The following is a 254,636-nucleotide window of genomic DNA, read 5'->3' on the forward strand; positions in this document are numbered from 1 at the left end:
TGTCCTGTGTCCAGGTAGAAGAAGGTACACAGACAAGTGAAAGGTGAACAAGACAAAGAGCTTTATTTAGTGTTACAACAGCTTGGAGGAGACCCAGAGTGGGCAGCTCCTCTCTGTAGGCAGGTCATGTGTCCAGTGTTCAGTTCTCAGTAGAGAGGAGGCCCTGGAGAGGGTGGCTCCCCTCTGCAGACAGGTTGTCTCTGCAGCTCTCAGTGGAGAAGGTAGCTTCTCATGCCTGTAATCCCAGCACTTTGGGAGGCCGAGGTGGGTGGATCAGCTAAGGTCAGGAGTTCGAGACCAGCCTGGCCAACCTGGTGAAACCCCGTCACTACTAAAAACACAAAAATTAGCTGGGTGTGGTGGTGGGCGACTATAATCCCAGCTACTCAGGAGGCTGAGGCAGGAGAATCACTTGAACCTGGGAGGCAGAGGTTGCAGTGAGCCAAGATCACGCCACTGCACTCCAGCCTGGGTGACAGAGTGAGACTCTGTCTCAAAAAATAAATCAAGAAAGAAAGAAAAAAAGAAGAGACACCAGAGAGCTTGCTGGCTCTCTCTCCTAGAACACACTCAAGAGGTCACATGAGCTCATAGCTAGATGATGGTCATCTGTCAGCCAAGAGAACAGGCCGTAGAATGAAACCTGCCTTGCTGGACCCTTGATCTTTGACTTCCAAGTCTCCAGAACTGTAAGAAAAAAATTTCTGTTGTTTAAGTCACCAAATCTGTGGTCTTTTGTTATGGCGGCCTGAGCGGACCAAGACAGTGTATTTTTTAATACAGTGTGTAAAATTTGTGATTCACTTCTGAATCTAAATATTGCTTTAAGAATTTCATTAGCAGCCAGGTGCAGTGGCTCAGGCTTGTAATTTTAGCACTTTGGGAAGCCAAGGCAGGAGGATCGCTTGAGCTCAGGAGTTTGAGACCAGCTTGGGTGACATGGCAAAACCCCATCTCTACCAAAAAATACAAAAAATTAGCCTAGTGTTGGGGCATGTGCCTGTGGTCCCAGCTACTTGGGAGGCTGAGGTGGGAGGATCACCTGAGCCTGGGAGGTGGAGGTTGCAGTGAGCTGAGATCCCACCACTGCACTCCAGCCTGGGTGACAGAGCCAGACTCCGTCTCAAAAAAAAAAAAAAAAAAAAAGAATTTCATTAGCAGTTTCAACTGTTGCTTCCTTACCAGAGAACATGTTTTCTCCAAGTAGAAATTAATAGAAAACTAAGAACAATAATAATGTGAGAAAGTTTGTCCAATTGGTATTATTGTCATAGAACATAATTTATGTGAAAAATCTTACACTCATAATAATGTAATTAATTTTTTTGCTGATATAAAGGCAAAAAAAGAAATTTTATGGTATAAACTAATTTATGAGCTACTTGTATATTTATTTTATTACTCATATCAAATGTCAATAGAACACCCAGATATAAAAAGTCATAAAGTTAGTTGTCTTTGATATTTAGTCAACTTTCAGTCATTCCAAAACCATAGTCTTAATATATATTTGTTACCTGGATTCATAACTTTTAAATATTTAGACATATAGAATGTGAGCCTTCATCTGTATTCTTGCCTCAGGCCCCAAAAACGTTCAGATGAACCTGACTGGGCGAAGGTTTACACATGTTAAGCCTGCCACTGTTCTTTTCTCAATAGCAAAAGGAAATTAAAGTTGAAATATTTGCTAATTTATTGATCTTAAACAGATGTAAATGTAGGAGCTAATATTCATTTCATTAGCTAAATAGTGGCCATCCAGAAAATTTGTTATATTTTATATTGAGAATATTAGAAAATCTTTTAAGAGTATAATCAAAATGAAGATGCTGAGAATATATCAACTCAAGGCTGGGCATGGTGGCTCATGCTTGTAATCCCAGCACTTTGGGAGGCCAAGGCAGGCAGATAACTTGAGCCGAGGAGTTCAAGACCAGCCTGGCCAACATGGCAAAACCCCGTTTCTACTAAAAATACAAAAATTAGCGGGGTCTGGTGGCCCACGCCTGTGGTCCCAGCTACTCAGGAGGCTGAAGTATGAGAAGCACTTGAACCTGGGAGGCAGAAGTTGCAGTGAGCCAAGATTGTGCCATTGCACTCCAGCCTGGGCAACAGAGCAAGACTCCATCTCAAAAAAAAAAAAAAAGGAATATACCTCTTCAGTTATAAATATACATATTACATCCTTAATAGCAAAAAGACACAGAACTCTGAAGTGTAAAAAAAATTCTAATCAGAAGTAAAATTGAATTTTTTTCTAAAATTGGAAATGATTCTGTAGTGTACCTCAAATTGTATGACGTTAATGCAACCTTGCTTTTTAACACGTTTCAAGATACATCTGATAAAAATGAGGTGGGACAGGAAGGAGTGTGTCTGTAAAGTGGAGGAGAGAGGTGGGACACAGCTGAAAGGCAGAAGTCTAAGATTGTGCAAGGAAATTGTCTTTGTTGCTATTGAGTAGCAGATAAATATAATTTTTTTTTTTTGAGACAGAGTTTTGCTCTGTTCCCCAGGCTGAGTGCAGTGGCATGATCTCTGCTCACTGCAACCTCTGCCTCCTGGGTCCAAGTGATTCTCTTGCCTCAGCCTCCTGAGTAGCTGGGATTACAGGCTCGCACCACCACACCCGACTAATTTTTGTATTTTTAGCAGAGACGGTGTTTCACCATGTTGGCCAGGCTGGTGTTGAACTCCCAACCTCAGGTGATCCGCCTGCCTCGGCCTCCTAAAGTGCTGGGATTAGATAGATATAATTTAAAGTAGAAAGTGATACATGTCATAGAGGCTTTTAAAAAGTACCATGGACATGAACTTTTATACCATGGGGTACAGTGGAGATTTCTCAAAGCTCTTCATATAATTCTATTACTTTAGGAGTGGAGAAAGGTAAGCATAGGGTTGGCTTTACAAAGAATATTGGTAATCCTTGGAAAAGAAGTGGGAGGCACTGTAAATATGTTTAGCTCAGACGTTTCTTTTTTTTTTTTTTTTGAGATGGAGTCTCGCTGTGTCACCCCAGGCTGGAGTGCAGTGGCACAATCTCGGCTCACTGCAACCTCCACCTCCCAGGTTCAAGCAATTCTCCTGCCTCAGCCTCCTGAGTAGCTGGGACTACAGGTGCCCACCACCACACCTGGCTAATTTTTTGTATTTTTAGTGGAGACAGGGTTTCACTGTGTTAGCCAGGATGGTCTCAATCTCCTGACCTCGTGATCTGCCCGCCTCGGCCTCCCAAAGTGCTGAGATTACAGGCGTCAGCCATTGTGTCCGGCCCCAGATGTTTCATATGTTTTGATTTTTTAAAATTTTATTCTAATGTTTAAATTGCAAAATAAATAAATGCCTGTTGTACTCTGTGAAAGTGAACAACATAAAGTTGTAGAAAGCAAACATTAATCTGGTCTGTCCCCTCCACTAATCTCTGCTCCCTGACCCTCACCAAGTTGAAAACCTTAAGTCTGGCTGCATATTCTTTTGTTCTCATAGAAAATCTATACATATATATTCATATATCTATATATATTTACACACACACACACATATGTGGAGGAGTTTTCTTCTTTACAAAAATGTGATCCCAGCATGCATATTACTTTACTGTTTGCCATTGTAAATGTATTACAGACCTTCCCATACATAAAGCTCAAATTTATCCTTTTTTAATGCTGCATAATACAGTGTGGATGCATCAGAATTTTTTTTGTTTTGTTTTGTTTTTTAGATGGAGTCTCGCTCTGTCGCCTAGGCTGGAATGCAGTGGCGCAATCTCGGCTCACTGCAACCTCCCCCTCCCGGGTTCAAGCGATTCTCCTGCCTCAGCCTCCTGAGTAGCTGGGACTACAGGTGCATGCCACTACGCCCGGCTAATTTTTGTGTTTTTAGTGGAGACAAGGTTTCACTACGTTGGCCAGGCTGGTCTGGAACTCCTGACCTCATGATCTGCCTGCCTCAGCCTCCCAAAGTGCTGGGATTACAGGCGTGAGCCATCACGACCGGCCGGATGTATCATAATTTATTCAACCTTTTCCCTAGTGATGTATATGAGATTATTTCCACTTTTGTTGCCTCTATGAATAATGCTGCAAAAAATGTCTTTGCACATATTTCCTTAGGTATTAGTACTTTATTATTTATTTTTTATTTTTTTGAGACAGAGTCTCTCCCTGTCGCCAGGCTGGAGTGCAGTGGCATGATCTCGGCTCACTGTAACCTCCACCTCCCGGGTTCAAGTGATTCTCCCACCTCACCCTCCCAAGTAGTTGGGACTATAGGTACGTGCCACCACACCCAGCTAATTTTTTTGTATTTTTAGTAGAGACAGGGTTTCACCATGTTGGTCTGGATGGTCTTGAACTCCTGACCTCATGATCTGCCCGCCTTAGCCTCCTAAAGTGCTGGGATTACAGGTGTAAGCCACCGTGCCCAGCCAGTGCTTTTATTTTTATTTATTGATTGACTGATTGATTGAGACAAGGTCTTACTCTGTTGCCCAGGCTATAGTGTAGTGTTGTGATCATGGCTCACTGGCTGCCTCGACCTCCCGGGGTCAGGTGATCCTCCCATTTCAGCCTCCTAGGTAGCTGAGACTACAGGCACATGCCACCATGCCCGGCTAATTTTTGTTTCACCACGTTTCCTACACTGGTCTTAAACTCCTGGGCTCAGGCAATCTGCCCACCTTGGCCTCCCAAAGTCTAGTGCTTTTATTTTGATAGCACTTCATGTTTTTGCCAACACCATTTGAGAGTACCTGTTTCTCAGTATTCTCACTAGCAGTGGATGTGGAGGCTGATTGCTTCTGAACCTGAAGCTTACATTTCAGGGCGTTTTTTTTTGCTTGAACATGTGAGTCCCCTTTCCCCTAGCCCTGGGACAAGCCTTAGCAATGTGCTCACAGGGTCAAAACTTGACAAAGTAAGTTATTTTTATGGCAGCCAGATAAGACAACTGTACCTCTCCGGTCCAAATTCCCCTTCCCTTACTCTTGCCCTTGGGTTTTATGGCTTGCAGTGGCTGCCGGTTGAAAGTTGAGCTGGGATACATTTATTTGAGTCTAGCAGGATGTATTTACAAGGTTCGCCGTCACTTCTGTGCATGGATACATTACTGCTGGACATCCTGGTATGCTTCTATGAAGATGCAGGGCCAGAGGTCACATCATGAAATGAATGTGTCTTGAGGCACCAGCACCAGATGAATGAGAGTACTAGAGAAGAACAAAGTTTGAAATGTAGAGCCAGAAGCTAGTCTGTAAAAAATTCTTCCCGTTGTCAAAGTTATATAATTGTAAATGAATGAATCACTCCTCACTGATGACTAACAAAACCAAAAGTTCTCTTCTATCAGGAATATCCTTGATAATGCAACATACACTCACCATATAGATTTTTTTTTTTTTTTTGAGACAGAGTCTCGCTGTGTCCCACAGGCTGGAGTGCAGTGGCGCGATCTCAGCTCACTGCAGGCTCCGCCTCCCGGGTTCACACCATTCTCCCGCCTCAGCCTCCCAAGTAGCTGGGACTACAGGCACCTGCCACCACACCTGGCTAATTTTTTGTATTTTCAGTAGGGATGGGGTTTCACCGTGTTAGCCAGGATGATCTCGATCTCCTGACCTTGTGATCTGCCTGCCTCAGCCTCCCAAAGTGCTGGGATTACAGGCGTGAGCCACTGTGCCTGGGCCTAGATTTTTTTTTTCTTTCTTTCTTTTAGGTGGAACTTACCTGAAACAGAATAAGAATTCCTGGGTTTGTAGGCCAAAAATCTGTAACAGTACTATAAATAGCAAGAATGTCCGGTGGTAAGCCTGCTGAGGTATCAGGGGGCATTTTCGTACATTACCAACAACAAATTTGAAGTTGAAAAAAAGTTTTGTAAACTACTAATAATAAAAAAGCAAAGCAAATTTCAATCAGCCATGCTAGAAGAAAGACTTCATTATCTTTCTATTCTCTTTGGAATACTATAAAATAGTTGTCATATGAAGAATTTAGTAAAGAATATGCATTCAAAGACTATGGAAAATAGTATGATAGAGGTGTGCCAGGCAGCTAATAATTTTAATACGTTTGTGATGTTTGCGGTATTTATCAGTTTTGTAAAATTTATAATTGTGGCGATTTATTTTCCAAATTAATATTCAGCTTTGTATCAGGGTTTTTTGTTTGTTTGTTTCTTTGTTTTTTGAGATAGGGTCTCTCTCTGCCTCCCAAGCTGGAGTGCAGTGGCATGATCATAGCTCACTGTAGCCTTGAACTCCTGGGTCAAGTCATCCTCCCACTTCAGCCTCCTGAGTAGATGGAACTACAGGTGTGCATCACCATGCCCAGCTAATTTTTAAAATTTTTCGTAAAGACAAGGTCTCATTATATTGCCCACGCTGGTCTCCAACTCTTGGGCTCAAGCAATCCTCCTGCCTCGGCCTATGAAAGTGCTGGGATTACAGATATGAGCCACAGTGCCTGGCCTTGTACTAATTTTTATATTTGAAATTTTGAATTCTTTTTCTTGAGGAAGGCCCCCCAAATTGTTTAAATCTCATAAAGCATGATTCCTTACCTTTTATTGGTCTTTTAACATTTGCTGGTAGGACAAGCAAAAATTGTATCTTTTTGTTTTCATCAACATTTTATTGATCTCTAGTGAGACTGAATACATATTTTGATAATTTGTATTTTTTGGGCCGGGCGCGGTGGCTCACGCCTGTAATCCCAGCACTTTGGGAGGCCAAGGCGGGCGGATCACGAGGTCAGGAGATCAAGACCATCCTGGCTAACACGGTGAAACCCCGTCTCTACTAAAAATACAAAAAAAAAATTAGCCGGGCGTGATGGCGGGTGCCTGTAGTCCCAGCTACTCAGGAGGCTGAGGCAGGAGAATGGTGTGAACCCGGGAGGTGGAGCTTGCAGTGAGCCGAGATCGCACCACTGCACTCCAGCCTGGGCGACAGAGCGAGACTCCGTCTCAAAAAAAAAAAAGAAAGATATTAATACCTTGTGAGTCATTTGTGTTCCAAATAACTTTCTCCAGATTATCATTCATCTTTTCTTGTAACAGCTTTATTGATGTCTAATTCATTATGCCATATCGGGGAGGGGAGTAACTTTACAGTGGAGAAACCTGGCAAACACTACCTTGACCAGGCAATTAAGTTTAACACCCTCAGTGATAAGCCATGTTGACAGTATGTGCCCTTGATATGATGATCTAGTTTGGATGTTTGTCCCCTCCAATCTCATATTGAAATGTGATCCCCAGTGTTGGAGGTGGCGCCTTGTTGGAGGTGTTTGGGTCATGGGGGTGGATCCCTTATGAATGGCTTGGTACTTTCCCCATGGTAATGAGTGAGTTCTCACTCTGTTAGTTCACAAGACAGGTGGTTGTTGTTGTTGTTTTTGAGACAGGGTCTCACTCTGTCACCCAGGCAGGAGTGCAGTGGTGCAATCTCAGCTCACTGCAGCCTCCACTTCCTGGGTTCAAATGATTCTCATGCCTCAGCCTCCTGAGTAGCTGGGATTACAGGCATGCACCACCACGCCCAGCTAATTTTTGTATTTTTAGTAGAGATGAGGTTTCACCATGTTGGCCAGGCTGGTCTCCAACTCCTGGCCTCAGGTGATCTGCCTGCCTTGGCCTCCGAAAGTATTGGGATTACAGGCATGAGCCACCACACCTGGCAAGAGAGCTGGTTGTTTAAATGAGCCTGGGACCTCCTCCTCTCTCTTGCTTCCTCTCTTGCCACGTAATAGGCTGGCTTCTCCTTTGCCTTCTGTCATGACTTTATAAGCTTCCTGAGGCCTCACTAGAAGCAGATGTTGGCACTGTGCTTCTTGTACAGCCTGCAAACTGTGAGCCAAATAAACCTCTTTTCTTTATAAATTATCCAGTCTCAAGTATTCCTTTACAGCAATGCAACACAGATTAACATATATGATGTGATTAGAATGGCACTTTACTGGCCGGGTGTGGTGGCTCACACCTGGAATCCCAGCACTTTGGGAGGCCGAGGCAGGTGGAGCACCTGAGGTCAGGAGTTTGAGACCAGCCTGGCCAACATAGTGAAACTCCATCTCTACTAAAAATACAAATAATTAGCCAGGCATGGTGGTGCATGCCTGTAATCCCAGCTACTCTGGAGGCCAAGGCAGGAGAATTGCTTGAGCCCGGGAGGTGGAGGTTGCAGTGAGCCGAGATTGTGCCATTGCACTCCAGCCTGGGCAACAAGAGCAAAACTCCATCTCAAAAAAAAAAAAAAAAAAAAAAAAGGCACCTTACCTCGATAGTCTTCCTCCCAAAAACCCCTGAACTCCACGTTATCCATGAGGACAACAACAGACAAAACCAAACTGAGGGGCAATCTACAAAGTACCTGATGAATACTTTTCAAGACTGTCATAAGCAAGTAAAGTCCGAGAAACTGTCACAGACCAGAGGAGGCTAATGAGACATGACTGCAAAATGTAATGTGGTATCCTGGGTGGGATTTCGGGATAAAAAAAATAACTTTGGGGAAAATCTAGTTAAATAAGAATAAAGTATACAGTTTAGTTAACAGCAATGTGCCAATATTGACTCCTTAGTTGTGACAAATGTACAAGAATGATACAGGATGTTAACAACGGAGACACGGCGTAAGGAGTACGCAAAAACTCTGTACTATCTTTGCAACTTTTCTGGAAATCCAAACTATTCTAAAATTAAAAGTTTAAATTAAAAGAGGAGAGGACAATTATTGCTAGCCACATCCTTCCTCAGGGTGTATATCTATGCCAAGAAAGCATCCTGCCTCCGGAAACAAAGAATTGGTACCTCTACAGCCTAGTGCTTAATTTGAACCAATTATGTGGGTGGTCAGGAAGGAGTTGTGAGAAATCAGTTCCCCTGTCCAAATCTTCCTGCTAGCTCAGCGAAGCCTTCCAAAGGAAGCCTTCCATTCTGGCTGTCCTGGCCACGCCATGCATCCCACCCCAGCAAGCACCATGGTTCATAATGACAACAGTGCCCACCCAGATGCTGCTGAGGATTACCAGAAGGCTTATTCTCTGGACCTGTTCCTTCTGGGTCTTGAACCCTGGCTCTGTTCTTGACCTTCGTCATTTGCTTTTGCCACCACCACCATTCACCTTGTTTTAGTGACTAATTCAGACCCCTGACTCTGGTTCTCTGGTCTCGGGTCTTCTCTTTACTCAGCTCTGCACAATCAATCCCTTAATTTCTGTACCACCTAGAGCTGCAGGTGGGAGATATTCCTTCCATCCTTCTTTACTTTTTCAACTAGCCCAAGCCCAGCTGGGTCTCAGCTGGAAGGAGAAGGAGTGGACACTGTGTAGCATTTTTTTTTTCTTTTGAGACAGCGTCTCGCTCTGTCACCCAGGCTGGAGTGCAGCGGCACGATCTTGGCCCACTGCAACCTCTACCTCCCGGATTCAAGCGATTCTTGTGCCTCAGCCTCCCGAGTATCTGGGATTACAGATGTGCACCACCATGCCTGAGTAATTTTTGTATTTTTTTTTTTTTAGTAGAGACAGGGTTTCACCATGTTGGCTAAGCTGGTCTGGAACTCCTGGCCTCATGTGATCCACCTGCCTCAGCATCCCAAAGTGCTGGGATTACGGGTGTGAGCCACTGTGCCCGGCCCGTCTCCCATTTTCATGAGTGGTCATGGTGGTGGTTTTCCGCCTGCCATATCACAGGAAGCCCTGAGTGGGAGCAGAGGGGGAAAACCAAGCCTCCTACCCTGCCAATCAGGAAATCCTGAAACCCTAGCATAATTCATTACCTTATATAGCTGGGGGGAATGGGGAAGCCCTTTCTCTAGCAAGTCACCTCACCTGGATCTATAATCTGGGCACGAAGTGTAATTTTATTGCTGTGCCCCCAGCACTGTCTTGCTACATTGCTAGCAGGTTATGCATAAAGACAAGGCCTCCTGCATACACTCTCTCACTACCTCTGTGTAGTGAGGACTTGTCTGCAGGCCTGGGTTACAAAGCACAGGAAGGGTTGCACAGAGCTGGCATGGCTGGAGCTACCACAGTGGCAGAACCTGGGGCAAGGATCTGGAAGTCAGTGGAATTCCAAGGTTTTCGGAAGGATTAAGAGGTCTACCTTAGGAAGCCAGGAAATCTATTCTTTTTCTGTTTTAGAGCTTGCCCTCCATCTCTATAAAGCAGTGTTTCTCAATTTGTTTTTTGTTATCACTGCCCCTAAAGGGGAAGAGTTAATTAGGTTTAAATGCTCCCTAAAAGAAAAATTAAATACTAAGGAATAGGGCTGAACTTTGTGGGGGCCACAGACCACTATAATATTTAAGATTTTTTTTTGGCCTCCCTACCCCAAGAAGCAATTTACGTCCTTTTGAAGGTGATATTGGCTCTTTTGAGAATGCATGTTACAGAAGGATGGTACTCTTGCTGTGAACGTTGCCACCCACCAGGTGAACTCTCTTCTTAGACTTTCTCCTGCTTGCTTGTATTCTTTGTCTTCTTAATCCATAAGGATGAGTTCATCTGCAAGTCACAGGGATTCAAATTAAACTGCCTGACACCATAAGGATGTTTATATTCTACAAAAGAAGTCTGGATTTAGATGCAGTGGCTCGGTGATGCCACCAAAGACACAGGCTCTTTCCATTTATCCACTCAGCTATCCTCAGGGTAACCGGAATGTCTCCACTCATGGCCACAAGATGGCTGCAGCAGCTCCAGGCATTGGTCCACACATGATTGCATTTGAAAGGAAGGGAAAAGAGACAAGCAATGAACAATGAAGAAGGAGCAAATGACTCTCTGGTAGGCAACTGATAGTGGCTGACACTTCTCTCTCTTTTTGCTTATTTCCTCCTTTCTTTGTCATTAAACTAGCATCCCCCAAATCCACGTGTACATCAATGTGCATCAAAGTGGAAAGGATCATTGCCAGGAGCACTCTTGGTTGACCTCATGCAAATTACTACCTCTGGGCCTCAGCTTCCTCACTTTTGAAGCAAGGGTGGAAGACTAGATGCCCTTTTTAATGTAAACTTCCTATTGAAGTAGAACATAAAGGCTCACAAACCATAAATATACTGCTTGAAGAATTTTTTTTTTTTTTTTTTTTGAGACAGGGTCTCACTCTGTCACCCATGGTGGAGTGCAGTAGCATGATCTCTGCTCACTGCAACCTCTGCCTCCTGGGCTCAAATGATCCTCCCACCTCAGCCTCCTGGGTAGCTGAGACTACAGGCACACACCACTACGCCCAGCTAAGTTTTTGTAGAAACAAGGTTTCACTATGTTACCCAGGCTGGTCTTGAATTCCTAGGCTCATGCAATCTGCCCACCTTGGCCTCCAAAAGTATTGGGATTACAGGCATGAGCCACTGCACCCGGCCTGCTTGATGAATTTTTACAAAATAAAACAAAAAACAAACAAACAAACAAACAAACAAGCCCACAGATCAAAAAACAAATACCCCAGAACTCACTACCATTCTGTTTTCTCACACTGCACGTTAGTTTTGCCTGTTTTTTAGCTTTATATAAATGGAGTCATACAGCAGATATTCTTTTATATCTAGCTTGTTTCACTCACTATTGTATTTGTGAGATGCATTCACCATGTTGTTCCTTCATTCTGTTGTGCAATATTCCATTGTGTGAATGTATCACATTTATTCACGCATTACACTGTTGACAGCCATGTGACTGGTTTCCAGTTTTCGCTCTTACAAATAGCACTGCTGAGGAGATTCTTGGATCAATCTTTTGGTAAATGTATGCACGCATTTCTACTGTGTTCTGAAAGTAGAACTGCTGGGCCATATCATGTGTGAATGTCCATGTTCCAGATGCCTTTTTTTTTTTTTTTAAGATGGAGTTTCACCCTTGTTTCCCAGTCTGGAGTGAAATGGCGCAATCTGGGCTCACTGCAACCTCCACCTCCCGGGTTCAAGCAATTCTCGTGCCTCAGCCTCCCGTGTAGCTGGGATTACAGGCATGTGCCACCTCACCTGGCTAATTTTTGTATTTTCAGTGGTGATGGGGTTTCACTATGTTGGTCAGGCCAGTCTCAAACTCCTGACCTCAGGTGATCCACCCGCCTTGGCCTCTCAAAGTGTTGGGATTACAGGCATGAGCCACCGCACCCAGCCTTCAGATGCCTTTTAAGGATCACTCCTCGTGATGGAATCAAACACTCTCATGGAGGCACACAGCCAGTAAGTAGGTTTTCCATTCTATCCAAAGAATCACTGTTAATAAGACTCAGTGCCCGTGGTTCCAGTACTTGTCAGTTCCATATCTTCTCCAGCCCAACCTCTCTAATGGGTAGCCCTCACAAAGGAATACACATCCATGCCCAAACTCCATACACCTGTGCCTGCTTGTAAAGAAAGCCAGGTAGCACGTATCCTTCAGTGATGGCAGTGAAAGGTGTTTCTATAGCCAGATGTGGCCCAGCTACTAGGAGCCTTCAGGGTAGGCCAAGGTTTTGAGGGCTCTGGAAAGTATCCACTCCTCTGTGATCTACTTCATGACCAGACTTATGAAATGAAACTATTGGCCGGGCACGGTGGCTCACGCCTGTAATCCCAGCACTTTGGGAGGTCGAGGCAGGTGGATCACGAGGTCAGGAGATCAAGACCATCCTGGCTAACACGGTGAAACCCCGTCTCTACTAAAAATACAAAAACAAAATTAGCCGGGTGCGGTGGTGGGTGCCTGTAGTCTCAGCTACTCAGGAGGCTGAGGCAGGAGAATGGCATGAACCCAAGAGGTGGAGCTTGCAGTGAGCTGAGATCGCGCCACTGCACTCCAGCCTGGGTGACAGAGCGAGACTCCGTTTAAAAACAACAACAATAACAACAATAAAAAAAAATTATCAACAAATAGGTTAGTTCATCTGAGCTCTTTTCTTAAAATTTTTTTTTAATTTAATATTTTTTGTGGGCACATAGTAGGCATATATATTTATGGGGTACATGAAATACTTTGATACAGGTATACAATGCATAATAACACATCAGGGTAAATGGGATATCCATCACCTCAATCTTCCCTTATATTTTAAGCGCCTGGTAGATGCTCACTAAAATAATCATAAAAGTTTAGGAGCAAAAGGACCTTGTAATGTAATTTTCTAATAGAAAATTGCTTTCTAAGCAAGTTTTCAAACAGGATATTTATTTAAAGTAAGCACTTAAAGGTTTGGAATGTCAATTTATAGTTTAGAAAAATGGAAGGATCTTGGCTGGGAGTGGTGGCTCACGCCTGTAATCCCAGCACTTTGGGAGGCCAAAGTGGGCAGATCACTTGAGGTCAGGAGTTCAAGACAAGCCTGGCCAACATGGTGAAACCCTGTCTTTACTAAATATACAAAAATTAGCTGGGCGTGGTGGTGCGCGCCTATAATCCCAGCTACTCGGGAGGCTGAGGCAGGAGAATCGCTTGAACCCAGGAGGCAGTGGCGACAGTGAGCTGAGATTGCACCACTGCACTCCAGCCTGGGCGACAGGGCGAGACTCTGTCTCAAAAAAAAAGAAAAAAAAAAGAAAAGAAAAATGGAAGGATTTGGATGGATTCATGCTAGGTTAAAAGAGAGAGAGAAAGGCTGGCACGGTGGTTCACACCTGTAATCCCGGCACTTTGGGAGGCCAAAGTAGGCGGATCACCTGAGGTCAGGAGTTTAGACCAGCCTGGCCAACATGGCGAAACACCATCTCTACTAAAAACACAAAAATTAGCTGGGCATGCTGGTGTGCGCCTGTAATCCCAGCTACTCCGGAAGCTGAGGCAGGTGAATTGCTTGAACCTAGGAGGTGGAGGTTGCAGTGAGCCGAGATTGCACCACTGCACTCCGACCTGGGTGACACAGTGAGACTCTGTCTCAAAAAAAAAAAAAAAAAACAACGAAAAGAAAAATGGAAGGATCTTGATGGATTGATGCTAGGTTAAAAGAGAGAGAGCGAGCAAGAGAAATGGAAGGAGCTAAGAGAACAGTGTTTCTCAAAATATAGTCTATAGACCAGCATCAGCGTAAGCATCACCTAGGAGATTAACACTTTTTAAATTAAAAATTAATTTAAATTAAAAATTATTCCAGGCCTCACTCCAGAAGCAGAATCTCTTGATGTGGGGCCCAGAAGTTTGCATTTTTACAAGCTCACAATTGATTGTTAGGCACCCAAAGTTTGAGATTTGGAACACTAACTCCATGACTGTACTGTATAACTCACTGCATCAGGGTCTCCATGCTTTGCAAGCCAGGAGCTCTTCTATATGGAGAGATAAAATGATGCTATCATTCACCCACAAGCCCCTCTGCTGGTTCAGTAGCAAGTTCCAATTTCTTGTTAGCAAAACTGTTCAGATCCTGGACTCAAGTGGACCTTGTTTCTTTCCTGGGACATCATTGGCTGAATTAAATTGTCCACACAATTTTGTCTCTGTTGGGGATTGTGCCTTCTCACTTGCCCCCCTTGTTTGATACAGCCCTCTGTGGCTTGCGACATGTCATCCTGAATGCTCTCTGAAAACGTCCTTTGTCCTCACCAGCCGTCCACTTCAGAAGTGGTGGTGTTATTCTGAGGCAGGGCTTGGGATGCCATATAGAATAAAGCTATGATTGTACTAAAAACCACCAGAGGATAAGCGGCTAACACAAACATGAAGAAGGCCTAAGCACATGCTGTACCAGGGGAAAGAATGAGCGAATGATGCATTGAGACTGCTTTGTTTCTGAGGTCTGGGTGCTCACAGGCAGCCCCAATACGCTTGCTAGTGAGGTCGATAGGATTTGTTTGGTAAGCGTACTAAATTCTGGGGCCCAAAGCCCTGTCTCCTGAAAGGTGCCAGCCTAAGTGTCTAAGATTCCTTATGAATTGGGAGGGCTCCATGCTGTGTTCTTGGGTTCTGGTGGCATTGGGGACCTCCCTCGCCCCTCATGCACACACATACATCTACTATCTTCCTCAGAGCTCAACCCTAGAAATCCAAGCTTCCCTCCATAAGTTCCAACAAACACCACAGCCTTCTGCTCTGATGGAGAAACGTTACACGTTTCCTCCTTACCACCATGCTGCTTTTAAAACTTTTAGTAGCCTGTAATCCCAGCACTTTGGGAGGCCAAGGCAGGCAGATCACTTGAGGTCATGAGTTTGAGACCAGCCTGGACAACATGGTGAAACCCTGTCTCTACTAAAAATACAAAAATTAGCCGGGCATGGTGGCACACACCTGTAATCCCAGCTACTGTGGAGGCTGAGGCAGGAGAATCGCTTGAACCTGGGAGGCGGAGGTTGCAGTGAGCTGAGATTGCGCCACTGCACTCCAGCCTGGGCGACAGAGCAAGGCCCTGTCTCCAAGAAAAAAAAAAAAAAAAAACAAAACCTTTTAGTAGAAGCAAAGTCACATGCTCTGGGACACTTATATTATTTCAGTGACAATTTCCCACCACAAGGAACACTGAAATACCACAGGAAATGGTGAATATGAATGGGCAGGGCTGGGCTAAATTTCATCGTGGAAACTTTCTACCAAAATACTTTCCATACAAATTCACTTTCTTTAGTTTTGATGACTACCCACTGGATATTGTGGCCAGCTGCTATCGACCAACCAGGAAACTGGAAAATAAATAAATAAACTGTAATCAACTATTTCATATGGCCTTTTAGGAACTCTGGGTCTGGGTCCTTTTTTTGGTGGGAGCATAGAAAAGTGGTACTCCAATCTAAACTGAGCAAATGGAGGACTTTGGAGGTCAATACACACACACACACACACACACACATATACACACATATATATGTACACACACATATATATGTATATATATATATATTTTTTTTTATTTTGAGACAAGGTCTCCTTCTGTTGCCCAGGCTGAAGTACAGTGGTGCAATCTCAGCTCATTGCACCCTCAACCTCCCAGGCTCAAGCAATCCTTCCACCTCAGCCTCTTGGGTAGCTGGGACTACAGGTATGTGCCACCATGCCGGACTAATTTTTACATTTTTTATAGAGATGGGGCTCTCACTATGTTGCCCAAGCTGGTCTTGAACTTATGGGCTCAAGTGATCCTCCCACCTTGGCCTCCCAAAGTGCTGGGATTACAGGTGTGAGGCACCCTACCTGGTGTGTATGTGTGTGTATATATATGTATATTCAACCAGACCCTACTCAGAATAGTAAAGCATATTTAATTACAAAAACTCTTTATTATTTCATAAGAATAGTAGAGAAAATCTGACAGAAAGGGAAAGGAAGGTAGGTAATTAACATTTAGGGAGCACCTATTTTATGCCAGCACTTTGCTAGGACTATGACATAAAGAATGCTATATAACTCTCACAACCATCTCATAAGGTATTATTACCTGCTCTCCATTCTCCTCCTTTTTAGGTTAGGAACAGGTTCACTGAGGTTAGTAACTTGCTCATGGTCACCCACTTGTAGTGACAAAGCCGAATTCAAATGTGGTTCTTTTTTCACTTTCCCCTGGTGTACTAAAGAGAAAGCTTGTATAGAGTCTTAATCCATACGGATGTCCATTATATTTAAGGCAGCCTGGTTGTTAAAATAAGTAGCACCATTCAATAAGAAAAACCGATGTTATACATCTATAGATGTATATACTCATTTCTAGAAATACTCATTTCTAGTTATATTGTGCTATTCATTTTCATGCTAATTCAGAAGAACAGATAATAGGGTCTGTAGTAGTTGTAAGCAGCCCTTGAATGTGAAAGTGTTAACAATTTTAATCCAACTCCAAGAGGACCAGAACTTGGCATTCCTTAGATGCAGCATTTAAAATTGTTCCCAGTGCCCTTTGAATGCTACTTTTCCCAGCCAAGGCAGGCTTATGTGGAGGAGATAAAGATGATAGCTTGAGGACTAAGGGTCCAACCCTATATAAATTACATTGGGGGAAATAGGGGAAGGTCTTTGAAGCTCAGAGTCTCTGACTGATATTTTGGGTAGATTTCAACCCTCTGCATTCTCTTCTATTTGTTTCTAGAGAAAACTGTGGTAGAGGCCTTAGTGAATCCCAGAGTCAACATCTGTCATCACCTTTTAGCAGGTAAGGCTAGGCAAACCTTTGAGTTTGGAATGGGTAGGGAAAATGTGGTCCCTCACGATGAGCCTCCCTACCCATTACTTTGCTAGAGGGACTGAAAACCCTTTAAAGACTTGGCCTTGGAAACAGAAGATCTAGGGACAGGTAAGGTGGAAAAAGGAGGTGAACCTACACCCCAAAGGGCTGGAAGTAACACCTTGACTATTTGCACCACGCCAGCAAATAAAGCTGAGAATCAGCTCAGCCCAAGGCCTGGAAAGGAAGCACAAATGCATGAAGAATAACTTGAACCTCATGGTTCTTTCAAAAGTCTCTTCGGCCAAAGTGTGAGTTGAAGAGTCGCATATCATTTGAGACTCTCTACTCATGCTCGCTGTTCTGAGGTTTGACTTTACACAAATCCAGCTCAGCTGCAGAAGCAAGCCACAATGGGGACCTCAGAGTGAGCCTGAAGACTCCCCACACCGCCTCTTTGAAGTCCCTTCCAGGTTCCCCACCCGATGTCCTCTAGCTCATTTGAGCCTTGTCGCCCTTTATGCTATTCTTCCGATATGGGTCGTAATTCCGTCTATCTAGGGTTCTTCCTGCGCGTGCCTTAGAGGCCAGAAGACCCTGACTCACGTGCGTGTCCTCAAAGCCCCCAGCCCCAAGCGTGGCTGCTGGTGGGCGCATCAGTAAACGCGGGTGGAACGGAACAGGCTCCTCCAACCTCTTTTCCACCTCTGATTTCCGTTAGACATTTGCTCCGCACGGCGGCCTCCGCGAGGCAACGTTGGACACTGGGAGGACAGCCGCAGAGGCCCAGGGCGCACTTCCTGCCGGGCGGGGGCGGGGCCGCGCCTCCTCCCTCCCTCCCTCCGTCCTTCCTTCCCCACGTGCCCCTTCCCCGCCCTCCCCGCCCCCTCCCGGGCGGCCGCGGCGCCTCGGGGGCGGGGCCGGAGCGGGTGGGCGGTGTGGCTGTGTGGGCTGGGCGCCGCGGCCGTGCTGCCAGCGGACCCGCGGCGGGCTCGGGCGCGGAGCGGGGGCGCGCGGCGCGGAGCGGAGCGTCTGAGCGCCGGCAGAGACCAGCCGGCGGGTGGCGGCGGCCCCCAGCACGGCCGGTGCAAGGCCTCGGGTTAAGCGGCGGCCGAGCGGGGCTCGGCCCGGGGTGCTCGGGGAGCTCGCCGCGGCGGGCAGCAGGAGGAAGCGGCGGCGGCGCGTCCCGAGCGGTGCGCGCCATGGCGGGCGGGCCCCCCAAGGCCCTGCCGTCCACGGGGCCCCACTCCCTGCGCGACATGCCGCACCCGCTGGCCGGCTCCAGCAGCGAGGAGGCCGTGGGTGGTGACAGCACGCCCAGCCCGGACCTGCTGATGGCCCGCAGCTTCGGTGACAAGGTGGGGCGCCTGGGGCCGGGGAGTGGGAGGCTTATTTCGCTCCCCGTGGGGGGGATGATGGATCCGGAGCCTTCGTGGGCCTGGGGCCGCGCCCACCCTGCCGCCCCTTCCCGGGGGACGGGCGTGTCCTGGCCCCGGAGCCCTCGGCGAAGCGTCTCCTCTGCCGCCTCCGCGGGGTCGCAGCCGCAGAGGGACAGGCTTCGCTGCCTGTGACTGGTCGCAAGCACCGGTGACAGCTGGTGGGGAGGGGTCCAGCCTGCGTGTTGGAGCGGGAGGCGTGTGTTCAGGGCAGGGCGCCTGTGTCCTCGGATGGGGTTCCGAGTTCCTCCAGGTGCATCCCTGCAGGCTGAGCTGCTGCATAACTTGTAGCTCCTCCAGTTTCCGAGACTGCACAGAAAGCAGGAGTTCCTGGCTTTCCGTGCTGGGACCGGGCAGCCCTGGGCTTACAGCGAGAGTCTTCTTCCCCCTAGTCAGTCATGTGGGGAGTGATCTTTGTTTAGGTTTGCTGTTTGTCCTGAGGAGTCACCTGACTCAGACCCCAGCCGGCGGCGGGAGGAGAGCCTCGTTGTGGTTTTCTGTCTGGGGCTCCATTCACCTCCGACGGCCTACCACTCTGTTTAGGTTTGGCAGAGGCTGGTTTTGTGGTTGATGGAAAGAAAGCTCGCCCTTTGACCTTCTTTGTACGGAGGGAGGCTCCAGATTTTCTTAGAGCAGCACAACCCTCCTGCTGCTTGGAGAGACAGCAGAGTCCAGGCAGGGGTAAGGGACGACCTCCTCCCTACCCCCATGGCCATTTCAGCTGTGAAGGAGACTTGAGCAGTGATTGTATCCCCGCTCCTGCCGTCACTTAGTCACTAACTGCAGAAATTAGAATTGTTCTCAGGTCTTGTGATCAAGATTTTCTCTCCCTAGTAAAATACTAAATGAATTCCCCCTTGTCCCAATATTAATGGGAGCAGGGGACCTAACTTTCTTCTCCCGTTAGAGGGGACACCATGTGGTACAGTGAAAAAGGAGTATGAGAAAATATAACCTGCCCTCCTTGCAGTCAGAAGGTCACTGAGCACTTAAAATCACTAGAGAGTGCGACTTGATGTACCTTCTGCAGAGGGTTTGTGAAAGCAGGGAGTGAAGTTCCAAAGCATTAGGAACAGGAAAATTAAAAAAGCTAATGGAGGCCAGGTGCAGTGGCTCACACCTGTAATACCAGCACTTTGGGAGGCTGAAGTGGGATGATTGCTCTGAACCAAAAGTTTGAGACCAGCCTGGGCAACATATCGAGACCCCGTTTCCACATACGCACACAGCATGGTGGCATGCACCTGTAATCCAGGCTACTCAGGAGGCTGAGGCGGGAGGATTGCTTGAGCCTGGGAGTTCAAGGCTGCAGTGAGCTATGATTGCACCGCTGTACTCCAGCCTGGGCAAGAGAGTGAGACCCTGTCTCCAAAAAATGTTGAATAACTGAATAAATTTGCTTTCTTATCGACAAAAATTGGTCTTAAAATAGTGTAGGAACTGGGGGTTAAACCTCATTTCCTTCTCAGTTCTGTGTGGGACACTGAATTAATTATCTATTGCTGTGTAGCAAATTACCCCAAAACTTATCACCTGGAAATAGTGTCTGTGGGACAATCTGAGTGGTTCTGAATTAGGCCTTTCTTGAGGTTGCAGTCAAGTTGTTGGCTTGGGCTGCAGTCATCTGAAGGCTGGATTAGGGGAGGATCCACTTCTAAGCTCACTCACATGGCTGTTGGCAGGTCTTAGTTACTCTCCATAGGGCTGTTTGATGTGGCAACTGGTTTTTCCCCCCAGAGCAAGTGATCCAAGAGAGCTCAAGACTCTAGCCAGTCTTGTATAACTTATCTTGGAAATGACATGCCTCTGCTGTATTCTGTTGGTCACACAGATTGACACTGGTACAATGTGGGGAGAGGGTGTGAATATCAGGGTGTGTATACCAAGAGGTGGGGATCATTGGGCCATCTTGGAGACTGGCTACTACAGATAGCCATTTAAAATATTTACCTAACGATTCACTCATGGATGATACCTGACTCAGAAGTATGAGCATTTTACTAATAAGCACTTGGAAGACAAATTCCCCGTACCACCAAGATCTGGTTAGTGGTGAAGAAGTCAGTCTCAAGTCTAATTACCGATGGCTTCCTTTAAAGGGTCTGTTCTGTGTAGGAGGGAGAGTCTTGAAGGCATTATTAATTATTGAATATATATGTATTTTTTTGAGCAGAGACTTACTCTGTCACCCAGGCTGGAGCGCAGTGGCCTGATCCTGACTCACTGCAACCTCCACCTCCCTGGTCAAAGTGATTCTCGTGTCTCAGCTCCCGTATAGCTGTGATTACAGGCGTGTGCTACCTTGACCAGGTAATTTGTGTATTTTTAGTAGAGACGAGGTTTCGCCATGTTGGCCAGGCTAGTCTCGAACTCCTGGCTTCAAGTGATCTGCCCTCCTCGGCCTCCCAAAGTGCTGGGATTACAAACATGAGCCACTGTGCCTGGCCTAATTATTGAATATTTAATGAATCTCCTAACAGCTGTGGGGAGCATCTAAATGACACCATTCTCAAGGGCCTGATTTATAGTAAGCCACTTTTCCTTAGAGGCTAAGCATTGTAATTTCTTTCTCTGACTAGGAGTAACATTTTCCTTGAATCTTGGCATACACGTATGGTCTCATAACTCTGAAGAAATTTCTGTAGAGAGAAGCTAGCAAGCCACAGAGGTGAGTCAGAGCCAGAAGAAGGAAGCCTTCCCTGTGGCTGGCTTTCTCCTACCTCAGCAGCATGAGGGTCATCAGAGGGGTGTTAGGACAGTTCAGTGCTATGGTCTGTCTTTGAAAAGAAGCCAGTTTTGTCTTGTTAGATACTGGGGTTGTGATCCTGGATGACAGGGATTCTGCGTCAGTTCTGGGCCAGGGGAATGAAGGTTTGACAGGCTGGTCATAGTACAGGGTTATTATGCAAAGGGGAATTGCTTTCTGAGGGCCCAAGATGGTGCGATGAACAGGGTAGCCTGGTGTCTTGGTCCAGCTGACGCTTGTGAATGAACTCTGTAGTGCTTGGGTAGAAGAGAAAGACTGAATATGATGGACTCTCCACCAATTTCTCAAATTGTTCAAATCATGGTGTGATGCCTCCCTTCATAGGCTCCCAAAGGAGGAATCCTTTCTATCTACCAGAGGTTGCCAGGACTAATTCTTTTGATGCCTGCTAAACTCACTGGGCCTTTTTTTTTTTTTTTTTTTTTTGAGATGGAGTCTCACTCTGTTGCCTAGGCTAGAGTGCAGTGGTGCAGTCTCACTGCAACCTTTCCCTCCTGGGTTCATGTGATTCTCCTGCCTCAGCCTCCTGAGTAGCTGAGATTACAGGTGACTGCCACCACACCTGGCTAATTTTTTTATTTTTAGTAGTGATGGGGTTTTACCATGTTAGCCTGGCTGGTCTCGAACTTCTGACCTCAGATGATCTGCCCACCTCTGCCTCCCAAAGTTCTGGGATTACAGGCGTGAGCCTCACTGGACCTTATATGGCTATCTCCATCTAAAATGTAAATACATCACTTAGCCTTACTCTCCTTTTTTAACTTTCATCTGTAAATTGCTCCAGGCTGCTTCTCCTCTGACTCAGCCTCTAACTTCTGTACCCCTCCCAAAACTTAATACTGGATTCTTAAGCCCCATTGTGTGGCTAACACCTCCTCCCACATCCTCAATCTCTTCTCTGAACTCTTCATCTACTTCCTGCCTCCTTAGGTCACTTAGACGTCCTCTGAAGTCTTCAAAATAGAGAAGGCTTTTCCTCCATCACCTTTTACAAACCAGGCTCTGCTCCTTTGAGGCTCCTGTCATTCTTTTTGTTCATTTGATACATATTTGAGGGCCTACTATGAGCCAGGCACTGTTCTAGGAACTTGAATAAATTAGCTGAAAACCCTGCCCTCACTGGATACATTTCAGCAAGTTTGTACTGTATTACACCATAAATGCCATGGAAGGAGGAAAAAGGAGAACTGGCCGCGAGGAAGAGGATTTGGCAGGCCTTGTTGAGTACTTGATATTTGAGCAGACTGGAAGGAGGTGAGGGAGTTAGTGGGTGAGTATCTGAAGAAGACTGTCCGGGGAGGGACTGCCTGAAGCAGAGGCCGGAAGGCACAGGGCTGGTGTGTCGGGGAGCAGCCTAGAGGCCAGTGTGGCCAGGTAGAGTGAGCATTGGAGAGTTAAAGGCTGGGGGCAGAGAAGGGAGGGGTCAGATTATATTGAATGTGGCCGGTCACCCTGAGGACTTTGGCCTTTATTGCTAGGGCCATGGGGTGGGAAGTTAACATGGGCAGGGGACATTTCAGGGTCTTGAGCAGGAGGGGGGCATAGTTTGATTATATATTGAAAAGGATCACATAGGCTGTTCAATTGAGACTACCTTGAGCATTCCCCTGAATTAGTTAGGATTCTTTATTAGTTAAAAAGACATGAGCTGAATGCAAACTAGATAGAGGAAAATAAAAATCTACTGGCTCACGTTGCTGAAAAGGCCCAGGTATTTTGGCTTCAGGGATGGCTGGAGCAAGGTATTCCAGTGATGTCGGGGATCTGTCACTTTCCATCTCTTGGCTCTGCTTTCTTCTGTGTCAGCCTTGTTCTCATGCCAGTGAAGGGATATGTTCTATAAACAAGCTTCCCAGCTCCAGCAGAAGGAGAGCACTCCTTTCCTGATAGTTCTGGCCAAAGCTCTGGGCTGGTGTCTCATTGGTCTAAATTGGGTCAGGCGCCTAAACCAGTCTCTGATTCTGATTGCGCAGACTTGAATCAGGTACTTATCTTTGGAATGAGGAAAGGAATTTTTTTAAAATTGGGGAATATATACATGAAGTTTATAACAATGTGTGTATATAAAGAGTAAAAGTTATCTGTACAGTTTAAAGACTAATAAAATGTTCCTACCCCCAGATTAAGATACAGAATATTACAAATATTTTGGAAGCCCCCTCTGTGCCTGGGAAGGGAGGAGGTGGTTGCCAGAGCAAAATCAAGAAATGTTAGACAAGCAGGAAACAAATATCCACTACAGACCTTCCAATACTGTTTTCTTTGTCATTTTCCAACTTCACACCTTCTCACTCTCATTCATTAAATCTTTAGACCCCAACTTACTGTCTTCTGAAATCATGTCCTCACCACGGGGCTTTAATCATTCACATGGCTGATCTGTCCAACTCTCCAAAATTACCAGTTTCTTGACCTCCTTATCTGTAATCATCCTTTTTTTTTTTTTTTTTTTTTTTTTTTGGGATGGAGTCTTGCCCTGTTGCCCAGGCTGTGGTGCAATGGCACGATCTCAGCTCACTGCGATCTCAGCTCACTGTAACCTCTGCCTCCAGGGTTCAAGCGATTTTCCTGCCTCAGCCTCCTGAGTAGCTGGGACTACAGGTGCCCACCACCACGCCCAGCTAATTTTTGTATTTTTAGTAGAGACGGGGTTTCACCATATTGGCCAGGCTGGTCTCGAACTCCTGACCTCAGGTGATCCGCCTGCCTCGGCCTCTGAAAGTGCTGGGATCACAGGCGTGAGCCACTGCGCTCGGCTCCTTCACCTTTTTAACAGTTCATCTGCTCTCTCCCACGGCCGCACCCTGCGTTGTAATACCTAGAAGCATTCCAGCTCTGAAATAGTGCCACTGGATATTATCACATTTTATTGTGTTTATTTAAGGTATACAACTTGATGTTATGGGATACACATAGATAGTAAAAGTTTACTATAGTGGAGCAAATGAACACAGTCATCATCTCATAGTTAACTCATTTTGTTTTTGTGGCAAGAGCATCTAAATTGACTCATTTAGCATGATTGTCAAGTACAGTACAATTTTATTATTAATAACTCTAGTCCTCATGTTCTACATTAGATCTCCAGACTTGTACACTCCTCCATATCTGCTATTTTGTATCCGTTTACCTACATCTTCCCATTTCCTCTCCCACCTGCCCTTGGTAGCCACTATTTTGTGTTCTTTCTCTATATATTTGAATTTTTTTAAAGATTCCATATGTAAGTGAGATCACTCAGTGTTTTTCTTTCTGTGTCCGGCTTGTTGCACTTAGCATAATTTCCTTCAGGCTCATTCACGTTATGGCAAATGACAAGATGTCATTCTTTTCTGGGGCTGAATAATATTCAGTTTTGTGTGTACACACACAGTACAGTTTCTCTATCTGTTCGTCCATTGAGGCCTGCTTAGGTTGTTTCTATATCTTGGCTATTGTGAATAATGCTGCAGTGAATGTGGGAGTGCAGATATCTTTATGAGGTGTTGATTTCAGTTCCTTTGGGTATGTGCCCAGAAGAGGGATTGCTGGGTCATATGGTGGTTCTATTTTTAATGTCTTTAGAAACCTCCATACTGTTTTCCATAATGGCTGTACCAATCTACATTCCTAACAGCGTTGTACAAAAGTTCCCTTTTCCCCGCGTATATCATTTTGTCTTGCTTTCCCGTCCTGGCTTTCCAGGTCTCTGAGTCATTAACAACTGACTATACCTGTTCTGTTCTGTGACCTCTTGGATTCCCCTACCTCCTTTAGATTCTGTGGCCCATCTCCGTGGTTGCTCCTGCCTCTATATTCAGTTCCCTTGCTCTCTTCTTTTTATACCCAGCTTGGATCATTCCATTTGTTCATGTCTTTCATCTACAACCAGGGTTCTCAGGAAGCTCAAGGGTTGCTGCCAATGTAAGTTCACAGGTTTCAGCCACAGCTGGGGCTTCAGTGGTCCTGGACACTCCTTCTTTTCCACAGACCCTCCGTCTGCACAGTGGCTTATCTGAAACTTTTCTCTGCTCCTCATACCCTCTACCCTTCTACTCCACCCTTCCTTCTGCTGATTGCCTCACCTTCCACCTTAGAGAAGATGGAAGCCACCAGAAAGGAACTTCCCTTCTTCAAATTTCAGAATGATCTGACTCCATAGCCATGTTTTCTTTCTGGCCCTTGTTCCAAGGAGAGAGTCTAAGGCTGACTGAGGGTGTAGACCCACCTGCCACCCCCCATCCTCTTGGAGACCCTGCTCTGTTTGGCCTCCTGACTTACCCCTGTATCTTTGGACTCCCTCTCAACCAGCTCACTCCCATCAATATTTAAACATGCTCAAGTTGCGCTCTCTCTTTTTTTTTTTGAGACAGTATCTGGCTTTGTCACCCAGACTGGAGTGCAGTGGCACGATCTTGGCTCGCTGCAACCTCTGCCTCCTGGGCTCAAGAGATTCTCCTGCCTCAGCCTCCTGAGTAGCTGGGACCACAGACGCGCATCACCATGCCTGGCTAATTTTTGTGTTTTTGGTAGAGATGGGGTTTCGCCATGTTGGCCAGGCTGGTCTTGACGCCTGGCTAATTTTTGTGTTTTTGGTAGAGACGGGGTTTCGCCATGTTGGCCAGGTTGGTCTCGAACTCCTGAGCTCAAGCGATCTGCCCGCATCAGCCTTTCAAAATGCTGAGGTTACAGTTGTGAGCCACCATGCCTGGCCAAGTTGCTCTGATTTTTAAAACACAGAAAGAGTGGCTGGGCGTGGTGGCTCTTGCCTGTAATCTCAGCACTTTGGGAGGCCAAGGCAGGAACATTGCTGGAGGCCAGGAGTTTGAGACCAGCCTGGGCAATATAGTGAGACCTTGTCTCTGTTAAACACACACACACACACACACATACACACACAATCGCTTGAGCCCAGGAGTTTAAGACCAGCCCGGGCAATATAGTGAGAACTTGTCTCTATTAAACACACACACACGCGCGCACGTGCACACACAGAGAGAAAGAGTAAAGGAAGCTCTGCTATGATGTTCTTTTCTCCTCCATCTGGTGCCTTTTTTTTGTGGGGGTGGAGATAAGGTCTTGCTTTGTTGCCCAGGCTGGTCTCGAACTCCTGGCCTCAAGTGATCTTCCTGCCTCAACTTCCCAAAATGCTTGGATTATAGGCCTGAGTCACTGTGCCTGGTCTTGTGCCCTATTTTGTGACTCCTCTTTACAATACACTTTTCTGAAGAGAAGGTTTGCGGCCCTTGCTTCCACTTCCTGACCTCTGACATACTCCTCAGCCTCCTGCTGCCTAGTTTCTGACTCTGTTCTTCAGGGTCCTCAGTGATCTCATTATTGCTAAATCCAGTAGATGCTTTATAGTCCTTATTTTGCCTGACCCCTTGGTAGGTAACACTTGATCCTGTTGTTAACCTCCTGCTTGAAATGCTTCCCCTCCACTTCCTGTTTTAAGGTGTGCACACGGGCCAGGCATGGTGGCTCACGCTTGTAATCCTAGCACTTTGGGAGGCCGAGGCAGGCAGATCACAAGGTCAAGAGATCAAGACCATCCTGGCCAACATGGCGAAACCCTGTCTCTACTAAAAATACAAAAAGTTAGCTGGGCATGGTGGCGCACACCTGTAGTCCCAGCTACTTGGGAGGCTGAGGCAGGAGAATCGCTTGAACCGGGGAGGTGGAGGTTGCAGTGAGCTGAGATTGCGCCACTGCACTCTAGCCTGGCGACAGAGCAAGACTCCATCTCAAAAAAAAAAAAAAAAGTTGTTCATGCTGGAATCATGTTGTCTGGATTTGAATCTCAGCCCCACCACTTAGAGTCTTGGTAACAGCAAGTTGTTTAACGTCTCTGAGCCTCAGTTTTCTCATCTGTGAAAAGGGGATAACAGATGTGCCCATGTCACTGGGTTGATAGGAAGACCCAGCGAGTTCGTAGAGTAGTGGGTGATGTATATAGCGAACCTTTAAGAAATGGGAGGTGTTGGTGGTTGTTATTCCTTGATATTGTACTCTCCACATTTCTTTCTACATTTTGGCCTATGCTTTGTCGATTTCTATATTAGTTGAGGTCTGATCAGGGAATAAAAGCCAGTGAAGTTATTTCAAACAGAGAGACTATAATACAAGGAGTTAGTTGCATAGGTGATGGGTGGTAAATTGACCCAGAGAGTAGCAGTAGCAGGAAGTTGCTGTTACCCTCAGGACTGGAGGGTTAGGGGAAGAGGCGAAGTTAAGTAGAACCCAGGAGCTTCTGTGAGAACTAGACCTGTGGCAGGGTCATTGAGCAGGAGCTGGGACCTTAGAGGAAGGGGGCCCTGGAGGGGAGGCAGCCGCTGCCAGTGGCACGATCTGAGGCAGAGAGCAGGTTGGGACAGAAATACCCTGGCTTGTCTCCTCATCCTTCCCATTCTGGTCTAACATCAATATCTTTTATTAGCCAAAATAGCATCCCTGGTGGATGTGTGACCCTAACAGAGCCAGGCAGTCTTTCCTGAGATTTATGAGATGGATGATGGGGGAAAGAATGTCTTGCCTTTCTACTAGATTGTGAATGGTCGTGTCCTTCAATGCAGAGAGTGCTTGGCTTAAGAATGAAGCCAGAGGGAAGTAGAGCTAGGAGAGGAAGAGGGGCAAGATCATTTGAGTTCAGGATCCGACTGTGCCAGCTGTGCCTGAAGTTAGAACGGGTTCCTGGTTATAGGGGGTCATAAATTCCCTTTTGTTAATACTGTTTTCAATTTGGTTTGCCACTTGAAACTTAAATTACCAATACCGTGACCTTAAAATATGACTTGAAAATTGGGTTTTACCTGAGGAGTAGGGAGAATGGGGTGTTTATTCCTATTGGCAGCCCCACTAGCTGGGGGTATGTCTGCAGATCAGCTGAGGTCGCAGAGGTTGTGTTTTCACCAGGTCCGTGAAGTTGGAGGGGGCTTTCAGATGTGGGGTGGGAAAAGCCCCAAGGTGAAGGGCAGAGACAGGAAAGACCTGTGGCCGCTGGAGGAGGACTGAATTGGGTCATGCGTTGGGAGTGGGTTTTGAGAGTCTAGAGGTGGAGATTAGTGAGAGACGAGGTGGGTAGACAGGTCAGGAGGTTAATGAGACTGTTTTGAGTGCTGTGATGTGGAGGTTAGCTTTTATTCTTTCAGCAGTAGCTAGTCCTAGAGGGCGTGGTTTTGTTTGTTTGTTTGTTTGTTTTTGAGACGGAGTCTCGCTCTGTCATCCAGGCTGGAGTGCAGTGGTGTTACCTTGACTCACTGCAACCTCCGTCTCCTGTGTTCAAGCGATTCTCCTGCCTCAGCCTCCCGAGTAGCTGGGATTACAGGTGCATGCCACCACGCCAGGCTAATTTTAGTATTTTTAGTAGAGATGGGGTTTCACCATGTTGGCTAGGCTGGTCTCAAACTCCTGACTTCAGGTGATCCACCCTCCTTGGCCTCCCAGAGTGCTAGGATTACAGGTGTGAGCCACTGCTCCCGGCCCCAAGAGGGTTTTTGAGCAGGGGGATGTGTGATCAGGGCTTGGGATGGGGAAAGACCAGCCGTGAAAGAGGTAAGATAGGAAGAATTAACCTGGTTTTGGTTGGACTTGTTGCCTGACAAGAGAAAGATTAGAAAATATAAAGATGACAGATTTTGGTGTAGTGGGGGTGACTGACTAGAAAGTCCAGGAGATTGATGCTGAACAGTGGTGCCGTCTTTGAGAGGGGGGCGCAGACCGGGAAGCACATGTGCGAGTGAAGTGTAAAGATGACGTGGACACGGTTTCAAGTCAGGCATTCAGGACAGAGGATGCCTGAAGGCCACTGTTGCAAGCCTACTCAAACTTCAAGGCTCAAACAAATGCTGCCTCCAGGAAGCTCTTTTTTATTAAATAGATGTATAATCCCAGTAGATCCAAATAGAGACTGGAATAGAAGATGGAGAGGTTTGAGGTCAGAATTTAGACAAAGTGCATATTGACAATAAAGTAGGGGGTAGGATGTCATCGCAGTTTGAAAATCAGGTGTTAGTGAAGGCCACTGGGAGGAAGGCCGGTGTTCCACGATAAATGAGAGCCTCTCAAAGTAAAATAAGTACATAAACAACAGCCTGGCCAACAGGCGCTGATGCATGTATGAGCAATGGGGTTTGTTTACTAGACATTAGAGGACTCATATGCTGTCTTATGTCTGCCTTGCCCCATAGAATTCTTCATTTTGGCAGCCAGCGCAGGGATCAGGAATTGTTGTTTGTGTGAATTTTTGTGTGTGTGTTGGTGGGGGGGAAGTGGGATAGTGGAAAAGGTGTTTGGGGGTTCCTGCTTGAGAAGGGGCACAGAGGCGGGAAGAGCACACAGCGTGTTTGGGTGGCCGAGTGCAGGCGCTTTTCAAAACCCCTATAGCTCGTGAGCATATGCTACATACCTGGCTCTGTGCTACATGCTGGGGCTGTAGAGAAAGATAAAGAAGATCTCTCCCCCGAGAGGTTAATGGTCCAGTGAAGAAGAGAGACACATCAACAGATGGTTGCGGTAGCATGTGAAAAATGCTGCATGTATTTACTTAGCTCTGTGGCCTTGGGCAAGTTTCTTAACCTTGTAATGCCTCTGTTTCCCCTATCTAAAATTGGGATTATCTTACAGGGGGATTCTGAAGCTTAGCTGGGTGTTTAGTGTCTGGGGCACAGTAAAGGCCACAGCAGTGCTAAGTCTTGTCGTTGCCTTAGAAGCAGACCCTGAGAAAGCATTTAATCGCCCATAGTTCGCTTGAGAGCTGAAGGAACTGGCATTAGAGGAGCAAGGCAGCGAGACAGGGAAGGGAAGGCAATCAGCAGAGGCGACGTTACCAAGCCAGTTTCCACTGAGCAGAGCTGGAGCTTTACCCCACGGAGGAAGCCGCTGGGAGCCAGCATGGAGCACGAGCCTCGGTTATTCCCACTCCAGGTGAGGAAGCTGGGGTCTTCAAACAGCAGCTCTCTTTACTCATTGGTTGACGGCTGCTTGGGTGGGGTGTTTGGACGTGAATCACCAGGTGCTTTCTAGCCTGCCCCATGGGTGGGCAGAGGAGGTTCAGTGGCCAGGGGAAGCGGTCAGGCCAAGACATGCAGATGCTGGTAGGTGGAAGTCAGACCAGTGGGCACTGAAGTGTGATCAGGGTGAGGGGTTGTATGGGTGGGGCACTGACAGCATCTGCTACAGTTTATATATGTATATATATATTTTTTAGAGATGGGGCCTTGCTCTGTTGCCCAGGCTGGAGTATAGTGGCATAATCTTGGCTCCTACAGCCTCAAAATCCTCCTGAGCTTAAGTGATCCTTCTGCCTCAGCCTCCTGAGTAGTCCTCAGCTCCTGACCAGTCTTAGCTCCTAGTGGTGTATGGTGTGCCTTGCTATTTAAACTTTTTTTTTTTTTTTTTTTTTTTTTTTTGGTGTGTGTGTGTGTAGAGAGAGGCGTCTCACTATGTTGCCCAGGCTGGTCTTGAGCTTCTGGCTTCAAGCGATCCTGCTACCTCGGCCTCCCAAAGTGCTGGGATTATAGATGTGAGCCACTATACCTGGCCCAGTTATTATGTTTTTTAAAAGAATTATTTGTTAAACCTGAGTGACAGGCCGGGCGCCGTGGCTCATGCCTGTAATCCCAGCATTTTGGGAGGCCGAGGAGGGTGGATCACGAGGTCAGGAGATCGAGACCATCCTGGCCAACATGGTGAAACCACGTCTCTACTAAAAATACAAAAATTAGCTGGGCATGGCGGCGCGTGCCTGTAATCCCAGCTACTTGGGAGGCTGAGGCAGGAGAATCGCTTGAACCAGGGAGTTGGAGATTGCAGTGAGCCAAGATTGTGCCACTGCACTCCAGCCTGGTGACAGAGTGAGACTCTGACTAAAAAAAAAAAAAAAAAAATTATTTGTTTAAATTTACGGGGTACCTATGTAATTTTGTTACATGGATAGATTGTGTAGTGAAATCCAGTGCTTTTAGGGTACCCATCACCCAAATAATGTATATTGTACTCAATAATTTCACATCACCCACCCCTCTTCCATTTCCTCCACCCTTTCGAGTCTCCTTTGTCATTCCATGCCCTATGTCCATGTAGATGATGAAAGTTATGTATAGGGAATAAAGTAGGGTGAGACCTTGCTTTGGAGGATGGTGGCTTTTCCAAAGAAGATGATGTTTGAGCTGGAGAATGAAGGAATACATGTCTTACAAATGGACAGAAGGAAGAGCAACTCAGGCGGAAGAACCAGCACATACTAAAGCTTAGCAGTGTCAAGTGATGCACGCACAGCGAGCAAGGGGATTGATGAGGCTGGAAAGGTTGGTAGGGTCCTGGCTGTGGTCTGTAGTGGCAAATAGTAAGGACTTTAACCTGAGTAATTGGGAGACCAATTAAGTGTTTGTCGTCGTTGTTGTTGTTGCTGTTTTTTAAAGAGATGGGGTCTCACTCTTTTGGCCAGGGTGGAGGAGGGCAGTGGCACAATCATAGTTTACTAGAACTCCAGGGCTTAAGCAATCCTCCTACCTCAGCCTACTGAGTAGCTTGGACTGTGGGCATGTGTCACTGTGCCTGGCTAATCTTTTCATTCCAATCAAGTGTTTTAAGCGGGGGAGGAACAGGGCCGTGTTTGGGGTTAGAGTCACTGATCAAGAACTAGCTGGGATTGGGTGGGTGGAGCCTGGCGGCAAGGAGTCCAAGAAGAAGGCTGTTGCAGTGGGAGGTTGGGGGAGGCAGTTTCAGTAGGGCTTTGGCTCACTGGATTCAGAGAGTGTACTGGTTAGTGGTTTGCTTGCAAATAATAGATATCTAGCTTGCATTAACTTAGCAAAAAGGTGAGCCTATAGACAGGCTTGCTTTAACGTAGGAGTAAGCTGGAACCAGGGGTCTGAATGCTACTGAGGGTCGGCTTTATTCTCTCAGACTAACATCATCGACGCAGGGGGAGTTGTGGCAGCGCGCCTCCCTCACATTGCACAGCTGTGCCTCCAGAAAGGGAGTGAGTCTATCTTCCCAGGGGAAAAGGTCAGGGAGACCTGGCTTGGGTCACGTGCCTACCTTTAGGCTGATCAACTGAGCTCAACCTGGGCCAATCAACAGTGGCTTGGGGAGGAGACTGAAACAGTAAGGAAGTCCCAATTCCAGCTACCGGGTTCAGAAGCAGCTGTGAGGTGTGCAGGACAAACAGTGAAAGATCACTGTGGAAGAGACTCTAGGGTCACTGGCTTTAGGAACTGGCTGAATGATGGCAAGAATAGAACAGGAATTTGAGGAAAAGTAGGTCAAAAATTATAGATTTTCTAAGGCATGTATGCCTTTTACAAATTGTGATATACTTCACATACCATAAAATTCACCCTTTTAAAGCATACATTTTAGTGGTTTTGAATATATTCACAAGATAATGCAATGGTCACTGCTATCTAATTCCAGAACATTTTCATCATCTCAAAAAGATACCCCATACCTGTGAGCAAACACTGTCCATTTTCCCTATTCCCAGCCCCTGGCAACTGCTAATCTGCCATCTGTCTCTGGAGTTTTCCTATTCTGGACATTTCATATAAATGGAATCATACAATATGTGTGGCCTTTCGTGCCTGGCTTCTTTCAGTTAATCTAGTGTCTGAAAGCCTCCTCCATGTTGTATGTATCAGTACTTCATTCCTTTCCCTTTCCAGCTTTATTGAAGTATGATTGACAAAAATTGTATAGACTTAAGATGTACAACATGTTTTGATACACTTAAATATTGTGAAATGATTACCACAATTAAGCTAGCTAAACATATCCATCACCTCACATAATTGCCTTTTTGTGGTGAGAACACTTTAGATCTATTTTCTTTTTTTCTTTTTGAGATGGAGTCTCACTCTGTTGCCCAGGCTGGAGTGCAGTGGCGCGATCTCAGCTCACTGCAACCTCTGCCTCCTGGGTTCAAGTGATTCTCCTGCCTCAGCCTCCCGAGTAGCTGGGAATACAGGTGCACGCCACCATGTCTGGCTGATTTTTGTATTTTTAGTAGAGATGGGGTTTCACCATGTTAGCTAGGATGGTCTTGATCTCCTGACCTCGTAATCCACCTGCCTCGGCCTCCCAAAGTGCTGGGATTACGGGTGTGAGCCACCACGCCCAGCCTAGATCTATTTTCTTAGCAGATTTTAAGTATAAAATACATTATAGTCACCATGCCGTATATTAGGTCTCCAGAACTTATTCATCCTGTCATGGAAAATTCACACTTCTTGACCAGTATCTCTCCTTTTCCTCCACCCCTCCAGTGTTACTTCATTCCTTTTTATGGGTGAATAATACTTCATTTTATGGATATACCACATTTTGTTTATTCATCCATTGATGGACATTGGGTTGTTTCCTAAGCACATGTACTTTTTTTTTTCCCAAAGAAAAGACATTAAATACAATTTATGACTTTTCTACAATAATTTTGACATTTGAGGTTAATGGTAATTTTAGATATGAATGTACAATACGATGGCGTTAAGTACCCTGGCTTGTTTTTAATCATCTTAACCATTTTTAAGTATACAGTTGAGTAGTGTTAAGTATATTCACATTGTTGTGCAACAGATCTCCAGAACTTTTTCATCTTGCAAAACTGAAATTCTATACCCATTAAATGACTGCTGCCATTCTCTGTCTTCCCCAGCCCTAGGTCACTACCTTTCCACTTTGTTTCTATTGTTTTTGAATACTTTAGATTCCTCCTGTAAATAGAATTGTCAATATTTGTCTTTTGGTGACTGGCTTATTTCACTTAGCATAACATCCTTAAGGCTCATCCATGCTGTAGCATGTGACAGGATTTCCATCTTTTTTAAGGCTGTATAGTATTTCATTGTGTATATGTATCACATTTTCTTAACCCATTTTTCTGATGGACATTAGGTTGCTTTTGCCTCTTGGCCATTGTGAACAATGCTGCAATGAACATGGTTATGCAAATATCTCTTTGAGACCTTCTTTTGGATATGGATATATACCTAGAAGGGGATTGGCAGATCATGTGATAACCTGTTTTTAATTTTTTGAGGACTCGTCATACTGTTTTCCAAAGCAGTTGCACCATTTTACAATCCTGCCAACAGTGTATACAAGGCTTCTGTTTTCTCCATGTCTTTGCCAACACTAATTATTTTATTTTTTTTTTTTGATAGTAGTTATTCTAGAAAGTGTGGGGTTATAGCTCATTGCAGTTTTGGTTTGCAGTTTTCTGATGTTCAATATATTTTCATACGCTTATTGGCCATTTATATGTCATCTTTGGAGAAGTGTCCATTCAAGTCCCCTGCCCATTTTAAAATTGGGTCTTTTAAAACTGTTATTGAAGTTGTTTATATATTCTTAGTATTAGCCCCTTCTCAGATATATGTTTTGCAAGCATTTTCTCCCATTCTGTAAGTGCCTTTTTACTCTGTTGGTTGTGTCCTTCGGACAAAACATAAGTTTTTAGGTTAGCCTGTTTTTGCTTTTGCTGTCTGTGCTTTTGATATCATATCTATTGCCAACTTCAGTGTCATGAAGCTTTTCCCCTATGTTTTTTTTCCTAGGAGTTTTATGGTTTTGGGTCTGATGTTTAGGTCTTTATTTTAAGTTACTTTTTATTTTATTTTTTACTTTTTTGAGACAGAGTCTCACTCTGTCGCCCAGGCTGGAGTGCAGTGATGCGATCTCGGCTCACTGCAGCCTCAACCTCCCAGGCTCAAGTGATCCTCCCATCTCAGCCTCCTGAGTAGCTGGGACCACAGGCTTATGCCACCATGTCCAGCTAATTTTTTTTATTTATTTATTTATTTGTAGAGACAGGGTTTCCCTATGTTGTCCATGCTGGTCTCAAACTCCTGAACTCACGCGATCCTCCCACCCTGGCCTCCCAAAGTATTGAGATTACAGATGTGAGCCATTTTGTCTGGCCAGCCACTGTTCTTTAATGTTGCTCTTCATTTCCGTTGTTGATATCCTAATTGGATGTATGATTATCTAAATGGTTTTCCTGGCTTTCATTCATTCAGGCCCTCCTCTCCCATCCAGTCTGTTCTGAGTACTGTAGCCAGAATCCACCTTCATAAAGTGCTGCCTTGTATGGATCATTCCCATCTTTGGAGATCTGCATTGACTCCCCATTGCTTACGCAGTAATGGTCCAAGTCCTTAGCCTGGCCTTCTGTGATCAGGTACCTGTTTACCTCCCTGGTGCCCTCCTGGGAAGTTACGTCTCTGCCAAGTGATTTTCCTCGTGAGCTGCCTGGAATGTCATGCGAATTCTTGCTTTCCCACCCGTGCTAAGCTCATCCTCCTCTCGATGTTTCCAGCCGACATCTATTGCTTTAGAACCTCGCTACTTAATGTGTGGCTCATAGGTGAGTGGCATTGACATCACCTGAGAGCTCATAGAAACTGCAGACTCTCAGACCTAATTCCAGATACAGAGATTCAGAATCTGCATTTTGACATGATCCCTAAGTGATTTGTATGCACATTAAACATTGAGAAACACTGTCTTAGAACAAGGTTATCAGTCTTGGCTAAGCATTCAGATCCTCCAAAGATCTCTTAGACAATACTGATGCCTGGTCCCTATCTCAAGAAATTTAGATCTAATAGGATGGCCCAGGGAGCAGTATTTTTTTTTTTTGTAAAGTTTCTCTAGATAATTCTTTCTTCTTTTTTTTTTTTTTTTTTTTTTTTTTTTGAGACGGTCTTGCTCTTGTCGCTTAGGCTAGAGTGCAATGGTACGATCTTGGCTCGCTGCAGCCTCTGTCTCCCAGGTTCAAGTGATTCTCCTGCCTCAGCATCCCAAGTAGCTGGGATTACGGGCACCTGCCACCACGCTGGCTAATTTTTTTGTATTTTTAGTAGAGATGGGTTTCACCATGTTGGCCAGGCTGGTCTCGAACTCCCAACCTCGTGATCCGCCCACTTCAGCCTCCCAAAGTGCTGGGACTACAGGCGTGAGCCACCATGATAATTCTAACGGGCAGCCAAGATTGAGATCAGTTGACTTAGGAGAATTCTCTAATTCACTCAGAGGAAGTTCACTATCAGACAAGCATGCTTTCAGCTTTTCTCATTCAGCCTTGCCCAGTAGGTGTAGTTTCATATATGGCTAATGGTACAAACACCTGTGGAGGCAATTTGGCAACATATATCAAAATTACAAATACGTATGTTTCTTTTGATTCAACAAGTTCTTTTCTGTTTGTGTCTGTCCTGCGGATAAACTAGCATGTGAAGGGAGAAGGCTTTCTTTCCTCTCCACCTCTAGTTAACATCATTCAAGACCTCTACATTGAGGTCGTTTCTGTCTTTTGATCCTCCCTTCACTTGCAGAAGTGCTTGGCCGCATAGCATCCTGGGCTGTGGGGCTGGCACTTGGCATCACTTCTCCATCACTGCAGTGCCATCCTGCAGGAAAGTGTCCACTTCCCCAAGAGCTTGATGCCAGGAGTCTCCACTACTGTGGGTGCAGCCATGTCCATGCAGTCATCCTGAGGGCACAACTAAGGCATCTCTGTAGCTTGGCATGGACCAGGCACCACCCTGGCACAGACAGGAAGAGCTGAATCTTCACTTGGCTTCTGGGATTCCACTCACTGTTGGTTCCTTATGTACCTTACTGGCTGTTCCTCCTCTGTCTCCTTGGCTGGTTCCGTCTCATCTCCCTAGCTCTAAATGTTGGACTGCTGTAGGACTCCATTCTGATATGGCCTCTCTTCATCTGCATGGTGTCCCTAAGCAATCTCATCCAGCCTCACACATCTACACACTGATAACTCCAGGCCAGAAACCTCTCTCCTGAATTCCAAATTCCTGTCTCCCACTGCCTTCTTGATGTTTAACCCTGCATCTCCAACAGGCATGTCAAGCTAGTTATCTAGCTCACTCTTAATTCCAAGGATAAGCCTTGGAATTAGCCTCGGCTCTTCCCTTTTTCATCCCATACCTAAGCCATCAGCAAGTGCTTCTGAAATACCATGTCCAGAATCTCATCACTTCTCACTCTCTCCACTGCTGCTACCCTGACTGCTGTCATCCCCTCTTGCCTGCATTACTGTACCAGCCGCCTGACTCGTCTTCCTGCTTCCACCTTCCCACCTTCAGTCATATATCCAGGCAGCAACCGGAGGGATTATTTAAAACATAAGAAACATCAGTCGCATCATGTCTCTTGCTTTTTAAATTTAATTAATTAATTAATTAATTTTTGAGATGGAGTCTCACTCTGTTGGCCAGGCTGGAGTGTTGTGGTGCGGTTTCGACTCACTGCAACCTCTGTTTCCTGGGTGCAAGCAATTCTCCTGCCTCAGCCTCCCGAGTAGCTGGGATTACAGGCACCTGCCACCACACCCGACTAATTTTTTGTATTTTTAGTAGAGATGGGGTTTCACCATGTTGGCCAGGCTGGTCTCGAACTCCCGACCTTGTGATCTGCCCACCTCGTCCCCCCAAAGTGCTGGGATTACAGGTATGAGCCACCGCGCCTGGCCTCTTTTTTGCTTTTGCTTGAAACCATCCAGAGACTTCTCAGTTCTCACACATTCCCCTCAAATCCTCCATGGGCTCCAAGTACATGGGTAATCTGGCTCTGCTGCTTCTCTGGCCTCCGTCCACTTCTCTCTCCCCCTGCCCACTCCCTTGCCTCACGCCTTTTGGCCCAGACAGCCTGCAGGCTTGTTCATCTATTTCATTCAGGCCTCCCCCAACCTCCCTGTATAAACTAGTAGCAGCCCCTGGCCGGGCGCGGTGGCTCACGCCTGTAATCCCAGCACTTTGGGAGGCCGAGGCAGGCGGATCACGAGGTCAAGAGATAGAGACCATCCTGGCCAACATGGTGAAACCCCATCTCTACTAAAAATACAAAAATTAGCTGGGCGTGGTGGCGCGTGCCTGTAGTCCCAGCTACTCAGGAGGCTGAGGCAGGAGAATCTCTTGAACCCAGGAGGCAGAAGTTGCAGTGAGCCGAGATCGGGCCACTGCACTCCAGCCTGGTGACAGAGTGAGACTCTGTGTCAAAAACAAACAAATAAACAAACAAACAAAAAACAAACTAGTAGCAGACCCCTCCCTGCCCAGTTATTCTCCCCCTTTACCTGGCTTTAATCTTGCTTCGCAGAACTTAAACCACCAGACATACTTGGTTTACTTTCTCCAGTACTGTGCTGTAAACTTCTTGAAGGCAAGGGGCCTGATCTGGTTTGCTTATTGCTAAATTTCCATGCATGAACCAAACCTGGTATGGGTGGAGTATACAGATATTTGGTGACTCAATAAATGGACCCGTGCTAAATGCTGTGTGTATAAGGATACCTGTTGCAGTATTATTTTTAATAGCAAAAGATAAAAGCTTATATGGCTATTAGTAGGGTGCTGGTTTTGTAAACTATGGTAGTTTTTGAAATGTGGTATTAAAAGGAATAAGGCAGCCCTGTATATACTTATATGCAACAATGGAAAAAAACGTTAAGTTGAAAAAATGTATAAATCGTGTATAGTCTGTCTTGCGTGTGTGTGAAAGAATTTATGTCAGTATGTCTGCCAGCCTTGGAAGGATGCAGCATTGCTGTGTCAGAAGGGTCCTTCTCCCAGCCTTCAAGAGTATAGTCTCCCCGGGTGGCTATTTGACCAAATTAGGGAGAAAGAATCTTCCCTCTCTCTTTCTAATTTGGTTAATAATGGTTGATACCAAACAAACTCTGATCATGCTTCAAAAAAAGGGGCCAGTGAGGGCTCTCACTCATAGTCCTGTTGAGCAGTTATGACTGTTTTTGAGAAGGGATAACAGCCACATTTTCATAACTGCTCAAAACCCCAAAGAGATAAGGCTAAACTGTGACAAAGGGAAAAAAGAGACAGTGCTTTTCTGGTAGTTTTTCAAATCTGTTCAGGTCAAATATGGGTGAATGTTGGCTTGTGGTGAGTTTTACCCTTTCCCTCTGTGGTCAATTTTGTGAACTTTTTGTTCTGGCTTGAGACATTCTTTTTTTTCCTGGTTCAAGTCATGGAGCAGGGGCAAACCTTCGGTTGTTTCACAGTTGTCCAGACTTTATTGGACCCCATTTCATGCCCTTGCCCTCATCCTTCCTGGCAGAGGACTTTCCTTGCCTAGAACATTGCCAGTCTCCGTGAAAGAGGAAGAGGTGTTTTCAGCCCGGTGACGTTAGCTCTGTTCTGGTTTCCTTTAGAACAATCCTTATTCTAGTGAGGGGTTACTCTAGCTTCATTTCAGTTTCTCCCCAGAGAGAGGAACGACCAACTTGTCAACAAGTGGAAATGGAAGAAGTGTTTCTGGGAGGTGGCTCTGTTGGGGATTAGACTGACACCTCTTTGTAAGAGGATGCAGTTGAGTTGCCTTCACTCTTCTGCTGTAACCAGATCCTCCTCTCCAGGTGTGCTGGGAGACCTGGCACATTATTTTAGGTATTCTTGAAGCTTTTTGAGTAACCTAGAAAGTATCTCATATAGTATGATAGGCTAGACATTGTTTAGATTTGTGGATTGACAGGTGTGGGGCTGTGGTACTCGTGTGTGCGTGTGGAGATATCTAGGCGTGTCTCCCCTGCCATGGTTTGAGCAAAATGGTCACATCTTCACTTCCAGTCTGACTCTGAAGAACAAGGTAGCCACTGTATTTTGCTTTTCTCAAATCATTCAAATTCTCTTAGATTTTGCTGTACCCAGTACTGAGTGTGAGTAGAAAGGGTAATGTTTATTAAAGATACATTGCAGTATCCCAAGATCGTAAGTTATGAAAGCAATGTTTGCATTTCACATAAACCAGTTTTGTTACTACATAAACGAATATGTCTTCAAGTGTTGATCCTGGCGTGTTTGCTCCTTGATTTAAAACAAAAACACATTTCCCATTTTAAATTCTCCTTGTGTTTAAATTATGAAAAGGCTACTTGAAAAGTCTTGCTATTGATTTATTCGTGAATCAAGGAACTTCCCAGCTATCTGTAGATTTGTGGTGTTGCAGTAAATGGGTCAAGAGAATCTGTTAATCTGTTAATTGTGAGAAACAATGTTGCCAGAAGCTAAATGAATAAAGCATACTTACCACCTCTTGTTCCAAAGCAAGGAAGCACACTGTGTAAAGAAGTTGAGAATTGTTAGAGAGGTTGGTTAGAGCAATGTAGGTGTGAGGCCGTTGCAGCTGCGTAGAGAGAATAGAGCCTTTAGAGTTGGCCAAGGGAGTTCTAATATAATCACTTACTGGCTGGCAATCACTTACCTCCTCTGAACCCTGTTGTCCCATCCATAAAATGGGGTTAATAATAGTACCTGTCTCATAAGGTTGTTTTGATAGCTTAATAAGGTTATGTACAATAGGGTCCAAAATCTCTTCTCATAACTGATAGTCATAACTCATATGAACAACATACTTTATATGGCTACAAAGAAGATTATTTGCTTTTTTTTTTTAAGAGATAGGATCTCGCTTTGTCATTCAAGCTGGAGTGCAGTGGCGTGATTGTGGCTCACTGCAGCTTTGAACTCCTGGGCTCAAGCAATCTTCCCAAGTAGCTAAGACTTACATATATTTTGATAGATACTGATAGTAGGAATAGGTGCATCTTGAGGTGTGTGGTGTACCTTAAATATTCAGAAAGTAAAAGATGAAAGAAAAGGAAGAATGCTTTCTAGAATAGTAAGATTATATAGTGAGACTATGATAAAACTCAAGGCATATGGGGAAGGGGAAACAACCAGTTCTGCAGAAAGAGTACATAAATTGTGGAGAAGAAAATCCTGAGTGAGCTAGGATTCATTTACTATAAATTATGACTTCAAGGCCAAATTACAGATAGCCTTAACAAATAAGCAGCTCACAATAAATATTCACAATTATGTTATATTTATATTACCATGGATCTGATTATAGTAGAAATGTTCACGTCTTCTCCTTAATTTGATTTTCATTTTGTTTCAATAAGTAAATTACTCTTGGCTCATTCAACATGATGATGCTGAAAAGAAAAGAGGAATCTTTCTATGTGACCTGTTTGTCTTCAGAAGAAAGGTTTATTTCACTGGCCAGAAAACAGAATTCTCTCCCAGAGGAAATGGATGAGAGAAACTGGACTTAGGAAGTTCATATTCCATTCATTTATTCATCAAATATTTATCAAGTGTCGGGCACTGTGCTAGGTGCTGCTAGCCAAATCCCCACTGGAGAGTCTGTTGCATTTCAGGGCTTTTCAGGTTTCTGTTTCTCTTCTTCTACCCCAAGATTAAAAAGAGCAGTCTAAAACAGTGGAGAAAAACCTGAAACCAAAATTGGCTCTTTGAAAAAGAAATCAAGAAAAATGACAGACCTTTAGCTAGATTGACTAAGAAAAAAAGAAGATTCAAATTACTAAAATGAGAAATGAAAGAGTGGGTCTGTAAGGTCATGTTACTAATGACCTTACAGAAAGGAAAAAGGATTGCAAGGAGGACTGTGAACCTGTGCCAATAAATTATGTAATTTAGACAGAATAGACAAATTCCTAGAAAGACACAAATAAAGCTGCCGTGATCATTCATGTGCAAGTCTTTGGTTGACGTGTTTTCATTTCTCTTGAGTAAATATCTAAGAGTCAAGTTACAATGTAATGTGTGAGAGTTGGGTAGCTCCACATTCTTGTCAAGACTTGGTATTGTCAACTTTTTTAGTTTTAGCCATTCTAGTGAGTATGTAGTGATATCTCATTGTGGTTATAATTTGTGTTTACATGATTACTAATGATGCTGAGCCTCTTTCACATGCAAATTGGCTATTCTGTATCCTCTTTTGTGAAGTCTTTGTTCAAATCTTTTGCCTTTGGGTTGTTTTTGTTACTCAGTTCTATATATATATATGTTCTGAGTTATTTATATGCTTTTTTTTTTTTTTTTTGAGACAGTGTCTTGCTCTGTTGCCCAGGCGTGGAGTGCAGTGGCGCCGTCTCGACTCACTGCAACCTCTGCCTCCTGGGTTCAAGCGATTCTCATGCCTCAGCCTCCCCAGTAGCTGGAATTACAGACGTGTGCCACCACGCCTGGCTCATTTTTTGTATTTTTAGTAGAGATGGGGTTTCACTGTGTTGGTCAGCCTGGTCTCAAACTCCTGACCTCAAATGATATGCCTGCCTCCCAAAGTGCTGTGATTACAGGTATGAGCCCCTGTGCCCAGCCTAAATTTTTTCTTTCTTTTTTTTTTTTTTTTTTGAGACGGAGTTTTACTCTTGTTGCCCAGGCTGGAGTGCAATGGTGTGATCTCAGCTCACTGCAACCTCCACCTCCCAGGTTCAAGTGATTCTCCTGCCTTAGCCTCCCAAGTGGCTGGGATTACAGGCATGCACCACCACACTTGGCTAATTTTGTCTTTTTAGTAGAGATGGGGTTTCTCCATGTTGGTCAGGCTGGTCTCGACCTCCCGACCTCAGGCCCACCTTGGCCTCCCAAAGTGCTGGGATTACAGGTGTGAGCCACTGTGCCCGGCCTAAATTTTCTTTATATATTCTTATCAGGAGTTCTTTATATATTCTGGATATCGTATATTCTCCCATTCTGTGGCTTGTCCTTTTTATTTTAAATTTGTGTGTGTGTGTGTGTGTGTGTGTGTGTGTGTGTGTGTGTGTGTAGGCAATGCATTCTCTTCACACAGAATTTAGAAGTTACAAAAATTTGGTGAAAAATCTTCCTTTTGCCCAGGGCCTAGCATCCCCTTTCCCTGTCAGCAGGTTTCCCTCCTCAGAGGCAACCAGTGTTACCAATTTATGGGGAAACTTTATAAAGATATGCTATGCATAAATATAAAAATGCCTATGTGTAGTCTTTTTTTTTTTTTTTTTTTTAAAGATGGTAGCATACCTTACTTTTTTGTACCACGCTTTACACATAACCTTAGTTCTTGGCGATTGTTCCATATTAGCACATAGAGATCTTCCTCCCCACTAGTTGCCTCAACACTCTTCCTTCATTTTTAATGATTACATAGTATTCCATTGTTTCAATTAGTTCAGCACTTACTATTCCAGATGAGAAGTCTGTGCAAGTGATTCTTTTTCTTCTTCATGTAGTCTTCTACATATCCTTAGATTTTTCTTCTTCTGAAATTTAGAAATCTCACCATTCTTCTGGTATTTTATGTTTTTTGTTTTTTAATCCCCACTCAAAATCCAGTGGGCCCTTTTAGTTTTACTGCTTCATCTGCATCCTTTTTTGTTCTTGATTCTCTTTTTCTGGAGAAAGCACTTATGGATATCTGAGTTTTGGTCTGTCCTTTTTTAGGTTCACCTTTTCTTGTCTCATTTTATTGCATTTTATTTTCACTGTGTCTCCTGAGAGAATTCCTTGGTTTGATGTTCTATATGATGCATTTATTTTTCATTTCATTCTATCCTGGTGTTTCTACTTTTCTGTTTAATTTAAAGTTAAACCCACTTATGTTTGTTTAGTGTTCCCATGTTTTTGGACCTCCTCTGACTGTGATATCTAGATGATGATCTTGGCCAAGGACAAGAGCTGATTAGACTTGAGCATGCCGAGTTTCCAGTCTGCAGATGTGCGGATCTTCTGCTTCTACCTTCTTGGTGATGCACATGCTGTTCCTCCTGCCCAGCACTGAGACTTGCTCTTCTGCTACCACTGGGGTGCATATTTGTGTAGCCACACGCTCATGTCTATGTGTGTGTAAACATGTACATGTATGTATAGGCAGTGCACAGAGACTCTGCAGTCAGCCTTTGCCCTGGCTGTGGTGAGTGGATAGGGGTGGGGTAAGTCTGAGACGGGAGCAGATAGAGTCTAGGTCTTTGGAACTGCTCCTAGGCAGGCCTCCTTTCAGGATGTGTGGCTGATAACAGGACAGCAGGCTGGATGGACCCTTCTGAACTAAGGAAGTGGGGAAGAGTTTACCCTGCAGGTAGAGAATTTCATGCTCTTCCCACAATACCCTTCCTCTTTTCCTTCTTCCAGTTGCGTTAGCAACTTGGCACTCCACAGTCCTTTGCTCACCGCCCCCTGCCTTCCCAGTGCCTACTTCTGTTCTCAGTCTCTGTGGTCTCTGATTTTGAGTATTTTTCCAGACCCTATATAGCAAATCCCATGTCTTCCCAGATTTAGCATTTCCCACTGACCTTTTAGGTTTTGGTTCCTCAATTCTGGCTAAATCTGATTTTTCTGTAAATTTGATCCTGTTTGCTGTATCTCTTCCAGAAATTCCTCAAAATTTCTTATTGATTGATGGCATCCGTTCCTGTTTTCTGGCTTTTTAATGGGTTTATTTTTATTTTTATATTCCTTTTGTCATTCCCTTGGAACTTGGAGTGACACAAGAATCAAACACTTGAGCTCAGCCCGTCACCATTGTGGACTCAGTGTATCTCATTACTTTTCACTGGCGGGATTCTGTAACACCCTCTTTAACCAGTTTCCTAGTTTGTTCGTCTTCCATATAATCTTTTTAAAGATATTTATTTATTTATTTATTTATTTAGAGACAGAGTCTTGCTCTGTTGCTCAGGCTGGAGTGCAGTGGTGCAGTCATGGCTCACTGCAGCCTCAAACTCCTGGGATCAAGCAGTCATCCCACCTCAGTTTCCAGAGTAGCTGGGACTACAGGTGCATACCACCACACCCAGCTAGTTTTTAATTTTTTTTTTTTTTTTTTTTTTTTTTTTGTGGAGATGGGTCTCACTATGTTGCCCAGACTGGTCTTAATACTCCTAGCCTCAAGTGATCCTCCCGCCTCAACCTCCCAAAGCTTTGGGATTACAGGTGTGAGCCACCACACTTGGCCTCCATGTAATCTTAATAGTATTAACAGCAACAGCTTTTAAACTGAGTGGTTGCTATGTGCCACGCATTGTATCATACCCAATTTAATTGTTCCTTTATCTTTTACCCCTCATTTGCTAGGCAGACATTGTTTTGGTTATGTACTATTGCTTAACCACCCCAAAACTAAGTAGGTTAAAACACAAATGTACTGTGATCTTTTAGGGTTCTGTGGGTTGACTACCCTCAAGTATGTGTTTTTTGCTCTAGGTGTCTCTTGTATTTGGAGTCAGAAGTTGGCTGGGGCTGCAGTCAACTGGAGGTTCATTGGACTGGTTGCCTAAGGTGACTCACTTGTGGCCACAGTTGACTGGAGTGCCTATGTGTGACATCACCATGTGGCTTGGGCTACTCAAAGTGTTGTGGATGGGTACCTGGAGGGCATGTCCCAAGAATGAGCATTCTAAGAGTCAGGGAAGTGGAAATTGCTGGGCCATATAAGGGCTATGCCTGAAATTGGCACAGGATCAGTTTGGCCATATTCCTTTTTTTTTTTTTTTTTTTTGAGATGGAGTCTTGCTCTGTCACCCGGGCTGGAGTACAGTGGTGCGATCCCGGCTCACTGCAACCTACGCCTCCCGGGTTCAAGTGATTCTCCTGCCTCAGCCTCTCGAGTAGCTGGGATTTCGGGCACCTGCCACCAGCCCAGCACATTTTTGTATTTTTAGTAGAGAGGGGGTTTCGCCATGTTGGCCAGGCTGGTCGCGAACTCCTGACCTTAGGTGATCCGCCAGCCTCGGCCTCCCAAAATGCTGGGATTATAGGCGTGAGCCACTGCGCCCGGCCCGGCCATATTCTTTTGGTCAAAATAGTCAGAGGGTCTACCCAGATTCACCAGGATGGGTTGATAGACATCATCTCTTGATGGGGAAGTGGCCAGGTCACATGACAGATAAGCATGTAAGACCAGAGATATAGTTAGGACCTTCCTTTGAAAAATACCAACTGCCACAGATACCATGCTGGAGATAGAATAACAGCTACCAGGTCCATGCTTTCTCACACCTTATGGTTCAGTGCCAGAGGCAGGTGGATGAACAGGCAATGACAGCACAGATCATAAGTGTTATGAAAGAGCTAGGTACAGGGGCATGATGAGAGAACTTGGGGGGGGGGGATTTGCACAGCCCAGACTGGGCAAGTACTGGTGGGTGGGGAAGTTGGTTGAGAAAGAACACATCTTAGAGGAGGTATCTTTGGAGCTGAGTCTTGAAGCACAAATGGGCATTAGCTAGGTGAGTAAGGCATCCCATACAAAGTGCTCGTGGCACTTGGGGGAATTACTGATGGTCTGAGGATTGGCAGGGAATTGGGTGCTGCTGGCACGTGTGATGTGAGGTGGCGAAAGTGTGTTCTCCCTTTAGATTCTCTTCATCTGTGGCCTTGCCTGTGAGGGCTCTAGCTGGTCCTGTATGCAATGTATTAGCGGGACATTTAGGTGTCTCCTTAGGAGGTGACGGATAGACTGTGTGAGTGGGAAGAGAAGAGTGAGCCTCATTAGCTTCACTGTGGTGAGCTTTTTGTGGATTCTCTTCACTCTCCATCATTCATTTCTCCTTCTGTTTCATATTCTCTTTTTTTCCTTCCCGGTCTGTTGCTCAAGTGAACACATAGAAGAGGGTTATGTTGGACCAGGCATGGTGGCGCATGCCTGTAATCCCAGCACTTTGGGAGGCTGAGGTGGGCAGATCACTTGAGGTCAGGAGTTTGAGACCAGCTGGCCAACATGGTGAAACCCGTCTCTACTAAAAATACAAAAATTAGCTAGGCATCGTGGGAGGTGCCTGTAGTCCCAGCTACTTAAGAGGCTGAGGCAGGAGAATTGCTTGAACCTGGGAGGCGGAGGTTGCAATGAGCCAAGATCGCGCCACTGCACCCTAGCCTGGGTGACACAGTGAGACTCTGTCTCAAAAAACAAACCAAAAAGAGAGCTGCATTCATTGCTGAAGGGTGAGGGCAGGTGAGGGAAGGGAGCTGGTGTTGGAGGAGCTACTCCATGCAGGGCGCACTTGGCTGAGTGCTCCACTAGTTTTCTCTCATTCATACTGTACGAGAGAGGCACTTTATCCCTATTTTACACGTGACGAAATGGGAGCTCTGAGGGGACGTGGGGAATCTCTCAGCTGGTGAGGAGCAACGACAGGCTGTCACTGTACCCCACCAATGCTTTTGACATGTGCTCATCTCAGGATATGTGTGCAAGGGTGAGGATCTTGGCCTAGGACGGGGCTGACTGCTGTTAGACTAGGGTGTACTCAGATTCCAGTCTGCAACTGTGGGGACCAACGTGCTGCTTCTACCTTTTGGAGGAGGCACCTGCTGTTCTTCTAAGCAGTGAGCTTTGTTCTGGTGCCACTGCTGGGGTGCGTGTTTTTGTGGCCATGCATACATGTCTGTATTTTTCTGTTTAAACATGTACATGTATGTATATGAGCAGGCAGAATTGGGGTGAGAGGGCAAACCCAATCACAGCCAAAAGTCCCTTGGTTAAAAAGGGCATGAACAGAGTTTTGGAGATTGTTTCCTTCAACATTGTGAATGTATTTAACACTAGTGAACTGTATACTTAAAAATCGTTAAGATGGTAAGTTTTATTTTATGTGTATTTTACTACGGTTAAAAAAGAGAGAAAGAAAGTTGTAATTCCTGCTTGGCACAGCCTAAGGAAATCATTCTAGAGTCCTCAAAATTCTTGATGTGGGTTTGCTGATGGCAGCTGGAAGGGGATCTCTAAGCCTTCTATTTGCACTTCTGGAAGCTGTTTTCTTTGCACCAAAATCCAAGAAGAATGGGTTTTTTGCTTTCTCTATGTGGGCTCCTCCCTTGGTGTGGTAGCGCCATCATGCATAGAATTTAAAATGTTCCTTACATCTACCATCTGCACAGCATTTGTCTGACTGCCACTTGTGTCTTCTGCTACCTTGGGTGATTTTGAGGACTGTCTGCTTTCCCGGGGCTTGAATTTCATAGTAAGATGAAATTCACTAGGTATAAATATTACCATCTGTCATTAGTCACCACTGACAGAGGAAAAGCACTTGGGTCATTGAAAACAAATGGATACGGTAATGTGCTCTGAATCTTTGTCCCCGGCTTAGACATTGATGACGCTTAGCCATGGCTGAAAATTGAAGGTGGGGATGCCAGTTCTGTTATCAACATTTTCTCTTTAGCCAAGATGATTCAGCCCGTCACAGAGTCCCCTAACCATAGTATTGTCATCCAGCCTACATTCTCTCTTGTTTGCAAAGTCCTTCCCTTGCTCTTTTGGCACTGAATGGAGCTTTGAAAAAGCCATTTTATTTTGGTGGTGGTGTCCTGAATATATTTTTAGTGTGTTGTAGTAGAAACAATGTGGCTTTGCAATCAGAGGTAATCTTTTTAATCTTTGTCACTTTGGTGGGAGAAACAATATCTTGTTTTCATTTTCATTTTGTATGCTATTGATGATGAATGATTATTGTTTATTGGCTATATTTACATAATTTGTTCATTTTTGTAGTGGAATCTGCCTTTTAAATACTGATTTTTCAAAACCCTTAATATGTTAAAGCAAACAACCTATTTTCATGTATGTTCAAATCCTTTCCCCAGTTTGTTATTTATATTTTAATCTTTGTTATGTCTTCTTGACATAGAAAAAAAATTGCTGTCTATTATGCTTTTCCTTTATGGATTCTGCTTTTTGTTGGGGTTTAGAAAGCCTTTCCAACCACAGGATTTTATATACTATTCATCGAAATCAGAAATTGGCAGACTAAGGCCAAAAGGGTGTATCTGTCCAGCTGCCTGTTTTAGTATAACCCATGGGTTAAGAATGCTTTTTTATTGTCTTGTTTAATTTTATTAAAACTTTTTTTTTTTAAGACAGATTCTTGCTCTGTTGCCCAGGCTGGAGTGCAGTGGCGTGATCTGGGCTCACTGTAATGTCCACCTCTCAGGTTCAGGGGATTCCCATGCCTCAGCCTCCTGAGTAGCTGGGATTACAGGTGCCCACCACCACGCTTGGCTAATTTTTTTTTTTTTTTGTATATTTAGTAGAGACGGGGTTTTGCCATGTTGGTCAGGCTGGTCTTAAACTCCTGAAATCAGGTGATCCACCCGCCTTATCCTCCCAAAGTGCTGGGATTACAGGCATGAGCCACTGCGCCCCGCCCACCATTAGTTTTAAAAGTGATTTTTACATTTCTAAGTGGCTGATGAAATAAAAAGAATTATATTCTGTGCCATGTGAAAATTAGTGAAATTAAAATTTCAGTCTTTGTTAGTAAAGGTTTTTTATTTTTTATTGTTTTTTTGAGACGGAGTTTTGCTCTTATTGTCCAGGCTGGAGTGCAATGGTGCAACCTCGGCTCACTGCACCCTCTACCTTCCGGGTTCAAGAGATTCTCCTGCCTCAGCCTCCCGAGTAGCTGGAGTTACAGGCATGTGCCACCATGCCTGTTTAATTTTGTATTTTTATTAGAGATGGGGTTTCACCATGTTGGTCAGGCTGGTCTCTAACTCCTGACCTCAGGTGGTCCGCCTGCCTCAGCTTCCTAAAGTGCTGGGATTATAGGTGTGAGCCACCATGCCCTGCCATAAAGTTTTATTAGAACATAACCATCCTCATTTGTTTACCTACTGTCTATAGCTGCCTTTGCACTACAACAGCTGACTTGAGTTGTTGCAGGAGAGATACTGTGGCCACAGACTGTTCCTTAACAAAAAAGTTTGCTGACCCCTGGTATAAATCATCATGTAGTACTCATTTTTTTAACCTTTAAATGGCCTGACATTTATTTTTGCATTTAGCATTAGAGAAACTATTTTCTAAATAGTTAACCAAAAAATCCATCAGCATTTATTGAATAATCTATTCTGTCTTCACTCTTTGAAGTTCCATAGTTATCATTATTAAAACTCAGATCTGTTCCATCAGTTTAGGGATTGACATGGTGAGTTATCAAGCTATTTGGATAAGAGAGATGTTACTCAAGAGTTCCCTGGAGATGAGATTCCCCTTAACCTCCTGCATTAACACTGAATGTTCAAGTCAGATGTGCCCCTGCACAATGCTGTCTGACCACTCACATTTATTTCTATTGTAAGAGCAGACACTGGTGGGGCCTCGTTTTATTTTTCCGGATTCTGTTGGGGATTGCTGATGGCTAAGTGGAGCTGTGTGTTAATGGTTTCTGGTACTTTGGGTTGGATCTTCTCTGGAGCTGGCTGACTCTTCAGCTCCCTTGAGAAGAGAAGTGGCTTGATTTATTTTTCTGCCACTGGTGGTTCAGGAGTTTCATTGTTTTAAGAAACACTAATGAAGAATTGCTTACCACCAGGCACTTCTCCAGATGCCACAGATGCAAAGGTGAATGTGGTGGTAGTTGGGGGTTTCTTGTCCGGTAGGTAACTGTTTAATGAAATCTCTGGCGCCATGGAGGCAGACGGTGAAGGGCTACTAGCCTCTGCTCTGGAGTCTCCAGGCTGGGTTGTGCCTCTGCTTCTTATTAGCTGAGTGACTTCTTGTCTTTTAACTTTCCTGGTCTGTAACCTGTTCTCTTAATAAAACAGGGATAATAAAATTCCTCCCCTCTGCCACCAAGTTATTTTAAGGGTTAAGTGAGACATTTAATATGTAAAGTGACTTACACAGTGCCTGGCAGAGAGTGTGAACTTAAACATTTAATTTCTTTATCTTCCCTTCCCTTGATTTAGAGCTATATGTATAGACTGCTGTGAAAGGATGGATTTTGTCCCTAAGTCCATCTTAGCCCCAAGACTTTGCTTTCTATTTTGGGGTTTTGTTGTGGTTTTGAGTCAACTCATAGTCCAGGTTCCCGGGCAATCAGCTGTCCACCTTTTGCTGTCTGCCAAGGGTGGGTCCATATGTCCTAAGGAGAACACTCAGGCCAGGTGTCAGAGCCAGGTTGCGATGACAGTCTGTGGGCTGTTTGTGCAGCTGGCCTCCTTAAATGGACTATGGTCAAGATTCCCCATGTCAGTTTCTGTGCTGAGGGCTGCTGGTTTGTGAGAGTGGAAAAAACGGTTTGAATCAGGTATCACTGAAGCAAATTACTGAAGGTGAGTGACCTGTGAGAGGCAGCTGTCACGTGGGTAAGAATATGTTAAGGTGTACCCAGTGACCTTGGCTTGAGCCTTTGCTGAACACAGTCATTTCAGTAGGACTTGCCCTCATATCCTAAGGATGGGCTCTGTAGATGGCACACAGGGCTGTTGAACTTGGGTTTATTCAATTTTGCTAGAATAATAGCAGTTTCTAATCCTCTGTAATTTACCTGAATTGAAACATGATTCCTCCTGGTGTGGCCAGACTGTTTTTTTCCACCTAGGAAACATTCATCAGGGTATCCCAGGCCATATGATCTTAGCATTGACAACACCTCTCATCTGCCCTTGCCTCTCCTGGCACCTACCCCCTAGGTCAGGTACTACTGGGAGAGGGGTACCTGGACAGTTGGCAGCTCCCCAACTGCTCCCTCTCACGTCTCCTGTATTTCCCTCTTTATTTTTTCTGCATGCTTTTTTCTGAAGTCTTTTTGTAAAATGTGTCCATGATTGCAGCTTGCTGCTTAACAGCCGTTACCTGTGGGGTGCACCTCAGATTGTTAAGCCTGTTATTTAAGATTCCCTAGGATTCTGGAGCTAATCCACTTTCCAGGCCTTATTTCCTGCTGCTTCCCCTAGAGCAGCTCATGTCCATTCAGGATGACTGGTCCCCTGCCCGTGCCTTCTTTTTTGCCTTCTGCACTTCACCCCTTGGCGATTTTGCTGATGTGGTGTTCCGTGCCAGGAACACCTTTCTCTTCCATTGAACAGCTCTGCAGAGTTTATAGAGGACTTTCTCACACATCCCCAGTAATCTCCATGCAGCCTAGCCTGGACCAGGTTTTGCTGTTTTCCAGTGAACGTCAGTAGGTTTAAGTGGTTTTCTTATGACCTCATAGCTGGTAGGAGAACTAGAATCTAAACCCGGGTCTCTTGCCATCCTGCCAAGCCCAGGTCAAACCTCCCTCTCTGAAGCCTTCCTCGGAGAACAGAATTATTCTGGCTTTCTTCTGGGCTCTAGTACACAGGTCACCTAAACTAGATTCCTCAAGTAAATTCCTTATTGGCTCCCTTTCCTCCACATCTAGAATAGCACCTAGCAGTCCATGGGAACTTGATAAGTGTTTGGATGAATACATAAGCGAACAGATTTTGCTTTCCATATCTTCTAATACGTGGTTTGGGGGAGTATAGCACCATGTTAATTAGGCTGCTTAAAACTCCTGTGTGTTGGAAAACACCTATGTTTTGGTCTATAGAATAAATAGGGAGTGATTATTTTGTCCCACTCTTTCTGCCATCTCATAGAAACATAATCAAGTATTTCATTACTTGAAGAAGGTTGCTTACAACACATTTAACTGTATCTATATTTTGGGAATGTAATTTTTTTTTTTGAGACATGACCTCACTCTGTCACCCAGGGTGGAGTATGGTAGTGTGATCACAGCTCCCTGCAGCCTCGACCTCCTGGGCTTAAGCGATCCTCCCACCTCATCCTCCCGAGTAGCTGGGACTACAGGTGTGTACTACCATGCCTGGCTAAGTTTTTTTTTTTTTTTTTGGAGATAGAATCTCACTCTGTCACCCAGGCTGGAGTGCAGTGGCACAATCTCGGCTCACTGCAACCTCTGCCTCCCTGGTTCAAGCGATTCTCATGCCTTAGCCTCCTGAGTAGCTGGGATTACAGGCATTTGCCACCATGCCCGGCTAATTTTTGTATTTTTTGTAGAGATGGGGTTTTGCCATCTTGACCTGGCTGGTCTCAAACTCCTGGCCTCAAGTGATCTGCCTGCCTTGGCTTTCCAAAGTGCTGGGATTACAGGCATGTGCCACCACGCCTGGCCGTGCCTGGCTAAGTTTTAAATTTTTTTGTAGAGATAGGATTTCACTAGGTTGCCTAGGTTGTTGGTCTTGAACTCCTGGGCTCAAGCAATCCTCCCACCTTGGCCTCCCAAAGTGCTAGGATTACTTGCCAGCCTAGGAATGTAATTTTTAGCTAAATTTTGTCTAACAACACTATACCTAGGAGAAGCTTTGAGGAAAGCCACCTCTCCCTTAATCTATCAGCACCCTTTTCAACAATAACCTTAACTAAATAATAATAATATTCTTCAGCTGATGGTTTTCTGTATCATATGTGAAGTGGAAATAAAAGCATCTTTAGAAATCCTTACAGCTTATTGATCTCTTGCATATTGGCTTCAAGATAAGCCCCCAAGCCTCTCCATACAGATGGATACCCTGTAGTTGCTGCTGTACTAACATGTAGGAGCTGTCCTTTTTTTTTTTTTTTTTGGAGACAAGATCTCACCCTGTCACCCAGGCTGGAATGCAGTGGCACCATCTTGGCTCACCACAGCCTTGACCTCCTGGGCTTAGGTGATCCTACCACCTCAGCCTCCTGAGTAGCTGGGACTATAGCCGTGCACCATCACGCTCTGCTAATCTTTTGTATTTTTTTTGTAGAGACAGGGTTTTGTTGTGTTGCCCAGGCTGGTCTCGAACTCCTGGACTCAAGTGATCTGCCTGCTGTAGCCTCCCAAAGTGCTGGGATTATGGGCCTGAGCCACCCTGCCTGGCCTCTTGTCTCTTTTCTGACTTCATTTTACACCTCATAGTTTATAGCTAAGTAAGGCTGTAAGAGTTTTTTTTTCCTCATTCATTCCTTCACTTTCTTCCTTCTTCTGTGTCTGTCCCTCTCCTAGTAGTGCATGGCCCTTGTTTACAGAGCTCATTTCTGTCTCTGGACTCAGAATGCCCATGTGAGAGGGCAAGACTGTGTGACCAGTATTAAATTTAAGGCCCTTTTCTTTTACGTCTGTCCTTGACTTTTTTTTTTTAAACTTTTGAGATGGGGTTCCACCATGTTGCCCAGGCTCATCTCGAACTTGTGGGCTCAAGCAATCTGCCCACCTTGGCCTCCCAAGTGCTAGGATTACAGGTGTGAGCCACCACGCCTGGCCCCTTCTTGCCTTTTTAAAATTTTCTTTACCTCTCCTTGTCTGGTTACTTAGGTGTGAAACTCCTTTGAGCCATTTTGGTTTAGAATACCCTCTTCCTGTTTTTTCTCTTATTCTTTAATGTTTTAACTATGATCAGACTCTTGGTTCAGGGCCTTTTTCTTTTCCAGTGAACACGCTAACCATGGGAATAGAAATCACCCACATTCGGTCTGAGTCATGTCAGTGGGAATGTGGGAATTCGATCTGGGGCAGCCAGGTAGCCAGTCAGGTGGCGCTCCAGCCTGGAAGGCCATCTGTACTTTTGGGTTGTAGGCTAGCACACTTCAGGATTCTAAAAAGATGCTGTGTGGAAACTGTGTCTCAGGCCTCGAAAAGTTCCACGGAAAAACATCTCTTCTAGCTGCTTTGTGGTGAGATGCAGATCTAAATCAATACAACATTATTGAGTGCCACAAAACTAGTACTGTACAGGGAGAACCTGTTCTGTACGGGGAGAAAAAAATGAAGTGAAGACACTGTGGAAGGAAGTATGACCTATTTGAATGTAGTCACACGTTTCCTTCTCATTTAGCACATCCTCTTGTGTTCATTTTAGGTTTGGATTGAGGATTTAAGGACAGCCCCCAGCCCCATAGGTAGGGTATGGGTGTCACAAATCATTAAATGTGGAAGTACTATACTAGAGGGCAGTTTGAATTTGGGTAGCTCAGGTAGGTCGAAATGTATTTCTGTTTCCTATTTTTAGTTTAGAGAGACAGTTTAGAATCTGTCGTGATTTTTTTCCCTCCCTAGGTATTTTTGAGGCTCTAATAATTATAGGTTCTCTCCTAAGAAGCTTAGATGTAACATCTAAGCTCCCAAAGAAGATTGGCATTTGCATGTGCACATGCAAATGTTGGTGCATAATTTTTGGCCCCCAAGGTGCCTATGGGTTTCAGAGAGACAGTCCCTATTGTAGAGGAATGGTGAGTTTTCGGTAATTTTTGAGGCAAGGACGCTTTTTTTTTTTTTAAAGATGGAGTCTCGCTCTGTCGCCCAGGGTAGAGTACAGTGGCGCGATCTTGGCTCACTGCAACCTCTGCCTCCCGGGTTCAAGCAGTTCTTCTGTCTCAGCCTCCCGAGTAGCTGGGACTACAGACGCATGCCACCACACCTGGCTAATTTTTTTTTGTATGTTTACTAGAAACAGGGTTCTACCATATTGATCAGGCTGGTCTTGAACTCCTGACCTCAGGGGATCCACCCAAGGCAAGGACACTTTTAGTCTTGCTAAAAGTGCAAGGCTTTTGCAGCACATCTGAGAAGTGTGGGCTGTAAGAGTGGATTAACAGTAACCACTTGGCACCTGCTATTGGAAGTTGAGTCCTGCCCTGTTCCTCACTTGAGTGTTTTTTTTTGTCCTTGAGAAGGTTTGGGCTGGGGTGATGATTAATCAACAAGCACATACTCAGCTCTGTATGATATTTTGTTTCCTCTAGGCCTTTGTTCTGAAAACTCAAAATGCCGTTTTCTTGGACTTTCCTTAGGCACCTGACTTCTTAGGTCACATGCAGAGTGCACTCCGCGTGTGTAGTACCATGTCAGATGGTAGCACAGAAACATGTCAATGAGAACCAGGCTTTGTAAGATGAACAGATGGTACAGTTAAGAGGAATTGGGCGAAGGGTAGGAAAAGAACTATTGTTTATGAAGGGGTCGTTCTAGGCACCTTCTTCCTACCTAAGGAACGCCTGGATTGTGGTGTAGCACAGCCCTACCTGGGCTCCTCACACACCACTCGAGGGACCTCATGCTTGTTACGTATAAGACTTTTCCATATGTGTAATAGAGACAACTTGGATGATCTCTGGGGGCTTCTACACCCTAGACCCTTGTGTGATTTTGGTGCAGAAGTTTCAGTGGAGGAATGCCTTCCTTAGGTTTATAAGTTTTCAGTTGGCAAGATCCTGAGAATGAGGGTCAAAGTGGGCAGAAAAGAGAGCAGGATTTCAGGATTTTTTGTTTCTTTCTTGAGGCAGTGTCTTGCTCTGTGACTCAGGCTGGAGTGCAGTGGCACGATCTCGGCTCACCACAGCCTCAACCTCCTGGGCTTAGGTGATCCTCCCACCTCAGCCTCCCCAGTAGATGGGACCACAGGCATGCGCCACCACGCCCAGCTAATTTTTGTATTTTTTGTAGAGATAGGGTTTCACTATGTTGCCCAGGCTGGTCTTGAACTCCTGGGCTCAAGCAATCCTCCTGCCTTGGCCTCCCAAAATGCTGGGATTACATGAGTGCGCCACTGCACCTGGCCCCGAGAACAGGATTTTAGGTCGAGTTGTGTTCTCTTTGTTCGTGCCCTCTGGAAAGGTGCATTCTGTCTTTGTAGAAAGCTGTCTGCTTGTTCTGTTGAGTCCTCCAGGTGGCATGCACATCCTTGACCAGCAGCAGAGGAAGAATTTTTGTGTTGGGGATCTTAGTTATTGTTAGGAACAGGCTCTCGGAAATGCCTCTCGCCCTTGATTTTTGGGGATTTCTCAGCCTGGAATGTCCTGGCCAAGCTCTCCCCCAGCCTTGTTTTTCCATTTGGCAAGTCTACTTATTCTTCTCAAGTTGCCCCCATCCATTCATGGAGCTCTGTTCATAGCCACTATTGCATTGCATCAGAGTTAGAGGTCTCATGTCCATATTCCCAACTAAAGTTATTTAAACACAGATGCTATATTCTGTTTTGTTTGGTAGCACTGCATTGGGATTTTGGCCTTGTGTATTCGGTGTTTAGTATATGCTTGAAATACTGGATCTTCCTTAGAAGGAATGAACAGGAATTGTGTATGGTAAATGCAGCTGAGAGTTGGGGAAAATCTTGGCTCCTAAGAATCATAAGAATGTCTGGAGAAGTGAATGTTAGTCTGGAGATTCTTAGAAAAATCTATTAACAGACACTGGTAAGTTTGCCAAGGAATGTGGACCTGGATTCTTTCATTTTGACTTTATGATCTTGTTAAGAAGTGTTCTTTTGCATCAGGCCAATGGGTAGAATTTGCTTGAAGGGCAGATTTTCTAATAGAAAACCTATGAAAAACATTTTCAGTTTCTAAACAACTTTAGTGACAAAGCTTTGAAACAGGTGATCTCTTAAACCATGTCTAAAGAAAAAGCCTTGCCTTATGAAAAATGGTCCTGAATCCAAAGTAGAAACACATAAAACTGTTCAGGGGGGATACTAACTTAGAAACCATAGGCTATGGGCCTTGGGAACTTGGAGATACTTGTACAAGCAACCTTGGAGTTTTTGGAGAATATTTGAGATGGGAATTCCTGGGCTGTGTGGCAAGGGAAACTGAACTTCCTACTAATAAGCAAGTAGCAGTGCAGAACTTGAGACTTACTATCAATAGTTAAGATACATTTGAATAACTCTCCAAAACAAAAGATAAATCTCTATGTCTTAATATTCCCTACTTTTTATATCACTGTGTCCTATTTAGACTGTTAAAAATTATACAGACATTTTAATGATTATATGTACTAGTCAGCTTTGCTGTGGTAATAACTCCAAAAATGCTAAGGTGTGCAACAAACATGTATTTCTAGGTCATGCCGTGTGTCAGTGGCTGTGAGTCAGCTTCTCTGGCCCTCTCCTGCAAGTCTTCCCATTCCAAAGGAGCAGCCCCTGTTTGGGACACACTACTTTCAAAGTCGAGGAGCAAGGGAGCTGGTGGAAGCATGCGTTGGCTCTTAAAGGATCTGCTCTGATCCGATGTACATTCATGTACCATGTACCAGTGGCTGGAGCAAGTCACGTGTCCAAGGCCAAAGTCAGTGTGGTGGGGATGTGTCTTCCTGTGGGAAGTCACTTGGCAATAAGAAGAATATATGATCCTTTTAAAGGATGGGAAGTTCATAATTATGAACACTAATGCAATCTACCATATAGTCTTTGTCCTCCACTTCTTTCCCAGAACATTTAGTAAATATAGCAGTTCATGTTTACCATTTAAAAATGCTTTAAACACATTTGCTCCCTATTATGTATATTACAAATTTTAGATAATTTGGGAGGAGCCTGACCTATTGCCATGAACTCATGTGGCAGATCACTGTATGAGTTCAAGTATTCTTCTCTATATTATTGCGGTAACTAGACTTTCCAGAATGGTTTTGAATTATGGCAAATACTTTATATCTGAATGTAGTGGACATGGCTTTGTGATTTAAAAGGTCTTCATTTTTAAAATATGTCCACTACATTTTTTATTGTTTTATTGTTATTGGAGATAATTTACAGAGCATGAAATTCACCATTTTAAGGTATATAATTGAGTGTATATTCACAGGGTTGTGCAACCATCATCGCTATCTAATTTTAGAATATTTTGTCACCCCAAAAAGAAATTTGGTCTTTATTAAGCTGGCTCTCCCTGTTCCCCCTACCTGTAGCCCCTGGCAACCAAGTCTGCTTTCTGTCTCTCAGGATTTGCCTGTTCTGACATTTCATATAAATGGAATTATATAGCATGTGGCTTTTCTCATCTAGCTTCGTTCACTTAGAATAATGTCTTCAAGATTAATTGCTGATGTTTTCTGATAAATACTTTTAAACATATTTAGGAACTTTTTTTTTTTTTTTTTTTTTTTTTTTTTGAGACGGAGCCTTGCTCTGTCGCCAGGCTGGAGTGCAGTGGCGCAATTGCGCTGCTCACTGCAACCTCCGCCTCCTGGGTTCAAGCGATTCTCCTGCCTCAGTCTCCCAAGTAGCTGAGACTACAGGTGTGTGCCACCACGCCCAGCTAATTTTTGTATTTTTAGTAGAGATGGGGTTTCACCATGTTGGCCAGGCTGGTTTCAATCTTTGACCTCGTGATCCACCCGCCTTGGCCTCTCAAAGTACTGGGATTACAGGCATGAGCCACTGCACCTGGCCGGGAACTTTCTTTTTACTTCTTAATTTTACTTAGAGATTTAAATGGAATGGCTGATATGAGTGATGCCAGTAAATATTTTGGTAGTTTTGGACATGAGTATCTTCAACAGTGGTTGAAGTAATGTATATTAATGTAATATAGTGTAATGAAGTAATGTTATTAATGTAATAAATTGTATTGATAAATTTCCTAATGTTAAATCATTCTTGCTTCCCTGGAATACATTTGACTTGATCCTGGTATATATTTTTTTTCCAAAAATTCTTTTAGTGTACTGTTAGTTGTTACTTTATTAATGATGTTTATGCTTGTTCTCAGTTTTCTTTTTTGTCCTAATATTTTGATACCGGATATAGATAGTCATCATGAAATGATTTGAAAGGTTTCTGCATTTTAAAATTATGTCTTAGAATATTTGAATAAAGTAGGACTTACTCTTTGAAGGTTCATGAGTGCTCACTGTGAAACACTTGGGACCCAGCTTACCTCTTCGTGGATGTTCTCTGACAACAGTTTTGTGGTTATTTATCTGTTTAGGTTTTTTCTCTCTATTTAATTTCACCTTGATCACATAATTTTTCCTAGAAAGCCAGCTAGCTCATATAGATGTCCAAATTTGTTGGCATAGTTATTCACAGCACAACCTTTTAATTTACAATCATACATAGACACAAGTTCTAAATAGTTATTGCCTGTTCCCTTTTTCCATTTTCCTCTTTTTTTATTTTTTATTGAGACAGCATCTCTCTCCGTCGCCCAGCCTGGAGTACAATGGTGCGATCTCTGCTCACTGCAACCTCTGCCTCCTAGGTTCAAGCAATTCTCATGCCTCAGCCTCCTGAGTAGCTGTGACTACAGGCTTGAGCCACCACGCCTGGCTAACTTTTTGTATTTTTACTAGAGACAGGGTTTCCCCATGCTGCTCAGGCTGGTCTTGAGCTCCTGGGCTCAAGCAATCCACCTGCCTCGGTCTCCCAAAGTGCTGGGATTATAGGTTTGAGGCCACTACACCTGGGCCATTTTCCTTTTTCTATATTGTTCAGATTTCCTAAGTTTTAGTTTATCTGATTCATCTTTCAGAAGAATTAAATTTTGCTTTTGTTTATAACTTTTGTTCTTTTCTGTTTTAATTTATGCTTTCATTTTTAGATTCTCTTTCCACTTTCTTTAGGCTTTTTTTTTTCTTTTTCTTTTAATGGGAACACAGAGTAAGTCTGGCCTAAAGGGTTCTGTTTTATGGGCTTCATCTTTTTCAAATGCATGTTTATCTGTTATTGAGGACTCTTGCTTTTTTTGTGTTTTGGTTTTCTTAGGTCTGAGTGATGAGCTAATGCCATTTTGAGTTGTTTTTATGGTTTACTTGCCTCTGATGAGATAATAATTCAGACCTGCTATTTGCCCCCATCAGAACAAGTGGATTATATTGGATCCTCTGTGTTTCTACTTGATGTTGTTAGCATTGTCTTAGATCCATAGATTACTAGTTATCTGTCAGATGGGAAAGAAGCCTGGCTTTCTCTGTGTTTTAGCTGCTCCCCCCATCTCAGTAGAGCTCAGTCCCCCCAGCATTTGCAGTCTGGCCTGCTTTGGGCTTGTTGGACACACCCCAGGGCAGCCAACCCAGATGCCTTCATGTTCCTATGAGCTGCTGCTTCCATCTCTACCCATCATGCGGGGGGAGAAGGCCATGTGGGCGGGGTGCCCTCTGCTGGTGGCCCACACTTGGTGTATTTGCCTGTGCTTGGCATCCCCTTGGTCACAGTCACAGCAGCCAACTCCTTGGTGGTCCTGGATTGCCCCACTGCCAAACCTTCCATGTCCTCTACTCCCCACTGACAATCACACTTTCAAATTAGCGTGCGTGTAAAGGGGGTTCAAGGACATTTTCTACTTATTAAGTAACCTCAATAACCTGAAGTAACTTCGGTGACATGGGTTAGATTCCTCTGGGTTCTTTTTTCAGTTGTGGCCCAGGTAGAACCAGTAGACAGCCTTTGAGACCTTTGGCATTTGGATGGCACCCTTTCCTCATTTCCAGTATTGATATGACTCCAGTCACTGTTTTTCTTGTTCTTTTTACCTCCACTGTTTTTTGTTTTTTTTTTTTTCTTTCATTCTCTAGGTTAAATTAGTATCTGGAGGGTGGAAAAAGGGAGAACGCAGAGGCTTGTGTTCAACTCACTGAGTTTATCTAGAGGTCTAGCTTTCTAATTTTTTAAACAAGTGTGTCACATTACACATACAAACATGACCGCTTCCTGGTTATTGAGCCTTTGGGATTTTTCTAGGTTTCACTCTGTGTTCTTTGTATCATGAACATCTTTGAACAGAACATTTTTGAGATTATCCCTTTGAGTTTATTCTCCAAAGTGGGCTTAGCTTTAGTTTTACAACAAAATCAACAATCAAGAATATTCAGTTTGTATAGAACACATTCATTCATTTTTTTTCTTTTTTTTTGAGATGGAGTCTTGCTCTTGTCGCATAGGTTGGAGTGCAGTGGCGTGATCTCAGGTCACTGCACCCGCCGCCTCCCAAGTTCAAGCAGTTCTCCTGCCTCAGCCTCCTGAGTAGCGGGGATTACAGACGTGTGCCAACACCCCTGGCTAATTTTTGTATTTTTAGTAGAGATGGGGTTTTACCATGTTGGTCAGGTTGGTCTTGAACTCCTGACCTCGTGATCCACCCGCCTCGACCTCCCAAAGTGCTGGGATTACAGGTGTGAGCCACTGCGCGTGGCCAACACATTCTTTAAGCATCTGCTGTGTACCTGGCACGAGGGGGGTAAATTAAGAAAAGTAATATGCAGTCTGTGTATTCAGAGAGCCATCATTTTACCCTTAACGTAAAGATGCCTTGAGAGGCTTTGTCAGGCTCCTCTGAGACTAGATCATTCACTTGCCCATATTCCTCCAATAGAATCAAAAAGAGAAATTAGATTGTTTTAGCATAACTTATTTTTATTAAAACTATATTGGCTCCTAGTCTATACCACTCTCTTCATAAATCATATGTTTAATGTAATATAAAATTTTGCCAGTGATTTATGTTAATTTAATATTCTGTCTTGTGGCTGGCTGACCATAATGGTGTATCTTAAAATTGAAATTCTTTGAACCAGAGGAGTTTGTAAAGCAACCTCACTCTGCATCTGTCTTCCTAGGGTAAAGTAAAAGTGGGAAGGAGTAAGAAATGCTCTTATAATGGAAACCTACATGGTGAAAATTGGTATTTTGCAACAATGGGGAGTTTTCATTATTAATCAACTATGTAGTTGTAACTCTTCACAAAGGCTATTCTGGATATCCTTTGTTATAATAAAATCATTAAGAAAATATATTTGAGGCCCCAACTGTGGGTCTCAATGCAATTTTTATTTTTTAGCAATTATTGTGTGTCTGCTATGAACCCAGCCTCATAGTTTATAAGAGGATGCAAGAATACTTACAAGCACGTGTGTGTGTGTCTGTGTGTGTGTGTATGAGAGAGAGAGAATAGTGATACAGCACCAGCCATGTACCACACACTATTCCAACTGCTTCCATATACTAACTAACTCAATCCCACTATACCCATTTTATAAATGAGGACATCGGGGCTTAGATTAAGAAGCTTGCTTAAGTTGCACTGGTAGTAATTAGTGGTACTGGGATTCAGAACTGGGCAGTCTGGCTCAGGTTAGCCTCAGTTGCTTGTCCTTCCACAGACATTTATTGAGTACTTTTGATAGGCAAGGGATTGAATTTGGTCGTTTCTAAGATTCATTCATTCATGAAATACTGAGTACCTACCATGGGCCAGGGTAGCATAGGAGGGAAGAATCTGGAGTATGTGGCAAGGTCTGATTGACTGACTCTCCCCTCCCTCACTCCCAACAACTGATTCGAGAACTAACTTCATACTGTCTGGCCAAGACATTTCAGATCTTTATGTGGGCTGTTCCTGGAAGGTTATTGGCTGAGGTTCCCAGGGCAAATGTTAGGGGAGTTGGCTTGAAGTCACTACCCGACCTGGGGAGACAGAAAGATAATCACACACACACACTCACAGTACAGTCACACACACACACACACACACACACACACACGCACACATGATGAGCAAGGCACAGTTGCAGTCACTGGGGACTTACAGTGTTTGTGGATAAGTTTGATATATAAATAAATGATTAAAACTACAAAATGCTTCAGTGGAGGTGTCTTCAAAGTATTGAGAAGGGTGTGAGTAATTCTACCAGGGAGTGGGTCAAGGAAAGCGTTAAAGGAGAGGGGATTCAAGCAGATTCCTGGAAGATATTTGGAGATTATTATGTACAGCAGGGGAGCTTTTCCAGCAAAGATAAGGGGCATGAAACTGCTGGGTGGTTCCTGAGAACTGGTCCCTCGGATGTGGAAGGAGGTGGTAAGAAAGGAGGCTGCTGAGATCAAACCAGGCCAGATTGTGGGAAACCACTGTCTGAGCTGATTTTGGCATCTCTGCCTTAAGATTGTGAATTCTTTTTCTTTTGTGCAGTGTCTGTCCACTGACAGAGCTGTTCGGAGGCCCGGTGTGCTAGTGTTGATAAAATGTTAAGGGAGGGCCCCTGTGATGCCTAGCATGGCATCCTGCCTGAGGTCAGTGTTTAAATGTTTACTGAAATAACCAAGACATGATGTTTATCCTGGAGTTCCAGAGAAGATGTTGTCCCCCTACAAATCCCCAGACACTGGGGTGTGGACGCCGTGTGTCCCGTGGTACCAGTACATTGAAAAGGCAGTCCCATCAGTGGCTGCTGCTGTAGTTGGACTCTGCAGTCACGTCCACACTGAGAGGGGCTGTTGAAGGTATGACGTCCCAGCTGATGAGCTTGTCCATCTGCCCTGTAGTCAGAAGCATAACGGAAGAGAAGCGGAGGGGGGAGGTCTATTGCCATGAGTACCTTCTGTGAAAAATGGTACCCTTTTAGTAATTACAGTTTTTTTGATATTGCGTAGGTATGTGATTAAATGATCTGTGGTCAGCAGAAATGGGAGTTGAAGGTGCTTTTTCTGTGTACTTTCCATTACCCCCCAAGTTGGGTGACATTGCCCTTGACCCCAGGCCACACTTCTTCACTCCGCCGTGTCCCATTGCCCTTCCCAGATGTCCCGTCATCAGCTAGAGCTCATGGATGTGACTGCTAGGTTAACCTCTAATTTCCTGTACGTTCTCTTGCATGGGGGCTAGGTCATAACTCACCTGCAAAACTCCAAGAGGAGAGAATATAGGGAAAGCACCCCCTCCTCCCCAGCCTGTGATCTGATGGCCCACAGGTCACCCAGGCTCTTCCCATGGTGTCATGTCACTTTCTTGCCATATTCTTTAGTCTCTGTTTCCCAGTTATTCCAAAGCGATATTCAGAGGCCTTCACATCTGCTGCTAGGCAGGGCTCTGTTCTGTTACCAAACCTCCAAACCAAACAAGATAACTAACTAGGCCTTCTTAGTTTCACAGCCATTTTTTGAATACTGTAGGGACATAATTTATTCATTGGCTTCTTACCAAGACCAAAGAGCGAGGTCTGCAATTTAAAAAATCTATCTTTCCCTTCCTTTCCTGGCATTTGTCCCACTGACTACCCTCCTACCCACTACTCTCTTTTAAAAACGTCATAGAAAATTTTAAGCATATAGAAAAGGGAAGAGAATTGTATAATGAACCTGCAGGTACCAGCTTCAATGGTGATCAGCTTGGGCATCTTGTATCATTTATATCCCCACCTACTCATCCTTAATTATTTTGAAGCAAATGCCATTTTATTTTATTCATAAATATTTTAGTATATAATTTTAAAAGATGAAGATTTTGTAAAATCATACTTCCATTATCATACCCAGTGATTCCTTAATATCAATATTCAAATTTCCCTAAATATCTCAAAATCTTTATCTTTTTGTATCTTGTTTTAATGGAATTGGTTGATCTCTTAAGTTTCTTTACATTTATAGGTGCTTGCGCTCTCTCTTCTTTTCTTTTTCTTTTTCTTTTTTTTTTTTTTTTGAGATGGAGTCTTGCTCTGTCGCCCAGACTGGAGTGCAGTGGCATGATCCCGGCTCACTGCAACCTCTGCCTGCCGGGGTTCAAGCAATTCTCCTGCCTCAGCCCCCCGAGTAGGCGCACGCCACCGTGCCCAGCTAATATTGGTATTTTTTTTTTTTTTTTTTTTAGTAGAGACGATTTCACCATGTTGGCCAGGCTGGTCTTGAACTCCTGACCTCAAGTGATCTGCCTGCCTTCGCCTCCCAAAGTGCTGTAATTACAGGCGTGAGGCACTGCGCGCCCAGCCAGGTTTCTTAATGTTTACCTGGGCCCACGTGGTGGTCTTGACAAAGTGGGAAAAACGGAGTATGCTCACAGGGAGCTTTCCTTGTTGAGGTTTGTTTTTTTTTTTTTCTTTTTTTTTTTTTTTTTTTATTATACTCTAAGTTTTAGGGTACATGTGCACATTGTGCAGGTTAGTTACATATGTATACATGTGCCATGCTGGTGCACTGCACCCACTAATGTGTCATCTAGCATTAGGTATATCTCCCAATGCTATCCCTCCCCCCTCCCCCGACCCCACCACAGTCCCCAGAGTGTGATATTCCCCTTCCTGTGTCCATGTGATCTCATTGTTCAATTCCCACCTATGAGTGAGAATATGCGGTGTTTGGTTTTTTGTTCTTGCGATAGTTTACTGAGAATGATGGTTTCCAATTTCATCCATGTCCCTACAAAGGATATGAACTCATCATTTTTTATGGCTGCATAGTATTCCATGGTGTATATGTGCCACATTTTCTTAATCCAGTCTATCATTGTTGGACATTTGGGTTGGTTCCAAGTCTTTGCTATTGTGAATAGTGCCGCAATAAACATACGTGTGCATGTGTCTTTATAGCAGCATGATTTATACTCATTTGGGTATATACCCAGTAATGGGATGGCTGGGTCAAATGGTATTTCTAGTTCTAGATCCCTGAGGAATCGCCACACTGACTTCCACAATGGTTGAACTAGTTTACAGTCCCACCAACAGTGTAAAAGTGTTCCTATTTCTCCGCATCCTCTCCAGCACCTGTTGTTTCCTGACTTTTTAATGATTGCCATTCTAACTGGTGTGAGATGATATCTCATAGTGGTTTTGATTTGCATTTCTCTGATGGCCAGTGATGATGAGCATTTCTTCATGTGTTTTTTGACTGCATAAATGTCTTCTTTTGAGAAGTGTCTGTTCATGTCCTTCGCCCACTTTTTGATGGGGTTGTTTGTTTTTTTCTTGTAAATTTGTTTGAGTTCATTGTAGATTCTGGATATTAGCCCTTTGTCAGATGAGTAGGTTGCAAAAATTTTCTCCCATTCTGTAGGTTGCCTGTTCACTCTGATGGTAGTTTCTTTTGCTGTGCAGAAGCTCTTTAGTTTAATTAGATCCCATTTGTCAATTTTGTCTTTTGTTGCCATTGCTTTTGGTGTTTTGGACATGAAGTCCTTGCCCACGCCTATGTCCTGAATGGTAATGCCTAGGTTTTCTTCTAGGGTTTTTATGGTTTTAGGTTTAACGTTTAAATCTTTAATCCATCTTGAATTGATTTTTGTATAAGGTGTAAGGAAGGGATCCAGTTTCAGCTTTCTACATATGGCTAGCCAGTTTTCCCAGCACCATTTATTAAATAGGGAATCCTTTCCCCATTGCTTGTTTTTCTCAGGTTTGTCAAAGATCAGATAGTTGTAGATATGCGGCATTATTTCTGAGGGCTCTGTTCTGTTCCATTGATCTATATCTCTGTTTTGGTACCAGTACCATGCTGTTTTGGTTACTGTAGCCTTGTAGTATAGTTTGAAGTCAGGTAGTGTGATGCCTCCAGCTTTGTTCTTTTGGCTTAGGATTGACTTGGCAATGCGGGCTCTTTTTTGGTTCCATATGAACTTTAAAGTAGTTTTTTCCAATTCTGTGAAGAAAGTCATTGGTAGCTTGATGGGGATGGCATTGAATCTGTAAATTACCTTGGGCAGTATGGCCATTTTCACGATATTGATTCTTCCTACCCATGAACATGGAATGTTCTTCCATTTGTTTGTCTCCTCTTTTATTTCCTTGAGCAGTGGTTTGTAGTTCTCCTTGAAGAGGTCCTTCACATCCCTTGTAAGTTGGATTCCTAGGTATTTTATTCTCTTTGAAGCAATTGTGAATGGGAGTTCACCCATGATTTGGCTCTCTGTTTGTCTGTTGTTGGTGTATAAGAATGCTTGTGATTTTTGTACATTGATTTTGTATCCTGAGACTTTGCTGAAGTTGCTTATCAGCTTAAGGAGATTTTGGGCTGAGACGATGGGGTTTTCTAGATAAACAATCATGTCGTCTGCAAACAGGGACAATTTGACTTCCTCTTTTCCTAATTGAATACCCTTTATTTCCTTCTCCTGCCTGATTGCCCTGGCCAGAACTTCCAACACTATGTTGAATAGGAGCGGTGAGAGAGGGCATCCCTGTCTTGTGCCGGTTTTCAAAGGGAATGCTTCCAGTTTTTGCCCATTCAGTATGATATTGGCTGTGGGTTTGTCATAGATAGCTCTTATTATTTTGAAATACGTCCCATCAATACCTAATTTATTGAGAGTTTTTAGCATGAAGGGTTGTTGAATTTTGTCAAAGGCTTTTTCTGCATCTATTGAGATAATCATGTGGTTTTTGTCTTTGGCTCTGTTTATATGCTGGATTACATTTATTGATTTGCGTATATTGAACCAGCCTTGCATCCCAGGGATGAAGCCCACTTGATCATGGTGGATAAGCTTTTTGATGTGCTGCTGGATTCGGTTTGCCAGTATTTTATTGAGGATTTTTGCATCAATGTTCATCAAGGATATTGGTCTAAAATTCTCTTTTTTGGTTGTGTCTCTGCCCGGCTTTGGTATCAGAATGATGCTGGCCTCATAAAATGAGTTAGGGAGGATTCCCTCTTTTTCTATTGATTGGAATAGTTTCAGAAGGAATGGTACCAGTTCCTCCATGTACCTCTGGTAGAATTCGGCTGTGAATCCATCTGGTCCTGGACTCTTTTTGGTTGGTAAACTATTGATTATTGCCACAATTTCAGAGCCTGTTATTGGTCTATTCAGAGATTCAACTTCTTCCTGGTTTAGTCTTGGGAGAGTGTATGTGTCGAGGAATGTATCCATTTCTTCTAGATTTTCTAGTTTATTTGCGTAGAGGTGTTTGTAGTATTCTCTGATGGTAGTTTGTATTTCTGTGGGATCGGTGGTGATATCCCCTTTATCATTTTTTATTGTGTCTATTTGATTCTTCTCTCTTTTTTTCTTTATTAGTCTTGCTAGCGGTCTATCAATTTTGTTGATCCTTTCAAAAAACCAGCTCCTGGATTCATTGATTTTTTGAAGGGTTTTTTGTGTCTCTATTTCCTTCAGTTCTGCTCTGATTTTAGTTATTTCTTGCCTTCTGCTAGCTTTTGAATGTGTTTGCTCTTGCTTTTCTAGTTCTTTTAATTGTGATGTTAGGGTGGGTGTCAATTTTGGATCTTTCCTGCTTTCTCTTGTAGGCATTTAGTGCTATAAATTTCCCTCTACACACTGCTTTGAATGCGTCCCAGAGATTCTGGTATGTGGTGTCTTTGTTCTCGTTGGTTTCAAAGAACATCTTTATTTCTGCCTTCATTTCGTTATGTACCCAGTAGTCATTCAGGAGCAGGTTGTTCAGTTTCCATGTAGTTGAGCGGCTTTGAGTGAGATTCTTAATCCTGAGTTCTAGTTTGATTGCACTGTGGTCTGAGAGATAGTTTGTTATAATTTCTGTTCTTTTACATTTGCTGAGGAGAGCTTTACTTCCACCTATGTGGTCAATTTTGGAATAGGTGTGGTGTGGTGCTGAAAAAAATGTATATTCTGTTGATTTGGGGTGGAGAGTTCTGTAGATGTCTATTAGGTCTGCTTGGTGCAGAGCTGAGTTCAATTCCTGGGTATCCTTGTTGACTTTCTGTCTCGTTGATCTGTCTAATGTTGACAGTGGGGTGTTAAAGTCTCCCATTATTAATGTGTGGGAGTCTAAGTCTCTTTGTAGGTCACTGAGGACTTGCTTTATGAATCTGGGTGCTCCTGTATTGGGTGCATAAATATTTAGGATAGTTAGCTCCTCTTGTTGAATTGATCCCTTTACCATTATGTAATGGCCTTCTTTGTTTCTTTTGATCTTTGTTGGTTTAAAGTCTGTTTTATCAGAGACTAGGATTGCAACCCCTGCCTTTTTTTGTTTTCCATTGGCTTGGTAGATCTTCCTCCATCCTTTTATTTTGAGCCTATGTGTGTCTCTGCACGTGAGATGGGTTTCCTGAATACAGCACACTGATGGGTCTTGACTCTTTATCCAACTTGCCAGTCTGTGTCTTTTAATTGCAGAATTTAGTCCATTTATATTTAAAGTTAATATTGTTATGTGTGAATTTGATCCTGTCATTATGATGTTAGCTGGTGATTTTGCTCATTAGTTGATGCAGTTTCTTCCTAGTCTCGATGGTCTTTACATTTTGGCATGATTTTGCAGCGGCTGGTACCGGTTGTTCCTTTCCATGTTTAGCGCTTCCTTCAGGAGCTCTTTTAGGGCAGGCCTGGTGGTGACAAAATCTCTCAACATTTGCTTGTCTATAAAGTATTTTATTTCTCCTTCACTTATGAAGCTTAGTTTGGCTGGATATGAAATTCTGGGTTGAAAATTCTTTTCTTTAAGAATGTTGAATATTGGCCCCCACTCTCTTCTGGCTTGTAGGGTTTCTGCCGAGAGATCCGCTGTTAGTCTGATGGGCTTTCCTTTGAGGGTAACCCGACCTTTCTCTCTGGCTGCCCTTAACATTTTTTCCTTCATTTCAACTTTGGTGAATCTGACAATTATGTGTCTTGGAGTTGCTCTTCTCGAGGAGTATCTTTGTGGTGTTCTCTGTATTTCCTGAATCTGAACGTTGGCCTGCCTTGCTAGATTGGGGAAGTTCTCCTGGATAATATCCTGCAGAGTGTTTTCCAACTTGGTTCCATTCTCCACATCACTTTCAGGTACACCAATCAGACGTAGATTTGGTCTTTTCACATAGTCCCATATTTCTTGGAGGCTTTGCTCATTTCTTTTTATTCTTTTTTCTCTAAACTTCCCTTCTCGCTTCATTTCATTCATTTCATCTTCCATTGTTGATACCCTTTCTTCCAGTTGATCGCATCGGCTCCTGAGGCTTCTGCATTCTTCACGTAGTTCTCGAGCCTTGGTTTTCAGCTCCATCAGCTCCTTTAAGCACTTCTCTGTATTGGTTATTCTAGTTATACATTCTTCTAAATTTTTTTCAAAGTTTTCAACTTCTTTGCCTTTGGTTTGAATGTCCTCCCGTAGCTCAGAGTAATTTGATCGTCTGAAGCCTTCTTCTCTCAGCTCGTCAAAATCATTCTCCATCCAGCTTTGTTCTGTTGCTGGTGAGGAACTGCGTTCCTTTGGAGGAGGAGAGGCGCTCTGCGTTTTAGAGTTTCCAGTTTTTCTGTTCTGTTTTTTCCCCATCTTTGTGGTTTTATCTACTTTTGGTCTTTGATGATGGTGATGTACAGATGGGTTTTCGGTGTAGATGTCCTTTCTGGTTGTTAGTTTTCCTTCTAACAGACAGGACCCTCAGCTGCAGGTCTGTTGGAATACCCTGCCGTGTGAGGTGTCAGTGTGCCCCTGCTGGGGGGTGCCTCCCAGTTAGGCTGCTCGGGGGTCAGGAGTCAGGGACCCACTTGAGGAGGCAGTCTGCCCGTTCTCAGATCTCCAGCTGCGTGCTGGGAGAACCACTGCTCTCTTCAAAGCTGTCAGACAGGGACACTTAAGTCTGCAGAGGTTACTGCTGTCTTTTTGTTTGTCTGTGCCCTGCCCCCAGAGGTGGAGCCTACAGAGGCAGGCAGGCCTCCTTGAGCTGTGGTGGGCTCCACCCAGTTTGAGCTTCCCGGCTGCTTTGTTTACCTAAGCAAGCCTGGGCAATGGCGGGCGCCCCTCCCCCAGCCTCGTTGCCGCCTTGCAGTTTGATCTCAGACTGCTGTGCTAGCAATCAGCGAGATTCCGTGGGCGTAGGACCCTCCGAGCCAGGTGTGGGATATAGTCTCGTGGTGCGCCGTTTCTTAAGCCGGTCTGAAAAGCGCAATATTCGGGTGGGAGTGACCCGATTTTCCAGGTGCATCCGTCACCCCTTTCTTTGACTCGGAAAGGGAACTCCCTGACCCCTTGCGCTTCCCAGGTGAGGCAATGCCTCGCCCTGCTTCGGCTCGCGCACGGTGCGCACACACACTGGCCTGCGCCCACTGTCTGGCACTCCCTAGTGAGATGAACCCGGTACCTCAGATGGAAATGCAGAAATCACCGTCTTCTGCGTCGCTCACGCTGGGAGCTGTAGACCGGAGCTGTTCCTATTCGGCCATCTTGGCTCCTCCGCAGAGGTTTGTTTTTTTTTTTTAAATGGAGTTTCGCTCTTGTTGCCCAGGTTGGAGTGCAATGGCGCAGTCTCGGCTCACTGCAACCTCCGCCTCCCAGGTTCAAGCAATTCTCCTGCCTCAGCTTCCCGAGTAGCTGGGATCACAGGCATGCACCACCATGTCCAGCTAATTTTTGTATATTTAGTAGAGACGGGGTTTCACCATGTTGGCCAGGCTGGTCTCAAACTCGTGACCTCAGGTGAGCCACCTGTCTCGGCCTCCCAAAGTGCTGGGATTACAGGCGTGAGCCACTGCGCCCAGCCCCTTGTTGAGGTTTGATGATGGTGGGGCCATTATGTTCTCTGCCCTTGAACTGCTTACTTATATTGGTTTCTCCAGCACTTCCTAAAAGATGAATTGGCATGAAATTGATTCAAAGCACTACCATAGTTTGTTTCTCTTGGTCGTAAAAGATTTGTTCACTCAAGAAACACTGAGTAGGGAGAGGCTCAGGTGTTTCGAAAGTTATTTTTGGGTTTTAGAAATGTTTATTGGTTTGGCTAAACCAGCTGCTTTTGCTGATACTCTCCAGTATGTTTTCATTTAATTTTAAGGTGCTCTTTTCTTCTTTTAGGATCTCATTTTGCCCAACGGTGGTACTCCAGCAGGTACTTCAAGTCCAGCTTCTTCATCTTCCCTTCTCAACAGACTTCAGCTTGATGATGATATTGATGGTGAGACTAGAGATCTCTTCGTTATAGTTGATGATCCCAAGAAGCATGTGTGTACAATGGAGACTTACATCACCTATAGGATCACCACCAAAGTAGGTCCCTGTGTTATAGAATGCCCGTGTTGAGTGGTCTCGGGGAATTGGGGTCTACCTCAGTGAATTTTGCCTTTGCTCTCCCCCTTATTGTACAACTCTGTTCACCTTGATTGCAATTGTGAGTGTGGCTTCTTGAGAGAATAGATGTAATTCAGATGAAAAGGATTATATATAATAGTTTTTTAAATCTTAGAATGAGGAAGAAATTGTAAGATTTTTCAAATAAACATTTAATCCCTATACTTGCGCTTATTTTTTTTTTTACCATGATACTATTTAACATGTTAATATCATATTGCTTCTGAAATTTATGAATCATTGTATCAACCTAAATCACTGTGATGAGACCATGAATAAAATTTGGCCTAGGTGGGGTTGATGGTAGCAGGAGGAGGAATAATGGGAGGATAGAAACTAATACTGTCTTTCTGGTATGTGTCAGATAGGTAGTGGGCAGGTGTTGAGATTTAATTGATTAATTAAATAACTTTTAAGATCATAACAATTTTTTATTTTGAGACAGAGTCTTGCTCTGTTGCCCAGGCTGGAGTGCAGTGGTGTGATCTCAGCCCACTGCAACTTCCACCTCCTGGGTTCAAGCAATTCTCTTGCCTCAGCCTCCTGAGTAGCTGAGATTATAGGCATGTGCCACTATGCCCAGCTAATTTTTGTATTTTTAGTAGAGACAGGGTTTCACCTTATTGGCCAGGCTGGTCTCGAACTCCTGACCTCAGATGATCCACCTGCCTCGGCCTCCCAAAGTGCTGGGATTACAGGCATGAGCCACCACGCCCAGCCAAGATCATAACAATCTTAAAACTTATATCCTTTAGTTACAATTTTTCAGATGAAGAAATAGAGGTGGAAAGTTCAAATAACTCGCTCAAAGTTACAAAGTTGGTAACCAGGATTCTAATTTGAATTTGTAGGACTATACAGCCTATATTTTAATTTTTAAAAACCATACTCTTTACATAATTCCACTTATAAAAGAATAATTTTAATGTATCATTTGTTACTTATGAAAATTATTTTTTGAATATTTAAAATAGTATTAAAGTTTTAGTCTTGGAACAAGGTTTCCCAATCTTGGCAGTATTAACCTTTTGGACTGAAGAGTTCTTTGCTGTGGGGGGCTGTCTTATAGAGTGTTTATCAGCAGCCCTGTCCTCTACCCATGAGACGGCAGGAGTGTTCTCTTGGTCCCCAGTTGTGACAACCAAAAATGTCTCCAGACATTGCCAAATGTTCCCTGGGGGACAGGATTGCCACCCCACCCCCGACCAGTTGAAAGCCACATATTTAGAGGAAGAATGACAATATTGACATTATTAGGGAGAGAATTCACATTATCACTTTGTATCTTGGGATAAAAAAGTGTTTAGTTAGGAAGCTATCCTATTTCTTGGTACCCCACCCCCACCAAGTCACATAACAAAGAATGATTTACAGATATTTTTGGAACCTTTAATAGATGGTGTCTTTATGGAAGGCATTAAGAGAAGCTCTGATGAGCGTGTCCCTCGTCTTTTACTGTGTCTTTTTTCTTTTTCATTGTAGAAAAAAATCATTTTTTATTTTGAAAGTTTTGTAAGTTCTGTACCTTTTAAAATTCTTTGGAAAGACAAGCAGGGAATAAAATACTCAAGTTGTGTTTCTTCATCTCTTATTGGATGAAAATTTTATATTTGTAAAAAAATAAAAGAAGCGATGCTGAAGGCCACATGCTGAGTGGAAACAGGGAGCCTCCCTCAGCCCTTCTTACTTACCTTGTCCTTCTTGCCAAAAGCAACCATGGCTAAAATTTGCTGTGTGTCCTTCTAGTTGTTTTTCTTTGCGTTTACATTCACACACATGTATAGTTAGAATGTATATGATTTAGATTTCAGTGTAATGTTGCTTTCCAATGTTCCCTTCCATTTTATAGTATTTTTGAAGACCTTTCCATGTTCATATGACCATGTCTAGCTTACTCTTTCAATCTCTGTCTAATTATTTATGCAATAATTATATCTTTTCTCTATGGACATTTAAGCCTGCTCCAGTTTTTTGATGTTACTACTCTGTCTTTTCTTTTCTATCTTTTTTTTTTTTTTTTTTTTTTTTTTTTTTGAGACAGAGTCTCCCTCTGTCGCCCAGGATGGAGTGTAGTGGCGTGATCTCAGCTCACTGCAACCTCCGCCCTCTGGGTTCAAGGGGATTCTCCTGCCTCAGCCTCCCGAGTAGCTGGGACTACAGATGTATGCCACCATGCCCGGCTACTTTTTGTATTTTTAGTAGAGATGAGGTTTTACTATGTTGGCCAGCCTGGTCTTGAACTCCTGGTGTCAGGTGATCTGCCCGCCTGGGCCTCCCAAAGTGCTGGGATTACAAGCGTGAGCCGCTGTGTCCGGCTGCTACCCTGTGTTTTCTGCAGCAGGTTCGCATGTAAAGATATGTCTATGTAAGTACGTGTGCACATGCATAGTCTTACCCCACTACACCACTGGGCACCTAGCCCAGACATTGGGCTAGATGCTTACATATATTATTTCCTCAGAGGACCTAGATTAATATACATATTTCCAGGAATTATATCCATTTATTTATTTTTTTCTAGGGTGACCTTATTTTTTACCCTGTAGTCAGTGAAAGGTAAGCCTGTTTTTCTTGACTTAGTGCTGTAAACAGCCAAATGACAAAGTGACCGCCTTGCTGGCACAGCAGTGCTTGCCCACTGTGACATTTCCCCTCAGCTTCTTGATTTTTCTGCCCCAAAATGCAAATACTACAGGACTCCCATTAACTGATTGAGAGGCTAACGCGCAACTGCAACTCACCAGTCTTTCCTGTGCTGCTTCTCTTTCCTTCCCTACCTTTTTCCCTCTGTGTTCTTATTTCTATCCCTTCTCTTGGGCTTGATTTCCTATAAGTCATTAAATGCCTTAGAGTAACGTTTTCCAAGTTCTAGCAGCACATTTTCACTTGGCTGTGATGCCAGCACCTCAAGATAATCTTGTTGCAGAACTGAGTTTTACTTTTTATCATTTCTTTCACTTCTGATCCCAAACCAGAGTTGTCTTCTTTTCCTGTTTCTAATAGTGACACCAGGTTTATATTTTGGTGGTGCATTCAGAGGCTTCTTTCTGAAGTTGTATTGACGGATATCGTAGGGGTGTGTGAGAATGAGAGAAAGAGAACAAACAAGAGGAACACGGGATCCCAACACCTGACCCTGTCCTGGGACTTCCACTTCTGCAGAGGTCCTCAAACGAAGTTAATGGTCAGAGGACAAGGTTGTTCAAATGCTTTGCTTTATTACCTTAAGGCTTTGATGCTCTAGTCCTAATTCAGATTCCTGATGACCAGGGCTGGACAAAGTACAGAGCTCTTTTTGCCTGAGCTAAAATAAGTGAAGGCTGACAGCCAATGTAGGCAAAGAATTATCCACCCAAATCTAAGGTAAAAGTATCTTCTCTCCCCAGTGGTGGAGAGCCAGTTTAGGCCTTCTTAGGGCAGGCAGCTTCTGGCTCTTTTTTTCTGGAGACTACAAGAAAGTAACATCATAACAGCAGCTAGTTATTGGACACTTACCATGCACTGTACTTTTTTGCAGTTGAAACCCTTTTATTTTTATGTTATATAAGTAATGTATGTTCATTGTAGAAAAAAAAGAAAGTTCAAGTAAGCTAAAACACTAAAGAATGCCTATACGCTCACCAGCCAGAAATAATTGTTGCTGACTTTCTATACTACTTCATCCAGTTTTACAAAAACGAGTATTTTGTATACTGCCAATTCACTTAATACATTGTGAACATGTTTCTATGCTAGGAAATGCCAGTAAGCATGCTTTTATGCTATTGTTTATAAGACTGCAATAGCGTTCCATTGTATGGATGTGCCCTCATTTATTTTGTGCTAAATGCTTTACGTATATTATCAGTTAATCTTCACACTCAATGAAGTAGATATAAATACTATTATCTTACAAATGAGAAAATTGAGAGACAGAGATGTTAAGAAAATTGCTCAAAGACATGCAACTCATGGGTGGTGGAGCTAGAACTTGAGTCCAGGTCTCTCTGATTCTAAAGATAATAAATATTAATAATCTTGCCCAAAAGACATGATTTTCTTTCTTTTTTTTTTTTTTTGACAGAGTCTTGCTCTGTTGCCCAGGCTGGAGTGCAGTGGTATGACCTCAGCTCACTGCGGCCTCCGCCTCCCAGGTTCAAGCGATTCTCCTGCCTCAGCATCCTGAGTAGCTGGGATTACAGCACTGTGCCTGGCTAATTTTTTGTATTTTTAGTAGAGATGGGGTTTCATCATTTTGGACAGGCTGGTCTCAAACTCCTGACCTCAGGCGATCTGCCCACCTTGGTTTCCCAAAGTGCTGGGATTACAGGCGTGAGCCACTGCGCCTGGCCCAAAAGACATGATTTTCAAGAGAGGGATGGCCCCGATACCCAGCACTGTGGTCCAGTAGCATGGCCTGTGTGGTTGAAACTGACAATACAGAAGTAGGCTTGAGGGTGAGGAAACAGAGGCGAGCCTTCAATTCCCTTCAGGGTTTATTATTTTCTTGTGTTTAGCCTCATTACCAGTGGTGTGTAAAAAAAAAAAGAAAAAGAGTCATAACACCCCAACTAGTTCCTCTTTCTAAATGCCTCAGTGGTCAACAGAGTCTAAATGCTGCTCCGAGGCTGAATTATGTACAATGCAAAGTGGACGTTAGTTTAATGACACAGTTATTGCTGGTTGTGGTGTGAGCAGTTTCATTGGTGTAGTGATGCAGAACCCAAGTGGGTTAGAGTGAGCGAGGGGTAAGAGAGAGAAGAGTGTTAGAATTCTGGCAATGAAAACAAGCATAGAGAGCAGTGGTCAGAAGTGGGCATGGGTTTGAGGGAGAGGGAGGCTTTTTTTTTTGGACTGCTGCTGTTTTTAAGGATGAAAGAGACTTGTTTAACTGCCAGTTGCGCAGTATTGGTAGAGAAGAAGGCATTAGGTTGAAGATTGGAGAGTAGGATGGAGGCTCCTGGGAAGGCGGAGGAAGCTAGAATTGCCACCGAAGGGGCGGTGTACTTTTTCCATTGTTTGTGGAGAAGGAAGGGAAGTTTGTTTTGTGGCAGGAAGTTAAGGGGTTCTTTGCTTATATCTGGAGTTTTCTCTCTGAATAGATGATGAAGCCTTCTAAGGGTGGGGGTGGTTTGAAGTGGGGATTAGAAATTTTCACAACTTTTATGGGCTTTTTGATAAATGATTTGGACAGTGTGGGAGTGAGCTGACGTAAGGGAGTATGAAAAGGGTGCCTGGCAATGTTGGAGGGTCTGGTTGTAGAATGTATCGTGTCTGTCCGTGTGTTTGCTTGATTTTGTTTCTCCTCTAGCAGTGTGCTCACACACCCAGGTCTGGTAGAGCAAGTGGGTTTTTACGAGTTGGGTGAATGGGCAGTGGGGAGGGAACAACATTTAGATATTGCTGTAAGTGATTGAAGTTCTGGGCCATGGAATGGATGCTGAGTAAAGAAGGAAGGAAGTAAAGACATGAATGGATGGAATGTCAAGGAACTTTAGGTCCCAAGAGGCTGAGAAACCAAGGATGTTGGGAAGAGGAAGAGCCTGAAATATAGGGGATGCCGTTTAGAGGGAGATGTGTGGGTTTCTCCCTGGTGACGGTCTGGGAGAGGCTGTGGAATGGAAGGAAACATTGCTTGCTTAGAGGCTGGTGTTGTATGTATGAGCCACCTGGATCTCGAGGGCACTTAGGTTGTGGAAGGGCTTGGAAAGGAAGCCTGAGAGCCAGCTGCTTGAATCTTCAGGGCATCAGGAGAAATGGCAGAGCTGTCAGTGGATGACAGCTGTGCGGGAGAGATACAGGATGTATGTCACTGGATGGCACGAGCCTCAGAAGGGTTTTCACAGGGCGGTTGGGGAGTGGTGGTCAGGAGCTGTGTGGAACGAGGAGCATGTCAGCAGCAGCTCCTGGCCTTGGGGGCTGGGCGAGGCTTGTGGAATGCGAGCAGCTCACAGAGGGACCGATGGCAGGGAGGCCCGATTCTCAGGGAGAGCCAGGTTTCAGAATTTGAATGGGCAGAAGAACGACAAGACTTTATTAACTATGGCGTGGGTCTTCCAGAGAGCTTGGCAGAAAGATCTGAGAGGAACGAGATAAGTGGAAGTCCATGTTGGAAGAAAGGAAGGCAGAGGAGCGTGAGGATGAAAGGCTGGAAGCCTCTACTTGTCATTCTCAGGGCAGTGGGGTTTTGAGGCAGAATGGGACTAGCTGGTTTTTGTTTGATAAGGGAAGAGATCCCTTTGTTGGGAGATGGGGGTTGCCTAGAATTCTTAAGACCCAGCTGTGGCCTGGACAGATGGCACTTGTGATAAAGACCACGTCTCTCTGGAGTGACTCAATTGTAAATTTTGGATCAAATGGACGTTCTTCGGAACGGCCTTGGGCCACAGTTGTTGGGCATGTCAGCTCTTGGGGCATAAGGGGAGACCTTATGTGGTAGGGTGAGTGGGGCCCAGTAGGTGGAGTGCCCTGCTGGATGACCGATTAGACTGTCATTCTGTGCTGGGTCTTCTAAAATGTTGAACTTCTGAAGGAAAAAAAAATTTCCAGGGATGTCTGGAGATGACCAGGGACGTATCCACGTGGAGTGATGGTGTTACACTTCTAGCATAGCAAAAATGAGCCTTCTTGACTATGATTCTTGTGCTTGGTCACCTGTTCTTAGACCTGACTGTACATGTGCGCCCGTGACCTTGTGATCTTTGGACATTCTGCATTGTGGACACACGATGTGGAAGGACATAGAACAAAATGATGTAGTGGTTGTCTCTGATTATGGAATTGTGTGTGTATGCTTTTCGTTCTTTTAAAAAATTGTTTACTATAGGTATTCAAAAATAGAGATAAATGTATATTTTTAAATTTTCCTAAGTTAGATCCTGAATTTCATGGAGGAAAAATTTACTACAAACTTATCTTTGGAGTTTTACTGGTCTGCCTGTTTTATGAATACTGTGAGTCCTATAAATGTGTTTCTCTCCAGAAATTCCAAGTAGTGTCTCTGGCCCAGTTTCAGCTGGTGTGCAGTGTTTCATTGTGAGTGTGTTTTGCTAGCCTCATTCCTGGCTCTACTTTTTCCCTCTGTCCTTGTTTTTTCTTTCCTTTTCACCTACTTCTAATTTATGTCATTTGATTGTATTTTACCTATCACTATATCTTTTCTAGAACAAATTGTGGTAAAAATAAGTAAAATAAATACTGGGTCAGAGAGTGTGCAAGCATCCATTTATTTATTTATTTATTTTTTGAGACGGAGTCATCCTGTGTCACCCAGGCTGGAGTGTAGTGATGCGATCTCGGCTCACTGCAACCTCCGCCTCCCAGATTCAAGCAATTCTCCTGCCTCAGCCTCCCGAGTAGCTGGGACTACAGGCATGGACCACCGCACCCGGCTAATTTTTGTGTTTTTAGTAGAGATGGGGTTTCACCATGTTGGCCAGGCTGGTCTTGAACTCTTGACCAAGTGATCTGCCCACCTTGGCCTCCCAAAGTGCTGGGATTACAGGTGTGAGCCACCGTAGTGGACCTTGAGCATCCCTTTCATGATAACTTCTTACGTTATTGCTTTCCAAAGCATCAAGCAGGTTTTTCTTGCTGTATTAAGTTCCCAATGTCCTTAAAGGAGCTTTTAAAAAATGAGCATTGTGTGTGTGTGAGACTATAAAAATAGTGTATGAGAATGGTGTAAAATTTGGAAATAAGAGTGAATATAAAGAGGACAGTTCTCATTATTAGCTTTAAATTTTTCTTCTAAATTTTTTAATATCCAGATATTAATGTAAATGAAATCCTTATGTACAATTAATTTTGTATCCTCCCATTTTCCCTTAAAACAACAGGCCGGGCATGGTGCCTCATGCCTATAATCCCAGCACTTTGGGAAGCTGAGGTGGGTGGATCACTTGAGGTCAGGAATTTGAGACCAGCCTGGTCAACATGGTGAAACCCCGTCTCTACTAAAAATACAAAAATTATCTGGGTGTGGTGGCGCACGCCTGTAGTCCCAGCTACTTGGGAGGCTAAGGCAGGAGAATCACCTGAACCTGGGAGGTGTGGAGGTTGCAGTGAGCCGAGATCATGCCACTATACTCCAGCCTGGTCGACAGAGTGAGACTCCATCTCAAAAAAAACCCCCCAAAACAACAATGTCTTATACCCTGGTTGTGGTGGCTCATGCCTGTGATCCCATCACTTTGGAAGGCTGAGACAGAGGATTGCTTAAGGTCAGGAGTTAGAGACCAGCCTGGGCAACATAGTGAGACGCCTATCTCTACAAAAAAAACAAACAAAAAAACCACCAAAAATCAGCCAGATATGGTGGCATGTGCCTGTAGTCCAGGTACTTGGGAGGCTGAGGTGGGAGGATTGCCTGAGCCCAGGAGTTTGAGGCTACAGTGAGCTATGATTGTGCCACTGCCTTCCAGCCTGGGGGACTGTATTTAATTTTTTTTTTTTTTTTTGCGAGACAGTCTCACTCTGTCGCCCAGGCTGGAGTGCAGTGGCGCGATCTTGGCTCAGTGTAACCTCTGCCTCCCAGGTTCAAGCAGTTCTCCTGCCTCAGCCTCCAGAGTACAGTAGCTGAGACTACAGGTATGCACCACCATGCCTGGCTAATTTTTGTATTTTTAGTAGAGACAGGGTTTCACCATGTTGGCCAGGCTGGTCTTGAACTCCTGACTTCAAGTGATCCGCCTGCCTCGGCCTCCCGAAGTGTTGGGATTACAGGCATGAGCCACCACTCCTGGCTCTTATCTAAATTTAAAAAAAAAAAAAAAGTCTTACCAACAAAATTACTGACAGCCATAGAATAAATATGCCATAATTTCATTAATAGTTTTTAATTATTGAATATTTAGGTTGCTTTGATTCCTTGCTGATTTAAATAATATTGCAATGAAGATCATTATGCAAATATCCTTGCCACAGTTTAGACATTATTTTCCAATGGTAGATTCCTAGAAGTAGAAAAGCAGTGATTAGACATAACTAGAAAAGAAAATCATAGAGACTATAGGTGAATATTTTTATAAGCTTGCAGTGGGGATGGCCTTCTTACTGAAGACCCCAAAAGTAGCATAAAGGGCAAATATGGATGAAATCAACAATAAAACAATGGAAAGATTCTGTATCAGACAAACCATTTGGAAATTATGATAGGCAAATGGTAATAAAGAACTTACACAAATGAAAAAGACTTGACTCAATTTTTATTTTTATTTTTATTTATTTTTTGAGTTGAGGTCTTACTCTGTGGCTCACACTGGAGTGCAGTGGTGCAGTCTTGGCTAGCTGTAACCTCTGCCTCCCAGGCTCAAGCGATCCTCCCACCTCAGCGTCCTGAGTAGCAGGGACTACAGGTGCATGCCACCATGCCCGGCTAATTTTTGCATTTTTTGTAGAGACAGGGTTTTGCCATGTTGCTCAGGCTGGTCTTGAACTCCTGGACTCAAGCTATCTGCCTGCCTCGGCCTCCCAAAGTGCTAAGATTATAGGCATGAGCCACTGCGCCTGGCTGGACTTATAATTTTTAAAAAGACCCCTGATAAAAGAAGAAAAATACTTTTCTTCTTTTGGCCAATAAACATTTGAAAGGATGTTCAACCCCAATAGTAATTAAAGAAACAACTGTAAACAAAGATGATGTATTATTTTTCATTTATCAGTCCACCAAAGATAACTAGTTCCTGAGAATACGTGGTAAGAATATAAATTGCTATATTTCTGAAAGCAGTTTGTCAATTAAAAAGTATATGTACACTTTTGTCCAGCAATTCTATCTTTAGGAATTTATTTTAAGGGAATTACGAGGTGCTCAATGGTGTTTACAAAAGTATTGTTTATTGATGGAAAAATTGGAAACAACTTAAATGGGGATTTGGTTTAATTATCGTGTAACCATTCAGTGGAATACTATGTATGTGTTAAAATGACTGTACATCTGAACTTACTGCTGCAGAAAGATGTCCAAGATGTGCTAAAAGAGATACAGACAATGAGTAAATGAATGAATATGCGTAGAAAAATATGGAAACATATAAACCATGTTAATTGTGTTTTTCTGTATTTAGAGGGATTATGGCTGATCTTTTATTTTCTATTTATTTTTCTTGAAGTTTTAAAATAAGTATATAACCCGAATAAATAGAAGGAAAAAAAAAAAGCCTGTTCCCCAAAAGTGAAATTGGTTGTGGCAAAAATAAAACGTGTGTTCTATTGTGCTGTCTTTTGTAGTTACCAAAAATGATTTCAAATTAGAGTAGAAATATTACATAAACTGTAATTTATGAAATGGATCTGAAAAACATAAGAGAAATGATCAGTTAATAGTGTAACTTTTTTTTTTTTTTTTTGAGACAGGGTCTCTTGCTCTGTTTCCCAGGCTGGAGTGCAGTGGTGCAGTCTTGACTCACTGCAGCCTCCCCCTCTGGGGTTCAAGCAATTCTTATGCCTCAGCTGCCTGAGTAGCTGGGATTACAGGCACCCACCACCACAACTGGCTAATTTTTGTATTTTTAATAGAGACAGGGTTTCACCATGTTGGCCAGGCTGATCTTGAACTACCGACCCCAAATGATCAGCCCACCTCGGCCTCCCAAAGTGCTGGGATTACAGGTGTGAGCCACTGCGCCCAGCCAATAATCGTGTAACATTTAAGAAGGCAAAAAGTAGAGCCTTCCATCAGTTTGGTTTACAATGAAAACCAGTTGCTTTAATTTGTCACCTTTCAAAATATGTCTTTCATTAGCCCTTAATCATTGGCAAGTTCTCACATGGAGCCTATCGGGGGGAGATGGGAGGTCTTGAACTTCCCTTCCAACCTGCTTTTGTTTTTTTGAGACAAGGTCTCACTCTGTCGCCTAGGCTGAAGTGCAGTGGCACAGTCAGCTCACTGCAGTCGTCTCGACCTCCTGGGCTCAGACAATCCTCCTGCCTCAGCCTCTGAGTAGTAGGGACTGCAAGTATGCACTACCACACCTGGCTAATTTAAAACTTTTTTTTGCAGAGATGGGGTCTCGCTATGTTGCCCAGGCTGGTCTCAAACTCTAGGGCTCAAGCTAATCCTTCCTTCTTGGCCTCTTAAAGGGCTGGGATTACAGGCATGAGCCACCACGCCCTGCCCTAACTCTCTTCTTACTGTTGAACCTAGGGCTCAAGGAGGCTTAGTGACATGTTAGGGATCTGGTAGGGATGCAAGAACTGCATAGGCGCAGAGTCCTTCCTACTCCGCCTGTGCGGGTGGTGTGGGGATGGGAGTATCAGGCCACTTGTTCCCAATATTTCTGTCATGCTGTGCTTGAAAATTTGTCAACAATGACTTGCTCTCTGGATTTAAGTGTTGTCTTTTTTCCTCTCTCTCCAGTCCTACAATGCTAGTTCCTTTGGGAAAATCATCTGATAAGTCACAAATACCTACATTGAGTGAATTTCCCCACATCTTCACCCTTGCAAACACAGAGGAAGGTCGTGTTTCATAGGCATATGCTGGTGTGTGGGACTTGAAGAGGGGAAACAATGCAGTTAGTTGGGGGTCAGTCCAAGAATGAGTCCTTGAACTTCACCATTTTGCTAAGACAGTGAACACAGGTTTTGGGGAGGATGAAATCATAATTTTTGATGCTAGAGCTGTTCACAGCTTTTTCTTTGATGAATGACTCTCGTTCATGTGCTTAAAGATTTTCTTGGTGCTGTGAATTAAAACAGACTTTTGGCTTGAAAGAGTAAATTTATGAGATGTAGCTTGACCCATTTTTATCTTGTACTTTAATTTCTGAGAACCATGACAGTCATATAGTGTGTATCCTCATAGGGAAAAATGGCTTATGTGAGACACGGTGTAATTTGTGCCAGTAAATGAGTAAAAATCTTGTTTTGGTAAAAATCAACTCAATTTTATTTAACATTGATTTTCATTATTAAAGTGCTGCAATCACATTTCAGAAAACTTTAAAAATTGAGAAAAAGGGATGAGATTATTAATATTTTTCTGCAATGCAATGGCATTTTTGTATTATTTCTAGATTTTTTCTTATCTGTCTAAAATATAACAGTTCCAGGGTTGTGGTTTGGCAGAATGTGGCAAATTAAGCAAAACCTTTTCTATTTTCATCTAATCTGCCCCCGAAATGAGCAGTGATCTATTATCTTTACTTTTTGTTTATTTCCTCTTTGGCAAAACTTGTCAGCATATTTAGCAGAAGGTGGAGACAATTTCTTTTCACAGATTTGGATTTAGTAGCAATATCCTAAGTGGATTTTTTCTGCTAAAAGAAATTGTTAGAGTTAAGCTTGGAGGAAATGAATCAAATGTTTCTAAACAATTCTGGGGGATAGTTGAATTCTATTTCCTGACGGTAGGGAAAAAAAAAAAAACTGGCTTTTTTTTTTTTTTTTTTTTTTTTTTTTTTGAGACGGAGTCTCGCTCTGTCACCCAGGCTGGAGTGCAGTGGTGCAATCTCGGAAAACTGGCATTTTTATTCCAGCTCGTTGAATTTTTAACTGGGCTAAGTGTCCCAGACTGGTCTATTCTGTGTTGGTAAACTCTGCCATTTGGCTGTTGTGTTTGGTGGAAGGAAAATATGATCTTGCCTAGTTTGGTTATTCTAAGAGCTTTTTTCCTTCCCTTCAGCCAAGATATGCTATTCCCTTATGCTTATTTTTTTCCATTCTCTTCTTTGCAGAGTACTCGGGTGGAGTTTGACCTGCCAGAATATTCTGTTCGTCGAAGATACCAGGATTTTGACTGGTTGAGGAGCAAACTGGAAGAATCCCAGCCCACTCATCTCATTCCCGTAGGTAGTAAGTCACTACAGCTTGTTTCTCACTTGTCCTGTGTTGTCTTTCCTGAAGGGGTTCACTCAACTCTCATCCCTTAAGTTATACAGACTCACCCAGCAAACATATATAAAACATGTTAACGGACACTGTATACAATACTTCACCTATTAGGTTTTAGTTTCTGATTTGGTATATAGAAAGCCAGTTTTGCGGCTGGCTGGGCTTTCTTTAGCCACAGCGGCAGAAATCTAGCACAGAATCCATTGCCACAGTTTTTCATTTAAAAAACAAGAAACCACCTAACACTGTTTATTGAAGCAACGTGACATTTATCTACTCCAGCGCTTCCATCTGCACAGTTTTTAAAAAACAGAACCAGAGCAAAAGAAATTTAAATCTTTTTTTTTTTTTTTTTTTTGAGACAGAGTCGCACTCTCTTGCCCAGGCAGGTGCGCAATGGCATGATCGCAGCTCACTGCAACCTCCGACTCCCAGGTTCAAGTGGATCACCTGCCCCTACCAGGTTCAAGTGGATCACCTGCCCCAGCCTTCTGGGTAGCTGGGATTACAGGCGTATGCCACCACGCCCAGCTAGTTTTTGTATTTTTAGTAGAGATGGGGTTTTGCCATATTGGCCAGGCTGGTCTCGAACTCCTGATCTCAGGTGATCCACCGACCTCAGCCTCCCAAAGTGCCGGGATTACGGGTGTGAGCCACCGTGCCTGGCCTCAACATTTATATTGAGTACTTTTCTGACTACTTTTGTTAAAAGTAGAAATAATAACGGTTTGGACACCAGATGTTTCTTTGGGCCTTGGGGGCTTTAGAGCAGTTTGAGTCATAAAACTCCTCAGAGGGGCTGATTTATCTTTCAGCAAAAACCTTTGTTGAATGATAACTTCCTAGGACTACCAACTTTCTGTTACTACCGCATCTCCCAGCCTTTTTCCCCCCATGGTTAGAAGAGGCTGTGTATGTTGTGAATGCACTGGCAGTTTTCTCAGTTTTCAGGGTGAAAAGAGCCACGTTGCCAGTACTGTGATAGGAACGATGGCTCTCACCTGGGACTCAGTTCTTTCTCAGGGTATCTCCTTTTTCCTCCACATACTTTTCTGTTCTCCGAGCCTGAAGTTTTGCTTTTTCTGTCTTCTAACCACTTAAAAACATGCCTGAAGAGGAAACAGTAGTTTTTAAACAGTTGGGAATATTCCTTAAAATAGAATCTTAAGGTGGCAAAATAGGCAGTTAGTGAATAATTTTTAAAAAATAAACTGCATTTTAGAACATTATCAGAATTACAGAATTATTGTGAAGGTAGTAGAGAGAATTCTCAAGCCTCACATCCGGTATTAACATTTTATATTAGTGTGGCACTTTTGTCAAAATGAACCAGTCATTATGAAATAAACACCATTATTAACTAAAAGTCTTTTATTCCAAGTTCCTTTTTATTTTTCTTTCTTTCTTTTTTTTTTTTTTTTTTGAGATGAAGTTTACCTCTGTCACCCAGGCTGGAGTGCAGTGGCATGATCTTGGCTCACTGCAACCTCTGCCCCCGGAGTTCAAGCGATTCTTCTGCCTCAGCCTCCTGAGTAGCTGGGATTACAGGTGCACACCACCATGCCCAGCTAATTTTTGTATTTTTAGTGGAGATGAGATTTCAGCATGTTGGCCAGGCTGGTCTCAAACTCTTGATCTCAGGTAATCCTCCCACCTCGGCCTCCCAAAGTGCTGGGATTACAGGTGTGAGCCACCACGCCCGGCCCAAGTTCCTTTTTTCTGTTCCAGGATCCTACCCAGGATCCCACATTTTATTTAGCAGTCATGTCTCCTTAGGCTCTTCTTGGTTGTAACAGTTTGTCAGGCTTTCCCTTTTTTGGATGACCATGACTGTTTTGAGGAGTACTAGTCAGGAATTTTGTAGACTTGTCCCTCAGTTGACATTTGTCTGACGGCTTTCCCAATCGGGGTAATGTGTTTGGGGAGGAAACCACAGAGGCAAGCTGCCACCCTCATCACCTATCCAGGGCACGTGCTGTCAACAGTGTGCCTCACCATTGATGTGAACCTCCATCGCCTGACTTGAGGTAGTGCTGGTCAGCTTTCTTCACTGTACAATTACTCTTTCTCCCAGCCTTTTTGTACTGTACTCTTTGGAAGAAAGTCACTGTTTATTTATAGCCCACACCATGCATCAGGGAGCTGCCCTCCTGGCAGCTGGTGCCTGTGAGGTTGATACTGGAAGCGCAAAGGTAAGACAGTGACACCTGCTGGTTGAAACATAGTGTCTACTCTTCCATAGACACTAGAAGAGAATGGAAGAATTTCCGGAATGCCCAAAGTGGATCCAGAATATCTTTAAGTGTGGTTTCTGATGGTCTGGATAGAAGCAGTTGGTAGGAAGCTACTTTAGAAACAAGCAGAAACTTAATTTTTTTTCATAAATTCTTGGTACTTGCATATCTGGAGTGGAGATTTAATATGGGAGAGCCTCTCTGATTTAAGTATGAAAGTCAAACCAGCAACCAACCCCCCTCATCCGCTACAAAAAAATTTTATAGTAGCTTTGCTAGGAGGTGTCTGTCTGTTATTTAAGTGTCATCTTTGGGAGGAAGAGAGGATGGGATGAGAAGGTTATAAGGAAGACAAAGGACCCCTGCCTTGGGGAACTTATTATCAGTTGGAGACCCAGCAAACATGCAGAAATGTTCATTTCCCTTTTTAAGAAAGGATTTATTGAGATTATATAACATATAATTCACCCATTTAAAATGTACAATTCAAAGGCTTTTAGTATATTCATAAAATTGGACAACCATCAGCATTATCCATTTTCAAATCTTTTTATCACCCCAAAAAGAAACCTCACATCCCTTAGCTGTCACTTACAAACACTGTATATCTCCCAGCCCCTGGCAACCACTCATGTACTTTCTACAGATTTGCCTATTCTGGACATTTCATGTAAGTGAAATGATACACAACGTGATTTTTTTTGTTACTGGGTTTTTTCACTTAGCATATTTTCAAGGTTCATCCATGTTGTAGCATATATTAATATTTAATTCCTTTTTATTGCCATATAATATTCTAGTTTATGGATAATACCACATTTTGTCTATTCACCCTTGATGGACGTTTTGGTTGTTTCACCTTTTGGCTATTATGAGTAATGCTGCTGTGAGCGTTCATGTACAAGTTTTTCTGTGGACATGTTCCCATTTTGGGGGGGGTGTATTCTTAGGAATGTAATTGTTGAATCATACATAACTCTATAATTGGCCTTTTGAGGAACTGCCAGACTGTTTTCAAAAGTGATGACAGCAACTTACATTTCCACACGCGATGTATAGGAGTTTCTCCACATCTCCATCAATGCTGTTACTGTCTGTCTTTTGGATTGTAGCCATTCTACTGGATGTGCAGTGCTATCTCATTGTGATTTTAATTTGTATTTCCCTAATGATGTTGAGCATCTTTTCATGTGCTTTTGGGCATTTGCATATCTTCCTTGGAGAAATATCAATTAAGATCCATTGCCCATTTAAAAATTGGGGTGCCTTTTCATCCTTAAATTTTCATAGTTCTTTTTTCAAATTTTATATATATGTGTGTATATATATATGTGTGTTTGTATATATGTGTATATATGTGTGTGTGTATATGTGTGTATATATATGTGTGTGTATATAATTTTTTTTTTGAGGCGGAGTCTCGCCCTGTCACCCAGGCTGGAGTGCAGTGGTGTGATCTCGGCTCACTGCAAGCTCCGTCTCCCGGGTTCACGTCATTCTCCTGCCTCAGCCTCCCTAGTACCTGGGACTACAGGCGCCCGCCACCATGCCTGGCTAATTTTTTGTATTTTTAGTAGAAACAGGGTTTCACCATGTTAGCCAGGATGGTCTCCATCTCCTGACCTCGTGTTCCGCCTGACTTGGCTTCCCAAAGTGCTGGGATTACAGGCTTGAGCCACTGCGCCCAGCCCCATTATATGTATAAAATTTTAAGAGGCAGGAATGTTGTTTTGTCACCCAGGCTGGAGTGCAGTGGTATGATCACAGCTCACTGCAGCCTCGACCTCCCAGGATCAAGCGATTCTCCCACCTCAACCTCCTCAGGTATGTGTCACCATGCCTGGCTGGTTTTTAATTTTTTTTTGTAGAGACAAGGTGTCACTGTGTTGCCCAGGCTGGTCTTGAACTCTTGGGCTCAAGTGATCTTCCCACCTCAGCCTCTCGAATAGCTGGGACTACAGGCACCCTATGCCATCATGCCTGGCTAATTCTTTTTTTGGTAGAGACAGAGTCTTGCTATGTTGCCCAGGCTGGTCTCAAACTCCTGGCCTCAAGGGATCCTCCTGCCTTTGCCTTCTAAAGTGCTGGGATTACAGGCATGAGCCACCGCGCCTGGCCAAGAGTAACCATATGTTCTTAAAATGCCTTCTTGGAACCAGAAGTATGCTGGTTGTATATGTTTGTCATCTCATAACAGCAGTTCACTGTGTTTTTCTTCATTATGTAATAGTTGGAGCTGCCAGAAAGTCTTCATTATGACTTTTTCCCTCTGTTTTTTTTAAAGCTTTTTTGAGATATAATGGATATACAGAATAGCCTTGCACATATTTAATGCATACGATTCGATAGGCTTGTATGTACCCCTGATACCATCACCACAATCAAGGTAATAAACAGATCCATCACCTTCACAAGTTTTCTTTTGTCCCTTTGCTGTTTTGTTTTGTTTTTTTTTTTTGTAAGAACCTGTAACATAAGATGTACATAATGTGTAACATGAACATGTAACATAAGATCTCTCGTCTTATCACATTTTACAGCATGCAACACCATACAGTCATTCCCCCTTATTTGTGGTTTTGCTTTCCATGGTTTCAGTTACCTGTAGACCAAAAATATGACATGGAAAATTCCAAAAATAAACAGTTCATAAGTTTTACATTGTTTGCTGTTCTGAATAGTGTGATGAAATCTCATGCAGTCCCGCCTAGGACATAAATTATCTTTGTCCGGTGTATCCACGCTGTAGACATTGCCCACCTGTGAGTCCTTTAGTAGCCCTCTTGGTTATCAGGCTGGAGATCACAAGAAGAAGAATGAATACAGTACCATAAGATGTTTTGAGAGAGAAAGAGAAAGGCCAAATCCCCATAACACTTATTACAGAATATTGTTATAATTGTTCTGTTTTATTATTGTGAATCTCTTACTCTGCCTGATTTGCAAACTAAATTTTACTATAGGTATGTATAGGAAAAAACATATACATATATAGGTATGTATATACAGGTGGGAAGTTCACTTGAGCCCAAGAGTTCAAGACCAGCCTGGGCAACACAGTGACACCTTGTTTCTAAATTTTATTATAGGTGTGTATATATAGGAAAAACATAGTATATACAGGGTTCAATACCATCCATGGCTTCAGCATCTGCTGGGGGTCTTGGAATGTATCCCCCTAGGATAAGGGAGGATGACTGTATTGTTAACTATAGGTACCACTTTGTACAGCAGATATCTGGAACAACTTATTTATGTTTTATAACACTAGCTTTATATCCATTGAACAACTCCCCATTTCCCACTCTCCGTACCCCTGGCAACCACCATTCTATTTTCTGCTTCGGTATTTGTTCAGTGGGTTTGACACTTCTGCATTTCCTGGAGCACTAGTTACACAGCAGAGCAATTTCATGATTAGATGGGTGCCCGTATTAGATTTGGAAGATGAAGCAGATACATTGAATAAACACTTGAGTGTTTAATTTTCACTTGGAAATTTAATGTTTACCTCAGTTTTAAGGAAGAAAGCTTTCTGGAAGGATACATTTGTATTATGTCCAAGTTTTCTTTTGAGTAGTAGTAAACTCAGAGGAATTAATGAGAATAAATTTGTAATGCAACAATTTTTTTTTTAATATGAAATAATAAAAACTCCATTTTCTAGTTGGGTTCTTCTTTTTTCTACTGTTAAAAATATACCTGCGTTTAGCTTATTCAATGGATAAGTTAATAAGTATTGAAACATTGGTTCAACTTCCTAATGCTTTGCATTAAACTGGGCTTGGTGATTATTGTTTTTAATCTCTGCACTTGGTGACAAGCTTTTAATCTCTATGCTCCTTTATTTATTTGGTAGTAATTTTTGCTTAGAAGCAGTATTTTCTATTAGTTCGACAAGGGTAGGAGAAATAGGCCTCTGCCATGTAAATATTTAATGTGCACTAAATATTTGTTGAATTGCTTAGAAGAAGCAAGTCATTTGCTGACGAGGAAGTTGGACATTTCAGGATTCAGCAATTGAAAGATTTGTCTAGATTTCCTACCCAGAAATAGCAGCTTTCCATTGACAGTCTACAACAAATATGCTATTGTTTCAGATTATAAAACAGCTTTATAAACTAATATGGAATATAAATGACAGTGCTTTACTAAAGTACTAAGTACTATCTAATATCAGTATTTCAAGATTAAACCCTGAAATATTTAATGGATTATTGTAATACTTTGCAAATAGGATTTTTTTGCAGGATCCAACATATATATGTGTATATTCAGTTTCTAAAAATGTTTTCATTGTAGAAAATATTAACCATATTGAAGAGATTCAGTACGATGAGTCCCGTTGAAACTCCATCACTCAGTTTCAACATTTATCAGCTCATGGCCAATCTTGTTTCATCACTGTCCACTCCCTCACCCCTACACCCAGGTGTTTTTTTTTTTTTAAGTACCTTAAACAACAGAAATTTATTCTCTTACAGCTCTGGAGGTCAAAAGTCCAAAATCAGTTTTAGTGAGCTAATATCAACATATAGGCTAGGGCTGCATTCCACCAGAAGGCTCTAGGGGAGAATTTGTTTGCCTACCTTTTCTAGCTCTTGGGGCTGTCTGCATTCCTTGGCTCATGGCCTCTTTATTTTCAAAGCCAGCAGCATATCTGTCATCATCTCTGCTTCCACCATCACATCTCCTTTTCTTAAAAAAGGAAGTAAAATCCATATTACACATCACCATTTTAACCATTCTGAAGTGTCCAATTCAGTGACTTTTAGTACATTCACGGTGTTGTACGACCATCACCACCATTGAGTGTTGTACGACCATCACCACTATTTAATCCAGAACATTTTCATTACCCCCAAAAGAAACTTTGTACCCATTAAGGAACCACTCTCAATTCCCTCCTTTTCCCAGCCCGGCTATAATGAAGAATGCTGCTATCAACACTGGTGGTTGTCTAAGATTTTGTTTGAGCACTTATTTTCAGTTACCTTGGCTATACAACAAGAAGTGGAATTGCTGGAGCATATAGTAATTCTGTGTTTAATTTTTTGAGGAATTGTTCAAACGGTTTTCCACAGTGGCTTATAATTTTATATCTGCACTAGAAATGTATGAGGGCCCAATTTCTCCACGTATTTGCCAACATTTGCTATTTTACTTTAAAAATTCTAGTGGGTGTGAAGAAGTAGATCCCAAATGACTTGTTTTTTTGAGACAGGATCTCACTCTGTCACCCAGGCTGGAGTGCATTGGCATGACCATAGCTTACTGCAGCCTCCAACTCCTGGGTTCAAGCAATCCTCCCACCTCAGCCTCCACAGTAGCTGGGACTTCAGGCGTGCACCACCATGGCCAGCTAATTTTTTATTTTTTGTAGAGATGGGGTCTTGCTATGTTGCCCAAGCTGGTCTGGAGCTCCTAGCCTCAAGCAATCCTCCCAGCTTGACCTCCCAAAATGCTAGGATTATAGACATGAGCCACTGTGTCTGCTTCCCCCAATCGATTTTTTAAGACATTTTGGCCTAAACGTTATATAGACATTCTACCTGTAAGTCCACTCCCCTTTTTGCTTTTTGTTCTCGGTGCTTACAAATTAATAAAAATACTTGGCATTTGTTAGACATCTGCTGTGTGCCTGGAACTGTGTTGAGCTCTTTTCATTTACATGATGTGGTTTACAGACTATAGATGGACTTGATTTCACCTGCAACCCAGATTCCTATGTGTAAACAACCCAGACAGTAATAGAGGTGAGGCTGAGAGTAGGTGTGTCCCGTAAGGAATCTTGAAATAGCAAGAAATTTCTGAAGCTACATACATTTGGAAATGATAACGCTTATGACAGGAGGAAATTCTGCTTGCAGAAGGATTCTCTCTAGGGTTCCTTTAAATATCAAGTTTCCCCGATTGATGAAACATAAGTTCAATTTGCTAAATCTGAAGAATGGACCCCTATTGTAGAATGTCATCTTTATGTTAAATGAGGCACTCCTAACCACTTACTTGCGCCTCAGGCCATCCTCTCAAGTCTTATTCAGCAGAAGCAAATGAGAGTATCGTAACAGGACTCATGAAGTAAGAACAGGAAAATATCCACTGGATTTGGTAATTAGAAAGTCATTGGCACTCAATTTTAAAAGGGCCGTTTCTGCACTGGGTGGGGATAGGGCAGAGAAACCCAGCACTGAAGGCAGTATCACAGCTGGTTTTGCTTTGAGGGTTGGCAGAAGGCTGGGGGTTGAGAAATCAATGGGATACAGTGAAGTCGAGATAAGTGACTCCTTTCAAAAAGATTGAATGAGCCAGGAAGGACAAGGGAGAAGATATAAGGTCAAGGGGTGGTTGGATTCGTATTTTTTAGGAAGAAAAACCAACCATATTTTTATAGATTCTGGGAATAGAGCTGGATGAACAGGAGATGTTGAAGATACAGGGAAGAGATTAATGACAGGTGCACCCCAATGAACAAATGGGTCAAGGACACAGATGGAATGCTTAGCTTTAGGGGAGGAGGGGTTGTTTTCCACAGGGGCTAAGGAATGGAGGTGAGGGTGATGCCCAGTCAATGGGCTTCTGTGGAGGAAGCAAAATAGGAAATTTCCATCTGATGCTCTTACACCTGGTTCTCACTTCAGAAAGATAGTAATCTGCTTAGCACGAAAAGCTGGGGTATGAGAATGGCTGCCTAAAGGAACGGGGGAGAGAAGAACTGACCAGAATAAAGGAATTATCCTAAAGGACAGCCATATCCCATTAAGATAACTTCTCAGTGCTTTGGACTGGGCCAGCATCGGGCTGAGTGGCCCGTCTGTCTGATCCAGCACTGCATTTCGAATATTCTACTCAAGTGTAAGCTCTGCTGGGTGTCACACGTGGACATGTTATCCTTGTGTGGGTCTGTAATTTTATTCCTGACTCTATTCCCCTCTCTTCTTTCATTTACAAACCTTTCCACTGTGCCCTTTTTGGAACTCCTGCTCTGTCATAAAGAATCCCCCAGTATTCTTAACATCTTCTCTGAATATTCCCACCATGTCAAGGTTTAAATGAACACTGGATGTCCCTGAAGATTAGTAGTCCCCTGAAGCTGCTGCCAGTCTTACAACAAAGACACCCAAACTTGTGTGTGTTTACCCTGTGGTAGGAATCATTCAAAGCACTTTCAGCATATTAGCTAATTTAATCCTCATGACAACCCTGTGAAGTTGATGCTATTAGTTTTTACCTAGCACCAACTTCTTGAGGTACCAAGAAATGTATAGAACTTGACGGTAGGCAAACAGCTAGTAGGTGGCAAAGTCAAAAGATAAACCCAGGAAGCATGGCATCAGAATCTTTACTCTTGATAACTAAAACATACTTTCTGAAGCTCTTTCAAGTTGAGGGCACTGAATTCCCTCATACTCCAAATACTTCTTTTCCAGGGGGTGGGGTGTTGGTGTTACCAATTCCTAAATCTTTTCAAGGTTTTGTGTTCTAAATCTAGGTTTACTAGGCCTACTCCAAGTGGCCTAGTATTCCACTTTTTTGGGTTGGCTAAGTCCACTAATCCTTGTTGCTATGTCTTATTTCTGGTTTGTTTTTGTCCTTCAGGGTTTATAATTTTAAAAAATCCTCTTTATTGCCATATTATGGGGGTTTGAGGAGGTTGTGGAGTTAAATGCTTGTGTTTAATGTCTTACTTTGAACTTGAACTGCTAGGTTGGTTTAACATTAGAAAATATATTAATTTACCACTTACCGTATTAAAGGAAAAAGCATGTGATTGTCCTGATAGACCTGCTTGGCCAACGTTGTCTTGGTTTATTCCCTAAAGAGGCTTGCATTTTCTAAAGAGGCTGCATCTGCACGAGTGTTCACAGCAGCATTGTTAGTAGGGCTATAAAGCTGAAAACCATTCACATGATCATGCACACGTTCACAGGCAGGAGAGTAGGTGGACAATTTGTCACACAGTCAGTTATATAGTGCGTGACTATGGAACAGTAAAATTATTTTCCTGTAGCTAAACATACATCAATATGGATAAGTCGCAGAAAGACAATGTTGAATGACAAAAGCGAACTATACAGGTGTGTACTGCATAGTGACATTTCTGTCAATGGTGGATGGCATATAGATGGTGGTCCCATAAGATTATAATACTGTATTTTTACTGTACCTTTTCTACATTTAAATATGTTTAGGTACCCAAGTACTTGCCATTGTGTTACAATTGTCTACAGTAGTCAGCACAGTAACATGCTAGGAGCAATAGCCTATACCGTATCGCCTCGGTGTGTAGTAGCCGCACCATCTAGGTTTGTGTAGGTGCACTCTGTGATGTTCACACAATGATGAAATTGCCTGACAATGCATTTCTCAGAGTGTATCTCTGTCATTAAGTGACACATTAACTGTAATTTTATTTTTTATAAAGTTAAACAAGCTCAACGAACAGTACATGGTTTTAAAACTGAAACTTAGAGGGGAGCAATGACCAAAAAGTTGAGGATTGTTAATTCCTTCATGGGGGCAGGAATAAGCGGAGATCTGATCAGGGATCCGTTGACAGGGAACTTTGTCAATGGCAGTGTTCTCTCTGTCAAGTTGAGTGGTAGATTAATAAGTGCTGGTACTATTATTATGCTTTATGACTTTGAGGTATGTAATACGCTCTTTTATTGTGCTAAAAAACATAGCACCATTTTATAATCTACAATTCAGTGGCATCAAATACATTCACAATGTTGTGCATCTGTCACCACCTTCTGAAAAGTTTCAGAATCACCCTGGAAGGAAACCCTGTACCCATGAAGCAGTCACATCTCATTTCCCCCGATCTCTCCAGCCCCTGGCAACCACCATCTACTGTCTGTCTCTGTGGGTTTGCCTATTCTGGACATTTCACATGAATGGAATCATATATATGGACTTTTGTATCTGGCTGTTTTCATTTACCATAATGTTTCCAGGGTTTTTCCATGATGTAGCATGTTTTAGTACTTAGTTTTTATGACAAACTATTAGTCCATTGCATGGATATGCCGCATTTTGTTTGCCCATTCACATGTTGATGGACATTTGGATTGCTTCTGCCTTTTGGTCATTGTAAACAAGGCTGTTATGACTATTTGTGTACAAAATTTTGTTTGGGCACCTGCTTTCAATTTTTTTTTTAAAGTTTTAAAAAATGTTTGTTTGTTTGAGATGAAGTCTCACTCTGTAACCCAGGCTGGAGTGCAGTGGTGCAATCTCCACTCACTGCAACCTCCCCATCTTGCCAGCCTAAGCTATCCTCCCACCTCAGCCTCCTGAATAGTTGGGACTATAGGTGCAAGCCACCATGCCCAGCTAATTGTTTTTATATTTAATATTTTTGGTAGAGACGTGGTTTCACCATGTTGCCCAGGCTGGTCTCGAACTCCTGAGTTGAGGCAATCCACCTGCCTTGGCCTCCCAAAGTGCTGGGATTACAGGCATGAGCCACCACGCCCAGCCTTGCTTTCAGTTCTTTTGGGCATAAATCTGTGAGTGGAATTGGTGAGTTTTATGGTAATTCTAAATTTAACTTATTGAGGAACCACCAAACTGTTTTCCACAGTGGCTGCACATTTTACATTCCCACCAGCAATGTATAAATGTTCTGATTTCTCCACATCCTCACCAACACTTGTTTTTTTTTGTTTGTTTTGTTTTTGTTTTTTTTTAAGATTATGGCCATCTTAGCAGGTATGAAATGGCGTATCATGATGGTTTTACTGATGTTAAGCATCTTTTCATGTGCTTCTTAGCCATTTGGATATCTTCTTTAGAGAAATATCTATTAGATTTAGTTGCCTATTTTTTAAATGTACAATTTTAAAAATATTTCATAGCTCAAATATTTTAAAACATGTGCATAGCAGATACTTCTTTTCCCTGTGGTAGTAATAATGAAGAAGGCTTTTTAATCAAGCAGTTGATCAAACTACTATGGAAACAGATTAAAAGCTCAAAGATCCCTTGGTAGGCAGGTAGTTTTAAATTGCCCACAGTATTGACTCTAAGTCAGTATAATAGAGAAATGTATTTGAATAAGGGGAATAAAGGAAATTACGTTTTAAATAACTTTTGAGTATAAACCTAAACCAAAAAATTGGCCTATAAAAGGTATTTTTTTTAGATACATGAATTTACCTAATTTATTCATTCACCAAGTATGAATGGGGAATGAAGTACTGGGAGCAGAATCTTAAAATATTTAAATAAATTTTTATGTGGTTGATGCCTGCCTGCCTGCTTGCCTTCTTTCTTTTCTTTTTCTTTTTCTTCTTTTCTTTTCTTCTTGCCATAACTTTTCCATCATATCACGTGTACATCAAGCAATGTAAAAATTACTGTTGAATTTACTGGATAAATATCTACTTTTCTGTATTTCAGAGACTATAATTTAGTGTTTTATTCCTTGCATTATAAAATTGACAGGGTATTTACTCCATGTGTATTTTTCAGAAGTCTTTATATTAATGACTACATGAAGATCTGCCTGATTAAGAAATACTTTTCTTGGATAGAGGGGTAATAGAACTGTGTGCTAGCCTGGTTGTTTTTCCTTGCACCATCTCATCAATTACTCTGGTTTTTTTCTTCATGTCTTCATAGCCTCTTCCCGAGAAGTTTGTGGTAAAAGGTGTTGTGGATCGTTTTTCAGAAGAGTTTGTGGAGACCAGAAGAAAAGCTTTGGATAAATTTCTAAAAAGAATTACGGACCATCCTGTGCTGTCTTTCAATGAACACTTTAATATTTTCCTTACTGCTAAGGTAAGGGCAGAAATTTACATCCTCTTCGTCCATATTACCATTCTTGGGGCTCTTTCCTAAAAGCTGTTTTGAGCAGGACTCGGTCTCTACAAAAACTTTTAACAAATAGCCGAGTGTGATGTTGTGCGCCTGTAGTCCCAGCTACCTGGGAGGCTAAGGCAGGAGGTAGCTTGAGCCCAGGAGTTTGAGGCTTCAGTGAGCTATGATCGTGCCACTGCACTGCAGCCTGGGTGACAGAGTGAGACCCTATCTCTTTAAAAAAAAAAAAAAAAAAAGCGGTTTTGATCTTTCAGAAGCCACCTTCATGAGCAAATGGTTCACTGTAACAGGGTTGTCATAAAATTGGTCTTTTTTTGGGTGCCTGTGTCCATTAGCATGCTTTTTTGCATTAGCAAATCCATATAGATGGATTCTATGTTAGAATTTAGGAGATCTGTCCCCACCCCATCCGGGGCCCCACCCACTTGCAGCAGCAGAGGAAGTTAGAATATTTGCTCTGCCAAAAGCAGAGCTAAGTGTTTCCTTAAACACTTGGCAGTATTACTGGGTGAGGCCAGTCTGACCAACAATGGGCATGGAACAGAAGGAACATTTGAGTGTTTGGTGAGGGTTTTCTTCTTAAGGGCGCTTTGAGTGATTACTTGCAGCTGCATTTTACAGACAAGGAAACTCAAGTTCCAGGAGCTTGTCCTTGTTCAGGTAGCGTCACTAGGATCTCAAATTAGGTCTTTGTGGCTACTGAGGCCACACCGTCCCTGTGTATCAGACTGCCTGATTGTTACTTAACCTGCAACCATGTTCCTGTCAGGTGGACATTTGCCAGATAAAACATTTGGGTCCTACACAGTTGCCAGATTCTGTGTATTCAAACTCAAGTTGGTTGTCCACTGGCCTTTCTCTGCACTTCCCTGTTGGCAGAACTGGCCAGAAAACCTGAGGTGCTGTGCTCTCGCTGTCTGCAGAAATGGGGTCACATGCTCAGACCCTCCTGCTAGCTTCCCTCTAGTCCCATCTGTTTGGTTTCAGGTATCATATTCCCATGTTCAGGCCATATGTAACATGTTCCATGTTGGCAAGGGTATTGTGGTCCAGATACTTTCTAGTTTTTCAAATCTGCAAAATTGGGAAATAGCTATAGATAACATTAGGTGACATTAAAGACTTCGGAGAGTGTGCCGTTCTTCACTCAGTGGAAGCCGCATGACAGAGTCCTTTAGTTTTTATAACCTCAGTTGGCATTGAGCCTTATTGATGACATTCCAGTTCAGCATCTCTTTTTCCCAGAGGCTTTCCCCCCCTACAGGTTGGACAGGTACACTTTTTAAAACTAAGTATTTCCTGGCAAACTAAACCTCAGGTATAATTCCTTCAACTCATACTCAAAGTAGAATACATCCTATTCTCCAAAAGCACAACTCACTTTCTCCCCCAAGGTCCATTTTCCAGAAAGCCCTTAAGCACATTCATGTTTACTGAACAAAAAAGAAAAGGGAGGGAAAAGCTTGGACCCCTGGTTGTTAGGAATCTGTATGAAGAATAAGTAGGAAAGAGAGAGAGAGAGAGAGAGAGAGAGAGAGTGTGTGTGTGTGTGTGTGTGTGTGTGTGTGTGTGTGAGAGAGAGAGAGAGAGGAGATTTATCTATCTGTGGGCCAGGCAGTATGAAAATGACTTAAAAAATATAAGGTCCTTATATGAGAACACATGGACACAGGAAGGGGAACATCACACGCCGGGGACTGTTGTGGGGTTGGGGGAGGGGGGAGGGATAGCATTAGGAGATATACCTAATGCTAAATGACGAGTTAATGGGTGCAGCACACCAACATGGCACATGTATACACATGTAACAAATCTGCACGTTGTGCACATGTACCCTAAAACTTAAAGTATAATAATAAAAAATTTAAAAAAAATTAGAAAAAATATATATTATATATTAATATATAATAAATATATTAATATATAATATATAATAAATATAATATATATAAAATATCTATATATATAAGGTCCTTTACTGCCTTAATCAAAATCCGACTCCATATGAGTGAATACAGGAGAGGTGGCTTTAAACAGAACAAATTTTAGCCCTAATTCAGTATCGCTTGCTGAACAAAATGTGCTAAATGGCCTTATCTTTTCTTTAAAAATTTTTAAAATTGTGATAAAATACACCTAACATTTACTATCCTAACAATTTCTAAGTGTACAGTTCAGTAGTGTTAAGTATATTTAAATTAGTTATGCAGCTCATCTTCAGAACGTTTGCATCTTGCAGATCTGAAACTCTATGCCCATTAAATGGCAGCACCCTATTCCCCCTCTTCCAGCTGCCTCATTTTTTCCTTTAACATACCTTGAATAACTTGATCTTGTTCTGAGATGAGCCACTTACGTGTTCTGCCTTAGGGAATGCAGAGACGCTCTTCCTTTTCTTTGTGATCACATGAGTTTATCAACAAATTAGAAATGTCCTTAAGAAGAAGCCAAAAGGCTGTATGTAATGGCTCATGCCTGTAACACCCAGCGCTTTGGGAGGCCAAAGCAGGTAGACCACCTGAGCCCAGGAGTTCATGTTCAGTCTGGGCAACATGGTGAGACCCCATCTCTATATATTAAAAAGAAGCAGCAGCAGCAGCCAGTAGTAATACTGGGAGAAATGGGGACGCTCAATAGCAACTATATTCAAGTCAATATTTTCATCTTTGGCAGAGTGGGTACAGCAATCAGATGGATACTGCTGAATAACTTTATTCAACATGTAAATTAACTTGGTTAACGGGGACACGCTTTCAAAGCTCTACTTGAAGCGGAGCCTGTGCAGTCCAGCGAGCCCATTTGACTCTAGTCCCACTCGTAAAAACGCTGTCTGCAGAGGTAATTCCAAGAACTCTGAGGCTTCAGTTATAGTCTTGTGAAGGCCTTGTGCCTTTGAGGATGTTTCTTGTCTAGAATGTGGGAGGTCAGAAGGGGAGATGGAATCTTTAGGACACTCTCTCAGGCAGCCTGACTCTGAAGGAAACGAGAGAGGTGGAGAGGAACTAGAGGAGATTGCTGCTGTTTTTAAGATGGGTCAGCCTTGGGTGTATTTTACATGCTGAAGGATTAGAAGTTGAAGATACAGACAGGAGAGGGGATAATTGGTAGGGCAAGGCCCTCGGTTGGGGGAAGGTATGGATAGGTGTTCCAGAAAAACTCTCAAACCATGGTTTTCCTCTGCTCTCAGGCAACAACAGTTGTCATCAACACAGGAGAAGACTTCTGTGACCAAATTGCGGGGTGGGGGTGGGGGCGAGATTTTCCCCAAACACCAAGCAGCCATTGCCAGCTGGATGTCCACCAGTTTAATTTGCACATTATTTGCCTGGACATAGCATCAGATCCCACAGGTTGAGGACTCAGTCCTCAAGTCTGAGAGCTTCCAGATCTCGGACCTTAAGTTCAAGCCTCCAAAACTTCTGACCAGCCAGCTTCAAGTTGGGCTTCCCGTGACCTCTTCTTTGGGTTCCATTAATTTGCTAGAGCAATTCACAGAACTCAGAGAAACACATTTACCAGTTTATTATAAATGATATCACAAAGGATACAGATGAAGAGTTGCATTGGGCGAGGCGTGGGGGAAGGGGCGTGGAACTTCCATGCCCTCCCTGGGTGTAGCACCCTTCAGGAAACTCCACATGTTCAGCTCTCCAGAAGTTCTCTAAACCCAGCTCTCTTGGGTTTTTGTGGAAGCTTCGTGACAGCAGCATTCCATCCTCCAGGGTGTAGGGAGGGACCTTAGTCAGAAAGGCTGGGGAAGATTCGAGTCCTGCCTTGGGGCAGGTGAAAGGAGGGCAGGGGAAGGACAGAGAGATTCTGTTTCCTGAGGCTTAACACACCCAACATTATAGTGAAAAGACTGGAACAAGGTCTGTGGAGGTTATGAGCCAGGAACCGTGGATTAAACACACACACACACAAACACACACACACACACACACACACACACACACACACACACCTACCTCAATAGGAAAGGCTGGATCAAGAGCAAAAATGAAGGCCTAAAGAAGGAAGCGAAGAAGGAAGTGAATTCACGAGGTGCCTACACTCAGATACTATAGAGACCTCAGCCTGAAATTGTACATCAAATGCGGAGGGGCTGTTGGGCCATGTTAGCCGCACATTCCACATTCTCTGCTCTATCCTCTGCATCAGGCCACGTCACCAGAAAGCTGTGTCCTTGTTCTGGGTTCCTTTATCTCCCTCTAGTTATACCCTTCTAGGTCTGGGGATTAACATTCTGTTTGTATTGAGGGTGGATATGAGGAACAGACACCTGTACCTTCTGTAAAACCATTTTGTAAGCTACCCTTTCAGTAGGTGACACAGGACAACCTGAAGATTGTATAGATTCCTCTTAGTGTTTGATGATAGGAGGAAGCTTGTTTTATCAGGCAGGCTAATATGCTTTTCTTTTTTGCCCAGGCTGGAGTGAAGTGGCACGATCTCAATTCATTGCAACCTCTGCCTTCCAGGTTCAAATGATTCTCGTGCCTCAGCCTCCTGAGTAGCTGGGACTACAGGTGCATGCCACCATGCCCAACTAATTTTTTTTTTTTTTTTGTATTTTTAGTAGAGACAGGGTTTCACCATGTTGACCAGGCTGGTCTTGAACTCCTGACCTCAAGTGATCTGCCCACCTCAGCCTCCCACAGTACTGAGATTACAGGCATGAGCCACCATGCCTAGCCTGGCTAATAAGCTTTATATTTAGATACAATGGGTTATGAAACTCAACATATTTCCAGTTTTGCCTTCAAGAAATCCAGGGTTAAAATGTTTTGCTGTTTACAGCATCCATCCTAGGCCTGAGTTTTCTAGCAATGTTTTTCTGCCACTGTTTCCTGCTTTCCACCCTTTACTCCCCTTATATGGCTTTAGTTGGGGTATAAATAAATGAGTGATGGATCTCGGAACCTCTGCTCTTCAGTTTTGCTTGTAAAGACAATATAGGGTACTTTGTATGGGAGAAACAGATACTTAAAAAAAATTATGTTAGAAACAGCATTGTGTTTAAAGGGCAGTGTGCTCAGGTGAGTGAATTTGATTAAGGATTGGCGTTCAGCTCTGCTGAAAGGGATTTAAGTGTCAACCTACAGGAGCCTGAGTCTGGTGGTTATGACGTCCAGGCCAGGTTCCTCCTGTGAATGTGATTAGAGCCTCTAACTCAGCTCCTTGTTTCCCGAGTTCTCCATTTCCAAACTGAAGCTGCTTTTAGAAGCTGTTTTATTTAGTCCTGCCCATGTGAGTGAGTGAGTGCTTTGAGCTTATTCACATATCATCCTCAGGACCTGAACGCCTACAAGAAGCAAGGGATAGCATTGCTGACCAGAATGGGCGAGTCAGTCAAGCACGTCACTGGCGGCTACAAGCTGAGGACTCGGCCGCTTGAGTTTGCTGCCATAGGTGACTACTTAGATACATTTGCACTCAAACTGGGAACCATTGATCGAATAGCCCAGCGGATCATCAAAGAAGAAATAGGTGAGCTGTCTGTTGAGGTCTCGATTATGCCCTGCAGCCACATTGGCAGAAATGCCATTCATGTGTGCTACAGAGAATCAAACTGCAAAATGCTGGAGTGACAGAACTAGGCCATCTTTTGCTTATCAAAGAAATACAAGGAGGGGAGGAGTTACTTGTGACTGGAATGTCACTTTGCACCCCGTCCTTTGTCCTGCTGTGTCAGCCTTGTGTTTGCTTTTCCCATGGCCAGCACTGCTGATTCGCCAGGTGTTTCCTCTTTTATGCTCTCTTAACTTTAGCTTTAAAAGTGGAGACATAGACTCAACTGCCCTTCATCCATAGGGAACAATAATTTAGTAAACAAACTTAGATACCTTTTCTGGCAGAAAGATGGTTCAGAAAGATAGCATGGAGACCTGTGTTTGCCAAAGTTATGACCCTGATGAATCTTCAGACTTGTAATTGACTCACCCACCCCACCGTGGTTCATTTTAAACCCACTCCTGCATGGGGGAGTTGCCAGGGCCTGTATTGATCCTTCCTCGTTTTTGCCTCCACTTCCTTCCCACCCCTCTCGGGGCCACCTGCTTTGCCACATCCCATAATGTTGGGATCTTTTATCTCCTTACATATGCATGGGGCGGACAGACGTGAGCAGTGTAAATGATCGCACTGGCATGGGAAGCACGTTGAGGATTCCCCAGCAGTTGCCATTCATCGGTCACTAAGCCATGATGACTGTGTTCTGTTGCAACAATGGCAAGACTCTTGGTGACAAATGATGGGCCAGATTTTCTTTACGGGGGAAAAAAATCAACATTTTTTTTTTCTCATTTCTTGTACTTGTTCCCTCTACTTGACCCACTGATGATACCATGTGGGGCCCATAGGTTTTGGAGATAGCTGTGGATACCATCCACACCTAAGGATCTTGCAGAGTAAATTCTGATGGGATCCAAGGGGCTGAGGTGGCCACCGAGTGATAGAGTGAGTCTGCCAGTGTAAGACCACATCTCTTGTATCAAAATGTTTCCTAAAATTCCATTGTTTATCCATTGTGACTGTTTTTGTTTTTCGTTTTTTGGTTTTTGGTTTTTTTTTTGAGACAGAGTCTTGCTCTGTCGCCCAGGCTGGAGTGCAGTGGCACCATCTCGGCTCACTGCAAGCGCCGCCTCCCGGGTTCACGCCATTCTCCTGCCTCAGCCTCCTGAGTAGCTGGGACTACAGGTGCCCGCCACCACGCCTGGCTAATTTTTTGTATTTTTAGTAGAGATTGGGTTTCACCATGTTAGTCAGGATGGTCTCGATCTCCTGACCCCATGATCCACCCACCTCGGCCTCCCAAAGTGCTGGGATTACAGGTGTGAGCCACCGTGCCTGGCCCCTGATTTTATTTTTTAACCTTTAAAAACATCTCCCTAAACCTATATGAAACTCTGCCTCCATTGCCTGTTAAAATACTGCTTCACACTATGGGTAGGCGAGTGGTTCTTTTCTTTTTTTTTTTTTTTTTTTTTTTGACGGAGTCTCGCTTTGTTGCCCAGGCTAGAGTGCAGTGGAGTGATCTTGGCTCACTGCAACCTCTGCCTCCTGGGTTCAAGCAATTCTCCTGCCTCAGCCTCCTGAGTAGTTGGGACTATAGGCGCCTGCCACCACACCCGGCTAATTTTTTTGTATTTTTAGTAGAAACGGGGTTTCACTGTGTTAGCAGGATGGTCTCGATCTCCTGACCTTGTGATCCACCCACCTTGGCCTCCTAAAGTGCTGGGATTACAGGTATGAGCCACCACCAGGCCAGCGAGTGGTTATTTTCGAAGATGTTTGGTGGATGTGGCTGCTACTGCTTTTCCCCATAAGGCCCATTATCCAGAGGGATGGCATTCCCATCACGGGATGGAATGGATTGATGTAACATGAGCTGTCAGAGGTTTTTAAGCAGTTGTGCTAGAAACAGTGTTGTGTTTAAAGAAGAGTGGGATCAGGTGAGTGAATGGCCAAAGAAACACATGTTCATGTAGAGAGCTCTTGGCTGTGGTGATTACTGAGTCAGTAATAGCAGCAACTGCTACCCAGCCAGATTTTAATTAGTTTCTGTTCCCTGTTCAGAGTACCTTGTGGAGCTGAGAGAATACGGGCCTGTGTACTCCACATGGAGCGCCTTGGAGGGTGAGCTGGCTGAACCCCTGGAGGGTGTGTCAGCTTGCATTGGGAACTGCTCTACAGCCTTAGAAGAGCTGACAGATGACATGACAGAAGACTTCCTACCTGTGCTCAGGGAATATATTTTATACTCTGACTCCATGAAGGTAAGCTGGCTTGCTTCTTGTGTATTTGCATACTTTCTTTGTAATAGCAGTTATCAGAAAGTAATGGATTATTGCCTGTTTGCATGTGATATAAGTTTCCTTCTTCCTGGGTGGGCAGGATCAGACACGTGGACTGACATCATGGACATATAAATGGAACACATGGTGAACGAAGTACGTGAATTAAACAAAAAAAAAAGTTTGGTAAGAAATTCTTACTGGTTTCTCTGAGAGTTCAAGAAGATATAATGCCTATGAAATAAGAACAAAGATGCCATGGAAAAGTAATAATTAGAGCTCTTGGAAGTTAAAACATGATTGCTGAAATAAAACTGAATAATCAAGTTGGAAGGTGAAATTGAAGAAATCTTAAAGTAAGACAAAACAAAAGTTGCTGGAAAATAGAACAAAAATGCAAAAGTACTGAAAATATGAAAGAAAAGAGACATAGGGAATTAATCCCAAAGGTTCAGCATCCGACTGATAAGAGTTCCTGAGAGAACAGGGAAGACTGAGGGAAGGAAATTGTAAAAGAAATAATACAAGAAAGTCCCCCAAAGCTGAAGACATAAATCGTCTGATTAAAAGGACATGATAATTGCCCAGCAAAAGGATTGAAAAGATCACCAGCCCAAAGCATATTATTGTGGAATTTTAGAACAAAAGTGATACGAATTTGAAAGCTTTTTAAAGCAGAGGGAGGGGCAGATGATGTATAAAAGGAACAAGAGTGAGAATGGCTTTGGTCTAGCAGCGGTGAATGAGAAGAGGAACTATGAGGACAAAAAAAATCTTTGGCCTCAAATTCTGTATGCAGAATCGGAGTAGAGTGCAGGAGGAAATGCGCCAGTGCCCACACTGGAAACTTCCCCGGCCTGCACATAGACTGGTTGGAGAACATCTCTTCAGGAGACTCCGACGATGGGGGCACTGATTAGTAGAAAGGCCCAGTCTTTATGACCAATAGAAAAAGATACGTGGTTCAGTGTTGAACATTCCCACCTCTAAATAGCACCCTCCTGCTTCTCAAAGGAGACCTCTGAATGATTAATCTGTCTTTGGGACAGGTCTAGGGCATCCCATGAGGAAAGACCTGAATAGGGACTGACCTGAATTCCAGAGAGAAACCTGTCAGTCAACATTGGGTTGTAAAAATGTTAAACCAGAAAGATCGTAGATCCAGGAAAACATTGTACAGCTTGAGAACAGGAATTAAAAAATAATGAATCAACTAGTTATAAAAACAAATTATGATGGAAAACTTTAAGCACATGCCAAAGCAGAGAGAATAGTGACAAACTGCCACATACCCATTCTCCTTGTTCCGTCTTGTCCCATCAGGTGTGAAGGGTTGATACGTACTAAACTGTGGACGGTGGAAAATGGAGCCTCTGGTGAATCCCCTTTTCATGTGTGCGTTATAAAGTTGCTAATAAAACACTTTCCAAGCCAGGATTGAATTTGGATCTCTCAGTGACCAGGGAAATGGTTTGAATTTCCTTATCTATAAGTTGGAAATGATGGTGGTGATAGGATAAAGTCAGATTTGAGATCATTAGCCTGAGACCACTAGTTGGAAATTATTGGAACTGAGGCTGTAAGCCAAAACTTCTGGCTGTGAATTTGCAGCTCATTCTCTTGTATCACATTGACTTTTATTAAAAAAAATTGGGATATACACATTGAATTTTTGATCCTATGGCCAAAACAAGTATAGAAAGACATGCTGACTTTCTTAAAATGAACTAGAATATTTCACTTATCAAACTAATGGTATCTGTGTTTTTTGTTTGTTTGTTTTTTTGAGATGGAGTCTCACTCTGTCATCACCAGGCTGGAGTGCAGTGGCACAATCGTGGCTCACTGCAACCTCTGCCTCCTGGGTTCAAGTGATTCTCGTGCCTCAGCCTCCCGAGTAGCTGGGATTACAGGCACCCGCCACCACACCCAGCTAATTTTTGTATTTTTAGTAGAGACGGGGTTTCCCCATGTTGGCCACCCTTGATCTCCTGACCTTATGATCCATCCGCCTCGGCCTCCCAAAGTGCTGGGATTACAGGTGTGAGCCACTGCGCCTGGCTGATATTTCTTTTTTTTTTTGAGACGGAGTCCTGCTCTGTCACCCAGGCTGGAGTGCAGTGGCACGATCTCAGCTCACCGCAAGCTCTGCCTCCCGGGTCCATGCCATTCTCCTGCCTCAGCCTCCTGAGCAGCTGGGACCACAGGTGCCCCCCACCACGCCTGGCTAATTTTTTGTATTTTTTTAGTGTCAGCCAGGATGGTCTCGATCTCCTGACCTCGTGATCCGCCCGCCTCGGCCTCCCAAAGTGCTGGGATTACAGGCGTGAGCCACTGCACCTAGCCCTGGTATCTGTTCTTAAAAATAAGTTTTTACAATTCCTGGAGTGTCCGTGGATTTGTCTCTTATGTATACACACCCTTCATCAAATATTCTCTTAACCTTGCCAGATGAAAAATCCAATGCATACACAGCACTGGGATACTATAGTACAAATTACTCTGTTTTTTTTCCTGTGGCAAGTATGTTAGTACTTAGTATATATTTGTATTTGAAGCACGATTTAAAAATGTCATATAGCAAGGATTTATCTGGCATCTATAAAACATTACACTGGGAGACATAGCTTGTGTAATTTAAGTTAGACATCAAAGAAACATTTGTTTGCTCTTTCTTTACCCCCCATGTGTGGGGCATATGTATGGAGTTTCTTGTTTACTGAGCCTGAAAAATCAGGTCAATCAGGCTGAGTGAATGGGATTGATTGTACACAGTCTTGTCTGGGGAAGGGCATGGAAAAGAGGAAGTGTGGACTGGCAGTCTCTGAAACCCAAGCTCTATCCCCGATAGTAGCTGAGCTGAGTCCAATTAATAAGAAACAGGGCCACTGCTCCTCCACTTTTCACCAGGAAAATGTCTCTGCAGAGTGCCCTGGGCACGATAGGAGTGATTGGATGGCAAAGCAAAGACTGTGTCTGGGATTATCAGGGTCTGTGTGGCTGGGACTAAAGACACCAGGAGAATGATAGATGTCTTAAGTGGCTTGCCCACCTTTTCACATTGCTGCTCTGTAAGAATTTTTAAGTATATTTTCTTCCTCCGAGAGAGTCATATAGTTCCATTTCCAAAATGGCTTTCTGATTTTTGAAACTTAAGTAGGGCAGACTTTGCTGTGCAGTATGGAAACTAAGCGTGGAGCAGAGGACTTGCCACAGGCCTGGCTGTGGCCTGTTCTTTATTTTTTGGAGATGGACTCTTGCTCTGTCGCCCAGGCTGGAGTGCAGTGGCACGATCTTGGCTCACTGCAACCTCCACCTCCCGGGTTCAAGTGATTCTCCTGCCTCAGGCTCCCGAGTAGCTGGGATTAGAGGTGCACATCACCACGCCTGGCTAATTTTTGTGTTTTTAATAGACACAGGTTTCACGACGTTGGCCAGGCTGGTCTCAAACTCCTGACCTCAAGTGATCTGCCTGCCCTGGCCTCCCAAAATGCTGGGATTACAGGCGTGAGCCCCCACATCAGGCCTGTGGCCCGTTCTTCATCAGCTGCTGAATGGTCCTCAGAGCTGAGAAAGTCCTGGGTTGGTTTTGGTGAGGAGTTACTGGTGTGGTGAGGTTCTGTCAGTCTATCTTCATCATGGCCTTGAGGGAACCTAATGGTGAGTGTTTGTCCTCATCATTTGGAAGTAGTGGCCTGTGCCTTAGGAATTTGAAATGGTGGATGGCTGGTCCCTCCCTGGATGGGAAAATGCCAGGGAAAAGTCCTGTCCTGATGGAGCTGTGGTGGGGGTTCCTCTCTGAGTTCGAAAGGGCCTTTAGGATCATCTTTCTCATTTGCTCATTGTTGACACGAAGAAACAGACCCTTGTGAGTAAATCTTTTCTCTGTTGCATGGCCACAGGACTATACTCCTTAGTGACCAATCAGCTTGTAGCTGTGTGTTTACTACTTGCCAAGAGGCAAACTAGGTGACTTTAGGCTTTTCAAGCCTGGCCTCCAACTGTATCTCTTTCAGGACAATTGTGGCTAGGTATGTTCTGTTCCCTTTGGAGGTAGAGAGCATAGAAAAATAGGGTCATTATCAAGGCACTCGGAACAAATGGAACAATGTGAGTTTAAGCAGTGAACAATGAGAACAGCTTGTACTAGAAAGACGGTTGAAGGCATGTGTCACAAGGATATGTGTGCGGGGACAGGAAGGTACAAAAGGTTAGTTACCCTTAAGCCCAGACTCAAGTTAAATACCTCGCAGACATCCACAGGTGAGCCCTTACATAGGATTTCACATCCTATAAACTGTGTGTGTATAATGAAATTAGGGTAGTGATGGGTTGAAAGAGGCCCTCTTGAAGTCCTCACCACTTTTCTGGCAGTGCCTTTTGAGTATTAGCATTGTCATGACTAGGCCAAATGTTGGAGAAGCTTTATTCCTGAAGGTTTGGGCAGGACTGTCTTATTTCCCACACTGCCTTATCCATAGAAGGTGGTCAGCAAGCATGTAATTGAATCGGACAATTTGGTAAATTTGCGACACTTACAAATATACAATGATTGCACATTGTACATCTTATTTTTAAGAGGTTTATCTATGTCAATACGCATGCTTATCTCAGGGGTCTTGGTGAATGACTGGGGTGGGGTGAGGGTCTGAAGTAAGAGTAGGTTGTAAGGGAAAGCCACATGGAAAAGGCTGTGGCTGGAGACTTGGAAGACATATGGGAGTGAGCTGCGCAAGGGTCGGAGGATGGAGCATTTTAGGCAGAGGGGAGCAGCCAGTGCAAAGTCCGAAAGCTGAAATGAGCTCAGAGTCTTTGCAGATCAGAAAGGCTGGGGAGTGGAACCTGGTGAGCAAAGGAGTAAGTGGTAAGCGGTGAGGTCAAAGAGAGGTAGGAGCCTGGTCCTGCAGTAGCTTTTTTTTTTTTTTTTTTTAGACAGAGTCTCACTCTGTTGCCCAGGCTGCGTGATCTCAGCTCACTGCAACCTCCACTTCCCGCTTCAAGCGATTCTCCTGCCTTAGCCTCCTGAGTAGCTGGGATTACAGGTGCGCACCACCACGCCCGGCTAATTTTTGTATTTTTAGTAAAGACGGGGTTTCACCATGTTGGTGAGGCTGGTCTCGAACTCCTGACCTCATGATCCACCCACGTTGGCCTCCCAAATGCAGTAGCGTCTTAAAGACCATCTTAAAGGCTGGTAAGAGTCTGGACTTTATTCTAAGGACTAGAAGAGAAGCCATTTGGTTTTATGCAGGGGGATGACAGGATGTGATTTTCACTTTAAGAAGACAACTAGTGCTACAGTATGGAGACTAGATTGTAGAGGATGAGAGTGGTGATTGGGAAGGCCGTTCAGAAGGCTGTCACAGGGAGCCAAGGGCAGAAAACTAGGTGGTGGAGCCTGGACTGCAGTGGTAGAGACGTGGGTGGATTTGGGGTATATTTTGGATGATGGGCCAATGGCACTTGCTGCTGTAGTGATGCAAAATAAGAAAGGAATTGGGGTTTTTGGCTTTAGCAGCTGGGTGGATCGCAGTACTGTTTATTGGGACGGGGAGGGTCCAGGGAGGAACAGGTGGAGCAGTTGGGAGTCCACTATTTTGGGCATGTGGAATTCAGAATGCCTCCTAATCATTAAAGTGGAGATGTCATGGCAGTTGGTTTTGAGTTAGTCTAGAGTGGGAATAGAAATTTGGGAGTCATTAGTGTATGAATGGTGTTTAAATCTCTGAGACCGATGGAGATTGTATGAGGAGATGTGATTGAGGTGCGTAGAGTGTGAAGGCCTGCGCCTGTGGCATGGTAATATTTATTGATCTATCACCTTAAGACGAAAGAACAAGTAGCAAAGGAGCCCACAAAGGAAGGGTTGGTGTGGCAGGAGGGAAGAAGAGGATTGCCTCCACGAAGCCAAGATAAATGTTTTAAGAAGGGGGCAAAATATATCTGTTGGATTTAATAATATAGACATCGTTGGTGATCGAGATTACAAGTGTGAAATGTGGATGCATAAGTTTTGGCTTAAAGACAAAGTTTTTCTTCCAGTTGGAGATAACTTCTACAACATTCCGGGTTAGTCCTTTTCAAAAGCCAATTTAAATTGTCAGGCGGTTTCTTCAGCCTGCCCGCCCCTTCCCCACAGGGCCACAAGGTGGCGCCAATGAGTCAAACTCCGGGAACGCGAACAGTTGGTGCTTTAGGTTGGCCATTTCCGGTGCCTTTCCAAAACTGAAATGAAGAGTTTTCTGGAAGATTGATTTGTCAGGGAAAAAATGTCCCCTTTCCTGAACAAAAGAGATTATACAGAGTGGCTAATTTCTTGCAGCTAAAATAATGTGAAGAAGCAGGATGTGAAATATGCCTGATTTCAAAGGCTTTAAAAAAATAAGAAAAATATTAAAATGAGAACTCTGAGATTCCCAGTAATGGCAGACTGAATACACATTTAAACTTCACCAAAATGACACTAAAACGATTTTGAAAAAAGTCACAAGCCCACAGACAAGAGCAACAGGCAAGGAGGCAATAGCAGTACAATTTTGGGAACGGATTGAGAGTTAATAAGTACTTTAAATGACTCAAGCTGATTTTGAAACCGACTGTGGGGGAAAAAACTGAGAAGCCACCTGGTTTACACCGCGGAACCCTCCAAAAAGGTCAAGAGTTGGCAGCACCACGCCCCTCTGGGACTGAGGTAGAGCTGAAGAGAAGAATAAATCTAGAGTCTGTTTAAGAATTCTAGCTTCTGATCCTCTCCTCCCTGCTCACACAGGGGCCACTTCCTTCTCCACTTTGGCAGAACTGGGGGTCGATTCTCTGGAGGGGGCCTCTGTGGAGCAAGAGACTCTAGGCACACTTGAGGGTGTTCAGTGAAAGATTAGTGATGTTGAGACTCTTCTCCTGCTTGACTCTCAGCCTTAGATCTTCCATGCAAGGAGGAAAAGAGCCTTTTCTAGAAAATCTGGACGGGCCAAGAGAAGTGACCCACAGATACTGATATTGGCTGGCGATGGAGAACCAGGGTGGTCCCTCAATGAAAGGACCCAGCCGAGTCTCCTATGGAGAATGTCAACAAGCCCTCTGTGCAGAGAGCTTTCAATCCATTTCCATGGAGTTTCCCTCTTGGATGAGTGGACAGACAAGGGTCACCAGATATGTAAGGGAAGATTTGAATATGAATATCAGAAGTAAAACAAAGAAGAAAAACCTATTGAATGAAACACTGATGGGGAAGAAAATTTCCAGAAAAAAATGTTAATATTTTCCAAAAGAGAAGATATCACAGCCATAAAACAGTAATTTTTAAAAATTCAGAGAACAAAGAGCTCTTGGAAATTAAAACCATAATAGGAATAAAAAAATTAATAGAAGAGTTAGAAGAAAAAGTTAAGCAAGTCACATATGAAAAGAAACCAAAAGAGAATTGGAGAAAAAAATATGAAAATTAGAGGATTAGACCATCTGAATAACAGGTGTGCAGGCAGAGAAACAGAGAAATGGGAAGCATCAAAGAAGCCATTCAAGGAAAAAGACCAGAAGGGAAGAAATAATGTATCACTGATTGTGTCTGTGTGATGAGATTATGTATGACTTCTCCCCCTCCTTTAAATTTTCCAAATTTTGTGTAAAAATATATTTTAAAATGAGGGGATAATGTGTGGTTTCAGTGTTACCAACATTGCCCCAGGACATCTAACTCGCAGGTGGTCCTGGTTTCCATAGAATGAATATGTAAAAGGAGCATGTTGAAAGGGGTAACCTGAACTCAGTCATTTAACCAGAGCTAGTGATATCACCAGTACCAGATCAGACTCATTTTCCTGCCTGCAGGAAAGTGCCCTTCTAGAGGGCTACCCTAAGCCACAGGGCTACGTGCGTATTTTATTTTTATTCTCATTTGTTCTTTATTACTGAACACCCATTACTCTACATGAATTCCACTTGGGTCTTGGGTCGTCAGCCCTGGCCTACAGGAATATGAACCATCCCATCCTGCAGTTCTCTGTGGGGGGTGAGCTGCTCCTGCTGCTTTGGTATCCTCTTCCAGCCCTGCATCCTAGCTCCCCTCTTCCACAAAGCTTTGAAGCTGAAAAACTTGGTGGGCTTGAAGAGGCTTTTTGGTAGCTGCTGACCTTTGGCGCTGGGGCTCCTTTTCTGCCTTTTCCCCTCCCATAGTTTGTGAGCCCACAGCCTTGCCAGGGTCAGACATGTGCATGAGTCTGAGGGTGGGGAAGGGATGCTGTGCTTTCCCGTAGATGCCACTGTGGTCTTTTTTGGGACAAATCCAGTGCAGATGTTGAAAGCCAAACCACAGGATGCATCTGTCATCCAACTCTTCCAAACATTTTGTCATTGTAGATAAAGGCTGTTTGATTAGTATTTCGTGGATGACATAACTATAGACCTCTTAATGACTGTTATTAATTTGTTATATTTGGATGACAGATATTGTGTTTCTATTGTTTAGCCTTTTTATTATAGAAAAATTCAAACATATCACAAAATAGAATGATAACAATAAACCCACATGTATCCCAGCCGTCCCGTGCGTATCCCAGCCGTCCCGCGCATATCCCAGCCAGCATCAGCAGTTGCCCACTCATGACTCATCTGGTTCTGTCTCTCTGTCACGCTGCTCCCAACTCCCACCCTGTGGTTTAATTTTACACAAATCCTGGAATCATATTATTTCATACAGAAACGTTTAGTACATATCTCTAAAATACAAGCATTCTTTTTTTTTTTTTTTTAAAAAGGACTACCTAATTATGTTTAAATATCCAGTTAGTGTTCAAATTTCCCCAGTTTGTCTCAGACACAGTTTCTGTTTCTTTTTCCAAATTGAGATCCAAACAGGATCTGTACATTGATTGGTATGTTTCTTAAATATTAAAAAATCCTTCTTTGTCCATTTATTTTTCCTTGTAATTTATTTGTTAAAGAATCATCTGTCTTCTCTTCATTGGAAAAGAGAGATAGTAAAGTTCCAGGTTATTAGGACCACTTGAAATCACAACAAAATGTTCTAATGTTTTAAAAAATAAGTGTCCGAGAGGAATTTATTCCATGTCTGTAATTAAAAGTCATCTTGTGAGTGTGAGGCCCTCCTTGGGCACCCTATGTATGATTTTGCCTTCCCCAAACCCTTGGTACTTTCCTTCCATTCCTGTTTTATTTTTCCTCCTAATGCCTAGAGTTACCTACTATATATTTTACTTGCTTCTTGTCTGCCTCTCCTCTAGAATGTAAGCTCCACATGGTTTTGTGATTTGTTCTCTGCTGTATCCCCGTCCCTGGCTAGATGAATGAAGATGTATGAAGGCAGGGCAGAAGCAGGGTGGGGAATGGGTGTGTAGAGGAGGGCAGGTGGCGCGAGGCATGAGGAGAAAAGTCTCACTGTGCCCTTCGCCTTTTTGATGTGTCATATCAATGGGATGCAGATCCCTATAAAGTTCTGTGAGAAGTTCAGATGATGACTCTCTTCTGCTTGTCACTCAATGATGGAGGGGCCTCTCTGCAGACGCCGGCTTGGTCTCTTGGCCTCTTTACCCCACTGCCGGCTCGGGCCTCATCTGACAGCCATAGGCTGGTTTGACCAATTTTATCAATAGAGACTGGGCTGGGGGCCCATCCTCTCAGAACATCACCAACAGCATGCAAAGGTGTCCCAATGAGGGTGGTGGTAGTCAGCAGTTTGTCTTGATTCAGAACACGTTGCCCAACCTTCAGCGTGGTTGGATTTTGGGCCAGCTGCAAAGCCACATGCTGGAAGGCAGCAGGAACAGCCTGAATGAGCCACTGCTGTGCCATGAGCCAGGTGTGGCCTTGAACAGGGCCCGCCACCGTCCCTTAGTCTCCTCATCTGTAGAATAGGGAAGATGCGCGTTCACTCTGCAGGGTTGCTGGGAGCCTTTTGTGCTGTCCAGTGATGCAGGGCTGTTAGGGCGGATCCTCCAGTCAGCCTGCGCCAGAGGGCAGCATTCTGGCCACGCTGGATAACACTGAGAGACAGAGACCCTGCCTCTCCTGTGGGCCAGGGCAGGCCCAGGCCAACTGGAGAGAGGGATATGGCTGGATCTGCAGGCCCCCTCGTCTGTTTTGGGCATGGGGAGAGGAGATGCTTTTGCACTGTTGTAGCTGAGTGGGGTTGATGCATCTCCTCCCCACCCCTCGTAGTCCCAGGGGTCTTGCAACCCCAGCAGTGCCCCCAGGAGCCCCCACGCTGTGCTGGCATTGTTCCAGGGCATTGTCTTAACAGCTTTAGTTAGGAGGCTCTTGCCACACTGACAGAGTGTGTGTCACTGGGTCAACTCAGACTCCTTCCTAGAAGCGCTAGTCTGGATATGTGGTTTTTTTTTCCAGTAAGATGCTAGGCATCCTGTGAAGGGAAGTGCACACCAGTGATAAGCATCCCACATGGCCCCTGCCCTGCTGTTCCATTGCACCTTGGGGAACCACATTTGCACGTCCATGGAGAAGAGGATTTTTACTACTGCTGTATCAGACCAATAGATTTAGATTATTTTCTGGGCTGTATGAAGTCCACAAAGGACTCTTTTTTACTTTATAGATTTATGTCATCCAGTATGGTAGCCACTAGCCATATGTGGCTATTTAAGTTTAAATTCAAATGAGTAACATTGAATAAAAATGTAAATCCAGTTCCCCAGTCCTGCTAGCTTTGTTTCATGTGCTCAGTAGGCACGTGGAGGCAGTGGCTCCTGGGTTAGTGTAGATTATAAAACGTTTCCATTATAGCAGAAAGTTCCATTGAACAGCACTGTAAATATTCCTACTCAAAGATGAATGAGTGTGGGGAGGGAATGTCAGGGCACTTAGGAGACAGCTGAGTGGCAATTGACGAAAAATTATTGCAATTTTAACCTCATTTTCATTTCATGATAAAACACTTCCTAAAGCAAACTTTTCAGAGGAAGACTTGAGGTTTCCGGTATTGACACATTCCATTAGAAGGTTGAACCCACAACACTCTCAACTCTTCAGTTGCCTGTCACCTTTAGCACAGGCAGGGATATGGGGTGCCCGTGCTTAGCCAAGGAGTGACTCCTTCCTGCCTTGACTCCTCACGCTGCTGGAAGGTCCCCTGTGGGGAAAGTGCATGATTAGAAACTTTCATAGCAATTTATTTCTTTTGAGTTAGTGGAAAAGAAAGGTCTCATCACTCTTGGTTTGCCACTTGTGATTCTATTAAAGGAAGAAGAAAGAAACTCGTTGATGAAACAGACACCTTTCTAGAAGGTCTACTGCAAGCTTTTCTGTTTTGCTTGGTGGGTTCATAGCAGCAGAGCTTGGACTAAGTGAGGGGAGCCCCAGGCACAGATTTACAGGGCATTCACTGTCAGGTGCCAACCTTGTACTCACATGGGCCAAAGAGGGAGTGTCTCCTTACATTTTGCACCCCGGGTGCCTAGCTTGCCTCACTCCTGTCCCATCCAGGGCTGGCTCTCTTGGGGCCCATTGAGCCTTCACTCTGGTGGGCTGGCTGCATGGTTCTAGGAATTCTGGACTTGCACAGGTATAGCCCCTTTAGCACATACAGGCGCATACTGTGTCTGAGCCTCTGTCACACTGAACCTCTCAGGTAGGGAGTGCATCTCTCTGCTCTTTCTATACCTGGACCAGAGTAGAGGACTAGTAAGTGGCTAATGAATGAATCATTGAACAGATCAGTCCACTAGGGGTCCAGTCAGTGAATTAAAGAGTGAAGAGTTCTCTTAGACTTTAAGATTTCAGAGAACATCCAGTGTTGTAGCCTGCAAAGCTCCGCATTTCTGCACAGCCGGGCTCTGGCTGCACACAGTGACGCGGAGAGTCCTCCCAGCAGCGTGACAATGGATGGGTGCTGTTTCCTCCACTTGCCTTTCCCTAGAATTTCTTTCCTTTCAGCGTCAGGTTTTAGTTACTTTACTAGAAACTCCAGCATCAGGAGTGGTTCTCCTCTCTTCCCTCCTTTCTCCTGCTTCCTCCAGAGTTTCTGCCATGGCCAGACTGTCCTAGGAGCACATGGCTGGGCCTGGGGTAGGCCTTGATTTGGGGAGGCGTGGGGGAAAAGAAGCAATTGCCTGGGGGTGGGAGGCCCCTTTGTGGACTCAGTGTTACATGCTTCTCTCCTCTGCCTCCCACAGAGTGTATTGAAGAAGAGGGACCAAGTTCAAGCAGAGTATGAAGCCAAACTGGAAGCTGTGGCTCTGCGGAAGGAAGACCGCCCCAAGGTCAGGGAAGCCACCTGGGAAGGGCTGCAAAGCTGTAGTCTCCCTGCTGGTGCTAAGTAAATTCTCATCTCTAGATCTGTATGACTAAGAGTGGTCAGTGCCGGCTGGGCTACGTTGATGATGTTGTCCTTTTTCACTCCCTTTTCTGTCCTATTTCTGCGAGTTCCTAGTGTTCACTTGGGATTGAGTTTTCCACTGTTTCCTGGGCCTAATTTTTGGTTTTTTAAAGACTTAACAGCTCTGCCATTCATCGGCAGTTCCTTGCTCCATAAAATGGCATTGCAGAGAGAAGGAAAGAATAGCCTAAATCAGTGCTTTCAAAGTGTGGTTCATAGGCCCACAAACTATACAATCCATGATGAGGAAAGTATAGAAGCACTTGGAAACTTCTATAGGAATTTGATGTTGCTGCAGAACCAGTTGAACACATTGTGTTGAACACTCAAGGCGAGCGTGTTAAACTCGCGTGAGGAGTTGCATGTGGAGCAAGCTGCGTGCTGGTTCTGCACGGCAGGACTACAGCTTGGTCGAATTGGGGGAAAAAAGCCAACAAAAAGTGGCCCTTTACTCCACAGAGTTCGAGCAGCACTAATCTTGCTTGTCTAGGATGCCTTCTGGCTCCAGTGTTTGTAACTGCTCGGTAGGTTCACCTCACCTGCTGCCTAGACAGAGCTGATTTATCAGGACAAAGGAATTGTAATGGAGAAAGAGTAATTCGTGCAGAACTAGCTTACTGGACACTGGAGTTTTACTGTTATTCAAATCATTCTCCCTGAGCATTTGGGGATCAGAGTTTTTAAAGATAATTTGGTGGGTAGGGGCTTAGGAAGTGAGGAGTGCTGATTGGTCAGGTAGGAGATGGAATCATAGCGGGTGGAAGTGAGGTTTTCTTGCTGTGTCTTCTGCTCCTGGGTGGGATTGCAGAACTGGTTGAGCCAGATTACCACCTTTTTACATTTGTGGGCTAAATGCAGACTTTTAAAATATATACAAACAAATCATCCTATGTCATCCCTTTAAATCCCTTTGTTGAAAGGAAACTTTTAAAATATACACAAATAAATCATCCTATGTCATCCCTTTAAGTGAGACTGAGACATGGCTCAGCAGATGGCACCATGTTCCAGAAGATCACAGGCCAGCTCGGAACTCGTCAGTGGGGCTGGCCATAGGCAGGCCTCCTCTTACTGGGGAGGTTGAGGTGGGAGGATCCCTTGAGGCCAGGAGTTAGAGGCTGCAGTGTGTTATGATTGCGCCTGTGAATGGCCACTGCACCCCAGCCTGGGCAGCATAGGGAGACCCTATCTTAAAAAAAAAAGGTTTTGGATTTTGGGGCATTTTGGGTTTTCAGACTGGGGACGCCCAACCTGTGTAACAATGATTTACAAGGTATTTATGTTGTATTAGGTATTATAAGTAATCTAGAGATGATTTAAAGTATACAGGAGGCTGTGCATCAGTTATATGTAAACACTACATGATTTTATGTAAGGGACTTGAACATTCACAGATTTTGATATCTCAGAAGTCCTGGAACTGATCCCCACCCCACCCCACCAGATAGCGAGGCGACAACTGTGTGTATGTATATGTGCATGTATGTGTAAAATTTCATTGATTCCATACCACAACCATGAGGTTTAGGTACCATTATTATCCCCATTTGAGAGATGAGCAAACCAAGGCCCACTGTCACACAGCTAGCACTGGTAGAGCTAGGATGGTACCCTGCAGTTTGACTTTAGAATTTTGCTACCTACCATTACATCACTCTGTCTCTTTTTGGTTTGTAAGTGGAACGTGTATTTGTTTTCAAAGAGAGGGGTAAGAGTGAGGAACGTTAGTAAGATAATAGCAGGGACTTGCATTTCAGGGAAATGGTTTGACATCAGAGCTGCTGGGGATTTCCTCCTTTGCCATGGTTCCTGCCGCTGCCGCCATGCCAAGACATACCTGGAAAGGAACCAGCTTTGGAATTTGAAACCCACACCTCAGAAATGACACACCTTGGCTTTTTGTAGTGTCCTTAATGTTAATTGCATCACAGGATCACTGCAGTGGTCATCTGAGGCCCGGGGGAAGGCATTGTTCTTTCCCCGTTTCGTGGGTGAGGAAATGAGGCACAAAGGAGCTGGACAAATTGCCCAGCCTCTTTGATGCCGAGTGGCTCTCCATCCTGTGCATGTTTGTTGTGTTGATTCCAGCAGGATCACCCCTAGTGATCTACACCAGAGCGTAAAGGCTGCATGTATCTATGGAAAGGCAGATGATGAGGATTGGAACTGTAGTCACTGGCCCAGCGTATGCAGCTGGCACCCTCCCTCTGGTTCCTCCTGCCACAGGCTGTCAGCCTTTTTCCATCCTGTGTGTCTGTCACAAGGGAGGCGACAACAGAAATGCAGAGCCATGTGCACACAGCTGCCCTCTGTCTGCCTATGGCCGGCCCCACTGACGAGTTCTGAGCTGGCCTGTGATCTTCTGGAACATGGTGCCATCTACTGAAGCCATGTCTCAGTCTCATTTAAAGGAATGACATAGGATGATTTATTTGTGTATATTTTTAAAGTTTCCTTTCAACAAAGGGATTTAAAGGGATGACATAGGATGATTTATTTGTATATATTTTAAAAGTTTGCATTTAGCCAGCAAATGTAAAGATAGAAGTCATTCACAGAAAACAAATAACTGCATGATTTGACTTATATGTGGAATCTAACAAAGTTGAAGTCATAGAAACAGAGAGTAGAACGGTGGTTGCCGGGACTCAGGATGGGGAAATCGTGGTCAAAAGGTACAAACTTTCAGTTACAAGGTGAACAAAATCCTGGGGCTTCCATGCAAAATGTGGGTGGTGATGGATGTGTTCATTAATTCGATTGTGATCGTCACTACACAGTGTGTACATGTATCAAATCATCACGTCATACGCCTGAAATGTATGTAATTTTATGTGTCAGTTAAATATTTAAGGAAAAATAGAAGTCACTTTTTCTGGCTAGGGAAGGAAGGAGAACCAACAAGTTCTGCCACTGGCCTAGTTTGGAAACCGAGGATCCTGCATTTTAAAGACGTCATGTATGTAGTTCTGTAAATAGCATCTGTACAAGCTCAGCACTGAATACGAGCTTTCTCAGAGGCTGATGCTGTCATTTAATATGTTCATCCCTATACAGGACACATTCCTTTCCAAAGCCAGGAGCTGAAGGTTCGGAATAATAGGCTGAGTTAAGTCTTAACCCTGCCTGGCTTGCTGGCTGCTGGAAGCACACACCAGGCTTGGAGCAGTCTCGAGCAGAGGGAGACGCTGGTTTTGTGCCCTCAGACCCCCACAGCTGCCTGCCAGGGCTCCTGGCCTCACATTCCTGCGGGTCTGGGTGATTCCTGTCCACTCCCCGTGCTGTGGAAATCTTTGGCTGCTGCTGTTGTCCGCCTTCCTGGACACTACTTACCCACATGGCTCATCCTCTCGGCCACAGGAATTCTTACCAGAGGCTAAGGGTTTGCCCCAGTCCGTGAAAATGACTAGTCCGTCCTGAACACACATCTGCGATCTCTTAGCACACTGTGGCTGGGCCATCTTCACCTTCCCTCTTCCTGGTGGGATGTTGAACCATGCCACATTCACTTTGCTGCTTCTTTAGCAATTGTGATTTTTAAAGACAAAATAGACTGTCCTGGTGGTGTGCCAGTGAATGTAATGTAACAGTGGCAGCAGCAGAAATCCTTTGCTGCCTTTGGGTCTGGGGCAGCAGCTGCGTTGGTGGGCAGAGGAGGGTGCAGTTGGCAGCCTGTCCAAGTCCAGCACGGTTGGAGCACAGGATTTAGAATGGGATGGTCCTGGGTTCAAACCCCAGCTGCGCCCTAGCTTGCACTGATCCGCTCCTCAGCCTTTGTGGGCCTCAGTTGCCTCCCACACATGAGTGTTGTGATGCCATAAAGTGCTCGGCGTAGTGTCTGACGTAGTGACAGATGCTCCGTTGGAGGAGTCTCCCGTGTCCACACTGGCTGCAGTAGGAATGTGGGCGGAGAACTTTGTTTTCTGGGTTTGCTGTCACATATTTTAAGAAGTCCCTTTTCTGACCACAGTGTTTTAGACATTGTTTCCTATGTCCTCAAGCTTCCCCTGCCTCCCTAGCCCTCCACACACCTGTCCTCCCCGACAGCCCATCAGGAGGTTTGGTGGATGCTGAGGAAATGAGCAACTTAAGGTTTTGCTGTGCTTTGCCTGATGTGGTTGTGAGCTCACGAAGCCAGAGCTGCTGTTGATGAGATTTTTTTTTTTAAAAAGCCAGGGAATTCGGAAGTGGGTTAGGGCTGATTCTATCCCAGGGCCTCGGCTAGGTCTTTTGGGAACTGATGGTGGGAGCGAGGTAGCTCAGGGGACTGTCTCAGGAGTGCCGGGGAGGAGAGGTCCCCTGGTATGGGCATGGTCAGCAGAAGATCCGAGGGAGTCTGGGGGCTTACCTCGTTATCAGGTGAAACCTTGAAAAACTTGCGCTGGATAAGGAGGGAAAGTTGATTTTTGTGGAGTCATGGAGTGGCATCAAAATCTGATCACTTTTTTGTAACCCAGGGGAAGGAAGTGGCCTCATGTCTTCACAACCTTCCCTGTGAATTTCAACGTGGGGTGATCCTCTTAGGGGAGTCCTAGGACGTCTTGTGGGGAAAGAGCACGTGCTGAGGGCAGAGGATGCGGAGGCCTCTGGAGCTGGGGAAGAATGGTGGTGTCCTAGAATGCAAAGTTTTGCATTGTGGTTGGGCTGAGGCTGGAGAAAGCTCAGCAGACACTGAGGTGGTGATTCCCAGGCAGATGGAGCTTTGGATTCTGGAGACTTGGCCTTCTCCATGTTAATTGTGAGGTTGGAGAAGCGACATGCACTTACTTAGCAGGGGCTGGCTGCCTTCTCCTGGGCCTGTTGGGCTGCAGCCTGGTGTACACCTTAGAATCTAACCCGCCATGGAAGGTGGGGGGCATCAGAGCTCTTACAGAAGATAAGGAGAAGCTGAGGAATTAGATTTTAAATGGCACCGGGAGCATCCGCACCTTCGAATGACAGTGAGGGTAACAGAGAGGGAGCTCTTGCCTTTTCCTGTCTTCTGCGTTGGACTCTTTTCAGTGCTAATACACTTGGTATAACTAGCTCCAAAAAGAACAAAGAAGGGATGCCAGGGAGAAGGCTTCACAGAATTCCTAGTTATCTTCAAAAAGTAAATAAAAAAAGCAGGGTGCTGTTTTAGGCCCTGACCCACGGGTAGCCTCATCCTGGGTGGGTGCCAGATGAAGAAGTTTAAATGGGTGGTGTCGGAGTGCAGATGAGGAGAGATGGGCCGTGTGGAGGGGACCTGGGGTGTCGGTGTTGGGGGGCTGGCCTGTGGTGTGTGTGGGGGGTGGGTGTGTGGTGTGTGTATGGGGAGGGCACGTGGCATGTAGGGAGGGCGTGTGGCGTGTAGGGAGGGCGTGTGGTGTGTGTGGGGTATGTAGTGTGTGGGGGTGGGTGTGGTGTTTTGGGGGAGCATGGGTGTGGAGGGGAGTGGGGCATTGGTGTGGGAAGTGTGGAGGTGTGTCGTGTGGAGGTGACTGGGATGGAAAGGTGCACAGAGCTGTTCCCCCTCTGGTTGAGAGAAGAGCAGAGGGAAAGTGGAAATTGGGCTCTCTGGACAAACCTCTTGAAGGCTGTAGACCTTGGACAGCTCTTAGAACCACCGGGATAGTGAATGTTCTAGAATGGGAAAGACGTGGTGGGTAGTGAAGTGAGAATCCCAATTGTAAACTGCCAGCAGGGAGACTTCTACATACAGAGCTAATGCAGACCGGAGAGTGGGGCCTCGTGTCTGTTGTTTCCAGACCCTTCTGGCAAGTGAGGACCCTCACCATGGGGCAGAAGACCAGGTGCCTCCAGCCAGAGCAGGCAGAACTCCCCCATCCCCTCAGCTGACTTAAGTCCCACCGCAGCCACCCTCTGCCAGTGCGGTGGTTTCCATGTGACAGATGGGGGCCCGGGGTCAGGGGAAGCGTGGAACTTAAGTGCCAAAGTCAACAAATGGTGGAGCCGGTATGGAGTCCAAGTGCATCTGGCTCCAAAACTGGTGCCTTTCCCCAGGGCGCGGGCCCCAGCAGCTGTGCTCCCTGAGGGGGCGCCCTGCCTTTCCCGAGGCAGGCACGGAGAGTGCGTGTGGCCTTCCCTGGGGCTTCACTCTCGTGTCATTGCGCAGGCAAGCTCGAGGATCTCTTGCTGTCAGCCTCTCTGCTCCTCATCTCATGCCCTCACCTCTCCCTCCCTCACTCCCCACTGACCATTCTCTGAAGTTTGTTTTTATCTATAATTAAAAAAGCATTCATTCAGAGAGCCACTGACTTTCTATTTGCCCAATTCCATGGCCTCTTTTCAGACTTGACCCTGTATCAGTGTTTTCTTACCTGTTTTCACCTCACAGCTCAAATAGACACTGAAAACGCAGTTGCTGGAAGCTGGAGGTGACCAGCCTGGGGGCTCTGGCTTCCCAGAGGGCAGAGGACCAATCTCTCTGCCACTCACACATTGCCAGTTAGGGAGCCCTGTCCCCTGCTCACTCAGCAGCGTGTGGCTGTCACTGGTCCTGGAGCCTGTCCTACAGCAGCCACGAGCTCCCCTTTCCTCCACACTTTGGGATTATATCTGTCTTGTGTAGTCTTTGGGGATTTTCCTAACCTACTATCATCATGAGAGCAGATAATGTGACATCTCCAACCCAGCTCCAAGAAGGAGACTTAAGTTGAGATTTCTGTTCTAGGGCCTGGAAATGCGTGGCACATGGAAGGAGCTCAGTAACGCATGCATGCATGCATCCATCCATCCATCCATCCATCCAACCATCCATCCATCCATCTATCTATTTATTTATTGCTCTGTTGCCAGGCTGGAGTGCAGTGGCTCAATCTCGGCTCACTGAGTAATGCGTTTTTAAATGAATGTTGAGTGAATTTAAGTTACTGTCCCGTTCCCCAGCACACAGAAATGCACAGTCCCATCCACGTGACTCTTCTGTCATTGCACTAACAACCTATATTCTGTAATGGAAATTCTCATGAGAGATTGGGAACCAAGGTGAAAAATGCAATTTTGTCACCTCTGTATAAATTTTTATCTTTTGAGGTCTTATCTGGTGATATTTTTCCTTGGTGTCATGATAAGCAACACCCAACCATTAGCAGTGCTGTGCCATGTCAACATCCTTCAGACGCATGGTAGCACAACCGTAACAATACCTCAGTCACGAAAATTAAAACATTGAGATAAGAGGAAATGCTGAGGGTGGTGGCCCACACCTGTTATTATCTCAGCACTCTGGGAGGCCAAGACAGGAAGATCGCCTGAGCTCAGGAGTTCGAGACCAGCCTGGGCAAGGTAGCAAGACCTCGCCTCTACTCCAGATAAAAATATTAGCTGGGTGTGATGGTGTGCATCTGTAGTTACAGCTACTCGGGAGGCTGAGGCAGGAGGATCGCTTGAACTTGGGAGATTGAGGCTACAGTGAGCTGTGATTGTGCCACTGCACTCCAGCCTGGGAAACAGAGCAAGACCTGTCTCAAAAATAAATAAAAAATAAAAGTAAAAAGAATGCTTAGTGTTACTGGTCAGTGAATTGATAGTTACAAAGACACTATCCAAAAAATCAAAGGTGGAAGAATACATGCCTGAGCATGAGTTGCCAGCGCTCCCCTTCTTCAAGTTGGGGAACTTCACAAGCTGGTCACAGACAGCTCACCCCAGTTCCTCTTTTTAATTCTTCCATCCTCTTCTAACTCCTACCACCCCTGGGCTTCTCTGGCTCTGTTCTCTCTGATTCACCACCTCCTCTTTCTGTGCCCGCCTTTCTGCCTTCCCGAGTGACTTTTGCTGAGTCCTTTATTAACCCTACACATGCTGGCTTCTCTGTGAGTTCAAACCTTGGGCCCTGCCTCCCTCAGCCCCACCTTTCCCTCCATATATTTAAACAAGATTATACTGTGGTAAAATATACAGAATATAAAATTTGCCATCTTAACCATTTAAAAGTGTACAGCTTAGTCGTGTTAAGCACATTTACATTGTTGTGCAATCGATATCTGGAACTCTTTTCATCTTGCAGAACTGAAACTCTGACCCATTAAACAACTCTCCATTCCCCCTCCTGCCGGCCTCTAGAAACCCCTGTTCTACTTTCTGTCTCTATGACTTTGACCATTCTAGATACCTCGTATCTAGAATAATATAATATTTATCCTGTGACTGGCTTATTTCACTCAGTGTAATGTCCTTGGTTTATCCATGTTGTAATGTGTTAGAATTCCCTTCCTTTTTGAGGCTGAATAATATCCCATATATATGGGACATACACACACATACATACATACACATACATATACATACCACATTTTGTTTATCCATTCATCAGTGGACATCTGTGTTGCTTTCATCTTTGGGCTACTGTGAATAATGCTGCTATAAACATGTGTATACAAGTATCTCTGAGACCCTGCTTTCAATTTCTTTGGATATGTACTCAGAAGTGGAATCCAGCAGGATCATATAGTAGTTCTATTTTAAAATTTTTGAGGAATCTCCATACTGTTTTCCATAGCAGCTATACTGTTTTACAATCCACCAACAATGTACAAGGGTTCTAGTTTCCCTATGTTCTTACCAACGCTTATCTATTTTTTTGAGACAGAGTCTTTCTCTGTCGCCCAGGCTAGAGTGCAGTGGCGTGATCTTGGCTCACTGCAATCTCCGCCTCCCGGAGACCAGCCAGGCTGGTCTCGAACTCCTGACCTCAGGTGATCCACTTGCCTTGGCCTCCTGAAGTGCTGGGATTACAGGTGTGAGCCGCTGCACCTGGCCTATTTTCTGTTTTTGTTATTTTTTTTAATAGTAGCCATCCTGATGAGTGTGAGGTGCTATCTCACTGTGGCTTTGATTAGCATTTCACTAGTGATTATGATGTTGAGCATCTTTTCATGTCCTTGTTGACTGTTTATCTTCTTTATTTTTATTTTTTTGAGATGGAGTCTCGCTCTGTCGCCAGGCTGGAGTGCAGTGGCGTGATCTCGGCTCACTGCAACCTCCACCTCCCTGGATCAAGCAATTCTCCTGCCTCAGCCTCCTAAGTAGTTGAGACTACAGGAGCACACCACCATGCCCAGCTAATTTTATTGTATTTTCAGTACAGACAGGGTTTCACCGTGTTGGCCAGGGTGGTCTCGATCTCTTGACCTTGTGATCTGCCCGCCTCAGGCTCCCAAAGTGCTGGGATTACAGGCGTGAGCCACTGCGCCCAGCTGACTGTTTATCTTCTTTGGAGATACGTTTAAGTCCTTTGCTCATTTTTAAATTTGGTTGTGTATTCTTTTCCATAAGCCTTTATAAAAGAGCTGTGTTTGGTTTTCTTGTTATCTCACCCCGCTTTGTGGAGGGAGGCATCACTCTTCCCCTGGCTGCAACTCCCTCCTTTCTGTGATCTGTGGACCTGTCCTTCATTCTGAGCCTTTGGTGGCATTAGTGCCACCCTAGTCATCCAGACTAGAAACTTCAGGCTTCTCTCGGACTCCCTGTATTTTATTTCTCATGGGCAGCCAGTTGCCAAATCTGTCAGTTCTGTCTCCACCAGGTTGGTTTACTCCATCCTCTCCCTTCTGGTGTTAGAGCCACAACCCCAGTTCCAGGATGCCCAGTGCAATCTCATGCTAATATGTAGTTTGGAGATGATTCATCTCTGGTGTCTAATGAAATCTCAGGGTGGAGTAGCATTGGCAAAGGGTGGCATAATGTTTGGGAGAACATATAATAATATAGTTTGTATTTGGAAGATGAAAACCTGTTTTATAACACATGGAATAAAGCTTGAGGAGCTGTGCAAGGGATAGATTATCTTTTGTGAACAGCAAATTATAATATTGATACTGATATGAGCTAACAAATGTTTATTGAGCACTTACTATATGCCAGGCACAAGTGTGTCACAGGTGTGCAATGACTCTCTGGAACCAGTGTTGCAGGGGTAAGAAGAATTTACCAAGACAATTATAGGTAAAGAAAAACAGATTTATTAGAAAAAGTAGGAAAATACATTGCAAGAGTGCAACAGGCAGATCAGCAGGAAGGGAGCTGACTGCCCAGAAACAAAGGCTTGCTGGGGATTTCATAGAATGGTGCTCGTGCTGTGTACTGAAGAGGGCTTCATGCAGTGCTGATAACTCCAAGGTCGCAGTGAGCAAACTTGCATTTTTCTATTAACTGAGGGTCTGGTGATAGCTGGGTGCAGGAAGATTGTGTTATTAATATTTGTGCAGGAAGGCTATGTGTCCTGGACCATGAAGAAAAGCAGAAGTATAGCTTAATCTGCCTTCTCTTTTTGCTTTCCCTTGGTCCTGTCAGCCCAACTCCCCCTTCCTAATTAGGACGCTGTAAAGCACTTAACACATATTAGCCTGTCTGGCCTCATGACAGCCTAGTGAGGCGGAGGATATTATTAGCCAGACAGAGAAGCTGAGGCCAGGTCCCAGGCCACACACCTGGTAAGTGGCAGGTGGGGTGTGCAAGCTAAGCTCTGGAAGTTTGGTTCTAGAGCTGTCCACTGCAGCTGGAGGAAGTGTGGGGCTTTTTCTATTCTCCAAGAGTGGGCATGAGTTAACTGGGCCTCAGGAAAGCAGGACTTTGGGACGAGCCTCAGGTTCCTCATCCCCTGCCACCCTCTGCCAGTCTTGCGAGCTGCAGTTCCCTCTCCGTGCCGCTGTGGGCCCTGTGGCCTGTGCACAATTCCTGCGGTGGGTCCTGGTGTCTTCTCTCCTCTGTCCCTTGTGTGTACCGCCACTCTGGAGTGCCTTCCAAGTGGTCAAACATCTCACATCTGTCATCTTTAAAGAGCCGCCTCAGTGCTGTTTCCTCCATGAGGCCCGATCTTCCCAGGTTGGCCGCCCCCTCCATCCTCCTCAGCGTGCTTATCACGGGGGCTGCAGGGGAAGCGACAACACTTACGATATCTTGCCTCAGTGTCTAGGCATGTTCCTGTTTCTTCCCAACTAGACTGTAGGTTACGGGAGACAAGATTTGTCTGTTGAGACCCAAGCACTTTTGTATTCCTCAGTGCCAAGCACAGAATGTGTTGTGAAACTGAGAAGCCAAATATTTCCCAGACCGAGGCTCAGGCAGTCCTAAAACCCACAGCCGTGGTTTAGACCCTGATTTTTCTGGGTCAGTCAGAGTTCCCATCTCCAGAACACACCTGGGAATCTTTAAACCTGGGAATCTTTCCTCTGTGAACAGTCCTGATTCAGAGACCCTGGCTGCCCTCCTCTCCACGTGTCCTGGTGAGGTTCTCTTTCCAGGGCTTTCCATTTTCTCCTCACAGCAGAAGTTTCGTTAAGCAAACAGGAAGTTGCTCATAGGCACCCTCACCCCAATGCAAGTGTGAGCAGTGGCCAGGAGACGGGTAAGGGAACTGGCCTGTGCCTGTGGGGAGGTGAGGCCAGCCAGAGACACTGGCTCGCTGGGCATCTTTCCATTGAGGCTGATTCCTGGAGTGACTCTGGAGAGGCAAGACTGGGATACTCTGGTTTTTATTTCAGTTTTTCCTGAGGTAACCAATAGTAATGGGTGGTCTTGGGAGGAGGCAAAAGAGACTTAAATCATGGCATCAGAAGAAAAAGTCAGTCTCTGACCTGGTATGGTGGCTCAAACCTGTAATTCCAGTGCTTTGGGGGACCGAGGTGGGAGGATCACTGGAGGCCAGGAGTTCGAGACCAGCCTGGACAACATAGCGCCACCACATCCTACTTATTGTAGAGATGGGGGTCTTACTATGTTGCCCAGGCTGGTCTCAAATTCCTGACCTCCAGTGATCTTCTGCCTTGGCCTCCCAAAGTGCTGGGAGGCATGAACCACTGCACTCAGCCCAGTATTTTTTTTTTCCCTCTTCCAGAAGCTTATGTGCTTTGAAGAAGGCCTCTTTCCCCATCTTAACAGAAAAATTCCTTGCTTTTAAATTTCCAGAGTGTCTAGTTATCTCTCTCTCCAGCTCATCCTGGTTTCACCCATGTCTAGTTCCCGTGTCAGGCACATTCAAATTCACTTGCCTTGGCCATGTCTCTTCCCTGACTCCTGTGTTCTACAACCATCTCCACGTGGTCTGTGGAGAAGATGGCTGAGTACCCTGAAGGTGTCCAGCTCCCTCAGGCCTGTCTTTCTCATTGGCATCATTCTGGGTCAGCTCCTTGTCCACGAGGCTTGGGTATAAACCTCCTCGATTGGTGGAAGTGGACTCCCAGGGGTGAGCCATGGCTTGGAGACAGTTTGGTTCATGGGCCCCAGCACACCAAACATAAAAGGCCTCACTTGTGGTTGGGATACATTTGGCAGGTCGGGGGTTTGACCTGGCTTTGGGCCTGTCGGCTCCCTGGCCGCCATCAGGGCTCAGTGAAGTGCTTGAGTTAGGAGAGAGAAGCCAGCTTTGGGAAGCGCTGCAGCCACAAAGCCCAAACTCCAGCTGCACAGGATGGTGAAATTCACCAAAGCAAAGTGAAAGTTGTGAAACTTCAAGTGACATAGTTCCCTTTTGAGAAAGTCTTCTAAACCTCTTTAAGAAAAACTTGAAATAGCCTGCTGTATATTTCTTCTTTGAATTTCAAATTTTTTTGACATGCATAAGTAACTTTCCTCCTGTTTTCTCAGACTTCTCTAACTCTCCATTTAAAAGTATCTGCTATTGGGAAAAGCATAAACAAGCCTCCAGTTTATTTATGATGTGGGGTTCAGAGGAGGCAGCTGGCCAGTAGTTGTCTTATTGCAATTCTCTGATTAATGAGGAAAGGCATCATCAAATGTCACAGCAATGGAATAGTTCATGTGATCTGGGAGAACCTACCTCTTCTCTAGTTCCAATATGGGACACAGGAGAATAGCAGGGCAATACAAATGCTGTATATTTGCAAAGTCTGCACACACTTTCAAGTGTGGATGAGTAAATCCTAAAAGGAACCAAAGACATATGAGTCTGAATTGCAATGTTTCTTCTTCCTGTGTGTAAATGGGGGTGTTTCCCCCACGAGTCTCTGTTGTGTTTGGATGGGTTTGAAGATCTGGGTTAGGAGAGCCCCTTTTCAGAGCTCCTCCTTAGACCTGAAAACCCAAGGTTTTGCTTTCAAATAAATGCCTCCAGAGGAGGGAGCGTGTTGATAGCATTTTAATGTAGGGCTTTGGCCTTTGACAAATGTGTGCTCAGAGGAGCTCAAGGCAAGAGATGCCAGTTTTGTGTGCAGGGCACCCATGTGTGCCTCCCTTTTCCAGGTACCGGCGGACGTCGAGAAATGTCAGGATCGGATGGAGTGTTTCAATGCTGACCTGAAAGCTGACATGGAGAGGTGGCAGAACAACAAGAGGCAGGACTTCCGGCAGCTACTCATGGGGATGGCTGACAAGAACATCCAGTATTATGAGAAGGTAATGAGTGTGCCCAACAAGACTGGTTTCTAATGGCCAGAGCCTTTCACATGGGCCTACCAGAAATCCACAAGCTGGGAATCCTGCTAGTCTCATCTCCTTCCCTTATTTTAGCTGCTTAGTCTTGGCTCCCGCTTCATGCCCTTGCCCAACCATGTGGCTGCAGTGCTGGGTTTGGCAGCAGAGGGGGTGCTCACAGGGGTTTCCCTTGCACATGCTGCTGGGGAAGCAGCCCATTCGTCTTCCATGCTTTCTGGGCCTGGCACTGGTTGCTTCCCAGAGCCAGTCAGACCTTCAGCACAGTGATGCTGCCACCGAATGGAGGCTTTGGGGTTACTTTACTCTGTGTTGGGGTTCTGTACACAGGGTCCCTTCAGTTTGGTTGTGCAGTGAACCCCTTTGGTCATCTGGTGAAGCCTATAGACCCCTCACCAAAATACTGTGCATTTGTTTTTTAAATAGACTTCAAAATATTGATTTTAAATACGTAAAATAAAGGGATGTAGGATTACAAAGGAAAGCAATTCTATTAAAAACTTTTACTCATGGATCCCCTTGACCAGGTTAAGCAGCGCACGCACATGCGCGTGCACACACACACACACCCACACACCCCACTACCACCACCACACCCCACACACACACTACACACACACCACACCCCCCCACACTACACACACACCACACATACACCACACACCCCCCATACTACATGCACACCACACACCCCCTACACATACACCCCACATACACACCCCACACACAACCCCCCCACACACGACACCCACACACCACACCCACATACCTCACACAACCCTCACACACAACCCCCACACACACCATACACACACCACACACACATAGAGATGACTCTTATCAGGCTACAGCCCAGTCCCCTCAATCAAGGTTTGCTTGATTCGTATGTCCAGCAAACCAGTGCGAGGCCAGGTGCAGTGGCTCACGCCCGTAATCCCAGCACTTGAAGAGTCCGAGGTGGGAGGATCACTTGAGCCCAGCTCAAGACCAGCCTAGGCAATGTAGTGGGACTGTCGTTACAAAAGATACAAAATGAGCCAGGTGTGGTGGCGTGTGCCTATAGTTCCAGCTACTCGGGAGGCTGTGGCAGGAGGATGGCTTGAGCCAGGAGTTCAAGGCTACAGTGAGTCATGATTGTGCACTACTGTACTCCAACCTGGGTAACAGAGTTTTTTGATCCTGTCACGCCATATATATATATATATATATATATATATATATATATATGTATGTATGTATGCACACACACACACACGTATACACACATATATATACACACATATACATACATACATACACACATGAGTGAGTGTGTGTGTGTGTGTATGTATGTATGTATGTATATATATATATATATTGCGATAGGGTCAAAAACTCTGTTACCCAGGTTGGAGTGCAGTAGTGCAGTCTGTTACCCAGAGTTCCTTTCTTCTGTAACTCCCACACCTTCCCTCTGCTGTTCAGCGGCCTTCCTACTACTACAAAACCAACTATGTCAAATGTCTCTGTTGCTCCCTTTGGTAATTAATCCCAGCGTTCCTAAAGTCCTGGTCCCAGGAGGACCCAACCCTGGTCTTAAGTACGTGTTTATCTGTCTTCCCACTATATCACAGGCAGGGCCACTGTCTTGGGGCCTGGTATTGCTTCTATACATATTTAACAAATGCTTTTTGTGCACTTGCTGTGTGCAAGGGGCAGTGTGTACCAAATTGATAAACAGCAGGATTCCTGCCCTGTGGAGGGTATGTGTTCATCAAAGGAGCCCACAGCTTCAGAGTGAGATAAGGAAAAGAACGGGAAACTGGGGGAGAAAATACTAGGGGGCATAATGCAGACTAAGGGTGGGAGGGGCAAGTGGAGTGGTCAGGAAAGGCCAGTCTGAGGAAATGACATTTCATCCGAGTCTCAGAGACAGAGGCTTGGAAAACATATATTCCAGGTATAGGAGACAACATACGCAAAGTCCCTGGGGCAGGAAAGAGTTTGGTACATTTGAGGACCAAATAGAAAACTGGTATGGCCTTGGTTTATCATGGCTGACATACAAAGTCCATTGCAGATCTGAAGTGATGGCCTAGGGAGAGAGCAGGACCTGGAATGCCACAGACCCCAGATCATCTTCCGTATATAAGGTGGGCTTCAGAGTTTAGCTTCCTCTCTAACCTCAGAGTCACCAAGGAGGAATCAGGAAGCAATTTCACCACTCTTCTTTCTGGCTTGACCTAGGATGCCTCTCTCCTCCTCCCTCCTCAGAACTTCTCCCACCTCCTGGGAATTCCTCCCACCTCCTCAGAACTCCTCCCACATCCTCAGAACTCCTCCTGCCTCCTCAGAACTCCTCCTACCTCCTCAGAATTCCTCCCCCTCCTCAGAACTCCCCCCATTAGAATTCCTCCCACCTCCTCAGAACTCCTCCCACCTCCTCAGAACTCCTCCCACCTCCTCAGAACTCCTCCTCCCTCCTCAGAATTCCTCCTGCCTCCTCAGAACTCCTCCCACCTCCTCAGAATTCCTCCTCCCTCCTCAGAACTCCTCCTCCTTCCTCAGAATTCCTTCTCCCTCCTCAGAACTCCTCCCCCCTCCTCAGAATTCCTCCCACCTCCTCAGAATTCTTTCTCCCTCCTCAGAACTATTCCCACCTCCTCAGAATTCCTTCTCCCTCCTCAGAACTCCTCCCACCTCCTCAGAACTCCCCACCCCCTCGGAACTCCTCCTACCTCAGGATTCCTTCTCAGGATTCCTCCTCCCTCCTCACAACTCCTGCCTCCTCAGGATTCCTCCTCCCTCCTCAGAACTCCTGCCTCCTCAGGATTTTTCCTCCCTCCTCAGAACTCCTGCCTCCTCAGGATTCCTCCTCCCTCCTCAGAACTCCTCCCACCTCCTCAGAATTCCTCCTCCCTCCTCAGAACTCTTCCCACCTCCTCAGAATTCCTCCTCCCTCCTCAGAACTCTTCCCACCTCCTCAGAATTCCTCCTCCCTCCTCAGAACTCCTCCTCCTTCCTCAGAACTCCTCCTCCATCCTCAGAACTCCTCCCACCTCAGTATTCCTCCTCCCTCCTCAGAACTCCTCCTCCTTCCTCAGAACTCCTCCCACCTCCTCAGAATTCCTCCTTCCTCCTCAGAACTCCTTTCACTTCCTCAGAATTCCTCCTGGCTCCTCAGGATTCCTCTTCAGAGCTCCTCCCACCTCCTCAGAACTCCTCCCGCCTCCTCAGAACTCCTTTCACCTTCTCACAATTTCTCCCACCTCTTCAGAACTCCCGCTCCTCACACCTCTCCCACCCCCTCAGAACTCCTCCCCACCTCTTCAGAACCTCTCCCCACCTCCCCCAAACCCCTCCTGCCTTCTCAGAACCCCTCTCCACTTCCCCAAAACTCCTCCCACCTCCTCAGAACTCCTCCCTAAATGACTCAGTACAAAGTCCTCCTCCACCCCTGGGGCTGCTACTGAGAAGCCTTATGTGATTAACTTGCCCTCTTTATGCAAGAGACTTTCCAAAGGGCGAATCATTTCTGCTCTCAGAGGACAATGCCAGAGTGTTCTGAGTTCTTGGCCTTTCACAAGGATCTGGGATGAAAAGAGGTTGGTGTAGTGGAGAGAACATCAGCGTGGGAACCATGAGCTCTACCATGGACAAGCTGTGTGTCTGGGCCAGTTATTTAACCTGAGTCTTGTCTTCCCCATCCATGAAATCAGTGTGTATGTGTCGAGTAATAATTCTCCTTCATAGAGGAGCTGTGAGGACTGGTGATAACTAATGTAAAGTATGTCACCATGTTTGGACATAATAAAACTCAATAAACACTGGCTTCCCTCTTCCATATTCCCTTTTGAGAGATTCAGGTGTGGCCCAAACAAGCAAACTTGAGGTTGGTGAGGAAGAGTGGGCTTTCCACCCGCTCCAAGTCAGGTGCCTGGCCTGCTCCAACTATGATTTCCATCCTGCATAAGCGCCACCCACACCTGGAGCAGTGTCTCCATCCCTGCCGAGATTCTAGGGACTCTTCAGGGGTTTCCTGCTTGGGCTTTTTTCTGCTTTTTTGAAAGGAAAAGAACTTCCTCCAGTAAATCCATTTCCATTCACTGGATCTGAGCTTTACAGACTAACATGAATGCATTTAAGCCTTGCAGAGATATTGCTGTCTTTCATAAAGATGGGGTGACGCATTCAAAACAAACACCTGTTACCTCCCCGTTTGTAATAGTTATGGATGACACATGCAGGCATCATTAGACAAAGGTAACCCAGCAGGATCGACAACGAAAGGGTAGGTCAGAGCAGAATTGAAGCTGACCCGAAATCGGAAACTCAAAGCTGATACTGTGTGTGTATGTTGTCGTTCCAGTGCCTCATGGCGTGGGAGTCGATTATTCCACTACTGCAGGAGAAACAAGAGGCCAAGTAAAGTTCTTTCTTGGGACGGAGACTCTTCTACCTACACAGGGCCTGGCACCCTATACCGGAATGTCCCTGCAGTGCCAGAGACGCAGTGCTGGGAAAACAACCACAGAAACATCTCTCCTTTGTGTATTTTTCCCTCCCCCACCTTTCACCCCACAGTGGTTTTCAATTAGTATTTATTCCATGGTGGAGTCTGTGAGGCTAGAATATCTCTCAGCAAGAGCAGCATACCTCCATGTTGTGAAGGCATCTGTTCAGTGAAGCACTACGAAAATTTGAAACCAAGGGACAAGACAACCTGCAGCTGACGCTCTGACATTTCATGACAGTTTCCTCTTTAGGGACAGCTGAGTTGCCAGTTGTGGGAGAGAACCCGGGGCCTGCTTTTCAAGGATGAGGAGGAGGCAGGAACAGAAGGCAGCTGCTGCTTTCTGTGGAAACCTGGCCCCTCTGGAATTGGCCTCTGTGGGCATTGACTCGTCTTGGCCTAGGAGGCATTGGTGCCTCCCTGGCAAGTCCTTAACGTACAGTACCTGTAGCTGTGAGTGTGGCCTGCTGCCTGCTTGTGATGAGTGATACCGTCTTACTGTTTCTGTTTCACATAGGGACATTTAAATCAATGTCAATGTGCGTCCATGCTTGAGTGAGCAAGCCAGCGTCCTTGTCCTCCTGCAATGCCTTTGGGAAGCTCAGGGGAATGCTCCCCAAGCTTGTTTCTGACACTAGAATGCAACAGATTGGAAACTTTTTGTGTAAAATGAAAAAAACAAAGTGCTGGTTTTTTTTTTTTTTCTGTGAAGGTCTTCAGTGTTTTGCTTGTTCACTGTCATCAGAGCAGGGATTAGACCTGTTAGGGAATATCTATTGTCTTGAAGTCAGAGTAGCTCCCCATTGTTGAGATCAGTGGGCATATACCAAGCTCCACCCCCAGTGTCAGCTTTGTGCAATTTGCCTTTACCTCACCAAAAATACCTACTTTAATATTTCCTCCTGTGTCCTCTGAATGTCTGGGCGAGCTTTTGGTGAGAGGGCTGGTATGTCATGTTGTTATGATACAGTCGAAATTTGTCAATGCAGTGTGAATGTTCTACATAAAGTGCTTTAACCCTTAACATTTCCTGGTCAGGAAGGAAAATCAGTACCTGGACGGGCCTCGAAAATGACAAATGCAACAGCGAGCCCTTTGTGTCCAGCTAAGCTAAAGTCTCCTCAGTGTGCAGCCAGATTCCTGGGGACTGCTGAGTGTGGTTACAGGCTGCATTTCAGACAATGACCAGGTTTACTTTTCAGATCACAAAGCAAACAGTCACCAAGGATCTGTCTTCCAACTCTTTTTTTTTTCTGCTGAAATGAAGCTACATGTCATGTTTGTGTTCTTTCATCTGTGGCTCATCCCTGTAAAACTACGAATCTGAGCCTCAAATAAGCAGTAGTTTTTTTGTTGTTTATTTTTAATGAAACAGCTGTGTTAAGGCGCTGCTTCAGATGCAAGTTCACCTGGAAATACTGGTCAGCGGGCAGCACGTCAAGGTCACTTAAGCCCACTTTTAACTGCAGGTCATCCTCGCATCAGCCAAGGCTGTGGTGCTGTTGATGCCGCAGTTGGACAGCATAGGACGGCTTGGTTCTGTTTCATTGTGTTTGACAATGTTGCAGTTTAAATGATAATGTTTAAATCAATTGGTACTTGCCTGTAGTGTTAAACCCTATTTGTGCCATTCTCAAGTCCTTTGATGTGAATTTTCAGTTTGGTACAGTTAGAAATGACTCATTGATGCGGACAGGTAAGAACAACCCATGTACCCCCGAGTGATTGCATGCTTTATTCTACCTCTAAGCCATCGTGTTGACGTGGGTATGGACGCCTGGGTCTGACCTGACACTGTGCTGGGAGAATCAGGATGTGTGTCTAATGGCGAGCTGACAGCCCTCTGCTGATATTTGGCAGAAGGCACCAGACCAGCCCAGCAGCAAATGCTCATCTTTGGGAACATAGGAAGCTTTACCTTGGGGAAGGTATGCTTTACAAATGTCCAGTGTAATGAATGTTTGGAAAAAACTGGAGTTACAGGAAAATGAAATCTGACTATCTGCTAGTTGCCAAAACCCAGAAACATTCCTGTGTAATGGTTAGTTGGGAAAGAAGGCAGCACTTGAAAAAATTTACCAGGTTCCTCACTGGGAGATGTGGGAAGGGGCGTGGGACGCACGCGGTCACTCCCTCTCCTAGTGAGAGGCAGATGGCTGGCTCTGAAGGGAGGCAGGCACCGTGGGATTTGGGCTTGCTCTGCTTGGTCCCCATGTGATGCCCTGTGCTGTAAGATATCAGAAAGACCTGGAACAAGGCAAACTTTATGTCCTCCTGGCATGTTATTGATAACAGAGCCAGGAAGTCCAGTGTACATTACAGATTTTCTGGGAGAAATAGTCCTTCCAGAGAAAGGATTCCTTCCCAGCCTCCAGGCTGGTGTCTCATGAGGTGAGGAGGCTGGCCCAGAAGGAAGGGGACGTTAGGTGGTGAAGCAGGCTCCCCTGGGCCTCTGAGGGCCAGCAGTCCCAACCATTTGCCTCTTCGTTTTGACCAAGCACAAAAGAGATATTCCCTAGAAGTGTCACACGGAGGCTTCTGTGCCAAAGACTGCCTTGTAGAGGTCTCATCACCTCACACTTCTTGACTTCACAAAATTGTGGCCCTGAGATCAGTACTCCTCTCTTAAGTATTTATTATTATTATTATTTACTTTACCTCAAGCAGACAGACATAGGTTTTGAGGCTTGAATACATGGCAGTGGAATACAAGGCCCTCCCTAGCAGCCGCCCCAGGCCTGGAAAGTGGGAGATTTCATTCGCCCGGGTTAAAAATCCAGAGGAAGACAGAAGAGAGGAGTCCTAGGAACTGAGCAGATTTTAGAGACGCAAATGATGTTTAAGAGAGCCTTGTGATTTGTAGCAAGCATGGGCACTGCTTTTTCTTACTAATGTGGTAGATCTACACGAACATTCTAGGCTGTTCTGCTCAGAGCGAGGAACCACTGCTCCTCAATGGGGAGGGAACATACCACCCAGCCAGGCTTAGCATTGGGTTTTATCCTTTAATAAAAGTTTTATAATGAATCCTGTTCACCTTAAAGTGTGATTATGGAGATGATTGGCTCCATATTCCACCACGTCATTCCTTCAACTCACCAGACACCTTTCTTTAGTTGAAATAAACCAGCATGACCTGGAGATCATGGTGACTGTAAGCTAAGTCTGTTTTCATGCCAGATTTCAGCCCCACCCAGAGTGTGCTCTAGATGTTGTTGATTTGAATGGTTTTCCCAGTTCCCACTCCACATGGGGAAGTTGAATGAATGCACACCTGCTGCTCACTTCTTGTGAGGCTGCCTTTTGTGATCAAATAACAGGAAGTTCTGCTTTAGAGGAGGGCACGATGACCATGTGGCAGTCTGCAAGTGGAATTTTGGGATGGCAGCCCGAGGAACATCCAGAGTTACTGTGTGACTTGGTCCTGCCATCGTTAGCTTTGAAATCACAGGCATTGGGCTCTGTTTTGACACCATTCATTGGACTGCGGGACAGTCATTCTTTACGTTCTCTCTTGAGCTGGTGAGAGAGGAGGAAGAGGGAAGTCAAGAGCAACCTCCAAGGCCTATGTCAGCCTCTTCTCCTTGGGTCTTGGGGTGGGTTAGAACTGGGTTCCAGTCTGGCCAGATGGGTTGCTGGCTGCACTGAGGGTGATTCTTCTCAGAAGATGGGCTGCCTGTGGTCAGGACAGGGCATACCAGTCTGGACTCCACCTTCCCAGACACCTACTTTAAGGACCTGTGGAAACTGGGTGATCCAATTATAGGGCTGGGGCAACCCTGCTTTGGCCACCCTCATTTACAAACTTAGGTTGGGAGCTTGGGTTTCCTGTCTCACTTCCAAAAGCCTTCAAGATGGCAGCAGATGGACACACCCTCTCATTTCTTGTGTCTTGTCTGTCAGATGGCAGGAGGCCTGTATCAGTAAATTTGAGGAAAATGTTCTCTCCTGGGCCAGCCTCACAGCTTGCGTTGGGTGTGTTGGAATTGTTCTCTTCGGCCTTGTTCTGCCTTGTGATCTTTTCAATTCAGTGAATAAACCAGGAATCCATTTTTTCACCAACCCACCCTGTAGATTGTCAGCTTTTTGTTTGAGAGATGCCTGGTCTCACAGTTACATGTATCAGAGTGTGTGTAAGTTGTCTGTGTTAGAAAGGTTGGGGTGGGGGCTTTGTTGCAGGGGATTAGACTGTTCTTTCTTCATCATAATTTGAGATACATCCTGAGTATGACTGTCTAACCCTTTCTGTGTGGCAGAAAAATATGTTTTCCAGGTAGTTTTTACTACTACAGAGAGTCTGTAAATAAGTGCTTTAAAAAAATAACAAACCAATAAGATATTTGTCTCCTATATAAACATTCTGTGTATTTAGCACTTGAAAATCAACAAATCCAGAATTTAAAAAAATGCCACAGACTTTTCAAAGCCCAACTCTACTTTTTTGAGAATTTGTCCGTACCTACTAATATGCCTTATTCTTCTTCACCTAGTGTTTTAAAAGTCCTGGGTAGAAAGAGTTTTAGAAATGTAATCAGTTGTTCAGCTTCAATAATATAGAGATCTAACATAGTCAGTCCTCAGGCCCCCTAAAGAAACAAGCAAGAAAGTGAGGGCCATCACTAGGGTTGGCTTTGGGGAGGGGAAAACTAAGGACTGCTTTTGCCAAATGATATTTTTGATAATGTAAGGAAACACAGGGACCACAAAACCTTTTTTTTTTTTTTAAGTGTGAAAGATTAGTGCCTTTTGGCATACTTTTGATTTTAGAGGATATAGTATCGGCATTGACAAATCACGTAGAAACAAAGAATGCTATAGATGACAACAGTATTAAATGTTACTCCTGATTCTGCAGAACAGCTTTTGAAGATACTGGGGGGTATCTTCAAGCCTCAGAGCAGCTTGTTTCAGATAGAAATTCTCTATGGGTTGAAATGCCAAAAACAGAAAACATGATGTTGACTCATGTAATTTAGTCCATTTTAGCAGAGCCTTTAGTGTTAACACCAGTGGCGAGGAGCATTGCATATTCTCTGTCAGCAGCAGCACTCCCACACCAGGTGGTTCTGGGCTCTCTGTAGGCTGGTCCTAGTAGGTGACACCCAGCAACACCCCTGTTGGACAGGATTGATTGTTCGCAGTCTTAGACCAACACTTCAGTCAGAAATGTTACTGGGAGGAGGAAAGGAAAATCACTTTTTTTCCTCCATGTGGAAATGAGGAGAGAGGAAAGTGGATTGCAAACCAAAATGTGAGTCAGTGTGATGAAGCAGTGGCTCTGTCATCTCGGCCTTTATCCAATAACAAACCAGCATCTCTTAAAGGCGCTTTTGGCCTAGACACCCCTGAAGTTTGGATGAAGTCTGGTGGATTCCCTGTCTGTTGTATTTCTGTGTGCCTGTTCCCTTCATTGCTGTGAGTTGGGAGTGCATTGAGAGATGATGTCCATCTGATATATTCCTGTGAAATAAACTGCCAGCAAACTTTCTAACTTGTATTTTAACTGTTAAAGAAGAGATTAAAAACTTCGGCTTTGGACATGTCCACATTATGGACTGTCATCTTATTTTTAAAAGTCATTCTTTACGTTTAAAATTTTAAAATAAAAACCTTCTGAGGTATTGATGTAGTCCACCGTGTAAATGTTACCTTCTCTCCATGCTGCCATTATGCCAAAACAAAAGCTGTGATAAAAAAAGTGCTTGAGAGAGTGTGTTGATAAGAAAGTGATTTATTTACAGATGGAAGTCTTTGTTTCATGAAGCTACCAAACTTTAAAAAGAATGTCACCCTTTTTTTTGTTTGTTATGGAAACCAGAGATTGTAAAATGGAAAAAGAATCGTTTTTTTGTTGACTTTTTGATGCTGGCACGAGGTTTTTGTCCACTTTTTTCATATATCTGTGTATAAAAAAATTGTTGTTTACTATGGAATTAGTATTACATTTTGAGGTAAACAAAAGAATTTGTATTGCTTGATAAATATTAGCTTGTAAATTTAAAGTTTCTTTACTTCAATTAACTTAAAGGACCAATAAACCCATAAAAGATGCTTTCTTTATCTGGAGTCATGTCCTCATTTGTACCTTTTTGTAAGGCAGAAAAACATGTGTGCCTATTTTTCTGTTTTCTTATTTTCTCTTTACAAGTTTTCAGTTTGCCTGTAAGAATCAAGACATACAGAGCGACAGGAAAAAATATATATAATTGAACTATTTTTATTCTTCTTCACTTCTTTATAGGCCCAGTTTACCCTCAATTTACCCTCTTCTACATCTTCCACATCTGCACCAATCTGGGGAGATGAAGAAACTTCCTAGTGTAGTAGCCATCATGACTGGCAGGCAGGCCGACAGCCAGCTGAGGTATTTACTACATGAAAGATTTCCTGTGTTATCCCATAGCAAAGCACAACATTATATTCTGCATCAGGGCCAGTTAAGTTGACCTGATGATGGTAATGCATTGAACTTGAGTATATTTAAAATAGTGCTCAACTTGACTTACTTTAAGACTGCAGTCATACAAAATAAGGCAGCAAGCTGAATAAGACGTGGATCATGGATCAAATCTCAGCTTTTCCACTTACTAGCTATGTGGCTTTAGGCAAGTCACACTTGGCTGAATATTTAGTATTACGATCTTTGAGATGAAAACAAGACTTCCACATGGGGTTGTCGATAGGACTAGCAATATGGTATGCAAAGCACTTAAATGTCAGGCAGCTTCTCACTGTGATAGCCCCTTTCTAAAGACTTCCTAATTTAAATATTAAGGCTATTAGGATATTATCCTTAAGGATATGGCCAATTTAAATATTAAGGATAACAATCCTTCATGTATGCTTTGCCAGTTTTTTTGTTTAACAGGATATTCTTTTTTTTTTCTTTTGCTTTGTCACCCAGGCTGAAGTGCAGTGGCATGATCTCAGCTCACTGCAACCTCTGCCTTCCAGGCCCAAGCAGTCCCCCCGCCTCAGTCTCCCGAGTAGCTGGTGCTACAGGTACGTGCCACCATGCCCGGCTAATTTTTTTATTTTTCGCAGAGACGGGGTTTTGCCATGTTGCCCAGGCTGGTATTGAACTCCTGAGCTCAAGCAATTCGCTTGCCTTGGCCTCCCAAAGTGCTGGGATTACAGGCATAAGCCACTGTGCCTGGCCCTGTTTTCTTTTTAACAAGGTGATGGAAATAAAATACTGAAGGACGGTGTCAGATTGAAGGCCTGAAGAATGGGGAGGAATAAATTCCAAAAGCCATGGCAAGAAGTGATAAAGGGAGGTGAAAATAGCCGATTTAAGAGATTCTTGGGGGGAGGAGAATGGACCGGAGATGACTGGAAGATTGCCAGCCTGGGATTTGGAGGCGATGCCATTAGCTAAAATTAGGAGAGAAAGACAGAATATGGAGGCTGGGCGTGGTGGCTCATTCCTGTAATCCCAGCACTTTGGGAGGCCACAGCAGGAGATCACTTGAGCCCAAGAGTTAAAGACCAGCCTGAGCAACGTAGACCCCGTCTCTACAAAAATTAAAAATCAAAAAAGATGGAATGAGCTTAGGTGGTGGGGTGTGAGAAGGAGAACTTGGTTTCGCTTTAGGTTTGAGGAAATCCAGGTGGAGATGTTGACTTGGCTGTTGGAAATGAAGTTCTGGAGTCCATGGGGGTGGACTAGATTGCATGGGAAGAGAACCAAGGACAGGACCTTGGAGGCCTCAAGAATTAAGAATACAGGCAGGGTGCAATGGCTCATACCTGTAATCCCAGCACTTTGGGAGGTCGAGGCAGGTGGATCATTTGAAGCCAGGAGTTCGAGACCGGCCTAGCCAACATGGCGAAACCTGTCTCTATCAAAAATACAAAAATTAGCCAGACATGGTGGTGCGTGCTTGTATTCCCAGCTGCTCAGGTGGCTGAGGCAGGAGAATTGCTTGAACTCTGGAGGTGGAGGTTGCAGTGAGCTGCGATTGCACCACTGCACTACAGCCTGGGCAAAAGAGTAAGACTGTCAAAAAAAAAAAAAAAGGATGCAGGGAGACAAGGAGGACTCAGGGAAAATTCTTGAGAAAAAATCGGGCCCCATAGGTGAGAATGGTGATTCTTAAATGAGGGCTTGTGAGACACCAATTGTTGAGCCCCAGTCCTAGAGTTTGACTTGGGTGAGATCCCAGAATTTTCATTTCTAACCGGTTCCCAGGTGATGCTGCTGCTGCTGGCCCAAGAACCCCTGGGTTAGAACATCTGTTAGAAGAAATGGTGACCCTGGAAAAGCTGACAAGGTTTGAAACTCCTACCCTGGTGACAGCTGGAGTTGAAAAGGAGCCAATACTTGGGCTTTGAGAGCTCAGCTCAGGTTAAAAAACACAAGTTTATATAGCACGGTCAATGTGGACAAGGAATGACATTTCTCTAAACAGTAAGAGGCTTTTCAGGAGTAGGAACGATTAGATTCATTCAGGCTGAGGAGCTGGTCAAGAGGCTGGACCAGAAGGTAAGGAGTTGGGGAATGAGCATATTGATGAGTAAGGGTGGAGAGGTTGAACATGGTCTTGACCTCATCTTTCCCATCCTATCTGCTCTGCTCATGCTGCCAGACTCTTGGGGTTGGAGGGGGGCGCTACCTTTTTCCCAGTGGCCTGAGCCCCAAATCTGAGTCATTCTGGCCTCCATCTACCTCACCCTCTACCATCCATCCATTAACCAACTCCTGTAGCCTCTAACTCCCAAATATTTTTCCATATCCATCTACTTTTCTCCATGCTTGTAGCTTCCTACCCTACGTCTGCTATTATTTTTTTACTTTAATTTTTTTTTTTAAGAGGCAATCTTGCTCTCTCACCCAGGCAGGGGTATAGTGGCCCAGTCATAGCTCACTGCAGCCTTGAACTCGGGCTCAAGCGATCCTGTCGTTTTAGCCTCCTGAGTAGCTGGGATTATAGGTGCACACCACCATACCCAGGTAATTTTAATTTTTTTTGTAGAGATAGTGGTCTCGCTATTTGCTCAGGCTAGTGCTGGATTCCTGGCCTCAAGTGATCTTCCTAGCTTGGCCTCCCAGAGTGCTGGGATTATAGGCCTGAGCCACCAAGGCTGGCCAGTCAGTCTGCCATTATCCTTCACCTGGTTTACTGCAAGGGCTTCACAGCTCATCTCCTTTCTTCAAGCTTGCTCACTCCTTCCACCAATTCATTGTCCTCAGTGTTGCCAGGGAGCTGTTTCTAAGATGCAAATTTAAGCACTCTGTGTTCCTGCTTAACACCTTCCAACAGCTATCCCCATTTACTCTGAAGAGAAACATCTTTTTCTTTTGAAAGGATATTTTATGTTATTCCTCCTTACCACCCCAGTCTCATCTTACTGTCCTCCGTAATACTTGTCCTTCCGTCTGCTGCCTTCACACTGAATTCCTAAACCTTTGATATATTTTCACCTTCAGGCCTTCCAGCAAGTTGTTCCTTCTGCCTGGAATGTCCCCCAACATCTGGCCTTAGTAACTGCTACTTACCCTTCCAGCCTTGTCATAGAAGTCATTTCTGGGATGCCCTTCCTGCTCTCCCAAATCTGGATTCCGTGCTCCCTTATATTAGTGAGGTTGGAGAGGTTGAACGTGATCTTGAACTTCTTGAACTCATCTTTCCCATCCCATCTGCTCTGCTCATGTTGCCTGACTCAGTGCAAGGGTGCTGGCTCCTTCCCAGTGGAAGGAGACATCCCTATCTGCTGTTCTGTCTGCTTCACCTGATAGACAGTACACTGTGCTAGGGCAGACACAGTCACGTGCTATTCTTTCTGTATCTCAGCACCTAGCATGGGGCCTGGACCTTATTAGATGTGTCATAGAGTTTTGTTCATTCCCTGCAAGAGGATTAGAGATACAAACTCTCAGAGCCCAAATACCTTGAATGTATTCTGCAGCCGTGTATTTTATCCTGTATAAGAACATCAAGTCTGTAGTCACAGACAGAATCTGACCTGGGAAGGAACGATTCACACACTCATACAATGAATGTTGATTTTATTAGGTGAGTCTGCTTTTATAAATCCAAGTAAACAAGGTTATAAAAATGACTACCTCAAATAAAATAGCTCTTAATGTACCTCCTCTTCCTTCACACCACCCACTTTGGGAAGCACTGTTGACTGGAAGTACTCAATTGAACATCCCATTGAAGAAAGCCTTGTGACATTTGCTTCTTAAAAGCAACAGTAGTAACAAAACTACCCAGAAGACAAGGGCCTGAGCTCCATCCCCCTCCTGAGTGTTTGTAGGTAAGGAAGACTCAGGAAAGAAAGCTGACTTTTTTCAAGGTTTTATTTTAATTTAAAAGACATTGTTCGTGCAAAACTGTTGGTAGTTCTTACAAAACATCCCTTCCACATTCCCCTCAGGCTGTGATAATGCACGCTTTGAGTTCTCCCATGGGACTTTCAGCACAGCACCCAGGTGACTAGTTAGCTATACTTTGGAGCCCTCAAGACAGTCCCTTGAAGAAAAGGGGCAGGCTCGCTGTAGCTGGAGTCTGAAGCCCCTCACAGGGCCTGGGACTGCTGTGTGCAGCCTGCCTGTAACCCTTAAGGTCATGCTCTGCTGTCACAGAACCCAGTGTCTGCCTAATGGGGGTGTCTTAAAGCTGAGAACGTTTTTCCATCACCAGGAAAGTGCTTTTCCCCATCCACCAGGGATCCCTGAGCCAGAGCAGGTCATTCTGAGGCCAACTCTGGCTGGAACGCAGGTTTCTTAAGCAGTGGGTTGCTTAGGTCACCAGTTCCCTGGTCCCTTCTTTTGTCTTCTGGGGGCCTGGCCATGGCTGATGTTTTCAGTTCCTGCAGGTAAGCATCTTCATTTCTCTATGATGTCTCCATATGGTGACAATGGGACTTGTTTATAGGCCACGATGCTGTAAGAATTGACCATAGAGAGTTACAAGAGAACAGCTGGAATGGGGTAAAGGTGAAACTGCCCTCACAGGGTTAATGATAATTACAAGCCAGGCTTTAGGCAAAATCATAGGTAGGCATTGACCAAGGTGTGCTGGTGCACTGTGACCCATCTCCCTGCAGCTGCTAGCTAAAAGGAGCATGTTGACCATTTGCTTCCCCATTGTTCCTTTAGATAGAATCTCTGGGGGCCAGGCATGGTGGCTTATGCCTGTAATCCCAACAGTTTGGGAGGTTGAGGCAGGTGGATCACCTGAAGTCAGGAGTTCGAGACCAGCCTGGCCAACCTGGTGAAACCCCAACTCTACTAAAAATACAAAAATTAGCTGGGCATGGTGGCAGGCGCTTGTAATCCCAGCTACTCGGGATGCTCAGGCAGGAGAATCACTTGAACCTGGGAGGCGGAGGTTGCAGTGAGCCAAGATTGCGCCATTGCACTCCAGTCTGGGTGACAGACTGAGATTCTGTCTCAAAAAAAAAAAAAAAAAGAATCTCTGATACTGGACCTTTTTACTTAAGAATTGCTTAAGGTGTTTTTCAGATCCTGAATTCCAGCAGAATGGCTAGTGCCAACCAGCCTGAAGACCCTCACCAAGGAACCAACTCAGCACAGGAATGCCATTTCTTCATCTCCCTGTCCCATGATTTCACCCCTCACTTCTTGACCAATCAGCGATCCCTACACTAGCTCATCACCCATCCAGACCCCTTGGAAGCCCATCCCCAACCTCCCTGGTAGGTGGGTTTAAGGTTTCCCTCCATCTCCTTGTTCAGGTGCTGTATATCGTTAAACACTTTTTTCTGCTGCAACTCCTGCTCTTTCGGAGTCTGTTACTGTGCAATGGGCAATTGAACTTGGTGGTCCTGTAACAAAGGGTGTGCCTTTTCCTCTCCATCCATTAGGCCATCTCTTTATCACTGGTAGACTGAAATTTTTTTATCCATTTATGGCATCAGAATGGAATTTATGGCACTGAGTGGGGAGAGATTGTCTGAAGGAACTTCTCTTACTCCAGGTTCATTCCAGTCTTGCAAGTACTGAACTTCTCCATTTCCCATAACATCATGAGCCCTTTGCATCCACATTTTCTTTTTCCTGGAATCTCTTTCCATCTCACTTCTGCCTGAGGATGAACTCCCATCTATATCTCAAGATCAAGATTAAGCCTTTGCTAATTGCAAGCAGAATTAGCTGCCTCATCGTCTGCCTTTCCATAGGTCCTTTATCCATTACATTGTTTAAAATTATCTTAATAAATGGATGCGCAGCAATTAGGTCTGAACTGAAGTCCTGGATCAGTGTGACTTAGGCATGTCCTTCAACCTCTGGCACCCTGGGCTTTCTCATCTGCTGGAGCTCCAGAATCCTCAGGTTCTAAGCTACAGCGCAGCACTTCTTGATGGATGAACAACACCTGGAGTTGCTAAAATGGGTTGTGCGCTTAGATCCAAGCCTTTTAAGGGAAACTTTGTAGACACTTCCCAACGCTTAGATTTCCCGCCTTCTATGAGTGCTAGTGCACTACTGGGAGGGGCACTGACTGTACTTAAGACTCATTGTATTACAGGGCTGGCAAGTGGAGAGTGAAGACTTGGAAGCAGCCAGCACAGGGCCACATGATCCTTGACCCCTGCTGTGGACCACTACAGCACAGGCACAAGGCGATGGCCAGCATCTGACTTCATGGGCAGCCCCAGGCAGCTCTGGGGTGTGGGCGGTCAGCAGTGCTGACTTATTAGTCAGCGTAAGTCAGCGCTGAGAGATGCTACACCCTCTGACAGGGCATGCATTCATTAAACGAATTCTTTTTGACTGCTGCTTATATGCTAGGATCTGTGCTGAACACAGAAGATACAGGGAGAGCCAAATAGCCATGGTCTCTGCCCTCAGGGAGCCTTCAGTCTAGTGGGCAAGTGTAATTAAACAGCTAATCATGAAATCATCATCACTGCATTCTACCAAGGAGAATATAGGAAGCTCTGGGAGCATGTAATAGAAGGATCTAATTTAGATTGAGAAGGGTTAGGAAAATTCTCTTTGAGAAAATGGTGTTTCAGTTAAGACCACAACTAGTTGGGTGGGAAAAAGTTGTGGATGGAGAAGGGAGAAGAGTGGGAGGGGAGGCGACTGTGGCTGAGGGTTGGGGAGGGTGGTCAATGGCAGGAATAGGAGGTGAGAGAGGGTGGCCAGGCCAGCTTATGCAGGGCTTTGTTGCCCATAGTAAGACATTCATTTTTTGTTGTTGTTGTTTTTGTTTCTTTTTTGAGACAGAGTCTTGCTCTGTCACCCAGGCTGAAGCACAGTGTCATGATCTTTGCTCATTGCAGCCTCAACCTCCTGGGCTCAAGCAATCCTCGCACATCAGCCTCCCAACTAGCTGGGACTACAGGCATGCACCACAATGCCTAGCTGATTTATTAATTTTTTGTAGAGTTGGGGTCTCACTATATTGCCCAGGCTGGTCTCAAGCTTCTAAGCTCAAGCAATTCCCCCACCTCAGCCTCCCAAAGTGCTGGGATTACAGGTGTGAGCCACTGCACCCAGCCAAACATTTGGGTTTTATCCTAAGAGCAATGAAAGCCAAGTGCAGGGCTTTCAGCAGGTGAGGACATGACCTGATTCACACTTTAAGGACCTTGCTCTGGCCACCTGCTGGAGAGAGGATGGGAGTGGAGAACAAGAGTGGCTGTATGGAGAATGGTTCAGAGGCTAACTCAGTCATCCAGGTGCTCTGGATTAGGGGGTAGCAGTAGAGATAAAAAGAAAAGCATAAGTTTGAGACATATTTTGGAGGTAGAATCAATATATTAGGCCTGATTGATTGGAGGTGGGGGGAGATGAAGGACAGGTTTCTACCCTCGGTGGGTGGTGCCGCCGTTTAATGAGATCATGAGATTGGAAAGACAGGAGTGTTAGCAGGCTTAGGAGGGTATCAAGAACCCTATTTTGGAAGTTTAAATGGTAATATGAACCTTTGGAAGTACTTTAGGTTGCTTAGAAAATGTAAAGTGAGAAGACAGCCCAGAATAGAACCCCAAACAATTCCTACATGGGAGGTTTGTAGAGAAGAAGCTATCAGATAAATGGGAGAAAAGCCAGAAGAATGAGGTGTTTTGAAAGCCATGTGACAAATATCTCCTGAGGAAAGAGTGATCAACAGCATTAGATGTCGCCAAGAAATCATATGAGATGAAGGTGGCAGCAGGTCAACGGATGCAGCTAATAAGTCATTAGTGGCTTTAGTGAGAGCAGCTCTGGTGGAGTTGAGCAGGGGGAACCAATTGAGTCAGACTGGAGTGAGAAGAAAGTGAATGGGAGTGGGGGAGTGAGACAGCACGTGCAGACCTGCCTTGGGATAACTTGACTATGAAGAGAAGGAGAGACGGAGGAAGAGCATATGTCAGCTCTGGTAGAAGAATTCAGGAGAGAATGAAGCAGTGGAATGAGCTTTCTCAGGAGGTAGGAGAGGCCGCACCCAGATACCAGGTGCAATGCATGTAGTGGATGGGAAAGACAGTCTGGCTTCCTTCAAATCCTGTCTCTGCCACTTCCTAGCTGTGTACCCTTTGGCAAGTTATTTAATACCTTGGAGGCTGTTTCCTCACCTGCAAAATAGGGAGAATAATAGTAATTACCATAAAGGATTGTTTGGGAAGATTAGTTTAAAAATATGAAATAAAGTAGTGCCTGGCACATAGGGCTGTTTAAGAGTTTGCTGTTATTATCATTAAAAAAAAGAAGATGGATGCAAATGAACATAGGGCTGTGGACTGGAGAAGACAGGGAGATTCTGTTGGGATAGCTTGGCTTCTCTTTTCTGTTTTTTTCTTTTTTCTTTTCTTTTTTTTTTTTTTTGAGATGGAGTCTAGCTCTGTCACCCAGGCTGGAGTGCAGTGGCACGATCTCAGCTCACTGCAACTACCACCTCCTGGGTTCAAGCGATTCTCCTGCCTCAGCCTCCCGAATAACTGGGACTGCAGGCGCATGTTGCCAAGCCCGGCTAATTTTTGTATTTTATTGGAGACATGGTTTCACTATGTTGGCCAGGCTGGTCTCAAACTCCTGACCTTATGATCCATCCGCCTTGGCCTCCCAAAGTGCTGGGATTACAGGCATGAGCCATCGTGCCCAGCCTGGCTTCTGTTTATGAAGAATGAGGCATTAGTTAAGTGCATGTATATTGGAGGGCATGAGGGGAGAGGGTTGTAGATAAGCAGAACCTCACAATTATTTCCTCAGCATCTCCCTATTGCATCTAAAGAGCAAACAAGAGAGGGCAAGTTCTTACGGTGGCATGAAATCGGCTCACTTTGGTACCAGGAAGAGGTGCAGCCACAGCCCCCTGGGATTGCAAACAGGCTGGGATCTCTCCTGGCATCGAGGAAGGGGATGCTGACTGTGATCCAGTCCAGCCTCTGCCCTCTGAGTCCTCCCCTGCTCTGGCATGCCTGCCTGGGTTTTTATGTCATTGGAATGTAGCTTTTCTTCCTGTGGTTCGAAAGCTTTACTGGTCTTTCCTGTTGCTCTCCCTGAAGATTGATGGTACAGCCTTGGCCCCTCCTAGCTGTGAAACTTTTTCAGGATCTCGTTTCTTTAGTGACTTTGCGGAAAGGAAAGTAATGGAAACACTCCCTTTACACCAGAGATTCTCAATCTTGGTTGTACATTTGAATCACCTGGAGAGCTTTTAAAATTTCCTATGCCCAGGCTGCACCGCAGATTAATTGAGTCAGAATCTCTGGTGGGTGGGATCCTGATAGCAGTCAATTTAAAATCTGGCTTTGTTTGCACGTGTCTCTCTATTGCTAAATGTCTACAACAGAGGGAAACAGTGTGCCTAAGTGCCTTACCTGCATAAGCGCTCAATCAGTTGCTTACTTGTATCTTCCCATTGCTTTCATTTGTCTCTTGATGTCTTTATGACACACATGAACTAGTAAGACTCCTTTCCTTTTGTTGATTTTTGGGTTTTGTTTAGGTTAAAGAGACTACATTAACCAACTGCCAATAAAATTGGACTGGATAATTTTCAAGCGGGCAAAAACTACTCATCCTTTACTCATTTGGCCAGAGGCTGGGACTCCTGAGGAGTGTGCACTGCATGGTAGCTAAAATCCAACCCATTCAGCCAGGACTCATACGAAAACAGGAACACACGAAAAGTCCTTAGGGTCGGACAGTTCGAAGACAGAGCTAGCTCAGTTTGCACCTTAGGAATGAGACCTGGTCATGCCTGCTGATCCATACTTTAATGTGTCTCAGCTATTTGGTCTTCCTATCTTATTTTTCTCAATTATGAAATAATGCAAAGAGCCCTAATGATTGACGGCTCTTGTCCTAGGAAGCTCAACTTTCCATTCAGGCCGAGATTTGTAATATGATGTGATGTGAGAATTCCAAAAAAGCTTTATCACTGTCCCCTTGAACAAGCCTTCCTTTATTTTCTACTCTGCTGCCTACTATACCACCATTACTGATCTGTAGAGTCCTCATGTGCTACTAGGCAGGTCCCTTGAAAATGCAAATCTATATCAAATCCTGTGGATACATGTATTCTGTGTGTGTATATATATATATGTGTATATATATATATATATTCCTTTCTCATGTGGCAGCAGTGGTAGGAGCATGAGAGAACCTCACTTCAAAGGAAGTGGTAAAAGGGCCTAACAGTCTAAAGAGAACAGTGCTGTTCCATATGGGAACCTCAACCCACATGTGGGTTACTGAATACTTGAAATGTGACGTCCAAATCTAGATGTACTGTAAGTGTAAAATACATACTGGATTTCAAAGAGTTAGTGTAAATAAGAAGTGAAATACCTCATTGACACATTTTGTAAATGGATTAGATGTGGAGATGATATTTTGCATGTCAAATATGTTATTAAAATTAATTTCACCTGTCACTTTTCTCTTTTTAAAATGTGGCTACTAGAAAATTGAAAATCACACACATGGCTTGCATTTGTGGCTGCTACTGTATTTGTGTGGGACAGGGCTGAAGACAGAACTATTCAGTGCTGTCTTTCCATTTTGTTGATGACCTAGTCTAGTGGTCTCCATAGAGTGCTCTGATTTTACAAATGAGACAATTCCCCCAGAGAAGTCAAGGGAATTGTCTGAGGCCCTGTCTGGAGCTCACACAGTCCAGCGGCTGGGAGATTTCAGCCGCACTGAGCACAGAGCCCTGTGAGGGCACGGGGAAGAAACTGTGCTCTGAAATGAGGCCTGATGACTTTCACCTAAAGGCAGCTGAACAAAAGAGGTCTGATGGTTCATGAAGGTTTCCAATCACAGCCTCTAATTATAAGGAAGTATACGGAACTCATGTAAATAGTCACTATAAAACTGCCAAAGAGTGAGCCAGTGCCTAATGACCCTGTTTCTTACTTGTGATTTTGAGGAATTCTGAAATGGCCACATTTTTAGTGTTGGGAAACAGGAGGACTTTTTCTTTGTGAGAGAGCCTACTCAGGACCCACTGCATAAATGCTGAAAATAAATAATGCAGTGATGGTGGGCTGGAGAAGGTCCAACATTCCTTGACCTAAGCATCAGGGTCCCAGCCCAAGCAGCAGATGCTGCTCCCATCCTACCTAATTGGAATGATGGCCAGGAAGGAGAGAAAGGAGGAGAGAGCAAAGCAGGAGCCCACAAACATGTCCATGGTGAGCTGGTAGATCTTGTTGTACAAGGTGGATGTCACCACGCCGGTCAGAGCCAAGGACAGCTGCAGTATGACGAACACCTTTCCTGTGGAAGGGACAGAGGTTACTCCGGAGTGCCTTGCTGTCCCTGCCTCACTCCCCATTAGCTGAGTCTCTGGAGAGTTCTTAGGGGACCCTTCCTTCTTACTCTCTCTCTCTCTCTCTTTTTTTAGAGACAGAGTCTTACTCTGTTGCCCAGGCTGGAGTGTAGTGCCACAATCCTGGCTCACTGCAGCCTTAAACTCCTGGGCTCAGGCAATCCTCCTGCCTCAGCCTCCCGAGTAGCTGGGACTACAGGCATGTGCCACCATGCCCTGCTAATTTTTAATTTTTTTTGTTTAGAGATGGGGGTCTCACTATGTTGTCCAGGCTGGTCTTGAACTCCCAGCCTCATGCGATCCTCTCACCTCGGCCTCCCAAAGCACTGGGATTACAGGAATTGAGCCACTGCACCTGGTGCCTTCTCAGTCTTTGTGTGGCTCAATTCACTAGGAATCCTGCCTCTATCTAGTTGAATCTTCCCAAGGCCTGTGGACGATAGAATCCTTCTTTGACTGTGGCTTTTCAGTGCCTGACTTTCTAAGTCACTCCTATACCCGTCTCCACTCTCTGTGCCCTGGATGGAAACCAGTGTTTCTAGTGTCTTCAAAGATGCTTCTGGAACTGTCTCAAGTGCCTTCTGCAGGTCTGTGCCTCATGCTTAGCAGCTCTGAAACAGCCCGGGCAGAAGATTCCAGAGAGATTCTGTTCACTACTCACCATAAGAGGAGCCCTTTATGAGTTTGGACATAGCTGATCGGATGGTTGTGACGGGGATGAGAGCAAACAGCATGACGGCTCGAGCTGAAAGAGATCACACAAGAACACTCCTTGCTGTAGCCCAGCCTGGGCCAAGGAGGAAATTATCAAAAGCCTCTCTTAGAACCCCCATCTCCCCACAATCCGAATGTGGCTTGACCTGGAGGAAGTCATTTCTCTGCTGGCACACTAGCGCCCTCCCTTGACCAGTCTGTGACCCTCTGAGCTCTGATGCTGCTGTGTATGCTGCATATCAGTCTGCAAGGTGGCTGGGCACAGTTGACATGGTGACAGATGGTGAAATGTGTCTTTACTGGTGGAGTTGAGTGATTACTAGGGAAGTGGAACTGGTACCACCAAAGTGACACAAGGCCCCTTTCTTTGTTTCTCCAGGAGAGAAGTGTCTGTCCTTGACATTAATGAACATCTCTGGGAGATAGTCCCGGGAGCTTTGGCAAATTGCCTCCAGCAATGTGTCCCATGAACGCATCCACTGCATAGCTCTCAAGCTCTATTCTCAAGCTCTATTGATTATCCAGATGCAGTGTGTGTGTGTGTGTGTGTGTGTGTGTGTGTGTGAGAGAGAGAGAGAGAGAGAACGCACAAGAGAGACAGATAGAGACAGACAGCCAGGCGTGGCGGCTCACGCCTGTAATCCTAGCACTCTGGGAGGCCGAGGCGGGTGGATCATCTGAGGTCAGGAGTTCGAGACCAGCCTGAACAACATGGTGAAACCCTGTCTCTACTAGAAATACAAAATTAGCTGGGTGTGGTGGTGCATGCCTATAATTCCAGCTACTTGGGAGGCTGAGGCAGGGGAATCACTTGAACCCAGGAGGTGGAAGTTGCAGTGAGCCGAGATCGTACCATCGCACTCCAGCCTGGGCAACAAGAGTGAAACTCCATCTCAAAAACAAAACAAAACAAAACAAAACCCAAAGAGAGACACAGAGAGAGGTGGTGGGCAAAAGGGGAAGGGGGTACTCTGTCCTATGCTGTTTAATTGAGAAGTGACCAGAGGTTACCTTGCCATTTTGTTAGGTGTTTCTAAGATGTGTGACCTGCCTGGGCCAAGAGCCAGCCTCAGATAACTGTCTGAAGTTGTTTTTTTGATATGATAGCCACTAGCCCCATATAACTATTTAAATTAAATACAATGACATAAAATTTAAAAATCTGTTCTTTAGTTGCGCTAGCTACATTTCAACGGCTCAATAGCCACATGGAGCCAGTGGCTTCTGTATTGGACAGAATGGATAGCAACTATTTCCATCATTCTAGAAAGTTCTATTGGAGCATTCATCTCGAGCTTTCTGCTTATAGTTGTCTGACTTGTGCCCTCAGATGGAAACTTAATGCTGCTTCCTTGGGGAATTTATTACATTGGTTGTGGAAGGCATTTACCGAGTATTTTAATGCATTTTTAAAAAGCCCTTGCTTGACTCCAAATGATTTTAATTAAGGGATCTTTTCAGTAGAATTACTTGAAATTCCACTCCTCCACGTTTTTTTTTTTTTGTTTGTTTGTTTTTTTTTTTTTGAGACAGAGTCTTGCTCTATCACCCAGGCTAGAGTGCAGTGGCACAATCTCGGCTCACTACAACCGCTGCCTCTTGGGTTCAAGTGATTCTTGTGCCTCAGCTTCCTGAGTAGCTAGGACTACAGGTGTGCACCACCACACCTGGCTAATTTTTATGCTTTTGGTAGAGATGAGGTTTTGCTATATTGGCCAGGCTGGTCTTGAACTCCTGGCCTCAAGTGATCCTCCCACCTCCCGCCCAAAGTGCTGGGATTACAGGCGAGAGCCTCTGCGCTCGGCCTTTGAAATTCCATCCCTTTAAAATGGCAAGGGGGTGTGGGGGAAGAAACCCAATTCCATCTCCTCTGTTGAAGGCCATCCTGAAGCCTCCCCTACTGACTCCAGGTACCACTGACCACACCTCCTTGACTGCCCAGAACCATGAACACCACTCTGGTAACATTTCATTCTCAATATAGATAATTAATTAACAATACATTACAGATAAACTCAGGGGCATATAATCTTGTGTCCCTTGTGCCTCCTAGGTAGCAGGTTCAATCCCTGGTGCTGAGCTAGGACACCCAGACCATGGCATCCCTGGTGTCAGCCCCATGATGCAGAGGGCTAGCAATGTCCTGCCTCCTCAAGAATGACAGACTCACCAATATAGAACATGTATGTCTCTTTCACAAAAGCCAAGAGGAGGGCTCCTGACCCAAAGGAGACCATCCCAATCATGATCATGGTGGTGTCCCGAAAGCAGCGGGAGAAGACCAGGACACCCAGGAAGCTGGTGATGAAGATGGTGTACCCTGCAGCCATACCATAGCCCACCTGCACTTGGTTCCAACCGAGAGGCTCCCTCAGCACAAAAAGAGGGATCACGTCCACTGTGCCCACCACCGCCAGGTCATATATGATAGCACCCACAAAGAGCAAGGCAATGGTGGTTTTATGGGGTTTTGCTTTTCCAGGAGATGGAGGGTGCCCCACTGCATACTGTTGGTCCAACTGATCAGGATCCAGAGTGCGGTATGTGCCAACCGTGCCAGACACGGTATCCACGGCGGGGAGCTCCTGGCTGGGTTTGGCCACCGACTCAGGGACCTTTAGCACCAAAAGGCTGTAGAGCAGGGCAAACGAGGCACAGCTCACGCTGCAGGCCGTCAGTATCAGGCCCTGCCCAGAGTGCCCAGCCATCTGCTTGAAGAGATGCCCGGAAGCCATGCTCCCGCAGAACCCCGCCAAGCCCAGCATCAGGTCAATGAGGATGAGGCGCACAGAGCGGCGGCCCTCGGAGGAGCCCAGCGATCCCAGCGCCATGACCCCGGACCAGAAGGCGGAGAAGCCGCCGAATAGCCCGTTCAGCGCCGCCGCCCCGTACAGCACCTCCACTGGCCAGTCCAGCAGCACCTTGAGCAGCAGCCCGAGGCGGGAGAGCAGGAAGCCCAGCAGCGACATGCAGATGGAGATCTTTCGGTGGTAGCGGTCGCTGAGCCATCCCAGCCCGTAGGCGGACAGCAGGGGGGACAGGCCCACCACAAGGTTGTAGATAATGTAGAAATTGGAGATGGCTCTCTGCTGTTGGTCCTCTAGAGCCCCCCGGGGCGATGGGCTGGCACTGTGGTTGGAGGAGCCTCCGGTTCCGTAGGACGCCTTCACCACGAGGAGTAGCCCCGCATCGTAGAGGGAGGCAGCCACCTGGGACGAGGCCACCACGGGCTCAACCCAGGTCCTCGGGTGGAAGCGAGGCAGGTGGCCCCTCCGCGGGCAGGTGACCTCGGGGCTCATGTGACCTCTCTGATGGGGATCGAAGGGCTTTCTGGCTGCAGTGACAAGGATATGCTCCCAAATTCGGCTGCTACGGCTGCTCAGGTTTCAGTCCCGGAGCGCGAGTGTGCTCCGTGCGCCGGGAGCGCGAGTGTGCTCCGTGCGCCGGGAGCGCGCCGGCCAGTGGCGAGCAGAGCCAGGGCACGCAGCGCCTGTGACAGCAGCCCGCCCAGCAGCCGAGTGACCTCCCGAGTGACTCCTCCTCAGGCCAGAAAAGGCCGCGCTCCACCCTGCCCTCGCCACCTCAGGCAGAGTAGGACTGGCGACAGTCCAGGGAAGCCAGGCGCGGGGGAGCGCACCGCGAGTGCTGGCTCCTGGCGCCAGCACCCCCGGGGCCGACGGGTCACGCTGCTCCTGTGAGCGCGGCCGCCTGACGGGGCCGAATTTCCCCACAGCCAGGCGTGCGTGCCCGGACCTCCCGCGGATCTCTGCGGACCCCCCACCACCGGGGCAGGGGCTGGAAGGAAGCTCCCCAGGACTGGCTCAGGGAGCGTTTCCAAATTCTCCCATCCCAGGAAGGCAGGTTTGCGCGAGGGGTGGGACGCCTAGGATTCTGCCTAGGATAAGTATTGGGGTGTGAAGTTTTATTTATAGATTTAATGCAACAGGGGCCCATGTGCTATAGGCAGCTGGGTAGCACTTTGAGAGAAGTAAAAACTTGGGAGCCGCCAGGTCCAGGCTCTTCTCCAAGCCAAAGGCCTCTTAGAGAAGAGTCCTGTTTGGTACACCTGCATTGGTGGGCCTAGTGCCTGGGCCTTGTCTAGAAGGCTCCTGCCCCAAACCCCAGGGCCAAGGGAGAGACGGCAAGATCCTGCCAGCCCTAGATGTCCCCCTAGATGATAAAACTGGACTCTTGGGCAGGGGCTTGAGCCCACTGGAAGGGGCAGAGTCACCAGGGTCCTCATCTGAATCAAGTGCCCAGGTCCCTTTCTGCTTGTTAGTAGTCACTCTTCTTCTGTCTGTGGGCTCACTCCCCTGGGCTGGGCTGAGACCTCCACTTCCCAGGTGGCCTCGCTTCTTGTTTAGGTACATACTTCTGCAAAGAAAACCAGGGTGATGGATGGTGCAGGGGCCAAAATGTACCACAGAGCATGACCTGTTCCATGGTCAGCCCCAGGGATGGAGACTCAAAGCACACAGCCTTCCTGTCCCTCTACCCACAATCCACTATAGCTCTGGCAGCGTGGATGATCAGGAACCCAAAGACATGAAAGGGAGACGCAGGTATGCAGGGAGAGCTTAAAATGCCACATGGATAATATACTCATGTAGGGAGTAGGGACTGGATTCCAAATGATTTAGTGTATCTATGTGCTCTTTTGGTAGTGTTTAGGTGGGCTATAATCTCCTCCCCTGCCACCCTCAACCTCCAGCATGGCCCAGCCTCCTCGTGTCTAGGCCCAGACGACTCTGCCTTCTGCAAAGAGAAAGACACACCTAGTCTTGCCCTTCAAGATGTGCCCCATGGATCTGGCCCAGCAGCCCATTTCCTTCTTCCTCCCCCTCACCTAGGGTCACCTTGGGAGATACATGTTTCACCCAACCCAAGCCTGGCTCTCCCACTCCATTCTTAATTTTTCCAGAGGCTACAGCAAACAGTCCAAACACCTTGATCCTATGAGGGGTGGAGACTCCAGTGAATGAGTAGGTTATGGGGCCAGGTGGTATTCCACAATCAAATATGGCCATGAGAACAACCTGACCCAGATGGACCACTCTGGCCACTTGATCAAGGAGTCTGTGCATTCTAGGGCTCTAGACTGTAGGGGGCAGCCCTTGTCATCTCTGGGAGGGTCTGTGGTATTTCAGTTCTTCCCATTGTCTTGGGAAACCAGGGACATTTGAAGGGTCTCTGAGAGAGTCACATCAGATCTAGAACAGATCTAGTAGGAGCTGGGTTATTAGGATGCTAGTCAGCCCTAGGAACCCCCAGGCTTCTGAGTTCTCTGGCCTGGAAATGAACAAGACTCAGGGTAGTCAGTGTCTCTCCCAGTTTAGGCTACTGTGGGTTGGATTATATTCTCATCATGTCCCCACTTCTTGCTCCATCTCTGAATGCAGGCCCCAGGTGAGCTAGCACCTGGTCATCCTCTGCAGCCCAGGCTACCAGCAAGTAGAGCCCTGACCTTGCCACTTCAAGATAGAATCTAGTCTCCAGTGCAAGGTTGGCTTCATTAAAGTGCAAGTACTAAATCTCTGATGTTTAGATTGATAAAATCACACTATTCCAGAAGAAAGGAACTAAGAAAAAAAACAGTAGCAACTAATATTTTTTGAGCCCTTATTATGTACTAAGCATTTTACGTGAATGAATTTAATCCTCCCGAGAAGTCTGTGAGCTGATCTATCACCCCATTTTTACAGACTGAGATACTGAAACCAGAGAGGTTAGGAAATTTGCACAAGATCACAAGGCCAGTAAATCAGGAAACTAGTATTTGGCATCAGACAGTCTTTGCAAGCCTACAGCTATGGGGAAAATACAGTTGCCAGAAATTTTTATTTGAGGATGTCCTCTTAACCCACATTGGAATGTGGAGAGGAGTAGAAACAACACAATCATGTTGTGATTATTGTTGATCAACAATGTATTGCATAAATAGGAACAAGAGAGTGGATAGATTATCTGTTGAACCTATATCCCAGGCACTTTACACTCAGGCAAGGAATACTTTTGTTTTCTTAACAAAATTCATAGCCCCTAAATTCATCTTAGAAAGGAACAGTCTTTGAAAAACACCTTTGGTCAGTGTTAGAGAGTGAAATTCTCAGGTCTGAGGATTCCAGCTGTGGAGGAGGTTCCAGAGAGGGGGCGGAACCTTTATGCTTGAGTCAACGAGAGGGAAGGGTGAGAGAGAGAACCAAGGAGGGAGAAGAGAGGGGAAAGAAGTTCAGGGAGGAAGTAAGATCAGCAGGTATTGGTGAGAAGGGTCAGGACTAGAACTCTTGGCGTCAGGGTGGTCTGAAGGAACTTTTGAAGAATAAGAATGTCTAGTGTGGATTTTAAACATCTTACTGTATCATGTACATGTGAATCCTTAGTGTGACCTCCCTTTGCTCCTCAGTTCTTAATTTCTTTTTCTTTCTTTTTTTCTTTTCTTTCTTTTTTTTTTTTAGACAGGGTCTTGCTTCTGTTGCTCAGGCTGGAGTGCAGTGTTGCGATCAAAGCTCACTAGAACCTCAAATTCCCGGGCTCAGCCAATCCTCCTGCTCCAGCCTCCCAAGTAATTGGGGCTACAGGCATGCACCACTGCACCCAGTTAATTTTAATTTTAATTTTTTTTCTGGTAAAAACAGCATCTCACTATGTTATCCAGGTTGCTCAGATTGGTCTCAAACCCTTGGCTTCAAGCGATCCTCCCACATCAGCCTCCCAAAGTGCTGGGATTACAGGTGTGAATCACTGCACCTGGCCTTCCTGAGTTCTTTAGAAAAGTTTATTCATAAATGTTTTGTGCAAGTGGCATTTTTTTTTTGTTTTTTATTTTGGTAGAAACTGCTGAGGAAGCTATGATTCATCTCTGGATTGACATAATGCTGAGCAGAGACCACAAGGGAGGAAAAGGAAGCCATGAGAACACAAATCTCCCAAGGATTCACTGAAATCTGGAATAGGCTTTGGACTTTCACAGGCTATGAGATTGGGGAGTTAAGCCATCTGACCCAGATCCTGAGGGGCAGAGAGACCCTTCAGCTAATGTGCAGACTACACTGATGGGGAAGGCCAAGGCAGGAGGAGTGCCTGAAGCCAGGAGTTTGAGACCAGGCTAGGCATCCTGGGCAATGCAGTGAGACCGTCTCTACAGAAAAAACTTAAAAATTAGCTGGGCATAGTGGTGCATACCTGTAGTCCCAGGTATTTGGGAGGCTGGGGTGGAAGGATAGCTTGAGCCCGGGAGTTTGAGGCTCCAGTGAGCTATGATTGCACCACTTCACTCCAGCCTGGGCAACAGAAAGAGACCGTCTCTCTTTATTGTTAATATTTCAGGGGCTGTGGTAAGCCTTTCCCTCAAAAATTGGGAGCAAGGAAAATAAGATACCCCCTCAAGCATTAATATATAGTAGAAAAAAGTAAAGATGTATAAACTCATTCAAGAAGACAGAGACAAATCTTGTCAGTGACCACCAAGGACTTTATTTCAAGTGTTTCCCAATGACTGTCTCATCACTACATGCAAGATGTTGCCCAAGTCTCTTTGCCTGACCTTGAGAACTTTCTGATTGTGGTTTTACTTCCCCATTATAGTTGCAAACAGGGAGAAAATGTGCTAGTTACTTTGAGTCTCCAAATAATTTCCCCTGATAAATTAATAAATTAGCGTTCTAGTTTATGTATCAGCCTTTCTGGGTCTGAATCTGGGAAATGGCTTCCCTCCCCGTATACTGATGAAATGAAGTATATTACGGTTAGACTGAGAGTCAGGCCCTGTCCACAGTAAATTCATCAAAATAATGACTGCCACCCATGGATGCCCTTGGAATATTGTTTCATTGGGCTTTTCCCTCAGAGGTGGCACCCTAACATTGCCCAGTTTTATAGAAACTTTGACTTAGGGTAGCTAAATCACTTGCACAAGGTCACACAGAGCCAGGTACTTAGGGTTGTGTGACTTCAGAATCTATCTATTTTCACAGTGCTTCATTTCTGAGGTAATTGAGTAGAAGGGGTGCATTTTAAGAAGGTGTTTGGTTGTTGAATGTTTCCCACCAAATATTGTGAGCCTATATTTCTATCTAAGATATTTTCAAACTCAGTGGTTAGTTTGTTCGTTTACTCATTCATCATCTGTCCATCCACCCATTTACCCACCCATCATCCATCCATCTACCCACACATCTATCCATCCATCCACCCACCCACCCATCATCCATCCATCTATCTACCCATCCATCCACCCACCCACCCATCATTCATCCATCCATCCATCTACCCATTCACCCTTCTACCCTTCCATCCACCCACCCACCCATCATCCATCTGTCTATTCATCCACCAACCCATTATTAATCCATCCATCCACCCACCCATTATCCATCTACCCATCCACCCACCCATCCACCCATCCATCCATCCACCCACCCATCATCCATCCATCTACCCATCAACCCACCCATCATCCATCCATCCACCCACCCATCATCCATTCATCTGTCCACCACCCACACGTTATCCATCCATCCATCTATCCATCTACCCACCTATCACCCATCCATCCATCCATCCACCCATTCACCCATCCATCCATCCATCCATCCATCCATCCATCCATCCACCCATCATCCATCCAATGCATCATCTATCCATCCATCCCTTTGTTAATCTTTAAGCACTTATTGAGTATCAGGCCCACCAATAGGTATGAGGGATGCAAATTCCTTTGCCCTTAAGGATCTTTTAGTCTGAAGAGTTATCAAAAGGCACTCAAGTTAACACTATATGCTCTGTTTTACACACGAAGTCACTGAAGCCAGGCCATGTCTCCTCTTTTATCAAGGAATTTCTCTCCACCCCAGGCTCTGCTATCAACCTGAATGACCTTACTAGCCTATGTTTTTTTGTGTGGTTTCCCTTCCCTACAAGGAAATAACTCTAATGCAAATCAGGACGCAGATAGAGGAAACTTTGGTTTTCTTTTCTTTTTTTCAATTTCTTACTTTCTTTTTAAACTCATCTAAGTGGGCTCAAAAGTCTTACCAAAATCCTGCTCTACAAGGTGTTAATGAGGTATAGTGTGTGGTATATGGTATGTGAAAGAGCAGTTTTTTTTTTCTTTTTTGTCTGTGGGGTCTTTGTCCACGTTTCACACTGTTTTTAAAGAGTTCTGAAATGAATTAAAGTTAACTATTTTTGTGGCATAAGTTTTGATACCAGCCCTTTTCTTTAAAGAAAGCATTATGAGATAAAGTCTTGCTTTGTCGCCCAGGCTGGAGTGCAGTGGCACGATCATGGCTCACTGCTGCAACCTCGATCTCCCAGCCTCAAGCAATCCTCCCACCTCAGCCTCTCGAGTAGTTAGGACCACAGAGCATGCCACCACGCCCAGCGAATTTTCAATTTTTTTTTTTTTTTTTTAATAAAGATAGAGTCTCACCATGCTGCCCAGGCTGGTTTCAAACTCCTGGCTCAAGCAATTCTCCCACCTTGGCCTCCCAAAGTGTTGGGATTACAGGAGTAAGCCACTGCACCTGGTCACTTTTTTTTTTTTTTAAACAAGAGAAGTGAAGTCTTTCTTGGAGTCAACGATTGATGTGGCCCTATCAGTCTAAATGCCAACAGAGGACCCAAAACAGACCTTTTGTTTCCAAATATGCAGAACAAGTTACTAAATACATCTTGTCTTTCCTTCTTTAGGATAGCCCCTTGAAGCAGAAGTTTTCTTGAATTTATCATCATTTATTAATTTTACAAATGCATAAAATTTATTAGTGAAATCTGTTGACTCATCAGCCCAGGTAGAGAAGCTGGTATTTAACAGTTAATTACACAAAACCTCTTCAGCATTATGTATGCCATCAATACATCATTTTATCACACTGTTTGAGAGTAGAAACTTTTCAATTTCTCTTACTGCATTTTGCTCACTGTAAATTCACATGCTGGTATTATTAGGTTCTTGCTACTGTCGCTTTTCATTTCATTGAAATCTTTTCTCTTTCATGTGTTTACACAAGTGCAAAATAATATTCACAGCATCTTCTAAATTTTAACCATGAATTTAAAACTGCTTTAAAGCTTTGGAATAGCTGGGTGCAGTGGCTCACATCTATAATCTCAGCACTTTGGTAGGCTGAGGTGGGAGGATTGCTTGAGGCCAGGAGTTGCTCGAGACTAGCCTGGGCAACATAGTGAGACCCTCGTCTTTACCAAAAAAAAAAAAAAAAGGCCAGGCATAGTGGTGCACATCTGTAGTCCAAGCTACTCTGGAGTCTGTTGGAGGATCATTTGAACCCAGGAGCTCGAGGCTGCAGTGAGCTATGATCATGCTACTGTACTCTAGCCTGAGAAACAGACCGAGACCTCATGTCAAAAAACACATTTTTAAAAATTGAAAAAGAATACAATGCCTAGAAACAAACAAAAAAACTTGGAACATGCCCATGTGGATCGGAAACTTGCCCTCAACAGTAGAGATGGCAGTTTCCTGAGAACCAAAGGGCTGGAAAAGTGCAGAAGAGATGAAAGGACTGATGTATCACCATCGGGATTCTGTACTCACTAAAGAATCCCCCCTTTCAGGAGCTGATACACTTGAGGTCCTTTCATTTGGGGAGTGAGGCTCTGAGCTATCCTCCTTACCTAACACATGATCAGCTATATCAAAGTGAAAATCTCCACTAAGTTAAAAAAATGAAGACATAAGAAAAAAATTTCTGAGTACCTGAAGCTTTGTCTCAACAACTGCCCTGTGTAACAAGCAGAGCAAAGGGGACTTTTAGGGCAGTGGAACTCATCTTTCTGATGCTATAATGGCAGATATATGTCATTACAAATTTGCTTTAACCCATATAAAGTGCAACACCAAGAGTGAATGAACTCTGGTGTACACTATGGACTCTGGGTGATAATGATATGTCAATGAAGGTTCATTGATTGTGACGAATGTACCACTCTGGTAGGAGATATTGATAGTGGAGGAGGCTATGTAGGTGTGGGAACCTGGGAAATTTTAACACCTTCTGCTCAATTTTACTGTGAACCTAAAACTGCACCAAAAAATATGTCTTAAAAAACAAACTGCACTGTGTAAATTAGGAAGCAAAGGAGGCAAGAAAAAAAAGGGCAGCATTTCTACTATTTAAAAACTGAAATATATTTATACGAGTCACCCCAACTCTGTATTTGCTTGTCTGCACATCATTTTATCAGTCACATTTTGCTTTGTGGAACTGAAAAAAAAATAGAGCTTGGAGAGATGTGGTTGGCATAGGCCTGAAAACAAATCTGTAATAAGCAAAATAAAGTCAGGCAGAACATAATCACGTTCTGATTTCAGGGAGTGAAAAGGGTCAGGGAAGCACAAACTGTGAAAAAGGCTAAAACTAGGAGGCCAGGAGTTCAAGACCAGCGTAGGCAACGTAGTAAGACACTGTATCCACCAGTGTTTTTTTGTTTTTGTTTTTTGTTTTTGCCGGGCTTGGTAGCATGCACCTGTAGTTATAGCTACTCAGGAAGCTGAAGTGGGAGGATCGCTTGCGCTCAGGAGGTCAAGGTTGCAGTGAGCTGTGATCACATCACTGTGCTCCAGTGACGGAGGGAGATCTTATCTCATAAAACAAACGAAACAACAAAAAAATCTAGTGTAGAGGAATAAAAGAAACAGTCAAAGTCATTTTCACATGTAGATATTGCTCAACTTGTAGAATCACAGAAGGACTGAGGAGAAAACAAAATACATCTGCTTCCCCTTCTGGAAATCAAGTTAATATTTTGAAGATTTAGATTGTGTCATCATATGTTGGGGCTGGTGTTTACTCCACATCACCTCCCTTTCATAAGGGAGGAGAACGGTGTCATTTCCTCTTTCCACTGGGTTGTGTTTTGGGACTTCTTGGTCTCATGGATTTCGCCTTCAATCTGATTCTGTCTGCATAGCATCTTCCAGAAGTTCATTGATGGTTCAAATGGAATCATTTGATGGTTCAGTGATGGAATCTATCCTGTTTGCCTTTTTTTTCAATGCAGTTATTCTTATTTATACTTATTTACATTCCCTCCACATTCAATAATATTTTGAGAAGAAGAAGAGGTACTTCATATATTCACCCACCATCTTGAGATAAAGCCACATTTTATCTGAGTGTGTTCAGGCTCTTAGATAGTAAAGATAGTCTGTAGTTCACTGGGCATAAATCTGCATTTATGATTATAATGCCTAGCTCCTAAATCTGGAAATTAAATAAAAAACACAAAATTAATGTAGTCTATTGTGCTCATATTTAATGCATGTAAAACTGTGTCTGCTTGGCTAGCCACTTAGAAAATTATGGTATGAAATATAGTCTGTTGATTATGAATTCTTTTCATGATTATTTACAGACATTATTAGAATGGAAGATAAAAGTATAGAAAATGAAAGACATCATTCATGCTGGAATTTTTCTAATAATAAACACATGTAAATGTCATTTGTTTTTTCTGTCTTTATATTTATTTATTTCAGAGACAGGATCTCGCTCTGTCACCCAGTCTGGAGGGAGCACAATCATAGCTCACTCAGCCTCAAACTCCTGGGCTCAAGTGATCTTCCTGCCTCAGCCTCTCGAGTAGCTGGGACTACTGGCATTGAGCCACCTTGCCTGGCTTATAAATGCCATTTCTGAGGTGGAAATACATTTCTAAATAAGCGACTATTGTTTTATAAAATAAATGTAAAGACAGTGACAAGCTCTGCAACAAGGAGGCATAACCACTGTAAATATTTAGCACTTTGTCTTTAAATTTAACCCCCAACCCTTAATATAACATGGGCATTTTCCCATATCATGAAATGACTCTTTGAAATTCTTGACTGAATATGGAAAAGGTATAAAGTGCTCCATAGTACATGGAACTGAAATTTTAAACTCTAAACTGGTTTACTTTTCAAAGTGTTTTAGTTTTTATTTGATAATATTCTGACAACCAATGAAGTTATAAAAGATGTGCTTATCAGTCATGACAGACTTGGTTGTGCTGTGGTAACAACAACAACAACCCAAATTTCAGTGGCTTAAAACAACCAAGAATTAGTTCTCTCTCAGGCCACATGTCTATTATAGGTTGGGGAGTGGGGGCTGGAGTCTGCTCATTGTAATCATTCAGAGACCCAAATTGACAAAACTACTGCCATCTTGAACATTTCTGGTCACCAGTTAAAGAGAGAGCTCTAGAAGTCTCACACTGGCAATTAGATGCTTCGCCCAGGAAGTGACGTCCACTACTTCTGCTCAAACCCACTGGACAAGTGGACTGCCTCAAAATTAGAAACTTTTGTGGGGCAGCGGACACCATCAAGACAGTGACAAAAATAACTCACAGAATGAAAAAAAAATTGCAAATCATAAATATAAGGAACTTGTGTCTAGACTATATAAAGAACGCTTACAACTCAATAATAAAAGGATAGATAAGCAAATTTAAAAATGGGCAAAGGATATAAATAGGCATTTCTCCAGAGAACATACATAAATGATCACTCAGCACAACAAAAGGTTGCTTGGCATGACTGGGCATCAGAGAAACACAAATCAAAACACAAAACCACTTCACATCCACTAGGATGGCTAAAATAAAAAAAGACAATAATAAATGTTGCCTTGTACATTGCTGGTGGAATGTAAAATGGTGCAGTCACTTTGGAAAACATTCTGACAATTCCTCCAAAGGTTAAACATAGTTATCACGTGACCCAGCAATTCCATTCCTGTGTATGCACCCAAGAAAATGGAAACTGTGTATCCATACAAAAACTTGAGCATAACTTCTTAGCAGGCTGCTAAGCCTTATTCATAATAGCCAAAAAATGGAAACAACCCAAATATCCATCAATTGATGAATAGATAAACAAAATGTGATATATTCATAGAATGGAATATTATTTCACATATCATTCCATAAAAAGGAATGACGTACTGAAACATGCTACAACATGGATGAACTTTGAAAACATCATCCTAGCCGAGAGAAGTCAGACACAAAAGGCTTCATCATCTATTATTCCATTTCTACAAAATGTGCAGAATAGGAAAATCCATAGAGACAGGAAGTAGATTTCTAGGGGCTTTGGGGATGACCAACTGATGTTTGGGGCTATGTCTGACTGTTCCTTCAGTATCTTAAAATATTTTTCATCTGGGCTTTAGACTAGAATTAAATCAAGCAATTAGCAGTTCTCTGGTTATCTTCTCTATTTGGGGCTTTTATGCCTTTTCATCATGTTTATTTTTTCTTTCTAAGTTTAAAGATAATTCTCCTTTCCCTTGAACACAGTGTAGTGTGGTGGCTAAGAGTGCAGGCTCTGAAATCAGACTAGAACTTGAGTCCTATCCTGATGCTTACTAGCTGTGTGACCTTAAGGTCTCTCGTATCATATTTTCTCATCTGTAAAACGGGAATCATATTAGGACTTACCTTGAGAATTGCGAAAACTAAATGAGTTAATGCATGCAAGAGTTAATGCATGTAATATGTTTAAAATAGTCTCAATGAATTTTAGTTTCTGTTATTATTAGCCTGATGAAGATGTCAAATGTAAAATTATAATTTTCTAATTGTCAGGTTGTAGGTTTTACTATTTTTAGTTTGTTTTCTTGCTGTAATTATGACTTTAAAATATCAATCCTATTTTCTGTGTTCATTTTAATCTCCAGGAGCTTTGGTTTACTGAAGGATTTAGTCTTCATTGGCCAATTGAGATTGTCCTGAGAAGGGGCAGTGAAGGGAATTCATATACAGGTTATCTGAGATCCTGTTTAAAGACTTGTGCTTTTTAAACCCAAGAAAGGAGGATTAAGTAATGGGGGCAAGGTGGGGTAGAGTGGAAGAGGTGGAAGCACAATACATTCCTTAAGCTACTTAAATACTGCCACATTGATGTGGAATTGACTGGTTCTTTGTGGTCCCAGAGCAAAGAGCTGGGACCACTGGATGTAAGTTTTGGTTTGGTGTAAGGAAGGAATTTTTAATAGTCAGAGCTTTCCAAACCTACCTTAGTACAAGCCACCAGCTTCTCTCTCCTGCTTCACTACAATCATCTCCTAACTTGTTTGTCCATCCCTAAGGCCCTCTCCAATGCGTTAGCCATATGGCAGCCAAAATGATCTTTTCAAAGCACAGATATGATTGTCATTTCTCTGCTTATAACCTTTCAATGACTTCCAGCTACTCTTGGAATAAAGACCAAAATCCGAATTATGATGGGCTTACCGGCTCTGACCCTCCCTAACTCTTCAGCCTCATCTCACATGACATGGCCCCTTGCTCACAATGGTCCACCCACCAGGTCTCCATCATTCACTTCCTCCAACTCCCCTCAGGGCCTTAGAACATGCTTTTATCTCTGTTTATGACATCCTATTTCCATTTTCTCTAATGAGCGTCCACTCTCCCTTTAGATGTTAGCTCAACCATCCCATTCTCAAAGAAGCCTTCCTTGAACTTCCTGTCTTGGTCTGTTAGATGTTCTCATAGCAGCATGTACCTCTCATGTGTAGCTCTTTCCATCGTTATAATGTAATGATATTTGTATGAATTTTTGATTAATGCCTGAAAGTTCCCTGGGTACAGAGATCACGTCTTTTCCTTTTTTTCCCCACCTGCATCCTCAGTAGGGAGCATCGTGCCTGGCACATAAGTGCTCAATGAATGCCTCTTGGGTGAATACATGAACAAATGACTGAGTAGATAGAGCTGTTTAAGTGAGAATTGTACTCCTTCCACCAGAGATGTTTTATCCCGAGGCTACGAAAACCCAAAGCTTCTTTTAGAATCTGAGTCTATAATTCCAGGGTCCTTGCAATAAAGGTTTACTTAGTTAAGAAAATGGTAGTGAGCTCACCGGATTGCTGTGGTCAACCTCTGAACCATTGCCACATCGTGTAGTTGAAAAATGCCTGAGCGCCACCTAGCGAGCTGAGGAAATGTTCCTCTTGGCCATTCATCATTGTTCGTTCATTCCATCACGTGCGCCACCCAACACTACTCACATAGACTATGATGTCCTTGGGCAACATGGCGTCTCTGTCCCTCAAGGAGGTCACAAGTTTTTGGTGAACACAGATACATGAACAAAAGCTTACGGGTACATGTGACAAAGTACACTGGAGGTGTGTTTTCAGGAGGAACACTGTTTAACGTGGTTATTGGGAAGGATTTTAGTCTCAGAGAGAGGAGCGAGTAGCGAGGAACTGATTAAATAATTAGGACAGAGAGGCCGGGGGCGGTGGCTCACACCTGTAATCCCAGCACTTTGGGAGGCGGAGGCCGGCAGATCACTTCAGGTCACGAGTTTGAGACCTGCCTAGCTAACATGGTGAAACCCCATCTCTACTAAAAATACAAAAATTACAGGCATGTGCCTGTAATCTCAGCTACTCAGGAGGCTGAGGTGTGAGAATTGCTTGAACCTGGGAGGCGGAGGTTGTTGCAGTGAGCTGAGATTGTGCCATTGCACTCCAGCCTCGGCAACAGAGTGAGACCCTGTCTCAAAACAAAAAACAAAAAACAAAAAAACAAAAACAAATTAGGACAGAGAGAGAGAGAGAGATGGTGAGCAAGTAATGGAACATCGTACAGTAAAGAGGAAGAGATGGAGGGCTGGCCTCTCTTTGAGCTGGAGAAGGCTGCTGGGAAGAAGGTGAGATGGGCCAGATGTAGATGAGATGTTATATGGGAAGAGGACACCCTAAGGGAGACCTTTGTCTTGTTTTCTGGACAGTTTTGAGCTTTTAAACTATGTAAAGATAAATACTTTTCCACTGAACATGTCTTGGGAAAATATTGTGTGGGGTGAATTTTCTCAAACTTACCAATTTTCACTATGAAAATGAGACCTGCTGTAACTGACGTCTGAAAGCAGAGATGCTTGACTCTGTCCCTCTGTCATGTAGAAGATCAGCCAAGCCCAGGCCTAGACTTTTTTGGGGATTTGGGTCCAGATGACAAATAACTGCTCATTCTCTTCCAATGTAGACAGTTCAATCCTCAACTTGTCCACAATTCGTCCTTTTCCAAAACCCCAAGCTCCTAGCACTCTGTTTTGGTAAATTCAGTCCTCAACCCTTTCTAGCTGTGGCCTCAGTTTTGCTGTAGAGGTAGAGGATAGGGCTCAATCTCTCACTCTTTCACTGCCTCTGAGTACTGAGATACTGGAACACCTATTCTGTGCTGAGAAAAGGGATCAGACACTGGAGCCCCTCAGTTCAGGAGTCTGTCACTGACCCCAACTGGAGCCAACAATCTCTTCCATATCCAACATGAACTCTTGGCCAGGTGCGGTGGCTCACACCTGTAATCCCAGCACTTTGGGAGGCCACGGTGGGAGGATCACTTGAGCCCAGGGGTTTGAGATTAGCCTGGGCAATACAGTGAGACCCTGTCTCTACAAGAACTAAAAACTAAAAAAAAAAAAAACCCCAATGCATGATGTCTTGTCTCAGAAGAGGAAGAGCTACCATTTCTGTGAGGGGTAAGGGACTGCTGGTCAGATAGGGCAACTGCGTGCCACCGTGGCTGCCAGGAAAAGAATAGTGGTGTCTCTCTCTCTCTCTCTGTGTGTGTGTGTATGTGTGTGTGTGTAGGAGTGACAAAAATGTTGAATCTAGGGTTGAAAAAGAGAGTACAGGTGGTTCTCAGGGCCTTAGGATTCCTGCACGTTGAGGAGCGGGACTCCAGAGCCCTGTAGATTGGGGACTGGGAGGCAATTGGTGCTAAAAGTAGGCCCAGGGTGTAGGTGCACAGACTAGAATCTGCATGGTCACATTGTGAGGAGGTCGTTTGTTCCATTGCTTCCTGAGGAGCTGCCCAGGGTGAAACACATCTGAGGCTCAGGGAAAGCACGGGCTGTGTGAACTGCGAATGACCTTTGCATTCCTATCCTGCAGAGTTTGTTGCAAGTGCTCTGTGGGGCTAATGGGTACTTTCTCCACAGGCCAGTCGCCCAGCATTTCATAGTCTTAAAATCATCTGATTAGAGTTGACTATGCCTATTAAAGACTTTTATATGCATGTTTCAGCTCATGGGAACAAAGCTGATAGCAAGGCTGAGATTAGGAAGTGGGAAGCTGGTTATTCACCCCTTTTGCCCCATAAGTCACCCTATGTGCACATAGGGGCTCCCACCCCTTCCTGCCCTACAACAACAGTATGTTTTTTGTTCTACTACCTCACCTACTTAACTTGTTCTGCAAAAATAAAAATAAATTGAGTGACAATCAACCTATACAACATTAAGGGCTAATACAATTTTAAAGTTTAAAACAATCGACTGGGCACGGTGGCTCACGTCTGTAATTCTAGCACTTTGGGAGGCCGAGGCGGGTGGATCACTTGAGGTCAGGAGCTCGAGACCAGCCTCACCAACATGGTGAAACCTCGTCTCTACTAAGAATACAAAAATTAGCCGGGCATGGTGGTGGGTACCTATAATTCCAGCTACTCAGGAGGCTGAGGCAGGAGAATTGCTTGAACTTGAAAGGCAGAGGTTGTAGTGAGCCAAGATCATGCCACTGCACTCCAGCCTGGGTGACAAAACAGACTTTGTCTCAAATAAATAAATAAATAAATAAATATATATTTAAAAAATCATTAAGAATAAGACAAATATTCCCAGCTTTAAGAAATGGGTGCCTAGGTTGGGCTCCCCAAAAAGCAGACTTAAGAGAAAGATTCGTGGTCAGAAGGTTTATTGTGTAGTGCTTGAAACCACCTTTGCAAGAATTATAACTGAGGAAATTATGACAGTGAGAGAGATCAGATCTAACCGACTCCATCCTGCTTCTAACCTTTAATCCGTCCTTGTTCATTCCTGTGTGTAGGTCGAACTAGCCTTGGGAAGGAATTCAGTTTATGGTTTGACTCTGAAACAAAATTGATAATAGCCCTTTCCTGAAAAAGATCCCTGTCTTGCCTGGGGACCAGACTGCCTTTGTAGGACTAACAAATTAGCTACAAATTAGAAATTAAGGTTTAGAGGTCATGAGGCCTCTGCCTGCAAGAGTCTGAACCTCTCCCAGTTGTTCCTCGGGATAACATCATTATTGTAAAACCTAAGATCAGGGCTTGAGATATTTTGCGGACCCTGCACTCAATGATCAGCTGACACCACCCAGACTGGTAATCTGGCTCAGCTAGTTCTGTGATCCCACCCAGGAGCAGAAGACACAGCAAGAAAACTTCATTTTGACCCCCATGAGTCCATCTTCAACCTGACCAATCACAGCTCCTTACTTCCTGAGCCCCTACCCACCAAATTATCTTTAAAAACCTCGATCTCCAAATGTGAATGCTCAGGGAGACTGATTTGAGTAATAATAAAACACCAGTCTCCTGCACAGCTGACTCTGCGTGAACTACTCTCTATCCATTGCAATTCCCCTGTCTCGATAAATCAGCTCTGTCTAGGCAGCGGGCAAGGTGAACTCACTGGGCTATAACATGCTCTGGGGATCAACACCCAGGAGGATGAGGGAAGTGGCATCTGTCAGAGGGAGGTGTTGACTTGTGATGTAGTTGCAACAAAGGCCTCCACGAATTTGGGAGCTGACAGGATCCTTCAATGTTGCCCCACCTTGAGGCCAGGGGGCCACGCCTTTATACTCCCCACCATACAACATTGATCAGCCATTAGGTTCAGGCTGCCCTGGAGAGAGAGGGGCATGATTTTGGGCTAGGCAGCTCTCTTCTGCTGAATCCAGTTCCCAGAGAGTGACTCAGCTGAGATCTTTCAGCCACTGACAGTGAGAGAATGAATGCATCAGCTGTGAAAGGGGGGTCCGGATAGTGCTTCACAGCATCCAGTACAAAGGCCAAGTGACAAGAAGAGATAAACCAAATAGGAAGAAATCATTTTAACAGTGAGAATGTGAAACAAATGTTCAAAATTGTTAGTATTATGTGAAAAATTAAAGAATAGATCGCTCTTAGCCTATCAGACTCAGGATTTTTTAAAAAAGAGATTGGCCATGGATAGAGAAAATGATAACCTTTATGCTTTTAGATCCTGGGGTGGTAAAATGTGATTAATTTAAGGTTTAAAATACTAGTAGTCAATGCCATGAGAATAAATTTCATCACTCGGAAAGAGTGTAGGTAAAGAACCAAATAATGTCATTAGCTCAGAGGAAAATTACTATGAGATACATAGTACAAGGGTATTTGTAGAAAGCTCAATACCATTGTGCCAGGAAGCTTTTCCCCATGGGAATTGGCAGAATTTACTTTACAGCCTGGTTCTAGAGTCCACAGGATGGGCAAGGACATTTGGGTGAAAATTCCTAAATACAGAGTAAGGAAATTGGCTGTTTAGACTACTAGGGAGATGCTTGGAAGGCATAATAGTAGTGATGTATTTAATTGTGAGGTAAGGTATGCAGTGACCAATTATCTTTGATATCCATCAATGACAAAAGCTGGAGAATATCTCTGACTTTTGGGGTTAAACTATAACTTATGCCAGAGAGAGAACTAATATTAAACTACCCAAATCCCAAATCCCATGAAGGAGAACAGTAGAGGATATTGTGCCTATTGGAGAAAGGCTATTCCATCTATAGCAGAGAACTGTATAGTTGGGCCTCTGTATCCATGGGTTCCACATCCATGGATTCAATCAACCACCCATTGAATAAAAATATCCAGGAAAAATAACCATATAACCACAAAAATAATACAAATAAAAAACAATGCAGCACAACAACTATTCACGTAGCATTTACATTGTATTAGGTATTAAGTAATCTGGAGATGATTTAAAGCATACTGGAGGATTATACACAAATACTACATCATTTTATGTCAGGTGCTTGAGCATTCACAGATTCTGATATCTGTGGGATTCTGGGAACCAATCCTGCACCTATATGGAGGGATGACTGTACACTATTCAGAAAGCAGTTTCTCCACCATCCTTGTTGGGTCCTGGTGAATATGAAGCAAGTGAGCAAGAGACATCAGATGATCATGCAACCAGAACTATCCATTATGAGAAGTTTTCTTTCAGACTACCACATCATAAGTTTGGGTGGGCCCAGCAGCAATCTATAAGATGGAAGTGGTACACCAGTGGGATAGGGCACATGTAGGGTCAGAAGGAACAAGCAAGCCACAAAAGCAGGTGGTCCAGATCTCATGTTGTCCAGTGCTTCTCCTTCAGCACCAGCCACATGGGGAACCTCTTATGACAGCTGATGGAGGGGAAGAAAAGGTTGAAACTTGGTTCACAAATGGGTCAACTCGATATCTCAGTACAAACCAGAGGACAGTAGCTGCATCACAACCCTTACTTAGGTATTGATATGCTTTGGATGTTTGTCTCTTGCAAATCTCATATTGAAATGTGATTCACAGTATTGGAGGTAGGGCCTGGTGGGAGCTGATTGGATTATGGGAGTGGATCCCTCATGAGTAAGGTTTGGCACTATCCCCTTGGTGATAAGTGATATTTTGCCCAGTTAATCCACATGATGTCTGGTTGTTTGAAAGAGTTTGGGACCTCTGCCGTCTTTCTCTCTTGCTCCTTCTTGCCATGTGATATGCTGGCTCCCCCTTGACCTTCCACCATGATTGTAAGCTTCCTGAGGCGTCACCAGAAGCAGATGCCAGCACCATGCTTTCTGTACTGTGAGCCAATTAAACCTCTTTTCTTTATAAATTACCCAGTCTTAGATATTTCTTTATATCAACACAAAAACAGACGGACATAGGTGTGGTACTAAAAGCTAGCAGTGAGAAATCCTACCAATGGGGAAATCTCTAGCAGGTATGTCTGGTCATGTAAGTTCCCCAAGGTATGAATATACATGGTTTCACGAGTAGTAGCAAATGGTCTGCTGGGGGGTTTGGAAGGAGATAGATTGAAAGATCAGGGTTAAGGAGCTCTGAGGAGGAGGCATGTGGGCAAACTTATGGGAGGTGTGAAGATCTTTGTTTCACATGTGCATTAGCCCACTGGAGTATCTGTTATAGAAGAGGCATTATCCAACAAATACAGACCAAGTGACTCAGCCAGTTGACATCATTTGGCTTCTGTTATTAGATACCTGGGTGTTGGAATAATGAGTGCATTTATAGAGTAGCCACAGTGGTAGGGATGGAGACTCTGCATGGACCTGACAGCTGATCTGGCTGTTGCTTCTGCTCAAAGTCCAGCCTATCAGCCCCAGAGACCAGTACTGAAACCCTGATATAGCCTCATCCCCTAGGAAACTAAGCTGCCATTTGGTGGCTATTTGATTGCATTGGATCCCTTGCACAATAGAAGGAGTAGATACCATCCTGACCAGGCTCAACTTATATTCTGTGTATCGGGTTGTCTTTCCTGTTGTGGGGCCTCAGCCAGTACCATGATCTGAGACCGAACGGCGTGTTGGATAACAGCAAAATATCAGAGCTAAGCATTCTACTTCACAGCAAAAAAGTATATAGTGGACACCTGGCCATGGGACCCACTTCTTCTATCTCAAACTTTGTCACCCAGAAGCCACCCTATTAGAGTGGCAGAATGGCCTTTATGAAACCAGTCAAGATCTCAATTTAGAATTAACACCCTATAAGGATGGGGTACCATCCCCCAGGAGACCCTAAATCAATAACCATTGCATGGTGCTGTTTTCTGTCTCCAAAAGGTAGACTACATGAGCCTGGAAACTGGGGGATGGAAGTAGGCCTGGCCCCACTTCTCATCTCTCTCAGTGATCTTGGGAAATTTGTGCTTTCCATTCCTGCAGCTTTAGCACTAAAAGGGGCTGCCTCCACCAGGGGAGACAGTAAGAATCCCACTGCAATTTAAGCTATGGCTGTCGCTGGGGCGCTTCCAGTTCCATGTGTCAAAAGAACAGCAGTAAGAAAGGGAATGCAGGGGCAATTAAGGTCACTGCTACTCAAGGGGGACAGGAAGAATATGTTTGGACCCCACCATGAAGCACATCTTGGTGTTCCCACACCCAGTGGTAACGGTAGTTGGAGAATTGGAGCAGCCACAGTCTGAGAAAGGCATAGTAAATCAAGGCTCAGACACTTAGGGATGAATGGTTTGGGTCACCTCACCAGGTAAGCCGCCTAGACCAGCAGAGGTACTAGCCAAAAATGAGGGGAAGACAGGATTGTAAATGGTGGAGGGGATGATGAATATCATTTATGGTGTCAGGATAGCTGCGGCAGTAGAGGCTATAGTTCATCCTACTAATCTTTCTCTTGTAAGTTTCCCAGCAAACAAGCCAACCAGAATTACGGGAAAGTCGTTCCCAAAGGGATATCAGAGAAATATGAGAGGTGAGCTGCAGTGGAAATTGTGGTATTCACTCATGTGCCCCCTTCAGGGCCAATGTACCTAATTCTCAACTTCTGGTAATATCATACTGCCAGCCCACAGCTGAGAATATGAGAATCTCCCTGGACTGGAAACCTGTAGGAAATATTGAGAAAACTTTGAATTTCCATAAACTGTAGGATAGGAGTTTAAACCAGTGTTCTCTAGAACTTGGGAGAGAACCCACCTGATGACTGGATTATACCAGTGCAGAATTGATCTGCCTGGGAAGTTTGAAAATGGAGATTGACTTCAAATTTCTGGGCTTGAAAAGAGAATATGAGTATTCAAAGCAAAAGTTTGTAACACTTGAGCATATCTGATGAAAACTATATTGTCCTGGTGAGGGCTGCAAGGTTGAAAGGGCAGTGATCCCAGGTCTGGATAATGTAGCCAATATTTCTTTGGTGATTTCTGAGGTCAGAATTGTCTCCTGGGAGAAAAACGAGATACAGACTATCAAGAAGCTGATACAAATCAGGAATATGAAGTTCCTTTCAAGTGCTGCTGGGCCTTATGTTCATACTAACGCTCTGTTCTCTGCTAATGATTTTATAGCAGCTGCTTCCTAGCTATTCCTCTTCGAAAACACTGTGGGTGGGAGTAAATGGCATGCCTGAAGTGTCTATGGAAAATAGCCTGTTAATGGGGATATTATCTGTCCCTGAGCTCAGAGGTGCAAAAGAGACAGAGAAGACCTTTCTTTGCATCTCCTGGGGTGACAGGGAGGCATCAAAGTCATATCTTATAGGCTTTATCCTCTTGCATCAAAATAACAAGATCTCATACTCAGGAGAGAACTCGTTTGGAATGCTGTGTCCTTGAGGTTTCTTGGAGTGGTCATTTCTGACTGTGTGACGCTTTTGACAACTATGGATGGAGGGTGTATCTGTCTTGTGACCAGCCGCCCTCTTGATGTCCACATTGGAGTATTTCCAGAAGAAAACCTGGGCAATGACACCTTCCTTCCAGGCCAGTTTTGAACCCAGCTTATGCTCTGTAAAGGACTTTATGACATTGCTCTTATTCCCATTCTTCACACAGAAATATGCTTGATGTTTGAACCAGTCAGGTATTTGAAATATGTTTGAGATGTGACTTAATGTGACCAGAAAAGTCTAAATGTATTTAGGAAAGAGGCCACAGAATTGCTAAGTCTAATTTTGTCATGCAAATCATGTGCACACAAAACTTTTTAATGCAATATTTGAGAAAACACTACCCTTAGGTAACTGGCATGACTTCATCTGCTGTGGTATGTACAAATTCTTTCATTCGTTCCCTCATTTAATGAGGACTTGTTGGACACCTGCTTGTGAAAGACACCTGTGATGTCAGGGAGACAGTCCTCAAGACCACGCTAGCTTCTGACACTTGCAATTTGGGAGGATTCCCAAGACCACCCTCAGGTTTGATAATTCACTTGGTGGACTCACAGAACACACACTGAAAGCTGTTATACTCACAGCTATGGTTTATTACAGCACAAGGATACAGATTAAAATCAGCCAAGGGAAGAGATGCATAGGGCAGAGTCAGGAAGTTTCCTAGAGCAGAAGCTGTAGTGTCCTCTCTCAGTGGACTTGTGGATAACACTTTCCCGGCAACAATGTATGACAACATGCACAGAGTATTGTCAACCAGGGATGCTCACATGAGCCTTGGTGTCCAGAGTTTTTTGTTTTTTCTTTTGAGACAGGGTCTCATTCTGTTGCCCAGGCTGGAGTGCAGTGACACTATCGTGGCTTACTATAGCCTTGACCTTTCTGGGCTCAGGTGATCCTCCTACTTCAGCCTACCAAGTAGCTGGGACTACAGGCATGCACCATTATGCATGGCTAATTTTTGTATTTTTTGTAGAAAAAGGGTTTTGCAATGTTGCCAAGGCTGGTCTGTAACTCCTGGGCTCAAGCAATCCACCTGCCTTGGCCTCCCGAAGTGCTGGGATTACAGGCATGAGCCACCATGCCCAGCCGGTGTCCAGAGTTTTTATTGGGGCTTCATCCTGTGGACATGCTGTGAATAGCCTGTATGGCTGACCTTTAGTCTCCAGCCCCTATGGATGTTAAGCTGATACTGTGCGGCCCAAAATGCTTGTTATAAATCACATGGTTAGACAGTCTAGTGTCTCTCAAGGAGCCTAGGTAAACAAAGACACTCTTATCAGGCAGGACATTCTTTGGGCCTAGAGATCACCTCCCAGTAACTGAGGCAAAGGCCAGACTTCCCTTTGGGTAAGGCTAATTCTTTAATACACAGAAAAATTCCAGGCTCTGGGGATATAGCAGCAAGCAAAACAGATACAAATTCCCACTCTCTTGAAGTCCACTATCATATTCAGAAAGTACCCTTAAGCTGCCCATTCCAAGCCCCCACTGGCTTACTAGCCTGAAGTGTATTATTTTCCCAGGAACAGCTCCTTAAATAGACCTAGACATTTCCAGGGACCTTGCAAATATAATCCAAATGTTACTCCTATTGGGATCACTTATTCTCTTGGATCCTGGGATAAAACAATAGAAGAGAGATGTTTTGCTTTTAAAAGGATCCTTCAGATTGGGTTCCTGCAGCTGAGCTTTTGGGCCCCTAGAAACGGAATTCCTTCTTTTGCACTTTAGTTCTCTTCTTTTCATAGCGATCAAGCCCTGGCCATCATACCCTGTGCTTGGGATGGCTGCTCGTTGCGTACTGTAGGCTGTGTGCTTCCAACTGGCCTGGACTGGCAGTCTTCTTTATCTGTGGTTGCTCTATCATTCCAGTTTAGAATCTATCATTCCACATTCCTCAGGGATCCAGTCAACCTGGCAGATCTGAACATATGTTCTTGGCTATCGGAGACCCAGGGAACTGGCATCTGATTTGTAGCTGAGAAAGCCAAAGTGGCCATGAAACACAGGAGAGTCTGCAATTGGAAAATAAGCACACTCTCCCACAAAGGCAGAGCAAGGCCCATGAATTCTCAGAAATGATAGCAGGAATGTTGGTCTGGATTAACAAGAATTCTGCCTAGGAAGATGGCCTGCCAGGGGAGATTCTGGGATGTCCTATAGGAAGATGCTGGGTGGGGTGAATGGTATGGGTAGAAAGAAGGCAGTCAAGGAGCGGAGCTCTGCCTACAGCGTGGGAGTGGTCGTCAGAGGAACTTTTCAGGGGGACCTACTTGAGAAAGGGTCAGCTTTAGATACCTGCCAAGTCCAGAGAGCACAAAGCGGTTTTATGATAGCATCAGGCAAGAGTGAACTTTTTTCCTCCTCCCTTTTCCTTCTCCCTCCTTGGGCTCCAATCCCAGGGAGGCCACAAGCAGCTGTTAGGCATCTGAGAGAGGAGCAATGGGAAAAAGAGAAAAAGACAGTTCCCAGAAGCCTGCAGTTTCCCTGCAGTGACTTTACCTGAGAAGAAAGGGCTGGTAAAGGTGGCTCATGCCTATAATCCCAGCACTTTGGGAGGCTGAGGCAGGCGGATCACAAGATCAGGAGTTTGAGACCAGCCTGGCCAACATAGTGAAACCCGGTCTCTACTAAAAATATAAAAATTAGCCAGGCGTGGTGGCCTGCGCCTGTAGTCCCAGATACTCAGGAGGCTGAGGCAAGAGAATTGCTTGAACCCAGGAGGCGGAGGTTGCAGCAGTGAGCTGAGACTGTGGCACTGCACTCCAGCCTGGGTGACAGAGTAAGACTCTGTCAAACAAACAAAACAAAACAAAACAAAAAAGAAGAAGAAGAAGAAAGGAGAAAATTTATCTTTACAATGAACATCCAAATGTTGATTAAATATATCATAGTGGACAGCATCATTTCAGAATCAAGACTATGTTTGTGACTTAAAGTAAGCCCTGGCATATAAATGTGTGTTTTACTAAATAATCCACTATTGATGTGGACTCTATGTACAGACAAAAAAGAGGGGGAGAGACTCATTTCTCCTTCTCTTCCTCCTTGAATAGTGTTTTGATCTTATCTTCCTTGGCCTGAAGCCAGCTCTGCCACTTGGACCAGCAGGCTCAGCATGACCAGCCAGGAGCAACCCACAAGCATTGTCTATTTCCAGCTTGGATAATGTCCCATAAGAATCCACTTTATTTTGGGAGAGTATGTGCTTAAAGTGGAAAGTACGTGTTTATTATCATTTGCACTCTCCTCATGCAAGGCCGTATCAAAATCTCTCAGTGTTTTGACTGGTCTACATGTTGTCTACACAGTTAAAATGGTATATAATTTAGCTTTTCACAATCTATTATTATACATCATGAATTCTGTTAAATATAAGGCCTCATTTCCCAGTGAAAAATTTGGAAATAATAATTTCTCCATTCACACTTAAACAGACTAATTAGTATAAAAGTCTTTTAGATTAAAAACTAATGATCTGAGAATCAACGGAATCATTGCTCGAGTTCAGCATTTCTATGCAAGAGTTCCTTATCTTTCTCATTTGCTCAGGCCTAATCCAAACCTTTAAGGATCTCTGGCATTTGTTAAGTAAAGGCCAGCTGTTGAATCGAATTAATGCATAACACTATGATATAATAAAGCATCTTCTTAGAGCAACTATTATATACCCGGCACTACCCTGAACTGTTTCTGCCAGTTCAAGTCCATTTGATACACAGTGGGAAAAGATGGCTATTGAAGTTATCCTTTCCCCTTTGATATAATCACTAAATGATTGATCTTTTTCTCACAAATAGTGGCAATTTGGGGAAATCTCAGAACAGGCAGGCCTTCCAAATCAACGATGCTAGATAACGTTTTGCTTTATAAATACGAAGTTGTCCCAGGTTGACTGTGGGAAGAGCAACACTGGTTCATTGCATAAAACATTACACAATGTTTGTTGATCTAACTTGACTTGCAAGCTATCCTGTGAGTTTTATGATAATTTATGCCAATTGGTGGTATGATGCTTGAGTTATGGTACCTTATGATGTTGCTTATAAGTGAAATGAAGTATACTCCAATGTAGAAACACCTACAATCTGATTAAATTGTAGGGTGCATCTAATAAATGGTTTCTACAGACATACTTAAAGTGGACAGAAAAGCAAAATATGTGTCTAAACAGAAATGTTAAAGGGGAATATTCTGATTACTGAGTTTTCAGCAACCCTTCTGCCCACAATCTTTCCTGAAGTTTGGGTAAATTCATGGCTGGGTCTTCAGCCATAGAAAGTCTGTCCTCATCCTTTCTTTTTTCTTTCTTGAATTTCATTTCATTGTGGTAAGAGGACTTGGTAAGAGATCTACCCTCTTAAAATTTTAAATGTATAATACCTTCTTATTGACTAAAGCTGCCATGACTGTAGATATGGCAGAGGACCGACAAGCTATAGAGATCTGCCCTCATCCATTCTCTCTGGACTCTTGTGTCAGGTTGCAGTAGGTCCCCCACATTAAAATTTCCCACTAAACCCAAATGTAATGCATCTAACTAGTTTCCCCCAAGCCAGATGGCAAAAAACCCTTCTAGCCTTGTCTTAAAATCCTTAGCATTATATAAGTTCTAATTCTGTGACTTTAACAGCTTCTTGGAATCAGTCATGTACACATAGCTCTGGTTCCTGGCTGGGGTATTCACTACCTTAAACTTTCTTAAAAAAAAACACCCGATGACCTTCTAGTGTTGTTTTGGGGATTAGTGGGCAGATGTAGAGGACAGTGATGTCTACACTTGCTACATTCTACCTCTTGGCTGTCTACTATATCCACAGTCACTTCTTTCCATATAATTTTTAAAATATCCCTGCCTGATAATATAACCAGTATAAAAGTGAAAATATGCTCATTCTCCTTCCAAGAGAGGGAAAACATGAAACTATATTAATTCATTGTATCGAGATTCTTGTTTAGGCTCTCTATCTAATATCTGTTTCGTTCTAATTCTAGAGATGATCCTCTATTATTTAAAAAAACCCATGGCTGATTGATAAGCCTGGCCAATAATACCCTGCATTCAATGGTCAAGAAAGGAAGAAAAAAGAAGACAAATTAAGTATATGATACATAATAAGAAAGGTAGCAGCTGTAATCCTCACTTAAGTATAAGATCCTGAGGTACTACTGATATTTGAGGGGTTTCTTTGCCATGAATTTTATGTTCCTCTTTCCTTTGGCAAACATTTCAGCTAGTCAGGATTCTTTGCTAGATGTTGTATCAGTCAGCTGTTGCCAGAGAAATACTATATATAAAACAATTTCAAGATTTAGGTGACTTACAGTAACAAGTATTTTTTTCTCACTCACAGGTCTGTGGGTTAGCTGTGGGTCAACTGATCTACCCTGGGCTTAGCTGGGCTTGACCTTAAACTGTGGGTTAGATCAAAATCCACTCCCCATATATCTCATCCTCTTTCAACAAGTGACTACCCAAGGCATATTCTTATTAATTCAAAATGCAGGGATACAAGAGGACAAATTCAACTACACAAGTGTATTTCAAACCTTTGCTCACATCATGTTTGATAACATCCATTAGGAAGTCACGTGGTCAAGTCCAAAGTCAAGAGATTGAAAAGTATCCTTCACACATCATGAGTAGATACAGAAAATTCTACTTCAGGAGAGTGAAGAATTGAGACCAATAATTTAGTTTATCATAGGAGTGATTGAATACTTATTTCTGAGGACTTTGACCCCTTGCTGGTCTTGTTTGTAGAAGATTGCATGCTCTTCCATTAACTTTACCACTGGGAGTCTCCTGAACTCTACACATAGGCCCTCTGGCCCCTATCATGTGGCAGAGACTCTTTTTATGCATGATAATAAGGATAAGTCACCCAGCTAACCATATGACCCTCTTAAATTGCCTGTCCACCTAATGGTATGAGATTTCTCAAATGGCCAGATGACAATCTCCACTTCAGTAGAATTGATAGAGGCATTCTAACCTTGAATACTAACACCATTAAGCAACCAGATCCCCAAATCCAGATATAAGAGGTAAGCAATTTATGAGTGAGTTATTTAGATATGATCACAAGAGATGTTACTCCTACCTCTACCCCTTGATTTCTAGACTTATAAATCCTGCATACAGGAGAAACTACATATACTGTATCTTGGAAAACCTTATCCTTGCAGGGTTTTATGTCCAAGGAGGAGTCATAGGTGAGTCCACAATGAGTCATTCTACCTTTAGATAAGGCCAGCTGATTCTGAATAAGGAGACTTGTAAAACCAGTTGGTTTATGGAATATCAGCTCATTTCTTCACTACTTTTACTTTGACACATATTTCTTGGTTAAAAGCAACATAATGGTGATATAAAATATATCATGAGAGCACAGAAGACATTAGTTAAGCTGTGGATGTTGATATGGCAGAGGTATGACAGGAAAGGAGGCAAAAAAATGTTTAATTCCCCAGGGACAAATGACTAGCCCTTTTCAGATATGATATGCTGGAGGTGGCAGCCATGCCAGCCTTGGCAAGTGATATATGTGATGTTTAACCCAGGCATAACCTTCCTCACTGTCGTCATGGATATTTGGAGCAAGCACTATCCTCACTGGAATAGAGGCCAACTAACATCTACAAACTAGATTATTCTATCTGCCCAACTGAGTCCCTTCAGCACTAGGAGACTTCTGCAGAACACTCAGAGGGCACACCTAGATTCTCATAGTCTAGGACCATCAGACAGATCCTTCTGCATAGCTCTTCCTCAGTCTTCCTTTTTTATCCATCATCCTGTGTAATTCCTTTTAAATTCCTGATCTTTGGATCTGATTAGACACTAATCAGGGATGGGTTAGATCTTGACCTTAGTTTCCCTCTCTCTGAAGGCAAGATAAGACAATAAGATGTGTTAAAAATCCTGCCCCAGGGATGAGGCTGAGGCAGGGGGAGGGAAGCCCTGCTTCTATACAAGAGTGAAGCGGGGCTGCTGAGGTGATGGAACTGTTCTGTATTTTGACGGCATCAGTGTCAATACTTGGTTGTGATATTGTCCTATATCCAATGTTCTACCCTATGTCCAATACCTCGCTGTAATATTGTCCTATAGTTTGGCAAGATATTATCGCTGGGGAAAACTGGGTAAAGGGTACGCGTGATCTCTCTGCACTATTTCTTATAACTGCATATGAATCCACAATTGGTTCTGAATAAAAAAATTTAACTAAAAACAAACAAATGAACAAACAAAAAATAGGCCTGCCTCAAGGTGGATTGTCTTCCTCTACTGTCTTTCATGGACACTACTGAGTGAGTTATGATACCACTGCAGACTATGAGTGTTACCAGCACTTCATTCAAATCCATTAATAAGCCATATTTAAGAACTTTATAGTTACTGATCTATAGTCACTAATCATAGGAAGCTCCTTGTGAGGCTACTGGTATGGGTCGAGGTAGGGAGTATAAACTATCTGCTCATGCATCTTATGCCTTTAGGGACTCTTCAGGCCCTGTCCCATTGAGGATGTATTTCTGGGCACACTTATCCATCCTGGGCAGATAGGGTGGCAGCCAGCTTGTGATGGACAGTTTGGATCATGGGGTTATCTGATTAGAGAGTCTCTGTTAGAGCCCAGGAGCAAGTCAGGAAGAGTTTCACAAAAAAGAACAATTTCTTCCCAAAGGGATCGTGGCTTTTCTCCTAAATCCTTGGAACCACCACTGTGATTCTCCCAGTGGGGCCATGGAAACTTCTGGGCTGGAGAAACATTTTACGGCCTCACCAGCTCCACTAATGGAAACTGACAACTTCAGGGTCATCATTTTCGGGAACATATTGGCAGATCTGAGAATCCTAGGTTTAAAGAGTCTCCTGTGCCAACCTTAATACTTACTGGGCCCAGCCACAGGTTATCAACATGTTTTCATTCATTTTTACTCTGTAGTCTTGCTAAAACATCATCTTTGGGCTCATGTGTGGCATGTTGACAAATTGAAATATTCTCTCTTTGGTGCTTGTTCTTTAACGTCTTGTGCTTGTTTTAGGGAAAATGTCTATTTTCTATAACCTGTTCCATTTACAATCTCTCTCTTCCTCCTGCTTTTCATATTCTTAGTTTCCTTAATTATGCCTTTATCTGGCCTTTCATCTAAGAAATTTCTATCATACTTACAGAGCTTTCCTCAGGAAGTCAAAGGACTTCTTGTTTTTCTGCTGGGCAAACTCAGGGAAGGAAACAGGATTGATCGAAGGTAGTAGGAGATAGAATATTGGCCCCAGATGAATGTGACCAACTTGAACATGCTGTGAGCTCACTTAGCCCTGAGCTCATCTTCCCTTCGGATCCTTAATTCTTATGCTTTGTTCAATTCGGAAACCTCACCTAATGTAGGGATGGTCTCTATATATGTCTTGTTTCTGAAATCTAAATCTCCCTCAACCCCTGCTTCCACAGCAATTCCTTGGGCAGAAGAGACCAGGAAGCCCTATTCAGATAGTTTCATTGTGCCTTGGCCACTGCATGTTTTACTGGCAACAGCAAGAAATTGAGAAAAGCAGAGTCTTGAGAATGATTCAATCCTTTTCAAAAAGCAGGTATTCTAGCTTTTATTGAAAGGCAAAATTAATTCGGACTGACTCTATGACTAAGTAGCTACCCTAGGGTTCTTAAACATTGATAGAAGAGGGACCCAGGGGAGGAAAGACCATAATCCTTGTTAATCCGCAGATGGAGGGTTTGAATGTTGGGCTCTGGGTCACCTCTGTGGGAAGTCATTTCTTATACCCCAACCTGGAATAAGGGGACTTTTCACATATAACTATGGTGTCCTTTTCAAAGGAAGATTGCATTGAACCAAGGGTTTATTGTTATCTTGGGATGTGTGTGTGTGTGTGTAAGTGTGCACGTGTGTGTGTGTGTGTGTGTACTTCTTTCTGGATTGTAGAGGTCTGGCATGCGTTCAGAAATTTCCAGAGACAAAGGCCTGGATCTTTCTTCCTTCTTCCAGTAACTCAGATACAATTGGAAGTATCTACCCCCTTAATTGTTGACTTACTGTTTAGGATATAAAGAGGAACTGGAATCTAACCTCCAAAAACTCAAAGGAGCTATTGAAACACAACTAGATATATAAGCTGAAAACCAATTGCATTGGATTTAGGACAATTGAATGTTTGGAATATCTGAGCTATGAGACCTGAGAGACTGTGCCATTTTCCCAATAATAAAATGAGGAGTTAGTCCATTGAGGAAGAGCCACACTCACTTAAGTTGAAATACTTGACTTCTAGCCCCAAGAGTCAGCCTTGCAAGATTTCATTCAAGGAATTTTTGCTTGTTGCTGACTTGTCCCTTTACTATACATGCATCATTCAGGAAGGATGTCTAATGAGATTGTAAAGTTAGAGACAGTAGCTCAGGAGCATTATTGAGCCTTAGGATGATGTAGCAAACAACAATTAGAGTTGTATGTCTTCTGCAAGAGAAGACCATAACTTTCACAAAGTTCAGAAAAGAGTCTGTTCTTTTGCTTGCTGTTATGCCAAGACTTCCACCTTAAACACCTAGATTAAAAACCTCCTACTATAGCAAAGGAGGGCCCTTATTAAACTTCAATGGCCATGAATCAACCCGGACCGTCTAAATGTCTAGACTCAATCATCAGTCCTTCCTTCTTTCCCAGAAAATGTTGGTAATGATGGTAGAAGACTGATCAAAACAGAAAGCATCCTGCAACCATAGCTGTCTATCCTTATCTCTCTTCCCCTCCCCCAAACACACACCAAAGCCTCAGATGCTATCAGATGAATTGCATACTCTGCTTTAGGTTCAAAGCATAAATGGAGGATGGAAATCTAACACTTGTGGAAGCCGAGGGAGGTTCTCATTTACAGGAGGCTAAGACTCATCTCCAAGATGATCCAAATTTATTTCATCCTGTATCATGATGAGATTCATAACTGGCTCACGGATTGAAAGGAGGTCCTCTTTCACTACACAGAGGAAGGACTTTTCAGGGAGTCACAGCCTGCAGATCTGCTATCCAGACAGCAGATGTCAGTAAGAGCCTCAGAGTCACCAGCATACGTTTTTAGAATGCTAGGTTTCTCTTGTCCTACAAGTCAGCCTGAGGGTTTAGATCACTCAGCCCTTGATATCTAAAGCCACAGCATGTTATCTCAAGGTGCTAGAGCTCAAAGGGAAATGACAACAGTTTGGCCAGATAGTGTGGTCATTACGGGAGTCTTATACAGAGAATCTTGTCCCATGGCTTCACTTAGTGTAGGTTGGGAAAGCATTAAGAATAGGTTTCTCCATGTTTTGAATGCCAACAAATAATGGAGAATGTGCCTTCCTTTATTGACTGTCCGTGTAAGAGGCAATCATGATCTCATTCTCCCCTAAGCTTGCTTTGTCCAAAATGTTACCCCAGAGACTTACAAGGGTCCTGCCACCAGTGATCTTTGAGTGGCAGGATGGGATCTCTGAGAAAGGAAACTTCTATACCATCTCCACCTCCCTCACACCAGTGTCGACCTTGGATGTGGAGAGATGGAGGCCTTCACACAAGTTTCTCTGTTGACCACTCCTAACCCTGGATCTGGAGTCTCCTCTGCTGATGTCCATAGAGCTTGTGGCCACTTTCCATGTCCGACTATTTCCTTTGACAGGAATTTGACTCTTCAGGAATTTTGTACTTATTACTCAACATCCATTCAAGACCAATTGGCCTAGGCCAATGTTGATGTTAAATTTCCCTAATAATTAAAGACATAAAAGTTACAATTATCATAAGATGGGAGAAAATCAGAATGGCAAAGAATAAAAAGGTGGCCAATAGCCCACTGGCTACAATGAAGCCATGATCACTCATACAGCAGCTGCAGGAGTTTAAACTGATGGCCCCTTTGGAGGCCCAAATTTTGCATTTGTGTGTGTGTGTGTACACACACCTAAGTTTTCTGTGAAGTCCATACTCTTTAATACCTACTTCTACTCCTAGGAATGTATTCTACAGAACTGTTCATTCAAGTACATAAAGCTGTATATGTGTTATATGTACAAGGGTGTTCATTTTTTATAAAAGAGCAAATATTGCAAACTTCTAACAGCTGACTGATAATAGTACTGCTCTACAATGGAACACTATAAAACTGTTAACAATATATGCTGGCTATCTTTTCACTTTTTTTTTGAAAATTTTTATTGTGGTAAAAGCGTATTTAACATAAAATTTGCCATTTTAACCATTTTAAGTGTACAATTCATTGGCATTAATTACATTTACAATATTGTGCAACCATTACCTCTGTTCCCAAAACTCTTTTTCATCACCTCAAATAGAAACTCTATGACCATAAAGCAATAACTTCCCATTTCCTCCCTCTATCACCAGTCTCTGGTAAGCTTTAATCTACTTTCCATCTCTCTGAATTTGTCTATTCTAGATATTTTATATAAACTGTCCTATTGCTAGTTTTGATCAAATGGAAATATACTGTTTTGAAAGAAGAAAGCGTAGTTACAGAAGAAAATAAGCTTAAAAACTAGGAAAATGAATTTTGGTAAGTAAGATCCCCTTTAGAAAAAACAGGGAAGAAACTGAAAAACTGTAGACTATTTCACATTTTTTGTTACCAAAAAATGAGGTGAGTCAAGCCCCTAGTTGGAATCTGGCCAAGTTGAGTTGAGGGCTGGGTGAAGGTTGAGCTGTTAGCGCACCAGCATCAGCTGCTCTGGAAATGTGGACACAAATCACAAGAATCATGATTTAATGTTTCTGTTTTAATCAGGAGAAAACACATACAAAGGAAGCAAATAATCACTAGAGGCCTAGCAAGTGGTTGACCACCCTGTCTTGGAAAGAAGGGCTGGGATGAGGTTTGGGGGTCTGGAGCTGAAGGACAGACTTTGAGTCTTATGTCAAATGATTGTTCTATAGTTTGTAACTTGCAAACTTCTGGGTTACATGCAAACCTCTTGTATTGTCCATTAACTTGGGTCATGGTTAAGATAGATTATCAATAAATATGTATGGGTTCAAAAAAATTAAGTTGTCCTATTGTATCTAGCTTATTTCATTTAACATAATGTTTTCAAGGTCTGTCCATGTTGAGTATGGTCAGAACTTTACTCCTTTTTAGGGCTGAATCCATTTCATTGTGTGCTTGTACCTCATTTTATTTATCCATTCATCTGTTCATGGACACTTGGGTTGTTTCCACATTTTGGCTGCTGTGAACAATGCTGTAATGAACATGAGTGGACCAATATTTGTATGATTTCCTGTTTTAACTCTTTGGGGTGTATACCCTGGAGTAGAATTTCTGGGTTGTGCAGAAATTCTATGTTGGGGCTTTTGGGGGAATTGCCAAATTGTTTTTCACCTCGACTTCACCATTGTACATTCACAGCAGCAATGTGCAAGAGTTTCACTTTCTCTGTATCCTCACCAACACTTGTTATTTTCTATTTTTTCCCTTCTGAGGTTTGCTGACTTAGAAGGTGTGAATTCATATTATTTTTTAGGTTAAATAAAAATCATGTTTCAGAATAAGATATAGTGGTGTATCCTACCAGAGATGATGTATTACTAGAGATTAAGTTTGTAGGTCCTCTTCCCCCACCAATCTTCTGTTACAATGAACCAATCATTCCACTCCTTGTATTTATTAGAGGTAGCTTCTGAAGAAGCTCCCTAAGAAAGAGTAGGTCCCTTAGAAAAATTACTTAGGGTATCCTTCCTTAGAAGGTAAGACAGGGGTTCCCCTGGAGTCCCTGAGTGTAGCCTCCTTTTGGGGAGGGGGACAAGTGAGTAGCCCCATTGTCTGGGGAAAGGGAAAACAGTCTGGCTCTGTTTTGAGGGCTTAAAGGAAAAAGTGGAGTGGGTTTCCGGGAAGGAATGGAGACAATTGTTTTGTTTGTGAGGTGATGGCCACTGGAACCAGATCTGATTCCCTGCTCTTCTGGGGCCCATGGAAACCTGGAGATTGCCTGCGATCAGGGGAAGGAAGGGAGGGTGACCATTCAGAACTATACCCTTAGGAGCACTGTGTTACTGTTGCAATCAGCTCTTCTCAATCTTTTCCAAATTATGGGACGACTGTAATAATCTTATAGATGGAGATATTAAATCAAAGAGAAGTTGACCATTTTTAAACCTTGGAGAGGCTGCTTCTGGCTGAAGTTACTGGGAGAAGCAATGAAAGAAAAGACAACTTACACTTCTTCACTTCATCTACCAAAATATGCAGTTCTATTTTCGTTTATAGAAACTTCAGGTGATAGATCAGTGATCAACAGTGCCCTGGGAACAGTGCTCCCACGTTTTTCTACACCCCTGACTTTTGCTTCTATGATACTGACTTTTTAAAGAGACAATTATCTTTTTAAACACCCCACCTTCTGGATTTGTTTGATAATTTTCTCACAGTGTTTTTTAACCTGTTTCTGTATCCCTTGAATTTCCTCTAAATTGGAGACTAGGGCTAAAGGCTTAAGTTCAAGTTTACATTTTTAGCAAGAATGTGTCGTAGGCGATGCGGTGGGAGTCATTTTGTATCACATAAGGAGACACAATGTCAGATTGCCCCACTATTGATGATGCTTAATCATTTGATTTGGATGGTGACCGCCAGATGTCACCATTGTAAAGCATGTTTTCCCTTCTGCCATATCGAGTGACCTGTGTAATCTCTTGAAAAATATTCGTGTCGACAAATCCTGTTTAGAATTTTCAAGTACCCGCTGCCCTCCACAACACTTTAATGAATTTGAGACTGTCTTTGTCATCTTGATACACAGTGCTCTGTAATTTATCCTTAAGTGGCTCAAACATGTCAAAATAAAAACTCACAGGATTATGCTAGACACCTAACTTCACAGTGCTCACACCACAGGGAAGGACCACCTTAGTCACTGTGAGAATTCACCATAATGGGCTGGTTGTTATTTTCCCCAGGAAGGGAGGGAAAATGGCTGCCATTGTAAACTGAGGAGCATAGAAATAAGACCAGCTTTGAGGAGGAACGGTGTTTTCTTCTTCTTTTTAAAGATATTTACATGTCAGCGGGTTTTACTTCTTGGAGGTAAATCACTTTCTAAATTTCTCCTTGGACTGTTCATTATAAAGTTGCTGTTTAATCTTCCTGGAACATAACCTTCAATTTTAAAGAATGCAAAGCTTTGTATTATTTGTTTAGTGAATCTATAGCGGTGCTTCCCAGCTTCCCAGTATTTTTCAGATTATTAGCATACATAGAAAGTGATAATATTGACATGATGCACTGTGGTGTGCTAGAGGAGCTTTAGGGGCATCATGTGGGACTTATTTTTCATTATATAATTATAATAAATATAAAATGCACATATTAGAAAATATATTAAAGATTCGATTTACAGGAAATTTCCAAAGACACTCTAAGTTTTTTTTTTTTTTCAAATGAAAAAACTTCAGCTTTCTACTATCAGTTTTTATGCTGGAAATACTGCCGTGAAATTTATGATTAAGAGTTTTAAGTAAAAACCTCTTCAAATTCTTGATAGCGCTCATCAGTGAAACTCTGCATCAGTAGGTGACCAAGTGTTTAACCATTTTTCTTCACAACCTTTGAGATTTTCTAAAAGTTAAAATTACAGTTAACATCACTTATTTTCTTTCATTGACAAATGTAAAGTTGAAATTTTGTGGTAAATTCATTTCAAATCCAATGGAACTTTTTTATATTCAGTATTTCAAAGCAATAATGAAGTTCTTATGAGCAGATCATCCACACATGGTTGGAAGAGTCATCTGGAGTTGCCCAGGCAACACTAAAAGGATTTCAGCTGCAAATGGCTAGCCTACATTTGAAGACGGATTTGTCCCCCACCCCACTACCCTCCGGCCCAGTTGCAAATAAAAGCATAAAGAATAATTCACCAACCCTCTCTGGGCACACCATCCAGCTTCAGTAATTAACATTTGACAATCTTTTTTTTCTTTTTTTTTTTTTTGAGATGGAGTCTCGCTCTGTGGCCCAGGCTGGAGTGCAGTGGCCTGATCTCAGCTCACTGCAACCTCTGCCTTCCAGTTCAAGTGATTCTCCTTCCTCAGGCTCCTGAGTAGTGGGGATTACAGGCGCATTCCACCATGCCTGGTTAATTTTTTGTATTTTTAGTAGAGATGGGGTTTCACCATGTTGGCCAAACTGGTCTCAAACTCCTGACCTCAAGAGATCCGCCCGCCTCAGCCTCCCAAAGTGCTGGGATTACAGGTGTGAGTCACTGCGCCCAACCAAGACAATCTCAATACATCTATTCTTGCCCCATGTTTAAAAATACTAACCAGAGTAGTATGAATCAAGAACCAGACATCGTGTCATTTTATTCAGAAATACTTCAGTATGTAAAAACACCTCATCATTAGTACACCTGACAAAAGTCAACATAATTCCCTTTATTAGGTGATATTCAAATGTATCTGTTGTTTCAAAAGAAGCATGTTAGTTGAATTATCTGAATCCAAAGTCCATTCATGGCATTTCATTGTTTCTTAAGTCTCCAAGTTCTTAAAAAATTTCCCACCCTTCTATCCCATTTCTTTCATGGAGAACTGGGGTATTTGCACTGTAGACTGTTCAACATGACATTCCAAATTTGCTGGGTTTTTCCTCTGGCTCCCACATTTCCTGAAATGGTTAGTTAGATCAAGAGGTTTGATGAGATTCAGGCTCAATTCTTTTTTAGGTGTGAAGCCCTCACAGCTGGTGCTGACTGGTTTCGGCTGCCTTGCATTAGGAAGCTTGTGTCTGTTGGTTCCACTTTGAGCGATGTCAAGACTAATTAGGAGGTTTACAGTTGACCATCTATTCCACCCACTATAAAGTTGCAATCAACTTTTCTCCTAATGGTCTAGCATCCCTTGATGGTTGTTGCCTAGATACAGGAGCTGCAAATGTCAATTTTTAAATCCTATTATTTCTTCCTTATTTATTTGCTGGAATGTTTCTGTAAATAGAAATTAACCTCATCAGCTCTGAAATACAGATTGTACGGAAAGGCAGATACATATTTGATTTTTCCCCTTTCTTTGTTGTTTTTCATAGTGTTGAGTTGTCCTAGCACCCTCCCGGGATGATCAATGGGGTTTAAAAATTTCTTTTAACTATCATTATAAGCTCATGTTTTGTGCTTCAGTCCATTGTAGTCCATGACACTGGTGCTTGAATTGTCCCATTTTAAGCCAGAGGGAACCTCCTCAAGTTGGTTTCTGAGTGCTTATTGACAAGGCCTTAGTGGTTTTTATGGTTTGTCTTTTGCTTTTTAGCACAGCAAGGCATCCCAGGATTACCTTGGATATGTCCTGCCCCAGAGATCAGCCATTTTGTCAAAGATCCCCAGTTTCTTCTAGTGAATTTACATTCTTTTTACAGTCCCCCCACTTTCTATTATATTTGGATTATTAATAATGGCTATTTAAATTTTCTATATTCTCATTATTTGTTTATCTGATATGTCCTTTTCTGGGTTAAAAATTCCATTATGCTTATGATCTTATCCATTTTCATTTATTGTTCTAAGAGATTTTACTAAGATGAAAATAATTTTGGAAGTGCAAAGAGCACATGCAAGAAATGTTCAGGAAAATATGGGTTAAATGGTTGATTTTTCAGGGAAAAGCTGTTTTTTGAGAGGTTGGGGGTGGGTAGAAGACTTGAGGATGGTGATGCTTGATTGTGGGGACCATTCATCTTGCAAGAATTCAATTAAAATTTGAAAACACTGAAAAATTGTAAACAGGACTTTCCATTGAATACTGTTGAGGAAATGTACTTTGAGAGGTGAATGAAACCAGGTAGTGAGACTCGCTTGAGGGGTTGCACTAGGTCAAAGAATTAGTGAGGTGTTTTCCTACTAGCCACTTTCAATCTTTTACATAGGTTCTGTGCAACTCTCTTCCAATGCCCCAACTGCTACACAAACAACATCTTTCAGGATCTTGAATCCCCAGAGGAAATTCTATTTGATTACACCCAAATCACAGTGGGATCTTGCCCTAAGCATCAAAGAGTGCCAGCTTCTGAGATTTATATAAAGCCTTTCTCTGCCAACACTGGGCAAACATACTTCTGCCTGCAGAGACCTGGACAAACATCCAAGTTTGGAGATATGAGTGGAAAACAGGTAACAAAAACCAGCATCCCTTTATCTGACTCCCCTGTTGCCATTGGCCCACTCCATTTAGAATCTGAAACTATAATTTAGATGCAGTCTGGGGCTCAGAAGAAAGAAGTAGAGAGCAAACCAGCTATAGAGCAGGATAAAGAAGAGTAGTCCTGTGAGAATGGGGCAGATCTCCAGTGTTCCAGGCGGATGCTGATGGATTTGTTAGGGCTGGGGAGGTCCAGGAGGCCCACAAGATCCAAGAGCCTTCCTATCTGGCAAGGGTGGGAGGGTGGGGAAGTCCAGATGGGGCTTATATGCCTGTGGGCTCTGATTTCATATGAGCTCTCTGGGTGGGTGTTCTAGACGTGGAAGAATATATTTGACCATAAGAGTCTTGGGCCGGGATAGGGAGGAGCAACCTTGAGACCAGCATGGTGGTGGTGGCAGTAATTAGTAGGAGCATCCAAAGGGTTGAGTAGCCTGGACATCCACCCCCAACTGGAGAATTCCTCTCTGGTGCCAGCGTTAGCCTGGTGTCCTTGCTTCTCATTCAGATGGGGGCAGTGTTGGAGGCCTTGGAAGAGCTGCAGTCTCCAGAAGGCTCTTTCCTACATGTGTCTGCTCCTGAACTACAGCCCCTGGCTCAGCAGTGTACCTGGCTCAGCTGCTCCCCACCCAGCACAGGACTGCAATGGGCTGCCCACATAGCAGATACTCTGCTTGCTTTGGAAGACTGAGACGTTCCTCCCACCAGCCTCCCAGACCTCTGGCCCCCAGGGTTGGCCACTATTCCTGTTGACATCTTTCTGAGGATTTCCAGATGCACTCACAATCAGCAGACTCCAGGGATGCCTTACTTTAGTAGGGCCGAGTCAAAGCTGGACTTTCCTGTCATGGACCACGAAGACACTGGTCACCACAGTAAAAGTGACACTTAGATGAAAAATATTGGGAAAAAATTAACAGTATGTGGTTGATGAGAAAAATGTTCCCATTTAACAAGAGCAGGTTCCCAATGTAAATGAAAAAGATATAAACTGACAATTCACCAAAGAAATTTCCATATCCAAATTAAAAATAATTATTTTGTATTTTACATTTACATGCACAGATAGTATAGAATGGTCCCAACTTTATTTATTTATTTTTGAGATGGAGTCTCACTCCATTGCCCAGGCTGGAGTGCAGTGGTGCAATCTTGGTTTACTGCAACCTCCGCCTCCTGGGTTCAAGCAATTCTCCTGCCTCAGCCTCCCGGGTAGCTGGGATTACAGGCATGCACCACTACACCTGGCTAATTTTTTATTTTTACTTTTAGTAAAGACAGCATTTTGCCATGTTGGCCAGGCTGGTCTTGAACTCCTGACCTCAAATGATCTGCCTGCCTTGGCCTCCCAAAGTGCTAGGATTACAGGCATGAGCCACTGTACCTGGCCCCTAACTTTTAAATATATGCCTGTGAAATACATGCTTGGAACAAAGACTGGCAGGATAGTTGCCCAGTGGATACAAGATATATTCAGGGCAGGAATGAGAGATTTTGGGTGCTTTTAGTTTTTTCCTTTGTTCTCTATAATGAACATACATTCCTTTTCTAATTTGAAAAACTCCAACCCATGTTATTTCTTGATTTGTTATCTGTTGACTTAGACAAATTACCTTAAGACCTAGTGGCTCAAAACAATAAACATTCATTATCGCAGCTTCTGTGGGTCAGAAATTTGGGAGCAGCTTAGCTGGCAGTTCTGGTTTGAGATCTTTCATGAGCTGGCATTCAAGGCTGCTGCAGTCATTGAGGGGCTTGACTGGGGCTGGATGGTCTTCTTTCCAAGGTGGCTCACTCATATGACCAGCAAGTTGGTCCTAGCTGTGGGCAGGAGATGTCAGTTCCTTGCCACGTGGACCTCTCATAGGGCTGCTTTGAGTGTGCTGACATTGTAAGTGGCTCCCCCAGAGCAAGTTGTTCAAGAGAGGGGAATACACAAGGGTAGGTGAGGATTAGAGGGGGCCACCACACAGGTGTGGCTATCATATTTTTAAAAAGGCAATTCCTTCAATAAATGACTCTGGAATGGTGGTCTGTAAGATAGATAAAGTTAAACTGATCAGGCAGAGAGAGATTCTGATGAGGGAGTATATGATCACTTCAATTCAAATTGCATCATTTCTCTCTTAGGTCAGTTTCCCAAGAAGTCAAAGACAGGTTCAGTCTGTAAGTCGACCCTGTGTGGCATTAGAAAAGTTAAATTTTTTATGTGATTTAAATTTGTAATGGAAATTAGTTAATTAAGTTCATAAATGGAGCTAATTATTTGAGGGATTTAATCTGTTAAATGAAGAACTAGGGAGAGTGTTCTTATTCTATAAAAATCACTCGATTTGTGAGGAAAATGATAAGAGTTATAGTTGGAATTAAATTATTAAGACAAAACTAGATGTTTTTGATTTCCAATGTTAATATTTGGATGTTGGTGAAAACCAGTATTCACAAGCACGGATACTTCTCTGAGACAAAGAGCCTCAATTGGACCCTTTTAAATTTGGCCTCTGAGTATCTTGATCCCTAGTGATGGATAAGGGTATTCCAAGCATGGGATTTAAGTTTTAAAATTCTTTTAAAAATGACATTGAGTCTATTAGTCTTTGTAAATGATAGGCTCATATTTGAAAATATAGGTACAATCAAACATGTTTATATAAATATTTCTGAATACATTTCCCAAAATATAACACTAGTTATTTAAAGTTTTCTTCTTCTGAGTATCATTATGGACTCATTTTTTGAAGACTATTTTAATTAATTATGTTTTAAAATTTCTTTTGACATCCAAATTGTCCCATCTTTGTCAATGCAAGCTGCTTCTACCTGGCCTCTCTCTCTTTTTTTTTCTTTTTTTTTTTTTTTGAGATGGAGTTTTGCTCTTATTGCCCAGGCTGGAGTGCAATGGTGTGACCTCGGCTCACTGCAACCTCTACCTCCTGGGTTCAAGCGATTCTCCTGCCTCAGCCTCCCGAGTAGCTGGGATTACAGGTGCCTGCCTCCACACCAGGCTAAGTTTTTGTATTTTTAGGAGAGACAGGGTTTCACTCCTGACTCAGGTGATCCACCCGCCTCGGCCTCCCGAAGTGCTGGGATCACAGGCGTGAGCCACTGCGCCCGGCTGGCCTCTGTGTTCTTTTAGGCTACACTTTAGAAGCTAAGAAAGTATCTTCACTTTCTGATAATTAGATGTTCCAGGCTCACAAATTTCATCTGTTCCAAGGCAAAGACACAGCCACTTTTCAAGGATCCATGCTTCCTTCTGGTGCAGGCTGTGTTAGAGACCAACATCAGGGTCATGGGGATGTACCTCCTGACTCCAGATTGCTCTGCAGGAGCACTTATGCTAAGGCATCCCAATAAAACCCAGAAACCTAGTTTTTAAAATGGTTTTATATTGATGTTGTCAATTTAGTACTAATATGATTTTACATATTACCTGTGTTTGAGTCCCCATTTAAACCATACTTTTCCACCTCCAAAATTGTGTGAATTTTGCAATCATTTTCTCAACTGAAAATTGTGATTATGTTGCACATAATTTTTTTAATTGTCCACCAACAACACCAACAACAAAAAACTGAACAGTTGTACCATCTCTGAGGGCCTTTGGTATGGAACAGACAAAGTTGTAGTTGGACAAGTTTTTTTCATCGGGTTTCAGTTACACATGGTCAAGCCTAATTCTTACTAATTCAATAAGGTTAATGAATACAAAATCAATGTGAACAATTATTTCTGTCCTTTTTCACTGGCTGTAGAGTGTATTAGTTTTTAAAAAGATACCATGTATAATCAAAATGGAAGAAAAAGATAAATTATAATAAATCTAATGAAAGATGTTCAAGATCTGTATGAACATCCTAGAGTCTCACTTGTCAGCATGTGCACATGCCATATATGTGTATAGGATTGTTTATTTAGCATTATTTAATATTAAAAGACTGAAAAGAAGATATATATCAGTCAATCCCAGAGTACTGCTAAGTTAAAAAGTGGAGAATTAATTCAAGGGAATATCACAGGGCAGAGACTGATAGAGTTTTTCTGTAAGGGCTCGATAGTAAATATTTTAGACTTTGCCACAGCAAATCAACACTGCCACTGTGGCCCCAAAGTGGCCGAAGATAGTGTGTAAATACATGGATTTGGCTGTATCCCAATAAAACTCTTTACAAAAACAAGCAGTGAGTAGGATTTGGTGCTGCTCGGATTTGCCTACCCGTGTTCCAGATTGGTAAAAAAGAAAAAACTAGATTTCATGTATCGACAAAGACAAATGATTCAAATGATTTGAACGAGGAAAAGCTGTCGCAGAAGGAAAAGTAGAATGACACCATTGACATAAAGTATTAATTCAAGCAAAACACGCTATGTGTTTTTCAAGGGGTCATGTATATGTAGCAAAAGTCTTAACATACCCATTAGACAAGGAAAAGGGAAATAGAAAACTGATTTTCAAGCTTAAGGTGATTACAATTTAACCTTAGGTACATCAGCATCTTACACAGAGAAACAGAACCATTTTCCATTGTACATTAGCTCCTAAAAGGCTCCTGAAACCAATCATCCCTCTAAACTCACAGATCAGAGGCTGCTGCTTCCCCTTCCACACAGCTGAAGTCACTGGACCCAGCTTCAGGCTGAAACTGCCTTGGCTCCAGCTGAGAGCTGGCTGAAGGAGAAAAGTATTTAAGTACGTGAGCCCTACCCTCCAGGGACTTTAAAATGCTTGGCCTTAGCATTTTAAGGAACTGAGAGAGTGGACTTCGGGCTGCTGGCAGTGGGATTTCTGGCTTCAAAAGAGACTTCCAGGTGGGTAGCCTCTGTTCTCAGGCTGGAAGAACAGCCCTGCTCTCTGTCTCTGTATCTACTAACTGTCAGTCATGGTGCTGAACTGAGGGGCATGTTGAGACCAACCTACAGCACCCAGGACAAATGAGGCCCAGAAACCAGTCTTGTTTAGTTCATATTAGTTCAGCATCACATAAAATCAAGACAGTCTATGTACTTCTGTAGGTTCCTGGCTGCTTTTGGAGAAAGTGTGAAGCTGGCAGTGTCCATCCCCAGCACTTCCCAGTGGTCGGCGATAGGATGTGGCAGTAGCTGGTTTCCCCTGATAGAGCTGCAGCAAGGAAGCTGGCTTTCCTCCTGTGTTTTATCTTTTCTTTCCTCTATCTACTTCTCAACATAAAAACACAACTAAACCTGCTTCTAACTGAAGACTCTTCTTTTCTTCTTAAGGTTTTCAGTTACAGCTGTCCTAAGTTGAGGCCAAAGTGTGCCCACTTGTTTTGGACTCTGTGTTCACAAGTGCCTCTGTCTGGAATGCATTGCTTTACTAACAAAGGAGGTGGAAGAGGGATGTCTCTGACCACAAAAGAAAGACCTGAGTTGGCAATGGATTGAAGGGATTGTAAGAGTTATGTGCTGGTGCGTGTTCCTGGGGGACCCGGAGCTACTTCCTCCCTGTACATAACCCTACACCCTCTCTCTGAGGTGTAGGGTTATATTAGCAACCCCAGGTTCATATTCAGAGGGACCAGAGAACAAAGGTAACTGGCATATAGCTATGATGCTAGGCTAGGAAAGAGCCTCACGCACTTAGGGCAATGGTGGCAGAGTGGAAATGGTAGCAGGGCTCATGAAGGCCAAGAGAAGCCCTGATATAGTCCACTCCCCATCCCCTGCTATATCCCAGGGCTCCAGAGTGTCCCAGGAGAACATGAGAAAACTCATCATTGCTTTGGAATGGTGACTCTTCCCATAAAGAGAATTGGTAGGCAGGAATGGCTCACTGGTGGAAGATGAATAGAGACTTGGAGACAGGAGCAGGAGATAGGCTGTGAATGCTTCAGCAATGATGGGAGTGGGTGCAGACTAACAAACTCCAGCAAAGCTGCACTCCTCCGAAGCCAGCCTGAGTGGTTGATGATAGTGGCCCAGGTGCTGCTTCTCCCAAACCAGAATGCCTAACCTCCCCTAGGAGCTTAAATTATTCTCAGGGAGTAAAGAAGAGCAGGGAAAAGGGAAGAAGTAAAATATCCTGAAGCTACTTAAGAGACAAAGAGAAACAGTCCCAGGAAGGAAGTAACAAGACTTGACTTGAATCAGATTTTCTGCTGAAGGCAAAAACTGGAGTTTTAGAGATAAGAGCAGAAAGGTAGTAATGCTCTTTCTTTCTTTTTTGTTTGAGACGGAGTCTCGCTCTGTCGCCCAGTCTGGAGTGCAGTGGTGCGATCTTGGCTCACTGCAACCTCTGCCTTCTGGTTTCAAGTGATTCTCCTGCCTCAGCCTCCCGAGTAGCTGGGACTACAGGCGAGTGCCACCACACTTGGCTGATTTTTTTTTTTTTTTTTTGTAATTTTAGTAGAGACGGGGTTTCACCGTGTTAGCCAGGATGGTGTCTCAATCTCCTGACCTCGTGATCCGCCCGCCTCGGCCTCCCAAAGTGCTGGGATTACAGGTGTGAGCCACTGTGCCCAGCCAGTAATGCCCTTTCAAATCTAATGTGATATCACTTAAACTCAGTGCACCTGTATTGAGATCTCATGAAGAACTTGTTTCACAGCAATGCTATACCTTAAAACGCCCATCAAGCTCATCTGAGGATAGACTTATACTACCTCCTTGCAAGGTTTCTTGACCTTATGAGCTGGATGATTCTGTTTGGGGCAGGGCTGTCCTGTGCAATGTAGGGTGTTCAGCAGCATCCCTTGCTTTTACCTGCCAGATACCAGTAGCACCCACCTCCTAGTTAGGACAGCCAAAAATGTCTTCACACATTGCCAAATGTCCCCTTGCAGTACAAGACCTACCTCCCCACCCCAGTTGAGAGTCGTTGTGCTAAGGCTATCTCCTCTCCTGTGTGTAGGATCCTGGGGCATAAATTAAAACACGTGGAGGTAACCTCCCGGGCATAGCTAGCAACTCCAGCTGCGCTCAATTCCCTTCCTATCCAGAGGATTCCAGGGAAGCAGGAGCCTTGGCTGGGCAGGACCCAGATTTGCCCACCAAATGCAGAGGAGAATGGCTGGAGGGAACCAGCAAGTTCAGATGACCAGCAGCTCTAAAAGACAAAAGGACTAAGGACATCTCCAAAGAGTTAGTATAATAAGATGAAGTATGACTGCGTACTGTTAAATAGGCACTTGATAAGCTTCACTATCTTGGGATATGGGGTTTACATGCCTCGAGAATGAGGTTAGTCTTTGGTAGGAGACTTAAAGATACTTCATAGTGGGTGGGTCTGTTATGAATGTCATTGAACCTTAGTCACTCAACATGTATAGGTTGTTTTCAGGAAAAACCATCTTGGAGTGACAACTGTACCTGGAACTTAAACTGTTATGGTGGAATTGGTAATGGTGACAAAAGCCTATGTTTCTTCCAAATCCTAAGTGTCTTCAAACTCTACCACAACTTTGATCTTTTGAGAGCTTTTCAAGAAAAATGGATGAAACACAGGCTTGAGCCTAGACCCCAATTAAAATGTCAGGTTATTTATTTATTTATTTATTTTACATAACCAAACAACCAAATCCACTTTTGCTAACCCTGTATCCTAGCCCTATGGTGCTCTGGTTTCTTCTCTCATCAAACCAGGTTTTCCTGACATACCCCTGACTTCAAAGGCTTCATATCTGTTTTTGAGGAAATTAATACCTGTGAGGACTAGGACTCTGAAGACTGAGGCAAAATCTTCATGTTGAAGGGATGGGAAAAGAACAGTCCTGTCAGAACAAGGTAGGATCCCAGGTTCTTGCCATTAGAGGCTGGGGAAGGGAAACATCTAGGAGAGTAGAACAGATAATTCTTTTCTCCATTTGTTGTATAAACTTGGTCCCACTCCCAGCATTGAGCAAGGCAGAGTTAAACCATCAGAAAATAATTACCTATGCAGGAAGTCAGTCCTGTCAGAACAGCATGACAGCTGCTGGTGGTCAAGTCGAGTTCTGGATTTTAGCCACCCAGCCTGAGGGTCTGTGTCCGAGAACACAGCAAGATTTGGGAGATGGAGCACAAGGAATAGGAGGGCAATGTCCCTTAATTGCAGGGACAACTCATCTTACCAGAATTAGATTAAGTCATTGAAAACTAGGTTGTCTTCCTGAATATTCTTGGAAGTCTATCTTGATAGGTGTCAAATCAGACATACTAGCAGCTCCTTTGAATGATCGGGGATTGGGGTTCTCTAAGCTTCAAATCCCCTCAGCTGTGCCAGAGCTACCCTACTCAAGGCTGCGCCTCATTGCGATGAGACTTGCACAAGGGAGGCTGGGGGTGGGGGAAATGGATTCAAACACGAAGCTTGTGCCACCTACCAGGCAGTAAGTCAGTCGTTTTTTCTCTGACGAGGGGTTTCCTGTCTCGGCATCTATAAAACTGTGGCAGGATAACTTGTTAGCTTGAAAATAGGGTAAAATCTTGACTCTTGATGGTTCTTAAGTTTTGGTGATGAGAATGGGACACAAACCTGGATTTCTGCAAGAGAAAGGACAAAGATCCTTTGCAGGCTGGGTCAGGGGAGATGAGAAGCAAGTCCCTTGAGACCCTGTGTCTGGTAGTGAACGCTGCTGCCCAAGTGTGAGGGTAAGTCTTCACTGTCCTGTTAATGAGACTAAGGGGTTGAGACTAGGATTGAAACAAGCAGCCCCAATAGTGCTTTTAGTCATTTGCTTTCTTCCTAGTGGGGAGAAGGAAGGTCAAGGAGTCACTAAAGCTGACACAGGGTGTTGGGTGAACGAAACTGGTTGAGCCATGAGCAGCTGTTTAGAGACTGACAGTAATGGGCCTGGCTTACTGGTGTAAGTTACAATGCCTTATTGGACTCCTTGGACATTGGAAACAGAACAGGTCTGACTTTTGTCAACTGGGGCCTCTGGCAAAGGGAGTCAGCCTCCCACCTGGAGGTGCCATTGGTGTCCTGGAGTTGTGGCCCCTCTGACAGGGCTACCCAGGTAGACCTCTTTTGGAAAGTAGCTCTTGGCTTCTTGAGTTCCCATTGAAATGAAACACCTCATCTCTAGAGGCTTTGTGACTTAGTCCTGAAATTATCATTTTGGGATGGGTCAGTTTGCACTCAAAGACTAACAAGGTAGAAAGCACCCCAAAAGCCTTGCTTAGAAATAGCCGTGACATAGCCAAGAACGAAACAGTCTTTGCCCAGTGGTATCTTGGCTTTATGCGGAAAAGTAGCTGTAATTCCTATGGAGAAACTGCATTCTACCTACTCTGCTACTGGGGAGGAAAAGCCACTGGCCCAAGATGCCCTCCTTTGTACTTGCCTGAGCCTGCCTCAGTGAGGGTCTGGCTGAGTTGAAACCTCAGTGTCCACTGGGCTGATGCAAGTCCTCAGCCTCAGAGCCAGCCCTGCAGAGCTAAGAGTGAATGTGGTTGCCCTACTCAGAGCAGAATTCAAACTGCTGGGCTGTTAATGGCCTGTTTGCCAGTTCATGTTCTAAGTGGAAGAAACAGATCAAATAGTCCTCTCAAACTGGAAACTATCTGGCTCACTCCCTCAGATACCCATGGCAAAGGCTGGTTCTGAAACTAACTAGAATCAAGCTGCTGATTGAACTGAACTGTGTTTTGATGCAGAGGCTACTGTTGCACACCAAACTTCTGACTCCTGCCACAAGCTCATGCAATATCACAAAAGGTAGTTCCCTTTTCCCTGCCTGGAAGATTGACTTTATCAGCTCTGACCCCCTTCTAAGACTGTTTCTCCATAGATTCTTCCTCAGGTTATTTATGAGCTTATTTTCCCTAAGCCAAAAAGGAGGCCTTGGGGACTCAAACCTGTTAAATCTTAGTGTCCTATCCCTTTCACCTGATCTACAGAAGGTCTGGGTGTGAGCAGGGAATGGTTGGATAATAGCTGGAGTTGTAGCTCCTGGAATGGGACATCAATTTTGTGGAGATGATGGAAGAGCAACAAACAAGCCAGCATCTGCTGAGGTGACCTGTCTTACACCCTAGGAGGTGAGAAAGAAAGAGGGGCATTAGTGATACCCCTCTCAGAACTGTGCTAGAGTCTTGGTACAGAAAGGAAAACTCATGGCATGTCTCTCAAACTATAGCAATCTGACTGCTGGGTCTGCCATCCTCAGCCAGACAGCTGACTGTTTAAACGTCTGTCTTGCCCCATCCTCTAGATGATGCATTTGTTGGTCGTGATGGCTTCATCCACAAAGTGGCACTTACCTTTGATAAACACTGGGAACATTGAAGTTCATGTTGAACAATGAACGTTGGGTCATTGAACAATGACCCCTGCTCTCAGAACTGCCCTGAAGTTTTGATACAGAAGGAAACTCCATGACATGTCCCTCAAACCACAGCAATCTGACTGCTGGGACTGCCATTCTCAGCCAGACAGTTGACCTATTTTGTGAAGTGGATAAATGCAACCCAGCTGGCATTATCAGCAATCTAGACTGACTCTCCTCAGGCAGACCCCCTGAGTAGATGGAACCGGGAATTTTCAGGCTTACCAGCTGGCTGGGAGTCTATGCTGGAGCCACTGTCAACCTATGCTAAGTGGTATAGATCTCACTTTGGGTAAGGCAAAATAAACGCTGTGTCCAGGGATGCTCTGTTCCACATCACTGTAGCTTCTACTTAAGCTGTACATCAAGCTGGACATCAGTTTGCCTCTTTCCTAAAACAATTGACTTAGACCCTAGTGGTGGTCACAGGAGACCTGGAAGTGTTTAGGGAAACACTACCTGGGTCCTGACAGAGCAGCCCAGCCTAATTCACTGGCCAGGATTGTTATGGTTGTGACTCACCCTAGACCTCTTCCTTGTGTGCCAAGGTGCAGTCTGTGCAATTGCTAATACATCTTGTTCCACCTGGGTTAATGCTTTGGGTTAATACAGAAACTTAAGGAGCAAGCTACTTGGCTTTCTAAGGTAGATGTTGATGATTTGAAATCTGTTCAGCTGGAACCCTGGGGGTTATAGCTAAGCTCAATATTACAGGTTGGTCTAATTCTGGTGCTTAGAGTACAAACTAGAATTTTTGTCTTGGCTCATGTTGGCCATATTAGTCATACTGGTTGAATGGCATGCTCATGGAAAAAAATCTGCCAGAAGCCAGGACCCTATAGAAACAAGAGAATGATGCTATTGCAGGGCAATCCTCAAAGGCGTTTCTACATATCTTGTGATGACTTATGTCCTGGACCAGCTTACTAAGGACTCTTGTATGGCAAACCAGCAGGGAGGGTAGAGATGCTGTCTCTCTGGGGCAGAGGACAGACTAGCTTCCTGACCAGAATAATAAAGATAACGGCTTACCACTGTCACTTGGCTGTCCAATAGTCACTTCAAACTTAACGTCTAAATCTGAACTCGATCTTTCCAAAAAAACTGCAACTCTTAGTTTTCAACTAATGTTCACTTTTTTCTGTTGCTTGGGCCAGAAATCTAACATGTCATTCCTTCATTTTGAAATCCTGTTGGCTGTATCTCAATATATGCAGAAACTTGTCACTTCTCACCATCTCTATTCCCATGCTGGTGTCAGTCTAGGCCATCTCTGGTCTAGGCTTGCAGCAGAAGCAGGGCTTAAGTGCATTCCTGGCCCATCCATGCAGATGTCCCCTTTGCCCTGGTTCTCTCCTGGGCTGGAGGCTCTGCAGAGTGCTGTGCTGGAATTCTCTGTACTTCTTAGCTTTCCCTTCCCCTTGGCTGCTGCACTTCCAGCTTTCTCTGCTTTGCTAACTCAGCCCTAGCACACCTGCTTGCCACCAGTCAAAATGGCATTCCTCCTCCTCTGCTGTTTCCCCTTTCACACTTTTTGTCTTTGAATGCTACTTCTGCCCCCTTGATTTCTACCCCCTCCCAACCTTTCAGTTCATGGGGTTTTAATGGGGTTTCAGGAGGGAGCACAGATAACCATATGCCCAACGTTCCATGTTTAACTGAGCACAAGAGGTAATTTCTTAAATATAACCAGCCTTACAGACCATATAGCTACCATATATCCCTCAAACCATAGGAATCTGATTGGTGGGTCCCTTAACATTAGCTCCAAACAACATCTTATGTGTAAGTGTATTACTTCATAAGCTATGCCTTGAAAGTATTAGGGATATTGCTAGCATTGCTAGAATGTTAAGTTTTAAAATCGTTAAATACATTCGGCAGGTAGCCTGAGGAAATTTGGAACATTGCCTGGAAGATGGAGGTAATGTCACTAGTGCAGGGAATACCTAAGAATTGTTTAGATGTAAGAACTCAATTTATTGGCAAACTTGTGCTTTGTCCTATTTGCACATCCTGATAATGTGTTTTCTGTAAGTTTTAATGTATTATTGAACACCAAGAGCATGATTTCCTACTACATGTAGTGTGTTGAAGTTGCATATTACAAAAAAGGGTCTCTATGTTAGGCACGATGGTTCATGCCTATAATCCTAGCTATTTGGGAGGCTGAGGTTGGCAGATTGCTTGAGGGCAGGAGTTTGAGACCAGCTTGGGCAACAAGGCAAGACCCGGTCTTTTTAAAAAAAAAAAAAAAAGCTGGCATGGTGGCACACATCTGTAATCGCAGCCCTTTGGGAGGTTGAGGCAGGCAGATCGCTTAAGTCCAGGAGTTCAAGACCAGCCTGGACAACATGGCAAAACCCTGTTTTTTTTTAAAAAAAAAAGTATACAAAAATTAGCTTGCCATGGTGGAGCATGCTTGTAGTTCTACTCTGGAGACTGAGGTGGGAAGGTGGCTTGAGCCCAGGGACTCGAGGCTGTGGTGAGCTATTATCATACAGCTATACTCCAGCCTGGGTGACAGAGTGAGACTCCATCCCTCCTGTACCCCCAAAAAGTCCCCACCCCTAACCCCCAGAAGTCCACTTTAATACAGTTCAATGTGTATGAACATGAAATAGCTAATACCTTTTCAAAACAGCTCCTTGCCTCATCTTAGGTCACTTTGTAACTTATAGCTAGTGCATTAAACAGAAATGTAGATGTTTGAGAGTGGAACAGTAGCTCCTAGATCTAAAAATTGTAGCACTTCTAAATTAACAAGCGAAAAAATATCAGATCAGCCGCTCTAAGGAACAAAGTAAATTCAGCAAAAATAAATAGGACATACAAGTAGCTAAATGGAAGCTAGATGAATTTTGCCTATTACCAAGTGGACTGTCAGCATGGATTAAAGAGCACAACTGTATTTTTAGATTAAGGGAAGGCAGAGATGAAAAAACAGGTGGGGTGATGTCATTGGACAAATGGGAATTTAAGAAAGGTTGAGACTATTAAAGCAGGAACAGGACAAACTGGGATTTTATATACTGTAATCGTGACTTAAATTGGAAATATGGTAGTCAAACTTGATCTACCTCTACCCAACTGTAAAAGCAAAAAAACCTCACAAAAAAAAAATGAAATTTGATAAGAACAATCTTAGTGGGGCTGTTGAAAATACCTCTTAACAATGACCAGACTATCTAGTAGGCAAAACAAAGTATATGAATAAAACAACTATGCAAAGAACATACTTTCTGCGGAATATGTAGGATATATATTTGTCCACTTAAAATTTTCAAGGGTCTTTTCTGATCAATAAAACTAGAAATGAAGTAAAGATAAATTCTTAGTTTGAATTGAGAAATTATGAGATTAGATACCTAGATTCAATAAGAAATCAAGATAAACCATAACAATGAAAAGGGAACATTTTGTACCAAAAATAATGGGACACAATTTACGCTGAAATCTGAGGGCATGTGTTTGCATATTTTTAAGACTGAAAAATGAGCTGGATGCTAATTTCAGTAGTTTGGTAAGAGGATGAGACACTTATAATAAGTAATGTTTGTTGAACATATACAAATGCCAGGCACGGTTTTACATGCAGTAGTCCTTCCAATGAATTAGGTGCTCTCATCCCATTTTACAGAGAAAACAGAGGCAGAAGAGGATTGGTCATTGTTCTAGATCACACAGCCTGACACTGACAAGGCTGGGATTCCAGTGTAGGGAACTTGGCTCCAAGCCCATGACCTTGACCACCATGCTAGACTTTTTCCTTCATGTTGAAGCTGAATGAACTAGAAAGAGCAAAGTTTAAAAGGACCTGGCTCTTTGGAAACTGAAATATATAAATCCCTGGTAAAGTTGATTCAGATAGCAGGAGAGTGAAAATATGATTGAGAACGAGAAAGGCAAACCAATAACATAATTAGAAGAGATTACAAAATACACAAGAACATTGGGTGTAACTCATTGGCAATGCGAAAACCTAAAGAATTTCACTTCCCTAGCAAAACATGAGTGTCCAAGATTGACTTCATGTACTTGGCAGGACAGGCTGTGTTATATTGTAACAACCTTGAAATTTCAGCGGCTTGACACCACGAAGATTTCTTTCACAGATTAAACTGGACAAATAGGAATTTATTTGTCCTATATGTTCTTCATAGGCTAGCTGAGGACTCTGGGCCTTAGGTCATTGTCCTCTAGGACCAGGCAGGTGGAGTGACCATTGTGAGCTGGTGATGTGGCAGAGGGTAGAATGGATAAATTGCATACTGGCTTTCAAAACTACTGCCGAGGAGTGACATCTATCACTTCTGCTACCAGCCAGACAAGTCACTTGGTGTCACACAACTTCAAGGGGATGGCATAGGGAGAGCAATTCTCCAGAATTGCTGGTTCCCCAGGGGGGAGCCAGAAATAAAGCCACAGAATGTTGTCTTAGTAGAACGTCTTCTAATTTTTATTTTAGTTATTTGTTTTGAGATGGAGTTTTGTTCTTGCTGCCCAGGCTGGAGTACAATAGTGTGATCTTGGCTCACTGCAACCTCCGCCTCCTGGGTTCAAGAGATTCTCCTGCTTCAGCCTCCTGAGTAGCTGGGATTACAGGCACCTGCCACCATACCCGGCTAATTTTTTTTTTTTTTTTTTTTTTTTTTTGAGACAGAGTCTCGCTCTGTCGCCCATGCTGGAGTGCAGTGGCGCAATCTTGGCTCACTGCAAGCTCCACCTCCTGGGTTTATGCCATTTTCCTGCCTCAGCCTCCCGAGTAGCTGGGACTACAGGCGCCCGCCACCACGCCTGGCTAATTTTTTGTATTTTTAGTAGAGATGGGTTTCACAGTTTTGGCCAGGCTGGTCTCGAACTCCTGAACTCAGGTGATCCACTTGCCTCAGCCTCCCAAAGTGTTAGGATTACAGGCGTGAGCCACCACACCTGGCCTAATTTTTAATACCCACATTATCACAGAATATTTGTATCTCAATATTTTTTGGGCAGTTTGGGAAAAATTTGCTTACATTTAAAAACTTAGTGCAACATTTTAAACAATCTGTGGGGAAAGTTCATGTTACATTCCATGTAAAGGTAGAACTTCAGAATCCTCAACAAAAGTGATAGGTGTCTCTGATGCACCAAGAAAAGCACCACAGGTTTACTGAATGCAAAGCAACTGTATTAATTTTTGGTGATGAAGAAATAATGTTTTAAGCTTTTTATGTGCCAACATTACAGTTTGCTATTTTCATACAGGCACTTAATGTGTTTTACTTAGATTTTAGGAAATTGTTGGGAAGTTTTGGGTTCTCTGTAACACATTACAGTTTTTCCCTTTTAAAATACCAAGTGCAAGCCAGGCATGGTAGCTCAAGTCTGCAGTCCCAGCCACTTGGGAGGCTGAGGCAGGAGGATCATTTGAGCCCAGGAATTCGAGGCTAGCCTGGGCTAAAAATAATACCAAATGTTGAAGGAACTGGAACTCTCCTACACTGCTGATGGAGATGTAAAATGGTACAACTCTACAAAAGTTTGTCAGGTTCTTAAAATGTTAAATATCTACTATATGACCCAGCTGTTCCATTCCCAGAGAAAAATGAGAAATGTACATGACTGTTCATAATACCTTTATTTGTAATAGCCAAGAATGGGAAATAATCCAAATGTCTATCCGTGGGTGAATGGATAAACAATTTGTGAGATATGCATACAATGGAACATTACTCAGCAATGAAAAGGAAGAATGGACTATTGACACACATGACTTCGGTGAATCTCGGGATAATTATGCTGAGTGAAAGTAGTCAGACTCCCCCTGCCCAAAGGAAAAGAGTACACACTGATGATTGTGTTTATAGAAATCTCTAGAAAATGCAAACCATAGTGACAGAAAGGGTTTGGGTGGCACTGCGGGAGGGTGAGATCACAAAGGAACATGGGAAAACTTGAGGGAAACAGATATTCTCACTGTTGACCGTGGTGATGGTTTCAGGGGTCTATCCATATCAAAACTGTTCTGATGTGAAGCAGGAAATGGCTATGTTTGGAAGGTAGAGCTAATGACACCTCACACTGCATTGACTCACAGGCCTTGGAGATGCTGGGATGAGGCCCTGGGCTGTTACGGTGCATGCTCCCTTAATTCCTAAAGGCATTGAGGTTGGCCTCTACTGAAGCTGAGTGTAAGTGAAGGCTCCAAAATAATTCCAAGGCCAAGATTCTGGAGATACCTAGATGGGCCCTGGGCTCTGGCAGGAAAAGGGACTAAGAAATCCTTAGTTTCCAAACAGTTTTTGGGGGATTGCCCTTAACCTGCGGGCAGCAGGGAGCAACAAACCACCCACTGGCTACAGGTTCTGCCAACAAAGGGCCGCTAGCAGCCCCTAATTCCAAGATGTGCAATCCCTACGAGCACCTGGATGAGACCAGAGAGGTCTGGGGCTCCCCAGCCAACCCCAAGATTCTAAAAACATCTGTACCAGCCCCTACCTTAGTGAGGCTGCTGTAGCCTCACCCTTCCCCAATCTCCCTACAGCCCTTTTGAGCTGCCTTCCCCCCCCATGCTCCTCGGCGACCTGGCTTCTCAGATCTGCAGAGAATGGGAGGAAGCCAGCGTGATCCCCAGACCTTTTGGAAGAGGCCTCGGCCTGGGCTCCGGAGGACACCTGGCTCTTTCTGAACTGCGCCCGGGCGGCAGCGGCTGGCAGAGCCTGAGATGCGCGCAAACGGCCACCGGGGGCGCCAGGTATCTGCCCACTCGCAGGGTACCTCTCTCCTGCAGGTGAGACGAGCCAGAGCAGGGCGTTGGAGAGGCCCTGCGAGCCGGCCAAGGCATTCTCTAGGGCTCCTCTGGACACCGGGGCGGATCTGAAGGGACCAATCCACGATCCCCGCACCCAGTGGCCACCTCCCTCATCTCTAAGTTCTGAGGGGGAAAGGAAAGGGAGAGGAAAGGAGGCAAGGAGGGCGAGAAACTGAGTCATAAGACTTTGGGAGACTCCTTCCAAGGTGTCCAAACCTTTGTTGGACTGCCCCGGGTACCCCCTCTACAGAGCACTGTATCTGGACTCCAGTCCTAGGGATTCTAGTTACCATCCTTAACTGTTTTTCATCTTTGGCTGCAGTTTCAAATAACTGCTTTGAAAAGTCCTCATGCCCAGAACATTGGGAACTTACCCTCATTTTTTACTGGTCAAAGCAAGTCACAGAGCAACGTGAGCTTTCAGTGTGCCTAGGAGGACCATGAGTCTTTGGTGGTGTTACAAGAAATACTTGGGACCGTAACGTCCCCCCTACCCCCCAAACTGAGAAGGAGCTGAGAGACCAGAGAATGACTGTGCCAAGTCCACCTAGAGGAGTAGATGAGTTTATTAGGACTTACGTACAGGACACTCCTGGACCGCGGCAGGACAGCTCTAGAGATCTGCACAGCATCCAGTCTCTAAACTGCTTTTAAGCGAATTTTCTGGCTCTTTGCTTACTGTGTTTGAGTGATGAGGTTGTTTTTCTTGGTAGGTTCTCAGATACTCTCCAGGATGTTTGGGTTCTCAGGGCCACCTGCTCCTCCGCTGGGCACCATGGCCTCGGCTCACCTACCAGCCTTCAGGGTTCAGGCATTGGACGTACAATCTTAAGTAACCTGATGGGGAAACCCTCACGCTGCAGGTAGACAGCACAATAACCACAGTCCAGGAGAAATAGGACACGGGAAAAAAAGTTACCAAAGATAATGGCCTGGCAGTTTTACAGATACATTCTCTGTAATTTGAATCATAATCTATAAAATAGCTCATCCCAAAGCCATTTGAATTATTTTCAGATGGAATGTTCTCATATATTTTATGAATTAAGCATTATCATAAAAATGTGTATGAATTATATAGAAATATACCATGGTGAGTCTCACAATTATGAAACTAGATATAAAAATTACAATTATGAGCAAACTGAAAAAATGTATTAATGGAATAATAATAGCAAGCTCATTAAATAGTGCTTACTATGTGTCAGGCACTATTCCAAGTGCTTTGCAATATTTAATCTCTGCACAATCCATTAGGTATTATTTTTATTCCCATTTTACAGATGTGAAAGAAATAGATGGATCTTTATTATACTCCTTGCTTTAGAGCTAAGATGAAAAAGTACAGTGAAGATGCATGGAGAGCAGCAACTCAATGGTGGGGAGATATCTTTTCCTGGCTTTAAAGAATGTGAAGATGCAGGCATAGCTGTCAGTTTGGGGAAGAGGTATAGCAATATGTGTTTCATACAAGATGACCACTAACGTGGTTATCCCCTTGTTCTTGTTGAGCAAAGTCTCATATCTTTATCTGCTGCAAGAGCCTGTGAGTTGATTGGGAAACTGATTTGAGGGAATGGAAATGAGTAACATGTAGGTAAAGACTCCTCACATGCTCAGTCCTTTTCTTCTGAACCTTGCAAATCTACTCTTTCATTTCTATCTGCATAGAGATCTCTGATGCCCTTCACCCTTGCTACCCCACCCTGACTGAACTCAGAAGACTGAGTCATATTCCAGAAACACCCATTTCCCTTTATCTGGCCAGTTATGTGTCTACCATTTCATTAGCATCTTGAATCCCAACTTTTATCAAGACCCCCTGGGAGGCGGGACAGAATGGAGAATGAGGTATGTAGCATTGTGGCCAGGGTTGTAGAAGGTAGGGAAGCAGGGTCATGGCCCCCAGTTCTTCTCTTGGAGGCCGATTGCTAGGCCTGCTCTTGTATGTGTAAGGGATAACTGGGCCCCTGCCCCAAGAGCCCAGTGTTTTATGAAGCCACCTTCTTGGAGTTCTCTCCATGCCACCAGTGGACAAAATCTGAAAGGGCCCACATTCAGTGTGAACTGAGACACCCTCCTGAAGATATTAGGACAAGAAAAGGAGAAAGAGAATGGATTTTCTACTCTTGCCTATGCACGTCATGGAAGCCCACTTTTTTTTTTTTTTTTTTTTTTTTTGAGACAGAGTCTCTCTCTGTTGCCCAGGCTGGCGTGCAGTGGCATGACCATAGTTCACTGCAACCTCTGCCTCTGGGTTCAAGTGATTCTCCTGCTTCAGCCTCCCGAGTAGCTTGGACTACAGGCACATACCACGCTTGGCTAATTTTTGTATTTTTAGTAGAGACGGGGTTTTACCACATTGGCCAGGTTGGTATTGAACACCTGACCCCAGGTGATCTGCCAACCTCGGCCTCCCAAAGTGCTGGGATTACAGACATGGGCCACCATACCCGGCCGGAAGCCCACTTATTAAAGCAACAAATACTGAGTGCCTGTGTCACGCTTGGTATTGTTTCCAGTGCTGATACCACAGTGAACAAATAAAACTCTTGACTTTGTTGCACTTAGAGGGAGTGGGTACAGGCAACAAACAAGTATGAGGGGCCAGTCAAGGAGGCTGGGGAAAGAGTACTCCTTTATTCTTGGGGTTTCGGGGGCTACCCTCTTTGAGGTGACCCCTAGGGGCCAGAAGGTTATGAGGGAGTGCATCGTGCAGACATCTGGGGGATGAGTATTTCTGACAAAGGGAACTGCAAGGAGAAGAGTGTAGAGGTGGAATTGTTCTTGGGTTTTTGAGGAAAACTGTGTGCAGTGCTAATGCAGGTTTAACAGGAACATGGGAAAATGAAGGTAGTTGTGTTAGGCTGTGGGAATCCAGGCAGCTGGGTAATGGCTCTTGGTACTGCTGACCAGGTCGGATGTGCAGCACCAGGCTTTCCAATCAACCCGACACTCCACTTCTCTCTTCACCAAGTGGTTATGCAGTAATTATCTCTTGTTCTAATAACCAAAAACAGAGCCATCATAAACATTTTGAAACCAGTGGAACAATATTCCTGAAATACTGATTTTCAAGAACAACAGCTAGTATTATGATGGGCCTGTTTCCAGGAACAGACAGTTTCAATGAAAGTTCTGTCTTGGGATAAGAGCACTGAATGACAAAAAGTCCTCTATGCCAAGAATAGAAATTTGGAGTCTTCATTGTTGTCCTTGAATTCCTGAAATAACCTCAGAATGTCCTGATTTGATATTTACTCTGGAAGTGTATTTGACATTTATCTAATTTTCTTCCATTTGGGCTTAAATTATTCATAATGTTTAAAGAGGAGCAGTAACAGGACTACTTCAAAATAGCTCCTTAACCACACAGTTGTATAATTTCATGCCCATTTTATTAAAGGCATTCTAAGTGGTTCATTTTGACAAACGTGTTTATTTGGGGGGAAATGCAGCACAAAACAACTACAGTAAATAACGGTTGGAATGGCCAGGTGCGGTGGCTCATGCCTGTAATCACAGTACTTTGTGAGGCTGAGGTGGGTGAATCACTTGAGCCCAGGAGTTTGGGACCAGCTTGGGCAATATGGTGAAACCCCATCTCTACTAAAATACAAACATTAGCTGGGTGTGGTGGTGCATGCCTGTAGTCCCAGCTACTAGGGAGGCTGAGGTGGGAGGATCACCTGAGCCTGGGAGGTTGAGGCTGCAGGAAGCCATGATTGCACCACTGCACTCCAGCTTGGGTGACAGAGCAAGAGCCTATCTCGAAAAACAATAAAAAATAAAAAAATAACTGTTGGAGTAAAGGCTGATAGAAAGGGGGATCAGCAACAATTTTCTCCAAAGGGCTAGATAGAAAATATTTTAGGCTTTGAAGGCCAAGAGGCAATCAAGGGTATTATGTAGGTATTTATGTAACAACAGCAAAACACATTTCTACTTTTTTTTGGTGAAACTCAAAATATAATATTGCATACAATGATTTTGAAATACAGGTCTTTTAATGAGAATAAGGGAATTCTTTTTTGGCATAAGTTTGCTTAATTGAAGCTGAAAGTTAGTGTTTCTAGTATCACATCAATTGCAAATGTTCTTGGCTCATGGGCTATATGAAAACAGGCAGTGGGCTGGATTTGGCCTATGCGCCATAATTTTCTAACCCCTGGGATAGAAAATATGGTTTCAGTGTTTAGTCCTGGAGGTTCTAGCTAAAGTTATAAGGAAAAGAGAGAAAAAAGAGAGCATGAAGCATAAAGATTGGAAGAGATACAGTGACATCATTTGCAGATAATATGACTGTATACCTGTAAAACCAACAGAATCCATGAAGTATTAGAACTAATTTTATGAGAACTAATAAAAAATCTCATCAAAGTTGCTAGAGAGATCATCCTATAAAAATCAATAGCAGGCCAAGTGCAGTGGCTCACGCCTGTAATCCCAGCACTTTGGGAGGCCAAGGCAGGCGGATCACCTGAGGTCAGGCATTCAAGACCAGCCTGGCCAACATGGTGAAACTCTGTCTCTACTAAAAATACAAAAATTAGCCAGGCATGGTGGCACACACCTGTAATCCCAGCTACTCAGGAGGCTGAGGCAGGAGAATGGCAAGAACCCAGGAGGTGGAGCTTGCAGTGAGCTGAGATCACACCACTGCACTCCAGCCTGGGCAACAGAGCGAGATTGTCTCAAAAAAAAAAAAAAAAAAAAAAAATCAATAGCACTTTTCTATACCAGCAAAAACTAATGGCATTAACTGATGGTAAAAGAAAACAACAAACACCAAAAAACTGTGAAAGTATAGAGTTAATAACAAAGAATACACAAGAAAATTATCAAGGAGAAAGCTTTAAAATGTTAAGAAAGGACATAGAAGATGACCTGAATAAATCGACAGACATTTCATGCTCTTGATGAAATGAGTTAAAATTAAAATATTTCTATTCTCTCCTGGTAAATACCTTGTGAATTTAATATATGATAAATGTGGCACTAAGGACCAGTGGGGAAACACAGATTGTTTAGTAAATTGAGTCAGGAAAACTGGATTTGTAATTCATACCACATATAAAGGTAGACTCCAGATAAAGACTGAAATGTGAATGACAAAGCTATAAAGTTAATTGGAAAAAATATAGGAGAATATTTTTGTGTACTAGAAGCAGTAAATAATTTCCAAAAGAAACCTTTAAAAGCATAAAACATAAACCTCCTACTGCCCAAAAAAAGATGAATCTGATTGCATCAAAGTTGAAAGACATCATGGACAAAGTTAATCAACAGTGACTGTGGGAGAAGATATTTGCAATATCTGAAATTAACAAGCAATGGTGTTCCAGGAACTCCTGCAAATATGTACAAGAAAAAGAGAGAAATTTGAATAGCATGAATAAGCAATGTACAGAAGAGGAAACCCCAAAGGCTAACAAGTAAAGGAAGAGATTTTCCAATTCATTAGCATCCAGAGAAATGTTAATTATATAACACTGAGATGCCAATTTACACCTATTACACTAGCAAACATGGAAAAGCTGGATAGGGCCAGGTTGGAAGAGAGATGGAAATGCAGGAACCCTCGTGCACTGATGGTGGAAGTGTAGGTGAGTGCAGCCTTTCTGGAGAAAGTCTCAGGACTTAGTCAAATCATGTATATACATACTTTCTGGTGCAGAAATCCACTCTGGGGCATATACCCAAAGAAATCTCACGAAGATCCAGAAGAGGAAATGTATAATTATGTTCACTGCAGCATCATTGGGTTGGCAGGGAGTTAGAGGCAGTGTGAGTTTCCATTACTGGAGGTAACATGTGGATGCATTTGTAGAAGCCCTGAGCGGCAAATAGAAGCTTTCAGTCTGCTAAGAGTGATAGCCTCCAGCTCCATCCATGTCCCTGCAAAGAACATGATTTAATTCTTTTTTATGGCTGCATAGTATTCCTTGGTGTATATGTACCACATTTTCTTTATCCAGTCTATCATTGATGGGCATTTATGTTGACTCCATGTCTTTGCTACTGTGAAAAGTGCTGCAATGAACATACATGTGCGTATCTTTATAATAGAACCATTTATATTCCTTTGGGTATATACCTAGTAATGGGATTGCTGGGTCGAATGGTATTTCTCTTTAGGTCTTTGAGGAATCACCATAAGTGGGAGCTGAATGATGAGAACACATTGACACATAGAGGGGAGCAACACACACTAGAGCCTATCAGAGGGTGGAGGGTGGGAGGAGGGAGAGGACCAGGAAAAATAACTAAGGGGTACTAGGCTTAATACCTGGGTGATAAAATCTGTACAACAAACCCCCATGACACAAGTTTACCTATGTAACAAATCTGCACATGTACCCCGAACTTAAAAGTTTAAAAACATTTAAAAAAAGAAGCTTTAATTCTATGATCTTATTTATTTTCCCTTTGTCCCATCAGTTGCTTCCTTTTTTCTCTTTTTCTGCCCTCTTTTGGACTGAATATGTTATAATTCCATTTTATTTCCTTTGTTGGTTTATTAGCTATAACTCTGTTTTGTCATTTTAATGGTCGCTTTAGGGTTTATAGTAAACATCTATACCTTATGGCAGTCTACCTTCCACAAATGATATTATTATGCTACTTCATGTATAATACAAGAATCTTAGAGCAGTGTACTTTCCTTTCTCAGCCTTTTTGCTATTTTTGTCACGCATTTTACGACTATATATGTTAAAACTGCATATTACTGCTGAGTGTGGTGGCTCATGCCTATAATCCTGGCACTTTGGGAGGCTGAGGCAGGTGGATTGCTTGAGCCCAGGAGTTTGAGATCAGCCAGAGAAATATGGCGAGATCCCATCTGTACTAAAAAAATTTTAAAAATAAATCTGATGTGCATGGTGGCTCATGCCTGTAGTCCCAGCTACTCAAGAGCTTGAGGTGGGAGGGTCATCTGAGCCCTGGATTGGAGACCGTAGTGAGCCTTGATTGTGCACCACTGCACTCCAGCCTGGGCAATGAGAGTAAGACTCTGTCTCAAAAAAAGAAAAACTGCATATTACTTTATTATTATGTTGTTTAAATAGTTATCTTTTTCAAAAATTTTAAGAAAAATATAAACACACTCATGTTACCATTTCTGATGTTCTTCATTGCTTTATGTCCTACTTTCATCCGGTGACATTTTTCTTCTTCCTGAAGGGCTTCCTGTAATATTTCTTGTAGTAGTGTATGTTTCATCTCATGCATTGTAGTTTTCATCTATAGAAGTTCAGTTAAAATGACTATTTTAGTGTCTTTGTTGAGCCTAACATCCATGTAAGTTCTGGGTCAGTTTCAATTGACTTATATTTTTCTCCTCATTGTGAATCATATTTCTCTGCTGCTTTATGTACTAGGTAGTTTTTTTAAGTTGAATGCTAGATAGTGTGATTGGATCATCTATTTCTATAACTATTTTTGAGCCTTGTTCTGGAACACAGTTGAATTACTTGAAAACAGTTTATCTTTTTTGATATTGCTTTTTAATATTTGTTAGTTGGGATAAGAAGAGCACTGAATTGAGGGCTAATTATTCTTTACCCTGAAGCAAGAAATTTCTGAGTACTCTACCCAATGCCCTGTGAATTACAAGGTTTTCCATATTTTTCCCCTAATGTATATAAAAACTAAACCCTATTTTCTAGACTTGAATGGATCTGTAATGTAATCGTCTTTTTCCTTTTTTTAGAATATAAAAAGAGAAATGTTACTTTCTAGAAAATAATGGGGAGATACCGGAATCAAAAGAGAGACAAAAATACCCAATGCATAAGTACACAGAGGTTGGGTTGGAGGGTGGAGGAGGCCTAGCATGGGGCAGGGGCTGAAGGACTCCTAAGGAGACCTACAGTAGGCAGAGGTGTCCAGGTATCAAGAATTCAGATATCACAGCCTGGAAAGCTGTGATATCTAATTATATGTTAGCAAAACATTTGGTCAAATGGTTGCTTGTTGTACCTTGGAAGACAGACCTTGTGCTGATGAAGGCTGCAGAGCTAGGGGAATAGACAGGAATGATTTAGGGTATTGGCATATTGGTATTGTGTTGGCAACTGCTTGCTGCTTTCGACAAAACTTATAAGCAAGAGAGACTTGGAGTTAGCCCAGCTTCAAGTATAGAGGGCATTACTAAAGGAGGCCTTCTCTGCCTGCAGCCTCCCTCTAAGTTGATTGAGGGTTGCTACTTCTATACCCCACAGCAAAGCAGTTTAATGACTGTGAAGTAAAAATCTACGCTTAACCAAGAAAGGTTGTGAGCCTGCTGGCGCAAAAAAAAAAAAAAAAGGGCTTAAGGATCCACCTCACCCAGATCCATTCTTTTAAGTGGTCTCAAAGTAGCCCCCATTAAATTAAGAGAAGGGGATGAGATAGGCAGAACATAGAAGTCAATCTAGGAAATACCAGAGTTTCTAGGCTTAAATCTATGTCTAGATAAGATTTGGGGGGTGTGGTTACCTGAACATGGAAAAGTCGAGAGGCAAATATAGCAGAAGTCTACTAAATTTTTGAGAAATTTGTATTGCCAAAAGAAATTTAGCCTTGGCCTATAGCAAAAGCATGATGGAGTCTCACCCTGTTACCTGGGCTGGAACGCAGCGGCGTGATTGCAGTTCACTGCAGCCTCAGACTCCTAGGCTCAAGGGATCCTTTTGCCTCAGCCTCTCAGGTAGCTGGGACTACAGGCATGCAACTGCCACCATACCCAGTTAATCTTTTCTTTTTTTGAGACAGGGTCTTTCTATGTTGCCCAGGCTGGAGGGCAGTGGCACAATCACAGCTCACTGCAGCCTCAAACTCTTGGCCTCAAGCAATCCTCCTGCCTCAGCCTTCCAAAGCACTGGGATTACAGGTGTGAGCCACCATGCCTAGCTGCATGTAATTCCATACTCCTCAAAATAATCTATCCAAACCTGCACAAGCAGGAAATGGGTAGCGATCATGAAGGATAAGGGACAAGAAAGAAACTTCCAGAGTCAGGGGCCACAGAATCCTGTGGACATAAGACCATGCTTCCACCAGTCTCTTTTCCTTTACCACATGCAACTCAGCTTTAACCATGCAAATAAGGACAATGTCCTAGGGGATAGTACAAACAAAGAACTGGGTTCCTGAATGACTACAAGGAACAGAGTTGCCAGCCAACTTGGATCATTTATGTTAGATTGTTCATAGAAGACAGAAATTAATTCTATCTTCATTAAATTGTATGAATTATGATTGAGTCTCTTTTATAGCAGCCTAGTTTAGCAGGTTAGATAAACTAATGAAATGTTTAAAACCGATATATTTATCCTTTCCCACTAAACCTACTCCTCCAGCAGATTGCAGTAAATGGCAATTCCATCCTCCTAATTTCTTAGTCCAAAGTTCTTGGAGGCCTCCTGTTCTAGTCCCTACCAGGGGCACAGTATCAAACCAGGCCTTGCATTTGTGATTTAGCTTGGTGCTTCCCAGAATTCTAGGCTGCAGATGCATGGAATGGGCATGGGCTCTTGTCCTAAAAGTGTTAATATCCTTCAACCAAAGATCCCCAGGAACATACATGTAGTTGAACAAATTGGGTTGACTGTTGCAGCTAGGAAGAACACGCACCATTGGGAACCCATGTGTGTCTCCGTAAGAGAGTGGTAGAAAAAAAGCTATAGGATTTGGAAAAAACCTACTAAGAAAGCTCCAGATTTGGTGCTGTCAGAAAAGGGGAAAATTTAACGATTGGATTCTCAAAAAATATTATCAATAGGGAGGAGAGACAAGCATGAGGATAAAGCTGTAATTGGTAAAGAAATAGCTGCCACTCATTTTAGCTAAGAGAGGCATATTTGTGGATTGCACAATGATCTTGTTTTTATGATTGATTGCAGAGTGACTTTGTTTAATGTTGATGTTTGATGAGACTGTGTATGTCTAACAGAACAATCTGGCTTAGCTGTGAGCAGCAGCCCAGCTTGTGAGCTTGTGATAGCACTGAAGCCCAGCTGTGAGAGTCCAGGATTGCTTTTTTTCTTTCTCAAATGGGTGATGGTGCCTTATCACAGGCAGCCAGCCTCTCTCTGAGACTCCAGGTGAGGGAGAGGAGCTGTCTCAAATTCATTCTGCTCCTCAGAGGTGTGCATCTTCAGCCTGCATCCCTGTCTGGCCATTGTGACACTTGTTCCTGGCACTACATTGACTCAAGGTGCTTCTGAACTGTTCTAAGAACCCAGAAAATGATGCTGCTCTGGTCCATTTACCCTCATCATTCCCATCTGTTTTTTCTTTTTTTATTTCTTTGGAAAGGGATTGTTCTGCTTCTTGGCGAGGCAAGGTGTTTCATGTCTGTAAAGAAACACAGCAGGTGGATCGCTTGAGGCCATTAGTTCAGCCTGGCCAACATGGCTAAATCCTGTCTCTACTAAAAATACAAAAATTAGCCAGGCATGGTGGTGCATGCCTGTAATTCCAGCTACTTGGGAGACTGAGGCATAAGAATTGCTTGAACCTGGGAGGCGAGGGTTGCAGTGAGCCAAGATCACACCACTGCACTCCAGCCTGGGTGACAGAGCAAGACTCTGTCTCAACAACAACAACAAAAAGGCGGGGGGGTGGGGGCGGGGAATTCTTCTGGATTTTTCTGTTTCTGATCTATGAACATTTCCTATTTTCCATTGGCTATTAATATTTCATGCCTCACTTGCACAAAATGTTTGGAGTTGAAGGGGTAGGTTTCAGTGTGAGCTCAAGCTGCTGTCTTGACTTGGAAACAGCAGAGGGCCTTTTTGTGCCTCCCTCTGGGCTGTAGTTTCCTAACACGTGGCACTACCCAGCCATCTCTCATCATCAAAGTGGTCCTCAATTGTTATTGTTATTAATTTTCTAAGTGTTCTCAAGGCTTTGCCAGGTCATGCACTTCTGGGCATCAGCTGTTCTCTCCCTTACATGCCAACAGTAAAAAATGAGAGATTTCAGTGTAACTGGTTGTCTTTCTACATAATCTTTTGCCATATTTCAGCTAACCAGACAAAGCATTTGATCCAGGAGTAATAATCTGAATCTAATTTAGTCTTCTGATCTGGGAGAAAAGCAAGATACAGGGATCTTCAGCTGCCTAGAAAACCTTCTCTCATTAACCTTTATGCCCATAAGGACTAAGCCATTCTTCTTGCAGGACCCATCTTGCTCCGCCCTAACACCCATGGGTAACTTTTACATTTTTAAAAATCTGCTGTTGGTGGGAAAGGGTTATTAGTGGTGAAGGATCTTTCACATCCCTTTGCCCAAGCCTGTTAGCTTTCAAAAGAAGAAGTTAATAACATTCCCCATCAGTGCCTCCTGACAAAACCAAGTACAGGTTGCTGAAGACAGGTATTGTTTGCATTTAATGAAATCTCACTTACTGTGTTCACAGTAGATAACTGTGGTGATTGAAGGGGGTTTTTCAAGAGTGTGAAAGGACACTGAACCCATCTTATAGGATGGATGGTATAGAGAAGCTAGTATCTAGAGGCATCTCTGTCAAGCTGGTATCAGCCTCAGCAGCATCTATCTGTCAGTGTCCCCAATTGAAAAGCGAATTCTAGGATGCAGAAATCATGGGGCAAGTCTTATATTCTTATATTATTTATAATGTTCTTATCAGATCACTAAGAAATTGGCAAATCAAGGGGCAAGCAGCACTCATGGGGACTTGGGATAACCAACAGGGAATTACTGCAGAGGAAGGAGAATCCTGAAGCTCAGAGAAGATTCTGAGATACTAGAGGAGGATTATGGGTTCAGGGGCAAGGAAGCCCCTTCATTCACTCACTGTCAGCCTCACATCCTCACAGATACAAAGACAAATTACATGACTGCAAGGTTAATGATTTATTGATCATGTAGAGTCAGGTGTTATTCATGTAGAGTTCCCCTGGCTGTGACAAAGACAGTCAGAAATTCAAAGAAAACCTTTGATTCTTGGTGAATTTCTGAGTCTTCTTAGGCAGTTAGGGAAGATCCTAAAGATGCAGGGATGACGTCTTCATGTGTGATATGATGGAAATCAGGTCACAGAACTTGTCATAAGAGGACATGGGGATCAGGAAGGGAAGATACTGGAGTCCAGGTGAGGAAACATTCACTCAGCACTCAGCATTCACTCATTCACTCATCACTCATTCACTCAGCACTAATTAAGCAGAGAAGAGAGAGAACACAGGAACTTATTAAACATTCCTTGCATTGCATGAATGATGAAGAGAAATTCTATTACAGAGAAAAATGATGAAGAAATAGTTCTGACCCTGTATTCTAACTTATGTTGTATACCAGAAAAGGGGGAGGGAGGATGTTGAGTAAATGACTTTTGCTTTTTTGCTATTGCTAATGCCATCTTAACCTTCTCTCAGCTGAATACATGAAAAAGAGAAAGGAAGTAATAAAGGGTCCCAGGTTTGTTTCTGCCATCTTCAACATCAGAAGTTTTGAAGAATTTTTGATAAATTGAGGAATAATGGCAAAATCTGTAGATATCTCTTATTAAATATTTGCTTTATGCAAGCTGCTAAGACTTTCACATACATTATCTGAAAGCCCCACGATAAATCTAAGGTAGTTGAGAAAACTCAAGATCTATTTTCCAGGTTTGTGGAAAATGGGAAGACAGTTCCATTCCCAGGTTAGACGTCAAGGACATACAGAGTACAGAAGAAGAAATGTGGATTATAAGTTGGAGGGTGAGATGGCCTCCTGGGAGTTGGTCCACAAACACAGAAACATATTTGAGTTTCATACAACCTACTACTTTTTCCATTTCGAACGTGAAATCCTAGTGATTTTTAGCACATCTTCAATTACTGGGCCCTTTTCGCAAGCATTATATCTACACAGCAACTCTGTAAACTAGGCATCATTGTTTCCTCTTCTTTTTTTTTTCTCCCTTTCATGGAGAATGGTATCTCATTATGTTGCCCAGGCTGGTCTTGGGCTCCTGGGCTCAAGCGATCCTCCTGCCACTGCCTCCCTAAGTGCTGGGATTACAGGTGTGAGCCACTGTACCTGGCCCATTGTCTCCTTTTTAAGTCTTAGGTTATTTGCTCAAAGCTTATGGGAGAATTGGGTCCTCTATCCAGGTCTTCCAACTCCAGATTTCAAGATTTTCCCACAAGCTTTCCTACCAAATTATTTTTATGGTATCTTTGGGTGCAAACCCCTAATGCTTTTGGAAGGCACTGGTCCCTGGGCCACCCTCTCTCCACCGGTGTCAGAGATCACCAACCCGGAGTCCTAGGCTGCTCCCTCATCTCGGGCCTGGAGACAGCGATCTGTCGAGGGAGAAGAGAACAAATTCAGACACCAACCCCAGTTTATTTTTCAGAGAGAAACCAGATGATTCTCCAAGTTAGCACAAAGGGGACTGATTTGGAGGGTATTACTTCCCCTGGATTGCTCCCTTCTGTAACATGGGAATTTAGGAAGAGAATACCAGAAACCCCGACTTACCAACTTTGGTCAAGTCAAATATGTTTTCCTTATCAATCCCATGTTCTTCACAATATTTCACAAACCTCTCCTTGAGTTGTGAGCTCACATCCGGTGTTCGAACTGTGGGAAGAGTGACAGTAACTGCCATGTCTTGGGTATTCGTCATAGAGGCAAATGAGGGGACAGGGCTCAAGACAGATGGGAAAATGAATGGCAGCCATTGGATGCCAGGCAGAAGTCTTGGGGGTGGGATATAATGTGTCCTAAATTTGACATCAGTAGCACAATGGAAGATCATAATTTCTTATCACTGAGCTTGAGGGATTACCAAAGGTAAGCCTCTGTTTGCAGAGAAGGAGAGATGGCCCAGGATAACGTGGGAAAGACCACTTTGTATCTAAGTTTCTTGCCTTCCCTCCTTTCCCCACCCCAAGATGAGTGTCAGCATGAAAATACTCTACCATAGAGCTCCAGCATTAGGAATGTTTCCCCATTCTTGATATTCTTGTTATAAAAATATATATAATTATCATAGTCCGTTTCAAGTATGTCAATGACATTAAGTCCGTTATCTGTGGAGGAAACAACACAGCTCAGAACTCCTTTGGTCCATAGAAAGCAGTTGAAACCCTTTACCTGGTCTCTCCCACAACACAAGTTCAAGTGCGTATCCTGTTAGAGATAGTGAGGATGTTGAATGTCTTCCATTTGCATCGCCCTGGGCTTCATGAGGCAAATTCTGAGAAAAGGGTAGGTTGACCACTAGCAGTCAAAAAATTTAGCCCCAGCAGCCACTCAGACTTTAACATCCCCCCCGAGACCTACCCACCTCCAGCAGCATCTCTGTCAGTGATGTGTCTCTGTCCTCTCTATAAGCCCCCACTGGCATTACTTACTTGATGCTATATCCTGAGCAATGTGCTGTGGCGATGACCATCAGGCATCAGAAAGCCAGGGAGGGAATAAGAAGCTGTCTTGACAATTTACCATTTTTTTTTTTTTTAAAGATAAGGTCTCGCTTTGTTGCCCAGGCTGGAGTGCAGTGGCGCAATCTTGGCTCACTGCAACCTCCTCCTTCACGGTTCAAGCGATTCTCCTGCCTCAGCCTCCCGAGTAGCTGAGATCACAGGTGTGCATCATGATGCCCAGCTAATTTTTGTATTTTTAGTAGAGACAGGGTTTCACCATGTTGGTCAGGCTGGTCTCGAACTCCTGACCTCAGGTGATCCCCCTACCTTGGCCTCCCAAAGTGCCGGGATTACAGGTGTGAGCTACCATGCCCAGCCCCAATTTATATTTTTTCCCTGCCAATTAACTTTTGTTGCAGGAGGTGCATATGACCAAGTCACTTTCCTGAAGCTGATTGTATTATGTGGCAGGCACTGGCTTTTACATGCAAGGTTCTCCCAGCTTCAGGTTATTGGCTATTATATAACCCCCATTTTATTATCAAAATAGTCATTGATCAGAAATTGATCAAGATCATGAAGATACTGGGGTTTAGTAAATTCCTTGCAGTTGGAAGTATAATTTAGAAAGACTTAAAAAAATACTTACAGTCAGTACTACATATGGCATTCTTTTCTGTTGGTTTACAAGCCAAATTAATTTCAGTACAGTTTCCATTTTCACTGTAAAACAATAAATTGATGCCCAAGGGCTACTGATGAGGCTGGCTTGCTTACCTTCTCCTCTACCAGTAACTTGAGTTTCTGATTCAACTTTTGAACATTTTTTGGTACAATTATCAAAGACCTTTTATGTGTATTATTTCACATGATTTGATAAGAATGACTTAAATGACAACTTCTATCACTGTTGCTACTTCTCACTGTTGCTATTACTACAACTACTTGTCTAGATCATTAGCTGAGTGTTCACCACATGCCAGCCTCTCAAGTAAGTGCTTTACAAATGTGACCTGCCTTGGTCCACACAAACACACACACACACACACACACACACACACACACACACACCTCAAAACAAAACAACATGAGGAGGAATTATTGTCATCCCCTTTTACCCATGGGAAAAGGGAGGTGGAAAGACATTAGTTTTCTTGGTAACACAACTGGTAACTGGAAGATTCAAATTCAGGCTGTTAGTTCCAAATTCAGTTTGCTTAACCTATGCTATATTGTCATACTACTTAATGATTCTGATATCCCTCTACCTCCTGCTTCTCCCACTCCAATTAAATTTAAAATTCTTGTTACTGACTCTTGTCTCTGAATCTTGAAAAGCCCCAGATCCATCAAGTCCTGGATCAGTGAATGTGTGTGTGTTCAAGACCATACCCAGGCTTCTGTTTTTCCTTCCCCAACTAAAAAAGGCCATACTTATATTTCATGCAATTTAAAAGTCAGAGAAGAATTCCCCAGGTAATCAATGTGTTTGACAAAAACCCTCATGCTTCCATCTTCTTCTATCTTTTCCCTGCAGTCAGAGGCCAAGAGAACCGAATACCACTCTCCTGAAATCTGCAATAAATAAGGTCATTGGGTAAGAAAAGAGGAGTGGGGATACCACATGGACACTTCTTTCCTTGAACTCTGGCCTGTGGGCCAGGGCTCATAATGGTGAAGTGAAGATAGAACTCAGATCAGTTGGCACCACACCTAGGGCTCTTTCCACTGCCCCTTTAGGGAGGATGGAGATCCCCAAGCATTGTCATCTTTTCATATGGTACAATTGCTCTTAACCCAAGATCAGAAACCAATGCTTTTGTCTGATATGTTAAGGAACTCCTGCCCTACAATAGGATCCACATGGCTTCAGAATCCCTGAAACCACTCCCCAGAGCCAGAAGTCAATGCGTTCCATAACTCTACCTTTGACAGATCGAAGTTGCTTGTCACAGCATCATTGTTTTCTTCCTCCTGGGCACAGACGAGGGTCAACCCCAGACACAGCAACAGCAGCATCATCTTGGTAAGGGACAGCACTGCCTCCTCCACAGTTGCTGGGGATGGGTCTTTCTCTAGCAGTGGGCTCCACTCCCCAGCTCATCTGTCTTTATATCCAGTCTGTGTCCAGTGTTTTGCCCATGGGGGTACTACCTTTCCCTTCCCCCTCCATGAAATGGTCTTTCCTTCACTGGTGTGCAACCAAGGATTGTTCCTGCCCTTTTGAAACTTGGCAATTCCGTCTCCTTTAGATCTAGTTAGTGACCTCAAATTTCCCAGAACACATTATCAAGAAAAATAGCAGATGCTCTAAGGGGCTGTCATTTGGAACTAGATTTAACTGTGGATCTGGCCTAAAATCAGAAAGCCGATTATGTGTGGCAGGAATGGGCATAACTGAGAAACAGGATGTGCCAGAATCTCTGTTCTACTTCTCATACAATGTGTGAAATTAGGTGAGTTACTCAATTTTTACAAGCCCCAGAAACAGACTGTTCTACCGAAGATGAAAGCACCTATCACAAAGCATTAAAATAGGGTTGAACAGAAAAAGTCTTTAAAGTATGGTGTCTGGTTTTCAGTACATTCAAATTCCTTTTCCTTATTCTCTGAACCCAACCCCTGCAGCCTTCCCTCTCCCCACAATAAGTGAACAATATTTAGTCACTATGTGTATGTCTTTACCATAAGAGACATACACATGGGCCCATAAGAGAAAAGGAGAAGTACAAGATATCATTCCTTCCTTCAAAGAACCTTTAGTGAAGTTGGAAAAATGTTTCACATACTGAGTAAAAATTTAAACCTACAAGCACATGAAATGACCCAATTGAGTAACCTAATAAAGTCACTATTATAAACTTTAATAAAGGTTTATATTAATAATGGAGGTGCCCAAGCCCTGTCAACTTTTCCCATGGTACAATTGAAAAGGGGCTGGAGTGGGGGCATCATGTCAAAAGAGCCTAAGAACACAGGTTTTGGAGTCATGAAGACCTGGGCTTCATTCCTATCTCTGCTGTTTTGAAGCCATAAAGACAGACTGTGACTTCTCTCTGAGCCTTCTCTCTGTTAGTTTCCTCTTTTTTTTTTTTTTTGAGATGGAATCTCGCTCTGTCACCAGGCTGGGGGGCAATGGTGTGATCTCGGCTCACTGCAACCTCTGCCTCCTGGGTTCAAGTGATTCTCCTCCTCAGCCTCCCGAGTAGCTGGGACTGTAGGCATGTGCCACCACTCCTGGCTAATTTTGTATTTTTAGGAGAGACGGGGTTTCACCATGTTGGCCAGGATGGCCTCCATCTCTTGACCTCGTGATCCACCTGCCTTGGCCTCCCAAAGTGCTGGGATTACAGGCATGAGCCACCACACCCAGCCTGTTAGTTCCTCTTAACAGGGCTAATGACATGTTTAATACACTGCTAGGGATTCAATGGGGTGATGTGCGTAAAACCCCCAGCATCATGTCTAGCACACATTGAGCTGGTGGGTCAGAGAATGCTTCCCGGATAAGGTAGGACTTGTAGTAGGTGTTGAAAGTCAGGGAGGGTATGGAGATATGGAGTGCATGTGGGAATAGCATTCCAGGAGGGAGGAATATCATGAGATAAGATCTCATGCCACCAGCCAGGGTTGTTATATAGCTCATTTCTGCCTTGTGCTAATGGTCTTCTTCTGCACCCCCAAGACTAGAAAGAGTTTAGCATCATGGGAGGAGCTGAGCACAGGGCAATGAACGTAGGAATGGTGACACTCTGTCTGTAGACTGCTTAAAAAGTCATCCCAGACCCTCATGTGAGCTTTCCTGGTTCATGCTCAACCGATGTTCAGTCACTGGTGTTTTGAGGCCTATGTAACTTCACCATCATAGGTGGCTGTGGGTTCTCCTGGCCTGAGATGGAAGAACTGAGCTTGACAAGTGGTGACAAAGGCTGTGTACTTGATTTCCTCCATTTGACTCTCTCCAAGAACTGACGGCAGCCTGTGAGCCAACAGATTTGCAAAACAAGCCCCACTCTTCCTGGGTCATGCTGAGGGGAGAGTCAGCTACCATCGCAGCATCCACCATTCCAACCCCTCCCACTGCCACTCCTAACTCTGCACTCTTACAGCACCGTATTGTAACTCTGCTTCTGTTTTTATTCCCTATGAGAAGGTAAACTCCCTTCTGAAAGTTGAGACATCTTTCTTTGTTGTACCTACCATAGTACTGAATATATAGTATCACCTTTGGAATGTTTATATACTAAATCCTATCATAAAAGCACTAAGGATTCTTGATATTAGAGGCAACCTTCTAGAAAATCCTTTTGTAAATAGGAATATTATATTTGGGTGATGACATCCTAATTTATATTATTGGACCACAGGAATAGAGGAAGAGCCTAGGACTAAAGTTTGTGATCAGAGCCTATGTTTAGATGATCTTACTTACTAAAATCTGAGTTGAATATTTCACTCTCTGGCTGCTTGCTTCCATTTCAAATGTACCATATTTTTGGTGGTTGGTTTAAGCATTGCCAGAACAGCCTGTGATCACTGAGATAGCAAGGTCTAGGCTGCAAAAATACCCAAGAGGTGTGATGCAATCTAGCTAGGGAATTGGTGAAAGAAAACCCAGACAAACTAAAGCTGAACTAATATTAAAATGTGAAATCAATCAGGAGGGATGCATTGGTTTATGATAGAATTCCATTAAATAATACTCTAGTACTGCGTTTAAATATTTGTGGTAGGAACTACAGATTAATAACCTGACAACACTTTCACAAATTATAGATGATCAATAAATATTGCATCAAATGAACTCTAGACTTCTTTAGTGGGGAGGATTGGAAGAAGTAGAAAGATAGAGAAGGATGACAAAAAAGAAAAAAGAATAACCACTGATGTTAGCATCTCCCAGACAGTATAGAAAGTATAAATACATGAAACAAAGATTTAATTTATAAAAGTTCACTTGACCACCCATCTGTAGGGAATACATCTATTGTACAATGCAAGATACACAGGGTATAGGATTTAGAGTAATTTGTCTGTAGTGCAGCAATTTGCTTTAGGAAATGATGATATTAAATAATTTTTTTAAAAAAATGATTCGACTTAATTCAACTAACATTATCAAGTGCCTCTTCTATGCTAGGCCTATACCAGGCACTTTGAGGGCTAAAGAGATAAACCAGATGGCGGCTGTGCCCTCAAGAAACTCCTGGCCAGTGTGGGAATGATTTAAAAACAAACTACAAGGTCTAAAGTGAAAAAAACTAGGAAAACAGAGGTGCCAATAGTAATCATCAAGAGGAGTAACAAGAGAAAGACTGACCACCTAATTCTAGGTATGAAGCCAGAAAATTTTTTTCCTACAGATAAGCAGGACTTTATCTAAGACACACAAATTTACAAGGTAAGAGTGGAACATAGCAAGCTTTTTATTTTTTATTTTTTGGGCGGTGTCTCACTCTGTCACTCTGTCACCCAGGCTGGAGTGCATTGGTGCCACCTTAGCTCACTGCAACCTCCGCCTCCTGGGTTTAAGCGATCTTCCCACCTCAGCCCTGAAAGTAGCTGGGACCACAGGCATGCACCACCATACCTGGCTAATTTTTTTGGTATTTTTAGGAGAGGTGGGGTTTCACCATGTTGCCAGGCTGGTCTTGAACTCCTGAGCTCAAGTGATCTGCCCGCCTTGGCCTCCCAAAGTGCTGAGATTACAGGTATGAGCCACCGCGCCTAGCCAGCAAGCTTTAATGGACCTCTCCTGATACAGTGGAGAGGGAAACAGTGGAGGTTCTCTGGGGAGTAAAGGTTCTGTGCTTTCCAGCAGGGAGAAAGGAGTGAGTTGAGTTGTCCTACAAGCCTGGGGGCCCCAAGGAAGTGACTCCTTCCTTTCTGCCAGGTGACGAACGACACTTCTGATTAATGAGTCTTGGTCTGTACAACAGTACCAGATGGACCGAGTGTACATTGGTTATCTGTCACCATCCTAGAGAGGTGGCCTTTGGATCTTCTCTTTTATGAGACCAAGTGAGTAGGGTCCTAACTCTTGTCAAGATTAATTCCAGGGCTGAATTCTACAATGTATACATATGTCACAACATCATGTTGTATACAACAAATATACACAAATTTTTACTTGTTAATTAAGAATTTTTCAAAAAGATTACAAAAAAAGTTCATTCCAAGGCTGAGCTGCCCAGACCCCTAAAACCCATCAATCTTTTAAGAACATGGCATTGACAGCTGAATCCAAACTGCTGTATTAACAGTCAAGTTGCATCAGCTAGTTTTATATTTGTGGTCTTTGGACTTCAACAGACTTAGAAATAATCTGGTAATAAAAGAAAGAAGGTCTTGTTCAAAGTCATATTTTCTCAAGGAGCTCCAAGCCCAGAATTGTGCCAGAGTCTACTTACCATGACTAATGGTTATGACTGGGATGGATTTTTGCACCAGTACAAGTTTCATCTGTCCTGGGGCCACATAAACAAAAATAATATTTTGATGCTGGAAATAAAAGAACTCAGTAAGTTTTGATGAGTGTTCTACAAACATTATCTTCTTTAATCCTCATAATTGCTCAACATGGTAGGTATCAATATCCTGTTTTACAGTGGTATGAACTAAGAATCAGAAAGGGGAAGTAATCTTACCAAAGTCACATAGCCAATAAATGAGAGAGCCCGTGTGTGAACCCAAGACTGATTCCAAAGCCCCTACTCTTATTGATTCTACTATGTAGGTCAGGGCTTAATGTTGCTAACATGAAGGGCAGATGGTTGAATATAAGGAACAGGAATAAATAACCCTGTAGACCCTAAGAGGAATCTGCCTGGTAGTTGCTACCGAAAAAACTGCATGCAGATTTCTTAAAAACATGATACTGTGGCTCACGCCTGTAATCCCAGCACTTTGGGAGGCAGAGGCTGGTGGATCGTGAGGTCAGGAGTTCGAGACCAGCCTGGACAACATGGCAAAAGCCCATTTCTACTAAAAATACAAAAATTAGACAGGCATGGTGGAGGGCACCTGTAATCCCAGGTACCCTGGAGGCTGAGGCAGGAGAATCACTTGAACCCAGGAGGCGGAGGTTGCAGTGAACCGAGATCATTCCATTGCACTCCAGCCTGGGTGACAAGAGCAACACTCCGTCTCAAAAACAAACAAAAAATGTGGTACTGTGAGGGTAGCTGCAACAGTTTGATCAAGTGAAGGCAGAGTAACAACTCTCTCCTGGTCTTTCTTCTTTTGCTCATACTGTAGTTCCTCCTGAAAAGGCTTTCCTTCTCTGCCTGTTCAAATATTACCCTTTCTCCAAAGCCCAGCTCAAGACTCCCTTTTTTTTTTTTTCTGAGACGGGGTTTACTCTGTTGCCCAGGCTACAGTGCAGTGGCACGGTCACAGCTCACTGCAGCCTCAACCTCCTGGGCTCAAGTGATCCTCGCACCTCAGGCTCCCGAGTAGGCACACGCCACTATGCCTGTCTAATTTTTGTATTTTTTTGTAGAGATGAAATTTCACCATGTTGTCCAGGCTGGTCTTGAACCCCTGGGCTGAAGAGATCCACACACCTTGTCCTCCCACAGTGCTGGGATTACAGATGTTAGCCACTGCAACTGGCCAAGAATTCCTCCTCTTTGCTTCTCTCAGCACTCACCTTTTTCATCCTTTGTATGACCTGTTAAGTTAAATTTGGCCTGAGGCTGCCTCCACACTTAGAGTTCCTACATCATAAACTGGAACCTAACTTAGTATGCAACTAACTGAAAACCTATGTAGGAGGATACTTTTGTAACAAATAGCTTAATCTCAGCCAATCACAGCAGCCAAACTTGTCAATCACAGGCAGCAACTGATCAGACCATGTTGAAATCAGGGAAAGGCAGAGCTGTAACCAATCAAGCTATTTCTGTACCTCACTTCTGTTTTCCGTCCATAAGTGTTGCCTGTGCATCTTGAGGAGTGGAGCCCTCTGAACTTCTGGTTCTGAGGACTGCCCAACTTATAAATATTTATTTGCTCAGTTAAACTCTGTTAAGTTTAATTTGTCTGAAGTTTTTCTTTTAATAGTCTCCATAGCATATAGAGCTTTATTCTCACACAACAGCAGCCAACTACTTACTGGCTCATGTTAGTATCAAAATATAATTCACAAAGAGTTAAGAAACATAACTCTTATACAACCATGCTCTATAGGAGCATGTGTCAGAGATTTAATTATTTAACTCATTATTTAAGGAACCAGAAGAATGACAGCTTGTTCAAAGGAGGCTATGAGAAGCTGATGTAAATCAGTAAAAGAAAAAAATTCTGGAATAAAATCGCTAAGTTAGATACAGAGTGGTTAATGTCCTAAAGACAATAAATGTACAACTTTGTGGTCTTCTTGATTGCACAGAAATTATTTACATATCTACCAAACAAAATGGTATGCACTTTCTCAGTTTTTAAAGTTAATTTCTAATTTCAGAGTCTGGCTCTTAAAAAATAGCAAATAATAAGTTAAACATAGTCACATTTGCCAGGAGATCCAGATGAGCCTATGAAGGCTTATTAGATAGTGCTCTAGGCTAGGCGCGGTGGCTCACCTCTGTAATCCCAGCTACTAGAGAGGGTGAGGCAGGAGAATTGCTTGAACCCGGGAGACGGAGGCTGCAGTGAGCTGAGATCATGCCATCGCACTCCAGACTGGATGACAAAGTGAGACTCTATATCAAAAAAAAAAAAAATAGTGCTCTAGTAAGTCTTTAAAAGGACACACAATCATCTTTTTACATTTTTTCAATTTTTGTGTAATTCTTCAAAACACTAGTTTCTATGGTCGCGCATACATTGGAAAGGTAACAGTGAAAAGATAATTAAAACCTGGGTTCAAATTCTCACCTCACAATTCGACCTCTCTGAGTTCTTGCAAAGGTAACATGAAAAGGTTTAGAAAGGGCTAGAAAGCAATTGATTCCCAATAAATATTGGTTCCTTCACAGTTTTCCTCTCTTCTTTTGAACATAGAGACCAGATATTGTACTCCTTGTGTCCTGGAGCTCTGTGTAGTGGGTTTTCAACAAATCAAATCATCTTTTACTGTTTTGTATATATTATGTCTTACCTGTGATTTAGGCAAATTCCTGTCTCTGGCCTTCAATTTACCTATTGATAAAAATGAAAAGATTCAGAGTTTCTTAACTGAGGACAGCATTAGTTCTAGAAGAGGTTTTGGAAATGGGGTAGGGGGAGCATTTTTGGTGTTTACAATAACAGGAGAGAATGACTGACATTTGGTATCCTGGATGCAGAGGTGATAAACCCCCTTGAGTGCATAGGCCAGTCCCCTGTGAGGTGGAACTGTTTCATCCAACACATCCATAACATCCCCACTGAGAAACACTGAGTACTTCTCTACAGGCCTTTGCAAATTTCACCTTCTGACAAGTTGATGCTTCTCTGGTGTTTTCTTTAAAGGATGGCAGATACACACTGCCATCTGCACTACAATGGCCTACTTTGGTTAAAGAAAAGTATATTTTGCCTTCAAACATTTTAGCAATTCCTCAGATTATTCTATTCCTCAAGTGCAGCCTCATTTTGTTGACTCATTCTTGTCTGAAGAATAGCTCTTGCTTTTGGCTGCTGCCAGCCACGGTGAGTGAATCTGTTTTCTGCAGAAGGAGATTGCTCCAGGGCCCCCTTATCAGGAACCAACTAGTCTTTGCTGAGTGACAGGCCTAGTGCAAAAAACAGTAGGAAGTTGAAGACAAAGTATCTGCCATCGGGCAGGAAAAACACAAGCATTCTTCTGCCTAGAGCACCAACGTGGGTAACCCCGCATTCTAGGAGAAAGCTGAGGTCAGTGTATTAGTCTGTTCTCACACTGCTATAAAGAACTACCTGAGACTGGGTAATGTATAAATAAAATAGGTTTAATTGACTCACAGTTCCACAGGCTGGACAGAAACCATGGCTTGGAAAGCCCCAGGAAACTAACAATTATGGAGGAAGGATGAAGGGGAAGCAAATATCTCTTCACATGACAGCAGGAGAGAGAGAATTTTTAATAAAAAGAATCTTGTGGTTTTATGAAGACTGCTTTCCCAGAAGAAAAATGATTTGGTGCCTTGGCTCAAAGGACTTGCTTCTTTTTAGGGTAAAGAAGTTGCTTTCTTTTCCCTTTTCAAGACAAAAGGGGGAGCTGATAGGGAAACTAGATTTGGTTTAAAAATGAATAAGTACCCAGGAGGAAGCCAGAACCAGAGAATGTGAACCAGCTGTTTGAAGGGACAGTGTCCAGTGGAGCGGGGATATGGATGCAAGGCCACGAGCAAAAGAATGGAGAAAAGAGGAGAGAGAGAGAGAGAGAGAGAGAAGAAAAGAAAGAAAGAGCTATACACTTTTAAACATCTAGATGTTGTGAGAACTCACTATCGTGAGAACAGCAAGGGGCAAGAAAACCCCCATGATCAAATGACCTCCCACCAGGCCCCACCTCCAACACTTGGGATCGCAATTCAACATGTGATTTGGGTGGGGACACAGAGCCAAACCATATCAGTCAGCTAGTTGCATTCTGAGTTCCTTTCAAACAACTCCTCTTTTCTCCATTCTTTTGCTCATGGCCTTGCATCCATATCCCTCTCCACTGGACACTGTCCCTTCAAACAGCTGGTTCACATTCTCTGGTTCTGGCTTCCTCCTGGGTACTTATACATTTTTAAACCAAATCTAGTTTCCCTATCAGCTCCCCCTTTTGCCTTGAAAATGGAAAAGAAAGCAAGTCCTTTACCCTAAAAAGAAGCAAGTCCTTTAAGCCAAGACACCAAACCATTTTTCTTCTGGGAAAGCAGTCTTCATAAAACCACAGATTCTTTATATTAAAAACTAGCAAAGCGGGGAAACGAAGTAGCCACAGGGTGGCAGAATAGGAGAGATTTTATTTTCCTGCAGGATAATTGATGAGGAAACGTGTGGAATGGTACTGTCTTAGGAAGTCGCCTGTTGTGATGTATTGATAACTTAGTATATAAAAAATTGAAGGAAAGAGGGAGGCAGGTCAAATGCTGCTGAAATGTCAAGTAAAATAAGGACCGAAAATAAGTCCATCTGATTTCGTATCCTGGAGATAACAGGTAGCCTTAGAAAGACCTGTACCTATGGGGTGCAGAGGCTGCAGCCTCGCCAAGATCTCTGCAATTGTCTGTGCTTTTATCTGTTCCTGCTCATCTACAGATGAGAGGGGAAGAATTCATAACTCCATTTTCTATCAGCAGCTTGGGATGCAGTTTGAAGCTGGTTGAGGGTAGCAAAGAGGAAGACAGACTGATTTGATGCTTGGCTGCTGGGACAAGAGGCTGCAAGTGGAGCAAGGCGCAGGATCGCCCCCAACAGGTCAGCCAGAAACAGCTCGCCTAATGCGGTTGGTACTTCCTTGCATTCTCTGTATTGTGAAAAGGTTTCCGTGATCAGGGGTATTAGATGTTGGTTTATTTTTGTTATTTATATAGAAATAGAATTTGCAGTACAAATTACAGGACTGGTGCACATTATGGTCCCTTTTAAAAATGGAAAATTCTGTTATTTTGACAACTTTGAGAAACGTTGCAATGCCTATTGGCTCTAATCTTCGTTTCATTGATTTCCATTCACAAGGGAAAACTGTCTTCCACACAGCTTCCAGAGCAAACTTATAAGAGTGGAAATGAGTGAGATAACTTCACTCCACTGCTCAAAATCTCCAGCGTCTTCCCATCACTCTGGAGATTTGGGGTTGATGGGCTTTCCTGGGGATTCTGAGAAGGAGGGAGATCTGAAAATGGGTGTCTTAAATTTGGGGATGCTGAGATTTCAGGTGGTACCTTTGGGAGGAAGGTCTGTGAAGAGGTTGGATGAGGAATCTACTGAAGTTTGGTGAAGATCAGTGATTGACAGCATCTCTGCAGCTGAAAAATCTGAGGCCTATAGGGGAGGGTGTTGTTAGGAGACAAATGAATGGGAAGACTTGTGAGAAGTTAGTAAATTAGAGAACTATAGGTTTTAGTGATTGTGGGGGCCAGAGCCTCAGGTTTGGGGGATATTTTTAGGGAGTTAGTGTTGACAGTCTATAGAGGTCAGTGATTTGCTGTTTGTGGATTGGTTGGGATATACAGAATTCAGGGATTGGAGGAAGTTGTGGGATTCAGTGTTTGGAGGGGCCAGTGGTGGTCAGTGAATAGATACTTCTGGGAATTAGTGATTGGGGTTGCCTGTGGGTAATGGTGATTAGGATCTGTGGGGTCTATGCTTGGGATATTTCTTTTTTGGTGGAAGCTATGACAATCAGGAATTTACAAGAGGTACTGTGAAGTTAGTGATGTGAGTTATTTGAGGGTCCACTGTGATTTGCTCTTGACTGATGGCTGTAGAAGTCAATAATTGGAGAATTGCTGGATATTAGTTTTGTTAGCCTGTCAGGATCAAGTTGGTGATCAGTGGAAATCAGTGGTGAAGGGGAGTTTAGGATTCAGTTGAGAGGCTTCTGTGGATGCTGTGATTTAGGGGTGTAGGAAAGCCTGCAATCGGTATTTCTGTGGAGTCAGGGATCTATGGTTTCAATGATTTCATATGGGGGAGTGTTAACTGGAAGTATGTGATTTGAGAGTTTTTCAAGCATCAATGAATGGTAGCCAGCATGGCTCAGTGGTGGGGGATCTGTGAAGGGCAGTGTTTGGAGGTTGTGTGTTTACTGACCTTTAAAGATAAATTATATATTGTTGAGTGTGGGGTTGGCGGGGGGAATCATGTTTCAAATGTTTTGTACTGTGTCATGCTATTTGGAAAAGAATTCAGTATCTCTGCAGTTGTTATCTCTGAACGTTGAGATCACGGGTAATGTTTGTTTTGGGTGAATATATTTTTTAAGCATAATTATTACAAGTTTCTTGTGTAATATTTTTTGTAAAGAGAAATTTATTGTACTGTAAAGACAACCTCTACTGGTCATGATGATTTTTCTTTTTATGTTGGTTTACTTTGTTAATTACACAAGGTATACATACATATATTTTACTTAAAAATGCAAGCAAACAGATGTATATGGAGCAATCCTAACTCCTTTCTTAAACCCCAGTTTTATTCACCTCCACAAATATAACTATCATTAACAATTTGGTCTATATGTCTCAATATTTTTTTAGTTCACATATATGTATATGCACACAGTTTTGTTTATTTTATGTGAATTGGACTGTATTGTATGTATTGATCTACAATTTATTTTTTATATATAACGGTATGTCTTAAGAGAAATTTCTATATCAGAATGTATAGAATTGTTCCTTGTGTAGTCTTTGATGGTGCAGCATTCCTTGTGTGGACATGCAGTGATTTTATAGTATTCTATTGGGTAGATATACAGTCTTGAGGAAGGAGCAGACTGCCATCTTTGGTGTTTCTCAGGCTTCATTGGTGATACCTCCATGTGCAGGAGGGATTTAGGTGATTAGAGTCTGGAGTGGACCCCCAGCAAACTGCAGCAGCCCTATGGGAGAGTGGCCTGACTGTTAAAGAAAAACAGAAAGCAACAACCACATCAACAAAAAAAAACCCCACAAAAGTCCCATTTAAATATCAGCAACCTCAAAGATCAAAGGTAGATAAGCCCACAAAGATGAAAAGGAATCAACATAATAACACTGAAAACTCAAAAAGCCAGAGTGTCTCTTCTCCTCCAATGGCCACAACACCTCTCCAGCAAGGATATAGAACTGGGCTGAGGCTGAGAGGAATGAACTGATGGAAGTAGGCTCAATTCATTTTACAAAAGTTAACTACAAAAATTAACTCAACATGGATTAAATAAGACTTAAATGTAAAATCCAAAACCATAAAAACCCTAGAAGGAAATCTAGGCAATACCATTCAGGACATAGGCATGGGCAAACATTTCATGATGAAAATGCCAAAAGCAATAGCAACAAAAGCAAAAATTGACAAATGGGATCTAATTAAACTAAAGAGCTTCTGCACAGCAAAAGAAACTATCAACCTACAGAATGGAAGAAAATTTTTTCAATCTATCTGTCTGACAAAGTCTAATATCCAGAGTCTACAAGGAACTTAAACAAATTTACAAGAAAAAGCAAACAACCCCATTAAAAAGTGGACAAAGGACATGAACAGACACTTCTCAAAAGAAGACATTTATATGGCCAACAAACATGAAAAAAAGCTCAACATCACTGATGATTAGAGAAATGCAAATCAAAACTACAATGAGATACCATCTCATGCCAGCCAGAAAGACAATTATCAAAAAGTCAAGAAACAACAGATGCTGGTGAGGTTGTTGAGAAAAAGGAATGCCTTTACATTGTTGGGAGTGTAAATTAGTTCAACTATTGTGAAAGATGGTGTGCTGATTTCTCAAAGACCTAGAACCAGAAATACCATTTGACCCAACAATCCCATTCCTGAGTATATACCCAAAGGAATATAAATCATTGTCTTATAAAGATACATGCACACGTATGTTCATTGCAGCTATTCACAATAGCAAAGACATGGAATCAACCCAAATGTCCATCAATGATAGACTGGATAAAGAAAATGTGGTACATATACACCACGGAATACTATGCAGCCATAAAAAGGAAAGATCATGTCCTTTGCAGGGACATGGATGGAGCTGGAAGTCATTATCCTCAGCAAACTAACACAGGAACAGAAAACCAAGCACCACATTCTTTCTGATGACTATCAGAGTAGTGGTCGTAGCTTTACTTATACTTTCTATTTTTCATGCAAGTCCCTTTTTTGAATAACTCAAACCTGGAACCATACAGAAAGTAATTCTGAGAAGTATAGTTCCAAGCTTAACCAAGTTAGCAGAACATAAACTACCTATGTGGTCAAGAGGATCACTCTTGGCAGACTTAAGCTGAGACCCAAAGTATGACAATTTATTAACCATGTGAAGCCTGTGGGAAGGGCTTTAAGACAAAGAACAGTGAGTGCAAAGGCTTGGCTTATGTGACAGAAAACAGACCAGGGTGCCTGGGTCATAAGGAGAAAGGGAAAATGGTATGAAATAAATTAAGCTATATAGGGAGAGTAACTAGATTATGAGGGGCCTTATAAAGTAAGGAGTTTGTGGCTGGGCGCGGTGGCTCACACCTGTAATCCCAGCACTCTGGGAGGCCGAGGCGGGTGGATCACGAAGTCAGGAGATCGAGACCATCCTGGCTAACACGGTGAAACCCCATCTCTACTAAAAATACAAAAAAGTAGCCTCGTGTGGTGGTGGGTGCCTGTAGTCCCAGCTACTCAGGAGACTGAGACAGGAGAATGGCGTGAACCCAGAAGGCGGAGCTTGCAGTGAGCCGAGATTGCGCCACTGCACTCCAGCCTGAGCAACAGAGCAAGACTCCACCTCAAAAATATAAATAAATAAAATAAAGTAAGGAGTTTGAATTTTATTTAAAGTGCAAGTCACTGAAGGGTTTTAAGCAAAGAAGTAACTATCAGATTTGAGTTTTTAGATCACAGTGTATACTATAAGCAAGAATGGATTGTGATGGGACAAGGGAGGAAGAACTAGCAAACATCTTTGATATAAATTTTTGTATGTGTATGTATTTCTGTAATCCAGATTTCTAGAAGGTGAATTTTCTTGTCAAAAGGTAAGCACATTTTACCTTTAAATATGTATCCAAACTGCTTAAGTAGTACCTCCTTGAAGAGCCTTCCATGACCCTGCCATCCAGGTTTGCATATCTGTTCTTTACTTTGTGGCACTCTATTTATTTTCTTCCTAGAACTGATAATAATGTGTAAGATTTTGTTTTTACTTATTTTTATATTGTCTGTCTTTTTGGTGAAGGCATGACCTTGTCTTATTTCCCATTATACTCATGACATAGTTGGCACTAAATGAAGATCTGGGCCAGGTGTGGTGGCTCACATCTGTAATCTCAGCACTTTGGAAGGTTGGGTAGGGAAGACTGCTTGAGGCTAGGAGTTGGAGACCAGCCTGGGCAACATAGTGAGACCCTACCTCTATGAAAAACTTTAAAATTAGCCCTGTGTTGTGATGGGCACCGGTAGTCTCAGCTATTCAGGAGGCTGAAGTGGGAGGACCACTTGAGCCCAGAAGATTCAGTGAGTTCCCTCCACTCCATGATGGCACCACTGCACTCAAACCTGGGTAACAGAGTGAGACCCTGTCTCAAAAAAAAGAGATGTTGAAGAAATAATTTCTGGTATAGTTTGTATATTTGTCCCCACCAAAATCTCATGTTCAATTGTAATCCTCAATGTTGGAGGTGAGGTTTGGTGGGAGGTGATTGGATCATGAGGACAGATCCCTCATGAATGGCTTGGGCCATCCCCTTGGTGAGAAGTGAGCTCTCACTCTGAGTTCACACCAGATTTGGTGATTTAATGTGTGTGGCACCTCCCCCTCACTCTCGCGCTCTCTCTCTTTCTTGCTCCTGTTTTTGCCATATGATGTGCCTGTTCTTGCTTCTTCTTCTGCCATGCATAAAAGCTCCCTGAGGCTTCCCCAGAAGCTGATGCCAGCACTGTTTTCCTATACAGCCTGTAGAACCACAAGCCAATTAAACCTCTTTATTTATAAATTACCCAGTCTCAGGTATTTCTTCATAGCAATGCAAGAATGGTCTAATACAATTTCCCCACTAAAAAGTCTGCACAAACTTATACCTTCAGCAATAGCATATAAGTCTGGTTTGCAAATTCCCAAACCAAAAAGAATATTACTGTCTTTTAGGAAGGGGGAAAGTTTAAATGATATTTTATTATTTATATTTTTAAATTAGAACTATTATATATCTCTACACACTAACCAGAATGACAAAAACACACAAAAACCTCACAACATGAAATATTAGAAGAATGTGGAGCAACCAGAATTGTCATACATTGTTGATAGAATGTAAAATGATACAACCACTGATTTATATATTAGTGAATGAAAAAGCCAAAAGCAAGGCACATCACACTTAAATTTAGAAGACTCAAGAAAAAGAACCAGCTGGGCGTGGTGGCTCATGCCTGTAATCTCAGCTCTGTGGGAGGCTGAGGCAGGAGGAACACCTGAGGTCAGGAGTTCGAGACCAGCCTGGCCAACATGGAGAACTTCGTCTCCACTGAAAATATAAAAATTACCTGGGTGTAATGGTGTGTGCCTGTAATCCCAGCTACTCAGGAGGCTGCTACAGGATAATCATTTGAACCCAGGAGAGGGAGGTTGCAGCGAGCTGAGATTGCACCACTGCACTCCAGCCTTGGCAACAGACCAAAATTCCCTCTGAAACAAACAAACAAAAAAGGAAAGAAAAACAGGTCACGTGCTAAATCAGAATGACATTTTTAACAGGAACACTGGAAGCTAGAAAATTATAGAGAAATGCCTTCAAATTCCTGAGGAAAAATGATTTTTAACCCAGAGTTCTTTTTCATTTTGTTTTTCTTTTTTTATACCCTGCCAATATCTGTATTTAACCTAGAGTTCTATATCCAGCCAAACTATCAATCACGTGTAAGAGTAGAACGGTTTTACATATGAGAAGCTGAAAATTTTACTTCCATGTATTCTTTCTTGGGAAGTTGCTGGAGGAAGAAATTCATGAAATGAGGGAAGAAACTAAGAAAGATCTGGGATCCAGGAAATAGGAGATTAATACACAAGAAGTAAAGGGAACTCCTAGGATAACATGAAAGGAAAGTCCTGGGGCCGGGCAAGGTGGCTTATGTCTGTAATCCCAGCACTTTGGGAGGCCAAGGTGGGTGCATTATTTGAGGTCAGGAGTTCAAGACCAGCCTGACCAACGTGGTGAAACCCCATCTCTACTAAAAATACAAAAAAAGTTAGCTGGGTGTGGTGGGTGCACGCCTGTAGTCCCAGCAAGGAGGCTGAGGCACGAGAATCGCTTGAACTTGGGAGGCGGAGGTTGCAGTGAGCCGAGGTCGCGCCACTGCACTCCAGTCTGAGTGACAGAGGGAGACTCCATCTCAAAAAAAAAAAAAAAAAGGAAAGTCCCAACATGAAAGCACAAGCACAAATAGCTGACTGAAGAGGGTGAAGCACTCCCTCTCCAGTTGAATGTGTCACCCTGTTGAAAAGAAGGAGATGGAGGAATAAAGAGGAGGGAAAGAAATTACAAGTAAACAAATAAATGAGGATTTTTACTTATATATTAGTTCTACTGCCTTTTGGTTTTATATATCACCAATATCTGCTTTTGTCTTTATTATTTTGTTTCTTTTGTTTCTATATTAATGTTTTTACTAGTTTTTTGAGTTGAGAATTTGATTTCTTAATTTTCTTCCATTTTAATGGAAATTCCCTGGCATCTGAATGCTGACTCCCTTCAGCCCCCTGTCAGACTAGCAGAGCTCTTGCTGGCCCCAGGTTCTATGCATGCAAAAATGAGAGGCAAAAACCTGCCAGGCAAATCAGCAGTTGCAGTAAAAGGCAGGGCTCTGGGAAGCTGGCGTTGAAGGTTGGTGGCTGCTGGGTGGAGCCAGAACACTTGTAAGTGGGGCATAGTTGGCTTCTGGTGCGACTTGAAGCCTGGTCTAATTATTTCACCAAACTAAGATGGTGATGTCAGCATCCCACTCACTCTTTTCTGTCCCTCTCTCTGCACCCCACTTCCAGCAGAAGACAAGAAATAACTAAGATCAGAGCAGAACTGAAGGAGATAGAGACATGAAAATCCCTTCAAAAAATCAATGAATCCAGGAGCTGGTTTTTTGAAAACATTAACAAAATAGACTGCTAGCCAGACTAATAAGGAGAGAAGAATCAAATAGACACAATAAAAAATGATAAAAAGGATATCACCACTGATCCCACAGAAATACAAACTAACATCAGAGAATACTACAAACACCTCTACACAAATAAACTAGAAAATCTAGAAGAAATGGATAAATTCCTGGACACATGCACCCTCCCAAGGCTAAACCAGGAAGAAATCGAATCCCTGAATAGACCAATAAAAGTTCTGAAATTGAGGCAGTAACTAATGGCCTACCAACTAAAAAAAGCCCAGGACCAGATGGATTCACAGCCAAATTCTACCAGAGGTACAAAGATGAGCTGGTACCATTCCTTCTAAAACTATTCCAAACAATAGAAAAAGAGGGACTCCTCCATAACTCATTTTATAAGACCAGCATCATCCTGATACCAAAACCTGGCAGAGACACAACAAAAAAAGAAAATTTCAGGCCAATATCCCTAATAAACATCGATGCAAAAATCCTCAATGAAATACTGGCAAGCCAAATATAGCAGCAGATTAAAAACCTTATCCACCACGATCAAGTCAGCTTCATCCCTGGGATGCAAGGCTGTTTCAACATATGCAAATCAATAAACATAATCCGTCACATAAACAGAACCAATGACAAAAACCACATGATTATCTCAATAGATGCAGAAAAGGCCTTCAATAAAATTCAACACCCCTTCATCCTAAAAACACTCAATAAACTAGCTATTGATGGAACGTATCTCAAAATAATAAGAGCTATTTATGACAAACCCACAGCCAATATCATACTGAATGGGCAAAAGCTGGAAGCATTCCCTTTGAAAACTGGCACAAGGATGCCCTCTCTTACCACTCCTATTCAACGTAGTATTGGAAGTCCTGGCCAGGGCCATCAGGCAAGAGAAAGAAATAAAGGATATTCAAATAGGAAGAGAGGAAGTCAAATTATCTCTGTTTGCAGATGGCATAATTGTATATTTAGAAAACCCCATGGTCTCAGCCCAAAAACTCCTAAAGCTGATAAGCAAAGTCTCAGGATACAAAATCAATGTGCAAAAATCACAACCATTCCTATACACCAATAATAGAGAGCCAAATCATGAGTAAACTCCCATTCACAAGTGCTACAAAGAGAATAAAATACCTAGGAATACAACTTACAAGGGATGTGAAGGACCACTTCAAGGAGAACTACAAACCACTGCTCAAGGAAATAAGAGAGAATACAAACAAATGGAAAAACATTCCATGCTAATGGATAGGAAGAATCAATATTGTGATAATGGCCATACTGCCCAAAGTAATTTATAGATTCAATGCTATTCCCATCAAGCTACCATTGACTTTCTTCACAGAACTAGGAAAAACTACTTTAAATTTCATATGGAATCAAAAAAGAGCCCATATAGCCAAGACAATCCTAAGCAAAAACAACAAAGCTGGAGGCATCACACTACCTGACTTCAAACTATACTACAAGCCTACAGTAACCAAAACAGCATGGTTCTGGTACCAAAACAGATATATAGACCAATGGAACAGAACAGAGGCGTCAGAAATAACACCACACATCTACAACCATCTGATCTTCAACAAACCTTAACAAAAACAAGCTATGGGGAAAGAATACCCTATTTAATAAATGGTGTTGGGAAAACTGGCTAGCCATATGCAGAAAACTGAAACTGGACCCCTTCCTTACACCTTATACAAAAATTAACTCAAGATGGATTAAAGATTTAAACATAAGACCTAAAACCATAAATACCCTAGAAGAAAACCTAGGCAATACCATTCAGGACACAGGCATGGGCAAAAACTTCATGACTAAAACACAAGAAGCAATTGCAACAAAAGCCAAAAATGACAAATAGGATCCAATTAAAGAGCTTCTGCACAGCAAAAGAAACTATCATCAGAGTGAAGAGGCAACCTACAGAGTGGGAGAAAACTTTTGCAATCTATCCATCTGACAAAGGGCTAATGTCCAGAATCTACAAGGAATTTAAACAAATCTATAAGAAAAAAAAGCAACCCCATCAAAAAGTGGGCAAAGGATATGAACAGACACTGTTCAAAAGAAGATATTTATGTGGCCAACAAACATATGAAAAAAAGCTCATCATCACTGGTCATTAGAGAAATGCAAATCAAAACCACGAGATACCATCTCACACCAGTTAGGATGGCGATCATAAAAAGTCAGGAAACAACAGATGCTGGAGGGGATGTGGAGAAATAGGATCGCTTTTACACTGTTGGTGGGAGTGTAAATTAGTTCAACCATTGTGGAAGACAGTGTGGCGATTCCTCAAGGATCTAGAACTAGAAATACCATTTGACCCAGCAATCCCATTACCGGATATACACCCAAAGGATTATAAATCATTCTACTATAAAGACATATTCACACATACGTTTATTGCAGTAGTATTCACAATAGCAAAGACTTGGAACCAACCCAAATGCCCATCAATGACAGACTGGATAAAGAAAATGTGGCACATATACACCACGGAACACTGTGCAGCCATAAAAAAGAAAGTTCATGTCCTTTGCAGGGACATGGATGGAGCTGGAAACCATCATTCTCAGCAAACTAACACAGGAACAGAAGACCAAACACCGTATGTTCTCACTCATAAGTGGGAGTTGAACAATGAGAACATATGGGCACAGGGAGGGGAACATCACACAACAGGGCCTGTCGGGGGGTGGGGGGACAAGGGGAGGGGATAGCATTAGGAGAAATACCTAATGTAGATGACAGGTTGATGGGTGCAGCAAACCACCATGGCACATGTATACCTATGTAACCTGCATGTTCTGCACATGTATGCCAGAACTTAAAGTATAATTTTAAAAAATTAAAAATAAAGGTGAAAATCCATATGATTATTTCAATAGATATAGACAAAGCATTTGAGGAAATTTAACATGAAATTCTCAGCAAAGTAGAACTAGAAAAACTTCCTCAATCTCATAAATGGCATCTACCCACATATACATGTATGTATGTTTAACCTGTCGATCTATTAAAATGAGGGACCCAAAGACCAGGCAGTAGCCATAGCTTCATGGTCAGTGGAACTCCTGCCCTAAGAAACAGAACCTTTAAACTAGCACAGCCTAAGTTTATGGGAAAAGAAAGATTAGTGGGACTCTGGAAATAACGGTGAGAAAAGCCAATTCTACTTTCACCCTTGGTTACTGGACCTGTGTATAATAGCTACTGGGGATAGAGAACAATTTGTTAGGCAATAGCTTCAATATATGTACCACAACTTGGACAAGAGCACCCTAACCCTGAATGGTGTCATTCCTAAACTGGTGCCTTAGATGAGTCTTCGTTTTTTTGAGACAGGGTCTCATTCTGTTGCCCAGGCTGGAGGGCAGTGGTGCAATCACAGCTCACTGCAGCATCGACCTTCTGGGCTCATGTGATCCTCTCACCGCAGCCTCCCGAGTAACTGGTACTACAGGCACATGCTAGCAAGCCAGCTAATTTGGGTATCTTTTGTGGAGATGGGGTTTCATCGTGTTCTCAGGCTGGTCTTGAATTCCTGAGCTCAAGCGATCCTCCTACCTCAGCCTCCCAAAGTGCAGGAATTACAGGTATGAGGCACCAGCCTTTAGCTTAGTCTTAAAGAAGCCATTTCAAAATTAGTATGTCAACTTCTAGGTGATATGGTATATGGTAAGACCTGTAGATCTCATGATCTACTCATGTGTATGATCTCATGATCATACACACACTGTCATACATCCTTCACTGTAAAATGGGTACATTGGTCTGAAGCAATGTTTTGCAGGCTCCCACATTCATAAATTAGCCACTCAGTAAGCTCCTCAAATAGTGATACAGTCAGTCACTGAAGAAGGTGAAGGTAAACCCACCTCCAGTGTAGTTGCCAGTTCCAGCAAGAACAAATCAGTGCTTCTTCCTAAATAAAAAGCGTCCATTTTAATCAACTTGCCACCATATGGCTGGCTGATCTCCTAAAGGATGTTACCACACAGAGGCTTACAGTCAGTTTCTGCAGCTGAAGCTTCAGTCATTCAACAATAACAATAGCTGAATGAGCCTTGGTGATAAAGAGACCATGTTGTTGGGCCCATGTAACACCTACATCCCTGCAATCATGGTTTCTTAATTCATGAGCCCATTGCACAGAACCATGGTAGCAAAAGACAGACTGGCTCCTTGTATACTTGTTTAATGCCCATTTTTCATAAGATTCTCTCTACAACACAAACTTTTTCAGCCTGTGCGCAATCCCATAGATCCATTTACATGCCTCTTACCTAGACTTCCTTATCTACAGTATCCCAATTATTAATCCTTTCATGTCTCTGCCCAACCAGCCAAGCCATTTGCCACTGTCTTAGTCCATTTTGTGCTGCTATAACAATACCTGAGACTGGGTAATTTATAAGGAACAGAAATTTATTTTACACAGTTCTAGAGGCTGAGAAGTCCAAGGTGATGGCAGGTTTTGGTGTCTGGAAAGGGCCCAGTCTCTGCTTCTAAGATGGCACCTTGAACACTGCATCCTCTTGAGGAGTGGGAGGAACACTGTTCCTCACATGGCAGAAAAGCAGAAAAGAGCAAATCCATTCCATTTTATAGTGGCATTCCATTCATGAAGGGTGAAGTCCTCAGTCCTCATGACCTAAACACCTCCCATTAGGCCTCACCTCCCAACACTTTTGCATTGGGGATTAAGTTTCAACATGAGTTGAAACTTTTTTTTTTTTTTTTTTGAGACAGTCTTTGTCTATCACTCAGGCTGGAGTGCAGTGTGCAATCTTGGCTCACTGCAACCTCCTCCTCTCGGGTTCATGCAATTCTTGTGCCTCAGCCTCCCAAGTAGCTGGGATCACAGGTGTGTGTCACCATGCCTGGCTGATTTTTGTATTTTTAGTAGACATGGGGTTTCACCATGTTGCCCAGGCTGGTCTCGAACTCCTGACCTCAAGTGATCCACCCGTCTTGGCCTCCCAAAGTGCTGGGATTACAGGCATGAGCCACCATGCCCGGCCCGTTCAAACATTCAAACCATAGCAGCCCTGCTTAGGAATCCTTGTAAAGCCTCATATCAGACCACCTCTTCCTGCATGTGAAGTGGAAGATCAAGTATAGTGCTATAGACCTCTAGTGCTCCTGTTAAAGATGCTTTTCTTTTAAGCTAAGCATGCACCTAGGGATGGGAGATTAATATAGATGAAATAATTGCTTATGTTTAACTACATAAATGCCATGTTTATCTTTTAATATTTCTAATGTTCTTTTTTGTATTCTCAAGGGACCCTCCCTCAAGAGCAAGACATTTTTTAGCAACAGTTGTGGAGATAAAAGAAGTTTTTAAAATTTTTCATTGCTTCCACTATGCCTTCTATCATAATCTCATTGTAGAATATCCTAACACTGGCCAAAATACCCTATTTTGAATCCCATACTTCATCCTTGATAGAAGGAAGCCATAGGGACTTATGGTGTCTTCATTATCACTAAAGAATTCTTTCCTTTTGTTTGGCAATCCAGAAGTAAAGTTTGGGACAGGTGAGGAATTTTCTTATGGGATACTGGAAAAGAGTTATTGTGAATACAGGTCTATTTTAAGACAAATACATTTTAGGAAAGAGGGTCTAGAAATTGACTATCTTCAAACCATATCTACTTGTGTTTCCATGTACCTCCAGAGATTCCTGTTTGCAGACCACTGGCCTAGCCTAACTTTACATTCCATGTTCTAACCTATGAACAATCATCCAGGATTTTTGACCTCAAGATTTGCCTCACCTTTTATACCTAACATTCAGAATGGCTTCATCTGTTTGCATTCTGCCTCAATTGTGATTCATATTTCCCTCTAGTTTTAAATACTATAGTGAGTTGAAACATGCCCTCCCCCCTCCAAATATTGGTCTAAATCCCTTGAATCTGCGAATGTCAGGTTCTTACTTGGAAAAAAAGGGTCTTTGTAAATATAATTAAGGGTCTAGAGATGAGATCATCCTGGATTACCCCTGTGTGCCCTAAATTCAATCACAAGTGTCTTTAAGAGACACTTTAAGAGAAAGAAGAGAAGACAGACACTGGAGGTCACGTAAAAATGGAAGTGGAGATTGGAGTGATGCAGCCAAAAGGAAGGCTGAGAGCCAGGAGAATCTGGAACAGGCGAGAAAGCATTTTCCCCTACAGCCTCCAAAGGGAGTATGGCTTGGCTGACACCCTGATTTCAGACTTCAGGCCTCCAAAACTGCGAGAGAATAAATTTCTGTTTAAGCTACCAGGTTCATGGTAACTGGTTACAGCAGTCCTCTGGAATAAACATACATTCTTTTAGGTTCCTCTGTCCATATTCTGCCCAGTCTTGGGCTCTACTCGATGGCATAAGCCCTTGTGTATAGTATCATTACAACATTTTATACAAGCTTTGTAATTACAGTGCTACATATTTACCTTTGTTATGAAACTTTTTGCACAATTTTATTTTAGATATATTTTGTTTTTTTAATCCCAGTTCTGCCATTTAGAAGCTGGGTGGCCATGGACAAGTTAGATAATCTTAGAACCTTAAGTTCTTATATTATTTCATTTAGCAACCAATAAATGTTCTCCTCCTTGTGAATCTAATCTAAAAGTTATAACTTTTTAAAGAGGACTTCATCTTTATAATAGTTATACTTACTCTTACTTGTTACTTTGTTTTAGGTTTATTTCTTTTTTATGTTTTTCACCCAAAGCCATGTTGTTTTCTTTTTTCCTTTTTTTGGTAATGATTTGAAGAGAGCTATGCTATTATAATTCTATCAATGGTAATAATATAACTTTTTCAAAACTCTTCTTAAACTTGTGTTTATTAAATAGTACTTATGGAAGGATCTGAAGAAAACCTCATATTTGTGTGCCTAGCTCTTGTCTCTTGGTAAACTACCACAGAATGGTAGTCATGGCTGGGCTCATTGATTCATGCCTGTAATCCCAGCACTTTGGGAAGCCATGGTCGGAGGATAGCCTGAGCTCAGGAGTTCAAGACCAGCCTGGGCAACATAGCACCCCCATCTCCATAGTGAGCGCCCCCCTCTCCACAAAATAAAAAATAAAAAAATTAGCTAGGCATGGTAGTGTGCACCTGTGGTCCCAGCTACTTTTGAGGCTGAGGTGGGAGGATGCTTGAGCCTGGGAGATCAAAGGTACAGTGAGCCCTGATTGTACCACTGCACTCCAGCCTGGGCAACAGAGTGAGACCTTGTCTCAAAAAAATGGTAGTCACTTATTTCCTTCTGGAATTTATATGTTATGAGGTATTTTTTTTTTCAAATAAATAGCTAATTTTCCCAATATCACTTACTGACTAGTTTATTCCTTCTCTACTGTTTTGAGATGTTATTGTTATCATATATCAAATTCTCATATATATACACATTTCTCTTTGTTTTCTACTTTATTGATCCATTTATTTCATCTATGGTATATAAACTATTTCCTAAAGATTGACATTTGAATTACTTAGAGGACAATTCCCTTTGTTGTTTCTAACTTTTAAGATTCTTTTGGTTGTTCTTACATATTAAATTTTAGTGTGCTAAATTACATTTTAAAATCTCATTGAGGACAAGGGTATCAAGACAAATGTGGGAAAGAATAGTCTTTTCAACAAAGGGTGCTGGGACCAACTGTATCTCCACATGCAAAAGAATGAAATTGATCCCTACTTCACACCATATACAAAATAATTAACTCAAAATGGATCACAGACCTAAAAGTTAAAAGCCAAAACTATAAAAACTCTAAGAAAAAATATAGGAGTAAATCTTTGTGACCTGGTGTTATAGCAAAAGGAAAAACTAACAAAAGAAAAAAATAAACTGGACTACATCAAAATTAAAACCTTTGTGCTTCGAAGAACATCATGGAGAAGTGAGAAGACAACCCACAGAATAGAAAAAAACATTTGCAAATCATATAAGGGCCCAAAATCCAGAATATATAAAGAATTCTTACCATACAATAAAAAATTAACTAATTTAAAATAAACAAAGAATCTAAATAGACATTTCTCAAAATATATACATGAATAATAAGCACATAAAAAGATGTTTGACCTCATTAGTCATCAGGGAAATGTAAATCAAAACCACATTAAGATACCACTTCACATCCACTAGGCTGGCTATAATTATTTTTAAATGGAAAAAAACTGCAAGTGCTGTTGAGGATGTGGAGAAATTAGAGTACTTGTACGTTACCAGTGGGCTTGTAAAATGGTACACATGCTTTAGAAAACTGTTGAATGTTTCTCAAAAGAAGGAAAAATAGAGTTAACATATGACCCCAGCAATTTCA

The 254,636-nt window shown here is 43.5% G+C and overlaps 2 protein-coding genes, 1 long non-coding RNA gene and 1 pseudogene across 16 annotated transcripts, besides 21 other annotated features; 1 reads left to right on the plus strand and 3 right to left on the minus strand.

The window, feature by feature from the left end:
- Window positions 1-16,163: 16,163 nt before the first annotated feature.
- SNX30-DT (SNX30 divergent transcript) lies at window positions 16,164-17,845 on the minus strand. Of its 2 annotated transcripts, NR_186502.1 has the most exons (2): window positions 17,686-17,845; window positions 16,164-16,550 (listed from the first exon to the last, which is right to left on the minus strand). It is a non-coding gene; the product is annotated as an SNX30 divergent transcript (long non-coding RNA). The 2 variants fall into 2 exon arrangements; NR_186503.1 differs by having other exon boundaries at window positions 16,164-17,845.
- On the plus strand, window positions 17,003-153,049 carry SNX30 (sorting nexin family member 30). Of its 12 annotated transcripts, none has more exons than XR_007061302.1 (12): window positions 18,040-18,437; window positions 72,056-72,247; window positions 84,985-85,095; window positions 98,005-98,163; window positions 103,494-103,689; window positions 105,778-105,977; window positions 118,139-118,225; window positions 131,527-131,679; window positions 142,449-142,571; window positions 143,112-143,209; window positions 144,399-147,874; window positions 148,156-153,049. XR_007061302.1 is itself a non-coding variant. In XM_047423393.1 (10 exons), the coding sequence occupies exons 1-9, from the start codon at window positions 18,282-18,284 to the stop codon at window positions 142,524-142,526; spliced, it is 1,332 nt and encodes a 443-aa protein (XP_047279349.1). In that variant the 5' UTR covers window positions 18,040-18,281; the 3' UTR covers window positions 142,527-142,571; window positions 144,399-153,049. The 12 variants fall into 12 exon arrangements, 3 of the variants coding, with proteins under 3 accessions (XP_047279349.1, NP_001013012.1, XP_047279351.1); XR_007061303.1 differs by having other exon boundaries at window positions 148,708-153,049; XR_007061307.1 differs by lacking the exon at window positions 18,040-18,437 and adding an exon at window positions 17,003-17,067 and having other exon boundaries at window positions 144,399-153,049.
- Window positions 17,798-18,617: a silencer, noted in NCBI's record as "silent region_20195". NCBI's record gives its function as "represses an Ori minimal core promoter by ATAC-STARR-seq in GM12878 lymphoblastoid cells {active_cell/tissue: GM12878}" and the evidence as "EXISTENCE:reporter gene assay evidence [ECO:0000049][PMID:35858748]".
- Window positions 17,798-18,808: a biological region, named in NCBI's record as "H3K27ac hESC enhancer GRCh37_chr9:115512887-115513808".
- Window positions 17,887-18,808: an enhancer, noted in NCBI's record as "H3K27ac hESC enhancer chr9:115512887-115513808 (GRCh37/hg19 assembly coordinates)". NCBI's record gives its function as "activates a minimal SCP1, AML or CMV promoter by ChIP-STARR-seq in naive H9 embryonic stem cells {active_cell/tissue: H9 hESC(naive)}" and the evidence as "EXISTENCE:reporter gene assay evidence [ECO:0000049][PMID:30033119]".
- Window positions 18,809-19,728: an enhancer, noted in NCBI's record as "H3K27ac hESC enhancer chr9:115513809-115514728 (GRCh37/hg19 assembly coordinates)". NCBI's record gives its function as "activates a minimal SCP1, AML or CMV promoter by ChIP-STARR-seq in naive H9 embryonic stem cells {active_cell/tissue: H9 hESC(naive)}" and the evidence as "EXISTENCE:reporter gene assay evidence [ECO:0000049][PMID:30033119]".
- Window positions 21,859-22,473: an enhancer, noted in NCBI's record as "NANOG-H3K27ac hESC enhancer chr9:115516859-115517473 (GRCh37/hg19 assembly coordinates)". NCBI's record gives its function as "activates a minimal SCP1, AML or CMV promoter by ChIP-STARR-seq in naive and primed H9 embryonic stem cells {active_cell/tissue: H9 hESC(naive and primed)}" and the evidence as "EXISTENCE:reporter gene assay evidence [ECO:0000049][PMID:30033119]".
- Window positions 21,932-22,021: an enhancer, noted in NCBI's record as "active region_28829". NCBI's record gives its function as "activates an Ori minimal core promoter by ATAC-STARR-seq in GM12878 lymphoblastoid cells {active_cell/tissue: GM12878}" and the evidence as "EXISTENCE:reporter gene assay evidence [ECO:0000049][PMID:35858748]".
- Window positions 22,474-23,087: an enhancer, noted in NCBI's record as "H3K27ac hESC enhancer chr9:115517474-115518087 (GRCh37/hg19 assembly coordinates)". NCBI's record gives its function as "activates a minimal SCP1, AML or CMV promoter by ChIP-STARR-seq in naive H9 embryonic stem cells {active_cell/tissue: H9 hESC(naive)}" and the evidence as "EXISTENCE:reporter gene assay evidence [ECO:0000049][PMID:30033119]".
- Window positions 23,123-23,802: an enhancer, noted in NCBI's record as "H3K27ac-H3K4me1 hESC enhancer chr9:115518123-115518802 (GRCh37/hg19 assembly coordinates)". NCBI's record gives its function as "activates a minimal SCP1, AML or CMV promoter by ChIP-STARR-seq in naive H9 embryonic stem cells {active_cell/tissue: H9 hESC(naive)}" and the evidence as "EXISTENCE:reporter gene assay evidence [ECO:0000049][PMID:30033119]".
- Window positions 62,789-63,083: an enhancer, noted in NCBI's record as "tiled region #12854; K562 Activating DNase matched - State 8:EnhW". NCBI's record gives its function as "activates a minimal TATA promoter and a strong SV40 promoter by Sharpr-MPRA in K562 cells {active_cell/tissue: K562}" and the evidence as "EXISTENCE:reporter gene assay evidence [ECO:0000049][PMID:27701403]".
- Window positions 70,661-71,288: an enhancer, noted in NCBI's record as "OCT4-H3K27ac-H3K4me1 hESC enhancer chr9:115565661-115566288 (GRCh37/hg19 assembly coordinates)". NCBI's record gives its function as "activates a minimal SCP1, AML or CMV promoter by ChIP-STARR-seq in primed H9 embryonic stem cells {active_cell/tissue: H9 hESC(primed)}" and the evidence as "EXISTENCE:reporter gene assay evidence [ECO:0000049][PMID:30033119]".
- Window positions 71,289-71,914: an enhancer, noted in NCBI's record as "OCT4-H3K27ac-H3K4me1 hESC enhancer chr9:115566289-115566914 (GRCh37/hg19 assembly coordinates)". NCBI's record gives its function as "activates a minimal SCP1, AML or CMV promoter by ChIP-STARR-seq in primed H9 embryonic stem cells {active_cell/tissue: H9 hESC(primed)}" and the evidence as "EXISTENCE:reporter gene assay evidence [ECO:0000049][PMID:30033119]".
- Window positions 77,830-78,740: an enhancer, noted in NCBI's record as "H3K4me1 hESC enhancer chr9:115572830-115573740 (GRCh37/hg19 assembly coordinates)". NCBI's record gives its function as "activates a minimal SCP1, AML or CMV promoter by ChIP-STARR-seq in naive H9 embryonic stem cells {active_cell/tissue: H9 hESC(naive)}" and the evidence as "EXISTENCE:reporter gene assay evidence [ECO:0000049][PMID:30033119]".
- Window positions 85,228-85,277: a silencer, noted in NCBI's record as "silent region_20196". NCBI's record gives its function as "represses an Ori minimal core promoter by ATAC-STARR-seq in GM12878 lymphoblastoid cells {active_cell/tissue: GM12878}" and the evidence as "EXISTENCE:reporter gene assay evidence [ECO:0000049][PMID:35858748]".
- Window positions 87,068-87,297: an enhancer, noted in NCBI's record as "active region_28830". NCBI's record gives its function as "activates an Ori minimal core promoter by ATAC-STARR-seq in GM12878 lymphoblastoid cells {active_cell/tissue: GM12878}" and the evidence as "EXISTENCE:reporter gene assay evidence [ECO:0000049][PMID:35858748]".
- Window positions 100,475-100,675: a silencer, noted in NCBI's record as "peak7321 fragment used in MPRA reporter construct". NCBI's record gives its function as "represses an SCP1 promoter by STARR-seq MPRAs in K562 erythroleukemia cells {active_cell/tissue: K562}" and the evidence as "EXISTENCE:reporter gene assay evidence [ECO:0000049][PMID:32103011]".
- Window positions 112,065-112,174: a silencer, noted in NCBI's record as "silent region_20197". NCBI's record gives its function as "represses an Ori minimal core promoter by ATAC-STARR-seq in GM12878 lymphoblastoid cells {active_cell/tissue: GM12878}" and the evidence as "EXISTENCE:reporter gene assay evidence [ECO:0000049][PMID:35858748]".
- Window positions 113,506-114,059: an enhancer, noted in NCBI's record as "NANOG hESC enhancer chr9:115608506-115609059 (GRCh37/hg19 assembly coordinates)". NCBI's record gives its function as "activates a minimal SCP1, AML or CMV promoter by ChIP-STARR-seq in primed H9 embryonic stem cells {active_cell/tissue: H9 hESC(primed)}" and the evidence as "EXISTENCE:reporter gene assay evidence [ECO:0000049][PMID:30033119]".
- Window positions 114,080-114,580: an enhancer, noted in NCBI's record as "H3K4me1 hESC enhancer chr9:115609080-115609580 (GRCh37/hg19 assembly coordinates)". NCBI's record gives its function as "activates a minimal SCP1, AML or CMV promoter by ChIP-STARR-seq in primed H9 embryonic stem cells {active_cell/tissue: H9 hESC(primed)}" and the evidence as "EXISTENCE:reporter gene assay evidence [ECO:0000049][PMID:30033119]".
- Window positions 115,366-115,938: an enhancer, noted in NCBI's record as "H3K4me1 hESC enhancer chr9:115610366-115610938 (GRCh37/hg19 assembly coordinates)". NCBI's record gives its function as "activates a minimal SCP1, AML or CMV promoter by ChIP-STARR-seq in primed H9 embryonic stem cells {active_cell/tissue: H9 hESC(primed)}" and the evidence as "EXISTENCE:reporter gene assay evidence [ECO:0000049][PMID:30033119]".
- Window positions 133,995-134,496: an enhancer, noted in NCBI's record as "H3K27ac hESC enhancer chr9:115628995-115629496 (GRCh37/hg19 assembly coordinates)". NCBI's record gives its function as "activates a minimal SCP1, AML or CMV promoter by ChIP-STARR-seq in naive H9 embryonic stem cells {active_cell/tissue: H9 hESC(naive)}" and the evidence as "EXISTENCE:reporter gene assay evidence [ECO:0000049][PMID:30033119]".
- Window positions 136,557-136,706: an enhancer, noted in NCBI's record as "active region_28831". NCBI's record gives its function as "activates an Ori minimal core promoter by ATAC-STARR-seq in GM12878 lymphoblastoid cells {active_cell/tissue: GM12878}" and the evidence as "EXISTENCE:reporter gene assay evidence [ECO:0000049][PMID:35858748]".
- SLC46A2 (solute carrier family 46 member 2) lies at window positions 146,200-158,156 on the minus strand. 2 transcript variants are annotated; one of them, NM_033051.4, is made up of 4 exons: window positions 156,833-158,156; window positions 154,610-154,693; window positions 153,740-153,896; window positions 146,200-147,099 (listed from the first exon to the last, which is right to left on the minus strand). In NM_033051.4, the coding sequence occupies exons 1-4, from the start codon at window positions 157,959-157,961 to the stop codon at window positions 147,042-147,044; spliced, it is 1,428 nt and encodes a 475-aa protein (NP_149040.3). In that variant the 5' UTR covers window positions 157,962-158,156; the 3' UTR covers window positions 146,200-147,041. The 2 variants fall into 2 exon arrangements, with proteins under 2 accessions (NP_149040.3, XP_047279596.1); XM_047423640.1 differs by lacking the exon at window positions 146,200-147,099 and having other exon boundaries at window positions 153,881-153,896; window positions 157,005-158,156.
- On the minus strand, window positions 226,414-229,541 carry MUPP (major urinary protein, pseudogene; annotated as a pseudogene).

Source organism: Homo sapiens, chromosome 9 (genome assembly GCF_000001405.40).
Source record: "Homo sapiens chromosome 9, GRCh38.p14 Primary Assembly".
Taxonomy (NCBI): Eukaryota; Metazoa; Chordata; class Mammalia; order Primates; family Hominidae; genus Homo; species Homo sapiens.

Coding starts and splice junctions, on each gene's coding strand:
- SNX30 (XM_047423393.1), top strand. CDS start 18,282: ATGGCGGGCGGGCCCCCCAAGGCCCTGCCGTCCACGGGGCCCCACTCC. Junction 18,438..72,055: donor CCCGCAGCTTCGGTGACAAG/GTGGGGCGCCTG, acceptor TTCTTCTTTTAG/GATCTCATTTTGCCCAACGG. Junction 118,226..131,526: donor GGAAGGAAGACCGCCCCAAG/GTCAGGGAAGCC, acceptor TCCCTTTTCCAG/GTACCGGCGGACGTCGAGAA.
- SLC46A2 (NM_033051.4), bottom strand. CDS start 157,961: ATGAGCCCCGAGGTCACCTGCCCGCGGAGGGGCCACCTGCCTCGCTTC. Junction 154,694..156,832: donor GACATACATGTTCTATATTG/GTGAGTCTGTCA, acceptor GATCTCTTTCAG/CTCGAGCCGTCATGCTGTTT. Junction 153,897..154,609: donor CATAAAGGGCTCCTCTTATG/GTGAGTAGTGAA, acceptor TCCCTTCCACAG/GAAAGGTGTTCGTCATACTG.